Here is a 288,358-nt window from a genome sequence, read left to right as displayed (position 1 = left end):
CTCATTAGCCCGCTTCTCCAGCTTCTCAGAATTGCTTAAAAAGAAAACACACGACTTGAAAGGACCAGATACGAGGGAAACACCCCTCCCCCTTCCAATGTGGAGGCTTTGGGGGAGCGGGAAGGTGGGGGGCACCGGGGAAGGCCGCACGGCCCCAGACTCCGCGTCTTGCCCGGGCGCTGGGGATCCTCTCCTGCATTTTTGCTCCCTGGCCTCATGGCCGGCCTCGCTAATTTCCAGCTCTTTGCTGCTTCAGAAGACCAGATTTTCTTGATTAATAACAAAAGGTTTTGTTGGGCTCCGAGCTGTTTCCCACCATCTCTGTGCAAACCCCGGCAACACAAACTGTGTACATTAGCATTTCAAGGCACTTCCTACTACGGATGGCCAGAAAAGCCCCTCTTGGTGGGTAAAATCCATTTTGTCCTCTCTTGTGACATCTGTTCGAACTTTTAAAGCCAGAAAGGAAACTAGATAATGCCAGAGGCTTTGATTTACAGCCCCGGCCCTTCGCACGCCGCGCGCTCTCAAAGCACCAACCCTCCCGGGCCTCGCGCGTGGTCCCTGCACCCGGGGACTCCGGAAGTCCTTCTGGACTTCTTCAGACTTTTCGTTGTCTTTTTCCCGATTTCTTAATGACCCCGCCAACGACTCCCAAAACTCCCAAAGCCGCCAATCTTAAAACGCCACGTTTTTTCCAAAGAAAAATGTAAATGTTGATGGGCGCCCCTGCCCCTGAGCTGCCTGTCTCTTTCTCCCGACGCCGGGCAGGCTTCAGGGGCACGAGCAAATGGAGCACCCTCGCTCAGGCAGTTGAAATACGTCCACCGAGATGGAGGAAAAGCCCCACAAGCGATGGGATAAAAAGGGAAAGACAGAAGCCCATCAGATGGCCGCCGCCTCCTCCCATCTGTGCCGTGAGCTCTGGGGTCCCTCACACTGGTCAGCCCCGGAACAAAGCTGAAGGCAGATTCCAGCCGGTTTCCCATTCACTATTCATTCAGGGGTCCATCCGCTCCACATGCATTCAACCAACTGCTGTGTTAAATCGGGGCCTTCTCCCAGAATTGGCATGATAATGAAGCCACAGCGCTGCTCTCTGAAAAGACCGCCTTTTCACCCCATTGAGGTCCGAAAATTATCTCATAACATCACAACATCTGTGCACAGGGCTCCTGCCTTTCGGAGCTGGGCATGCTCATCGTGCGTTCCAGCCCCCCCAGGCGGGCTCCCCTTCCCTCTCCTTCCCCCCGGCCTGAACTGGGGCCTGGATGCTGAGTCCCCCCGAAATTGCTGTTTGATCATTTCTGGGGTATTCAAGGTGGGCTGCGGAGGTAAAGTCTGGCCCTGAAAGTTGCCGTCAGAGAGCCTCATAATTAACCGGGTAAGGAAGTCGCACCAATAGCAGGGTGCTTGGTGGGGGGACAGGGAGGAAGGAAAAGTTAGGAATGCATTTTGTTGAGACTCGAGCAAATGACATTTGCTCAACTAATAAGTATATCTGAACTTTATTTAAACTGGCCCAGGTCAATAAAATCTAAGGGGAACCGGTAAGGTTGGGGGGATTATAGACAGACTAGACCATCTGCAACTTATATGTGTTCTGCCTGACACAATGATTTCATTTAATTTGATTTGACATTTAAGAGGCTTTTTTGGAAGAGAAAATGAATATTTCTATATTCTATTTGCAATAACCTCACCTGACTCCGCACACAGCCAAGAAGAATAAATGTCACGCTCGTGGCAAACGGTCGTGGGCCCTCTTGGAGGGGGCCGAGGGCCCTCGGTGAATGTTCCAGGGGCCGAGCTGAGGGCCCACGCGGGCTCTGAGTGCTCGGGTTGATTTTGTTTTGTTTTTTCCCTGTGTCCACATTCAAGTGATATCTTGGGTAGAATGTTCTTGACCACGTAGGAGAGAGACAGAGGGCGGCTTGTGCAAACAGGCACCCAGGAAGCCAGACTCTCGGACACACGAGGCCAACATGACCCCAGCCCCTCACTGAAGCCCCGTTCTCTCTTCAATACTTTTCGAAAGCCCTTCGGTCAAGTTCGAACTGTTCTGACATCACAAGACCTAGAAATGCAACTGTGGCAGATAATTTTCCTTCGGCCATCCTTGAAAGAAAAAAGCTGTCTGCTTGCTGACCTCTGGGGGTCACAGGCTCAGGAGACAAGAAAACAGGAGGCAGAGGCCCCTGGTGGTGACAGCATTCCTCTGGGCCTCTGCGCAGAACACGGGGATGAGACCCACAGGACGCACCTCAGAAACGTCTCCGAACCGGGCCCCCGCTCGTCCCCCAGTCACCAGCTAGGCTCACCTGGGAGACCACACCGGCCCCCTAAAACCAGATTTCCTGAACCATCCGTCCCCCGACTCAGCCTCCACTGGGCAGCCCAGCCAGACCCCCGAAGTCGTGCCCGGCGGACTCGCAGCCTGACAGGCACCTGGATCTCAGACCTCCAGCCCCCAGAACTGTCCAAGCTTCCTCGCTGTTACCCAAGTCGCCCAGACCCAGCAACCCCATACAGGGTCTGCAGGGCCGAGGGGGTCTGCCTACGGGGGCCCGTGCCCGACCTCCAAAACCATGTCCTGAGCACTTGGGACCCCAGAAATCCCACTGCAAGTGGCCCAGCAGGCCTCCCCACTGGGTGTGTCCCAGGCAGGAGGACCCCAAGACCAGAGGATCTGTAGTGGGCTGTGGGTCTGGAGTTTGGTTCAAGGACTGCTTGCCAGGCCCTTCGTGACTACACAGACCCAAGGCCAGCAGATGAAGGGTCGGGGGGGACTGTGGGCCAAGGGCCTCTGCTCCCCCCTGGCCCTGGGCCCCAGGAGCATCAGAAGTGGGTCTGCCCCTGCTAGTGGCTCGCCCTTCTCCTCAGGGCAAGAGTGTCAGGGCCGAGGGAGGGCCCGTGGCGGCCTGTGCTGGGCCTCAGAGGCTCTTCCCAGATCCAGAGGAATATTCTCATTCCCAGCTTCCCTAACTCTCTCCCCCCGTGTATTACTTCACCAGGACTCGCTTTCCCTCACGATGGAGCTGTGCCCTCGGGCAAACAAGCTATTGTGTCATGAGCTGCCGAAGGCCTTCTGGACACCCCCTGACAGACAGCAGCGCGGGCCGAGCTGCCCTCCTTGAGAAAGCCCGGCAAGCGTGAGCCTCGTTGTGGGGGCGGGGGCACCCACCCTCCTTGCCCGAGCCCAGTACCCTCCACGGCCTCCACAGACAGCGGCCACCGGGAGCTGAGATCTGTCTCCTCACCAGACCCCACCCCAGCCAGACCCTGCCCGCCAGGGCCATGCCCACGACAGCCACGTGGCAGGCCACGCAGGACAGGTGGCAGCCTCCTGTGAGGCCATGAATGGTACGGGGTTTCGCCGGAACCCAGAACCCGCCGCCGCCCGGCCCCATCAGGCCAGCAAGCCCCTCTTCCCCTGCATGCCCCCCACGGCCTTCCAGGCCCCAACCCACCTGGCAGGAGCCCCAGAACTGACCACCGCAGGGTCCATCGCCTGGGGCGGGGCCAGGGCTCCACAGGTGGGGCCTCTCCAGGTCATCCCAGTGCAACCAGCTCCGTCCCCCTCTTTCCCGGGCCTGACGGCTCACACCCGCGTCCAGCCCTCCCGCAGAAGCCTCAGCCACGACCACCTTCACTGGTGAGACACACTCAGAGGCCCGAGCCGCCGCAGACAGCCCGCGGGGAAGCGCGGGGGACGCCCGCAGGCGGTGGGGACCGCAGCCCCGGTCTGGCCGTCCCCGGTGCCCGACTCTGAGCCCCCGGCCTCGAGGAGGGTGTTTGCCGTGGTCGGCATCACGTGGGAGCACTTTGCTGCAGAGTCCTCCGTAACCAACGCGCCGTGGCGCCGGCCTGAATCATTCTTGGATGCCGACTTACCAGTGCTTTTGTTTTCGTTTTTTGCTTTCCCATTTTATGACCTTCCGAAATCATTGCACACTAATTCTCCAGAAGTCCAGCTTATAATAGCCAAATGGTCCGTGCCCTGTAGTCTCATTATGAAACCTATTTATCTTCCTTAAATATCCCAGAGCAGTAAAACTAAAAATATGATCCCGTTATTTTGGCTGGAGTTGACAATAGACTTTCCACAGCATTTAACTTCCTCACTCCTCTGACCTGAGTTTAAAGGAAAAAACATATGTACAAATCACCCCGAAGTTGTACTTTCTGGGAAAATGTCAGATAATCATTATTTCCCTGCTTTCTGTCCGTATCTTCCCTGGTCCGGGGCATTCTCATTCCCGAGTCCCCTTCCCGCAGGTCCCCTGCCTTTCCTGACCGCCCCCTCCCAGTGCAACTCTACCTGTGGTTTGCAACCACTTATCTCCCCACCAGCCAAACCCAGTCGTCGGTTGGCAAGTATTTGTTGAACGGGCCGTCCATGGCCTGTGCCCTCCGGAACGCCTCCTCCACCCCCGCCCCCGACCCTTTCCATCCAGCCGCAAGACCTCCTGTTATGACATTCCCAGTTTTCCGAATTCCTGAACTCGCAGGCACTACCACCTCTCCCAACCTGGCCTGCTCCACAAGCCGCCCATCGCTCACCCCCTGAAATGGTCCCCTGGTCGCAGGCACAGGGGAAAGGACTCACACGTGGCCACTTTCTGTCTTCAAACTCACGGTGTATTAATACTTAGCAAAACCATGCTGGCAGCCAACAACTCCATTTTAAGCATTCACTGCGTGCCCACCAACCACGCGCTAGGAAAACCATGCAAGACATAAATGAAAAAAGCCTGGCGCCCGACTTCAACGAGCTCCCCACCTGGTGAGGAGGACAGATGTGGGTGTGGGGAGAATTCACACTCGGGGAGAACAGGGTTGAGCACACGTGTTGTGCGGTATGGCTGGGAAGAAGATTCTCCAAAGGTGGGAAGAACTATAAAGGCTTCATAGTGAAAGACACTTCCTTTTTTTTTTTTTAATTTATTTTTTTATATCTTTTCAGCATAACAGTATTCATTGTTTTTTCACCACACCCAGTGCTCCCTGCAATCCGTGCCCTCCGCAATAACCACCACCTGGTTCCTCCGACCTCCCACCCCCCACCCCTTCAAAACCCTCAGGTTGTTTTTCAGAGTCCATAGTCTCTCGTGGTTCACCTCCCCTTCCAATCTCCCTCAACTCCCTTCTGAGCTGGCCCTTGAGGGATGGGGAAATGGCGCCAGAGGAGGGAGAATGGGACAAGGCAGAGGGGTCAGGGGAGGCCTGAGTGAGGCTATTTCCTTCCCCTCCATCAGGGCATCTTTGCTAAGGTAACAGTAACAGTTAAGGACACAGTGGCTCAGCCTCGGGTCAGGACGAGGGGGAGGATTTGGGAGGCATTGAGTCCAAACTTGAAAGGGATGTCCAAAACTTCAGCAGTCAAGAGAAGCCATACTTAACGCGGTATTTAAGAAATCAAAAGTAATGCAAAATCCAGGGTGAGCAAAACAATTTTTATGTTAAGACGGGATCAGTACTGCCGATGTCTCCCCTGTTTCTGGCTAATTTGCACTATAAAAATGCAACTGTGTTAGTGTCCACAGGTATGGCTCTCCGTGCACCTGCTTCCACCAAGAATTCCCTTCATTGTATTTCTGGGGAAATAAGAGAAAGGGGAAAAAAAAAATACAAGAAGACAGTTGGAACTAAAAACTCATTCGTTTCTGTCTTGGTCTCCAGCAAACTCTTCTGTCCACGGATTCCCTCCACCTTTCGTAAAATCCAAGTACCTTTAACTACATACTTCCGTTCAAGAGCTGGGAGCTTTCCTTCACGTGGAATACTGTTCAACACCCTCTCCCTCTGTTACCCAAGGAACAAGTAAACGCACACGCCAGAGGCTTCAAGCTGGCCCGGGACCCGGCGGATGTGTGTGCATCCTGCCGGAAGCTGGCAAGCTGGGCAGGAAACTGCAATCACCAAGACGACTGGGCTTCTGTAGAAGCTTCTAGAAGCAAACCAGACCTTATCAAAGGAAGGTGCATGGGGGTGAATCTGGCAATTAATTGCATTGTAGATTTCAAAGGAAAAGGAGGAGGCCACCCAGCTCTGTTAGTGCCTCAACCTTTTCCCTAAAGGCACAGACAGAAATAGGAGAAGCAGCCACTGCGCAGGTCCTCCAAAGCCCATTCCTTTGGAAAAGCAGGACACCTCAGAAAGCCTGCTCCGCACTTACTCCTGACAAGTTACGGTCAAAACCCTTCCTCCCTTCCCAGGAGTTCTTCCTCACTTTTCCGGAGAATTATCATCTTGGATGAAGTTTCTCACTCTTGGATCCTAGCCAAAAAGTGTACTTATTTTCAGAGTTTAAGGAAGATTTTTACATTTTTCTCTCATAGGTTCCAGTTTCAACTCACTCTAAACAAAATTTAACAGAAGCAACTAAATATTTAAAATGCGCGTTTCAGTCAAAAGTGAATCAATTCCGTTCTGCAGGCCTGACAGTCCCACACAGGAGAGAATGGGGGGCTGCTGAGAGCCGCACCGCCTCGAGCTCTGCCCTGAGGGAAGACAGGGACGCACCTGTCTGCTATTTACCAGAGAGTTCTCTCGGGACCCTGGCAGCAGCCGCCGTGGCTGGCCGCACACATGAGCTGATTTGCTTTCTGGACCGCTGGTTAACTCATGTGAGCCAGGAGCCTGGGCCCTCTCCATTCAAAGCCCACAAATGCCCACTGAAGCAGAACATAAAGGGAAAAGCTCAGAGGAAAAGGTTTCTCCCTTCCGTGACCCTGAAAGAGACCCCATCGTAGCCCGCGGTGCTGGATGGAAAGATTTAGACAAAAATCACAGAACTGGGGGGGATAGAAGGTCACGCTCGGTTTCCGTGGCGCGATGGAGAGCCCGTTCCTCGCGACGTCAGGAGAGCTGCACTAGAATCCTGCAATGTACCTGCCGTATTTCTGAGGTCCACTGGGACCCTCAGGGTCCTTGTTGAAACAAGCACCGGTGCTGAAGGTGTGCCCGACGTGCCCTCCCTCCCGCCTCCCTCTCCCTGCATCCCCCATTCCCGGGCCAACGCCTCTTCTTCGACTCCCTCCAGGCAACCCCTCCATCCAGGCCCCACAGATCTCTCTGAAGAGCCGGTCTTCCCTTGTTCTTCACCTGCTTCAGAATCACCCCCGGGCACGTCCGTCGGGGCCAACCTGCACAGAGCACCGGAGCCCAAGGGGCCGGCTCCACACTCCCAGCCCTGGAGGACGTCGGTGGGAGCGGCAGGCTCTGCAACGCCCTCCCCGCTTTTCTCTGCTTGAATTCCCCTCCCAAAGCTCAGACCACCCCAGGGAAAATGACAGTGCTCCCCCGAGGAGCACGGAGCACATTAGGTATTTCCGACAGGCCCCGGGCAGGGGCCGTGTTACCCAGGACCTCTCCTCCTGCTCATTGTCACAGCTGCCCACCACGCCCGCCGTCTTGGAAGGCCCACCTTCTGGGGAAGTCTCGTCTCCCACCGCACCCGCCCTCCTCTGGGCTCCCTGGCCCCCAGCAAGCCTCTGTCCCAGAACTTAGCACCCTGCGTCCCAGCTTACGCTTCGCTCACCCGCCTCTGCTACGAGTCTGCGTCTTCCTGTCTTCTCCCATCCCAGCAGTTGCCACAGCGCTGATGCTCACACCGAAGGAGTGAGTGAGTGAGTGAGTGAGTGAGTGAATGAACACATCTGTCCCACGTGGGCGCTCAGTGTTTGGTTTATCGTTGAGTCTCTTCTTAACAATACCTGACAATGATGTCACTTTGGCTGCTCCTGCGGCTCGGGGACTCGGAGTTCCTCCGGGATGACTTGTCCAACCACGTCCTCCCCGCCACGGCTCTGGCTCACGCCCCTCCGACCACAAACACAGCGGAGCGGTGAATCTGGGTGGATCCCGCTTTCGACTCTCTCCATCCGCCCCAGAACCCCAACCTTCTCACCACATCTTACGCATCCCCGTCAGAAAGGAGGCTTGCGCCTGGCTCCCCAGTGGCTCCGCACGGCCCCTCTGCTTCGCGACCAGCTGGCCCGGGCCCGGAGGTCTCCTGAGGCGGCGCACCCCCCCCCCCCCACACTTCCTCCCCTGGATGGAAGCAGAGTAGCTCCGTGCACTCCGTGCAGAACAGGAGACAGGCGGGTGCCCTCCGTGGTCCTCGACGCTTCCCGATCACTCCTGCCCTTTCCCCTATTACACAGCCTCGATTCTTCATCTTCAAAGGGATCATGAGCTGAGCAGGAGGAGCACGGAGAAGGCGAGGCGGGAACCGGCTTGGTCCCGACTCGAGGAAGATCCCGCAGGGTTTGCGAGCAGCGCAGCTTCACAGGGCAGAGGAGAAGCCAAACGTGAAGATTCCGTGCAGACGTCATTTGAGTGCACATGTCAGGGGCACTGTCCTCCCCGGGCGAATTCCCAACTTGCTGATCAGTCATGGACCAGCTCTGAACATGCTGACTTCCGTTAGGAGTTAAATCAGAAATTTCAGGGCATCGATGGAGAGTTCCCTGGGAATAAACTTCTGAAGGAGTGACATTAAAACTAACAAAAAAGGAAATGTGTTTTCTCCCTCCCTTTTGAAATAACAGCAATAACGTTCAAAATTTAACGCGATTTCCAGCAGCATAGCAGGTGTGGGCCGTAGGACAGGAGCAGACACGCGATCACCTAGGCACTCTCGCTGTACCTGCCTCCCTGCCCGGCGATGCTGTCCTCTTGGGACATGAGTAAGTCAAGAGCCCCAGCAACAAGCTCACTTTGACCCCCTGCGACCTTATAAAATCAGCTGGTTAAAGCAACGAAAGGGGCACCTGGTGGCTCAGTCGTTAAGCCTCTGCCTTCGGCTCAGGTCATGATCCCAGGATCCTGGGATCGAGCCCCACATCAGGATCTCTGCTCAGCGGGGACCCTGCTTCTCCCTCTCCCTCTGTCTGCCACTCCCCCTGCTTGTGTGCATGCACTCGCTCCCTCTCTGTCTGATAAATGAATAAATAGAATCTTTAAAATAAATCTTCTTTAAAAAAATTTTTTTTAAAAAGCAACAAAATGCCAGCCAACCTTTGCACTTTTCTCTCCCTGCTTTATGGGTACCACAAATCCAGAAAGGGCATGTGTCTCCCCACTCAGGCCCTCCAATGGTCCAAAGGTGCCACACGGCCAGCAAACCTGGTGGCTCTGGACTTCTCCAGGCCAAGGTAGAATATTCTGGAGGTAAAAGATTTGTGTCAATTAAATAAGTCCATCAACGTTTGACATCATTCTACATTCCAGAGAAGGAAGTAGATACATCTGGGTCATTCTGTTTCTTATGATGGACACCGGCGAGTGGGTGATGTTGTCTTTCATTTGTTATCATTTTCTTTCTACAGAGAATGAAGTAAATTCTTTCGTTTGTTCATTCGATGAATATTCATGGAGGACATTTATGTGTTTGGCTGGGGCTAGGTGCTGGGGGCACAACGTGAACCAGAAGCACCAAGCAGATCTGGAAGGAGCTCACTGTGTCTACTGTGTGCCGAGTGCTCACCCAGAAAGTGCTTCACCCCGTGGGGGCACCCTACATGGGAGGGGGGCGTGATGCGGGAAATGGCCGCTTCTGACTGAAGGCTGAGGACACAAAAGGTTTTGCAGATCTCAGTCTGAAATGGGAGATCTTCCCATGAGGCTGGGGAGTGGCTAAGATCGGGGGACATACAGGAACTCCAGAGTTCTGAGCAGCACACTTGGGCCTGCAGGGGGGCCTGGAGACACTTGTGAGGGACTGAGGACTGAGCTTTGAGAGGCACAGATGGTGCTGGCAAGTCAGGCTGAAGAGGTAACCAGTGGGTCACTGTCCAGCCCCCCCATCCCTCCTGACACTGAGATTTCTTAATGTCCCTCCTCCCTGTCCCTGGAGGCCACTGGGGGAGTGGGAAGGATCTCCCCGCTGGAGATATGTAGGAATAGAAAAGTTAACCAATTCAGTAGCTAATCTGGAAGCATCTAGTCTGTGATGGTCCCTGAGGGGGACAGGAGATGAATAAGAAATGCATCTCTCACCAGGGAGTCACTGTGGTCTAGCCAGGAGGATGAGACCCCCAGAGGTGTAGGCGCAAAAGAGGGTGCGGCCCCTGCCTGAGGACGACCAGAGGGACCTTTCAGAGGAGGGGGTTTGAGAAGCAGCTCAAAGGCCTCCTGTGAACCGTGGGGGAAGAGGCATTCCAGGACCTTTGAGCAGAGGTGCAGGGTCACGGAACCCAGTGACAGAGACCAGAGGTGACAGTAGGTTGGGGGCTTCCAGAGGAAGTCCTACGTCTTGCTGTCAGCTGGGGGGGGAGCTATGGAGAGGCTCAGGGCAGGAGAATGGCCAGATCCCAGTTTTGCTAGAAGAAAATGACACCCTGATAACCCCATCTGACACTAGGCAGATCCCAGCCTCCCAATACCATTGCTCTGGAGCTTAGGGCTCCAACACCCGAATCTGGGAGGACACGAACGTTCCATCTGTAGCAAGAGAGATGCGAGAAAGCTCAGAGCCGACCTTTGTTTACATTTCCAAAGGGCTGCAGGGGGAAAGAAAACACTGATTTAGGAAAAATCATGACTTCATAGAGAAGTCCCATGCTGTCTGTCCCCATCCATCAGTGGTGCTCCTTCTGGTAAAGCCGGACATCACCCCTAAATACGATTTTCTCTCCAGAAGCACACTCAAGGGAGTTGCTGTCAGTTAAAAATTAAACAACAAAACGGAACACAGACCATGTGAGTGTCGTCACCGTTTTTTTGAAAAGCAATCAATTACTGGTTTTCTCTTGATCTCTACGGGATCAAATCACACTTGGTATCATTCCCTGGTGGTCAAAAGCCACTCGTGAACGGTTACACTCACTCGTCTGTGCTTGGCTCTGATGTCCTGCCTTTCTGTACCAGCTTCGGATTCTCCAACCTTCCTTTTCGCTCGGGATTCCTCGCTCTGCCAGACATCTTCCCATACACGCTCGGCCCTTCTCATTGCCCCTTTCCCTGTGATTTGGGGCCAACTGGAGCCACTGATCTTTTATTTTAAAATGAGAGTCATTGGGGCACCTGGGTGGCTCAGCTGGTTAAGCATCTAACTCTTGGTTTTGGCTCAGGTCATGATCTTGGAGTCCTGGGATTGAGCCCCTCGTCAGGCTCTGTGATCTGCGAGGAGTCTGCTGGAGATTGTCTCTCTGCCCCTCCCACTGTCCCTTCCCGCCCCCCTCTTCTCTAAGATAAATAACAAATAAATCTTTAAAAAGGTAAAATGAGAATTACTGAACAGAGAATGGAGAATTTTCATGATGCCAACTTTTGATGTCATCCCTCTGTGTGGACCCTTGAGCTCCGTGCCACACACAGCATACATAGCTGGGTACGGGGTACAGGGGACACACGGGGCCCTGCTCTCCCGGCACTCGTTAGAGGAGAACATTCCGAGGGTGTGAGGACTGTACAGAGAACCAGACAGGTTGGCAGGAGGGAGAATGAGTGTGTGAAGACCTCAGCGCTGACCCTGAACCCGAGGCAGAACCTTCCTTGCCCGCCCCTCATGACAGATCTGATGCCCCCAGGGACCCCTCCACGCACAGACCTGTCTCTCTCATCCCTCACTCCCAGACCCTGCGGACAATCAGCACACAGCCAAGATATTCAAACGAAACAAAACCAAAAAACCCTTCTCCAGTTTTCAAGCTCCACTTTGTGACCTAAAAAGCAAAATCTTTCTGAAGTACCACAAGCCACTTCAGCTGGGAATTTAAAAAAAAAAAAAAAAAAAAAAAAAAAACTTTAAAAGGCGAGGAATCCAGTGTGAGTTCTCCGTCACGTGAAGACCAAACACCGAGAAACCATCCCGGGCCGAGGAGGCCGGCCCAGACAGGCTTCGGAGAGGCGCTCCTTTCCCTGAAGGCTTAACTCGATGACCCCGGGAAGGCTGAGGGGGAGCCGGGCAGCGAGCTCCCCGCACTTCCCGGGACCAATGCCGGCGTGACCCTGGGCCCCTCCTCGCAGGGTCCGCGGCACCAACGTCCCCTTGCAGAGATGGCCCCACGTCAGGGCCTCCGCGTCCTTCTTAAACCGCCATACTGTCGTGCCACCGACAAAGAGAAAGGACAGGAGCTGAAGGTTCGCTGAGCTTAAAAAAAATTGGGATAAACAGTACCTTTCCGCCCAAATAAATGAATATGATATGACCACCGAGGCGGCTGCACCAAGCGTTTTGGGCTGTTTTCCCCCTCCCCAGCGGGCTGGTAGTTTCCGGCCAAGGAGGACATACCTCCCTCAGCCCCTTTCTGGGGACACGGAGGCCGCGTGTCCCACTTCTCCGCTCTCCGGGCCCCAGGCCGCCTCAGAGCCGCAGCTCCCAGCCTCGGCCTCAGGGAAACAAGGGCCGTCTGTGGCCTCCGGTCCAGGAGTGAGGAGATCTGGGCCTTTTTTTCCGGGTGCGCTGGATTTACAATGATTTTGCTCAGCAGAGTGGAGGTTTACTGTACACTGGCTGTGGGCTCCCCTGAAAAGTCAGGCTGCTGAGGCCAACCCGGCGCCCAGAAATCCTGGGGAGGTCAGGGTCACAGCTGGCAGGGCCAGAAAAGGCAGACCAGGACCCCACAAGTAGCTGACGCACCCCAACTCTTACAAAACAGCGAAGACGGTATTTGCTAGCACTTTGCCTGCAGAGAACAGCAGGAGGAACCGAAGTGTGGCTAGAGATGGTGGGAGATGAAAACGAGAAGCCGAACGTGATCACCACCCAAACACAAAGATCACTTCAATTTGTTTTATTTTGTTTTGTTTTTATTAATGATGTATTTAACTTACAGAGAGAGACCCAGCGAGAGAGGGAACACAAGCAGGGGGAGTGGGAGAGGGAGAAGCAGGCTTCTCCCGCCCAGCACGGAGACCAAAGTGGGGCTCAATCCCAGGACCCCGGGACTAGGACCAGAGCCAAAGGCAGACGTTCAACAACTGAGCCACCCGGACGCCCCTCAATTTGGTTTTTTTTAATTTCATTGTTTGATCTGTCTAGTACTGTGTGGTTTGCACTCAAAAGTGAACGAACAAATTGGTTTTGATGCTGAGCAGTGGTGTTTTTCAATGGGACATGCGTGAGCTTGAGTGGTTATTTCCTGCAGTACCTTCGATGTCCCCAAACACCAGAACATTCTTTGCATGACCAGATGGCCACTTCTCGTCACCATATGGTTAGAATGATCACCCAGGGGATCGTATCTAAAATGTGGGTTCTGGAGTCACATTTTCCACCTCTGCTGAGAAGCTGGGGGCCTGCGGAGCTTAAAGCCCAACCCCAGGATTGTCTAGGAATCTTGTAAAAAAAAAAAAAGAAGAAGAAGAAGAAGAGGAAGAAGAAGAAGAAGAAGAAGAAGAAGAAGAAGAAGAAGAAGAAGAAGAAGAAGAAGAAGGAAGAAAGTAAGTAAGTAAGTCCTGGCCTTATTCCTCATCCCAGCCTCAGATTTTTATGGAATAGTTAGGGGTAGAAAAGTCTACAAGCCCATGTTTTCCAGAAGCTTCCAGATCATTCTAGTCAGGTCTTCTCTGGCAGTGCTTTCAAGAACAAAATGGCAAGGTCCCATTACCACCAGCATGACTCTCAACTCCTGAGCAGACATGCACATGTGGCCTGTGGGGTCTGTTAACCTCCTCTACTTGGGAATCATTCTCCTCACTGTTTGGCTGAGAGGAGTAGGACAGCCCATCCATCACCCCTGGCTTTGCTCCCCGATCCCACATTTAGTGGCCCTGTGACCTCACACATGTTACTTAACCTCTCTGAGCCTCGGCTTCTTACTCACGTTAAAATGGAACTGCTAAGGCTGAAGCCGCTCCTCTCAGGTTGTAGTTAGAATTTGGTACATGCCCAGGTTTTGCTCACGGGTGGTCCCTAAGTCCCTAGGAAAGTGCCTGGAGCATACCAGGTGCTCAGAGAACATTTACTGGATGGACAGATGGACGGATGGATGGATGGATGCCCCTGAGCTCCCCTTCCTCTGTGCCTCCACTCACATTGGCTGTAGGTCCTGAGCTCGGAAAACCTGTCTCCTTTCCAGCCTGAGGTCAGATCTGATTGCTCACGTGCCAGAGACTTCCTTCTTTAAAACCAACTTTGTTGTTTTATTACCCACATGTTTTCATCAGATCTGGTTGCATGTTCATTAACTCATGTAAATGTTAATAAAAGAACCAAGAAAACACCTTCCTACATGTTTCCTCTTGCTTTCTTTCAGGTATAAATTATAGGAACGCACAAACGGGATACAGGCCGACGGACGATCCTCACTATGGGGTTTCCAGAGGACACGAGAGGACACGAGAGGACACACAGACGCCAGACGTCCACATCTCCCCTTCTCCCCGCAGGCTGCTCTGCCTTCTGCAGAATTCAAGGGACCTCGGGTAAGACAAAGCTACCAAAGGCCCTTCCTGCGACAGGACTGCGGGCCGTAGAAAGTGCTCGTGAATTGTAAGGGGGATGTTCCAAAGTGGCCATTTCCTCCTTCTCTGCACCTTCTCTCAAACCTCGCCTGATCACCTGCCCTCTCCCCCTGGGGACCATGGTTCTGTGACAGCGCACGTGTCCACGATAAGAAAGGCCTCCCCGCGCTAAAGGTCATCGCGAAAGAGATAGGCCAGCAGACCCCAAACCCGTTTATTTTCTCCCTGATCGTCCAACCAGACTTGGGTTTCCCGGCCTCCCCGTCGTTAGGTGTGGCCGAGCGACTGAGTTCCAACCAGGGCGATTCTGCCAGGGCTTCTCAGCCAGGGCGATTCTGCTCCCCAGGGGACACTTAGCAATGTCTGCAGACATCTTCGGTTGTCACGACCAGAGGAGGGGGCAGAGGCCAGGGAACATCCCGCTCAGGACAGCCCCACAACAAAGAACGGTCAGCCCGAGAGGTCAGGAGGACGGAGCCTGAGAAACCCCGGCGGAGCAACAGTGTTGTGAGCCAGCTCCAGGCCTGACCCATAAAAACCACCCAAGTCGCTCTCCGTGGGCTTCTCCACGCTCTGTCCCGTCTTCAGGCTGGGCGTGGGTGAGCCCAGACACCCGGGAAGCTCACGGCCAGGGGGTGGAGCCACGAGGATGCGGAGGGCCTGCCTGCGTCCCCCGTGGCGGCTTGGAGCCGAGCTGCCTGCCCACCAGGAACGCCCACTCTGGCCCGGGAGTGAGAAACTTCCAGCATGTGGAAGCGATTACGCTTTTCTGGGCGTGTTTGCTGCAGCTGTGGTATTGCCTTAGCTCAGTCACAGACGCATTCGCCGTTTCTTTGAGACATTCTCCAGCGCTGTGGACCAGCGGACATCCCCTGGGGGATTTCTGGAAGCCTGAGTCCCTCCACCCGGGAGAGGAGCGCGGGGTAGGGGGGGTGCACTTCCTTGGAAATCAATTTACAACTGACACTCCGAGCTCCCCTGTAGAGAGAAATAGGGGTGTCTATGGACCTAGGGAAGCCTGTGAGGGACTTTTGAAATTGTGACTTCGAAAAAAGCCTTCGAAGGGTCACGTCTGGCCATTCCGGTCCCAGAAGGACTTCAGATTAGAAGTTTCACACTCCACATTTTCGAGTTTAGTTAAGGATGTTTTCTCTCATTCAGTTATCTTAACTCGCCAAAAACTGAGTAAGAAATAAATGCAAATCCTATCTTTTTTTTCAGATTCGTTAACTCTGTCATGAGGCGTGGTTGCTGCTGTCCCAGTGATCGTTTATAGCGCGCAGGCTGTATACCAAAGCCAGTATTCTTATTTCTCTATTCTTATTTCTCAGTGGAGGCCCCGCGTGTCCTCCGGCCCGCGCTCACCGAGCCTGCAGACTCCTCCAGGAGGCCAGTGGGACACGCATTGAACGTTCAAAACATCAGTTAGGGGGGATGCTGGTCAGTCGCAGCTTCAAACTGGGAAGGGACATCAGAAGGGCCAGGCGCTGTCCCTGGGTCCCAGGCCACCCGCAGCGCCACCACACGCGCTCAGAGGCTGCTGCCCACGGGGTGAGCTCGGGGCCGCTCCAGCTTCGGTGTCCCTCCTTCAGCCCCAACCCAGCAGGACCTTCTCCCCGAGGGCCGTCCACAGGGCACAGAAGCCCATAAGGTCTCCCAGAGGCGGAGTGGACCTGAGCCGCCTGGGGAAAGCTCTAGGAAGTAACGGGGCGCACAGATCCGACGTTGAAGTCAGACAGGCGGGGGGGCCGGACCCTGGCTTTCCCATTCTCCCCCACAGATTACGCAGCAGTTTCCCGGCCTGCGACGGGGAAAGCCGCGCCCCCCCCGGGGGGGTCTCCAAGGGTGCAGCGGGGTCAGGCCAGACCAGGGCTTACTCCCGGCCTGAGGCGGAGTGAGCGTGCGCCCCGGGAGGCCCACCACGGGGTGCAGTCCGGGGCCTGGTGGGGAGCTGCATCCCCGCAGCTCCCAGGCCCTGCGTGCTCAGCCCCGTCACGCCCCCCCCCCGCATCCGTGTCAGGAAATGGGCCCTAACAGCCCCCCAGCAGCTGCAAGGCCACATACAACACCCAGACTCGCTCCCCACATGAGTCCCCTCGCCTGTTCTCCCTCCAGAGGTGTTCCCTGGTCCACGGCGGTTTGACAGCGACCTGAGCCTCACTCTGACTCCCAGGCGACGCCTGGGCCTTGTGGCGGTGGACTCACCTCCGCACTCCGTCACTTCTTCTGCAAAATGGGAATGACGCCCCCTGCCCTGCTGGGCCACGCGAGAGTCACAGGGCAGGGTCCTTATGTCTGCACGTGCTTCAGAGGCAAGCCGTTGCTCAGAAAGATGCCATTTTATTTTATTAAATAATTTTTTAAAGATTTTATTTATTTATTTGAGAGAGAGAGAGAGAGTTCAAGCCGGGGGAGGGGCAGAGGGAGAGGGAGAAGGAGACTCCCCTCTGAGCAGGAAGCTCAACGTGGGGCTTGAACCCAGGACCCTGGGACCATGACCTGAACCGAAGGCAGATGCTCAACCCGCTGAGCCAGCCGGGCTCCCGGAAAAGATGTCATTTTACAGGTGACTGCGGGAGCCTTCACCGTAGCTTGCTCTTTCCGCAGCTACGGGGAGAACTTCAGCTCCCCGAGCCTCGGGCTTTGCGGGGCAGGAACGGCTCTGCTTCAGTAGGTCTGGACTGGAGCCTGAGACTCTGCATTTCTCAGCATGCCCACGCGGCTTCCTCTCAGAGCACATTTTGTGGAGCGCAGCTCGGAGTTTTTAAATGCTCTGTCCCGTCTGCCATTGGATTTAACCGTCAGCGCACAGGTGCAGGAGACAGGAACCCTGGGATCCCGGTGACCCGCCTGAGGACACACTGCAGCCAGTGGGGACAGATACTCGAGGAGCATAAAGAAATAAAGGGCTGGGGCAAAGCCACCGCCTCAAGGCCAAGGGCTCAGACTCAGGGAGGGGCGAGCGGCCGGAGCCCTCAGGGCCCTGAGCCCCGCCTCAACCTCCCTCTGGGTGCTCCCCTAACAGACACACACAAACACACACACACACACACACACACACACACACACACACACAGCAGGGGCAACAACCACAAGAGGCTCATCCCTTTATAGCCAGCGAGCATTCTGCTCTTCCGCATTTCTGCAAGGGCGCCTCCCCGGCAATATGGGCTCCCGGCTTCAAAGCAGGACTTAATGAATTGTAATTGCACCAACCCACTCCTGGCTCCTTTCTCAGGATCCAAAATGGCCACACTGGGATAGTGTCTCGGGGAGAAGACAGAAGCTTTTGGGCCACTGCCAACAGCTGCTGCCTGCAGGGCTCCCCATCCCCCCTCTTGGTACCAGAGTTGGTGTCTTTGTCCCAAAGCGTCTTCTGAAAGGTAAACAGTATCCCAGGCGTCCCTGGAAGCTAAATCAACAAGACGGTGGGACAGACAGACCCGTCCTAGGTAGGGCGCCTGATCGCTCCACACTCCAAGTCTTCATGTTGTATGGAGAAAAAAAATCAAAATCTCCTTAAAATCTTGGTGATGAGCAGTGATACTGGTGAGATGCTTCAGCCGTACAGTTTCTGGAATGTCTGGAGGCACGGATTCTTACTCCATAGTCTGCTCCCAGTCACCGTCTGCCACCACTCGGCTCTCCCAACCTCCCCAGGGCCCTAGAGTCAGTTGGACCACTTATCCTACTCGGTTTGGGTTCAGAACATATAGTCATCACATACGGTTATAGAGTCTATACCTTAGGGAAAAGTTGGTAGGGATTCTGATTACTTAAGAAAAGACCTACAAGGGGGCCCCTGTGTGGCTCAGCTGGCTAAGCAGCTGACTCTTGACTTTGGCTCAGGTCATGATCTCGGGGTCGTGGGATCGAGCTCCGTGTTGGGCTCTGCACTCAGCAGGGAGTCTGCTTGAGAGTTTTCCTCACCCTCTCCCTCTGCCCCTCTCCCAACTCACACATGCATGTGAGTACTCTTGTGCAAATAAATAAATAAATCTTTTTTCTTAATTTAGAAGATAAAAAATTTAAAAAGACCCACACTATATACCCGAGTATATATTGGACACCAAGATGTCAAATAAAACATCACTCAAGTCCTTTAAAAGTAACACTTTTGTTGGATGTGGGATACACAATTTTATTATTTTACACACTGTAAGTAATTTGTTATTGTAAAACTTCTTGGGGGGGGGAGCCTGAATAATTATAAGTGATTACAATTACAATACATATGCAAAATTATACTTAGAAACTTTGATCCCCGCTGCCCCCCCCCCCGAATGGCCCCATTTCTCTTTTGGTGGCCATATAGTTATCAGTGTGACAAACCACTCGAAAAGTTAGTAGCTTCAGACAACACTTTCTTCTCTCCTAATCTTCTTGCTTGGGCCCTGGGGAGCAGTCTCGCTTGGGGTATCTCGGATTGGGGCAGTCAAGTAACAGCGGGGGTGAGTCAGCTCAATGCTTCTCTGAGCATCAGAAAGGTCTTTCAATGATCAATTATGAACATGCTCCCAAAAAGGGGGGGAGAAAGGAGAAAAAGAAAATATCAACAAAGAAATAGAAGATATAAAGAACCAAATCAAAGTTTTAGAGCTGAAAAATACAACAGGCAAAACAAAAAACTCATTGGATGAACTCAAAAGTGAAATGGAGTGGGCAGAAGAATCAATAGACTGAAAATAGAACAACAGCAACCTCCTGATCTGAACAACAGAGAGAAAGTAGACTTAAAAAAATAAAAATTAAAAATAAAAAAAAAAATTTAAAAAGCATAGTCTCATAGACCCCAGAGGGACTATAGCCAAGGATCTAACAATCATGTCAACAGGATCCCAGGAGAGAAGAAGGTGGGGCTGAAAAAAAATATGTCAAGAAATAGTGGCTGACATTTTTCCAAATTTGGCAAAAGATTTAAACCTACAGATTCAAGAAACTGAGAGAACCCCAAACTGGAAAAGCACAAGATACATCAGAAGCACACTTCTAGAAACTAAGGACAAAGGAAACAGGCAGAGACAAACGCCACATTATCTACAGAAGAAAACGCAATTTGAATGACAGCAGATTTCTCATCAGAAACCATAGCAGCCAGAAAAAAGTGGCATGTCAAACGCTGAAAGAAAAAAAAAAAAAAAAAAGAATGTCAACCCATAACTTGAGATACAACAAATATATCCTCCAGAAATCAAAGGGCAAGCAAGAACTTCTAAGAGGCAGGAAATCTAAAAGAACATACCCTAAAAAACAGACTTACCCTAAAAAAAGGTCTAAAGGACACTTTTTAAAAACACACACACACACACACACACACACACACACACACAAAACTGGTAAAAGAAAGACTACTGGAACATCAAGAAGGAAGAAAGAACAAATTAAAAAAGTAAAAATGTGGGTGAATGTACAGACTTTCTTGTCCCCTTGGGTTTTCAAAAAACAAATGTAGCGGTCCTCAGCAGGTCCAAGACGGCTCCTTCCCACCTCGTAGACAAACTGCACCAGCTGCAAGCTTAATCTGAGAGGCCAGTTACCAGAAGCTTCTCAGAATGTGGACACTTCACCACTTGCATCAGCAGCTCCTTAGGACGCTTGCTGAAAAGGCTGTTCCCTAAGCTGCTCAACAAGCCCACTGAGTCAGAATTTCTAGAGTTCTGGGCTCCAGGACTCTGTGTGTAAAGATGATTCTTTCATACACTAAAGTTTGAAAAGTCTTCAGATCATTTGTTAATAAAGGGTCAAGCTCAGTCACTCAGAGTTAAACTCTTGAAGAAGATGAGAACAAAGTTCTTTACAAAGTCCTAGCTGTGGGCAATCCAGCCCTGCAGGACTGGAACAAATTTCAAGGTAAAAAAGTAAAGAAATCAATCAATAACGCTGCCATGGGGTCAAGGTCACACACTTCTGCATAGTCACAGGGTGAAGTCCTAGGGAGTGTGGGCCCACAGTGGGATCTGTCATCCATCTGTACCTCGGTTTCTCCTTCTGTAAAACCTGGACAGCATCTGCCTTTCCTAACTCATGGGATCAAGATGAAGAGCGAAACAGGTGAGCTGTGAATGGCTTGTAAATTATTAGTTATTCTACCCAATGTGAATGTTTAACCTCCCCTTAAAGAGGGCCATTGTGTTGCCCTTTTTTCTTTGGAATGGAATGTTGGTGTTCTTCAGACTCCGGAAAGACGGGCCTGGTTAAATAAAATGTACGACTTAATTCACCCAGTCTTTCCTCCAGCGTCCAGCACAGATGGCCAAGGCCAGCACTGAGACAGAGGAGGGCCCGCCTGCCACAGGGTCAGCAGTGTTGGGAAGATGGCAGGACCCCCCAAGAGCTGAGGACAAGTACCCAGGGGCTGCTCCTACAGGGGTCTGCAGGTCCCCGCAGGCCTTGGGGTCCCCAGCACGCACCTCACAGAAGAAATGGGAGGTGACCCTCCAGCAGCCAGTGGTAGCGGTGACAGGGGACAGGTGTGCATGGGGGAGTGGGGCGGGTTGCAGAGCCCTGCTAGATTTCACCTAGAAACCTGCTAGATTTCTCCTAGAAGGAGAAGGTCTGTAAATTGACCTTTGGAGGGTGGGGGCGGGGGGGGGAGGCAGAACCTGGGAGTGAAAGCCTCAAGGTCATGGGAGGGGGGTGGGGGAGAGAAGGGTGGCCTATTTTATAAACAGAAGTTTCTCCACCAGCCAACCTGAGAGGGCAGTGATTAGAATCACCCGAGCTGGCGCCGCCTGGGTGCTACCAGGCCCTCGGGCGATGGACAGCGCTGGCCTCCCGTCACAAAGGGGCTGCGCTGGGCCCCAGTCCCGGCCCCCGCGACGGGCCAGAACCGCGGGGAGCAGCCGGGAGGCCGCGGGAGCAGAGCGCGCACGTGGTGCGGGGCGGGCGGGTTCCTCCCCACTGAAGTCATGGACTTGGCGCGCTGCGTCCGGGCGGGCGCGCGAAGGTGGCTTCGGCCAAAAAGGGGGTGGGGTGGGGGTGGCGAGCGCACAATGTGTTTCTTGTTAGGGACCCGCAAGCCGGGGCTCGGGTGTTGCTTTCGGTGCCGCATTATAATAGGAAGATGCAGCTTGATTCCGGACCAGCCCGCCCTTGTCGCCGGCTGCAGAGGGCTGCTGCGGGTTCCCACGGACGCCGCTGCGTTCGGGCGCTGAGGGCGCGCGGCGGGCGGCCGCCGGGGATCCCCGCGGTGACCAGAGCTCCCCGCGGGGGCCGGACCCCGCTACGCGCGCCCTCGGCGCAGACTCGGCGACGCCTGCCCCGCGCCCGCCAGATCGCGGGCAGCCCGAGATTGTTTTCTAAGACCTTATCTCTTGCTCACGTTAATTTTCTTTCTTAATTTGGTGACCGGAACAAAAGTCACAGGACGATCTTCTGTGAAAGCCGAACGCGGCCACCAATCGGGGCACTTCACAGCATTGGTAACTAAATATTTGCTGGGCTGGTCGCTAAACAGGCCCCTCCGCCAACTTCCAACTCCCAAACTCTGCCTTTTTTTTTTTTTTTCTTTTTTTGAACGGAGCTGAAAGGTGATCTCCCTTCTCCCTACAAGGAGATCAGACGGTGGAAAGCAATTGGATTTAGCACGCCGTTTTCCCCCGTGCTCTCGGGATCTCTGGGCAAACAGGACCGCGTGCCGGATCGTAGAAGGAATTAGGGCCGGATCCTGGCGGGCTGGGATGTGTGTTAAGCCACGGTGGTCGCTGAAGTGCTTTGTTAATGCAATTCATTAGCTGCGTGCGACAAGAAGTGTAAGAGGCTAAGCAGGTCTTCAAAAATACCCAAAGGGAGAAAAATAAACATCCTCTTGTTTGCTTTTTGTGGCTTTACTCATTTTCTTCCCCTCCCATTGCCCCTCATCTAAGGCTGTTTTAAACCCAAATTCGGTTATCTGGTTTCAGGGTAAGGGCTCCCTCTTGCCAAGGTATTAAATAAACAAGTAAAGCCAAAAACTTGAATCCTTATGTAATCCAGATGCTGTTTCCTCGAAAACCACAACAAACTCCGCGAAACCAGATAACAGGATCAGAACAGTCGTGCCCCCCCCCCACACCCCGTTTTAGGGCCAGCAGCAGACATCCTGGTTCAGGCGCTCCTGTCCAGGACGGCCGATAAATACTGGCCGCCAACACTCTGAACTGCAGATGAGCACCCTTGAGGGATCCGGATGCCGTAAACTGTCCCGGAATGTTGGCATCTGGTTCTTAAAATGGAACTTTCCCTAGAGATAAAGCCGGGACCGAGCCGGCGTCTGCGTCCGCGGGCTGCCTTGGAAGTTTCTGGCCTCTCGATGCTCCCCGTTGAAAACGCAGCACTGGAATGGGGCTGAGGGAGCCGGCTTTGTAGTGGTAATGAGGGCGCAGACGCGGGTCGGCTGGCGCGTAACCGCTCCGAGCCGCGGACCCGGCTGCACATCCTTCCACCTCCCCCTGGGCGGAGGGCCGGGGGGAGCTGTCCTCGAAAAAGCGGGTGGTTTTTTCAGTGCAACCTCCAAGGGTTCCGCGGAGCCAGGCGGGGGGAGCGGGGACAGTGGGGGCGGGGTGGGGGTCCTTCAAATGTATTTTTAGGAGTCCAGCACCGAGGTCATCCCCGCGGAGATCCAAAGAAATAAATACAGCTCGCCATCCGCTAAGACGGTCACCTTCTCCCCATCCGTTCCTCCCTCGCGCCAGCCCCACCCTGAACGCCTCGGTTGCAAAAAAACAAACAAAATCAAGCAAAACCTCTTGCTTTGGCAACCTCTAAGCCACGTTGTGCCTCAGTCGGCGAAGGAAGATTTCTTTCTTCTCCCTGTCTCGGCTTTTTTCCTTCCCCCCGGACTCCCACCCCGCCCCCCCCTTTCCTGTTCTTCTCGGTCCTCTTTCCTTCCCCCAAATCGCTCGAAACTTAAGACGCGCGGCGGCTGCAGGTGCGCGCGGGCCGGACGGCCGGGCCGGGGCGAGCCTGGGACGGCCGGGCCTCGCAGGCATTGATCAGCTGGGCGCGCGCGCTGAGTGACGGCGCGGTTGCCATGGCAGCCGCCTGAGCGGCGCCGCGAGGACAAGGCTGCAGGGCGGCGTGAATGGGCGGCGTCACGCGCCTGGCGCCAGAGAGTCTGCTCCGGGGCTCCGGCTCCGGCCCCGCCGCGGCCTGGCCCGCGCGCCGCCGCCGCCGCCGCCGCCGCCGCCAATTCATCACCTGTCAGGGATCACTCGGGGGGTCACGGGCCGGAATGGACACAGCTGTGAGAACAAAACCAGGGGGAAGAAAGGCGAGCGCTCCCGATTGCGCCAGATGTGCGGGGAGGACCTGGAGCCCCCCCCCCCGCGGCTCCCCCCGCCCCCCCGCCCCCCCGCAGGCTCCTCCCGCCCCCCGTTGCATCACGCGGGGATTGCAAAGGCGGCCCGGAGGCCCGGCGCGCCCGGCCCGGAGCTGCTTCTGATTACGGCGAGGGGCCGGACGCGCCGGGAGCCGCCGGCCGGGCCGGGAAGGAGGCTGAGTGAGCGAGCCCTGGAACCCGGTCAGGGGAACTTCCAGGGTAGGCGTGCGGCCTGAAACGGGGGGCGCCCCGGTGAGTAAGCCGAGGGGACGGTATCTCCACCCCCCACCGGAAGCCCTTCACACCTTCCCGCCACCCACGGATCGAGCAAATCCAGGGCCCTTTCTGCAGCTGGGACCATGTGAACTTTAGAGGCCTCAACTGCGAACCCACAGAGACACCAATGGACAGATTTTTTTCATGCCTTGTACCCCCACCCCGAAAATGCTCCAACACCATTTTCTCCACGGAAGCATCATCTTAAAGGTAATTTCGCCTTGGACTTGCAGACACAGATGCCCTAGGAACTCAGGCCTTTTTTTAATCATTAACTTATACGACCTCCTAATCCCCTTAAAATGATCTTTAAATGAACGTCGGACCCGGCAGCGTGCCGTTCGAATCCAACGCGATCAGGCCGACCGGACTCTGACATGGCCCCTAAAGAAAGAAACCACAAAACTTTCACCATGTTGAGCAGTTTCACGGCATCAGGCTACAGAAAGCTATCATGGGAGAAGACACTGCCTTCATCAACTTCGCGAGTGTGCAAAGTAATACCGTACAACGCTCATTACGAACCAGCCCGGAGCCTGGCTGCTGGGGTAATGAGGCTGGCACGGCTGTTAACATACGGTGTCCTTGGAAAAAGCTAGGAATGCGTCAGTATCGCAGAGCTGCAATGTCCAAGAATCACAAGTAATAATTTGAGAATCCCAAAGATGTTTGTTTACATTGGCTATTATTGTAAAATAGTCAAAGTATAACATCATGAACCAAAATAGTGTCAAAACAAAATCTGTTCCACTGTGGCACGTATGTGACAGAAACACATGCACACAAAGTACATCAAAAGGCTCGAACTGTGGGGGACTCGGGATTAAATCATTTCCAGACTTAATATCAGAAGAGAGGCTGCTCATCGAACACTCGGGAACAGGGTAGCCAGCAGCTTTTGCCGCAGGACAGGCCCTCAGCCGAATCCTATGCTGGTCAGGAAGCCATCCACCTCCATCCTCCAAAATGAGGTGGTTTGGTTTTCTCAAAGTGACACGCACCTCAGCAGGAGCCACTGCCTCCCTAAAGAGAAACCCTGGGGCGGGCTTGTCGTTGCTGGTGGCGTCAGACACTGGCCCACTGGCCGAGAAATTAACCATTAATTGAAGGACAAACTATAGGTTCCTGATGATGGAGCTTTGCTTTTTCTCCTCTTCTGCCCCCTTCGTCTTTCCTGTCTTTCCTAAATGCAAAGAAGGTGACGACTGAGACGACTAGTAAACAAGATGCTGACAACAATGACATTTTTCCTTGGGTTTTCGAGCTTTTTGTATTCTGGGGAAATAGGATTTTCAGAACGCGGCTCATGTACTGTGGTCTTCAGTGAGACTAGAATTGTGTGAATTAACTGAAAAGGCCTTAAGTAAGTGGCTGCAAACTTCAGACAGCAGGAACAGCTTCTTCAGGATTTACAGAGGGAAAACAAGGAAAAAAACCAAACGTGAAACTGCGCCCAGGACGAAGGCTGAGTAGATTTCCATCGTCACCGGTGACAGGATTTTTATTTTTGATGGTGTGAAGATGTCGGTCACTGGCTGGGGCCACCTGCCTTTCACAAAACTTTAAAAATACTGTTTAAATGCTGGAATGCGACACCAGAAATCAGGATTTGTGCATAATTAAGCACCTCACTTTGCCACCCACACTGCAAGTTCACAGACCCGCAGCCTCTCAAGGGCAACGTATGTAAATACAGCTTCAGTAGGCAAATTTCCCTAATGATTTCCGATTAATAGGATCATTACAGTAGCCCTGCCTGTTCTAGAAGAGGAACCCTGGAAAGTGTCCTGCCTCTCCGAGCTCCTCAGCGATGGGCCCAGTTCCAATAAGCACCCATTTTACTGAGTTTACCAGTAACGCCTCCCGTGTCGCTCCGGGTCGCACGATCCCACACTAAACCTGTCGTTGAGGGCGCGCGTGGGCGTCTCGTGTTTTGTTGTGTTTTGACGTGGCTCAGTCTTCTCTTCGGGGACCGAACTCTACACACGTCTCTTGCCGACGGCAAACTTCTCTGCGTTTTTACTTTTTTCAGAAATGCTTCCTATCTGATGACATCCCGTGGGTCGCGGGAACCGTGACTTTCCCTCTGCTGTGCGGAACTCGCCCGCGTCGCTGTGGTTTTAGGGTTCCTGAAACCTCCAGGGCGGGGAAGGCTTCGTCGGGGGACACCCTCGGGCAAGGGTACTGGCTCACCATTGGCATTGAAATAAAGATGCACATTTGGATTCCTGGGGTCTCCCCGCCGTCCCTCCCCCGCCGGCCTCCCGGGCCTCCCCGCTCCCCTCCCGCCCCGCGCTTACTGTACTCTATTTACCACCCCAGCTGGGCTGGCGCCCGCCCCGCCCACCCCACGGGGATTGGCTGCGAACGCGGAAGGACCGAGCGCTCGCCCCGCGCCCGCGTCCGCCAACGGGGGCGCCCGCACGGCCTGATGGACGCGCCGCCTTCCACCAATGGGGACGCAGGGAAGCCGGATCGTGTGCCCCCGGCGAGTGCCGATAAAAGCCGCCCCGCCAGGCGCCCGGCTTCATTCCGAGCCGAGCCCGGTGCCGAGCGCAGGAAGCTCCGCAGGCGGCGGCGGCCTGAGCTCCTAGGCAGCCCGCTCCCTCCCGGTCTCTCCTTCCCCGCGCGCGGTCAGCATGAAAGCCTTCAGTCCGGTGAGGTCCGTTAGGAAAAACAGCCTTTCGGACCACAGCCTGGGCATCTCCCGGAGCAAAACCCCCGTGGACGACCCGATGAGCCTGCTGTACAACATGAACGACTGCTACTCCAAGCTCAAGGAGCTGGTGCCCAGCATCCCCCAGAACAAGAAGGTGAGCAAGATGGAAATCCTGCAGCACGTCATCGACTACATCTTGGACCTGCAGATCGCCCTGGACTCGCACCCCACTATTGTCAGCCTGCACCACCAGCGACCTGGGCAGAGCCAGGCGTCCAGGACGCCGCTGACCACCCTAAACACGGACATCAGCATCCTGTCCTTGCAGGTAAGACCTGCTCCCGGTGCCCCCGCCCGCTGCCACCACCGGCAGACCCATTGTCGAGACGGCGGGAGTCCGGGACTTACAGATGAGCTAATTAACTTTTAAAAAAAAAAACCCGAATCTGCTATAGATTGAGTCGTGCGTGAAATCGCTGATAAGTTCTGACACGTTAATGCAACTGTGATTCTGAATCGTAGCTTAAACGTGTTTAATGAAAGTTGCTGTTCTGTGGGCTCCTTAAAAAAAAAGAAAAAGAAAAAAAAAGGCCCTTTCTCCTTAAGATTGTCTAACACCGCCTTTTATCCCCTTTCTCTCGCAGGCTTCTGAATTCCCTTCTGAGTTAATGTCAAATGACAGCAAAGCGCTCTGTGGCTGAATAAATGGTGAGTGTTTGCTCGTGCCTCCCGTTGGTAAACTGCCTCTTGGAGTGTGTGTGTGCGCCCGCGTGTTTTTTAATTTGTGTGGGGAGGTGCTTTGTGTATCTGCAAAATTGGGGGGTTAGTAAATGAATGTGTACTTAGGGGTATTACACGTAGCCCGCTGTCTTCGTAAACCGCGTCTGAAGGGGCTCCTGGCTCTGGTCACTCAAGATCACAGCACGTTTTCTTTTAAAATAAAAAGGGAAAGAAAAATACCCAGTTAACTTCCTAGGAAGGCGGCTGAGGAAAATGTGTCCTGGCTTCTGCCACACACGTAATGGCCTGGCTCTACTCCGCTGTTGCTCTGGTACTATGAGGTACTAACCTCCATCTAATTAATCTTATCGCCACAAATTCCATAGAGATCCTCCTTCCCTAAAACTGGAGCCCGTCGAGATTGGGCTGGCCAAAGCATTGCTTCCCTGCGCCTGACCCTGTGATGTGGGATTCCGACTTCCCTATCTGTTAACTAAAGGGCTGTTTTCAATCAAATAATTGTTACAAGAAGCAGACTGGCGCCTGTGAGCACGGCTGTTGGAGATCCAAATAGGAGATTGCGTTGGGAAGTTTTTCCCTTGAGTCTCGGCTATTTTCATGTTTAATTTTCGCTGTCGAGGCCGAGAGTGTGTGTTGCATCTGGACGCCAGGGTTTGCCCAATCTTTGAGTGTTTGGTGGTTAAATGTTCAAACTGCGGCTTCCTCCTGGCGCCAGTCTGCCCGCCTCTGCCCTTATAGGTTCCATTCTCCTAAAACATGCCTCTCCCCCAATCTTTTGCAGGTGTTCATGACTTTTCTTTTTCTTTGCACAACAACAACGAATCCACAGGATCTTTTCAGGCGCTGAACTTCTTATTTTTCAACCATTTCACAAGGAGAACAACAAGTTGAATGGACCTTTAAAAAAAAAAAAATGGAAGGAAAACTAAGAATGATCATCTTCCCCAGGGTGTTCTCTGACCTGGACTGTGATATTAGTTATTTATGAAAAAGACTTTTAAATGCCCTTTCTGCAGTTGGAAGGTTTTCTTTATATACTATTCCCACCATGGGGAGCGAAAACGTTAAAATCACAAGGAATTTCCCAATTTAAGCAGACTTTGCCTTTTTTCAAAGGTGGAGCGTGAATACCAGAAGGATCCAGTATTCAGTTACTTAAATGAAGTCTTTTGGTCAGAAATTACCTTTTTGACGCAAGCCTACTGAATGCTGTGTATATATTTATATATAAATATATATATATATATATTGAGTGAAACCTTGTGAACTCTTTAATTAGAGTTTTCTTGTATAGTGGCAGAGATGTGTATTTCTGCATACAAAGTGTAATGATGTACTTATTCATGCTAAACTTTTTATAAAAGTTTAGTTGTAAACTTAACCCTTTTATACAAAATAAATCGTGTGTTTATTGAATGGTGATTGCCTGCTTTATTTCAGAGGACCAGTGCTTTGATTTTTATTATGCTATGTTATAACTGAACAACCCAAATAAATACAAGTTCAAATTTATGTAGACTGTATAAGATTATAATAAACATGTCTGAAGTCAATACCTGAATTCTGAATGGTTTTTAAGATATCTCTCTCTCTCTCTTTCTCTCTCTCTCTAGTTAATTTAACCCCTTCTCCATCCCTCTCGCCGCCCCGGAAGCCTTAGAACTTGGGTGCAGAGAAACTTCTTATCTGATGTGTGGTCTGAGCCAGCACTTAGGGACAAAGGCCTGCTTCGGGCATTTCAGGAGAGCTGACCCAGCTGGGAAGGCTGTTAACACAAGTTTCTCTTAGTCTGCAGGGAAATATTAGTTCTAAGGCTTGGGGCTGAGTTTCAAACCAAGAAATTGCTGTGGCCCTGACTTCTAGGGGTTCGATCACCCAAAATAAATGTGGAGTCTGGAAGGACTACCTGTCTGAGTAGGTGTTCAGACACTTTTGGAGGATATGAAACTGCTTGTGAATTGGAAGGGAAAAAATCCACAGGAGTCCAGGACGTGGTTTAAAAGATTTCCTTTCCGGGAAGGGCAGAAAAGACCCCTGGGTGTTCCCTCACTGCCGGCTGCCAGCGACCCTGCGCCAGTGGGAAGTAAAACTGTAGTAGGGCCCGGCGCTCTCCCAGCCTCCCAAGTTTCCCCTGCACCTCTTCCACCAGTAGCGCACCCAGCCTGCGGCAGACAGGGCTGGGGTGGGGCCCACTTCCCAAGACAGGTGGCTGTTACATCGCCCTTCACCCTCGACTGCACCCCGGGACTGCCGGGGAAGGAAAAGGGGGAGGGAACGGAGAAAGACCTAAGTCCCAGAGAGAACCTGCGGGCTCTTTCCACTGCGGTCCTCGCCTGGCGGCTTTGGGACCCCGCTTTAAAACACGCAGTTAACATGAATACGTGCTTAAAATTCCTGTGTCGACACATGTTCCCAAATGGGAAGACACTTCCTCAGGTGTGAGAGGGTGGGGAGGGAGCTTCTGGAAGGCTGGGCCGAGGTGGGTGGGAACCGGAGAAGGAAGGCGGGAGGCCGGGCGGGTGGGGACGGGCGTCTCACCTGGGGCCGCGCTCGCAGGCCCGGCCCAGCAGGTGTTTGGGTGGCGCCACCGTGTCTGCCCTGGCGGCGGTGGCCTTTCCGGCCCTGACACGGAATCCGTCCAGGGGAGCGCGGGGCCAGGTGTGGCGGGGCGGCCTCGGGCCGGCTGCCCAGCCTCGCCGGCCTCCCGCATCCCCCGCCGCGGTGGCGCCCGAGACCCTCCCTCCTCCCGGGCGGGCGTCGGCGAGCCGGGCGGGGCGGCCTTGCCCGGCGCCCCCCGCGCCCCCCCGCGCCCCCCGCGCCCTGTTCCGCGTCCACGCCGCCGGGGAGCACGTGCTTGGAGCCGGGCCGTCGTGGTGGTTGACAGTCATACCACGGGGGAGCCGCTCTGCCTGCCGCCCGGGGGGGGGGGGGGGCGGGTCACCCGCGGCGGCCGCCTTTCAGACCCGGCACCTGAGGTCGGCCACCTGTCGTCGGGCCGCGCGGCGGCGGGAAGCGCGAGGCCCGGTCGCTGCCCGCCCGCCCCCACCCCGTCCTTTTCTTCGGGCGCAGCCCCCCGACCCCCGGCCACCCCCAGCCTCGGAGGCCGGGGCGAGGAGCTCAGACTCGGACCGAGGGGCTTCTGCAGAGGCTCGTGGGCTTCCCGGAGGAAGCCGTGCGGGCGGGGCCCCTTCCGGCACCTGCGCGGTCCCTGGGCGCCGGGGGCCGCTTGCCACGTTTGGACGACGACCCCGAGCGGCAGCGGCGTCCAGAAAGGGGGCGCCTTTCGGAGGAGATTTTCCGCGGCGAGCGCGGGCCGCCCTTCGGGGTCCGGCCGGTGGAGGCCGGGCGCCACCTGCTGGCCGGCTCGGGGGAGGCGGCTCGCGGGCGGGGGTCCCTGAGCCCGAGCGACGGGGGAGAAATCGTCGGGGAGATCCGGCCTTTGGATAATGAACGTTGGTGAAAGGTTGCCTCTCTGATATGTGTGCAGCCGTTTCCACGTGTGAATCTTACGTCGTCTCTAACGCGTCCTAACTTAGGATCCCCTTTTGCTAACTAGTGTCTACTACCAATTCTACACTCCCTGCTGTCTTGGATTTTAATGCAAGCATCAGACATCACCCCCAGACTCCAAGAGATTATTGACTGGATTGTGGAGAGAAATAAATTGGGAAGTCAAATGAAAGCCAGAGAGTTTTCCCTTCTCTTTTCCTTACATTTATTTTATTTTATTTTATTTTTCCTGAAGTGCTTGATAACATTAACCAGGAGCTCCACAGTTGCATTAAAGGAATATGGGGGGAAGCCCAGCTTCCTTGTCTTAGTCCAGAACTTGATGAAAATAAGTCAGGCTTTCTCCTCATGCATGACCTGACTCTAGGATGTTGTTGTAATAGAGAGTTTTGATCCATTTGGGGCAGAACCCTTTAATTGTTAGATGGTTTTTGGGGGGGGTGGATTTTGAATCACAATTTGGGAGCACATTTGGTAAAACATTTTTATTCTATTTATTGATTCTACTTTTCTCTAGTGATTACACTAATTTTTCTAACATGAGTGAGCCTTACATTTCTGTACTTAATCCTACTTGAACATGAGGTATGATTACTTCGCACATACACTGTCAGATTCTGTTAGCCAACATTTTACTTGGAATTTTTTAGAATAAAATACAGCCTGTGGTTTCTTTTCTTGTGCTGTCCTTATCTGTTTTTGGAATCAAGGTCACACTGACCTCAAACAATAAATGTGCAGGTCAGTTTTCGTTTAATTTTAATTCTCAAAGCCATGGATAAATCCTCGAAGGTAGGCAAACACGTGGTCTCTCCGTTCTATAGAAACTGGACTCACAGATAGGAAGGGTGTGACCAAGGGCATGCAGCAGTCAGTGCACAGACCCTGACCAGGGTTTTACTTGAATGGTGAAGGGGCTTCTGAGGACAAAGATGTGGAAGTTAATAGGGAAGAGCGTTCTTATCAATAAAGCATTTGTTGTTGTTCAAGGATAATTATTTACAGGCCTTCCACATTGTGGTTGTGCAGCTCCAGAACTCTCCAAAGCCCTGTCAGCCTGGCTCACCACACCCCCTTCCAATTTCTGACGCCCTCTGCTCCTGGAAGGGGCCTCCCAGCCCGGAGTGTCTTTCTGGGTGATGGTTCTGCTCAGGTTTTGAACATCTGTTTCCTCGTAAAGATCATCTGAGACAGAGATGAGATTTGTGGAGAAGCCCAACGGGTATTTTGTTTAGTGCTGATACTGAGAGCGAACAGAACATCGGTGTGAGGACCTGCGCGGGGTGGGGGGGGGGGGCCTTCCTGAGGGACGGTGCCAACCCCAGCGTGCGGACATTGACCCAGCAGGAACTGGAGACAAGGTTTCGCTCCCCGTGAAGCAGGACGTTGGAAGTGAGACTGTTCTCGAAGGCCTGTGATCAGAGTTACAGTGTGGACTGAAAAGAAAATTACCCTTCATCCAGGGGGATCATGGTGAGGCCCATCTCTCCCCTGGAGCTCAGGAGGGAACAGAAACATCTCCCTTGGGGCACCTGGGTGGCTCAGTGGGTTAAAGCCTCTGCCTTCGGCCTAGGTCATGATCCCAGGGTCCTGGGATCAAGCCCCATATCGGACTCTCTGCTCAGCGGGGAGCCTGCTTCTCCCTCTCTCTGTCTGCTACTCTGCCTACTTGTGATTTCTCTCTGTCAAATAAATAAATAAAAAAAATCTTTAAAAAAAAAAAAAAAAAAAAAAAAAAAAAAGAAACATCTCCCTTGAGAATCCATAGCCACAGATCTGCCCTCCTGGGGAATGGAGATTTAAATGTATACTGCCCTGTTCATTCGAGAAATTCTAATGCTGATAAATTAACATAAAAATCGATCCTGGTTGGTGAACCCTGGGGTGTTTGGAAGGAGCGAATGCAAAACTTCTCCAAAGAGAGACAGAAGCCCTAGATACCGACCACACAAAATTCTCATATTCGATGACTTGCTGAAAGTAGGTTTACAATTAAAAATTTTATAACCTGCTGAAAACCAATTTACAGTGAAAAAATTGGTAGATACGACAAAGAGAAAGATTAAAAACCAAAGAACTGTAGGCTCTAAGGTAAGGGTAACTAAAACGGTTCAAGAGAAGAAATCACAGAACTAATTAAAAACATAAGAAAATCGCAAGGTACAATCACTGAAATTGAAAACCCAATGGAAGGTTAAAACCCAGATTTAAAACTACTAGAGCATTTCTAGATGGTAACAATGAACGTCTGAAAAGGAAATTAAGAAAACGATTCCAGGGGTGGGGCGCCTGGCTGGCTCAGTCCGGAGAACCCAGGACTCTTGATCTCAGGGTCCTGAGTTCGAGCCCCACGCTGGGCATGGAGCCTATTTTTAAAAAGTAAAAGTAAGGGCGCCTGGGTGTCTCAGTGGGTTAAAACCTCTGCCTTCGGCTCAGGTCGTGATCCCAGGGTCCTGGGATCGAGTCCCACATCGGGCTCTCTGCTCAGCGGGGAGCCTGCTTCCTCCTCTCTCTCTGCCTACTTATGATCTCTGTTTACCAAATAAATAATTAATTAATTAATTAATAAAAAGAAAAAGTAAAAGTAAGAAAACAATTCCATTCACAATACCATCAAAATAAATAAAATACTTAGGAATTAATTTAGCCAAGGAAGTGAAGACTTGCACACTAAAAACTGCGAAATGTTGCAGAAAGAAATTGAAGAAGACATAAATAAATGGAAAAACATCCCATGCTCATGAATTGGAGATTTTAATGCTGTTAAAATGTCAATTCCACCCAAAGCAATCTGCAGACTCAGTGCAATCCCTGTGAAAATCCCAGTGACATTTTTTGCAGAAATAGAAAAATTCATCCTAAAATTCATATGGAATTTTCAGGGACCCTGAAGAGCAGAAGCGATCTTGAAAAAAGAAGAACAAAGTTGGAGAACTCACAGTCCCTGGCTTCAAAACTTATTATAAAGCTACGGCAGTCCAAGCAGTGTGGTACGGTATAAGGACAAACACACTGACCCATGGAATAACTAGAGAACCCAGAAATAAAGCCTCATATATGTGGCCAAATGATTTTCGACAAGGATGCCCAGACCATTTAATAGAGAAGGGCCAGTCTTTTCAACAAACGGGAGATCTACATGCAGAAGAACAAATCAGACCCTTCTCTATCACCATATACAAAAAATTAACTCAAAATGCATCCAAGACCTACACATAATGGCTTAAACTATAAAAGTCTTAGAAGAAAACATATGGCACAAGCTTCGCCACATTGGAATCGACAATGCTTTCTTCGATATGACACCAAAAGCACGGGCAACAAAAATAAAAATTGGACTTCAGGAAAATTTATAACTGTGCCTCACTGGACACCATCAACAGGGCAGAAAGGTAACCCACGGAGTGCGAGAAAATCTTTGCAAATCGTAGATCTGATAAGGGATTAATTGCCGGATATATGGAGGCCTCCTAAAACTCAACAACAAAAAAGCAAACAACCCAATTCAAAAATAGACAAAGGACTCAAATAAATATTTCTCCAAAGGATATATGTGAGTGGCCAATAAAACATGAACAGAAGGTCAGCATCATCAATCACTAGGGAAATGCAAATCCAAACCGTAATGACATTTCACATTCATTAGGATGGCTACTATAAAAACAAACAAACAAAACAAAACAGAAAATAACGAGCATTGGGAGGATGTGTAGGAGTTGGAAGTCTTGTGCACTCCTAGAAAGAATGTAAAATAATAAAGTCTCTGTGGAGAAGAGTATGGCATCACCTCAAGAAAATTAAAAAGTAGAATTACCATATGCTCCAACAATTCCATTTCTGGTATCTATCCAAAAGAACTGAGGCAGGGTCTCAAAGAAACATTTTGCGTCCATGTTCACAGCAGCATTATGCACAATAGCTAAAACACGGAAGCAACCCATGTGTCCATCAACACTTGAGTGGCTAAGCCCCATGTGGTATAGACAGACAATGAAATATTAGCCTTAATCAGGAAGGAAATTCCAACATCTGCTGTAAGACAACCCTTGAGGACAAGATGCGAAGTGAAGTAAGCCAGTCACAGAAAGACAAGTATCATGTGATTCCATTTCTCTGAGTGTCCAAATCACAGAGACAGAAAGTACAGGAGTGGGTGCCAGGGGAGGGGAGAAGGGGGAGCTTAATGGGTGTAGAGTTTCAGCGTGGCAAGATGAAAGAATTCTGGAGATGGATGGCGGTGATGATCGCACCACAATATGAGTGTACTTGATACCATGGAATCGTACACTTAAAAATAATTCAGATGGTTCATTTTATGTTATGTGTATTTTACCAGAGAAAAAAATTTTAAGCTACTAGAGAGAGAATTAAAGAACTGGGAGATGGGTCAGGGGAAATAGCCCAAAATACAGCACAGAGAGATAAAGGTATCACAGAGATGAAATCAAGGTAGGACACCGAGGGTGGGATGGGCAAGTCGGACACGCAAAGCAGACTTTACTGAAGGTCGTGCAACAGACGGGAGTGCGTGACAGCAAACAGGCGGTTTGAACTTGAACATGAGGCATGTCTAAGTGTCAGACAAGCCTTTAGTCAAGCTAATGTGCCACACATACGTATGTCCTGAAAATTGAAGAGAACAAGTCCAACAGCACAAGAGAAAGAATTCACAGGTGAAGTAATACGATGGCCTTTACACACAAAAATAGGTGGTATGTTTTGTTTGTAGTAAGTTCAGTATCCGTTGAAATGACACCAGATACCAGCTCTCACTCAGCAGACGGGTGGCGGCCCAAAAGCATCCATACATTCTGTTGACAAGATTGTGGGGGAACAATCTTATCCATGATAAAATGGCACCACCCCTATGCGGAGGAACTGGACAGCGGCCGGCAGAACTGTGTATGCGTTTACTCCTTCACCCGGCGGGCAAATGATCGGAAACAACGTAATTGTCCACCAGGGCAGCAGGGGCGGGTCGGAAAATCAGTGGAACATCATGACGCTGCCTTGTGAAGAGGAAGGGCTCTGTCTACACCGACGTGGGCTTTCCAGGGTGTAATGTCAAGTGCAGGACAGTGTACGTAGCAGGCTAACTTTTGTGTCAGAGGCAAGTTATAGGGGCACCCGGGTGGCTCCGTCGGCTAAGCATCCAACTCTTGATATCAGCTCAGCTCATGATCTCAGGGTGTGAGATCGAGCCCTGCGTCGGGCTCTGTGCTGAGCGCGGAGCCTGCTTGGTGTTCTCTCTCTCTCTCCCTCTCCCTCTGCGCCTCCTCCCCCCATTTGTGTATTTTCTCTCTCTCTTTAAAAAGAAGAAGAAGAAAACCATAATATACACATAGAGATTCATGTCTGTTTGTATTTGCAGAGAAGTAAAGTGGGAGGATAAACCAACTGAAACAGCTACTGATGGAGGAAGGAAGAGGGATACAACGGAGAAATGTGACGTCTCTAAAGGTATCTTGTCATATAGTTTTGATCATAATGTACATTTTTTTAAAAAATTAAAGAAAAAAGCAATACGTAAAATTTTCAAAATAATAGAGCAAATGGATCTAATTGCATCTCGAGTTGGTGAGACACCCATGACAAGCCATCGGTTATCCCTGCTGGCTGGGGGACACGGCCGTTTTACTCAACGTGCCTGGTGGAGATATTCTACGGACAAGAAGAGCTGCAAAGAAATTGCAAAGTTCATTCAGTTGTCATATCGTCCGTAATAATCCTGCTATTGCTCTTTTTCAACTGGTAAATGTATGTTGTAAGGAAAGCAAAGAAGTAATCACGCTTCATGGTATTAGGGACCAAGATTTTCATGTAAGAGAAAATAGTTACAAGTGACAGTTGAAGAAGAAAAACCCCCAAAACCTTAGATTTGAACTGAAAATATCCATTTAAACTCACTGTTTCTCTTAAAAAGTATTTTTCTAATGTTCCACTGAAAATGCCTAGAAGCAAAGGTGACTTGGCCGCGATAAGCAGCCCCCTATACCAGCTTGCGTTCCCCGGAACCATCTACCCCTAGAAGTCAGCAGCGTTTCTTGGAGAAATGGCTGATGCCCCATCTAGGGCAGGAAGTAAAAATAAAAACAAAAATAAAGAAGAGATGAAAATAGAATAAAACTCTCTGGGTCCCAGGGAAGGCTTCTAGAGCACCGACTCTTTTAAAAAATGGATAATTACAGGGAAATGAAAAGTGTTTGTCCTGGGAGCACCTGAGTGGCTCGGTCCATTAAGAGTTTAACTCTTGATTTCAGCCCAGGTCATGATCTCAGGGTCGTGAGATCGAGCCCCGCACTGGGCTCATGCACTGCACGTGGAGCCTGCTTAAGATCCTCTCTCTCTCTCTCTCTCAAAATAAAAAGATAAATAAAATTACACCTAAAAAGCGTTTGTCCTACCTTCCCAGTATATGCTGTATGTCAGAAAACTGCAAGAGAAAGACAAAATTAGCAAACCACCATGTGCAGCCCCTCACATTACAACGAACGTAAGAACTAAATCCCTAGCAAAACCACTAGGTGACAGATTGATGGGGGGACTCTATGATGACGTGACCTGGCTGTTTATGAGGAAATGCTTACTTGAAGCTCCAAGTCGGCCACTACTAATCCAGACAAAGGCTCATGAGATGTGTCCCATCAGAAGGACACGACATCACTCGTGAAATATTTTTAGGAAAACATGTTTTCTAACAACCCAATTTGAAATAACACAAAGCCTTTTGGTCTAACTTCTCTCTGTGGGATAAAAGGGAGAGCCATTGAAATGGGAAGCGAGCAGAAGTCAAGACTGGGGGCTTCCTCACGACAAGTGGCCCGGCTTGGTCAACACATCGGTGACACTAAGGCAGGGAGCTTGGGGAGGATGGGGGAAGAGCTGTCCTTGACAACGTAAGAAATATAACAGGCAAATGCAAGGAACGGGTCTTGTTCCGCTTCCTAAACTCTCAACAGGCAACCATTCTAGGCAGCTGGAGACGTTGGCACGAACACCGGGCATTACGTGATGTTACAGAATTAGCTCCGCGATGTGAAGTCGGTCTTAAGTCACACAGGAGAGCGGCCCTGCCTTTTTAAGATGCGCACTCAAGTATTTACAGGTAAGCAGCATGAGCCGAAGAATTGCTCTAAAATATTCCAGAAGTGGTCATGATTGGTAGGTCAGACATTCCTTTCTCCACAGGTTCTGGCCTCCTGCCATGTGGCTTGGCATCCTTGTTCCCTCCCTCAAGGTTGACCTTGACCTATAGTGCAGGTGAACTCTCCTTCCTCACCTGGCTCAGCTGCCTTTGCCCCCCCGAGAAGAGACCCCGCTCTGTGAGCCCAGGGACACCAACGTCTCACCAACAGGCAGCAAAGACAATCTCTACGAGGCCCACCCACGTCTTCCTGTCCTCGTCCTCTCTCTCTTCCCCACTGTCATGAGCAGAGAACAGTACGTGTGTTTCCACATATATGCTGGTGCCTTCCTCTCAGAATACCGTCCTCGTTTTAAGTAAGCGTCCGGCTACAGACAATGCTGCGGGACGTGTTTTGCACAGACAGTCTTCTAACCAAGTTCCATCGGATCTGGAAGAAAGTTCTCAAAACCTCACACGTTCCTTCAAACTTCTACGTCTCGGAAAATCCTACAGAAGCACTGCAAACAAGGGAAAAGGAAAGGCCATCCTTAATGTTCTCATTTCACCAGAATTTGCCAAAGCCTACTGAGGGGGAGAAATATTCCAAAAATGCTACTGAAACTTTAATCCCCTAAAGTAAAATATTTAAAGGAGCAAAAAAAAAAAAAAAAACCCTCAAATTTAAATTTAATCCATACAGATTGAGCCAATCCAACTTAAGCTGTTTTGACGAAGACAGAAATCTCGAGACAAGTTTGTCAGGCCCTGGGTTTGCGGCTGACAGTGACTTTGGAGAATCGTCCCGCAACTCGAGTTCAGCCTGGAGTGTGATCGCTGCAAACTCCAGCCGATGAAGAAACAGTCACAGATCACCCAGGGACACCGGAACGTGTCCTGCTGATTCTCCCCCCGCGTGCTGTTGTCCATGAGAACGAGCGCTCCGTCCTGCAGCCGCTCCCGCTGCCCAGGGAGACTCTTCTTTCCAGGGTCAGGTCTGAGGTGTCCGACGGGTCACGTTTACTATTACGTTTCCTAGTGCACTTGCTCCACAAACACTGGCCCGATGCTGTCTCTGCACCACACACTGTTCTAGGTGCCGCAGACACAGCAAAACGAGGGTCCCTGCCCTGCTCGGGGGGAGGACGCGCATTCCAGCAGTGAGACCGAGATCATATACAAGAAAATTCTAGCACATTGGCGGGATAAGTGCTATGAAGGAACTTAAAGTAAGGAAAGCCAACAGGGCCCGCAAGATGAGCCCCCGGGCTGACGGACTCTCGCTGGGCTCCCGCCCACCCCGCCATCGGCAACCGTGTGTGCGCTGGTGGCTCTGCGGAACGAGAGCCTCGGGGCGGGCGAGGGAGGGCAAGGGCGGGCGTCGGGCAGCAGGACTGGAGCTGCTCCTGGCACTCCCGGAAGCCGCACCCAACACGTCTGCCCCCAGCCTTCCTGCAGCAGCGCCCCCGGGGCCTGTCTGCTGCTTCAGCTCCCAGACAGACCACTGACCCACTCCCCTCCCAGGCTCCAGCACCGGCGAGCAGCACCTGCTCCTCGTGCGATGTGGGGCCCAGGCCCGGGGCACCCCTCCGGCTGGGAGACCCCCGCACAGTGAGTGGCACCCCTTCCTCAGAGCTTCTGAGAGTGAATCATTCCAGCCCCCCTCTTCGTGTCCTCAGCCCAAGGGTGGAAATGCTCCCTGCAGCAACCACCTCTGGGATACCCGAGAGCTCTCCTCTCGCCTTTTCTGTTACCTCGTCGGTGCTTGAAACCTAGCTCACGGGTTTTTTTCTCTCTGCCGAAGTTTGCGACCGGGCCCTGACTGGTGCACTGGACTCTTGGACCCCCGGATCCTCTCCTGCGTGACATGAAACCCGCACTGCTCAGAGAACAGATGCACAGGCTCACCAAGTCTTGGATTTAAAATAGAATTCTAGTTATGGGTTAGTTCTACACGGCTGCGTAACAAAGTACCCCAAAACCTAGAATCTTAACACAACAAACATTTATTACCTTGCACAGCTTCTGAGGGTCAGGAATCGGGAGTGACTTACTTGGGTGGCCCTGGCCAAGGCTTAGCCACGCTGGGGCGTCAGCTTCAGACTCACTCACGTGGTTGTGACAAGTCTCTGTTCCTCACGGCTGCTGGCCAATGATCTTAAGTTCCTTGACACCTGGGCTTCTCCACAGGGCTGAGCATGACATGGCAGTTGGCTTTCCCCAAAGTTAGATAGAGAGAGAATGCCAGAAGTGACATACCACCATGATGGGTCACAGACCAACTCTGGTACAGTGGGAGGGACCACAAGGGTGTGGGATGTAGGGTGGGGGCACCAGGAGTGGGCGATTCCTGACGCCATCTTGGAAGTTGGCTACACAGGCTCTTTTCACTAGGAACTTTGGGCCCTGGGGTGGGGTGGGATCAGAGCCAACCTGGGTGTCCCAATTCCTGTGCTGCTGGGTAAAATCAAGAGACTTCTAGACCTGGGCAGGAGCTATAACCCATAGGTCCTACAAGTGGGTAATGGCTAAGTCCTCACTGCAGGCACCATTTTATAAGCTCTTTGGAAACATTTGTTGGAAATGGCAGGGATAATTTTGGCTGTGTGACTCCTCCAGGCATATCTTGCTTTGTCACTAAAACTCTCGATTTAGGAATTATGCTGGCATTTTCTCCAGCTGCTGAGATGTCTAGATGTCAATGGCTTATATGTGTCTTCTGTAGTTATAGCCAATATATTTCAAACTTATTAACCAGACTACAATTAACTTGGCTTTTTAAGCCCAAGAAGTAAATAGCATAGAAGTAACCACACATCACAGAACATCCTAACTCCTTAAATCATTTTCCTTTTCCCAAACATTACTCCCAGTTGATTAAACACCCAGTCGTAAATAGAACCTTAAAGTGAGGCAAATAATATTTCCACTTTTGCAATGGCAGGGGTAATAATGGCAAATCTGAACGATTAGATACATCGATATAAAGATATATTAGATACTCTTAAATATTTTGGACTTGAAATGATTATTCTACTAATACATGGAATGGCAAAAAGGTGTAATAGCCCAGGATAAAATCCAGGCAGTCCTTCCCTCCGCCTGCCCCGCCCGGGGAGAGTATGTATGCAGCCTGTCTCGGGGGAAATACTTTAATTACTGGAAAGATTACACACAATCGATAATGTTCTTCGGATCCACCAAAGAAAGTGACACCCTTCAAGTAGTTAAGGAGATAAAAAGATCGAAGTTCTGGAAATGTTGAAAATGCCTCTTGGGCCATTTCCACACATTTATACATAGGATCGTGGTAGCTCTGGTGTAATGTCTATAGAGATAAAGATAGGCGACTTGAATCCTAAATGTTATGTTGATATGCAATCTGAAAATAGTATATATTGAAGATTTTTTATACACTTCCACATTTTCTGTGTAAGGCCTTTACATTCTTAGTTACAGGCAAAGACCCAAGTTCTCTGAGATTCCATAGCCAAATCATCAGTGAAATAGAAGGAAAGGGGAAAAAAAAAAAAGAAAAAAAAACACACAAACCTCTTGCTGGAAGCCATATGCAAGAGAGAAATGGTGACAGTGTCTGAAAAGAAAGCCATTTCTATTTTTTACATCTTTTTTTTTTTTCACTATAGTAAGGGTGTAAATTTTCACTGACATTTTCCGACTCAGTGGAAATCATTCCAGGGAGATGTGAGTGGACGCGATTGGCCACCAAAAGTACACCGAGGGCTTTGGTGGTGAGGGCTCAGCTCTGCTTGACTTCACAGGTCTTCCGCCAAGACCGTTTCCTGCCCCAGGCCACCCTCACGGGCACCCCGTGGAACCCAGAGCTGGGGTCGAGCCCGCAGAGAGCGGCAGGCGGCAGGCGGTTCTCCCTGGGGCCCCACCGGCAAGTGACTGCACTCACTCGCTGTCAGGCCCGCGGAAGCAAAGCCTCGGGTCCTTTCAGCTCCAGCGCGCTATCTGGAATTCTCCTGTCCCGGAAGAAGATCAGGTCTCAAAAATCAGGCCAGAGTGCGTGCTGCATGGAGCAGAGCTGGTTTTCCATCCGTGTTCTGCCGCGATGGTACCACAGGGGAGAGTTTGCCTTCCTGATCTCCGTACGGATCTGCGGCAGTCTGTGCTTTCCAAAAAGGCTGCAGAAATATTTCTGGTCCCACATCCTCTTCTGGAACCTTGCTTATTCCCACAGCAAGGGGTGGAATCTGTCTCCTGCCCTTGAACCTGGGCTGGACTTTGTGAATGCAAAGGAAGGGATGCTCTGTGAATTCCAAGGCTGGTTCATAAAAGGTCGTGCAACTTGGCATGGTTCTCTCTCTCTCTCTGTCTCTGTCTCTGTCTCTCCCTCCCTCATCACCCTTGGTATATAGCTGCCATTTCTTGAGGAAGCCCAGGCTGCAGAGAGAGACTACATGTAGCTGTTGCCACCAACACCCGCCATCCCAGCTCACACCTCATCTGTCACCTACTGGGCACAGGAGTGGGAAAACCCTCACGAGGCCTCCAGACCCTCCCACCATCTGACCACCATCCTGGGTTCGAGCCCCACAGGGCTCTCTGCTCAGCGGGGAGCCTGCTTCTCTCTCTCCCTCCACCCCTCCCCCTGCTTGCGCGCTCTCTCTCTCTCTCAAATAAATATACAAAATCTAAACAAAATAAAATGATAAATTAAAATACAAGAACCATTTCTTCTTTCAGAGTCAGAAATTTCACACTGCTTCTTCTTCTCTCTGGCCTAGTGCTTCTAGTCCAAGACCCCCACAGAGTTTTATTCTAATATATGTTTGCATTTGAAAATTATTTCTCATCCTATTATGCTTTTCTGCAAAAAAGAATATGTGCACTTACATGTTGAAATTAGAAGTGTTTTTGTTTCCGTTACAACAAAACATTCCTCAACCCTTAAAAATTTTTATAAACATTAAGATAATATTTTACAGAAAATAAGATGTGCAAAACTGGTTTTTTTTTTCAGTTATTTTCAGTATCCACGGATGAATATTACTATCGTATAGAATGAGCCAGGGTTCAACATGAATTTTAATCCGTTTGTAATCGCATAGGTTTCAGCGCCGAGAAGCCCCACTCACACGACGAAGTAGATGGAGTTGGAAGCAGTTTCCGTAGACCAATGTCCACGCAGGGGACTTGTCCAAGTCACGCGTTAGAAATGGCATGGCAGTCCAGTCTCAAGCGTTATTTTTAGTGTTCTATACCATGACAACTTGGCTACATCTAGCTTCCATTTTATTGGCAGCAAACAACTGGAAATCACTTGGCTTGAACATCTCCTGGGCAAACGTTCTGGGGACTGACAGGAGGAGGAGAGGGCTTCAGAGGGGGGTGATGGGAAGGCGGTCAGCCGGCCTTCCGGTTCTCAACCACTTTCACCCCTGCCTTAGGGGGCGACCCTGGGCTTCCCGGGGGGGCCTGGGCTGGAGGCCCTCTGAGGCCCCCTGCACACCAACTCAACTCGTGTCTCTTCAGGGACCCGCTGGTAAACACGGTTTACAGCCTGTGTCTCTGCTTTCCAGACTTGCGTATGTGTCGGCCCAGCCCACTGCTGTCACCCCCCTTCCTGGGATCCTTGTCCTTGCAGGCTGACATGTCAGGATGAGATGGAAGAGCTTCATGTGATCTTCTCCCATTCTTAACTGGTACTGAAGTCACTACGTAGCAGGAAGGGCAAGTTCTTAGACTTACCCAAACGGACGTCTTACACTCTAAAGACGAGCCTTGGCTGGCAACCACGTACACAGGGACAGCAAGATTGTTTGAATAGGCTCAGTGACACATGTTCTTTATTGAAATTTCCAAAAGTCATTTGGAGGAAAGGCCTCAATTAATCAAGGCTCTTTACAGGAAGTTCTATGGAATACTGTCCTGCTCAATGCTCAAGGGAAACGGGGCTCGGGGTCAGCTCTGTTTGGAAGAGATTGCACACCATTCTCTCTCCTTGGAATTTCCAAATATACATTGAAGTTTTAATACATTATGCAACAAAGAAACCCATTTGAATGGACTTCCCAAACTCATCAGATCACGAATCCAGTTTTTTGTGTAATACTTACTAATATCCTCACATAACCGGCCTTCCACAGATGTTCAAGGGAAAAGCTAAAGTCCGCGACAAATCCGGTGACAGATTTTGGTCAGAAACGGCTCAGCTGGGCCCTGGATGTGCTGAAGCCAAAAGACCCCATTCAGCTCTCCGCCTTGTAAGGCAGGCATGCTGTGGACCTTGAGCGTGTGTGCAGGACGGGATGGATGGATTTTTGACTTCCGGTTTGAACCATGCCACAGATGGCAGAGACAAAGCAATGTACTCTTTATCTGGGATTTTGACATGTGTACTTTGGGGGATATTGGGAATGTTGTAATTTTCCAGCGCAAACTTTGACATTTCGTTTCTGGGTCACAGAGAAAACACCACCTCTCATCACCAATTACTGTTTTCCTCAAATCCATGCTATTTTTGTCCAGTTTCCTTTGAAACACCAGAACAAATGCTAAGCCTCTGAATTCTCCTCTTGTCATTCAAATTCATGGTACAGATTTTTTTTTTAACGTCTTACCTTGGGTTCAAGACGTCCTTCAGGACACACGAGTTGTTCTCGAAAATCAGCTCGTCTCCCAGCACTTGTCCCATTGCTAGAATCACAGCTCTTACCTCTTTCCTGCCAATGTCACTGACTGTTTACTTGGATTGTCTTTGATATCATCTGTACTTTGTTTAATCTTCAGGGTCACACTCTCACTTTTGATGTCAGTTATGTCCAATCACATCTCTTTTTATGTATTTACAGTTACGTGAACAATTGACTTCACACGTTCATTGATGTTCTTCACTCTAACTACTGGTCGACAATTTCTAGTCTAGTCCATAGTAACGCAGTCCTCTGTCTCTAAGGCTGTTGGAACAAGATTAGTTTGACAACACTGAGGTTAGTGCTGTCACAAGTCAAAACAAGTTGCGGCATGCTGGAAAACACTCGGACTCTGACTTTTTTAATTTACAAATTGAGGGTGTTAGACTCAAATCTTGTCAGGTCTCTTTGGAGAACTTTATGCTTCTGTATGTTGCTAAACTCAAGACCCTTCTATTTCCATAAAGGATATGATAGCGTTTTTAAAAATATTTTATTTATTTGTCAGAGAGAGAGCACAAGCAGGGGGAGTGGCAGGCACAGGGAGAAGCAGGCTCCCTGCTGAGCAAGGAGCCCAAGGCGGGATTCGATCCCAGGACTCTGGGATCATCACCTAAGCCAAAAGCAGATGCTTAACTGACGGAGCCACCCAGGTGTCCCAGTGTGATAGCATTCTATAACTTTTTTAATTCTATAATTTTTGAGATTCAATTATTTTTCAATTTACTGCAGCTCTTTCTGTAATAAATTCGGTTCACTTGCTGCCCACCAAGTTCCAGTTTGACTCTTGCCCCAATGCCTTGCCTGTGGTGGTGGCCGGCTGTGTGAAGGCACGAATGAACACTCCCTTGGTTTGTGAGAAGTTTCCAGGCTTTAAGGGAAACCCCAGACAACTGCATTTCAACAGGAGATGTTGTGTCAAGAAGGTAGAGCGCTCAGCATGTGAGGAGGAGAAAGCGTGCACCTGAGCATGGATGGAGGACAAACCCACAAAAAATAAGGATCATCTCTGAGTTTAGTTTCCTGAAGATCTTTGCAATACTCAGGAAAATCGACGTGAGTGGACAACTTTAATCTAGAAATCGATGTGTACAGGAGTAAATTGGGGCCATAACGTGAAGGGTCTCGAGCATCCACGGAAGGTCACTAGATTGGATACTTGGGGTGGCAGGAGAGACATCACCATTGTTGGGCAGGAAATGATGAACTCCGTGATTTTGGAGGTTTCGATGGTATTTCTGGGCAGATAAGGAAGAAGGGAAGAGGTGGGAGGCTGGTGGTGGTGGGTGCTAGTGGCAAGGTGAAAGGACCCTACAGGGACAGCCTAGAGAGACACTGCAGGGAATAGCTAAGAGCTTAGTGACAGATGGGCTGAGAGGATGGGAGAGACAAGAGGCAAAGATAACTCAGTTCTGAGCCTGAGTGAGGAAATCATTATGGCACCAATGAGAAGGAGGAAAACATGGCAGGGAGAGTTGATTTGGGGGATTTGGGGGATAGGTCTGTGTTAGACCAGCACGAGAGATGACCACCCACATCTGGGTGGAAAGTTCCGCCAGTGCTGGAGGAAGGGGAGGTCTGGAATTCTAGGGGTTGCTGGGCACACACGCAACCTCCTGGCCACACCTGTCACAAGGCCAATGCCTTGGATCACAGCTCTCTTCTCCTTGCATCATTCCAAAATGAAAGGCCCCAGTTTTGGTCTGTTTCCAGATGGCAATTTCTTGTGCTGTCACTCACTGTTGACACTTGCTCCCAGTTCTTGTTACGTTTAAGATTTCAGGATCGTCACAGCAGTCTAGACATAGATATACCCCGGGGGGGGCTTTAGAGATATAATAAACCTAGGAGAGTCTGTGCTGTTTGCACTAGTCTTCTGAATTACAAAAATACATGTTTTTTTCCTAGAAATAACTCAAACCCAGAAATTTGTACATGAAAAGTCCAAACTCTTGCACTGGTAAACCAGGAGACATGTAAAACGCCTTCATACAAACACTGCAATAAAAATTGGAAACAACCCAACAGCCAATAAATAGGGAAGTTATACATATTTATGTAAGAGAATACTATTCTTCAGTGACAATTAATGAATTATAACTATGTACAGCAGTACTGATAAACAGTGTTCAATGAAAAAAGGAAGTCAGGGGTAAATATTAAATGATTTTATTTATATGAGATCAAACGCAGGTGAAATTTTTCCAGGAGACATACACAGGTGGTAAAGTCATAAAGGTAAGGAAGGAGAGGATGCTTCAAGCAAGGGAATGGTACTTTGGCCATACTTCCAGAAGAGACACGCAGAAGACTTCTAAGATATCGGCAGTTCCTAATTCTTAACCTTACCATAGTTACATTGATATTATCGATATTTGCTTACTGAGAGAGAGAGATTTGATCTTTGATCCAGGTTCCTGACAGAGCTTCTAAATCCCCTGGAATTTCCTGGAGGAGAGGTACATCTTGTTCTAAAGAGATGGCTCTCGGTGGGCTCCTGGATGGCTTCAGGATGGGGCGGGTCACCAGAAAGACCAAGCCATGATTAGAAGCATGGAACCTCCGGCCCCAATCCCCATCCTCCAGGGGGGCACGAGGGGCTGGAGATCTGGAAGATCTCTGGAACTTCTGGAAGAAACAGTGGCTGCTACAGGTCCTAGAGGAAAGATCACCTTGTTTCCGGCGGTGAGGGACCACCTGCAAGAGGGGTCCTGATGGGTGAGCAGGTCCAGGATGAGCCATTTTCTTGTCCTAATGCTGAAGCCGAGCCTGGCAGGAAGCCGCGCCCTGTGACCACCGTCTTCCCTGTGCTCGGCCAGGCCTCCGGGGGTGGCAGATCAACGCACGAGCCTGACAGAGAGGCTGGCCTTGCATCTCCGTGCAGAGCCGCGGTCCTGGAAGCCCCCGAGCAGCAGAGTGACGGCGCAGCACTTCCGGCAGACTGGAAGTCAGTGGGACCCGAAGAGCAGACAGGTAGGAGACAGTTTCTACTCGTGCTGAACGTTAGCGCTTACCAGGTCTAATAACAAAGAGCTGGTTTCCACTAGCCAGAAAATGATCCGGAGGAGGAAGGCTGTTAGGAACCGAATGTTTGTATCACCTCAAAATTCATTCGATGGAGGGGCGCCTGGGTGGCTCAGTGGGCTAAAGCCTCTGCCTTTGGCTCGGGTCATGATCTCAGGGTCCTGAGATCGAGCCCCACATCGGGCTCTCTGCTCAGCGGGGAGCCTGCTTCCTCCTCTCTCTCTGCCTGCCTCTCTGCCTACTTGTGATCTCTGTCAAATTAATAAATAAAAAATCTTAAAAAAAAATTCATTCGATGGGATTAGTGCTCACATGCAAGTCACAGGAGAGCTCGTTTCCACCCACTGTCCCCCGCGCGAGGATGCGAGCGCTCTGGGCATCTGCAGGCCGGAACAGCGCTCTGCCAGAACCTGGCCGGGCTGCCTCCCCGATTCCGGACTTCCAGCCCCAGAACTGACACATAAACTCTGTTGTTTCTAAGCCACCAGTCTGTGGTACGTGCTTACAGCAGCCTGAGCTAAGACAAAGGTAAAGGAAGCTGAAAGTCAGTGGAAGCAAACCATTCCGGGCAGCCCGAAGCACTCGTAATGGTATGACCACTGCATAATGTCCCCGTGGGTAAACCCGAGGGGGATGCATGGGTGACCACAGTGTTTCCATTCTGCGTGCTCGGTGTCTGCAAGCGGAGTTCATGGACATCCTTGCAGAGACACGTGGATAGCTGGGGATACATTCATGGCTTTGGTGTCAGACCTGAGTTCAAATCCCTGCTCTAACACATAACGGCAAAACCCCGGGCAAGGTTTTTAACTTCTCTCAGCTTTAGTTCCCTGTTTGTAAGACAGGAGAAGCGTCTGCCCCTCCATATTATTGCAAAGAGCAGAGAACTAATGCGTGCAAGGGGCCAACACGTAATAAACTCTGGGGAGGTAGCCCAGTTACCACGGGAGGGAATCCTCTTTCCTCCATCGTTCCATGTTTCTCTGAAGAAATCAAGGCGGACAAGTAAGTGGCATCTGATGAACAGGTCGCAGAGCCTGGGCCACCACTCAAGCCTCGCGACTCTGTTCTGTGTTCCTTCATCAGTGGCCGACTGACCTGCTGACCCCCTAATTCAGTGGTGGGCTCAGTCAGAACGGCTATCTGGCAAGGAAAAATTTTAACATATGCACGTGCAAGTGTACACACACACACACACACACACACACACACAGACACACACAACCACTGTAAGTATTTCACCTTGGTCATTTATACCAAACGAACAGAGTTCAGCTCGGGCGATCCTGTCAGCGAGGATGATGCAGCCAGACAGGGGACACATTCTGAGATTCGCAAGGATTCGCAGCGCCGGGGTCACCTTCAGATCTGGCCCACCATACTGCCCAGCATCAGGGTGGCCGTGGTTCGGGGGAATGGCACAGAGGAAGACACAAGAGCTTCTCTGGGAAACCTGACATTCGTTCAGCTGAGTGTGAGGACTCAGGCGTGTTTACTACTCTCCACTAACATTTTCTCTGACAAGGGAATGGAGAGCAGAAGCATCACAGACCCATGCAGCGCCCAGTGAGGGGTGCTGGGGGAAGAGAAGCAGGCAGTGTGGTGGCTGATGGGAAAATTACAAAATTTAGAGGCAGAAAACCAGGGTTGGTGTCTTTGTTCTGTTTACTTGCTGGGTGACCCTGAGGGTAGGGTCGAGGGCGGGATGGGCCTCACACCCCCAAATCTTCAGTTTTCTCAAAAACAAAGAACACTAATGATGCCAATGTTTTAGGAAACAGTTATAAAAATATAATGCATGTAAAATTATGTAAAAGTTATAACTTCCTGCATTGCAGTTTCTGTAAAGCAGGGCTGCTAACAGGATCTGCTTCGTTGGCTGGTTAGAATGTAGCGAGTTAGGCCCATGTAAGCACTTGCAACAGTGTCTGGCTCAAGTGAGCACACACATTATTAGGCAGATGATCATACGAAACTAGACGGTCTCCCAACCAGCGTCTCAATGCACTGTCTATCCACTATTATCGACGCGTGTCTTGGCTTCTTGCCATTAGTGACTAGTTGTCATTATGAGATACGGAGTCCAGTTTTGCCCATTTTCCTTTCTTTCTGAGGAGGCAGTGACCAGAATCATTTAAAAAAAACCAACTCTACTGCAGTAGTGATTTTTAAATAGATACATATTACTTCTCTATGAACAATATTAAGCAATAATTCTGATCAACAATAGGATATGAAGAAAAATGCACAGAGTGGTGTTTAGGATTATAATCTAACACAGCACATTGGTAACAGACACATAGAAGAGCAAGTGTCTGACAGTCATGCGACAATAAGACTACAAATAAAATTATTATTTTCAACCTAACATGCAAGCTTTAATGTAGTGGTCTAATTCATGAATAATAATAATAAGACCTTTTTTAAAAAGTCAATAAATTTTTAACCAAAAATCCAACGTTGTTCCAAAATAGTTAGTAGGAACAAAGATGTTGGATGATAAATAATTTTTTCTCTATAAATGTAAACATGGCTATAGACTTTTTAAGAGATCTCTATCTTTCTAAAACAAACAGAAAGCTACTTGAGAGACCCCAAATCCTATCTTAAAACGAATAGACAATGATGATGATACAGCAAAGAGAGCTAAAATTAAAATATATCTTGGAAAATGTAAGAATGGACAGAACAATAGTGATAAACGTAGCATGAAGAGTGGACATTCTGGAGCTGTATTGCCTGGGCCTGATCGTGGCTTCACCACTCAGTAGCCATGTGACCTTGGGAATCTCTGAAACTCAGTTTCTCATTTGCAAATTGAGAGTAATAGTAATTACTTCATGAAGTTATTGTGAAGATTAAATTAGTTAATACATGTAGAGGTCTTAGAACGTCGTCGGGTGCATGTGTGCTCAATAAATCTAAGCTATTTTTATTATAATAAATGCATGACAATATTTTAAATATCCAAAACACACACAGGAGGGGTAGTCACCGAGAACACAAATATTCAGCATACACTGTTGGCTTTTGGAGGTCGGTGAAACGTCCATCACCTCCAGCTCGCGGCTGTTGCTGACGCTGCCATCCGGCATGACCCCGCCACACTTCCAGTAACATCGCGCCTTATCAATCCCAACAGGACTCCATCCACTGTGAGATGCGGCCTTACTTCCTTACTTTGGAAAAACGCTGCCGGTTGTCAAAACATTTCAGAAAAGTCAAACGGGGGGGGGGGGAGACAAAAAACAAACAAACAAACAAAAACATGCCTCTTGGAACCGAGGAAGTACTGGTAGGAAAAAACTGGAAAGTGGTCCATAGAGCTGGACTACGGACGGACGAGTTCGTTTCTAGACAACATTGCGGACATGGGGTCTGATCTCCGCCGACTTCTCGGGGCGGCGCTCTTTCCCGGAGAGCCGAGGTCCCTAGGGGGGGGGGGGTCCTTGTCTCTGAACCGGCAGCCCCCGGCCCGGGGCCCGGACCCCCCAGGACCCCACGCTGCCCCCTCTCACCGCGAGGAAAAGCCACCGAGAGCCGCCGTTCCTGCTCCAGGAGGAAGAGACCTCGCAGAGCCGGGGGCGGCAGGGGGCAGGCGGGTTCCGGACGGACCGAAGAGCGTCCCGGGGCCGGTGAGACACGTCCCGCGGCCCCCGTGCTTACCTGGCGGATCCCTCCCGCGGCCTGCGCCGCGCCCGAAGCCTCCGTTTCCGCGGCGCGGGACGAGCGGGCTCGCGGGAGACCGGCTGCCCGGGAAGCGCTCCTCTCGCTGGCGTCCGGCCGGGACGGACCCCCCGCGGGAGGAAACCCGCACAGGATAAAACGGGAAACCGACGCCGGCCAGAGCGGGGACCGCTCTGGCGGAAAACAGACCGTCGCGGCGTTGAGTCCGCCGCAGGGAAGCCCGGCAGGTGTCCCCGCCGCGAGGGCTCCCGCGCGCCCCGGACGCTCGCTCTGCCCGCGGGGCGGCCGGGTCCCCGGCGCCGCAGCCTCCCCCCGCCGCTCGGCGCCGCCGCGGGGCCCAGCGGGGCCAGGGCGAGGGGCCTGCGCCACCCCCTGGCGCGCTCCCCCGCCCCGTCCGCTCCCGCGGGCCCGGAACGCGCGCGGCGGCGCCTGCTGAGGCGGCGGAGGGAGGCGCGCGGGCCCGAGTCCTCACGTCGGCGCGGACGGCGGCGACCCGGCCCCCGGCCGGGAGCGAACTCGCCCCGCGTTGAGCGGCGAGACGGGCCCGTCGGCGAGCTCAGGCCGCCTCACGAACGACTCTTCGGAGCAGCCCGCGGCGGCGCAGCCGCACCGCAGACGCACACGCTCGCTCCGGTCGGACCCAGGGGGCACGCTGGGACCGAAGCGACAGAGCCGTGAGGGCGGTCGGCGGGAAGAGCGAGCGCGGCTCCTGGACGGAAGAGGCTGGACACGGAGCCCGGGCGGCGGAGCCTGCACAGCGGCCTGTCGCGCGGCCCCGCAGCGGGCGTCCCCCCGGTCCCGCCGCAGCCCCGGGCGCCGAGGAGACGCGCTCGCGCTCCGTCGGCCCCGCGGGTATTTCCAACGCCCTGAAGTAAACGCGGACGAAGCATCTGGTTTGACTCCGCAGTTCCGCTAACTTGGACGACGGGCGTCCCCACAAGGTTCCGAAGGGCTTCGAGCGCAGGAGGGGGTGACGGACACCCCCGAGCGACCCAGGGCCCGGCACTTGGAAGCGACGGCGCGTCTCGGGACGGGCTGCGGGGACCCTGCCGCGGGGGGTCGCTGTAAGGGTCCGGACAGACTCCCGGCGCCTCAGACCGAAAAGCTTCCGGGGGCCAGACAGGGAGGGGGGCGGGCGTGAAGCGGCAGCCTGAGCGCGGCGGGGCGCGCCGTGCAGAGCCGCGGCGTTGAGGCGACCCGGGCCCGCAACGACGGCCGCGGCGCAGGCTCGGCGCGCGGGCGCTCCCGGTCCGCCGCGGCCTCGGCCGCTCGCCTGCCGAGTCCGGCCCCGACGTGCCCGCGCTAACCCAGTCCGAGGTTCGCTCTACGCTGCTGGAGGCTCCGTCCCGTTCCGCCGTCTGAAGAAGGCTTTGTGGTAAAATCGGATAAATACACAATACAAAAAAAACCGAAGATGAAAAGGAGCCAAAGAAGTCAGGTTAAAGGTAGAGGAAGAAAAACACAAAGCACTCAAAAAGAAAGTAACTTTTTTAAGAGCACAGAGAGTTTAATGGGCATTCGCGAGGACAATGTACAGTGTGCGAGTTCTCAGAAACATGCTGGCTGAAGCACATGCGAGTGGCAGGAGCTGGAATTTTAAAAATAACAATCTAACTTTTTATTAGATATTTGACCAAGAAGATGCTAGAAGATACAAAATGCCGGGTTATGTGGAGTTCATTGACATGCTTTTTGCTCTACATTTGGGCTTTCACCTAGAATTTCATAAACAGAAAACTTCATTAAAACCAATTCAAACTTTACAGCTACTAGGAAAGAAAACAGGCAGAGGTGAGCATTTCTCTTCTCCAGCAACTGGTAGCAGGTTACTGAGTGGTGGGTAGTATCTTCTTGACCCCCTTAGGTTTGGTGAGGAAGCCGAGCGTGAGAAGCTAACCAAATTGTCACGAGAAAGGGTCTAGTGGGCAGGGTACTAAGACCTAGAGCCCTTGTTGCCTTGAAAGAAAACAAGGTAAATAAGTATAAAATATATGTTAAAATTAGAAAATGATAGTGGGTAATCAAGACCATCTTAGTTATTTCAAACAGCTTCTTAATTTGAATAATATGGAGCATGTAACTCTAGATTTAAGAGTAAAATGTCATTTATTCAAATTTTAATAATTCGGTTTGATATATTATTTCACATTTTGTTAAATCCTGGCAAAACTAAGCAAGGGCTCCTGATGTCTATCACTGGTGTAAATAGCACTACAAAAACCATATTCAGCCTCAGAAAGTTCAGGACTTAAGCGTGTTCTCTGTAAACAGATGACTGCTGATGACACTCCCCGGGCACATTCAGAATACCGTATGCTCGCGAACAGTCACACTGCCTTTACCCCACAGTATTGTGTAATTCATGTTTCTGCCAACTTTGGTCCTCACTCCAGTGAGATCAGATCATCGACATTTTCATGGGGTTTTTAAAGAGTTGTACTACTCAGAGTCTAGAAATAATTGTTCTTTCTTCTCCAGGACCCTTTTATATTCTTAAAAATTCTTTATTTTAATGCCTCGCTGTAATGGGAAATTCAGGGTGGAGCTAATCATACAAGCCACCCACGTCCCGTTTAGGAAGTTCTCTGCCCTGAGTTCAAGTAAGGCCAAGTCAATGAAACCTTTCAGCCACCCCAGGGACCAGGGCACAGCAGACTCCGGACGGTGTAAACCAAGACTGTGCTTTACTAGTAATTTTACTTACAAAGCTTTGGCTGTGCAGTGGTTCATTTCCAGCGATGGTTTTAGATGTTCTTACTTAACTCTGTTTCTTAAAGCAGTAAGAATACAAATTCTCTAATTGGTGAAAATCGTGTCCAACAACTGGCTTAAAACTAGTTGACTTTGAAAACTAATTTTTTACATACCTTAGTTTAAATTGGATCCTCTGAAGATGTATCTATTTCAAAGGCCGCATTTTCTTCCTAGACATGAAAGGGTTTAAAATTACGTAAGATTTTAACTTCTCTTTCTAGTTAATCAGTCTCAACCAAGGATTCTCAACCTTTCTGAAGTGCTGAACCATTAAAAGACCATCCAGTGTGGGCTCACTGTTATATATAAATTTCTATTTTTCAATTAATTTTCATAATTATGGCCTATGCTTGAAATTATGGGGTAGGGAAGGGTAGGCGCACCACCACCTGGAAATTAAAAATACAATCATTTCAAATAGCCCACCCCAGGCTAGATAGCCCTCACCTGTAACCCCAAGCAAGAAGTTTCCCCGCCCGCTTCTTCCCTTCTGCCAAGTGTCAGTCTAAGTCTAGAAGGGCAGGTAGGGAATAAGGGAACCAAGATGTTCAGTCTCAAGTGTTTGCCAAAGTTAATTTTATTGCACCTTCCCTTTTACCTGCTTTTCCCTCAATGTCACTCATCCACAAAGTGAAGGGGACAGTGACCTCTTTTCTGGGCAGTTGTGTTGATTTACTCAAGAGTGAGCCAGGAATTCAGAGATTTTTGAACTCGGGGATACTTCTAAATAGGCTGAGAATTCCTGGTGCAACCAAAAATAGAGTAGTCTTAAAATCTTTTAAGTTTAGTATTTTAGCCAGAAGAATAAAGAATTTAATTTCATTCAAACAGTATTTTCTAATGGTTAGTATTTGTAAGGAAAAAAAAAATCATGATTAAAATGTATGTTACTGCAGCACTAAAACATGCAAATGATCTAAGGAGTTCTCAAGTTGAGAATTTTAGCAAATAAATTTCTAAAATTACTTGGTTAGGCAATTAAAATTATTGACTGCTAAAACTTACATAATAAAATATAACACAAAAACAGATTTTCCCATCAATTTTGGAAATGTTGATTCAGTTACAAATCGTTAAATTTCCCAGAATTTGAGCGCTGACCCTACACCCTCAGCACTGTGAAAATTGTATCAATTGAGAGATGTCAATAGCTTCCTTCCATTTCCAGTCTCCCCTGCAGGAGGGCTGTACTCCTACCCACCACTCCACATGTCTAAGGTGAATGACTGGGCTTAACGTTCTGCTACGTGAACAGAACTACCCACGGCTTACAGTGAAGGCAGAATGATTTATAAAATATGGTAAAACTCTAAGTGACACAGAAGCGAAGGGACTGGCAAGATTAAAGCACTGATTTTCTTTTCTATCATGTTCCACCCAGCTTAGAGCAGAGTTTCGTATATGTGAGGACCAGACTGAGCTATACAGTATAAATAGATACACACACACACACACACACACACACACATAGACATACAGATTCAAAGGGATGACGGTATGACTCAATACGCCATCTGGCTTGTCGATTCCTGTAACAGTATGAGAAGGAAAACTTTTCCATACTGCTCATATAATAATAATTAAGCTGATATCCTCCCAGGATCTGGACAAGCTACTTCCTGCAGCTACAGAAATGCCTGGTGGAGTGTCGTGCTGTCGGGCACTAATGCCCCAGCACAGCACCGTTCAGGCTCGGGGACCGAGGAGCCAAGTTCCCTCCAAAGGACTAGTGGGGCAGCTCAGCACACGTCTGCCAGTTGTGCGACTGCTCCATGAACCTGAACATCTTTCACAAACTGTACACACATACAACAAAACAAACACACAAATTACTCTTTTATTTGTAATCAAATGTGAGTCATCACTGTAGTGAATAAAAATTCATGAGTCAGAATAACATGCAATTTTTTTATTGTTCTCTAAATCTATTTGTACACTTAATACTCTAGTATTAACTTCACAAACAGCATAAAGAATGTACGACAATGATATTAAGCTGCATCTACTCACCGGGAAAAGAACAAAATATTGCCTCTGAAGTAATTACTAATTATACAATATTGTGAACTAAACCACTATAAATACTAAAATGTTAACATTTCAATATATAATGTCAATAACATCCTGCCTTAAATTGGTTAAAAACATTTGTTAAAGTCATGCAAAATAAACACTTTAAGGAAATGTTAGATTATACTCAAACATCAAGACAATGAAACCCAAAACAGCAACTATTCAGCGCAATGACTGGTCAACTAAATAATTTATTCGGTGTATTAATAAAAATCTATTAAGTGAAAACTATCACAAATGTAACACTAACTTTGGGTAATTGCACATTCTACGATCTCACCATCTACGATCTTATCTGTGACTGAGGATATACTGCCAAAATTAATTCTACATAAATAGGCTATGTTAAAACAACAACAAAAATCAATGCATGATGACAGGGTCCACTTCTAGTCCATATGATACTTAAATATGGTCATTCTCTTAACCCTGCTAACAATAAATGCAAAGTCTCACCAGTTTTATCTGCTTTTTACCCTTGCTTTGTTACATCTTAAAACTTCTTAAAGTATATCCTTTTTTACGGTCCTCCCCTAGGGTTAGCATGCTAGTTTTGGAATAGATGAAGTAGATAGATATACTCTACCCTGGTATAGAAGGCATAATTTAATTTTACTTGATTAAATATTTCCTTGTCTTTGTCAAGTGACACTGACCTTTCTGATGTAATTATTTCCTCATTCTCTTAACCCATGAGTATCAGAGCCTATTATTACCCATGTCTCCCTGATTCTCCAGAGAAAGAATTCATGTTTTTCCCTCTCACTGCTAGGCTAAGAAAAGTTGGGTACACGATTTAAAAGAGTCACAGAAGAGACCAGCGTGGTTTCTCAAGCTGGTGGATGGGGTGAGAGCCGCGTCTGGGATGTGGAGGCCAGCATCCAGGTCCCAGGCAGGTTCTCAGCCCCTCCCCACGGGCCACTCTCCTAGCAGCTCAAAAAGGTCTCATCACTGGGTCTCTATTTTGAGCACTGTTCATTCACCTTCTTATCAATTTTTAAAGCCCTTGTTAAACAATGTGTCTATTATATACAACACTGGTTCTCTATTTATACAGTAGTCTCTGGGCTACTCCATAACCTATAAATTCTTATCTTTTACCCTCGAAGAGCAAAATTTGCTTCTGGTTCATCTAATACCATGTCTTCCTTTGAATATTTGATGAGTGAATGTTGTACAAAAGGGGTCTCTAGCTTTCCATTTTCTTTGGCAAATCATGCCCTTTCTATCTAATAAGATATTTCTAACCTATTTTTATGCTTAGATCTTGTCTCAAAAAATTGTATGAGGTTGTGCGCCAATGCAAGTTCCAATAACAATAGTGAGTTTTTAAGCTTCTAATTACAAAGACAGTGGAGGCTGACTGATCAATCGGCCCTTCTTACACTTTCCTCTTGTATATATAGTGTATCCTTCTTTTACCAAAGACCTTCCCATTCATTATTTGTGAATGAAGCGTACAAAGATGGCATGCATGGATGGATTCGCTATAAATGTGGGTCAATTTTGTCACAGGGGTGGAGTAATACTATTCTGCTTTTGCTGATTTCTCTTAAAGAATGCTTTCTCTTTCCTCTCCAAAGCCTGTACTATCAGAAGAGGCCACTGCATGGAGCTCTGAAGACTCCTTGGAGAGCCTTGTGTAACTTGAACGTTGGCTTCGCTTATGCGTCATGCTTTTGAGGTTTTCATTCTGAATAGCACTTGGGTTGGAACTGGAACCAGGCCTCATAAGGACTTGGGAAGTCTCCCTCGTTCCTTCCATTTCATCAAAATTCTGATTGGATCTGTTCGCTGGCGCACTGTTGTTGTTCAGAGTCACGGTACTGGGTGTTCGGTTCAGGTTGTAGGCTTTCTGACACGCTGGCCAGTTTTCTTCAGGACTGCTGGCTATCAAGCTACATTCGGAAGGGCTTTTCTTGTCTTCAGAACAAATGGACATCCGAGCTATAATTGGATCTTGCAGGCCGCTCAGGCTATGTGGTATCCCCCGTTTTCCACTGTTGCTATCATCTTCGAGCTCAATGAGATTCGCCTTTTCAAGCTGGGAATCATCAGCCCCTTCATTGTGAAGAGAATGATTGGGAGAACTTTCACTGGATCTCACTCCTGAATCAGATGAGTCCTTTTTGTCAAGGAGGGCATCTGACAAATACTCTTTGGCTTTAATGAAGGTTCTGATCGGCTCAGCACTGTGTTCTGGAGACTTTGATACTCTCTCTACTTTCCCTTCCACTTTTTTATCTTTATCATCTTTGAGCAGTGGAGTATTATCTGACTCTTCTGTCCCAGATTCATCCTCATCACTTGGAAGTTTTTGATAGCGCAGTCCACCTCCCTTAAGCTTCAACTCTGTCTGGAAGAGGCTGGACCTTTCTGAGGACTTCTTGCCGGGGAGCAGCTTACTGCCTGACTGGTCAGACTTCTCATCTTCTTCCGTGATGGGATCCAGGGGTGAGGCATCATTAGTGGAAACCCCTGATGATGAATAATCTATAACATCTCCCCTCTTCATTAAGAACGACTTCCTTCCATCATCTTGCTTTGGTTCACTATCCTTCCCTTTCTCTGGTTCTAGATTAGAGTGAATGGAGCCCCCTGATGAACTCTGACCCATATAGTACGTGCTATGTGGAGAAGATCTGCCGCTAATTGTTGTGGAACCTGCACCCCCTTCTAACTGAGACATCTGAGCAATATATTCTCTATAGGCATCTCTATACTCGGCCTGCACCTTATCAGTAAGCTTTGAAATTTCAATACTGGAATCCTGGGAATTGAGACTCGAAAGACTTGGGGTTCTGCGAGTTTGTGACTGTGAAGACAGAAAAAAATAAATTTAAGATTTCAAATAAGCAAAAAAAAAAGGCATAATAAATATCAACTTAGGAAATATATATGTACACTCGGAATTTTTAAAGTCCTCAAAATACCAAATTCTTTTAAAAGAATTCTACATAACACAGTTTAATAAAAGCTGTGATCTTATGGATAATTTTACTGTTATTAGAAAGCTTTATATAAATTTTAATAATGTTAGTTTATTATTAATATTTAAAGGTATAATTAAAGGTTGTATTAACAAATAATCTTAGCACCTATTTTTATAATTTTAAACTTTTAGCTTTTATTTAAGGCAAAAGTCACCTTCATTGATAAAATACAAAAACTCCTTTTAGAAAAGACAAAGAAAACTAAAGGTATATCTCAAAAACAAAATACCCAAGTCTTCAATGTATGTTAAAAAGAACCTTTCTCTGATGACCACTGGTTATTGTATGGATGTGCTGAATCACTATATTGTGCACCTGAAACTAAATTACACTGTATGTTAACTAACTGGAATTTTAAATAATTTTAAATAAAAAAAAAGAATTATTCACTAAATATCCTTGAAATTAAAAAAAAGGAAACTTTCTCAACTTGTATGACACGTTTCTGTCGAACTTTAGCTGAGTATGAAAATGTACTCTAAATGCCAAAAATAACAATTTAAAAGGAATAAAGTATAGGGAGCAACAGAAAAGACAAATACAGGATCCAAATGAACAGAAATGGAAGCCATGAGGCCAGCAGTTAGGTCCCAGTAAACAGAGAAATGAAGTATTCTTAAAAGTTTGATTTCCAATGTGAAGTTTTAGGGTTTGAATTGCTTTAGATCTCAGAAAAGCTGATAAGGGAGGAGTAAAGAATACAGATTAGGAAAAAGAGAAGGGAAACGGAAGAAAAAGAACAAAGGAATTCTACGAAGGGTAAGAGTGAAGGCTGCAGCAAAGAAGCAGAACTAAGACCCAGAGTCTTCCTCCCACGGGGAGAAAATGGCCCGTCTCCTTGAGAAGGTCCCCTGCGAGTGGCTTCGGACTGTTCGGAGAGCGACCTCTCCGCTCTCAGATGCAGTGTGTCCACACCACGTCGGGGACCCCAGAGGTCTCAACAATTCTCATCAGAGCATCACAGGACGAGGCCAGCGCCTCTCACTCTCGTTCCCGCCAGTGCATCCTGTGGGACTTCCAGAGGCTCCATGATGTGTGAGGTCACAAGAGATTTAATGCAGAAGCAGATATGGGGGGAAGGGGGAGTCTGGCTGCCTCCTATTAAGTCAGGCATCAAAGAGATTTGCAAAGCAATCCCATTTTCACTAAAGTTTGTCTTGTTTTGGAGGATATTCCCATTTCTCATAAAAAGGCTATTTATGTTGACACATAAGTGGTTTATTTTTAAATTAGTAAGTATTTTTAAAGTTTCTCAGTTTTTATTTCTAATGTAATATACAGATAAAATCTACATAAACAAAAGCTCTCTGGGGTCTTCAGTCATTTTTAAAAGTACAAGGGGCCTGAGATGACAAGACCACTGCAGAGCTGCTGCATGAATGGGAAGCCTAGGAGTTCCCCGGTCACGGGAGGAGGTACAAGTGTGGAAAAGCAAAGAGATTTCTTACGGGCTGCTAGAAGGAATCCCAGGGAAAAGAAAGGAAGCACTGCTGCAGAAACACGGGACAAAAGGGTCAAGTGTGAACTTATCTTCTTATAAAAGAAGGGAATTTTTTTCTCAGTCAGTACCCAATTATAAAATAGTTTCCCAACATAAAGAAAAAGGCACCTGGTAATATAAAAACATAATGACAATGACAAAAAAATGTTTTTAGTACCAAGCCAAACCCAACTGCCTTAAAAACGGTAGACCTACCAGGGGCTGCTTTCCCTAAACACCGCTCCCGTCAGCACCGCTCTGTCTGGAGCTACTAACTGCGTTTCCTCCCTGGCTTGTCTCCTTTCTTTCCTGCATCCTACTCCCTTTTTCCCTAGTTTATTTTTCGTATTCCCTCCTTACTCTTTCTCATGTGTCTCTCACTCTCCTCTTTATTCCTGATCCTCCTCTGGCTCTTGTCTGCTAAGAACATCCAAAGAAGAAACTCACCCATATCTGGTATCAGTCAACAGAAAGAAAATGAATATCCACGAACGCTGGGTATTGGTACTGAAAACCAGATTACGCTGTTCAAAGGCATAATGTATGTGGCAATTTTCCAATACAGATGTATCTTAGCCACTGATGAATGAATTTAACAAGAAAACAGCAAGTGAAGCCTGAACTCTCACCAGCCTAACCAAACCAGTCCAGTTCCCATTTCCTCTCTGTGCCATTACCCTAGTTTATTGCTTTGACAGTTCTTGCCAATTTCCAAAATTATATTATGTTTTGTTTTGTTTTACTCACTGTCCTCTTCAGAAAAATACAGTTCCTTAAGAATAGGGAACCCTCTATCTTGTTCCCTGAAGTACTCATTAAGTATTTTCCGAATGACTACATAAACGCACCAACATATTCTCAGTGAATTAAAATCGCCCACTTCTCTTCGGTGATATGAAAAACGACATTTAATAAATACCTGCCAACTTAGATTACTGTGACGTGGGGCACCTTCATCTAGGCCAAGTGTATTCAGTTCTTCAAAGCTGAAGTTCAGCGTGTAGGGAGTTTGACTGGAAAGCTCGGTATGCGGCAACTCGTTGTGTGAAGAGCGACGAGCGGATTCGCCGTGAGGAACTGGGCCACTGTTGTTTTCACTAAGTAAACGTGGGTCTTCAGGGACCACTTGGTTTTCCGCATTTCTCATTTCTAGTACCTTTACAGAAGAAAAAAAAATAACGTTAATATCCACACTGACAAATCACATTTTAGAAGCTTTAGAAATCATTTTTAAAAATAAAACATTACAAAATTATAATGAAAATGAGAAAGCAGAGTTCTTGTGAGTTTCTAATGAATTTGAAATGTATCTGCTTATCTTTCATTTCAATTATACTAAAAGAAGTAATGGCAAAACCATCATATACATAGCACACTCTAATTTGACCATTACGTTATTATTACTTTAGTTTAAAATTTAATTGGAGAACGAAACAGGATGCAACTGTAGTGTGTCAAAGAGAACCAAAGCTGGAGAGTAGCTAATGTGGTAAAAGCAGATTCTGATCAGAGACTACCGCAGTGGGGGGAAAGAGACGTCAGGATAGAAAGGGCCTCAATCCAGAAAGCAGCATGGACGAGAGGGCATTTATAGCAGGCTTTGGGGTGGGGGTCTCCGGGTAGAAAATTGCTAGGAGGAAACATCAAGGTTAAGGGGGAATTCTGGCTGAACCAACTTGACAGGATTCTCACTGAAGGCAGGCCAGGGTGATCAGATATCAACTCCGGGGTGGTGGGGAATGAGGAGTTTGATCAGGGACCAAGGATGATCAGATAGTGGGGGGGGGGGTTGTTTCTAAACTGACTTAACATGATCTTTGTTAAAACTGGGCGGTGCAGGCCTGACAAGGACAGACACCAAAGTCGAGGCCTAGAGCCTTGGGGAGGCTGACTAGAGGCAGTTCAAAGAGAAAGCCTTCGTCAACGAAAGCATGGAGAATTGGCAGGTCACCTCTTTACCAAGGTTCCAGGTGAAATGCCCAAAGAAAAGGTTGCCACGTGCTGCTGTGTACATTGTGCATAACATAATATACAAGGGTTGTACTTAAGTGTAAAATGCACTTGTTACAGGTTTTTTAAAAATACAGAAAAATAGCAGTTTGGACTAGTAATGATAGCATTTGCCTCATACAACATTATAAATAATTCTATAAACATAAAATATCTTACTGTGCTTCTAAAAAGGTGCCAGTCCCCAAAGTTCATACTCATCTCTTTCTTCAGTTCATCAATGTTACACTGAGCTAACACACGGCCATTTATGTTTGCCTGAATAAAAATAAAGGCAAGTATAAAGACAAACATAACAGGAGATATCTCAATTATTAGTGATTAAAAAGTACATTTACATTTAGTACTAAGAAAGTCATTACAGACTAGAAAATACTGACCTAAACAAGGTTACTATCCTGTGTATTAAAATAATAAGCCAACTTACTTTGAACATCAGCTACTCTGTATTTTTCCAAGTGTCTTAGTCACACAAGTAAAACAAGTCACTCTTCAGGAACAACCCCAGAGCTAGCCCTCCCAACTATTTCCAAAACTACCTATACTCTGTCATGAGCAATAAACAAAACCATTAGTTTTTCTCCTCTAATCTCGTAAAATATGAACAGGAACAAAGCTCCTGGGGGTGGACAAAGACATCTGTCCTTACAAGTATGCCAGTCACAGACAAAGTTCTAAATGAAGTAAGCGCCGACAAGCCTCTTTATCAGTTACGTTAGATAATTTCGGCCATAAAACATGTCTACCCACTAAGTCCCCAATTTATTAAATTCACCAAAATTTACTGTGTCACTATTGGGTCTAATTCTAATTTCTGCCAAAGAAGAAGAGATGGAATTTTCTTTATTGAGAACACGTGGCCTTGCTGGTTTTACAAAATACAAAACCTGGCTTTGTTAACTGTGGTAAAATGACAGAACACTTGTGCTTAAAACTGATGCAACGTTCAGTCTCCGGAATAATTCTGAAGACATGAGTGTACACAGCAGGGCTGTGACAGAGGTCCTGCTGCAGAAACGCAAGGCAGTTCGCCGCATTTAAGGGACCAGGTGCTAAGATGGGCCTCCAAAGCCAGGGCTGCAAGCAGAACTAAGTGGGAAGAAGATGCTGTCATAATGGAAACAAAATTGCCCAGGGTTCAAACTGGAGGCCTCACCCTTTCCTGACAACTACCCCAACTGCCTGGAGGAGTCAGGTTTGCACCTTGGAAAGGCGGTGCTTGAGGTGCTTGATGCTTTCGCAAACAGGGATAAGCACTAACCACATCTGTAAGGAAACTGACATAAATGTACTTTTGTCTCCTAAACGTAGGTTGAGATTAGTAAAAGGGTATCTATACATGCTCATAATTCATTTTTTTTTCTTTTCAGTGTAACAGTATTCATTGTTTTTGCACCACACCCAGTGCTCCATGCAATCCGTGCCCTCCCCAATACCCACCACCTGGTTCCCCCAACCTCCCACCCCCCGCCCCTTCAAAACCCTCAGGTTGTTTTTCAGTGTCCATAGTCTCTCATGGTTCACCTCCCCTTCCAATTTCCCTGAACTCCCTTCTCCTCTCCATCTACCCTTGTCCTCCATATTATTTGTTATGCTCCACAAATAAGTGAAACCATATGATAATTGGCTCTCTCTGCTTGACTTATTTCACTCAGCATCATCTCTTCCAGTCCCGTCCATGTTGCTACAAAAGTTGGGTATTCATCCTTTCTGATGGAGGCATCATACTCCATCGTGTATATGGACCACATCTTCCTTATCCATTCGTCCGCTGAAGGGCATCTTGGTTCTTTCCACAGTTTGGTGACCGTGGCCATGGCTGCTATAAACACTGGGGTACAGATGGCCCTTCTTTTCACTACATCTGTATCTTTGGGGTAAATACCCAGTAATGCAATCTGCAGGGTTATAGGGAAGCTCTATTTTTAATTTCTTAAGGAATCTCCACACTGTTCTCCAAAGTGGCTGCACCGACTTGCATTCCCAGCAACAGTGTAAGAGGGTTCCCCTTTCTCCACATCCTCTCCAACACACGTTGTTTCCTGTCTTGCTAATTTTGGCCATTCTAACTGGTGTAAGGTGGTATCTCAATGTGGTTTTAATTTGAATCTCCCTAATGGCTGGTGATGATGAACATTTTTTCATGTCTGATAACATGCTCATAATTCTTTACAAAACTTTTCAGATCCCATTCTTTAAAGTATGCAAACATTAGAGGCTTGTTATTAATGTTTACTGTAGTTCTCTGCTGGGAAAAGCATAAAGAGCATACATAGTAGAAGTATCTACTATAACAGGGACACAGCCTTGTGCAATATGGGAAGCCTTCCCGAATCCCAGGCAATGCTGTCCAACTTCGCAGTAGCTACTAGAAGGGCAAGAACCGGACCTGGGAAGAAAGAAACTTCCTCCAATGTGTCAGTCTTACAAACCAGACCCATGAGTTTCATCAGATGGAACATACTCATAAGTCCTATTAAGACATGAAAGCAACAGTTTGGGGAAAGTGAAGCAAGTGTGGCTTATTCTGATAATTATTAAGTCACAAATAAATAATGCAATGAACAAATACAACATAAAAAGCCTTGAAGGGTTCTGTGCTGCGCTCCGGAGACGCGAGTCGCCGTGTCTCTAACTGTGAAGCTCCGCAGAGCTCTGTTCTTCCCACCACGGCATTTTGACTTACATTAGGTCATTTAAAAAATAACACTGTGATACAGCTACTTTATTTTCTTTTATCCTTTTATAAACTGAGGAACAACAGGGCAATTTTGGGTACAAAATAATAAGAATCATGTTTTCATTTGGAGCGTTCCTATTCCAACAGAGACTCCAACTTTCAGAAGCTAAAACTGCAGCGTTCATCGTCCACGGAGCCCACCCCCCACGCGCTCAAGCCCGCTTCGAGTCGGCAGGTAAATGCGTACATCACCTTTTTGATGGTTGCGCAATACTGAGGCAGCATATTCTGGTCCAGCCCTTCTATTTGTTTCAGTTTCTCGCATACTGCATCCACATTCATTGAATTCAGTGATACCACTGCTCCTGAGGCTGGGCCTGACCCCTAGATGAGCCATGGAAGAGCACGTGTGAACAGCATTTAGTGCCGGTTGCATGAAGCACATGACAGAGAAACACTCGCGGAGTTGCACAGGGAAGTACTCTGCTTAATAACACATTTTCAGACTAAAGCTAAAAACAGCAAATGTGTGTAGTATGGGAAATGCCATTAAGGGATAGATTTAGCTACTGTTTTACTTTAAGGAGTAGCTTGTATTACAGCAAATACAGCCTGATCACAACCACTTTTCTAAGAAGTCAAAACATTCCATGAATCAAGCACAGGTTAACTTCTCAAATGTTTACAGCCTGACCGCAGAAGAATAGGGTACAGTCCTTAAGGAGGGGTTTAAAAAAAAAAGGAACAAAGAGGGAAAATTACTGATGCCTATATTATAAAAATACAAAATGCAAAAATAAAATCTATGAAATAATTTTTAAGTGCCTTATAGTAAACAGCTTTAAATGTCTCTACATACTATCTGAATAATCAATGACAGCTAAAGTTTTCAGATCCTGATCATATTTTATATCCAAGGAATTTAAAATTTCCCTTTAAGAATCTATACAATAAACATATAAATATAAAACAATATTACTTCTTAACACATGTAAACGTAAATATAATCCATTAAAATTTCATCTCATTTAAAAGAAAAATCACAACAATAAATAATCTAGTATTTACTTAGAAGAAAAATGTTTTCTGAATGTGGTGACATACTACAGGAGTATTTGCCCTGTGGTCCATTACATATGGACATTGAGGTCTAAAGAGGTTAAATTTTGGGTTCAAAGTCACAGAATAAATAGCTGGTTAGTAGAAGATTTGGGCCAGAAGCCTAACTTACCAGTTCTTAACAACTTTCTACTTTCCTTGTTCTAACAGTCTATTCTTGAAAAGTTTAAAGAAACTAGAACCACAATGGACAGAAGACAAGCCAACCAGCATAGCAGGTAACGACAACGTTCCAAATGATCTGCCCTGTTTACCGTTCAATCTGATCTTAAAATAAGTAAAACTTATCCTATCCTCAAGGATGTGTAAATTTATATTTTCTATCTTTTACCATTAACAGGACAAAAGTACACCATAACACACCCAAAATGGCCTAGTAGCCAGTTGTTAAACTTTATTTGTAATGTGAAAGCATAAATGATACTGTCTTAAGACCTGATAAATAAATATATACACAAATAGTATATACAGAACGTACATCTGTATTACATATAAATACAGCTAGGGAATGAGACCATACTGAACAGGGAGTTGTAATATCAATTTTATGACAGGGAGTCTCAGCAAGTTAACAAGTATGAGACGGACCCAGAAAAGTATAGAAATTAATGACTTGGAATATCCTGTACCAAACATCTTTAGTCAGTTTTTTAATGAAATATAAATTTTAAATATGCCATATATTATATGGTCCAAGCTACACTGCTTCAAAACTACTAATAGGAAAACATTAGTATTTCCATAATTTAGTTTTCATATCCCTAATCATAGTTCGATTTTCTGCCTGAATGATGTAGCCAATATTCAAGGTATAATTCCTCAGTATCTACAATGGAAATTTAAAATCCTTTGTAAGAATTTTTAATAACCAAACTTTTTTTATCTTCCTTTCCTTTTAAACAGCTTTATTGAGTTATAATTCACATACCCTACAATTCTCTCTTTTAAAGTATATGATTCAATAGTTTTTAGTATACTTGCATAGTTATAAAACCATCACCACAATTCATTTTATGACATTTTCACGTCCCTAAAACTAAATGCCTGTCTCCGTTAGCAGTCATTCTCCATCCCTCCAACATCCACTCCCAGCCCCTCTCAAATAGGGAATCTTTCTGCCTCCAGACTTGCCTGTTCTGGACATTTTCTATAAATGGAGCCATACAACATGTGACATTTTATGTCTGGCTTCCTTCATGTAGGATAATGTCAAGGTTCAGCCATGTGATAGCATGTACCAGCACTTCATTCTTTGTATTGCTGAATAATATGTATCTTTTAAATGATCTTTAATACTGCCTTCCAAATATTCTTATTCCTCAACCTGTCTCTTCTCTCTGGAAACATTTCTACTTTAGATATTCTTCATTCAAAAACAACAAATGAACAGTTTGATCACCAAAATAAATAATTATCATACTGGATTATAACTTATCCTATATAGAATGAGTCCATAATGATGTAAAGAAATAACTGAATAAGTGAAAACAGATAATTGAATAAATGAAGAATGAAAGACAGCTTTTCCTTATAGAGTTGGATTAATAAATGTGGAAGGAAACAGAAAATTGCCATGAAGAAACTACCACAGTCATAGCAGTTGTCTAAGATACCTCAATGTGTACTAAAATTAATGCGTAAAAGTATAAGCAGAAACAGGTTATTAGAAGAGTGTCAAAGTATCGCTCCCAAGATATCTACTCATTACAAAGGAGAAAGTAAAACTTCACAGTGTTGAAATCTGGCAGACGCCACCTTAACCAAGTGATTAAGGTCAGCATTACCAGCGGTAAGACGCGGCCCAGCACTAATAAGGACGTGCGGAGAAAGGCATCACATCATTCCTGTGTGGGTCTTTTATGAAAGGTAATATAACCTCCAAAAGACAAACCCAAGTAGAGGAACACTCTGTAAAACACCTGACCAGTATTCTTCAAGAGTGGTAATTAAGGTCATGAAAGACCAGGAAGGACCAAGGAATTGTTACAGACCAGAGAACTCTAAGTAATTAGCACCAAACACAACTGGATTGGATCTTGGATCAGAAAAATGATATTAGTGGAAAAAATGGGTGAAATTCAAGTAAAATCTATAGTTAGTCAACAGAATCGTACCATTTTAATTTCTGCTCTTGAACAGTATACTAGTTACAAAAGATGTTAACATCGAGAGTACTATTTTCGTACCTTTTCTAAGTCTAAATTATTTTAAAGTAAAAGTTTTTTTTTTTAATCCCCCAAAAACTCTATTTCTGACAGTGCTGAAAAGGAAAAGTATAATAGGCGTAGAATAAATTAACTCTGCCAGCTTAGGAGAAATGTAAACTTTCAGAGTATCTTATTTCCACAGGGAATCTGGGAACTCAGCAAGAGAGACCTGCTGACTGATACTACTCTCGTCCTTTGAAAGAGAAAGCTCCATATAACTTTACTTTTACGAGTCTTTAAAAAACTTGTACTTTATCGATTATTTGAAAACATAACTTCTCAAAAAAAAAAAAAAACCCACAACTTATCGTTGGGGATTATGTAGAAAAGATATATTCTCTGAATGACTTTTAAAGTTTTATAAGACAGACAAACAGGAACATAAGATCCCTGAAATTCCATCAAAGCTATCGTCCGACTCTTGATTAGATTTAAGTAGGGCTATGATCAAGATAAAGAGTAAATTATCAATTAATTAAAATATGTTATAATATGCTTCTTTGAGTAGGAGAACTGGTAATTATCTGCCAGGTCTTTCCTCAAGTAATCACATATAATACAATTATTCTGAAACCAAATCAATCTCAGTACCCAAAATAATGATTTTTGGGTGGAAATCTCATCAAAGGTAAAAAAGTGGTAAGAAAAAAAGCATACTTAATAATTCAACAGGTAAATTACTAGAAAACTAATTATATTACTTTGACAATACAAAGACTGGTAATACATTCAAGTTTATCATGCATTCTTACTTGAAATATACCTGCTGTAGTCTAGAACAAATCATTTCAGCAAATAACATAATTTATTTTTTAAAAATTTCTAATGCAGATATTTGAATACAGAAGATGTTAGTTTGTTTAAACTGTTAAATATAAACTTCAAAATGCATACAAATCAGAATTTCTACAGGAAAAAGCAAAGATAGCAATACAGACTAGAATTACCTTGATGTAAGTGTATTATTTTATATTGTAAGTAGATTATAACTACACTCTGAAACATTACCATTTTGGTAAATTTATGAAATAAGCTTAGAATTGGTTAGCCAGAATGAGTGCCATGCAAAGGCTGAAAGCAGCTATTCAAATAAACCCAAGGCACTGAAATAAGCACAGATTTATCAACAGCCCAGCGTGAAAGTGCCAATGATTGCTTCTAATAGTCTAATAAGAAAAGTGAGTAAGATTTCATTGAAAATTTCTGTACCTGTCTTTGTTTGTTAAACCCAGAGTCACACGGCTTTAAGGAAGGAATAAAACAGAATGAAGGAAACGAGCTTAAGTAAAACATCAAACAGGCACATATAATAAACACAGACAGCACGCTTGTCATTCCTCAGACTTTCCATAGCTTTGAACACACCACTTCTGCAGGAGCACAAGGCAAGGAACACACGCAGGCGTGCACGTGCACACACGCACACATATAGTAGTTTAATATCATTAACACGTGCTGGTAACTTTATCATTGTACTCTCAAAATTCATAGTCTTCCCATTAAACGAATGACTCATGGGCCATACATTCAACAAGGAAACCGAGTAAATAAATCTTGCTCTGAAAAGTCAGTTATTCGACCACATACCAACATAAAATTAATATTTAAATATTCTGATTAAAACACTTCAGCTAAAGTTAACCAATTTAATAAGAATACAAGCACTTGGAATTCACATGATCACTTCATAAAATGAACTGTTATCTCGCCGCCCTACACTTAATGCTCAGAAACATACTTTTCACACTTGGGTTTTGTTTCATTGGGCATTTGGCACATGAGAGATGCATTAAAACACCATCTGAAAAGAAAGGCCTTAACAGCCTTATGGCTTTATGCTATATTGGCGAAAAATATCTGCATACCATGATTAACATAACTAATTTTAGTGATGGAGATTTTTAAAAAGCTCCAATTCAAACCAGATGCCATTTTTCTGTACCCATTAGGCACGGAATTAGGTACCCACTAGGCTGGTGGCAAAAACTGTTAAATAGTTAAATTAATCTACAGAGGACTGACAATACTGATTCAAAATTAGTTTCCAATATTGGGTTTTTTAAATCAATACGACTATTTTTATTTTATTTTCTTATTGTTATGTGAGTCACCACATAGTATATCAGTTTTTGATGCAGTGTTCCATGAGTCATAGTTTCAGTAAAGGACAGGGCTTTGCTGTTTGCTAGCCTAATATCAGATGTTCTCCTTCTGACCCACTCAGTATCTGCTGTACCTAATGGAAACCTTGCTTTCTAATTTACATACCAACCTCATAAATAGGATTTGCAGAAAGTTACCACGTATCTCTCTCTATATTTGTGAAGACTTGAAAAAAAACATCAAAAAGGAGTCCTAATGAAATGCCAGCTTAGTCTAAGATACTAGAAACACAAGAGAAAGCTATTGTCAACCTAGCTGGAAAATATAACTTATTCTTCAAATTACATGAGAAATAATAATGAGGTCAAAGTTGACAGACGAGGCTTAACCTACCTTTTAGGGCAAACTTTAAAAAAAAAAGTACTAAAACTGCAATGAATGTGGTTGTGTTATTTTTTAACTTCTAATTGTACTCTAGGATGTCTGTGATCTCGTTACTGGAATATATTTCTGTGGAAATCTCTCCATCAATTTCGTGCCAGTTTATTAATTGCTTAGGGAGAAAAGTTTTCTTGAGTTTGAGGTTGGCACAAAGACTTTAAAGCCCAAAGTGCACACAATTTTTCACTATATCATGAAAGTAAAAATAAGTTAATACTTTTCCATACTGAAACAGAATAATAAAAACACATTTCTAATATGCTTTAGAAAGTGTGAATGACCCTGAGAAAAGCCACTGAGAGGTGGCCGCGAGTGTGTGTCCGGATCCTACACCCTGAACAAAACCTAGAACGAGCCCATTTCTTACCCAAGACATCTTTAACTTTCTCGTCCAACTCTGCTCCTGAACAATGAGAAACAACTTGATTTGGATATACATTTGTTTGCAAACAGGTTAAAAGTTCTAAGCCAGTGGTGGAAATAAAAATTATCTACAGTTCAGCCCCATCTTTTTTTACTTAACTTTTTCTTCTTCTTTTCGCTTACTTATAGCTACTCTGCCAACTGCATCCAGTTTCATGAAAACCAAGACCTTCATTTTTAATACCTTTATTAATTCAGCAATTTTCATTGATCTCTAAAGGCACACGGGAAATAAGGATACTGTCATTAATCCTGTCTTTGCACTTCTGAAGTTCTTCACAATAATACTGGGTACTAATTCTTATCATGCCTTTTTTAAAAATTAGTTAATTTTTTAAAGATTTTATTTACTTATTTGCCAGAGAGAGAGAGCACAAGCAGGGGGAGCAGCAGGCAGAGGGAGAAGCAGGCTCCCCGCTGAGCAGAGAGCCCAATGCGGTGCTCAATCCCAGGACCCTGAGATCAGGACCTGAGCCGAAGGCAGATGCTTAACCGACTAAGCCACCCAGGTGCCCCAATTTTTCACGACTTTTCAATGTGGTGTGTAAGTGATCTAAATACAGCTGCCTGAAGGTATCAAGTAAACCCGTAGCACAGAAGCCTGAGAATGACTGACTTCGGAGCCCAGAGAATTCCCCTGGCAGCCTTTGAACCCACAGGCTCGATGTGGGCAGGAGTTTCATCAGTTTTGTCCACTGCTGTGTCCCACCAGGATGGGTCCCGGGAGACACTCAACAGATTTGTTGAGCCAGTGAGTGATCACACAGGGACCTGTAGAACTCAGCGCTAAGTAACTCAAGGAAGGATAAGAAGGAAAGAAACGCTGCACCGTTCCTGCTTTTGAAGGACTGCTTTTCCGTGAACTAGTTTCCACCATGAGCAGCACACCTTAGATAAAAACCAACTCCAGTACTGCTAAGAGCAACTCTGAAAGACCCTACCAAAATGCCATGGAGGCGCCCTGGCCTGAGAGAAGCCCTCCCCACTGGGTCCTCCCCTTCACAGTCACAGATGCTCAGGTGCCATTATTTCTAGCGGGACCTGAACTGAAAGAAAGCACAGGCACCAAGTACATTCCCTGGAAAGCAGTCACAACGTTAAAGTATTTGGAGCACTCAAATAACCCAGAAATCCTTCTAAATTCTAAGAAAGCACACCAACAGAAGCATCAACAGACGAAAGGCAGAGTTAACCTACACTGACTGCTGTATTTGTACACTACTCCACTACTAAGACAGGTAATTTAACATGAAACACTTTCAGTTCAAGTCTTTAAAGCTCCATAAAATTTGGCCTTGGTGCAGTAATAATAATAATAATTAAGTCTTGAAAGTGTCCTAAGGTTGAGTAATTCTTACATCAGACCTATGTGGTAGGTCTGCTTTTTCCAGATGAGGAAGTTGGGCATCGAAGAGGTTAAGTAATTTGTCCAAGGCAAAGCGCTCACCACCAGGGTAGGGTCTATTTGACTTCAGATTGAACACCTGGCTAAGGCATGCTTAGTGTTATTAGCAGGGGCGAAGAAAGCAGCGCGGTCTGAGGAGGGGCTCTGGCACGGACATGTGGATCCGGCCCCACATCGGGCACTCATGGGGCCTGTGCACCTCAGACAAGTCTCTCAGACCCAGTCCTGAAAGTTCTGCACTGTGGAGCTGATTGAGGCCCCGGGTCCTAGTGCTCCTGCGGACCCTCAAAAGGGAAGGCCAAGTCAGGGTGGGGGCCACACTTGCACTTCCACTGGTTTTATGAACTAGAGTTCTACTCAGTATTTCATTTCTGAAAAAAACTTCTCCGCTTTAAACGTTTGAAAACCACGGTCCATTCGAGCTCTGATTTCTGGGGAACATATCTTGGGTCCAATGTTAATCTTCTTCCCCAGTTTTATAAGATTTGGCATGTATTTTCTCTACATAAAATTGTTTTTTAAAGTTAGCACAGAGTCCTGCGTTTTACCTCTTCACTGTTGCGAAACACCCGGACACACCTGTAAGTTATCTGGAAGTCCCTGGCTGGCCTTCACAAGCTATACTCATGACAACGTTCCTTAATGTGAGAAAACCCAATTGTTTCATGAGAATCTACTTTTTAAAGGTTTATCAGAATTCCCTGTGGTAAAAAAAGATGGGACCACTTATGTTGAAAATAACAGTTGGTTAACTCGTTACGGTCTTCCTCTTATTGGTGGTGGTGGTTATTTATTTACTTTTACTCATTACTCTGTGTCTGTAGTGACAAGACAATTTATCCAAAAGCGTTGGTGTAGCTCCGAACTGATCTATAAGCAGCTCTTGCATCAGCTGTTGCATATGCGGGGACAGTTGAATGAGCGAATGGACTTGACCCAGAATCCTATTATCTCAGAAATACAAAACTTTCTACCACAGGACTGGAAAGCCATATGAGCCCCGAAGGGTTAAGTAATTTTTATATTAACTACTTCTGTGTTGGTTCAGCTATAAAAATCCTCGACAATGTTTCTAAGTACAGATACTTCACATTTCCACCACTGCTTTTGATTTGGGTTTGAACTAAGTGTCTATTTTTACTAGTCTTCTACCAAACAAATTTTACATGCTATTGTCATTGTTAATTTCTTAAAAGCAAAGAAAGCTTGGTAAGCATTTATTATTCACTAAGCCAATCACAAAACTATCTTTTAATATTAAAAGGAGAGCAAACAGTACAGTTATTTCACTAAACAAAGGCACTAATATATGCAGAGCACCTTTATCCTTTGTTATTGGGTTTCTAAACACATCACAAGAATTGCATTATTTCCCCTTCCCCAAAAACTCATTTCAAATTTGCTTAATGCTCCTTCACTGGTCCCTGAAAGAAACTACAGATATCTTCTAATTACAAGTGTTTGTCCACATACTCAAGCATAGGAATAGCTACTATTTTAGCATGTCTGTGTCATTAAGACCAATCAAATTCTTCACAGTATCTGATTTTCATCAAAAGTTTGCTAAGGAATTTTAGCTTAGAGAATTGCATTACATGCATGAATGTATGTATGAAGGGCTCTCTGACTAAACTAAAAGTCATTCTTGCATATAGTGGCAATGATCCACGCATTAAAGATTCCCCCAACACCCAAACAGAATTATTATGGTTTATTGTGTCTATTATTCCTGGATAATTGGAGTCACTCAAACACTTCAGCTGAAATGTTAATGACTTAACAGGAATCATCAACTCCTCAATGAAAACACCAAAATGGTTCTCTTTCCTCTCTTACTAACATTAACTCAAAGAAAATTAAAGTTAAAAAACTACTGCCTACCCAAATGCACGTTTTAAGTTCAAAGTTACGGATAAGCTCAGGATGTAGTATTTCCCCCATGTTAATTCTAACTGTCAAGCCAAACTTTAGCAGAGCTCTAGATTAAACTGATCATGTCTGCATGGGCATAATATTCTGCAAATAAATCAAAAGAAGGTAAAATACAAACTGGGTTCCTAAATTCCATACTGAGTAAATAAAGATTTTAAGGCTCATCACATTAAACATATTTCTTATTAAATACAAAGTCCTGAATAACAAATATACAGAATGATTTCCCATACAATTTTTTTAAGAAACCCCACTTTAAGGTGTTGGCCCAAAAAGGTTTAAATAATTCCCTTTACATAATAAACTACTTCTGTTTACCTAGCAATTGTATTTTAATAAAAATGCAGGTCAAGAAAAATAGCACTACATTCACACTGGGGTTTCCAAATTGTGGACACCCAGATTAAGACTGCGTCACTACAGAAGCATTCTGGTCTACACCACCGAGCTTCTAATGTCCTTTTGTGGTCTCGAGGGTGATTTTGGATACTTTCAAAAGTATTCCACATGTACAGTACCAACTGTAGGCTTAAGAAAAATAATCAAAGGTGAAAATATTGCTCAACACTAAGGAACATATGCCACCAACTGACTGCTCCTGAAGGCTGCTAGAAAAATCCTGCCCTTGGACAATAAAAAAAGAGCCCATCCCACGTCATTGAAAAAGGGGAAAAACTGGAGGAAATCAAGGGTAAAGTTAAACATTAGCTTTTAAATTAATCCATGAACTATAACGATTAGTATCAGCTACTCTACGCTAGCGGCCACAGCAGCACAGACGCAGAGTTAGGGGACTGCTGTCACCACAACTAGGACAGTTGTTATGGCTGCAGAAGCGATGACAGGCTCGTGTTCCCACCACAAGACTACTCCGTTACCCGCAAGGAGTCTGTGGGTGAAGGAAGCCCCTCAGCAGCATCCTCCTTGATAACCTCCTAACAACACAAAACAAGAGTGTGGGTGAAAGGTGAGGGGGGCAAACTAGGATGACGAATGAACACGATGCTGACATGATCACAGACGACACTGAAACCTGGCTGTGAGTCGATTCCCCTAGTGACATTTAAATTTGAAATAACAGTTCAAGTTCTATAGCTTTTACCTTCTAATGTATAAAAATATATTAACAAGAAATTTCTTTTTGTGAATTGTTAAACTAAGCTGACCATCAGGAACACATAATATTTTACAATGTATTTTGTTTTGGATTAGATTCAATCATACATTTAAGTAATTCCCTAATTCTATTTAATTTCTGCTCTAAATTAAAATGCTCTTCCAATATATCCTCGAATTTTTATACCATAGGGCTAACATACATACATATATATAAATATATATATATATATATACACACACACACACACAGATACCATGTATGTATATTTTTGTAAAAAGATATTAGAAATTAGCAAATGTAAAGGTTTAGTTTTTAGAGTTTTGGTAACAGACACTGCACTCTAAGCCAGAAACTCTGGTTGTAAACAGCTCAACATTTATTCAGAGGCCGCTAGTCACTTTCCTTCCATAGACATTTGCCAGAAATGAAAACAAAATACATTTTATGTTAGTAATAGCTTATCTGTCTTAAGACTATTTATAAAGTAAGTTGCATTCTTTTGTTACAGAAAGGAAATAACCAAACTTCTACTGCTGTCTGTGTGTCTTATTAGATTAATACTTTAGTTACCCTTTTTTATACTTACTAGGCCATTGCTCTGATCTCTGGGCAAATTCGTTTTTACTGATGGACGTGAGATGAGGTGTTGGGAGCTGCCAGGGTAATACCTTGGCGTGTAAAGGTAGGGGGCAAAGAATGGCTATGGAGAAAACACGTAACAAAAGAAGGGGATAAACAATTACAGAAATCAAAGTGTGATGAGATTTATCAAATGAAACTAACCAATAAAACACAACTCCAATTTTTTAATAATGCAAGTGACAAAACAAAAGAAAAAGAGCCTTACTTATAGTCTCTAAGATATCAAACCCAAATTTAAGACCCAGTATTTAAATTTTCATATTGTTGATTTAATATAAGTTTTTTTAAGCATCTAAAGTTTTACACCTTACAATCTGACAAGAGTTTCTCCTTAACATTTTTATGGGCTTACCATGTATCAGTTCCTAAGTGACTTACAAATATTAACTCACAATTTATTTAACAACAACAACAACAAAAAGCAAAATGGACTCTTAATACCATTCTTTTCAAAAAAAGATTATTCTTAAGAAAGACAAAAAAAGTCTTAATATATATGAGAACACCCTAGCATGGATTCCAGGAATATTATTACTCTAAGTTCCCAGAGCTTACTTTATATCCTATGCCCTAGAGTGTATCTCCTAAATAAGGTGTATTTTTTTAACGGGGAATCCATTGTTTAGCGAGATTTATAACTCCGGCATTTATTTGTAGCCAACTTCACATAAACAGGAGATATCAGATTATATGCACTAAACATAAAAATTAAAACTCATTAAGCTTCATTACACTGAAATAACATCTTCCCATACCTTTTTACTGCTGCCATTTAAGAAAATTATTCCCCTTTTAACTTTCAGACTAAGAACCTCAAATAACTAGAACAAAAAAATAACTAGATCTAAAAACATGAGAAAATGTTAAGTGTTTTTAAAATGATAAAATACTATTAAAGCATCACATCAGCCTGATGGTATGGTAAATTAAAAAAATAAATAAATTTCTTGGGTTTCAAAACCTCAACTGTCATCTACCGATCAATGAGCCATTTTATGTAAAATTACAGCAGATTTTAAGACTGCTAAATAAAACCCTACATTTCAACACTGTCTACCACACAGTTAAATTTTACAAGGATGGAATACATTATAAAATGCTATTGTTCCACCTTTTTCTCCTTGTCTGAATAAAAGAATAGAATAACATTCATACGACCTCTATGAAGAGTGCCCCTAATTACAGTTGAGCTTGAACAACACAGGGGTGAGGAGTTCTGATCCCTACCGCCCCCCCACCCCCGAAACTGTGTAGTCGAAAATCTGTCAAAATAACTTTTGACTTTGCAAAAACTTAATTACTAACAGCCTACTGGCGACTGGAAGTCTTACTGACAACAGTAACAGTCAAATGCACGTATTTTATAGGTTTTATGTACTATATGCTGTATTCTTACAATAAAGTAAGCTAGAGAACAGAAAATATTAAGAAAAGCATAAGGAAAACACATTTACAGTACTGCACTGTAATTGCTTTTTAAAAAATGCTGTGTAAAAGTGGACCCACACAGCTCAAACCTGTGTTGTTCAAGGGTCAACTGTACTTATATGGCCAACATTTTTCAAAACCTGAAAATTTAATTTAAATTCTGGAATTTCTTCATTGCCACATTTACTCTAAACTTTGCTTTCTTCCTAGCTCGCATGACACTTACTTAGGCATGCAGTTGGCTTCTGTGAACACTAGCCCCTACGTTTTTCTCAAATTAGACTAAAGAGGGAGACAACAAAAATAAGAAACAGTAATGGACCTTAGTGTACAGTTCCAGAAAGTATAATACTAGGGCTCACGCTCCAATATCCTGTAGGAAATATTAGTGCTTAAGATCAGTAGGATGGGTATAGCTCAGGCCACTAAACTTGATAGGGTCTGTATATTACCGATCACTGTACTTCCATCTTTTGCAGTAGAAAATGACCATATTTATACTAAGTAAATAATTATGCATGACTGCACATGACCTGAAATATAACTCCAGAAATGGCTACAGTGCTATTACTTGGCAATCCTACAACATCTGAATCCTACAAGTGGTATCTTCTATCATAATCTCACATTTAAAAGCTGTAACACATATTAAATATAGATTTACTGAACACTGTGGAAATTTAAGTTTGAAGTTAAATCATTGTTCTAAATGCCAACATAATTATGCAAAATATAACAAATGGAACACTGTTTATGAACAAATAGAGAAACAGCTCCCTTTGTGGCACAGGATAGTCACTGATGACCCATGCAGTTCACTTCCTTAAAAAAGCAAAAAGCGTCTCTAACATTCGAGACTCAGCTGAGATCTAGACCCCATTAAAGTTAAAAGTTCTTTTTATTTTTAAAAAAATCATATATTTTAAATTCAAACTTAACATTTTTTCTATTTTAAAGATAATGTGCAGTTTCAAGACAATAACAAAATCCACAGCAGAAAACTTCTGGTATTTCCCCCAAACAAATTCTTAGAATAAGATTCCTCGTGCTTCCTTACCCTGTTGTAGAACGGATGCTGAGGTCCTGTCATCCCACTGTAATAGCTGCTGTGAGGCTGTGGTGACACGACCCCACCTCCAAACGGTCCATTGAAGGAAGTGGAAGAAGAACAGACAGATGGGGGCTGGCTGTAGCCTGATGGGGGTCTAGGTGGAGCTTCGTGTAGAGGCAGTGGAGGATACGCAAGCCCCCCAATATTAATCTGGTCTCTTGCAGCGCGGACATCTGAAAGATTAAACGGTACCCCAGAAGACAAAAGAACAGAGGACTTCAGTCATCAGTCCAGCTATCACGTCCTCCTTTAGTTATCAAATAGAAACATGCTTTTTTCCCACTCTTGCCAAGGATTCCAACTGACTTAAAGGAGACAGGAAATCCTGACTCATAAAAATCTTGTTCATAGACATTCTAGTGAGAAAAACTCAACTACTTTGCATAAAAGCTTTTCTCACCATTTGAAAAGTCACCAACATCTGGATTCGTCTCTTCAGTTACCAGAACAATAATCTTTTTTCTCTAACTATTTAAGGTATTTGTGCTATTCTAACAGTGGTTATGATCCATAAGGTGTTATTATTCATAACTATTACTAGCTAATAGTTATGAATAATAACTATTAATAACTCACAGTGGTCTAATATTAATAAATACAGTGACTGCTAAGCTGTGGGTGTGCAAACTATTATGATTTATCCTTCTCTGAACAAAACAAACAATTCCATAGCCACAAAATACTCCTTGATATCAGCCTTATAACTGGTACCTAAAAAAGAAAGCAGAAGTAGACTGACGCTCTCTCTTCATAACTCTCAGGAAACTCAACGGCTGGTCAGCAGTGCCACATGGAAGATAATGTGTTTCAGGAACGGTTGTGTGTGTGTGCGTGCGCATACAGCCGTGGTTCAAGAACAAATGAAATGATTCCAAAACTTTAATGTCACCATCCTTAAGTTCCAGTCCACAAGTTTAAGTTAAAATTTATCAGGTAATATAAGGATATCTGTGCCCCTTCAGATAGAGACCCCTATTAAGATCAGTCACAGAAAAATTATAATGGACTGACATCTTACATTGGTGACTATTTCTTAAAAGGAATCTGACTGCAAAGAAATCAGGTATGTGGGTTGAGAAACATTACGATAAGGTGGTTTTACAAGTGACATTTTCTTAGCAGTCTCTAAAGGAGGTCAAGATTCCTAATCCTCAGTTTCACTAACTATCCTGTGTAATGCTTGGTTCGGTATTTCTTGGTTTTTCATGGAGAAAAACAAACTCACATAGCTAAGTTAGACATGAGAAACATCTTGAAGACCAGATAAGACAAATCCCATTTACTACTACTACCCACCTGCAATAATTTCCCGCAGCTTGGGGTCTAGGTTGACAGTGCATGGCAAAAAGGTTTTTACATCTCGAGCCACAAGAACTGGGGTCCTTGAAGACAAAAATACTTCAAAGTTTCTTATATCTCCATCTATTTCTAGCAGTGGCTCAACATCTTTAGTTGTTGGAATATTCTTTGATATTCTTCAAACAAGAAACAAATGAAAAAGGTCATTAATGTCAGTATCAGAAAGGAAAATTCCACATATACCTTAACATTTATATATGAAAATAAATAACACATTATACATCTTGTTTTCATTTAAAATTTTCTTCAGGAAAAAAACTGGTACACTAAAAAATTACTAAGATAACAAGTGTGAGGTCAGCCTTTGGCCAAAGGCAGGACTGGAGCTAGGAAACAGGAAGGAGAGCAGCATATCCTAGGCACTCACATGTTGGTGAGGACTGCTCTGTGCAAATTAAATGAGTTATCGTTTTACACACGAGGAGAGTGCGCCTCGGACAAACGAAGCGGCCGGCCTAGAGCCCCACAAGCACACAAGACAAGCTGACCGGTTCTGACTCCGTGCTCATTATGGGATACCACGGTTCTTCCCTTTGCAAAGAAGAGAAGAAATAAACAAAATTTTTAAATAAATTACATAAAGTAGAAAAAAGTTACGCAGGTTTTTCCTTTTTAAAAAAAGGTCTTATTCTCTATTTCTTCACTGCTCAGACCCAATCCTGGGCTGGCAGCCAAATATTAAAAGCCATCTGAGGGAAAATCCAGAGAACCAAATTAGCAAACAAGAAGAGAAGAGTGTGCTGGTGAGAAGATAAGGACAGCAATTTTGTCTTCATGAATTTCAGGGAGTCCCTCTCACGGACACACTCACACATATACAAAACGGAAAAGCCCTCCGAAATAGGATTACTCTTATAAATTAGAAAGGCATTCAAACTGATTATTAATATGGTTTAAATGATATGAAAACCTTGGAGAATGGCACAAAGAATCATTTGCAGAAGTGGCCAAAATTTCAGAACTTTAACAGTTAAAAAGGTAGTTCATCTGTTTGAGGAGTTTAACATGAAATACTAAGAAGAGAGGCTACAAAGATTTAGATAAAAACACACAGCTGACAAGTCACATGAAACAAATTAACTGAATTTCAATGCCAGCTCTGCTTAAACTTGAATGTGAACAGTGTTCTCAGTATGATGAACAATACTGCTGTTCACAAGCCAACAGTCTACTGCTGGTTTCCAGATTGAAGGCTCGATTTTAACCTTTTGAGCTCAATACATTAAGCTCTCCTACTGAAAGAGATATTTATGTAAATGATAATCTTTTGGCAGCAGGCCACTAAAATCATATGTGTCTTTATTTTTCAGATATTTTTCCAAAGGTTAGTATTTAAAGAATTTAAGTAACTTCACTTTTCAATTAAGAGTGAATTTAAATTTCTAGTATTATGAATCATGTGAATTAAAGTTGCCAGCAGTTAAATGGCCCACAGAAAGCATTATAAAACCTCAGGCATCAATGAGCTCCTAGTAAGTTTAAATGCAATTTCTTTCTATGCTACCAATCTAGCGGTACTTGTTAATGCCAACATCAATGTAAGTTAAAAGCATTTTGATTATAAATGACAGTGGTTTAGAGAAAGTCCATATTAATTCCTTGGCAGAAATTACATAAGCCATTCAAATCACTTCCATTCAAAATGAGGTCTTAAATTACAGGGAAAAAAACTTCCTATTTTAAATCAAAATATAAACAGATTCGTAAAGCATAATTTATGAAGGCATTATTTATCATACTTTATCTAAAAGTAGCCACCTAACAATGTCATTATTTAATCACTGAAGGTTAAAAACAAGACAAATTTTCTTTAAAAACTTAAACAGGGAAAACTCTTAACTGTCTCAGAATTTTTTTACCTTAAAACCAATTTAACCCCTAGTAGACTCAAATACTTCCTACCACAGTGAATGCCCACTTATTAAATAATGTTCTAATGCACTCTGGAAAGAGATGGAACATACAGACAGAAAACAGCTACTCTGCACTGTAGCCAATGGGTGAGGAACAAAAGAGGAAGTGCAGTGCACATCTGTGGAAACACAACCAAACACCCCGAATACCGTCAGGGCTAACTGTGCTCTCCTGTTCTGTCCTGACCCAGTTCATTCCCTCTCGTCCTTCGTCTCAGTCCAACTTCCCCTCCTCTGGGAAGTCTTCTCCAAGTGCAGGCCCTCATAGCACATACTCTTCCTTGCACACCACTTATCACAGCTGGAATTTTATAATCTATTAGTGGAATTATTTTATTAATGTCTACTCCCCCTCTAGACTAGACGTTCCTTTAAAGCCGGGACCAAGTCTGGCGGTGGTCACTATTCTACCTCCAGTGCCTTGAAGCAGAGCATTGTCATGTCACTTTTGCTGAAGTATCTGTAGAGTGAAAAAAATATGTATCTGTAGAGTGAACACACACAAAAAATGCATTATTCCCTAAGAACTCTACTCTTTTATAATAATTTTCACTTTAATTCCCCTTTCTGATATTGGAAACAAATTTACGCTTGGGGAAGTGTAGGTCGATCCACTTTCAGTTAATTTTCATACACGGTGTGAGATAGGGGTCCAACTTCATTCTTTCACATGTGGAAATCTAGTTGGCCCAGCACCATTTGGGGAAGAGATTATTCTTTTCCCCATGAAATGGACTTGGCACCCTTCTCAAAGCTCAATTGGCCAGATGTATGAGTTTCCTAGTGTAGTTACTGAATAGGATGCCTTTAAAATGCAAGATTACTTTTGCAAGTTTTGAAAGTATCTCTGAACTCTCATCTATTCCATTGGTCTATATGCCTTTCTTTAGGCCAGTACCTCATTGTTTTGATTACTGCAATTTTGTAGTTAGTTTTTAAAACTGAGAAATGTGAGCCCTCCGACTTTATTCTTCTTTTTTGAGATTGTTTTGGCTACTCATATTCATATTCAATTTCATATGAATCTGAGGATTAGGTTTCTATTTCTGCAAAAGGCCACTGGAATTCGGACAGGGACTGCACTGAATCTGTAGATCACTTTGGGTGGTACTGACATCTTAATATTTAGTCTTCCTGTTGATGAACATGAGATATATTTCCACATAGATTTTTTTAAAGATCTTTTATTTAGCAATTCGCAGTTTTCAACGTACAATTCTTTAACCTCATTGGTTAAATTGTTAACCAAACAAGTTAAATTGTTTCATTCTTTTAGATGCTATAGTAAGTAGAATTGCTTTCTGAATTTCCTTTCAGATAACAATCTGCAGAGGTATAGAAACACAACTGATTTTTGTGCTGATCAGGAGCCCACAACTCTGCTGAACTTATCAGCTCCAGCAGCTTTCTTGTGGATTCCTTGGGGATTTTCCATACACAGGATCATGTCACTTGCGAAGGGAGATAGTTTTTCTTCTTCCTTTCCAATTTGGATCCTCTTACTTCTGTTTCTTGTCTAACTGCACTCACTAGAACTCCACTATAACAGTGAACAGCAGTGGTGAAAGTGGGTGTCTCAGTCAACTCGGGCTGCTGTAACAAACACCACAGAGGCACAGCTTAAACAACATTTATTTCTCACATTTCATGGAGTCTGGAAGTCTGAGATCAGAGTGCCAGCTCACACAGGTTCTGATGAGAACCCTCTACCTGGTTTGCAGCTAGCTCTCTGGTCCTTCTTATAAGGACACTAATCCCATCATGAGGACTCTATCCTCTTGACTTCTTCTGAACCTACTTACCTCCCAAAGTCCTCATCTCTAATATGATCACATTGGGCTAAAACTGCCCCCATGCAGAAGGCTGTGCTGAGTGTAAGACAATACTCAATGGAGCAGAGAACTTGTTAGAAACCAAAGAGACATTTCCATGCAGTGGTCAGAGCTGATTCTCAAGACAACAGTGCACAGCGTCAAGTGTTCTCAGTGATGCCACTTTTCAAAGCTTACAAAAGTAATCTTGCATTCTAAAGGCATCCTATTCAGTAACTACACTAGGAAACAACAAAGCACTATAAATGTGGCCCAGTGAATACATAATCTAGGCCAAACCTTCAGGTTTGTTTCTGGTTTCAAGTATTTAATGTGTTTGATTTATGGTGCTTAAGGATGGTCCAATTAGGGTTATATAATACAACCACAAAAGTATTTGCCTGTTTCCAAATAAACCGTTGGCAAAGCTAAAAATGTATTCTTTTCCGAGACAGCTTATTCTACACATAAAAAAAGTTATTTCCCTCTGAATGTGTACATACCCAAGATGTATATTTCCTACTTGGTCAAAACAGTAAGGCCAAAGATTACTTTTTTACATTGGAGGAAACACGTAGTCATGTAATAAAAAAATTTTTTTTAAGATTTTACTTATTTGTTTGACAGACAGAAATCACAAGTAGGCAGAGAGGCAGGCAGAGAGAGAGGAAGGGAAGCAGGCTTCCTGCTGAGCAGAGAGCCCGAAAAAAAAATTTTTTTAAATGCTCAATACACAAACTCAGTGGACTATCATTAAGACCACAATTTGTGTGCGCGCAGCTGGGCTTCAGCCAGACCTCACATGGGCAGCACAAGATATGACCCTGGTGGCAGAGATACCACTACATCCAGGACCCCAAGCGACATGGCTGCCCTTTCCTCAGTTACGTGCACCCTTCTGAACTGTAAGTCAGTGCTGCTGGCCATGTCTTGTTCATATGTTTCAGTGTTCTTGCTTCTTGCTTTGGGCATGAATAACAAACAGAATCAGAAACTGAAAAACTAGGACTAGAAATAATAGGAAAATTTTATGACCATAAAAAATCTCCTTCTTGGGATTAAGAGTACACTTACTGCGATGAGCTATGAGTAATGGAGAGAGTCGCATCACTATATTGTACACCTGAAACTAATGTAACATTGTATGCTAGTTATATGGGAATTTTTAAAAAATCTCCTTTATATATATTTTCTAAAGCACTGAATTATTTTGACACAGAAGCATTTATACTCGAAAAGAAATGCACCTTAATAATCTCTAGTGATGATTCAGTTCAATCCAGTGGTGAACAACAGTGTGTTCAACTGCTCAGGAAACTTAGTACACACTGAAGTCGGGGGTAAAAGTCTCCCTTTGAAGCTACTGTATGAACTTATTACAGATTTACATGTTAGACACTTTCCATTAAAGGCAGTCATTTCTAGGAATACAATGCCTACACTGCAACTTGAAATGCAACTTGAATACATTCTGAAAGGACAGAACAGAGGCAATGGCTTTCCTTACAGCCAGATTTATCATCTCACATAAGTCAGAATAAAGCTATAATATTTGAAAATAAAAATTTAAAGCAATGTGGGGCGCCTGGGTGGCCCAGTCAGTTAAGTGCCTGTCTTAGGCTCAGATCATGATCTCAGGGTCCTGGGATCCAGCCTAGCACCAGGCTCCTTGCTCAGCGGGGAGTCTGCTTCTCCTTCTACCCCTCCCCTCTGCTCATAATCTCTCTCTCTCTCTCTCAAATAAATAAAATCTTAAAAAAATAATAAAAATAAAGGTTGGGTCACTTGTTAACTATGTGATTTGAGACAAATCACGTGACCTCTCTTGATGCCAGTCTCCTTATTTCAGAGGGCTGAAGCAGATCTCTCATATCCTCCTATAGTCCTGTGGGTGCTCCCCACACCCTGCCATGTGGGAGATGCTGGTTCTTTCAAAGTGATGAAGGAAAGCACTGGCCTACACAGTCCCCTCCACATCTCGGCTTCCTTGGTTTTGGTGTAAAAATGACACCATCATCTGGTAACTTCATCTGGCTTAAAGGCTGCAATTTTGGTAACTACAGGGATGAGACAGGATCAACAGACAGGAAGGGTAAATCACGAAAGCACAAAGAGGTACGTGCCTAGGCTCGTTACTGATAAGGCACTGCCTTCTATTCATGTGTTGTGGAAAATGCTCTGATGAACATGTCCCTTTTCTTACGTACAATCTGATAGGAAAAACGTATTTGAAGGTTAAAAAGAGTTGAGAGGAAAATTTTAAAAAGAACTAGCATTTGTAGAATACCTACTATGGCCTGCCATTCTCTGGGCCAGGTGTTTGAGCTAGTTTATCTCATTTCTATCTCCCAACATTCCATGACGTATCATTTCAATTTTTAAAACGAGAACGCTGAGGCTCAGAGATGTTAAGCTCCCCCCCTGACGTTACCGCAGATACAAGTGGCCCAACTGAAACCTATCTGGCCTGATGCAAAAACCTGAGCCTTGTTCCCTGCACTGGTTCAAACTGGGTGCCACAGACATGGTTCAAAGTTCTTAATTAATGATTTACGTATTTTTAACTCCTTAAAATATAAAAAAATAGAACACTGTTACGTATCAAGTCTTAACACACTTAAGACCAACATATAAGCTTAATATACCAGGTCATCCTGGTTTTTGTTTTAATTTTTTGCAGACTTTGAAAAACAGTTTTTTCTCAATCTTCAGGTGTACATTTAAATTCTTTCATTTTCTTAACCCAGTTTTTCTGTTCATAAAATTAGGCAAGCAAGCGCACTACTCCACCCTATATGCCTGAGTGCAGAGTGTAACAAACAACTAGAAAATCACAATGTTAATTCACGACGTGACCCACGTGCCAGGACCTTGTCAGTCAGAGAAGCAGCACCCAACAAACACTTCAACCAATTATAAGAAATGCGAGCAACTGTAAGATAATACCGATGATTGACCTATGAACCCAAATTAATTAAAAACATCCTGCCACTGCAAAGCAGGTTTAAAAACTGGTAGCATTTGTATCTACTTAGGATTTAGAATTTTCTTTTTTTCTTTTCTAATTTTATTTGAGAGAGAGAGAGAGTGTGTGTGCGCACAAGCAGGAAGAACAGCAAAGGGAGAGGGAGGAAAAGCAGGCTCTACGCTGAGCAGGGAGCCCAACATGGGGCTCGGATCCCAGGACCCTGAGATAACGACCTGAGCCAAAGGCAGATGCTTAGCCACTGAGCCACCCAGACTTCCAGGATTTACAATATTCTTTTTTTTTTTTTAAGATGTTACTTACTTAGGGGCGCCTGGGTGGCTCAGTGGGTTAAAGCCTCTGCCTTCGGCTCAGGTCATGATCCCAGGGTCCTGGGATCGAGCCCTGCATCGGGCTCTCTGCTCCGCGGGGAGCCTGCCTCCCCCTCTCTCTCTGCCTGCCTCTCTGCCTACTTGTGATCTCTGTCTGTCAAATAAATAAATAAAATCTTTAAAAAAAAAAAAAGATGTTACTTACTTATTTGACAGAGATCACAAGTAGGCAGAGAGGCAGGCAGAGAGAGAGAGGGGGAAGCAGGCTCCCCACTGCGTAGAGAGCCCAATGTGGGGCTCAGTCCCAGGACCCTGGGATCATGACCTGAGCCGAAGGCAGAGGCTTTAACCCACTGAGCCACCCAGGCGCCCCACAATATTCTTGATATTATATTACCAAAACTAAGTAGAGAAAGAGATGTTTAAACCAATGGGAGATTGCAAGGATCATCCACATGTTTCAAATTTAATATTCTTCAGCACAACTCATTTTTCCTACTAAGTGAATTTATTAGGAAATGTTATAATTTGAATCAATTTATATTCATTCTGCTTTATTTACTAGGATTGTGCATAAGATTTGATTTGCAAAAAGGTTTCCACTAGGGGGAAAAGCCTGAAAAACAATACTAAATACTAAATACTAAATACTAAAGCATGCCTACCCAGTTGCTACCATGCAAGTGATCAGACAACACCTCAGATGGTAAAATAATAATTTCAAGGTAGAGTAATGAGAGAAGACTGCAGTAAAAAGGTTAAGAGAGGCAAAATAATTCACGACTGACTCAATATGAAAATAGTATCTATCATTAAAAAGTAAAGACCATTGTTTTATATCGAGTTTGTACTATGATATATTAACAAATATTCTGATGAAAGTAAGAGATCCAAGTTTCATAGCTACTGGAGGTACTCACAGTATTGTGAGGTCCTACCAAGCAGGAAGAGATACTCATGTTATCGTTTCCTTTTAGAAATTTTAAAAATTGTTCCATTAACTATATAGAAGCAGCAAATGTTTTGCAATAAAACTCTGAAAGGCAGGCACAGAGAATGGAGGCTCTGAAATCAAAGCCTGCCTATGAATACGCCTCAGATTAAAGCAAAACTTTTATTAGATAAGCTGTCTTGAGGATTTAATTTCTAATAAGTATAGAACCCAAGATCTACAGTAATTAGAATTTAGTATTTTTTCATCCAAATACAAACTTTTAAGCAGATCAATTTTAAACACTCCTTTTTCATGTCTACCCTCTTCCCAAAAGCTAATTTAAAAGCATTTTAGCAGGAAAAGGTACTATTTAACTTAATAAAGGCTAGGCCATATGGTCAGATAACCATTCATTTGCCTATGATCATGATTCTCGGTGCTTATGAATGTCCTGTGACGCCATTAAAAAACAGGAATGGAAATTAAACTTTAAAGTTTAAAATATTCATATTTAAACTCTGTTTTCCTTGTTTTTCTGCTATGGAAAGGGAAAAGCAGAAATGCATTAGATCTTACTTCTTGGCTGAAAATGTTAATCATGTCTCTAGTGAAATACCCCCATCTTGTGGACTTCTTGGGTATTGCCAACAGAAGCCACTCGTAGCGTGGGTTTACGGCAGCATCTCCCCTTACTTTACTGTTTCAATTACATAGCATTTTTTGTTGTTTATTCTCATATTTTGAGAAGTCTTAAAAATATTTTGATTTGAAATTCTGAAATCAGAAATCTTTGCTGTAAAAAATAATTTCAGGTAAAAAAAAAACACCTGATCTCTGAAAGTCTCTATATACAGAATAAATATAAATATTTATAGTTTGGTGGCAAATTTGAATTCTTCAGTAATCGGCGTGGGGTTCTTAAAATATAAATGTGCATAACAGTCTCACTGTATCATAAAATAAACTGTAAACTTTCATAGGTAAGACTTTGTTTCACATATTAAAACATATACTTTAGAGAAATCAACTTTTCTATTTCTGTGTTTCTAAATAACCTTAGTAATACACTTCAATTTTGCATGTTGGAGTTAGAAACACACAACTTTGGAATATTTGAAATTCTTTCTTTATTCTACATTACCATAAAATTACTGAATATGGCATCATGAGTTTAAATGAGAAAATATTTTAAAAATCAGTTTTACCCTATTTAAAGCAAAAGAAAAGTTACTGAAAAGCTACCTTAAAAAAATTACAGCCTCTTAGGGCATATAAAAATAGTATAAAGTTAAACAAATGTACCAGCTGTTTAAGTGCCAAATATCAAAACTGATTTTTTTAAGCATTCCCTACAAAACCTACTGCAGTTACTAGATACACTAGATACAATTAGAACTGAATAAAAGCATTTATTTGCGGTTTTACATAAGTTGGTAAGAAGTCTGCATCTTTTTAATAGAGAAGATATTCAATCCTCTGGAAAAATTTCTATCTGCCACTGACATATAACATACCCATTGACTATAATAAAAAATTCTAAGTATTTATTTGAAAAATGAATAAAATATACCTGGAAATAATAAAATTACTATCATTCTGTTTTTCTAGTGTCAGACCTACTGCACAACTGTGTAATCACAGACCATCTCCTGGCTTCCAGAAATAGGGAAGGTATCTTAGGATCTTAGGTAACTGCCACTCTTTTCCTCCCAGAGTTAGTATTAAATAAAACCATCTATGTAAAGTGCTTAATCCAATGTGTGATATATATCAAGGGCTCAACTAATACTAACTAGTACTTTCATTAGCATGCACCCAGCACATAAAAGACTCCATAAATATTTGCTTAATGAATGAACCCAATGGCAGTTTAGCATGACAAAAATGGAGTGCACCTAATTCATAAGGCCTTTTTTTTTTTTTTTTTAAAGATTTTATTTTTTTGTTTGACAGACAGAGATCACAATTAGGCAGAAAGGTAGGCAGAGAGAGAGGAAGGGAAGCAGGCTCCCTGCTGAGCAGAGAGCCTGATGCGGGGCTCGATCCCAGGACCCTGGGACCATGACCTGAGCTGAAGGCAGAGGCTTTAACCCACTGAGCCACCCAGGCGGCCCTCATAAGGCCTTTTTAAACAGTACTTACAACAGCCTGCAAGCAGGACCTGAAGTGGGAGGGGCCTGTCTAAAAGTGTGTCAGTACGAAGTAATTCCAAACCATGGCATTCATAAAAGGATTATAAATGCAAGAAGCCTTGGAACTTTGTAGCTGAACTCAGAGTTTAGGGAAACATCTAACAAAAACACTGCTTTCATTTTAGTATCACCCAAAAAAGGTAGAAACTAGTAGGTGTTAACTGAAATATGTAATCACCATTCAATTGTGTACCCTGAGAACTTACTTAGTGCCTGACCCAGGGATATATCGGTGTAGTAACAAGGAAACATTTTACCCACATTTAGAACCAAGAACAAGGGTCTACATGAACAGTATTCTCAAGATAAAATGTGGCTTCTCATTCACCACCTGCCCCAGTCCATGCTTTCCTCAACCTAAATGCCATCATCATATTTCTTCACTGTTTCAGAAGTAATCACCACCGCGTACTCCATACCAAAAATGTCTAGAAGCGAGGAACGCAGCAAGGTTTAAGGAAGGTCCAGTCCATGGATTGAAGAGTCTAGTTCAGGAAACAAATATTAAAGAAAGAGCAATGCAAATATTTAAAGAAGGGTAACTATGACAAGAACTATGACGGGAAATACCAGCATACAGTGAACACATCTAGTAAGATCTCAGAGAATGGGGTATGCCTGGTCACAAAAGGCTCCTTGAGGTTGTGCTATTTAAGATGTGAATGAGGTGGGGGAGGGGAGGATGGGCCAGAGAGAAGTGCAGGTAGAAAGGTGAAAAGCAAGCGTGAGGGGAAAAAAAAAAAAAAAGCAAAAGGGAGAAGGCATGAGAATGGGCTGGAGAGCCAGGCTAGGACTGCTCAGAACTCCAGATAAAACTGATCCTTATATATCAAATTTTGACCAATTATTTCTCTTTATCCTCAGAGCCCAAGTTGACACACAATGACCATCATTTCCATCTTATAGTACTCATAAATCAAATTCAGTATGACTCTACAAGCAACCCACTAATTGTTCTCTACACCTATCAGTCAATGCTACTTAAACCAGCTTTCGTTCACTCTCAACTGGGGGGTTGAAACGTGGGGATTAGAGGACAAGCCATGCAGCTGCCAAGTCTAAGGAAAAGGCGGCAATTTAAAAAACAATCCAAAAAGCAGTCTTCTAAATCCAACATTTTACTAGAAAATAAAGAATACAATGATCTTAAGAAACAAGAAACTATTACAACAGGAAAGACATACAGGGCACTTAGTCATGTAAATTACTGGAGTTGTTCAGATTAACTAGCTTTCTTCAGTACACTGCAACAAGACTGTAGTTTCTTAGCTTTTCCACATTCATCTCTATGGCCATTCTCTATCACTCATTTTATCTTTATCTTCCCTTTATACTTTATCTTTATACTTTATCTTTATACTTCCCTTTATACTTTATCTTCCCTAGCCCAGGCCAAGTTACACTGATGCAACCAAATACCTAGGTACCATAGAGCATATAGGGTATGGATCCATTTTTTTCAAGACTCTACACAGATCTCCTTTTTACTCAGGATAAAAAGCCAAAACCCTTACGATGATCCTCCATGTCCCATACTCCCCTGACCTCCCTGACCTCATCTCTTACCACCTCCCCTTTACTGAGTCCTCTTTAGCCACATCACATCCCTTGTTGTTGCTATTACTGGTACATTCCAGCTACTGTCAGGAGTAGCTGAGGACCTTTATCCATACTGTTCCCTCTGCCCAGAAATGCCTCCCCTAGATATCTGCTTGGGTAATTCTCTCCCTTCCTTTAATTCGTCACTCAATTTTTACCTTCCCAACAAGAACCACCCTGAATACAGTACTGACATTCTATATAGTAAGGGCCAGTGTGTTCTGGGAAGAAAGATGGAAACAATAATTATATACAAGACAATAATTTAATAAATGTTGAATGGTGACAACCCAATACATACAGAGGTCACATCATACCAAAATGATAGAATTTCATTAAGGTTCTAAACGACATATAAAAAGTACCAAAACAACATGTAAGAAACAGTGTTTGGAATGAGTATTTCTAGTATCTCAAATCTAAATTAGAAGAAATATCCATAGTACAAAGGATGTATTTTGTACTACAAAGGAGATGAGACAACTTCTTCCCAAATCTAAACTAACTGGTATCCAGCTTTTCATGCTACTGAAATCTACGACTTACATCCACATGCAACAGAAACAAACCTGTGCCTAATGCAGGTCATGTGACGGGGGAGGGGCAAAAAATCATAGCCCAGAACATGAAGGAGAGAAGGAAGAGGCCAGTGAGAGCCGGGGGAGACAGGAGATAACCAGAAATGAGCAAATTAAACTTAGGAAAATTGTGGCTGAGTATCAAGGAAGAACATCATAAGATAGGAGGTTTTCTTATGAAAAATGTCAAGTACAGAAATACCACTACTTAAAAAATTTAAGGATACTGAATTGAGCATAAACGTTGTAAGCTAGATGCCTACAGTGCCTACTCAGCAAACAATTATTTCAGCGAAGTGGAACATGGTTACCATTCTAAGGCTCTCTCAAAACTTACTCAACTGTTTTAAACAATCAAAATAAGTATTGCATTATCCTTATCACAAAACTATTCTGACCATATCATCCTGAGTAAATGACTGCTTGAGTCGTGTCAAAACAGAAATTTAAAACATTATCTTCATGAAAACTACTTAAATTGATCCTTTAAAAACCTCTATCATTGCTTAAAATGCATACTGAAAAATACCAGAAATAAAGTTTTATACTAAAATATTTCAATGGTTGTCTAAAATGTCGTAATAAAAAGTAGACAGAAAATCTTTATCTATAGTTTTTATTTTACTCTCTTTCTTCTTACTAAATGTATGTTAACAAAAAAAAAAACCCCTCAAATGATCTAGACAAAAGCTTTTAGCTCAACACATAATTGCAAGAAAATTACAATAATTGTACCAATTAAAATAATCTTGAATGAACAGTATGTCATCTTAATGTTCCAATGGTTTATAGAGGGATCTACTTAATTAGCTGAAATTGCTTTCCAGTGTTAGTATCAAATGTCATTTGTTAAAAGTTGAACAATTTAGAAAATAATTTAACAAAGCAATTTTACCAAACACCAAGAACCAACATTTTCTTTTTCAGCTGAATAAAGCAAGCAGATGTGTCATCAAGTTGCTATAAAAATAAATGAGGCTTTTTATGGATTAAAAAATAAATTTTACGACTAGCGTTAAAAATACTATTTTCTGATTGTTTTTATCAAATCAGATTTCTTTAATAAAATAAATGAATATCAATTATATACTGCTGTTTTTGTCTGCTGTAAATAAAACTTTTTATTATTCAAATGACAAGCAATGTTATCAAAGAACTCAACTATGGTTAGCTAGAAATAGTCATCTAAATTATTCTAAAATATTCCAATATATGTTCTTTCAATATGCTGATCAAATTGTCTTCCCATAGTTTTTCACTCCAAATCATCTTAAATTCAATTACTAAGTCAATTCCTTAATGAATTCTTGAAGATTCTTACTCCATTGTCTTTTTCTCTCTTCCTTAGAGTATCTACAAAATAGACTTTATAAGTATCTGTAGGCATATAAATCACACTTTTTTCTTTAAAAAAAAAAAAAAAAGCTACAGGCACTTGGGTGGCTCAGTCAGTTAAGTGTCTGCTTTCAGCTCAGGTCATGATCCTGGAGTCCTGGGATGGAGGCCTGCATCAACTCCCTGCTCAGCAGGGAATCTGCTTCTCCCTCTGCCCTTACCCTGCTCATGCTTTCTCTCTCATTCTCTCTCTTCCTCTCTCTCTCTCTCAAACAAAGAAATAAAATCTTTTTTAAAAGTCTAAAAATCCCCCAAATCCAATGCATAAATGGATGGCAGGCCCAGCAAGTGCCAAAGTCTAAAATAATGATTAATTTAATGGCAAAACAAAGTTCTGATTATCTCATTTTATCTCCAATATAGAATATTCTCTACTTCCTACTCATCTTGGTTTCTTCAAGAAAAGAAAAGAAAGAAAAGAAGAGGCAAGACTTTAGGAAATCATGTTATGTTCAAATGATAGTATCTAAAATGAGATCAAATTACTTCTCTCCCTTTTGTATCTTTCGTCTTCCTGCCACTATCCCAGCAAAGATTAAACAGGAAACTCCAAAACTAGTACTTTCTAATTTAAAGTACTACCCAACAATAAATTAAGAGCTCTGTCTCACACAAACATGCGGGAATAAGAAATTCTCTGCAAAGAAATGGGACACTGCAGACTTTTTAGGATCTATGTGATTTCACCTGAAAAATTTACTAACCCCAGAGTTGCAGATTCTGATCATACTTGACCTTCTTGATGGACTGTCCATCTTATTTCCTTCCTGTAGGGTCTGAAATAACTAACTTGGCCTCCTGGCAATTTCTAGATCTCAGTTCTTAACCCACCAGTGAGCGCTGCCCCTCCTGCATCCATTTGCTTCCTCCTTTTTAGAGCTTCTGGTACTGACATTAGAATCAATCAACGAACCAAGTGTGGTTTGTGATTCACTCTGCCACCATGAAACACTGTTTTTTTTTAAGCCTTCAATAAAGCTATGCTTATATACATAATGATTCTCAACTACATGTAGCATGTGTGTAAAGGTTATTGAAATTAGATGAGTTTACTAAGAAGTACAGTTCTTGGATGCATTTAATTTAAACTATATCCTTAAGTTAAAATGTTAATAAAGCAACAAATAATTATTATTCAATATTTGCATCTCCATTCTCCCAAGGGAAAAATACTAGTTCCCCAAAACACCTATTTATTTATTCACTTACTCTTATAATATGCTCAAAAGGATTTCAAAGGTATAATCGCAATACTATTACCAACAACAAGCCTAAGATTTCTTTGCAGTTAATTCTGTCCTAAGGATATATTCTACTAAGAATAAAGAGTCAGAATACTAAGTTCAAAGGTGATTGAATTAATTATTTTCTCTGTGTGGTTGTTATCAATTTCATATACAGTTAGGATCATTTCTTTCTGTTTTCATTTGATACTAGGATTTGCTTTTATCCATCCTCTTTATTTTGGAATATGACTGAGAGTCCAACCACATGAAAATGTACAGAGAGGCCTCATCTCCTATCTGTGCATCCACGACAGACAAGGATTCTCACCAGGATCTGGTTTACCCTTCCTCAGAGTTTGTTTTCTATTTTTACAATAAAAGAATTCCTACCTATTTATATACAAATGTTCTTACTCCTCCTTCTTTCTTGTATAAACACTATCATGTTGTACATTCTTTCACACTTTGCTATTTTCACTTAACATATCCTGAAAATTCCTCCATATCAATCACAGAGTTTCTCCTCATTCTTTTCATTCAGTTATAAGGTATTAGGGTACATGTGCTAAAATCCATTCAACCAACGTTCCTATACATGTATGCTTAAGCCGCAGGGTTTTGTTATTTGTGGCGTACACTCAGAGTAAATTTCTGCAAGTGGGATCGCTGGACTGAAAGCAAATATACATGTACTTACTCAGCACTGTATCTCCAGCATCCAGCAGCAGACCCACAAACAATAAACACTTAATAGATTTTTGTTGGATTGAACTAAAATACGAATTTCTTTGAGGACTTTAAAAACCTTTTATTCACTGTCACAACTCTCCTGCTTCTGTCTCCTGGGGACCCAGACTTTCACCACTTCCCACCTTCTTCATAGAACATGTAGAGGGCCCAGCACCTGAGACTTCAAGCACACGGCCCTTGACATGTAAAAAGTTGATTAGTGTTTCTGTAATCCCGAGACACAGTGTACTTCTAAGCAATATACTCGACTAAAGGAAGGTAAAAAGCCAGACCTGAGTCCCTTCTTTACCCAAACCGCAGACTGACATGGACTCTATTTATTTGGTTAAAGGGGGGGGGGGGATTGGGGGGGGTGGAAGAACAACTGAAAAACGTAATACCTAACAGGTTATCTTAGAGAAAGCTGATGTTTTTATGAAGGCAAAGAAAAACTGTAGAAAAAAAATAATATAGCAACGCCTGCTTAATAGGTGAGTTGTCACTGGAGTAAATAAGACCATTTATATTAAACATCTTATATCTCACACGGACTATTACTATCTTCTAATATTCCAGAAGGAAATGGAGAACACAGAAATGTAAAAACTTCAGACACTTCATTTTCATCATAAACTTTCAGGGTCTCAAGCATCCCAGACAGGGCTCCGGCAGAAGGAAAGGCGGACGCGTCCCAGGGCTGTGAGCGGCAGCGCCCTCTGCAGGCGGCCTCTGCGGCCAGCTACTCGGCTCTCCCGCTCCGCGGCTGGGAGACACTCAGGAAGGGACTCACCTCGTCGGGGCTTCGACTGGCTCAGGTGTAAAATAAGAATCACAACACTGCTTCACAGATGGTGAGAATAAAAGGCGTTAAAGCGTAGAGAACAGCGACAGGCGCGTAAGCAGTTTACGGTCTCTGAGGCCTGGGTGGAAAGAGCTCTGCTCCTCACGAGCTAAGCGACTTCGGGAGGCGACCGCACCTTTCTGCAGCACAGTCGTCCCCCTTGGGAACACGGACCTGCTCGAACCACGGAGCCTCCTAACGCGGCGAGAGAACTAAGGCCCCTGAGTGCCTGGAACCTGGTGCCTGAGGAAGAGGCAGGAGATACACAGGCCAGAGGGAGACAGCGCTAATGAGGAGCGACCCCTCCTCCTTAAAGGAGGACCCCTGAGAGGCGAGCAGCTCTCCTGCTGCCCGGATTGCAAATTTCCCGAACCCGACGGACGACTCTAGGAACACTTCGGATTCACGCAGACTCTAAGAATCCCGTTTACAGTTCCTAAATGAACGCTTAGTCTTTTCTCAGACATATTTTTATTTACACACCAATAATTTCTCAAGGATAAGCTGAAGTGCCAAAGGACCACCTGTCCATGCTACTTAGCACTTTGTGTAAAAAATACACCATGTGAAGAATAAATCCCATTATATTGGTATGAGTTATGATTAAGAAGTTAAAACATTAAAAAAGTTAAATTTTAAGTGCTGAATAATAACTGTACTCATCTAGCAAACAATCATAACTACACAACACGTTATGACGTAAAACTTATTCATGAAATAAAACATTTTTTTACACAACCAAGAGAAAAACCAATCGTGTATCTTATAAGAAAAAGATAATTTCTAAAATATCAAAGAGCAGAAGCGACTCAGCGCCCCTTGTCTACAGCACGTGGCCATTATGTATCACTGCCATCTGCTGGAACACCTACTGGATAGAGCGCACGGTTTAAACAACTTTAGTATAAATTAAACAGCAAAACCAAGAAGAGTTCCTATCTGTAGACTATTACTACACCATTCTCTGTAATCCTAAAGCTAGTTATTTACCTAGGATTAAAAAAAAATACATATATGAAAAATGGGGAGGGGCCCCTGCGTGGTCCAGTTGGTTAAGCAACCAACTCTTGATTTCAGCTGGAGTCATGATCTCAGGGTCCTGAAGTGCAGCCCCGCACTGGGCCCTGCACTCAGCATGGAGTCTGTTTGAGTGTCCTCTCCCTCCCCCTCTGCCTTTCCCTCATTCTCTTGCCCTCCCCCTCTCTTTCTCTAAAGTAAATAAAAGCTTAAAAAATATGGAGATTGAAAAACCATATGCTGACAGTACTTTAAGAAAAAACTTTTGTAATCTCAGAAGTTTTAATACAGGAACTATACACTAAATGCTTTGTTAGAGTTAGCATTTCATTTATATGTTAAAATAATTGTTTCAGTTACACCAAGTTTTATAAAATTGTCTAATTTCTTGGTACTATTTGTCTTCTAAGGGATAATTTATTTTGAGCAGCAACTGAATACTGAAGGTATTAAGTATTCTGACAAAAAGGATTATAATTTCATTTCTGAATTGATAAATTGTCAACTCTTAAAACTTTACATCCCTGACATTTCACTGAATCTTAACTGCATGTTTTTAAGAAAAAATTTAATTTATCAGAAGAAAAAATTTTAAAAGTACTTCAAATCACTGAGCTCAAAGTAACAATAAGTTCCTTTATTGTTTAATGTAAAGAATGTTTTCCAGCTTATATTGTTTCAAAAATCCTCCAGATACAAAACTGAAAATATCTGCACTAATGATTTAAAAAATTTAGCCTCCTTAATATTCAATGAAGACACTTAGAATAAAAAATAAAATGGAAAAAATAATAACATTTCAAGATTTGCATTTTGTATGTATAAATATACAAAACTAAAAGAACTATTAACTTTTTTTTACCATGTAAGTTACACTGAAAAGGGAAGACTATGTCCAACTAAAGATGTAAATTTTACATTAGACATTTACCTGTGCTAATACGACTCCAAAATTATAATGGAATTAATGAGAATGGATAGTTGAATCCATCCAGAAGTATACATTTCATGCATATTATTTTGTATTCACTTTGCTTTATATGCATTAACTTGTAACTTTAAGTTACAAATTATAACTTACAACTAACTCAATCTAAAATAAAGTGAAATATCAAGAGGCCAGACAAAGTACCTTTCATAGATGGTTTTTAATGTCATTTGATCTGGAATACCTTCAGTCTCTTCCAAATATAATATGAGCCATGAAGTTCGGTAAGGCCACTGCTCAGTAAGGTTGATCCAGCTAGCAAGCCTGTCCCAGTTGAAACTAATCTGATTGGCTCTCAGTAATCGTCCTTTAAAAAATATAAAAACATTCTAAAATTAATAGATGTGTACTATTATACTAAGTGAAACATTTAGTATGTTGACAATTAATTTAAATATTTAAAAGCTGCAACTTAATTTACATTGCAAATTCAAATCTACTATTTCCATGGCTTCTATAATCCAAAGAGCTGTACTGGAAAAATTCTAGGGATTAAACACAATTCTGTTTAATTCTAAAGTAATTCTTTGGTGTCATTTGCCACTAGTGTTATATACTGCTTTGACCATGGACATGCAGGCAAAAATCTTTCAGAACTATGTGTAAAACAGTCTCAACACTGCCCACAATCAGACAGCAGAACATCAATGCACCCATGACGGACCCCATCCTCTAAAGTGCCATCTCAGCTGCTAGGCAAATGGTACAGTGCATTAGAAGGTGATCAGTTCTATGGAATAAATGAATAAAACAAGGTGTATAGAAGGAGGAAGTATAATTTATATAAGATAACAAAGGAAGTTCCCGATGAAAAGCTGACTTTTAAGCAAAGACTTCAAAGGAGATGAGAAGGCCAGTATACATCTCTCCAAAGAAAGATCATTACAGGCAGAAGCAGAAGCCCTTGGGCAGAAACATGCCTGTCATTTTCAGGACACAGCAAAGAGGTCAGTAAGGGATCGAAGAGCAGGGTAGGAGAAGATGAGGTCAGAGACAGGGAAAGAGGTAGAGGGAAAGACATCAAAAAGGGCCCTGTAAGAAACTGTAAGGACTTAATATTTTTATCCTTAGCAAAACGGGAAAATAAGAGAGTTCTGAGCAGAGAAATAACATGACTGGCTTCTATTTCGAAAGATCACTGTAGCTGCCGCATGGAGAACAGACCACAGAGGAAAAAGTAGGAGCAGGCTACTGCTATAATGAATACAGATGACACATAATGATGCCGAGGATAAGGGTAGTATGTTACAAACCATGAAAAGTGGTTAGATTCTGGATATAGTCTGAAAACAGAACTCAAGGATGTACTACAGATTGGAGGTGGTATATGTAAACAAGATATCAAGGTTTTTTTCCCCCAGGGAACTGGAAAAAGAGTTGCATTAACTGAGATGGGAGACTATGGATGGATTAAGTTTGGGGCAGGGGATCAGAAGTTCACTTTTGGACATGGTATGGTCTCAGACATATATTAGACCCCACTAGGTATCAAGCAGGCAGCTGGAGAACAACAAGGCTGAAGATATACATTTGAGAATCTTTTGCATGTAAATGGTATGTAACCCTTTGGGACTAAATGAGATCACCAAAGGAGCTGGTTCAGATAGAAAAGAAACAATGACTGCACCAGGGGCATCCTGACACTAAATGGTAAGGGTAGATGAGGTTTTTATGGTACTTACTGTTACATGACTTTATATTTTCTGTCTTTACCAACAGGGCAAGAACTTTATCTTGTTCACTGCCTATCTCCACAATACCCAGACTGATATCTGGCATATCAAGATATTCACCATATATTTATTAAATATGTACAAAGATATTGGTAACATACTAGAACATTTCCATTGTAGAACATCATCAATTTAATAAAGTTTGAGACCTCACTTAAAGGGATTTAATTACCAAAAATATTGCACATATATTAGACACAACCTCACTTACAGTTTAGTTTATAGCATGCACCCCAACCTTATTCTAAAAGCAAATTCCAGTATAACTATTGTAATAGTGTCAACACAAGTCAATATTACTAAGTACCATTCAATATCATGCAAAGGAACATATACTTACATATTAAATTTATATTTAGGTTTATATGTATTTACATTTATATGTAAGCATTAACATGGTGAAGAGCAGAATTCTATGCATGGAATCCAGTCACAGGGCACTAATCTTCAATTTTATTTTAGTATTTTTATTTAAAATGTCATTTGAAAACTGAAACAACTGCAGCATATAAAATCTGAATTTCAACTTCAAAATTTTATTTACCTATTTATTTAATTTGAGAGAGAGAGAGAGCGCGCGAGCGAGCACGGGCACGTGAGTAAGAGTGCAATGGCAGAGGGAGGGAGATACAGACTCCCTGTCGAGCAGGGAGCCTGAGGATCCTAGGACGATCCTAGGACACTAGGATCACGACCTGAGCCGAAAACAGATGCCTAACCAACTGAGCCACCCAGGCTTCCCTGAATTTCAACATTTTAAATTATAAGTTAATTAAGACATCCACGTTCATGGATTGGAAGACTCAATATTGACATTTTAACCCAAGTCATCTAAGATTCAATGAAATCTGTCAAAATTCCCACAACCTTTTTCGCAGAAATAGAAAAACCCATCCTAAAATTCATATGGAATCTGTGACACTGAACAGCCAAAACAATCCGGAAAAAGAAGAACAAAACCGGAGGACTCATACTTCCTTATCTCAAAACTGACTACAAAGCCACAGCAATCAAAACAGTACAGACTGGCATAAACACAGGCATACAGATCAACAGAACATAACAGAACAGGAGAGCCCAGAAATAAATCCCCATGTATATGGTCAAATGATTTTGACAAGGGTCCCAAGACCATTAGATGGGGAAAGGACAGTCTTTTTAATAAATGGTGCTGGGGAAACTGGAGATCCACATGCTTAAGAATGAAGTTGAATCCCTACTTAACACCATATATAAAAATTAACTCAAAATCGATCAGGTTACCTAAATGTAACTTAAAATAATAAAATGCTTAGAATAAAACATAGGACAAAAACTTCTCAACACCGGATTTGGCAGTGCTTTCTCGAATAGAATACCAAAGGCAACAACAACAACAACAAAAACAGACAAACGGAACTTCATGAAAATTTTAAAATTCTGTACACCAAAAGGCACTATCCACAAAGTAAAAATGCAACCCACAGAATGGGAGAAAACATCTGCAAATCATGTATATGGTAAGGAATTAATATCCACAATAGAGGGAACTTCTAAAACTCAACAAGAAAAACCCAAACAACTCTATCCAAAAATGGACAAAGGACTTAGATAAACATTTCTCCAGAGAAGATACAGGAATGGCCAATAAGCATAGGAAAAGATGCTCAACGGCACCAAGCACTAGGAAAACGCAAATCCGATCGACAATGAGATACTACCTCTCACCTAATAGGATGGCTACTATCAAAAAAATAGAAAGAACAAGTGTTGGCGAGGATGTAGAGAAATGGGAACCTTTGTGCATGGTTGGTAGGAATGTAAAATGGTGCAGCCATGGAAAACGGAATTAAGGTTCCTCAAAAAATTCAAAAATAGAAATACCATGTGACCCAGCAACTCCATTTCTGAATATATATCCAAAAGAACTGAAACCATGGTCTTGGAAAATATTAAGATGCACTCATGTTCATAGCAGCATTATTCATAAGAGCTAAAATATGGAAGCAACCCATATGTCCATCAACAAATGAATGGTTAAGCCAAAATGTGATAGATACATACAACGGAATACTACTCATTCTTTAAAAGGAAAGAAATTCTGCATGCTACAACATGAACCTTGAACACATTATGTTAAGTGAAATAAGCCAGTCACAAAAAGATAAATACTATATGATTCCACGTATATGAGGTACTTAGCATAGTAATATTCTGTAGAGACAGAAAATAGAACAGTGGTTGCAAGGCACTGAGGGAGGGGAGAAAGGGGAGTTATGATATAATGGGTACAGAGCTTCAGTTTTACAAGACGGAAAGAATTATGGGGATAGAGGGTAGTGATGGCCACACAACAGTGTGAATCCATTTAATCCCACCAAACTGTGCCCTTGAATATGGTTAAGACAGTAAATTTTGTTGTGTGTTTTATTTAAGCCAATAAAAAAGAAAAAAATCTATCATTTGGAAACTAAAACAATAGCGGTATATAAAATCTGAATGTCAACATTTTAAATTATAAGTTAATTATACTCAGTCATACAAATTAGCATAAAATTATCTTTATACAAAGAGAAAAACCTGAGGTGAAATAAAAGATTTTTTAAGTCATCGAGTTTTAAAAATAACAGTGTACAACCGATGGTTGATTTTCATTGTCAAACTAATATAGGTTTTATTAGATATACTTAATGCAAATAAAAGCGGTACATAGCAGTATAAACGTTATGAACACAGTACATCCTTTTGTTTCTGAAACTGAATTGCTTTCCTAATGTGATCAAGTTTATTATCTACTGTAAGAAGTTACCTGTCACAGAAACAATATTAAGTAACCTTCTCATGGTCTGAGGACTTATGTCACTGAACCAGTCCTCGGTAACCAGCAGTTTTGTAAGATCAAAGGACATCTGCCGAGTAATGGTCCGCTGCATCTGCCTTCTTCGGTAAGTATCCTGAAAGAGTTTAAGAACAATGAGAATGAACCAATTCTCCAAGTCTGAGAAGTTAGGGCTTTTTGAGAAGTTATTGCATGTTTATAATGACAACAAAAACAATCCAAAATGTTAGTCAAAGAAGAAGATTATATAACAATAATAGGCATTATTATTGTTATTCCCTGAGACAAATCTTTACAGAGCAGTTATAAAGTAAGCAGCAACTGCATCCAATGGTGTGGTTTAACTTCAGATGTATTTTGATTTATTGCCGTATAGTCAGAGAAAGCTAAATGCCTTGAAGATTATAAATAAGCAAAATTTGGTAGAGAATTCAAGTCAAACTCTTACAGGAGTTCCAATATCAGAGGGACCCTGAAATAATAGAGTAAATAAACTCTTTACTTCAAGGATTCAGCATTTTGATGTTTAGGTTATTTTTATAAATGTGCGACAACTGGGGCACCTAGGTGGCTCAGTTGGTTAAGCAACTGCCTTTAGTTCAGGTCGTGATCCTTCAGTCCCAGGATCGAGTCCCACATCAGGCTCCCTGCTCGGCAGGGAGTGTGATTCTCCCTCTGATCTCTCTCCTCTCATGCTTTCTCTCTCTCCCCCAAATAAATAAATAAAACCTTTAAAAAAAAAAATGTGTGACAACTACGCTTACATATGTATAAGAATTAGAGGCACTCCAGTGGGCAGAGTGGGGCAGAGAATCCCTTCTAGTCGGAGGAAGAACAGGCACAACAAAGGCGCGTTCTCCTCCGAAGTCATGGTGGATCAAGCACAGGGAGCCCAAGAGGCCAGACTACTAAGAGACAAATTCGAAATGGGAAATGATACCCTCCTAATTTAGTATTATCAATTGTCTTTCATATTAATTTTGCATTCATACTTGTACAGGTTAGAGACATAAAATCAAAACATCAAAATGTCACTGAAAACTCATTATATAAAATGTCTCAAATGTAATGGGAGCAAACTAGAAAAAGAGTGCCAGTGCCAGCCCAGCGTTAAGTGGCACCCTCACCGTCCCATACCTCAAGCGGACATCTTCCTGTCTTGTAACATGCCCTCGATCTATGTACAAAACCGGGTTCTAAGAGTGGGGTAGGGCAGGGAAAACCTGAGTGTTCGAGGAGAAACCCAGATGGCCGGGCAGGACACAAAATCACTGTGTGGGTGTAAAGGAAAGGGACAGAGCTCGCAGACAGCACGGAGGGAGGAAGGCCAGCAGGAAGCGCACAGAGCTCTTCTCACACCATGAGCCTCTTTCCCCGCTACAGTCTGGTGGCAACGGGCACCTGGAATGGGTACAACCTGACCTGGAATGGACATGGGGCTTCTCCACCCTGGATGACATCCTCTGGAGAACTTTAAAATCTCACTCGCAGAGAGCCTAATTTGGCTGCTCTGAGGCAGGGGGCCTGGGAACAGGCCAGGAGAGGAGGGGGACTACCGTACAATTCACAGTTGCTATGGGCTCCAGGCTCACGTAGTTCCTAAAAAGCCATCTGAAGCCAAAAGGAAATTCAGTAATAAAATATAGTGGATGAGCTTAATGCAGCATCTACAGCAGCTTATATTTAAGTGGCATCACCTTTGCTCTACTCGAACAGCAGCAACAGAACACGTGGCTCAGAACAAGGGGCAGCTTACCCGTCTGTTCAGGGCTGTTCTGCTGCCGAGCTTAGTCATCTCTCCAAGGCTGTTCTGGGACACTCTTCTGTCAGCATCTTCCTGGGTCCCTTAAAGAATTTGTCGAGAGAGCACCACCGTATTAAAATTCTGTCGTACATGACATATACAGAGAAGTGAAATACCAACAGTAGTTTTCAAGGTAAAAGGGGAGTCACCATAAAACACCACGTAACTACTTCAAACCGAAGTGCCCGAGGAATTGACTCTTTACCTGCAGTATCTGGGCACGGAATGTCCCCATTTGTGGTTGAAGTCACAAGAAATTTTCTTGCATTGCTGAGTCCACGACTATTAAGAAAAACAGGTAAGTGAACTATATTGCGCATATAGTCGTGTCCGTTTATATTTGAGTCACGAAGCACGCTGTTGAGGTTCTGGTTAATTGCCTTGATAATAATATGCGGATCACTTGCAAAAATGGCAATGAAGGGGCCTTTTGAAAACAGAACTCGGACCTGTGGTAGAAAAAATGTGTACTTATGATATAAAGTTCAAATTATCCAAAGCAACAAAAAGCCTCTCAAAATCCATGTCATCCTTTGGTGACTATATTTTTTAAACACTACTTTTTTCAAAATATTATTTCATATGAAAATAAATTTCATTAAGGTCTCAATCTGGTTTTTCACCACCTGACAATTTTTCATCACCTGTGATAAAACCTAACTGTGATAAAACCCTGTCCTATTCTGAGATATTTGTGGTCTACATAAAAGGAAAGATCAACACACACAGACATATTTGTGAGCAGACATGAAGCGCTGGGCACACACTGGTGTCTCTCCACAGCTACATACTGCTGCTTTACCATGCCTCACAGAGAGCCACTGATGTACCCCTACTTCAACAGAAACTACAGATTCTGGGGGTTCCCTACCGTCGCTTCTGATTCTAACCATAATCATCCGCAGAAGAAAGCTGGAGTCACACCATGGACTTTAGAGCTACTCTGTTCATTTGCTCACACAGCCATTGGGCTAAAATTGTTTAAATCTGTTTGTGATGAGACATTTACTCCTGCTATGCTTTTGCACTTAAAAAAAAAATGGTTGGTTTTACAAAAGAAAAAGTACTATTCAAATTCCACTTGAGAAATTCACAAAGTCATTCCTCTCGGCTGCCATATGTGACAAATGTAAGTTTCAGGATGGCTAAGACATACAGTGTCCAGCATCTGGAGTACTTTGTCCTGCTCGCAGGCATCCAGTCCATCAATGATCACCACCAGCCTTGTCTGATTCTGAGTGAAACTGTCAATGGTTTTTGCCATCCTGGCCATCAACTCCACTTCACACTTAAGAACCTGCATAACAGAAAGGACAGAAGCACTGAAGATGTAAGAAACTGAAGCACATTTCTTAAAAAGCCTGACAGAATCTCATCTATCAGGAAGAAAAGAAATCCCAAGTCCTCACAGCCAGTTCTGGTCCCACGTAAAACTGCAGTGAGTGCTTCACAATTTATAAAGTGACTTTACATAAATTAGAGCCCTTTACCCTTATAATGAGGTAGCCACAGTCATAACCACTTCAAAAGGACACACTAGGCTCAGTGACTTATTTGCCGAGATCACATGCTCTGAAAGTCATTGAATGCAAATTCAAATGCTCTAAACCCCACACTACAGTTGGCTCCTGATGTCCTGTGACCTTGATCAAAGGAAAGGGGCTATAGATATTATATGAAGTCCCTTTTGAATCTAAAAGTACGGTCCTATTTTATGTGTTTTAGTGGTTTAATTTGCCTCCTCTACTGAGGAGCCTATCTTATCAGGCAGGGAAACCCAGTATTATTAGGTAGGTGGTGGTGACCTGTGGAGTGATCTCCTAATTCCTAGGAATACCTTATAAAAGTCTATTTTATAAAAACCTGTATTGTTTTAATTTTTCCCATTTCAAACATACATTTCCACAGGGCAAACGTGGAATAAAACTAAAAACAAATGCAACACTGTAACATTGACAGAGTCCATGCCCTAAAGCCCCACCATCAAGGTCATGGTGGCATACTCACATTCAGTTACTTCCTAATGATCCGTGAGTGCTTACCTTCATGAATCCTTCACTTTTTAGTTTGTGCAGTTTGGAGGCAGCATTATGGAGGCGTTTCCTCTGAGAATTCAGGAGAGAGTCCAGCACCTGCCACCACGTACGGCAGTTCAGCACGAAGGCCAATCCCACTATTGATGCAATTGATATGAGGACAGCATTCACCGTCAGATGTTTTGGGTCGACTCTGAAGATAGCCAGGAGAGTAATTCCAGCAATAATGCAGCCGAAGATAAAAAGGAAGATGACAAAGGATGGCAGGCAACAGGTCTTTTTCCATTTCTTTTTGCCTGTAAGACAGCAAATGGTTTTACCAATTATTTACATACCAAGTATCTAGAAGACCATAAACATGACAGTCATGGCATATGAATTTCTAACACTCAATTCATGTTTTCACAAAAGTGCACTGAATATTCATCCCATCCTCATCCCCTACACACACACAGAGGAGGAGGAGTAAGGAAGTCCTACCCTGCGAATCTTCAGTCTTGAATACTCGAAAGAGCCTGGTGGCCAAAAAGCCAAACTCCCTCTCACAGGCATCCGAGAGAGTCGCGATCATTTCAGCCATCGATGTTTCTCCGCCTACACTGGACAGCCTGTTGTAATCTGTGAACAAAAACCTTGGGGGGAAAAGGGGAATAAAGTGTTACTCGGGTATCTAGAGAAATAAATAATTTCCACATACGTCATCTCTGTATCATGTGACTACATTTTCTTAAAGTCTCTTTTAAAATATTGTCATTGAAGTTCTGAAGAGGGAAAAGGACTTGTAATTAGGTTCCTCCCACTTCTAGTATCAGACATACTTGTCTTAGGAAAAGCGATAACCCAAGTGAAATGCAGCAGAGTTGTATGAAGTTAACTGATGAAAAGCAGAGGGGTAAAACATGGCGGCAGAGCTCAGGCAAGGTATCGGCCACCTGCAGTGGCCGATGGCAAAGTGACTGAAAGAGCCACGCAGGGAAGTGTGTGAGGCACCAACCAAGAGATCAGAATGCTGACAGGACACTACAGTCATTAAGAATTTAAGGCCATTTGAAAACTCAAGTTTTAGAGTGTTTTATTTATAGCTTAAACATTTAGTAAGGATTTAGAAATGAGGTGTAAAAGATTCTTTTCAGGTTATCTTTGAGATAATTGATTCATTTGTATCCTGATTCTCTGAACGGACAGGACTTTTGCATTTGCTCTTTTCTCCCCTTCCATCCCTAAACTAAATGCTCATCTCAATGGTATGTAAAAGCACTGTTTTCAAAATACAGTCCAGGATCACACTGTACTCTGTTGTGTGACCTTGACTTATGCTATTTTTTTTTTAGATTTTATTTATTTATTTGACAGACAGAGATCACAAGTAGGCAGAGAGGCAGGCAGAGAGAGAGAGAGAGAGGGAGGGAAGCAGGCTCCCTGCTGAGCAGAGAGCCCGATGTGGGGCTCAATCCCAGGACCCTGGGATCACGACCTGAGCCAAAGGCAGAGGCTTTAACCCACTGAGCCACCCAGGCACAATTTATGCTATTTTAATCGTTCTTTTTTTGAAATACCGTGTCATTAATTTAAAATAAATTTTCTGTGATATTTCCCTCAATTATTTTATTCTACTCTGCATGTTCTCTTAACTTTTTCATTTTACCTTTTCATTTGTAAATCCTTCTAATACTTAATCATGTATGCTAATTATGTAAGTTTTATTTTTATCTCTTATATTCATAGTTTTGATGTTTCATCTGGTTTGGCTTACTTATTTTCAACTTAAGTTACACATTTTATCTTTAATAATTTTAAAATTCTTAATCATTAGTATGCATTTAACTATTTTGCTAATTTCTACTGAATTCCTCTTGCTTTCAATTCTGTTTTTCACTTGATGTTCCTCTGGAGCCCTCTACCTTTCCTTTATTCTTGACATATACGTTTTTCACCTTTTCTGAACTATTTTCTCATACATTTCCTATTTGACATTAATGATAATTTTAGATAGGCAAGTCAATTTATTTCCGCAGGCGAGGAAAGAGCATCTCAGAGGGCACGCTCAGTAGCCAAGATTACAGGCTAATGCAAGGGGATGCCAGGACCCCATCCTACATCCTGTGCTCTCTTCAAAGTGTTCCCAAAGGATGGAAAAGGTGTCATGTCATGGCAGAGTGGGATATGCTCAGATCAAATTTGGTAAGTCAAAGTTAACCAGAATTTTTTAGGGAGAGGTGTCTCTGTTCCTTTTACGTACAAGAGGAAGATATAATATAAAGTGATTTCTCAAACCTATTTAACCAGGACATGTTGTTTTATTTCTCATTTAAGAAGTTTAAGAAAAATGCCTTGGGATGCCTGGGTGGCTCAGTCGGTTAAGCGCCTGCCTTTGGCTTGGGTCATGATCCCAGGGTCTTGGGATCAAGTCCCATGAGAGGCTCATGGGACTCTTGCTTGGCTGGGAGTGTGCTTCTCCCTCTCCCTCTGCCTGCTGCTCCCCCTGCTTGTGCGCGCGTGTGCGCTCTCTCTCTCTCTCTCTCTCTCAATCTCTCTGACAAATAAATAAATAAAATTTCAAAAAAGAAAAAAAAAAAGAAACCAATGTTTTTTTGAAATGTACACTGAGAAAGCATTATAAACTTTATTTTTGCTTCATCTTACAAAAAGCTACTTCTGTCAAAGGGACCAACTTACCTCACAGGTAAAGCTTTAGTGGTCTGCTCTGGCAATTCAGGTGGGTTTACGAACATCAATTTGAGGAGGAGTTCCAAATATCCAATATGTCTTGCCAATCTAGTGCTGAGGACCCAGGCCCAATTCCAACTCTCTCCTTCCCTTCGTCCACCAAAGTAAATGACAACTGAAATGCACAGTTTAAAAAATTATTCAAAACAATCATGACCCAAGCAGCCTCTTTTCTCACACTGGCAAATATTAAGTACTGAGAGGCAGGCTTACATGACTTTCCCTGGTTCCATGCTATTTCCTAGCTATTCCTCAAAGAATTCCTCAGCTAATTCACCAACACAGAGAATGTGTGTAGAAAGTAAACTAACAGGCACCTGGGTGGCTCAGTGGGTTAAGGCCTCTGCCTTCGGCTCAGGTCATGATCTCGGGGACCTGGGATCGGGCCCCACATCGGGCTCTCTCTGCTCAGCGGGGAGCCTGCTTCCCCCGCCCCCCCGCCTGCCTCTCTGCCTACTTGTGATATCTCTCTGTCAAATAAATAAGTAAAATCTTTAAAAAAAAAAAAAAGTAAACTAACTAAAATATGATGTAAGAAACACAATGAGAAAGATAATGCCTTAAACAGAAACATATCACTTAGTTCAGACTCAAATATAAATGATTTTGGGTTTGTCACTTTTTGCACCTGTTGAAGTCACCAGTTCCTCCAATAGTGAATCTATTTCCTCTGCTATGACTGCTATAGTCCTCTAACAACGGGACTATAATTGACGTTTTTTACTTTGCTTTTAAGTAAAATGAAGATCATAGGGATGAGCAAAATGCCCAACAGCATCTCATTGATGGCTATGAAGACTTACTTTCAAAAAAGACCTAAATACAGTAAATCATTAACATATAAAAAAGTGAGTATAATAAATTAGAGTTCTATTTCAATATTAACAAGCAGTACGCCAGTGTTTAAAGCTATTCTAGCCAGACTGTGAACAATGTTCCTCTAGGCCAACTTACAAAATAGCAAAAAGATTATGAAACCCTTGTAATTAAATATGAAAATCACTTACAGGAGAGATATAGATAATATTTTATATTTTATAAATACAGATATATAAATATAAAATATTAAGATAATGTTTTAAATAAAACAAGAAGTACTTAATGTCTTTATTTTTTGAAAAAAATAAAAAGCAAAAACTTACTAAAAAATATGTATAAGAGAGCCAAGAAGCTCAATGATACTGCTATTCCAAGATTCAGGTCAACGGTGAAAGCAAACAGTAAACCAAGCCCCCCACAAAGCAGCAAGGTCAGAAACACTATGAGCCAGGAGAACTGAAAAAGAGGCTCAATCTGTTGTCCTGCAAAAGTCTTCATTTCATCTGAAAGAGAAACGGGAAAACCTTAATCCTTTTTTTTTTTTTTTTAGGAATACAACTTCTTTTTTTTCCCCCTCCAAGTTTTTATTTAAATTCCAGTTAGTTAACATACAATGTAATATTAGTTTCAGGTGTAGTTTTGGTTTTCTTCTCCCAAATCTTTGAGAATACAACTTCTAACTCAATCTGAAACTTTCAACATAAAACACTTACTGGGCACTTACTAAGGTCCTGGATGGAATGTTGCTGCTTCATCATTTTAGCCAATGTTCTCTTTAGACAAACATCCCAACTTCATTCCCTAGGGGTTCACCCACCCGTTTTACTCACCCTCTTGCTTCATACTAAGGACACACAAATCCTTTTCCATATATTCCCATCTGTCAAGATTCTGTTATTTTTTGTGGTTTGTATTATATAAATAACAAGGTATTGTTTCCACATACAAACTGGAACACATGACTTTGCTATGTGCCTTCAACCTACACATGACCACCCTGCCTCTGTGGCACTCGTCCTCACCCCTTCTCCCTGCAATCACATTTGAGAGTCATTGCCCTTAAACATGTGGGCTGAGCCCAGATGAGCCCTGAACAAGTCATTCTTTCAACAAAACTTGGTAAAAATTTTACAGGCAATATCGAAACCTGTCCCTTTAGAACGAGTAAGATTTTGCCAATCAAAGGGGCAGCGGGAGGTGCTGTCTAGGAAGTTCCTAACAAAGGGAGCAACTCAGGAAAAGGACCTAGTCTGTTCTCGCAGGAGCCAAGAGCCCTCTAGGACTGCAGCACAGGGCACACCTGGGAGGCAGTGCTGCTGGGCATGCCGTGCAAAGTGACAGGTTTTGGAAGGGCTCTGGACAGGATGACTATAAATAGCAAATGCGGGGAGCCTGGTGGCTCAGTCAGTGGAGCATGCAACTCTTGATCTTGGGGTCCTGAGTTCAAGTCCCATGTTGGGTGTGAAGTCTACTTAAAATTAAAAAAAACAACAAACGGCACATGCAGAAAATCTGCTACCAAGGGGTCTTAAGAGTGTTCTAACACAACTGGATCTCTGTTGTAGGAGGAGAACTCAAAATGACTGTGAGGACGATCAACTGGAAGGAGTAACACATCCCATTTAGTCAACTGTGCAACACATACCCGTACACGAAAATCTATCTTGCTTCACCTCAGAAAGAAACACCTGAGGAAGCCTTGTTATATATACAGACTTTGCACAAACATGCCCTTCACCTTCTAGTTTCTTGAGTAAGAAGGATTTCCCACTTCCCCACTGTGCGTACAGCCCCACACAAATGGGCGGCTGCATGGTCGGCTCGCTGAGGATATCTGCCAGCGCGCTGCTATACAAATCATAACCGAGCATGTCCCCGTCTGTTTCCGTAGGAGACAAGTGTCCTGTAATTATAAACACGCCATATCCTCACATTAAAAACAGACATTACCACTAAAAAGGAACATCAATTCTCAGTTATCAATTGGTCATTAAATTAGGAAAAAAACCTTACATTAAATGGTTACACGTGTGAAAAAATAGGTTAAGATTCTCAAACACCGTATTTCACTGAACTTAAGATGCCTACTTATTGCAAGATGCATCGTTATTATGTATAACCAAGAGAGAAAAAACATGTTGCCAAACTGTGACCCGATGCTCTCCTATCCATCAGCTATAAGACATATTCCAATTTCAGAAAGTTTAAAATGTGGAACAATGTACATTTTAGAATCAATAAAATATGATTAAAACACAAACCAGTACATAGGAATAATATTAATACATGTAATACTTTCTTACTATGTAAAATACTATGTAATATACTTACTATGTATACTACTATATGTGTATTACTGTAATATACTTACTATGTAAAATACTTTCTTACTATGTAAAACTTTCTTACTATGTAAAACTTTATTCATTACATAAAGAAAGCTATTAAATGCTACTGAAGAATAAAATATAGTAACTGGAGAAAAAGAGACTCCAGGCAGAAAGGTTCAATGGCTTTGAGACAGGAATTCTCACCAAATTAATTTATCACTTTAAGACAACTCCAGTCAAAATCTATGGGAATTTTTGAAACACTGAAAAGAAGAAGAACACACAAGAATATCTAAGAGAAAATTTTAAAAGACTACAGAGAAAGAGTCGTTGTCTTTGGACAAAAATCAAAACATACTATAAAGCTACAATAATAAAAGCACTATAGAACCAGCACAAGATATTAGCCTAAGTCGCATTCCAAACCAGTGGGCAAGGGAGGAGTTAGTTAAGTGGTGCTGGGAGGGGCAAACCACTCATTTTTTAAAAAAATAACATGAAAACTCTATACATCTTTTACGTTAAAAAAATGTTTCTGAAACATTAAAAAATTAAATGTAAAAAAGCCCTATAAAAATACTAGATGAAAATACTAGGGAGGGGCGCCTGGGTGGCTCAGTGGGTTGAAGCCTTTGCCTTCGGCTCAGGTCATGATCCCAGAGTCCTGGGATCGAGCCCCACATCGGGCTCTCTGCTCAGCAGGGAGCCTGCTTCCCTTCCTCTCTCTCTGCCTGTCTCTCTGCCTACTTGTGATCCCTCTCTCTCTGTCAAATGAGTAAATAAAATCTTAAAAAAAAAAGAAAAGAAAATACTAGGAAAAAAACTTCTTAATCTTTGTGTGGAGAAGGCCCTTCTTTCTCAATATAATACTAAGGCCAGAACTGCAGGAAACGGCCAACAAATAAACTACAAAGTGGCATAACTTTTAGATAGGGAATAAAAAAACCCAGCACCATAAACAAAGAAGCTGGGGGGGAGGGGTGCAACATATAGGATGGACCCAGGATCCATATTCCTAACATATAAAGACACTTAAATTAATTTTTAAAAAAATATCAAAAACTCAAGAGAAAAATGGGCAAAGGATACAAAGAGAAAAATGGCAAAAATATAAATATCCTGTGAACATATATGAAAAGATCTCAACCTAACAATTTTATAATGCAAATTACATGAGATTTTTTTCTCGTATTGATCTGATTAGCAAAGATTATGGAGGCTGGAGCGCCCAGTATTCACATCACAGGGAGCTGCACTACAGCACGTGGTCTGAGGCAGAAGAAACTGGCAGAGCCGTTGGGAAAGCCTCCCAAAACTATGAGCATCCACTGACTTGCCTATTCTACTTCTGGGAATTCCAAGAAATAATCCTAAAAACAAGAGTTAATGAATACATTTACAAAGACGCTTAACTGTACCACTAGCTTTTAAATATAGTTCATTATCAAAAACTTTTACAATATGGTATGACCTGATTATTAATTTTTAAAGCTATATATGCAGTATAAAACATTGTAAGAAATGTATAGAAAATCCTGTAGGGTCATTCAAACAGTTACGAAGTAAGAGATAGGGGACAATGGAAAATTTACACTTTCTACTACAGTCATGTCTTCATTTTTTAAATTAATGAGTGTGCACTAATATTATAATTAGAAAAAATATTTTAAAATACAAAAACTCATAATACAATAGAAGCATACTTAACTTAATCTCACGAAACAAAGGGTTTGTGAGCGTTGCTGGGGGGTGGCGGGGTAGGGATACGGTGGTTGGGTTGTAGACATGGGGGAGGGTATGTGCTATGGTGAGTGGTGTGAAATGTGTTAAGCCTGAAGAGTCACAGACCTGTACCCCTGGGGCAAATAATACATTATATGTTAATAAAAATTAAAAAAATTAAAATTAAAAATTAAAAAAAAGAAACATACTTAAAAACCACCTGTAAGTAAGAAGCTCAACTGGAAGGTGGTGGGATTCTACCTCCTGTTGGTTTCTGAGACTGACAAAACTCTGTTTCAATCCAGCAGAAAATTGTTCCATATTTCAAAACACCCCATATAATTATATACTCATGCACATTCTTCTCAATCAAAAACTCTTTGAGTACAATATTCAAAGCATTATGCTAGATGTCAGAGAGCACATAAAGAAGAGTCCCTGTCCTGAAGAACTTGGAATTGGAAGGGAGAAAAATTCTACAAGAAATAAAATGAAAAGCCAAGTAAAAGAAGTATTTAAAAAAAGAAATGTAAACACAAGTGCTTAAGTATTCAAATGAGGCAAAAATTTTATCTGGTTTAAGCAGATCAGTTAAAACATCACTGACAAGGGGACAACTGACAGGAGCCTTGGAGGAGAAGATTTGGACAAGGAACCTTGGTGGAGATGGAGGGGGCAGGCCTGTGGCAGGCATGACGAGACACGGAGAACTCTAAGCCCTCAGGCCACGGAGAAAACAGACCATGTTTAGATAAAAGCACAATGTATACCTGGGAGAATACGAGGGCAAGGATTTTTATAAAGCTGGCTAGATTTTTAGAGGTCTTAAAAGTTGATGGAGGGGCACCTGGGAGGCTCAGTCGGCTAGGGCGGCTGCCTTCGGCTCAGGTCATGATCCCAAGGGCCTGGGATCAAGCCACACATCGGGCTCCCTGCTCAGTGGACAGCTTGCTTCTCCCTCTCCCTCTGCCTGCCGCTCTGCCTACTTGTGCTCTCTCTCTCTCTGTCAAATTAAAAAAAAAAAAAAAAAAGTTGATGGATAACTCTGGACGTACTTCATTTAGATGCTACAGGACAATGCAGAAGGGCTCGAGACAGGAAGGAATATTTTTCCACAGCAAAACAATAACTTTCTCAACATCCATAATCCCCAGTTAAGTGATAAATGCAAAAACTGGCTTCTTAATTTTCCATATAACATTCATTTTTTAAAAGCTCAGTCAGGAACAAAACCCAATACTTACTGGCTCCAAATATTTGAGTTAAAATACTTTTTTGATGGCTACAGTCAATGTTGTAGGGAGTCTCGCCTGCTTTATTGGGCCTATAAAGTAACCTTCCATCTTTGGGATTTCTTAAAAGAAGTTCTGCCAGTTTCCGACTCCTGCCACGAATAGCAATATGCAAAGGAGTGTCTCCTTTCTGTAAAACAGACAGGAAATTGGAACTTTCATATACTCTACATATAGTATATACAGAATAACAATTTTCATGTTTCTGTAAAATAATGAAAAAATCTGAACTTTTCATATAGAGTGAATAAATAATCTGAATTTTTATTTCTACTTCTCTGTAATCTTTTTCTCAAGTTCCTCGCCTAGCCTTTCTTGGGTATTACTTCTCCCACAGCCCTCTAGAATGAAAGTCATTCTTCTTCCCTCCACTCAACTCACTGAAAGGAGAAGGCACAGGCTTTCTCCTTGCAGCACCTCCCAGGCCACGGATCTACCTCTACTCGTCACCCAAGTATTTATTGTCCACGATGTCCCTCCACTTTCCTCAACTAATTTAAATTCTACTGTACAACTTTCTTCTGCATTTGTCTAGAAAGCGTCACAATCCACACTGCTGTCCCATCTAGCATGAATGATCTCCTCTGCTCCCATACCCTCTGCCAATCAGCCACCATCATATGAAGCCCTTAAACTTCATTCTACGCTTTTCTCCTTGGAGTCCTTCATAACATATCACTCCATCTCTCGCCAATACCACCTCTTCTGCCCTCCTCAACTTCCACGTCTCCCTTCACCAACCTACCTTCTTCCCTTATTAGAATCCCCAATCACATTAGTATTCACATCCAATACGAATGAAAACATGTAAAAACAAACCAAAAAAAAAAAAAAAAAAAAAAAAAAAAAGACCTCGGGTCTGCAATGTGTCCTTCACTTTTTACTTCAAATATCTCTCTCCTGAAGACAATAACCTAAAAAGTTAACAAATTAAGTTCTCAGATGAGAACTACCCTGATCTCTCTCAAACACTGAATGAAAATGACCTGCAGTATTCTTCCTATAGCTTTGATGGCACAACCTTATCTTGATTTTGACTCTCCTCTTCTGCTTTGGGTCTACTTCTTCCTTTTCTAGATTCTCTTTCCCCATCCTGAACACATGGCACAATAACTACGTATTGAGCTCATTCTATGTAATGTACCGTGCTGGGTGCATAAAGATGGAAGACAAAACAGTCCCTGACCTTACACAGCTTACAGTATAAGAGGAAGAAATTAAAGAAACATGCAAATTAAAAATGGAGAATGTGATATGTGCCATAAGAAAAGTAAAGTTCTGATCTCAGCTTTCTTCCCACTGATGACCTTAGTTGTACCATGCCATCCTTATCTCTTGGTAACTTAAGTGCCAAATTCTCATCACTAGGCTTGATTTCTTGCCCAAATTCTAGTCCCACACTTCCCGATGCCTCCTGAATGTCTCATCAGCCTTCAAACAAAACACATCTTAACCAGATTTCATCATTTCCCCACCTGAACCCCATCTCTTATCCCCAAACCTGCGAGAAGGTAGAAATATCACCTGTGACATTTCTGCCAGACACAAAGTTTCTGAAATTGCAGGGGAGACATTAATACACTCAGTCAGTGTGCAGAACTGAGATCAGGGAGAGGCCAAGTGAAAATAGCATTAATGCTCATTCTGAAATGTATCAGCATGAAATCCTCCATGAAGAGCCAGGATCAAGACTTTTACAGGTTTGTATTACAAATTCTATCACGCATTACAAATTCTATTACGCCAGCACCGCACCCGTCCTCACGAAGCATGTGTTGAATGAATGAACAAATATCCAAGTATCATGTGTGCTTGTCAGCAAGTATGTGCCGACAAGGCAAAGCAATACACAAAAGGATATGGAGACAGAGAACTCCAGGAAATTTATTAATGAGTATGAAACGAATATTTGTTAATGGCATGTTACCGAATTAATGAGGCCATGCGGAATCTTCAAGGGCACTTAGTCCAGTGGTTTCTTATTTGCAAATTAGGAGACCAGAGCCAGAAATGAGTCAACGGCAGAATGAAAAAAAAAAGGCAATGCAGGAAGTTTTCTATAAAGTCAAATATATTCAACTGCAAAATCTCCTGACTTTATGTCATTCCTCGTTTCCTTCCTTTTATATGAAATTATAACATGGTAATAATAGGTGGGAAGATTTTGCTGTTTTTTTTTTCTTAAATAACATTGTTTCTTGATAAATGCAAATACATATTGATTCTGTGGTTTGTTTAATTGCCTCATAAATAACAGAAGGACAAACTTCAATCTATTATGGATTAGGAGAGCCCAAGTCTTACATGTTCAGATGGAAAAAGTTTTATTTCTTACTTCATATGTAAATCAATTCACTCCTTTTATGGGAGGAAATCAATTGGAAGTAGAGAAAGAATTCTGTTTAACATCAAAAATCAAGCCAGGAATCAATTCTATATGACGTATTAAGCAATTGAGAGTTAAATTTACCATGGAAAATATGAACATTTCTCTAAGAGGATTATGGCAAGGACATGGCAGAACATTTTATCTCCTGTTAGTGGATATTAACGCTGGTCTGCTCTGAGTCTATCTTTTCCAGCCCCTTGGAGTCTTTCCTCCTATTTGTCTGCAAGAAGCTGGACATCTGACGGCGTCCTCCTTGGATGGTGGTCAACGGCGGCGTGCCATACTGGTACGAGCAACAGAAGGAAAATCTGATGCAGCCCCTTTAATAGCATCCTAAGCCTGCCCGCTCCTCAGCACGCTGTCAGAAGAGCCAAGAAGATATCACAGGACCAAAATCCCACACAGATAGCCCCAGCAAGTCATCTCTCCCTCCACAAAATAAAACCAGACTCCCTTAAGTCCAGTGAATATACAGGTCAGTCTACCAACACCTGTTCTCTCTGCACAGATGTTTTACCTTATCTACAGCAGACACTTTAGCTCCTTTATCCAGCAGCAGTTCTACTACTTCAATATTTCTCATCTTGGTAGCTTTTATAAGTGGTGTTTCGCCATCCTGCGGGCAGAGACAAGAAGGTTTGCCAGATTAATAGCTTTACGCATAAATGCTGGAAGTCACATCAGTGCACATGTAAGAATTCAAATATCTGACTCTGGCACAAGTCTATATTGAAAATGTTCTCAGGAAAACATAGCTGTAAAAACTAACAAGAAAATGCTTTCCCTTTCCCAACCAATCATTTGTACCGAAGTAATTTTCTATCACTCAGCCAAAAATGGATATGCCCAGCTACCTATCAGCCATTCCTAGCAACAGTCCCCTGCCCCTCACTGATCTGACCATCCCCCAGGTTCCACTGGCACGTGGGACAGCCACTCCAGAAGCTACTTCCCATTCACACCACCTCCCACCCACCAACCCACAGCTCGGCCAGTAAATGTCCAGGCAAGCCAATGCCTAGATTTGTCAGAGATCTTTACCAACATCACTTCAGTGCTCTGTGCAGCTGAGCACCTGTGTGTAACACAGAAAACAATCTGATACAAAAAGCGTGCCTCTGGAAAACCTCAAAGTTCATGACTGCTTTTCAAAATCAAATTAAGGGATATAGGAAGAGACCATAGTTCGGCACTGAATTAGAAGACAGAAACCTGCTCAGAACCCCCAAATGGTCACAGTGGCTGACACATTGGTTTAAAAAAAAAAAATTATTATCAAGGAGTCACCCTCACACCAGAAAACTTTCTGCCCTAGGGCACTAAAGCTACCATAGTATAGAAAGATGCTGGTAACAATCTCCAGCAGATAAAACAGGAGTATCTCAGGGGTGACTCCACAAGTCTGTTTATTCATTGAGAATTCCTGCCAATTCTGGGCGCCTGGGTGGCTCAGAGGATTACACCTCTGCCTGCACTCAGGTCATGGTCTCAGGGTCCTGGGATCGAGCCCCACATCAGGCTCTCTTTTCAGCAGGGAGCCTGCTTCCCCATCTCTCTCTGCCTGCCTCTCTGCCTAATTGTGATCATCTCTTTCTCTGTCAAATAAATAAAATATTAAAAAAAAAAAAAGAATTCCTGCCAACTCAATCCAAATACACTCATTCCAAGTACATTTTCTCCACAGAAAACTATTACACATAAGGCCAAAATACAATTACTAAAGTCTTATATAAGTTTTCTATTTTTCACATGATTTGAGCAAAATAGACTAAGGTGATGGGTTTTGGGAACCAAGAACCACTCACATTGGTCTTTTAAAAGGAAATGTGTTCTGCATTCCAAATAAAAGTATCAAAGATCTGAAGAAATGACCTGTCCACAATGTACGAATAGCTGATACTATTTTCAGAAAGTATTTAATCACCATAACAAATTACACACTATATTTTCCTGTGAATAACTAACTTTTCAAAGGATACAAAATTACTCCTCAATTTAATACAGATCATCACCAGTAAAATCAGTACAATTCTAATATCAAACAAAAAACAACTGAAAAAAATAAGCAGTACTAATATTCAGCACTGGATATTGCTAGGAGAACAGAAATGTTCTTGATACCTTTGTGCATATCTCGGTGTCAGGATTGCACTGTAAGATATCTCTCACCATTGTTGCATTTCCTTTCTCTACAGCCCAATACAAAGCAGTTTTGTTGTCCTATATAACAGAAAAAAATCAACAATCACTTCATTTCAAATACAATATTGGAAACTGCTATTTATAAACATAAAACATCATTTTTAACATTTCTGCCAGAAAGTATTAATAGATCTTACCAAAAAACAGGAAATACTATTAACCCTTATTCTATCTTGGATTTACTCTTGAGAAATTCTTTATGAAAGAAGCCTAAAAAAACATATTACTTGATGTATAAAGCAGTAACCTTACATACTTGATAAGGTAAAGTGTGCTTTTGTTAATGTGGTCGGATTTCTGGGCCCTGCACTGGAAGTTGTCAATACCTGAGCTCATCCTTGAACAAGTCAAATATTCTGACCCTTGGCTTTTCATCCGCCCAATCGTTCCAAAAGATAATGCATGAGAATGTACTACACAAACAGACGGTGAACTGGTGAACTGTTTTTACCACATTTTGCTTTCTTAATCCCCCCCCACCCTGCATCCATACACCAGTCCTGATCTGATCCTTTAAAATCCCATCTAGTTCAAAAACCAAAAATAGATCCAACAGACCCTGAAAGGAGAGCTAGAAAACAAAATAAAGTGACTCAAACATAGGAAAACAGGACTGACAGATAAAAAGGAAGTAGGTAAACTCTAAATAGGGGATCCAGTAACCATCTTTCAGTGAAACTACGATTTTAATGCCAAAGACAGTCACTGACTTTCTGGGGCTGCCCCACCAAGTCTCCCACACCAGATTTTCCCTGCTGGAGTTCCCCACCTCAACAACGTGCAGTCGCTTCCAGCGTCCCGAGCCTGGCCCTCAGCCCTCCCCAGCCCTGCCCCCTTCTACTCCGTCTCTGTCTCCCACGCCATGCTCCCTGCCCCCCCCCACCACCCCACCAGCCTGACCTTTTCGCCAGCTGAGGAGTACAGTCTTTCACGTGTCCGTTTTCTTGAATTTCCTCATCTTATTATCCCACTACCCTTGCCTGAAATACGAGCCTTCCTTTTTCTCTGTCTAAATCCAACTAGCTTTCAAACTTTGCTCAAATTCGACCTTCTCTCAAAAGCCTTCCTAAATGCCTTCTTTTCCCACCTCAAGACTCCTACACTGGGAAGTTCACTAGGCAATCAATCATATACCATCTCATACCTAAAGGCATCACTCTATGTTTACGTAAAAACACAAAATTAAACGTAAAACAAAGTAAAAACTCCCTAACTAAAATACATATTTCTTACAGGCAAGGGTTTCATGTTAAGTCCCTCATAGCATCTGGCATAATATTTATTAGTTTGATTCAAAATAGATTTGGATACAAGCTAAATCTATTTTGAATCAAACTAATAAATATTATGCCAGATGCTATGAGGGACTTAACATGAAACCCTTATATTTCCCTAAATTCAAGGGAAAACTAAGTTAGAAATGCAGGCTGTCCAACAACAAAATGGACTATTAAGTACAGATTTTTTTTTTAAACTAAAGCTGCTGAAATATTGGATATATTACAAGTTTAGGGGAGGTCTACCTAATCTTAGTAAGCTTTATAGCTCTGTGAGCTATGACTGCCTTAAGCAAAGTCCATAGTCACTATCAAGGTGTCCTTGGAAAGGCAAGCAGAACAGGGAAGAAGAAGAAAGATAAAACGGCAAGGATGGAAAAACAACATCTGGATGAAGATGACAAAACAGAGGAAAAATGTTAAAGAAAATAAATAAATTGGATACATTCAAAGTATCAGCAACTGTCTCAGTAGCATGAACTACTCATTTCAGGACTGAATGTATTTATACACTAGTAAGAGAGGCGTACTCGAAAACTACGAGCTTTGAACACGCTCTACTGTCACCGTGACATTAATAGAGAAATTCTGTAATAATGGTGTGAAAATTCATATAGGCAGGATCTACTAAGTCATCTCCAGAGAACAATCAGAAGAATGGCACTGTCATCAGTCAACGTGTAAATGACTGTGCGCAAAGAGGACCGCAGCAAGGGAGGCACACACCTGTCCTCTAATGTCTATATCAGCGTACTTCTGGAGAAGTGCTCGGACAATTTCCACGTGACCACCTCTGACAGCACCGATCAACACAGTATCCCCACTCTAAAAAGACAAAAGAGAAAAAAAAAAGGATAAACTGATAATAAGAACAAATAAACGCTGTTTTAAAGTTAATCATATATTAATAGATACTTCTCTGCAAATTTTTTGGGAAAAAGAGTATCTCAAAATAAGAGAAAAGTTTTAGTTAACTAACATTAATACCAGACATTATTAGCCTTAGAGTAAGAGACAGTTTATACCTCAAAATGAGGAATTTCTGAAATTCCAAGACAAAAGTTTAAAAAGAGGAGTTACCCAGGACAATAAGCCATACTATTTGAAGGTGACCGACCTCCCATTATAAATGTAAATTAAATTAAATGACACCAGAGCTGTCAATGAACCAAATGAACATTCAGAAATCACATAATACAAAACCACTAGAATAATCCTATCTGACGAAAGCCATGGATTGTAAAAAAGGTAGTTACACGGGTAGGACTGTCAGTGAGTTTATAACCACATTTTACTAAGGGAGAGGGTAGTTCTCAGACCAGTATCCATAGTCTAGGCAATCTGGCATTATAAGCTAGCAGTGCATAAGACTGGCTCACTCCCCCAGATAAGGATTAGATGAAGTTTATTACCTCATAAAGACATCTCTTTGCCCTAAAACTGTATTTACCAAATAACAATCATTATTAAATGTATCTTCCTACTATTTCAAATGTAAAATGCCTATTTTGGCAATGGGCATAACTTATTTTTACTTTAAATTACAAATCAGTTGTAGGAATTTGAGTGGGTAAGTCCAGGAAATATGGCTCATCTCAATTCTTAGTGGGCCTCAATGGGTTATAAATCAAGAGGCAAGTCCTTGAGGATTAATGAATGCAGCACCCTGTGTAGTATCTTAACTACTACATTAAAAGCAGAAACAAAACCAAAGCAAACCAATTTTATTTGAGAATGTTAGCATTAATGCAGTGCCAGAGTAGTAAGTTAATAAAAGGTTATAAATCTCATTGCTTACTACGTGCCATGTACCGTTCTAGGTACTGGGAAACAAGACAGACACGTTCTCAGCTCTAGAAGAACTGACAGCCTAGAGGAGACAGATAGACAACATACAATAAACACAAACAAAAAACTAGACAAACGGCATGCAAATAAATTAAGATATAGTGATGTCATAGAGAGTGACTGGACAGTGACTTTTGGTTGGGTCACTGGAGATCTTTCTGAAGAGCTCATACTTAAGCTGAGGTCAGAATGGCAAGGAGGAGACAGCCACATAGTGATCATGAAGATCAGCATTCCCAACAGAGCATAGCTGGTGCTGAGGTCCCACAGCAGCAACAAGATCAGTATGTTCTAGAAAGGAAAAAAGTTAATATGGCAACAACCTATTAAAAGAGGGGAAGGGAAGTAGACAGATACAAGATGTGTTCTGGAGGTAGAGCCAATGGGACCTGCTGAAGAATTAGATGTGGCAGGTAGGGAAAATAAATCAAGGCCAATGTGCAGAACTTAGGGCTTTAACGTTTGGGGGAATGGTGATACCAGCCACTCAAATGGAGAAGACTGAAGGAAAAGCAGGGTTGGGATGAGCCAAACAAGTTATCAGCTTTGCTGTATCTCTTAAAGCCCATCAGACATCCAAGCAGACAGTTCACGTAAAGTTGGAAATACAAGTGTAGAGCTCTAAGAAAAGATTAGAGCAAGAGGTACAATTTTGGTGAAAATTTTAAGTGCAGCTGAAGCCTTAGGAAAGTGAGTAATACCAGCCATGAACAACAAACACTACAGTCACAGATATCAAGGACAGTTACAGACTAATAGTACATGTGACATTTTCAGTAATGATATTATTTGAAAAAGATTAAAAAGAGCACCCTTCACAAAGGTTGAATACATTGTAACTTCTTAGTTTTAGAGATAGAAATAAAATTCATCTTTTATTAAAACAATTGTAGGGCATACACAAAGAATCCTGAAAGGTGTGAGAAGTTAATGTAATCTTCCATCCTGTTACCCCTAGAAGATGAACCTCAAATAAGTAACCTACCCTATCAGGTATGTTCACGTATGTTCCAGCATCAAGGAGATCCTGTACAATCTCTGTATGTCCCTCTTTTGATGCAATCATCAAAGCTGTATTTCCATCCTTATCTGTTAAATTTACATTTGGATTCCTCTTCAAAATTTCTTTTACTGACTGTGTGTAGCCTCCTTTCACTGCCACAATCAGTGCAGTCATTGAATTCTAAAAAACAAAAACAAGCCCAAGACATCAGTATAATCTAGAAAACATATGATTTATGCCACAGTCATAAAACTGATGTTTTCAAAAAGATGACCTATTATTAATAGTGATTTTTTAATCATGAAATGCCAATATAAATAACCAGTCACATACCAAAACCAGCTAGGAAACCTATTTTCTGTTTCTGAAGATATATTAATATTCTTGAGTCAAGAGGACAGTTAAGACTCTTCAACTCTTCAAACGATAATCTGAAATTGAATTCGCTGACAGTGAGCAGACCCTCTCACTAATATGATGAGATGAGATGGGATGATTCAAAATGAAACCCATTCTAAGTTAAACAATCCAAAATAAGATCAATCAAACAAAGAATTGTTTATAATAAAAATCTGTAGGAAAAACTGAAGTAAAACAATGAATTAACAGCTATAGGATATTTCAATAAAGTACAATATAGTCTTCTTTCACAGTGATCTAGAAACTACATTTTCAAAAATGATCTCCTTTTTAGTGGTTCTTTTAAGAGATATACATCTGGGGCACTTGGGCGGCTCAGTTGGCTAAGTGGCCAACTCTTGACTTCAGTTCAGGTCATGATCTCAGGATCCCAGGAGTCTGGCTGAGGATTTTTTTTTCTCTCTCTCCCCCTCTGTCCCTCTTCTGCTTGCATGCTCTCTCTAAAATAAATAAAATATTAAAAAAAAAAAAAGCTACACATCTAACTTATAACAATAAATCACCCAATAGAAGAACCTGACTCATTACCAAAAGAAGTATTAAAGTCGCTTCCTAAGAAACTGATCTACGTTGAGATGTCATATAATTTCCTTATTGAAATATCCCAGTCATTAGATCAGCCCCCCAAACTGAGTCGTAATTCTCTGACATATTAAAATAATATAGCCTTTTAAAATCCTGAAAGAGTCAAAAATCATAGAAATAAGCCACTTATCCTCTTGATAAACTGTCCAGAAAAAAGGGAAGTGAAAGGTATGAATTTCATGGCTATCTAAAAATCATACTCCTCCTCCGCACAGCACTAAAAATATTATATACTCCATAAAGGTCAGCAATTAGGAGCTTCTGCCAATATGGAAAATAGAAGGAATGGCTGATATTAAGCCAAGTGTGATTCAGAGTTCACTTTTGTTACAAAGCAGCCAGAGGTCTGGTAGTACCCTTCTCAATATTTCATGATCCATCTCACATAATATTTAATTTTATAAAGAATACTCTGTATTAATAATTTCTTATGCATAAGTATCATTTCCTTTAACTATACTTTCACAAGTTCAAGGGAAAAGCCATCCGCTAGGCTTCTCCAGTACCTGCACATTTGGCACAGGGCTGCGTGCACAGTGCGTGCTCAATAAGGAATTAATAACTGCTACTTGGTAGGATGTACTGAACCATTTTTTAAGCTTTCTAGGTTTTGACTGCTGATTTTTGAAATTTTTAAATCTATCGGAGAGGAAAATAAGTCACAGCTAAAAATATTCAAAAAATTACAATATTATTTTAAAATCTCAGGGAAACGGTATTTTCACTTGATCTTAGCCAAAAGGCGAAGAAGCAATTTAAGGAAAAGGTATTTTAACAGAGCATAACTTTTTCCCATAATTAATAGTATTTCAAACTATTTGATTTAAAGAGTATTTCAATACTGATTCAATCAATAGTTAGATTACTGTAAGATATTCTTTATAGTTTTAGCCTCCCGAAATTTACATGCACTAGCAATAGATCATTAAATGTACTATATATTTATAGTACATACTATCTAGAACATAATACATTTGTCAGGATAATAGAAAGAAAATGTTTGTTTTTCTAAGTATCACTTAAGAACTTTAGGGAAAATGTTCTTGACATATACTAAGAAAGAATATTCTCTCCCTTAAAACTAAAAACATATCTCTATTACCAGGGTTTATTAAATAGAAAAGATACTTACAGCTCCTTCTTGATCAACATCAGCTCCCATGGCCAATAAATGTTTAACACACTCCAAATGACCCTTCCGTGCAGCCCAAACAAGAGGGGTAGTTCCATACTACAAAAATACAATTAAAAATGTAAAATTATTATCAGAACTATGGTAAAAGAAACTTCCTCAACATAAATTCAATAAAAATCATATTGAGTATTCTTAAATTACTGTTTATACAAATTATAACTTTAGTCCTAGGTAAGCCATATTTTCCCCAGTTTTTTTCTCCTGAAGCAATGATTAACCAGTATATGAAACTTCTTTTAACCAACTTTAGCTTTTATAATTAGTGACAATTTTTCCATCATAAAGTCATACAGCCTCTAATCTTCAACAAGCTTTCATTGCTTCCTGCACCTTGTGAAATAAATTTAAAGTCCAACAGTCTGACTACAGGCAAAAACATTAAGAACCAAATGACAAATATAATTCTCACTACTTTACATGGGTTAACTCATGTAATCCTTATCATAAGAATAAGGAGAATTTGAAATATCACATTTTGACAGAGAGCAAACGATGCCCTGAGAAATTAACTACAGGCTTAAAGTCAAAAGCTCCCAAGAGGTAGAGTAAGACCCACAACCCCAACAGGCCTGCTTCAGTCTGTGCTCTTAACGACCACCTCCAAATCAGCCTCTAAACTTGACAAAATAAACTTCCCTAGAAACTGCACTTAAAAGCACCTTCGCCTGGAATGTGATTCAAAAAACATCAGAGAATGCACATTATGCATAAAAGCAATGCTGTGTCTTTGCGGAGTCTGGCAATCAAGAGATATATGAATACCCATGGTGATCTTTAACTACATGAGACTACAGACTGAAATAAACATGTAACAAACGCCTCCTTTCTATAACAGCTCTAACAAAACTTTCTATGCTGATGGAAATGCTCTCTATTTGTGCACTGGCCAATACAGTAGCCACTAGTCTCATATGGCTGTTGAGCACTTGAAATGTGGTTATGACCGAGGAACTTTGTTTTTCTATCTTTTGTGTTTAGTACAGATACAGGGTACTGCACACAGTAGGTACTAACTTTTCTCAAAAAGTCAGAGTGACAGACTAGGTAGCATAATACCTGATTCTGGAGGGGCCATGAATGCCAGGTCACATAAAGCATTTTTCAGTAGGCCAGAAGGAGAAATCAAAGATTTCACCATCATACTAAAGTGTCAAATCAGAAACATCAACAGAGAGAACCATATCCACTTTGGACATAAAATAAAACCTCACTAATCTGAAAGAAAAGACAGCCAATATTGATGAGCACAGGTATTGTATGTTAAGTGATGAATCACTGAATTCTACTCCTGAAACCAACATTGCATTGTATGTTAACTAACTAGAATTTAAACAAGAATGTGAAAAGAAAAAAAAAAAAAAAAAAGACAGCCATTCTGGATTAACGAACAGTCCCAAATACAGTATTTTTAAATGCCATATTATAAATATTTCTAATAGTCTCTTTAAAGTCCTTTTAACCCATTATTTTAGGTAATACTTTTTTAAAAATGAGCATAAACTACATAAAGTATATAAAATACATCAATCTAGGAGCACCTGGGTGTCTCAGTTGGTTAACCACCTAACTTTGTCTCAGGTCATGATCTCAGTGTCCCGGGACTGAGCCCTGTGAGTGAGGCTCCATGCTCCGCAGGGAGTCTGCTTCTTCCTCTTCCTCTGCCCCTCCCCCCCACCACTTTCAAATAAATAAAATCTAAAATATAAATAAATAAAATAAAAAAACATCTATCTTAAATGTACTACTTGGGTTTTTTACATATGTATATATCCATACAAGCATCATCCAGATTAACGTAAGGATGATTCCCAACATTCCCATCAGATTAAGCAATATTATTTTACTTAAATTTATGCCGAGAATATATTCCAATTATCAAAAATGTCTAATTATTGGCTATTTTCCTATATTTCACTGAACTGTTATTAATTTGAAAAGATTACAGTTATCCACAGTGTGTCAAGTTCTAATTATATACTCATTAAGTGTTTAGGATGAATATTAAGGATTTAAAAAGTGAATAGAACAAAATTCTGGGCCATTTTCTGAAGCAAATGGAAATGAGCTGAGTGTGAAGGACGAACAGAGAGTAAAGCAGATGAGGAGGACAGGCTCCCCGCGCTGGAAGAGCACACGCGAAGGCATGAAGGGCTAAAACCAGCTGAATCCAGGCACCCGCCTCCTTTGGCAGTCTAGCAGCAAAGCAGTTTTAGGGTTCAGAAGGCAGGAGAAAGGGCAGAAAGGGAGCCAAGGGCTGTCTTCACACATCATACCAGGGATTGATGTTCCCAGCCTTTTGAGCATGAGAGAGAGAACTAAACCTGAATTTCAGAAAGATCAATCTGGCAAGCATCCGGAGAAAGCAGCCACCTTCCTCCTGAAGGTAGGAACAAGAGTTACAAGAGAAAAGTTCAAATAATGAAAATAGATGGAATCTTCCCTATTCTCCAGAGAATGATGAATGTGATGTTTAAAAAAAAAAAGAGGGACACCCAGTAGGTAATACGTGTAAGGGATCCACCCATCTGTCTATATAAAATACATTAACATGTATCAATAGAAGATTAGCCAGCACAGTCTCATGAGATCATACGAAAAACCTTGCATTTAGACACACTGAGTGTACATAATACGGACTGGAACCTGGAAAGATCCTGCTGACCTACCTTATCAGAGCAGTTGACTTTAGCCCCATTTTGCAGCAAAAGATGCACTATATCTGCATGGCCTCTCCCTGCTGCCCAAATGATTGGGTAAACACTGTACTGCTGGGAGACAGGTTGGGGGGAAGTAGGCACACAGAACAGGAGATGAGGAGGGAGGATGCAAGGGAGGGAGGGAAAGAAAAATCTTTTAGGTGGATATTTACAACATTTGCTAAGAAAAGTAAATAATAAAGGGAGTAACACAAAGTAATATTTTAAAAAATTAAGTTACAGATCATTCTCCACTTTAAAAAAACATGTAACACTCATAAGACATAATCAGCTAATAAGATGCAGTCAACCTTAAATATATATATATAATGAACACATTTATTTTTACAGATTACTATATTTAATATGATTATCTAGCCAACAGGAAAGACTAGTAAGAGAAAGGTACAAAATAATCCTTCCATTAACTTACATAATCCTTCTATTAACCTGAATTAAGTTTCTCCTTTTTTCAGCTTTATTGAGTATAACTGACAAATAAAATCACAAGATATTTAAAGTTTACAACATGATTATCTGACATATGTATACAGTATAAAAGGATATCCCCTATCAGAAGGATAATCTCTCAACCTGCAGTCTGAGATCAAGTCTCAAGCAGAGTAGTAACGCATGTATTATCACATAAAGAAATACAGAGAAATGGCATGGATATTTGGTAAACACCCCTTTTCCTTAAATAAGTTTAGAGTAAGAATGCACACCACAGAAAACAGGCAAGATGACATAGAGATTTCAAAATCTCCTTTTGACAGGTTATACAGTTATAATTAACATTTAAGCTCTAAGAGTTACGTTTTGTTGATAAAAACTGAGAAATAAGCTTATCTTGAGAAAAAAAATTCTCATCGTGATTTGAAATCATATCCTGCATTATTATTTTTAGTAAGATCTAGCTAATTTCTATCTAATGAAGTTTAAAATATAACCAGCCTTAAGTATTACCTAAGAGAACTTACCACTTATATTAGAGTGAAATTTTTGTAAACGCTTACCAAACCAGTGACACTCGGATTGGCACCATGAGAAAGAAGCAACTCCACCACGTCAGTACGGCCTTTGTAACATGCCCACATAAGAGCTGTCCATCCTCCCTAAGGAAAAAAGAGTTGGGGGGAGAGAAAACTTTTTGTCATTTTGTGCCGAGCACAAAAACGCCATTAATGAAGTTCCTTCTTTGAATATTTCTATATAAAACCATTGTGTATTAAGATACTACTATGTAGTTTTAAATCCCAAACTCCCCAAATACACAATAGTATCTGAAATAAGTCAAATCTCTTAATTACACAAGTGATTACTCCAAATTTTGACTATATCATGGAAACTAAAATAGAGAACATTCATGTTAGATTTTTCAAATTTCCAAGATTTATTTTGGCTGTTTAAAGATTTTTTCTTTGAAACACTTTCTATGTCCCTAGATATTCTTGCATGAGTCTAGATTTTTTTTCTAGAGAGGATTTCTAGCAATCATATTCAACTCCTGCATTTAAACACATCCTATAAATCCCAGATCATTATAGCACCTCTGCTAAAAAAGAGAGGATGCTGAGGCAGACATCTGCAGATCACGATTTCCAGGGTGAATTCACCAAGTGTGAATGATCACCATGATATTTTATTTTCTAAACTACAGGAGCAATTTTCTTTTCTTTTTTATTTTAAGCAATTTTCTCTTCAGCTATAATGCAATTCAGTAAAAAAGACCAATGTCACCAAATTATATGAAGAAATAAATGTTTTGGTTTTTTTTTAAACCAGCATTTAAATCCACATTCCGTTTCAACAATATAAATCACTTAATCCTTCTCAGTCTCTTGCATCATCTCTAAAAAGGAGATTAAAAAAATACTTGCCCTGATCTGAAAAAGGCACAACTGTAGAAAGAGAAAACAGATCAGTGGTCCCCAACGGCTGAGAAGTGGGTAGAGGCAACAATTATAAAGGAGCAGGTGGGAGTGCCGCTGAGGGGTGCAACCGCTCCGTACAGAACGTGGCGGGAGACATAAGACATTATGCGCTTGTCAAAAGCCGCAGAGCTATACACCACAGGAGTGAACTTAACTGTATGCAAATGTAAAAATCAACCAGAATACGGAAAGAAAAAATTGAATACAGACTGGGCCAAATGCATCTAACTATATTACAAATGAATCACATAATCACAGAACTACTTCGACGCTAACCCTAGGTAACTTTGGAAAGCAGTATTTTGACTGGATACTGTCATGTTAAAGAAAGAACTGAACACAAACAGTGTACTTAGTAGGTAAATCTGTTTCTCTCAGAGTATTGATTAGCAATTCTGGAACTGCTTTATTTGTATACTAGAGTTAAACAAATAAGTAAGTATGTTGTGTAGATAATAGAGCCTGATTTCTCACCATCAGAAAAGAGTTACAAATTAAGGAAAGGGAAAAGATAACAAATTGGTTTGGCAGTATCAACCTGGTCTCTTTAAAAAAAAAATACACACACAAATATAGAAATAGATGCATGTATATGCAAGAGTTAGTATACAGACATGTATTTTCTATGTTTACCCATTGAGAAGGACTACAGGTAGTGACACTCCCGTAACAATAAGCTCACCTAACACCTAAACCAAGATACTGGTTTCTCAATACCATTTTCCAATAAAAGAAACCATGGTTCCTTGGAAAACTGATCGATTCCAGAGCTGATAATTAGGAAAATAAGACAGAAAAAATACAAGATAAACCTGGGCCTGAAGTATGGGATGCCAGAAAATAAGGAAGGGCTTAAAAAAAGGATAGGGCAGGGCATCTCGAAAGGGCACAGAAGCTCCCAATGGCCAAAGCTGGAACAACCCGAGCAGGAAAGTAAGCACAGAACTAAATTATAACCCAAATAATAAAATAAATATTCATCGGAGTACGTGTATCTATAGATATCTAACATACAAATCCATAGAGACATGGAAAGAGAAAGAACTCTTCCTCACAGAAGAATTCGAATTAATCAATATATACGGAATGAGGGAAGTAGAAAAATCACCATTATAACACCACAGTAATAACTCTGCATGCAAGATATATTGGTAGATGTTAAAACAAATGAAAGTTCAATCAAAAGCAGGACATCTGTATAGTTTCAAAGTATCTTCTCCAAAATGCTTAGTAATTACAAAGGGGTAAATAATAAGCTTACAGTGAAGAAATCTGGCAGATACTACCTTAACCAAGAGATCAAGGTTAACATCACCAGTGACAGGCCTGCTATTATGTACCTACATGTGGTATGCTGAGAAGAGAACACCATCTCTGTGCTACCCTATCCAGCAGAGCACAATCTCAACCTAATCATGAGAAACATCAAACAATCTAAATTGAGAGACACCCTAAAAATGCCAGAGGAGGGGTGCCTGGGTGGCTCAGGTCATGATCTTAGGGTCCTGGGATCAAGACCCACATCAGGCTCCCTGCTCAGTGGACAGTCTGCTTCTCCCTCCTTGTGCCCCTCCCCCCGCTCTCATGCATGCACTCCTCTCTCTCTAATAAATAAAATCTAAAATAAAATAAAATAAAATAAAAAAGTAAAAAATAAAAAATAAAAATGCCAGAGGAGTAATCTTCGAAAGGGTCAAGGTCATCAAAGACAAGGAAAGGTCGACGATTTATTTAGGTCAAATTATAGAGCTTGGCATTTGTTCAAGTCTTACATACACCAACATTTTAATCTTTAAAATGCCTGCCCAGAATTGTTTTAATATCATGCTCTCCTTTTAATTTGTATAATGTCACCCTATGCAAGAATCTGGAAGAAAACTATGCCCGAATTTGCAAAATGAAAAGATTGGAATTGAATACCTTTAGTTTAGCACCCACAAACGTCCTCTTAAGAAAAAACCCTTACATGACAAAAAAAAATTATCACTAGACTTCGAGATGTTATATCCTGGTTCTTCCTGGACCCAAAGACAACCCCTGGTGGTCACTCTCTGCAGGTCCCAGGGACTCTGCCTTCCCTCACAGCTCAGCCGTTACTACCACCCACCAATCCTATGAGGTTAGGGTCCCTCAACACTAACTATTCAGAGAAACACAGCCCTCAGTTTCCCCAATTTTGGTGTTTTAAAGCCAAACATAAAGACTCCATAAATATGATAAAAGATACTGTGGTAATTACTTAGGGGAAATAAACATATTAAAAACTAAAAAAGCTTAAGATCATTTTGTACAAATCTTACTAAGTTTGACACATTCATTATGTGTACTATATGGTTCCTAACTCCCTATTAATACATGTGGAAAAGCAATAGAGAAAAACCTTTGGAGTAAGGCAGACCTGGGTTCAACACTCAGCCTGACTGCTTTGGGCAAAGGGTACTTCTTTCAGTTTCAATTTCCTGAACTATATGCACTGAGAACAAAATGAATTCCTATCCCAGAGGATTGTTCTGAGAAGTCAGCTAACCACAGAGAAGATAAAAACCACATAAAGAGACCAGGCATAGAATAGGCACTTAATATTAATTCATCTGATTAACTGGTTTGGTGTCTTTAATAAAATATTGAGAACTAGGTAACCCCCCCTCCATTTCCCTTTTACTTTATATACCAGTAAGATGAGAACATCACATTTTACTCACACCTGCCATACCGACCCGGCCCCTGCCTAGGTTACTGACATCATGATCTTCTCTCCCTCAACTTTTATAGCAATATACTTTAACTTCTTTTCAGAAGTAGGATATAAATGGTTCTGTATTTTCCTATAAAATAAGTATACCACCTACTTCATTCAGTTTGAGAATACATACAAGATTATAGAGGGAAGCACACTGTGTAAATTATAATAGTAAGTACAAGATGGCAGAAAGCTGCAGTTTCTTACAAACTCAGACCGCCTGCACTTCATAAAGCATTATCAGCGGAGTAGTACACATTTTATACATCAAGGCAGATCAATTCCTCCCTCTCTTCCACTGTTAAAATTAACTTTGGAAAAGGCTGAACATTTTGCAGAAAAAATGAGCTGGAAATGATCTCTTTCTTCATCTTTACGTTTAAGGAGATGCCAGGAACACATAAGAACTAAGATAATTAAGAATCATTTTTTGTTAAACCTGTAATGTATACAGATGGCATGTCTGAACACAATCACATTTTTAAAATAAATTTATAAATATTACTCTGAAAGTTATAACTTTAAACAACTGAAAATATTTTTTAAACTATACTGTCCCTCTTTAAGTTCCTCTTAAACGAAACCGTTCTCTCATAAAGTTTTAAAACATTGGTACACTGAAAGTTAATGAGTTGTTTTTAATAATATTTCTGAATTTTAAACTCTGAAATAAACTGAAAATGATGACTTAGAGTATTCTAAAAGATGGTCATTATATCACCTGGGTTTTCACACATTCTTGTGAGTCGTCAATGCCCAGCCCCAAATCCTAAGAGCATTATTATAATATAACCTCACACACAAAAATACAATGTTCCAGACGTATCTATTACATAAGAGTCCAGCTAATTAAACAACATATCATAACCGACCTACATACCATATCACGGTGCTCCAGGTTGACCCCACATTTAAGCAGTTCTTCCACGATATGCACGTGCCCTTCCTTTGATGCCGATATAAGCGCTGTCCAGTTATCCTTGAACACACAGTCACCAATGTCACCATTTCAATACCAAAAATAACAATTCAAAGTGAGGAACATTAAATTCAGGCTTACGTACCAAATGATCATACCAAACTGACATGATCTGGCCCACTCTGAACCACTCTAAAATAACACTGCAGCACGGGCTCTGTTAGGAACGTCTCTGTGCATCAGGCCGCGGGGCCCAAGCGCTCGGGCAGTCTTTTCACGGCCTGTCTAATCACATACTGCGTTTTTTTAAAAAAAGAAAAGATGACTATCGAAACCTTAAAGCTAATCCTTGTGGCTGGCGACAATTACTATAAATTGAAATAAAGAGGCTGTCATCAGATTTAAGAGCACGTTCACTGGCTATTAAACTAAGGCGATAAATTTAGAAACTACGGGGTAAAGAAAAAACTACTGCCCTTGATTTTTAAAGAAAGGCCACAAGTACCCAAGCATATGTGTTCCTATTTAGCCAGAGCCATCTATACTTACAAAACATGAAGAGCTGAGACTTTTCATTTAAAGTAAAAATGTCTTATTTCTTTTCATTTTTTATGATGTTCAATTAGCCAGCATATAGTAAAAAAATAATAATAATAATAAAAATAAAAATTTCTCTCCTGCATCACCCCTTTAAAAACTGACTTAGCATATTATCAGGCAAAGTTAAGCTAGATCTGAAAGAGTAACTGTAATCTACTAATTCTGAGTCACTTCTTAAAAACAAAGAACAAAGTTAAGGAAAAGAAAAAGACAACAAATAAGTAGATTATTTTAATATATACCAAATCTTCCAGATTACAATTAGCTCCATTCTTAATTAACTCTTTCACTATTTCCAGATTGCCTTGCTCAGCGGCTATCATCAACGGGGTCTGGCCACACTAGAGAATAAAAAAGACACACAGGGCTTTATGGAACACCGCAGTTAGATAGACCGCACTTACGTTTTCACAACGGAATGTTAAACATTGTTTACAGAATTTCTTAAATTTAGAAACACCTTTGAAATCTTTTCAGTCTGCTAATAATATAGAAGTCAAAGAGAAAACAAATTTTTTTTAAAGATTTTATGTATTTGTCAGAGAGAGAGCATAGGCAGGGGGAGGAGCAGGCAGAGGGAGAAGCAGGCTCCCCGCTGAGCAGGGAGCCCAATGTGGGACTCCGTCCCAGGTCCCTGGGATCATGACCTGAGCAGAAGGCAGACGCTTAACCGACTGAACCACCCAGGCGTCCCTGAAACATGTTTTCACTACAGCAGTAGTAGTCTGGTTTTGGCACTACAATTTCATTCAAAATAAGTAAAACATGAACACCAGGCTCTGAAAAGTACTTACTACAATGTATATAAAAATCTTAGCAAATCTATGGTAACCAAATTTTCTAACAATACCAGATAGAATATGATATAGAATGTGATTTTAACTGTATATATAAGATGTTCATCAGGGCAAGAGGCAGGAAAATAAAACAATAAACAGAAACAATACAGGTGTTATATATAATATGTATATCATTTTTTAAGGTCTCCCTTAAAACCTTAACTCAAACTAAAGCTTCTTCTCATTACACCACGATTGCCCAGCCTGGGTGCCTAGAATGAGCCACAGAAGTAAGAGACAGTAACTCCTGAGCTCTGAGACAGTGCGGGAGGGCCTGGGCAGCCAAGTCCTGGGATGGGTTCCCTCCAGCAGCAAGACTCACCTACCCCAAGTACGATACACACACAGTCATCTTCCATAAGTGCTGTAGTATGAAACAGAGGAGGAGCACTAGGCTCACAGTGATAGTACTGAAGGTGTTAAAACATACTAAGGTATATAAGACAAAATGTACACCAAAAATTAAGTTCAATTAGACAAATTATTCTCTTAAGCATCTACTTACTATGTGTATATCAGTGTAGGGGAAAATATCTGTGATTTTTTAAAATGCTAATATGGCATCGTTTCTCTGCGTAAAATCCTCGTGGTTTTCTAGTGCTCTTTTGGATCAGAACCAAAATACTTACAGTGGCCATGGCAGGACTACCTTAGAACTTACTCTGTGCCATTCCCTCCTCACCAACATACCCTTAAACTCTTTCCCACCTCTGGACCCTCACACAAAGTTTTCCCTCTGTTTCACCCAATTAACTACCACCTATCTTTCAGCTCTTGGGTCAAACATCAACCCCTCAAGGAACCCTAATGCACTCTAATTTTCTTTACTATACTAATCCTTGTTTGTAATTACTTTTATTTGTGTGACTAGTAACTGATCATTGTCCATTTCTCCTAAAGGCTCTGAGGGTGAGAAGCATGTCTGTTTTCTTTTATTTAATTCTGTATTCCTCAAAAAAGAGAGGCAAACCGAGAAAAAGACTCCAAAATATAGAGAACAGGGGCGCCTGAGTGGCTCAGTCGTTAAGTGACTGCCTTCGGCTCAAGTCATGATCCCAGTATCCTGGGATCAAGCCCTGCTCAGCTAGAAGCCTGCTTCTCCCTCTCCTACTCCCCCTGCTTGTGTTTCCTCTCTCACTGTTGTCTCTCTAATAAATAAATAAATAAAATCTTTAAAAAAGTAAAATAAAATAAAGAGAACAAATTGATGGTTAACAGAGGGTAGGTGAGTGGGGGATGGGCTAAACAGGTGATGGAGATTAAGAAGCGCACTTGCGATGAGCCCCAGGTATTGTATGGATGTGCTGAATCACTAAATTGTACACCTGAAAATAATATTACACTGTATGGAAGAAACCAACATAAATGTAGATGCAAAAATAATACAATAATAATAATAATAATAATATTGTATCACCAGTGCGAAGGACAGTGACTGTCACACAGGTACTCAAATACTTGTTAAGTAAATGAGTAAGTAAAGTCTCAAAGAATTAAAAAATCTGTCAGTGGCAACATACAAAAAAAGCAAATTATAAAAACTGACAAAATAAAACAGAGGCTATTATAAGAGTAATACAGGTAAAGAGTTAAACACAAATACTCCTTTAAACAAAGTACAAAAATAAACAGATTAAATACAGACATTCTTATATAACAATGGATACTAAATTATATGTCATTCAACCAAGGTCATTATGGAATGAGGTATTATGCACAAATAGATTTTCCAGGTGAAAAAGTTTATCCCTTAAACATTAAATTTGATTATATATTGTATGATAACCATTATTTTCAAAAGCAATGCACATATTACTTACTACTTGTTGAACAGATTACCTTAAACATCATGTTCACAACTGAGTCATAACTACAGACATCAATTATTACACCAAGCTTGCCTCTGCCAGCTCTTACACCTCTCTGACAAACTTTCTATAGCATCCTTCTCCCTTCTAATCACCTGAGATAAAAAGTGACATAACTAAGTCATCGGTATAACACATAAATTAAAGCCAATTATTCCTGAATCCATGGCCTTAAGGATGTATGAATTTTACATTAGAGTTTTCAGATTAGTAATTGCAGAGACTCAGAAGCTTTCTGTTTATTTTCTGGGGTCACAGTCACATTTCAGATTGTTCACAGAGACAGGTGCTTCTAGACTATAAGGGGAAAAAATAACATAAATGTACATAAATACCTATAACACAAATAAGAAAGATGGTATAAATCTGGTAACTAGAAACAAGCCAGACAAAAGACCTGACTAGTTATCAGTTTCTCTTGCAAAAACTAAATATTAGTTGTCTCTCTAGTATCCAGAGTGATGGGATTTTGTTTAGGGGTAGCAATGTGCTCAGCTAAAAAAAACAAAAAACAAAAAACCCCACATTGTTCAGCTTCCCTTGCAGCTGGAAATAATCCCATGATACTGCTCTAGCCAAGTCGCCAGGGCAGCTCGGTAGTTAGACTAGCTCAGCCAGCACGTCTTTTTCCTTCTTCTTGCCCCGTATGTGGACACAACACCAGAGTTACAGCAAGACGGCGGATATGCAGTGACCAGCACGCAGTGAGGAGTGGAGCGATGGGCAGAAAGAGCCCACGAAGATGTCCTGAAACTATCCTACCAGCCTTGGAATGCTTCCTCCAGTTTGTCATCATATGAGAAAAATCAGACCTTACTTTGATTAAGACACTGTTTTAGGAGCTATTACATGCAGTCCAAGGAATTCTCAACTGATACACCTTTTACAGCTACACTAATCAAACAGATAAATAATTTTCAAAAAAAGTTACCATGAAGTTCTACTAGATTCTCAAAGATAGAAGAAAAGTTACCTTATAAGCTAGGTCTTATAATAAAACATTTATTTACTCTATTAATTCTTGCTTAACCAATCTGATAACTATACTTGCGGAGACAGAGTACTTAAAAACAGCCATGACAACTTTATTCTCCTACTTCAAAATGAATCACTAAAGACCCCTTCCATACCTAATCCCACACATCCCAGTAAATCCCAAGTCCACTGCTTCCCAAAACACACAGAACCACGTAACTCATTTAACCCCTACTCCACTTACAAAAATCTCAAGCCAAAACACATTAAATAAACACTGCACCAACCGAAGATCCCCCAACAGGTCTCATACTTATCTCAGCTTCCCAGAAGACTACCATGCAAAAAATATTTCCTATTCAGCATCTCTTTGCTCTTCCTAAGCCCTAGGCAGTCCTACTTCTCTTTATTCAGATGTCCTAGACCTCATTAACCATGGCCCTTTAAAACAAACCTTTGCAGCATATATACTTCTTCTAATAATTGTACTGAAACTAAAACATTTTTAAATTCTCCTTTGAGGGCGCCTGGGTGGCTCGGTCGTTAAGCATCTGCCTTAGGCTCAGGTCATGATCTCGGGGTCCTGGGATGGACCCCACGTCGGGCTCCCTGCTCTGCTGGGAAGCCTGTTTCCCCCTCACCCACTCCCCCTGCTTGTGTTCCCTCTGTCGCTGTCTCTCTCTCTCTCTCTCTCTCTGTCAAATAAATAAATAAATAAAATCTTTAAAAAAAAAATTCTCCTTTGAAATTTCCCTCAGAGCCTATTTCTAAGCACATAACAAGATGCACCCCTTGAATTTTAAGTCCCACTTCATCTTCCTAGGAGAATACTGTCCAACCTCAGCACTATAATCTTGTACCAAGAAGAGCTGAGAGTAACTTTCTTCTTTTTGAAAAGAAAAGAGAAAAGGAGAGGAGAGGAGAGGAAAAGAGAGGGGAGGAGAGGGGAGGGGAGGGGAGGGAAAAAAGGAAAGGAAAGTCTTCCCGACTCTACAAAGGGCAAAGATCTATCACCATTGAGAATATTCACAGGCCAAGAGCTACCTAGTTTACAAATAAAGCAGAGAGAAAAGGCAAGAAATTAGCATTTACTGATGGCAGCCAATTGTATGCTAAAACACAGTATGGCAATTTTCCCCACATTATTTTATTTTATTGATGTAATCTTTAAGATACTTTTTCAAAATTGATAAAACACATTAATATAAAGTAATTAAATACTTTAAAGGGCAAGAAAGAAAAAAATCCATACACCTTTACAGAATTCTAAAAAATTTAAATTTTATCCGAAGCTATAGAAGCAAAATGCCAAAAAAAGGCCTTGAGAAAGCTACTTTCTCTCCAGCCCTCACACTGAGCCATAACTGAACAATCCAGGTTGTTTCCAATCACTATTTTAAAACTCCAATTTCAACCAATGCAATACTAAACTAACTATAAATACCATTAATAGCAGGGGTGCCTGGGTGGCTCATTGAGTTGAGCAGGTGACTCTTGATTTCACCTCAGATCATGATCTCAGGGTTGTGAGACCGAGCCCCCTATCAGGCTCCACACTCAGTGTGGAGTCTGCTTGAGATTATGCCTCTCCCTCTGCACCTCCCTCCTCTTGTGTGCTCTCTAAATAAATATTAAAAATTTTAAAAATAAATACTATTAGTATCAGTTAAATGCTAATAAAACAACTATTCTTGTAAGCAGCTCTTTATAACAAACAATCTCCAGTTACAAATTTTCTCTCTTATTTATGTAGAACAATTATTGACAACGCATAATCACAGAAGAGTTACCTAACCAAAACATACTGTGCTCTAACCAAAACATACTGTGCTCAATATAGAAACACTGAAAATATCGGCACATCATTAGACAAATTTATTCTGAAAATGCACAGAATGGCAATAGAGCATAAACAGATTATAGTCTGAAATAAAACAGAACAGAGTTCAAACCTGGGTTCTACCAGACAGTATCTGGAATAGGAAGCTAAGGAATTAAGCCATTTACCTGTAAATCAAAATAAATAACAGCATTATTCTTTATAGAGTTGCTATGCAAATTAAAGGAGCTGATTCAATAAAATCATTAACTATCATAAGGTTATCGCAGTAACAAATTTTGCTAGGCATTAACAAAATTCTATGTTAAGATTTCCTTATGACAGTTAATGTTTAATGAAATCAGGTACCCTATGTCAAAAATAATAATCATAATCATAACTAATAACTGCTGATTCCACAACTTTAAAAACATTTGCAATATTTGCATATTCGTGTTCATAGCAGCACTATTCACAATAGACAAGAGGAAGAAAAAACTCAAATGTCCATCCATAGATAAATGCATAAGCAAAATTCAATGGAATAAGTATTCAGCTTTAAAAAGGAAAGAAATCAGGATGTGTGGGTGGCTCAGTCGGTTAAGTGTCTACCTTTGGCTCAGGTCATGATCCCAGGATCAGGCTGGGATCCCACATCAGGCTCCCTGCTACTCCCTCTGCTTCTGCCCTCCTCACTGCTCCTTTGTTGTTTTTTCCCTCTCTCTCTCACATAAATAAAATAAAATCTTTTAAAAAATAAAATAAAAAAATAAGAAGGAAAGAAATCTTGTCATATGCCACAACATGGTTGAACTTTAAGGATATTATGCTAAGTGAAATCAGCCGTCACAAAGACAAATATTGTATGATTCCACTTTTATGAAGTACTGAGAGGAGTCAAACTCCTAGGAACAGAAAGTGAAAGAGCAGGTACCCGGGGCTGGCAAGAGAAAGAACTAGGCAGGTGCTGTTTTATAGGTGTGGAGTTTTAGATTTGAAGAAGTTCTGGAGATATTTCACAACATTATGCACCAGTTGCAAGAATGAACACAAATGAAATGGTTCAAGTGATAAATGTTATGTTTTTTCCCCACAGCAAAAATAATGAAACTCTTTACATGTCTGCATATACAGACACATATATGTATACACATACAGACATACATATATACGTATCACTCCTCATTCACTTTATCCACTGGCAAAAAAAATTACGTTACATTGAAAATACAGTTTTAAGAAAGTTTTGGGTTTTTTTCTTAAGTTTATTCATTCACTCATTCATGCATTCATTTATTTTTAAGTAAGCTCTACACCCAATGTGAGGCTCAAACTCACAATCACAAGATAAACAGTCACACGCTCCTCAAGCTGAGCCAGTCAGGTGCCCCTAAAGTTTCATTTTTCTTAAATTTTTAAAATACAAACTTTGACACTTAAAAATTTCATACAAAAAGTTTCTTAGTCCCTAAAATGCTGTACTATGGTGCTTCATGATAAAATACAGTCAACAGCTTACTTAATTGTATTGTTGAATAGAAATATCTAATAGCAGTTAATGAAAATGGTAAATATATACTTTCCTATCTTGTTAAACAAAACACATGACCTATTTAACTGTCTTAAAGATGTAGGCTCTTTAAAATCCCTAAGTGTGTAGAATGAATAACTCAGAAAAAGAACTAAGATTCCATTAAAGAGAATATTTCAAATATTTTGTCTAGTTAATCTATTTCTAAAAAGACTGGGTCTAGAAGTTCTCTAAAACCTCCTAGAAACACTTCAGACTTTAGTAATCAAACTTCCCAAGTACTGATTATTTCATCTAAAAGAAAAGAGTCAATCATAAATCTAAATTCCAGGGCGCCTGGGTGGCTCAGTGGGTTAAAGCCTCTGCCTTCGGCTCAGGTCATGATCCCAGGGTCCTGGGATCGAGGCCCGCATCGGGCTCTCTGCTCGGCGGGGAGCCTGCTTCCCTTCCTCCCTCTCTCCCTGCCTCTGCCTACTTATGATCTCTGTCAAATAAATAAATAAAATCTAAAAAAAAAAAAAAAATCTAAATTCCATATTTAATCATGTAAGTTCAAATGTATTCCAAAAGTATGGAATTTGAAGTACTTTTTTTTCAAGATTTTACTTATTTATTTGACAGAGAGAGAGATCACAAGTAGGCAGAGCAGCAGGCAGAAAGAGAGGGAGAAGCAGGCTCCAGGCTGAGCAGACAGCCCGATGCAAGGCTCGATCCCAGGACCCTGAGATCATGACCTGAGCTGAAGGTAGAGGCTTAACCCTCTGAGCCACCCAGGCGCCCCTTTGAAGTACTTTTAACAATCTTACCAAGCTTAACTTTATATTTCATACTCACCTGTATTCTTAGCACAGTGCCTTGCACACAGGAGTCGGCAGTCAACAAATATTTGTGAAAAGAATTTAATTTTAGAAACTTGGTCTTGGGGGTGCCTGGCTGGCTTAGTCAGTAGAGCATCTAACTCCTTATTCCAGGGTTATGAGTTCAAGCCCCACACTAGGCGTGAAAAAAAAAAGAGGGACGTGGTCTTACCTCATTTCTCTCATCTACATCTTTGCATTTTTCAAGAAGCGCTTTCAGGGCAGGAATGTTTTCTTCTTCTACATAATTTATTACACTCTGTGATATCAGAACTGACATTTTCACAGAAAGCTGTAGTTAACTTTATTCCAATACCTGTTAAAGGCAGAGTAGATAAAATACACATAACTTGCGATTAGGAAAAAACTAATTTACTATTAACTATATTATCATTTTTAACCTTACACTTGTATGAACACACCGCCACTGTCAGGAATAAAAGCAAGGCCTCACAGCTCAGCCGTCAAAATGCCCACCCTCCCTTCCCAAAACTCTCACACATCTCAGTCTTAACTCATCCAATCCCAGATGCGTCTCCCACGCCATCCTCATCACCGCCCCTGAACAGAAAAAGACCCCACTGCGCCTTCGTCTCCATAAATGGCAGCTCCAGCTCCATTCTTCCATGGAATCATCCATGACTTACCTCGTCGCCTACACTCTGCATTCAAGCTATTAGCAAATCCTTTCCGCTTCACCTATAAAACATATTTCACACCCAACTGCTGCTCACCACCTCCATCACAACCGCCCTGGTCCAAACCACTGTGACTTCTCATCTAGATCCCAACTGCTCTTCCTGCTTGCATTTGCCTTCCCCACAGTCTATCCTCCACAAGGCAACCACAGGGATCTTCTAAAAACACAGGTCTGACCAGAGCTTCTAAAACCATAATATGCATCAGAATCACCTACAGAGCTTGTAAAACCCAGATGCCTGGCCCTTACTGTCAGAGATTCTGATCTGACGGGTGTGGGTGCAGCCCGAGTCCACATCTTGAATAAGCTCCCAGGAGATGCTACTGCCTCGGCTGCTCACTGAAGAACCTTCCCCACAGGAGCACCGAGTCAGATTCCATCCTGCCTTGCTCAAAGCCCTCCAATGGCTTCTCAAAGAACTCAAATCCCACGTGTTACCTTGGTCTCGACTCTAAGTGACCTCATCTCCAACCACTCCTCCTAACCCATTCCACAGTTTCAACACGCCAAGCACTCTGCCACCTCAGGGATTCTGTCTGCCTAAATCTCTTCCACCAGAAATGCACATGGCTTTCTCCCTCTCTTCCTTCAATCCCTGATTCGGAAATTCTAACCTGACCCCGTGATGTAGCACAGTAACAACCTCACGCATCCTCCATAGCGGTCCCCACTCCCACCCCCTTGCCCTGCTTTATATTCTCCGTGGCACTTACCACCATTGCAAATTGTGTGTTTATTGTCCATCTACCGCTACTGAATGTAAATGCAAAAAAAAGTAGGCACGTTGTTTTACCCAACTGGAACATCCAAATGCAAATAAACAGATTTCAATGCATACCTTGAACAAAATACATATACTAAAATTGACCTAAATATCTAAAAGCACAAAACTTCTGGAAGATAACATAAGACTATTTTGGATTAAGCAACGATTTCTTTGATATAATACTAAAAGCATGGTCCTCAAAGAAAAGTGATAAATCAGAGTTCACCAAAATTAAAAATGTTGTCCTTCCATTCTTCCTTTTCTTGAGCAATGTCAATTACTGGTATCCCATGTTTGTCCCCGCATTGTATTTGATAGCATGTGACTTATTTCTCGAGTTTCAGAGGTTCTCAGACAGACAGGAATCATGCCTCAAGACGGACTCTACCCAGAGCCTCACTCATACCTGATTAAGATAATCAGATTTAGAACTTGAGAGCTGACAAGATTCAAACGAGATTTTTGGACTCTGAGTTAATACTCTAATGAGCTGAGACTTTGGGGGCCTTGGGATAGGGTGATGTGTTTTGCACGTGGATTAGAAGTCTATCTCTGGGGACTAGAAGACAAACTATTCCACTATATGATTCCATTTATATGATATTCTGGAAAAGGAAAACTATACGGACAGAAAATAGATCAGAGGTTGTCAGTCTAGAGGAGGAGAAAGAGGGGACTACACAGGGGTTTAAGAGAGTTTGGGGAGTTCTTGGACTATTCTATTTTCTGCTTGTGGTGGTAGTTACAAGCTTACATGCATTTGTCAAAACTCAAAACTGGACAGTAAAAAGGATAAATAATTTGATGTAAATTTTATCTCACTAATACTTTACTTTTTAAAAATCACCAAAAAAGTTATGTTACCTGATCCAGTAACTTCACCCCTAAGTATCAATTCTAAAAACACAGGAAACATGGACAAAGATTTTTATGTACAACACAATTTTATTCATAACAAGAAACTTAGGATGGGAGATTACATAAATTATAATGTGTTCACACAGTGGAATAATATACAGTCACCAAATGTTGCTAAAAAATATATTGACAAGAAAAAAAAATTAAAAAAAATATATTGACAAGAAAATGCCTGTGATATATTCACTGGCAGAAAAAATTAACTAAAAAAAACTATATTATACAGCATCTCAACTATTGTAAATATATACATTTTTAAATACTGAAATGAAACAGATCAAATGTTGATGGCATTAGTGTAATTTTTATTTTTTTAAAACTTTATTTCCTAATTTTCCAGAATATGATACTTTTTTTCCTGAACTATAATGGACATACAATATCCTATTAATTTCAGGGACCATCCATCACCACGCAAAGTTATTACAATACTACTAACTATACTCCCTATGCTGTACATCACATATCTAAGAATACGATATTTCTATCATTGCAAACCAGTAAGAGATTTTTATTAACAATTGTCACCAATATCCATGTCTTCATTTGTTCTCACATCTTGTAAGATGAAGTCTAACACCTCAGTAAGGCATCCAGGATCCGGCTCTAATTACCACTCTTACCTCTTGATACCGGCGCCACACCCTCCCACAGCCCAGCCAAGCTCGAAGTTGTCCCTACCTGCAGGCTGCTCCACACACCTGCCTTTGCTCAATTTACTCCTTCCATTTTGAACACCATCCTCACGTCCACTGTTTCAGAGCATCAACTACTCTCTCCAGAGTACAACCATTACCATTTTCTGTCTACCGCATTTCCTAACATCTGACATCAGCCAACCAGAACTCTCAGTGCCCTAGTTTAGGGCATTCACCATCTATGCGAATCAAGACTCCTTCGGGTACAAGAGACAAATTTAAACTAGCTTAAGCAAGACAGGAAATTAAGGATACCGATTTATTTCCCATAACCACACTGTGGGAAAGGTGGGTGCCACTGGACTGCAAATGCCAGTAGAATTCTCATTCTCTGCTGGCTTAATCTACTTTTGTTATAGATCAACTTCTTCTACACAAATGGGAATGTGGCTGCCAATAGCTCTCTAGTCCAAGTCAGACAGTTTCTCAGAGAAAGCAGATTATTCTTTGTCCCCAGATACAAAAGTCCCACACTGGGCCAAGTGCCACTGGAACCAAAGAAGTATAGTCATAGGACTGGCAAGGGGTTAAAGGTCACACAGTATTGGCAATGTTTCCAGAAAAGAGGAAACTGTTGTAATCTAGGAACCTGTCCTAAGAATTTCTACTGTACCATCTCTCACCTGGATCAGTGTGATAGCCCCCAACTTACATCTCCTCTCTCCAGTCTTACTCCACCCCAATCAAGCTGCCACGCTGAACCAAGCGGGACCTAAAATACACTTCTTTGAAATTCTTCTGTTAGTTCCCCATAAATTCATGCTGGGAGAACAAATGATGATGGCTTTATTACCCAAAAGTTTATTCAAGGGACTGAAACCCTCAAATCCGCTGAAAGCTGCTGTAAAGATTCAATTCTATAATTCCTATGAAAAGCTATGCTCTGTGCAGAGCAGTGAGGATTCATAAACACAGTTCTGGATTATGATTATGAAGACCTGTAGACCCTTCACAATCTGGCCCCATCTCACCATTCCAGCCTCATCTCTGTCTCCCCGCCCAGCCCCATCCCTGCCACCCTTGACCCAAAGCTGCTTCCCTACTCACTTCCACTCTTCCAGGTCCAGGCTGACTAATCTGCGTGCAACCCTTGGCTGTCCCACACTTTTTTTTCCAGGCCTCTGCATTTACTTCGCCCTCAGCTTAGAAAGCCCATCCTCCACAGATATGCCTGGACAGTTTCTACTCATCCTTATGGACTGGCTCTAACATTATCTTCTTCTGGAAGCCTCCACCGACCGGCTGTTTGCTCTAAGCTGGGCCAGTGGCCTGAACTCAGTCTCTATAACCTGGGGATATGCCTCAGCTTTGAAAGCTCATATACCATTTTACTCTTTCTTGTCCACAACTCTAAACTCCAAGTTCTTGAGGAAAGACCCACCTTACATCTGGCGTAATGCCTACAAAATTGGAGCTGAGGAAGAGAAAAGCAGCCCCTGACTGTCAGGAACTGGCCTGGCATGCACAGTTAGACCTTGGTATTGTCATGAGAAGATAAACAAGGACAGCCGAGTGCCTGTGTAGTGTACACCCAAGAAACAATGAATAGCACGAATGGAATGTTTAAGTAAAAAGTAAGTGCTAGGACCGGAAGTGAAGGTGATTGGTTAGATCTGTAACTTCTTCAAGGGTAAGGGCTGTCTCTCCTTTGTCCTTTTATCCCTAGAACCTATCACAGGAATATACCAAATAGAATCACAGGTAAATGTCAAATTGAGTAACTGCATACGTGTACTAAACGTGCCTCTTCCGTAGGTCTTTGCCTGCCCACAGGGTCTGCTACCCTTGACAGCCCTGTTCTCTACCATCAGCCATTATCAGGGATGGGCACATGATCTGGGACACGTGAGTGCTCAAAAACATAAGCCGGGCCAATGAGATTCCTCTCTTCAGAACTGGGAATCAAAAACCAAAGACTCAGTCATTATGGGCCATGTGCCAAATGATACAGTTTTAAGATAACCGGTCAGCAGAGAGAATCTAACAGATATGAATAGAGACGTAAGAAAACAAATGCAGCCCCTGAGAGAGAAGCAGAAGGTGAAGCTGCCTTGGATCCTGATTTCTCGCTGACTCTCATTAAGTCCCATAAGTCTCCTTCTCCCTGAGGTAAAAGAGCAAGTCTCTGTTCTGTGCCTTCCAAACAGCCCTGACTAATATATGGCAGATAAAGCTGAGAAACTGACAGTTTTTGAGCAAAAGCAGGAAGAGGGAGAAGGCACACTGGCATGATTCTAGGAAAGTTAATCTCTCAGCAGTGTATGCAGCCCAGGAAAGAAAAATTAGAACTCTGGACACCAGTCAGGGAACCACCAAAATAACCCACAGGAAATGAAGAAGAAATGAGAGATATGAGCTTGAACAATATAAAATACCCCATATTTGACCTTTTAACCTATCAAAATACCCAGAAGAGAGATTCTGGATGTGAAAATCAAAGAAACTATGTGACTGGAGATTTAAAAAAAAAAAAAAAGTCAAGGATGACTAGATGCCAAGCATCAGTGACTGGAGGAGGGTGTACCCATTAACCAAAAGGCAAGTCAGGAGGAAGCGAGGACTTTTTTCTGCAGGGTCATGGCCCCCAACCACCTCCCTACTCTGGCCATGGGGTGCTCTAGCCAGGCTGAATTTGACGTGCTCCAAAAAGGATGGGTTGGTTAATCCACCACTATTTGTAAAAACCATCTGGAAATCATTCACACAAAGAACGCAGAACGAGGATTCTCAAACTTGTGTGCACCAGAGCTACTCGGCAAGTCTGTCAAATACAAACATTACTTGGCTTCTACCCGAAAGAATCCCACCCGGTAGATCTGGGATGGGCCCAGAATTCCCATTTTAGCAAGCAGCCCAAAACGATTCTGATAACCAGTCTCCAACACGACTAAAGCTAGAGAACAAAGAACACTCCGCGACCGCAGCCACTTCTCCCCCTTGGCTCTCCATCAGCTCTCGAAGGTGCTTCACACATTTTTAGATGTTCAGTCCTCAGTGTTGTCAAAGTGTGGGCAATGACAAAACATCAGAATCGCCCGGTGGAATCGGAAGGCGTGACTCCAGAGCCACACCCCGGCCAGCTGAACGGCAATTTCTGAAGGTAAGGCTCGGAAAACTGCATTTTTAGCCGGCGCCCCTAGCGGCTGGCAGAAATGGATCCATCAACAGTTATTAACAAGAAGACATTCTTCATTGGTTTAAAGCTTTCTCTATGTCAAAACAACTTGAAAGAAAAACCATCCAATATTGCTGGCGGACAAAGAAATCGTTTCCCTATAAATAAATCATGGAAGCATCGCAATCAACGTCTTGCTGCTGTTTTTCCAGGCACTGAAAGGCCTGCACCGGACAACGGAGCAAGGAAGCCCGATAAGAAAGCAAAGGAAGAAAACGAACCACCTGGCCCTCGGAAGCCCAGAGAAAGAAACCTGGAACACCTGCCTTAACGGTACCACCTAAGGCGGGTCCCGGGATGGAGGGTGTGCCAGCGGCTGCCGCACAAAAGAAAACAGTTTCACTAAGGCCCCTCCCCCATGCTCCCTCCCCCCCCTGCCCCAGACAAGCGCCTCTCCGCCGGCTGCCAGACCGAGACACCAAGTCCGAGACCTTCGCGGCGCTCCCGCTAGCGCGGCCTCCCGGGGAGAGCCAGACCTCGAGCTCCCCGGGCGCCCAGCCGCGGGCCCCAACACCCGGCCTCGCCCCCTCCCTCGCCGGCCGCGGCCCTGCCACACCGGGCTTCACCCCCTCCCCCTCCCCCTCCGGACGCGGCCTCGCTCCCTCCCCCCCCACCCTTCCCCCCCACCAGGCCGCGGACCCCCACACCAGGCCTCGCCGCGGTCTCACCAGGCCGCGGGCCCGCCGCACCGGGCCTCGCCCCCTCCCCGCGGGGCCTCGCCCCCACCTCCTCTGCCCGTCATCCCGCGGAGCCGACCGTCGCACTGACCGTCTCCCAGTCCGGCCTGCGGACCGCACCCACAGCTCGAACGGAAAGGGCCTGCTCTGCCGCAGGCGCCGTCAGAAGACGGGAATGGGAGAGGCGGTGGCTGCCAGCGCTTCGCCCTCACCAAACCCGGCGGCCATTTTCGTCCCTCTCCGCAAACTGACAGATCACGTGGCCGCGGTGGAGGGGCGGGGCTGCAGGTGGCCACGCCCCCGGAGGGCGGAGGAGCCCGAAAGCCCCAGGGAGCCGGCGGGCGAAACGGGTGTGGGGCAGGATCAGCGGATCCCGGGACTCGGTGGCCCTCCGCCCCCTCCTTCTGACCTCCAAATGGGTGTATTTTTGACCAGTGCCCCGGGCAATATTTTCTTCCTTGTCAGTGTCACTCTTTTTATGATAATTTATAGTTCCTATTCACCACTGTAATCAAAATTTAGGCAGAGAAATAAACCCAATTATAACCTCAGAAAACATTGCTAATACATTGCACACTAAGGCCCGCTAAAGTCTCTCCTCCGGAGCCCGGAAGCCAGGTGTCCACCCTGTCCGAGCGCCTGTGGGATTATATCTATCCCGGTCTTTCCTTGAGCCCACCTCCTCCCTGCCGGCTTGCCAGGCCCCTTGGCAGCCCGGGGTCTCTGCGGAAGGTACCTCGGGCTTGCCCGAGGCCGAAAGCAATTGAGAGCTTCCAGCTCGGGCCCTCTGTGGACTCCTTTCAAGACTCCCTCCTGGAAATGTTCAGCTTCCTGGGTGGCTGTGACTCTCGTTCTCCTATTTCCGCTCCCATTTCCCTGGTCGCTGCTCTCAGATTCCACTTCCCTTCAACTGCTTGTTTTTAGAGTCTTCACCGTCCGCACCCAGTGTGATACTCCCGTACTGCTCCCGTCTGGGAACGGGCTGCTGCCCCCGCCCACCGAGAGCGGAACTGGGAAGTCATTTTATATGGCTCAGCCCCCATCCCCGACCTCCCCAAGGTCATCCCATCAGCCACTTCATCAACTCAGATACAATGGCTGCAGAAACTCCCACCAGGATTATCCTAAGAGCCCCCAACCCCTCTCCCTGTCTGGGCTGGTGCCCCACTCACTGGTGCAACAGGAGATTGCTCCCTCAGGTCACTTCTTTGATTAAATTTCTCAGCAGCCTTCCATTTCCATAGAATAAATTCCCAAAAAGTACTTAGCATGCAGGCCTCCTAAGGAGCTGACCCCTTGCCAGACTTCCTGCCATGGCTCTGGCCATTAAGCTCCTCCTATCCTGCCCCCTCCCCAAATGCTTGTAAATGGCAAGCATTTACAGTTCATGGAACATTGGGTCTCATCTCCGTTCTTTCCCAATGTTGTTTCCACCCCTAGACATTCTGACCTGTCTCTTGTCCAGCTGATTCCAAGGGATGCAATTGCAGTGGTCCCCAATTTTGTGTAACTTCCTGGATGACCTCAAGCAGATCTGGCCAGTCCATCTACTGTATCCACCTTCTTACTCCATAGCGCCTCGAGGTACCCAGAGAACTTGTGTTAAAACATATTTACCCTGTTTACCTGTCTTCCCCACACTATGAGGTTCACTCCCTCCTTGTTCTACACCCACTCCCTTACCCTGTTTGGAACAATGTCTGGCCTCAGTAAGCCAATAAGGAAGAAACCACACTATCTACCATCCTGTCATATGATCTGGGGTACCGCCTCCTTGTCTCGTGCATGTCTCGCCAACATCTGTTGGAGCCATGACTCCTCACTGGCTTCTTCCAGGAGTTGCCGGATTGATCCATTGGGAAATACTTTTCAATGGTCCCCAACCTTGGCACATCAGAACCATTCATGGGCCTTCGTATAAACTAAGACCTCGAGTGGGGATTTAAAAATAGCTCCCCAGCTGATTCCGATGACATACCATTCTCGGACTTGGGTTTGAGTCCCACTGGGCCTAATCAGTGATTTCAAGATGAACATACTATTTTTATGTCAAATAACTTTTGACGGCCCACACAGGACAGCAGGTGATGTTTTAGTGACCACTGATTGTGAAATTGGCACGGGAATTGGAATTGTGGATTCATAGAGATCCGTAGCCCCAGAACGGCAGCCTGCACTCTCAACATAAAGAGCCGTCTGAGTAGTGAGCAAAGCAGTTGACAGGTTTTCTTGATGAGCGTGTGGACACGAAGAGAAAACGTGGATTGGGTCAAAAAGCACTGACGGTCTCGCGGAAGTGTGTTGGCTAATGAACCGATGGCTTGGGGAGATGGGGTTCTTCAATCGTTGCGTGCCTTCATCTGAGGGACACCACTATGACAGGAGCTGCCCCCAGGATAATCCCTACCTCACACCATTCCCCCCAGCCCCTGCACCCCATGATTTTTGCAACTGCAGCAGCATTGCCTGGTTAATGCAACTGCCCCTCCCCAGCAAGGTCAGGGGCTCCGGCATCAGCTGAGCTCTGGCCCACTATGTGTGAGCCATGCAGAGTGACAGTGAGTCAGCACACCGGAAAGCTTCTCCTGGGGGAAACTGGAGTATACTGCAGAAAGCAAGATAGGGGAGGTGGGGCAGGAAGCTGTCCTTTACCAGCATCGGTGGTCCCAAGCCCCTCTGGGGAGTTCTCATTTAAAAGCCTTGCAAATCCCCTTCTAGAAGTGGGACATTCAGTCCCAGATGTTGGAAAGACAATTGCCTCTGCTCCGTGAACGTCCCCCCCTCCTCGTTTTCCCAAATGAAAATCCCCGAAGATACTCCGTGTATAAGCTGTTCTTTTAGGAGTAATTTAAAAAAAAAAAAAAAAACAGGCCAGATAACTGCCTGGAAAGAAGCCACTGGAAACAGGCTTTGCTCCAGCCCACATTCTGATGGAGGATGAGAGGAAGGTGAGGAGGGTCAGATTCCAAGGAGGGCAGAGTGGGAGGAAAGAGAAGCAACGAAGGAGAGAAAAGACTCACCAGGTAGGGTTCCCCCTCCCTGGCAGGTCTGACCTGGGGAGGGAGGAGACTTGAGGAAGGGTTTTAGTGCTGTACCAGGCCAAACAGTTAATAGCCAAAATGAGAACTTTTACTGACTAAAAGTGACTAGATACGACTGACGAGTGAGGAGAAAAGTTATGAAATGATGAGCTCTACTGGAAATTTCATCCAGGGGTGGGAAGCAAGAAGTAGGCGGCGAGCATTTACAGGTGCAGCCCCGAGGAACAAGAAAGTGACTTTATAATCCCACTGCGGCTCGTTCTCTTCTACCAACATAACGGGGACCTTTAGGAAATTCTGTCTATTTTGATAATGAATATTCCCTAACGTGTGCCAAATGCTGTTTATCCCTTTCATACTCAAGGACTCTAACACTCCTGTCTTGCCCCAATGTAACTATTGCAAAATAGAAGTGAGATGCCTTCTCTTCAGCTTTCTTCCAAACATCTCTCTCTTTCCACTTTCCCTGGTCTTTTTGCGGTTTGTACAGCTTGACCAAATCTTTCTGGCAAACCCATACTAAGGGCTTTCTTGCTTCAGCAGAAACACTTAAATCACTCCAGGAGTCTGGCTTTTCTACTTGTCATGTGCTATTATGTGGCGGGAAAACTAGGAGTTATCTTTCCATCCCTCACCGCTCTCCCCATCGACACTGTAATTTTAATCACCCTTTCATCTTTTTAACGATATCAGCATATTGGGATGAGGGTTTCAGCAGTCCTAGCTCCTCACATGGCTTCAATTTCCTTGTATATCAGATTTTCCATAGAAATCTTTAGAAGTTACGGAGCTCCTGGGTGGCTCAGTCAGCTAAATGTCTGACTCTTGGTTTCCACTCAGGTCATGATCTTAGGGTCCTGGGATCAAGCCCCCCTCGGGCTCTGAGCTCAGCGGGGAGTCTGCTTATCCCTCTCCCTCCCCCGCCCCCTTCTGCTCCTCCCCCTACTCAGTCTCATGGTCTCTCTCTCTCGCTCTCTTTAAAAGAAATAAACGAATAAAAATCTTTTTTAAAAGGAAATCTTGAGGCACCTGGGTGGCTCAGATGGTTAAGCATCTGCCTTCGGCTCAGGTCATGATCCCAGGGTTCTGGGCTCGAGCGCCGCATCGGGCTCCCAGCTCAGCGGGGAGCCTGCTTCCCTCTCCCACTCCCCCTGCTTGTGTTCCTGCTCTTGCTGTCTCTCTCTCTGTCAAATAAATAAATAAAATCTTTCAAAAAAAAAAAAGAAATCTTAAAAAGTTATACACTATCTTGCTTTTGAAACAGCTTTCCTCCGATTATAAAAAGGAACATATATGTTCATTATGAAGTATTGGTAAACACAAGAAATTCGAAGAGGGAACTCCCCTAATCTCACCACATAGAATTCTCTAACTTTTTGAACAGATTAGAAGCAAAAACTTTATTGACCCAAGTTATTCCTTTAAACATCTATCACTGGAAAGCAGCAGGGGAACAGGGATGTTCATGAGATGTCATTTCATCCTTTTTTTTTTTTTTAAGATTTTGTTTATTTATTTGACAGACAGAGATCACAAGTAGGCAGAGAGGCAGGCAGAGAGAGAGAAATGAGGAAGCAGGCTCCCTGCTGAGCAGAGAGCCCGATGCGGGGCTCGATCCCAGGACCCTGAGATCATGACCCGAGCTGAAGGCAGAGGCTTTAACCCGCTGAGTCACCCAGGCACCCGTCATTTCATCCTTAATTGATGATGGCATTGCTATCACTTCTCAAGGTATCTTTGCCAGTGTCCTCCCTGACCAGTTTAATTAGTATGTTCCTTCTGCATTAAAACATACACACACACACACACACACACACACACACACACACACAGAAGGAAGTTTCTTCACCCTGGGATGGCACCAGAAAGAGAAGGAATCTAAAACCCTGTGCTCAGCTGGGGTGGGAAGAGAGAGGGAGAGACAGGGAGAGTGGGAGAGCTGGAGGAAAGAAAGTTATAACAGAGTTAATTATCAGTCCACAAGAAAAAGACTGATTTTTAGATGTTTGCACCTCTACTTAAGTCAAACAAGGCTACCAGCAGGCCAGACACATTTTCATGCGGCCAACTAGGAGGCTGACTTAAAGGGACAACAGGAAGAAAGAAAGAGAGACATTTTTTTAGTTTTTTTTTTTTTTTTTAAGATTTTATTTGATAGAGAGCTCGCACAAGCAGGGGGAGTGAGAGGCAGAAGGAAGAGGAGAAGCAGACTCCCCCGCTGAGCAGGAAGCCTGACTCGGGGCTCCATCCCAGGACACGGAGATCATGACCCGAGCCCAAGGCAGACGCCTAACTGACTAGGCCGTGCAGGTGTCCCAGAAAGAGAAATTAAGGATGCAGTTAATATGCAGATCAAATAAGCTGTGTGTTCACTGAACCCCACTCCGACCCACAAAAACAGAAAAATAAGGTACATTTGTATGTGTATTTGAGGCGGTAAAGAGTAGGTCACAAGGACTTCTCTTCCTTTATACTGGGGCACAGGCTTTTCCTGAAAGTAATTTTCCTTCAGGGGCACAGGTAGGCCATAAACAGATAAAATTAATAAAAACTTTGATTAACTTTTATCAAGAATAACAGAAAAGTAGACAACAGGATGATTCAAAATACATCCAATGTAAGGAAACAGCCCGAATGACTCTCATCTGACTTTCTGAATCAGTTCGCTCAGGGAGAAACTGACTAACGATGGAGAACTGCGGAATTTTATTCTGATAATCATGTGCTCCTGACGTTTTGTTCCATTAGGAATTTGGACCCATAAACCAGTGTGAATAAGTATTTTTAGTCTATGATGGCGGTGCCTTTTGGTGGAAATTCCCGTAGGAATGGCTAAGCCATCCAGACTTCACACTGCCACATTGACTGCGTGGAAGTTTCTTTTGTCTAGAGCATAGCATTTCAATATATTGATGTTTTCCGGATCATCTCTGTTTTCATCAGTATTGAAAGTGGAAACCTTGCAACCCCGCGCAGCTCAGTACTGCTTCTCTTCCACACCCTCCCCCGCTCCCCCAAACCTGCCACTGTCCCCTTCCCTTCTGTGTTCGCTCTGGTGAAAACCCAGATCTCTCGTGGGGTCACGCCTTTCCTTGCAGACCCCTTAACTGTGAGCTGGTTTCCCTCTCTCATCACTGGGCCTGGAGGTGAGGAAGATGCCCTGCTTCCTTCTCATTGTCGCACGCAAAAAAATTTCCCTGCTTCCTTCCTAAAACAGTAGACTTACTGTCCCCCCTTGCTGCCGACAACTGGGTCACTCCCCGCTAGAAAATACTGGAACCTGGTCAGCATCATTCTTTCCAGGGCACAATCCCCGATGATTTCAACATCCTTACAGAAGAACCTGCCAGCACCCCGGCCTCCCCGGTCCCTGACCTGCCTTCCAGGGAAGATCTTGTCGCCGTTCTAAGTCAGGCCACCAGCTGGCGCGCTTCAGACCTAGTCATCCACCAGAAGTTTCCATTTCAAACACTGTGCTCTCAGCCACCCCTCCAGCTTCTATCCCCCCCCACTCCCCCCCCTACACCCCCCCCACCCCCGCCTGGTACACACGCTCCATCTGTCCTGGCGGCACTGGGTGCCGATCCCAGGGCCTCAGTCCATGGTCTTACTCATTTCCCTTACCTTGCTTAGCCCCTGGTCTGGAATCAGGACTGGACGATCGCTACAGTTAGAGCGCTGTTCTTTAAAAGCACAGGGATTCTGGTGAATTCCGTATTGTGTGCGGCAGCAACAGCAACAAAGTATGGCGTGTTGGTAATTGTATGTGTTAAGTCCCTGAAATCAATCTATCTATCTATCAATGGATAGAGATACATATGCCTTTTCTTTTAGAATAGTTTTAGATTTACAGAAACTGTGGTAAAGATAGTAGTGTTCCCACATACCCCATGCTCCCCAGTTGTTTTTTTTTTTGAAGATTTATTTATTTATTGAGAGACACATCGAGAGTGTGTACGGAGTGGAGGGGCAGAGGGAGGAGGAGAGAGAAACTCTAAGCAGACCCCATGCTCAGCTCCAACACAGGCTTGATCCCACGACCCAGAGATCAGAACCGGAGACCAAGACCTGAGCAGAAGCTAAGAGTTGGTTGCTTGAGCGGTTATACCACTGAGGCTCTCCTGCTTCCCAAACTGCCAACATCTTACCTTAGATGGTACATTTGTTACAACTCTAACCAGCGCTGATACATGACTGACTACAGCCCACACTTTATTCAGATTTCCTTAGCCTTTTAGCCTAATGGCCTTTGCAGAACCCCAAGTAGGATCTAGTACCTTTAGTCGTTATGTCTCCTTGGGCTCCCTTAACAGTGACAATTTCTTAGACCTTATTTTTGATGACCTTGACGGTTTTGAGGAGTACCGGTCAGGTTATTTCCCAGAACGTCTCTCCGTTGCGATGTGCCTGCTGTTTTTCTCTTGAATAAACTTTGGCAGGAGAGAATTTCCTTTTTGACAACTTTACACGTCTAATGACTGAAAGAACGTTTCAACTGCTAGCACAATGAGCCCAGGAGGCTGGCTTAAGGCAGGGCCAGGCTCATGCCTCGGCCCCAGAGAGAAGTAGGTCATGTTTGAATGCTCAGCATTCATCATTATTCCTGGCACATAGTATAAGCTCATTGAACGCTCCCTGACTAGCGACAGTGAGGAGGCGGTATCCTGATGATGAACCCAGCATTAGCTAGGCAGGAAAGGTCGGGGGTGGGGGGATGTGGTATGGAGGGGGATTCTGCATAAAGGGAACAGCAGGTACAAAGCCTGGGAGGCAGGAGAGAGAGATTGGAGGAAGTATAATTACCCAACGTGACTGGAGCATAATAAAAGGGGTGCCTTAGTCCATTCAGGCTTTTTAACAAAGAAGCATAGACTGGGTGGCTTATAACAAACGGAAACTTATTTCTCACAGTTCTGTAGGTTGGAAGTCTAAGATCAGGGTGCCAGCTTGGTCAAGTTCGGGTGAGAGGCCCTCTTGGAGGTTGCAGTCTGCCCACGTTTACACTGTGCCCTCCATGGCGGAAGCAGCAAGGTCGCCCTCTGGGTTCTCTTTTACAAGGGCACGAAGGCCATTTTGAGGGCCCCACACTCATGACCTTAGCACCTCCCAAAGGCCCCACCTCCTCACACCCTTACCCTGGGGTTAGGATTCTGACATAAATTTCAGGCTAAGTGTAGTGCACGGGTTTCTTTTTTTCTTTCATTCATTCTTTCTTTCTTTTTTAAAGATTTTATTTGACAGAGAGAGATCACAAGTAGGCAGAGAGGCAGGCAGAGAGAGAGGGAGACAGGCTCCCCACTGAGCAGAGAGCCCGATGCGGGGCTCAATCCCAGGACCCTGAGATCGTGACCTGAGCCGAAGGCAGAGGCTTAACCCGCTGAGCCACCCAGGCTCCCCAGTGCATGGGTTTCTGACCTGGGTAACCAGAGAACTATTCACGAGAGCTAATGAGACAGTCACTACGAGAGCAATCACAAGTTCTGGGGTGATGAAACTAGATGATGAGTTTGATGTCCTAAATTTGGCATGCCTGTGATTTTTAGGTGCGGAGGGTAGGATGGACACTGAGGAAGTAGAACAAATAGGCGTGCGGATGGGGAATCCGGCGTGACAGTTCTGCAGTCGGTGATCCCCCAGAGGCAGCAGGAGAAGCAAAGGACAGGTTAACAGAAGCAGAGAAAAGATCTCAAGAAGGCAGTGGTCGACAGAGCCAAACGCTGCAAAGAGCACATGACACGAACAAGGAAAACCAAGCACCACGATTCAGCAACAGAGGTCAAAAATGACCCGATGCGGTGTTCGGTAGAGGGCTGGGGTCGAGTAGGGAAGCAGAGGGCCTGTGCTGACTTTTCTCTTTTAAGCAGCTTTATTGTACAGGCTGCGGATTGTAGGATGGTTTTCCGGTACTTGTCTGTTTCGGGGTTTTTTTGCCGGGGGGGGGGGGGCGTTGTTTTGTCTTTTTGGATGGGAGAAGCTCAAACCTAAGGCAGTGTTTATAACATTCTTCCTCAGATGGATGATTCACAAATTTAAAAGTTGTGACCAACAGGAACTCAGCTCTCTTGAGGGATTGGTGGCCCCTTGGGCAGCGGAGGGGACCTCATCTTAGCAGCTCTCGGTCTCTGGGCAGCTGCCTTTCCCATTGATGGTATGAATATCCGGCCCTTCAGCTCAGATCTTAGGATCTCACACTCACGCTGCCAGAAGCGATGCCACCAGTGACGGCATCCCCCTGCTGGACGCAGGGCACCCCGTTCTGCCCTGGCCGGCAGAGGAGGGCCTGCCTTCCTCCGGACCGTGGGTCTCAGCCTGTGCTAAAGGACGCCATCGGTATCGCTCTGGAGGGCGGGACACGCAGGGCTCACACAAGCACAAAACAAAAGCATATTTGAAAAATAAAAGACACGTCATAGGAAAGTAGAACTACCAGGAGGGAGAACTGCAGTATTTTAATGACATTACCAGTCTGAGCTGGCATCTGGCCCTAGGAGCAGCCCGAGCCAACACAGGCCATCTTGCTAGAGACACCTAGAGCAGCTACACGAAACAGAACACAAGATTATTTTTAAAGTCGCACAGCTCAGTTTAAAAGAAAGGCAACCAAATGAAAAACTGACCAAAAGGGGTTCATATGGTCACAGTTGTTACTTCCGAGACAGGGAGGAGGGAAAGGGATGCTGGCCTTACAGGCAATGTGCTTTTAATTAAAAAAAAAAAAAAAAAAAGGCAAATTTGAATCTGATGTGGTGGAAACACCTGTTCCATCTGAGCAGGGGGCACACGAGCATGTATTACCACGTTCTGTAGTGGACGATACACTTGAAATATTTCGCAGTTTTATTTTTTTTTTTAAATTGTCTAAATTCCATTTTTTCCCATTATGCCTTTTTCTGATTGGAGGGAAGATACGTTATTGTTGGACAGTTGGCACACAGTGGGTCTAAACTTCTCTTTCTCCTGTTTGTGTGCAATACTGTGACATTCCTGACCTGCGCTTTTCTTCTTCCTCTCATCAGTGCCCCTCCCAGAGCGCTCCGGGCCAGCGGAAGGCTTCCTCACAAACCGAGAGACCGGCTCCTCTGCGCCGGGATCCCGGCTCCCCCCGCCCCCGCCCCGCTCCCCACCCCCACCCGCCCCGCTCCCCACCCCCACCCGCCCCGCTCCCCACCCCCTCCCGATTCCAAAGGCCCTTTGTGCACGCCTGGAATAAAGCACTTACTGTCCTCTGTAGGGATCATTGATGAGCTTCCCGAAGCCAAGGCCAGTGGTTTATTTTGTAGCTACCAGCACGTGGGTGGGAAGTCATTAAATAATTGTGGAATGAATAGCTCAAAGAAAAAGATAAAATCCATTACGATGTCCACCTATATAAGATAGGGGGTCTCCCATACCGTGAAGTCAATTCAGGGACCCACGCTGTCGCGCTCGTCAGGATAAACACGAAGCTCTGGCTGCGGCGTCCCTACCGCTCTCGGTCACGGCCCCGTTGCAGCACAACCCTGCGTCTCCAAACGGGGTCATTAAAACCGCCGTCACAGTCTAGGGACTTCCAGCGAGAAAGCACCAAGACGGGGCTGTCTGGGACGTGTTCGGCCCAGCATCTTCGCACAACGGTCCGCACGAACAGAGCTTCCTCCACATCAGTCACGGCAGAGTCCGGAAGAGCCTCTGGAAACACATTCCAGGCTGGAATCATGGCCCAGGAGCCTCGTGGGGCTGACTCCTTGGGCTCTGCTATAGGTACCGCATATGGATGGAAGGGTTTGGTTTGGTTTTTTATTTTTATTTAAGATTTTATTTATTTGGAAGAGAGAGAGAGAGAGCATGGGAGGGGGAAGGTCAGAGGGAGAAGCAGACCCGCTGAGCAGGGAGCCCGACGCGAGACTCGATCCCAAGACTCCGGGATCACGACCTGAGCCAAAAGCAGCCGCTTAACCAACTGAGCCCCCCAGGCGCCCTGGTTTTGTTTTCTGTTTTAAAAATTTTATTTATTTGACAGACAGAGATCACAAGTAGGCAGAGAGGCAGGCAGAGAGAGAGGAAGGGAAGCCGGCTCCCTGCTGAGCAGAAAGAGAGCAGGATGCGGGGCTCGATCCCAGGACCCTGGGGTCATGACCTGAGCCGAAGGCAGAGGCTTTAACCCACTGAGCCACCCAGGTGTCGCTGGTTTTGTTTTTTAAAGTAAGTTCTACGCCCAATGTGGGGCTTGAACTCATGACCCTCAGATTGAGAGTCACACCTTCTATCGACTGAGCCAGCCAGGCGCCCCTAATTTGAGGTTGTTTGAATTGCCTCCCAAAGTACTTACAATGTGACTACAGTTTGTTTTAAATAATTTTTAAGCAGTTAAAGAGTCAACAACGCCTTAGAAAATTATCATATTGAAGAACCCTTTAGTAAAAACAGAGCATCTCACCTCTCATGATGAGACAGGCCCAGTATTCAGTCCTACAGGTGGAATTTAAAGCCTCTGGAATTAGGAAATACACACGCACGCACATGTATTTTTAAACTACAGTTTTAATCATCTTTAAAGACACACAGATTAGAAAAGAACATTTATACGTATGTTAAAAACATCTTTAAAACCCAGCAATAAGCCCACAGCGCGGCGCTGAGGACACGGCTTGGAAATGAGCCGTCATGGAATCATCAGGTCACAGGCTAACGGACACGGGGTTGGTTTAAACTGAGAACCATACAACAAGTGCTAATTTATGGGTCTGTTGAAAAATAACACTTCTTTAAAAAAATATTTTGGAATAATGACAACAAAGAAGCACAGAACACCACGTGCTGGTCTCACCCAGGGAGGGCCGACGGGCGCGGTCAAGGCCAGCTGCGGGAACCGGGGCCCTCCTCGAGCTGGGGAGACTGTCCCAGCCCTCCTGGGCAGAGACCACGACAGGGCTCTCAGAGGGCAGGCAGGAATGAGCTCACGCAGTCTCACTCTGCATGTGGAAGGGTTTCTCTTGGGTCACCTGAACAATTTTTTACTTTTATCCCTATTGTTTTATAGGGTACCCTCCTGGTTCGGAGAGGCGGTCGCGCCCAGGGGACAGAGATGGAGACCGGCTTGGGACATGTTTGGGTGGGATGTTGGATTCCTTTCTCCTTGTGACCAAAAGTCAGGGGAAGGTGTACTTTGTGGACAAAATCTGCAGCTACAGAACCAAAACTACTTCAAATTGGGAAGAGGCCTATTTTATAAAACCTGTCAAACTCTTCTTAAGTGTTTGTCCTTTAGCAGGCAAGGACAAAAAGGGATATTACCAAATTAATTTCTCAAAGAAGTTACCCCAAAATAGAGACAGGGCAGGATACAGTCATTTATGACTCCCGTCCAAGGTAGCCTGTCACTTTTTCCATCTCAAACGTGTTATTAGGAAAATGGTTAGTCATTCCACTGCAGTTGCTCTGTATCTTTCAGTTTTTCATTATATTTCCACTTCTTTTTACAGTAGCAAAATCTGATAAACCATGAGTGGAGGGGTGGCTCTGCACCACTGAGTAAGCTCTACATGGTGATTTTGCATGGACCTTTATACCATTCTTTATAGAACTATACAGTCTTGAGGTTGTTCTGTTTTTGCTTTATAAAAGCTTTACTAGAACAAGATGAGTATAGTTAGTTTAAAAGGCAAGACAAACTAGTCAGCATGTAAGTGTGTCTTCAGGCTCCATTCCAGAAAGTCTTCCCAATCAATGACCTATAGAGCTTGTCAGTTGTTTACTGGGGTTTCCATATTAAAAATCTATTAAAATAAATCTTATTTGAAAACATATAAAAAATTAATAAGCAGCCCACCGATTAAATTGTCATTGGCTGCACCCTCTGTACAACGAGAGCCTCAAAAAGCAGCTTAGTCGTTGATTTTAAGAGCATTCCTACAAAATACCAACATGGAAAATTTCATTTTACATTTTCTTCTATAAGGAGAGTTGCTACAAATTGATTTGACCACGCAGGGCTGCAGAGACGCACTGTGCAGGCCCTCAACAGGCTGATCTTTTAAATCCAAGGTTCTGGTGCAACTTAGCAAACCTTTTCCTTGCGCACCAGGAGCGTGCACTGATACAGACCCACTTTTACAAGGACGGCTGCAGAAAGCAGAACTTTCTGCATCTCAGATTCTTGTAGAAATCATCAGCCATTCATTAAATGTACACCGGGTTCAGAGTAAGAGTTTAATAAGGTACTTGAGGGCAATTAAGATTACATTTCACAGTGTTATGTAGAACTCCGCACCTATGTTAAATCTGATGTACTCAATTTCAGCCAGGACGGACGACTGCTGGTTGAATAAAACTCCATAATACTGATTTATATTAAAAATTCCAGACAAATCCTTCCTTGACACAATAACAGGCGCCATTCCAAAACAATTATTCTCTCCAGTCATTTTTTTCTTTCAGTTATAATGTAGAACTCTTACAATTATCTAACAATTTTGAAGTTTATAGCAAGGAAACACAAAAGTATAAATGTCCAGAGCTGTCTGTGAATACACAAATTAAAATTTATAAGGGATGAATCTTAAATAGGATGATCTTTTTTGTCCTATGTGTAATCTAGTCCTTGAATAAAAAAAGGTATAAGTTTTATAATTATTTTAATGGCAAAATTTTAATGTAATTTCTTTTGTAGTTTAAAATGGGTAACTAAATTGAATGTGCCTTAATGATCTTTGAATGAAATAATATTTGAGAAGTTATAGAAATTAAACCCTGCCCAGTAAACTTGGTGGTTTGTACTAATATTTTCTAACACCTTCAATTTCACCTACAGCACAAGGAACCAACCAAGCAGAGAAAGCACAAGGAAAACATGTTTCCTTCAACAGAGACTGTTTCACCACCAAAGATTCACTTTAAGGGCTATACTCAGTGGAAATGGGTGCTGCCATGCCTTCTGATTTAAAGGATTGGAAGGTTTTCCTCTGTTGCCAAGAAAACCTTTGGAAAAGCCAGGGCTTTGAGCTTAAGTAATAAAAGTAAATGACCACAACCGTTCTGATGACGAATCTGCCTTTGCCCACGACTCTTACAGATCTTGCTAACGGTTCCCACTCATTACAAACACAACTGGTCATACACTTTTGGAACTGATCCTTTAACTTATTAAGGAACTTCCATCTAGAGGACAGGTGACTTGCCCAAATCTGAACTCATTAATAACAGAGCCGGATGAACAACCTGGTCTCTTCGCAGGACAATCAGAGCTTCAATGAGGTTATTACCTTCACTGTCCAGAACCATCCTTTGTTCATTTTTCTGAAAACTGGGAACTGTGGAAATGTCACACATGGTAGGGGTCAATGACAAAAATACTCTTTAACCAAAAATATGGTGGTGGCTGGACACTGTGGAAGCCAAATAAACCTTCCTGATTAGGCTGGACATTTGAGAAGCCAAGTAAATTTCCCCAATTACCCTGAGTTCCAAGAAAAATGCTTATTTTCAAGACTGAGAACAAGTGACTTATAAAATGGTGATCGCTGAGATACATCAAATTAACTGCAACTGTTTCAAGAAAATGAGTCTGAGGGAAGAATAATTATATTTGTTCAAATATTTTCCCCTGAGTAGTATAATAATGAACCGAGAATATAAGTATGATGGTCACCGATCATCTCTGGAGTGGTTTCAAGACAACTGAAGAGTGGAGAAATGAGAGAAACATGTACTGAATCTTGTTCTGTTGATTAAAAAAGAAGAAACACACAGTACAACGACTCCCTTTATCCTTAACAGTATGTGGAGACAGGCCAGTTTTCAAATCTCCTGCTGTAAGCAGAAGTGAAACGGTAACCCTTACCACACTCCGAGCAGATTCGTTTCATAGAGCACAAAGAGTTTCTTCTCAAGAAGAAAAGTCAAGCTGAGAATTAGAATTATTTCTTTAGTTTTTCTTCTGGATGACACACTCATGATTAGAATTTCTCCAAAATTAGAGAAAAGCTATCCAAAACCCCTTTCATACCAAAAAAACAAAACAACAACAACAACAAAACACTTAGTTGATCCAAGGGGATGAAAGTCAGTCAAACTGTACAGATAACGTATCATCTTCAAAGCAACTGGAGAATTCTTAGCCATCCTGCTGTCTGCACGACGGCTCTAGGAGTACATTCACCGAGCAAGAAACAGGTAACCATGATTTTAGGTTTACAGGCTGAGAAATGACATAGGTAGTAGAAATAAACAGGGATTATTTATAATGGCCAGATGGGCTGAGAAAAGTTTTATGAAGCTTTTCTTGTTTTCACTTACGACATGCCTAGACTTGTCCTTGAAACTCTAAATTTGTTTACCTTTTTTTTTTTTAATAGTGATCAGATTCTCTGCAGCATTAATTAAACTGAGGAGACCTTTTGAGGGCAGATACTTTCCACGATTATTCTTTTCTGACCTCTCACAGTACACAGCCAGCCTGACTTCAATGCATGGGAAAAAACAGAGAAAATCTATGTCGCTCTCCATCCTTTTCTGGGAAGTAATGGGGCATAGCTAACCTCAGCAGGCGGAAAAAGTTTTCCTTTAGAAAAATAAAAACGCTTTATGTAATCAAAGACTAGGATATTTCTAACGTTCTACAAAGATACACCAATATTTTTGCTGATTAAGATCTCGAAAGTCCCAAGTACATTTGCTGTTCCTTTCTCCTTTGAAAGAGACACTACACAGCTTAAGCCAGAGAGTTGTTCTGTCATAACTTCATTTGCAAACTTATTTATGACAAAGTTAAAAAAAAAAAAAAAGACTCACCAGACTCACCGGAAACAGACAATTTACATTTCATTAAAAACTTAAGGCAAAAAGAAAATAAACTGGCCAAATAAAGGCGAAGTCCAATAAAAGATTGGTCAAATGAAGGCGGGGTAAGAAGGCCCCGCCTGCCCTCCTCTCTCCCAGCCCGTGACCCCGGGGTTTACCACGTTCGGCTGAAGCCCTCACGCCAGGCGGCCTCCCATCCCAAGGCTGCGGGATTAAAGGAGACATCTAGTAACCGGAGGGGAGATTAATTGTGGAGAAAATGGCCTAGAGGATAAAAGCCCATTTTTCTACCTTCAGAATCTAAAACTCATTAAAGAGAGTTAACAGCAACATTTTAATGTGAGAATTTAAGAGTTTGGAAACTAAGTTCTTTTAGTCTCTAAAAATGAGGGTCAGACCCAATGACTGTAAGCTTTCATTTCCCTAAGACTTTCCCGATTCCGAGTTATGCTGTCAAGGACAAGGAAGTGATTAGACAGATAGTCACCTTACTCCGTGATTTTTCCTCCACGACCCTCATGCAATCTACCAAGGCTATTTTCATAATCCCTCCATAAGTCTATATAATTTACGCGTGCTAAGTTTCACTTAAAGTCCAACATATTAAAAAGTCATTTACAGGTTTATGTCTTCACAGAATCACAAAGAACTCAGAGAAAGAAAGGGGGAGAGAACTTCTGCGGAGCACCTGTGCCCTGTCCCAGCCCTGTCGCCAGCTCCCGCCCCGGTCGACGTGGGGCTTCCTTCATTCATGCCTTCCTCCCTTCCCGTCATCTTCTCTTGCTGTTTTCTTTTCTTTCTTTCTTTTCTTTAAAGAAAATAAGCTTAAAATATCACATTACCAACCTTTAATTATGTTGAAGAAATTCTCCCTTGATGGGCTCGGACTGACACAAAGTAATTAAACACTCTAGGACAGTTAGCTGCCCATAATTTGGCTCCGTCACTGTTGACGGTTTCGCTATGTACTGTAGTCATTTGAGATACTTTAAGAAAACCCTTCAAATACTGAGATGTTTATTGCATTTTTAAAGTGTCCACAATCTTAAATATCCTGTTCCAAATTCCTCCAGAATTCCTTTACAGCACATGACATCAAATATTGAAATAGTGTTCTCACAATATTACACTTGAAAATACCATTTAGGAACAATATTTTAAGAAATAGAGGGTTTAAGGCAAGACATTCATTTGGAAAAGGTAACTTCTCTCAATCACCCAGATCGACACGTTCGTTTTCCACGTCTTCAGTGCCTTGGGATACGCAACGTACATTCAGCAACAGGGCACACGTATGACCCTACGGACACCTGCTGAGGTCCTGAGTGCCCATTGGAATAATGGAAATATTTTTAGATAAGGCGTGGCCCACAGGGACATGGCATGGGAGGGGTTGTTCACTCCACTCCCACTCCAGCCAACGGGACATTCCCCATCTAGCTCCGTCCCATTCGCCCCCCACGTCATCCCTTTGCAAACGAACACAAACCCCTCGAGAAGGTGCTAAGGTTGGTTTCTGTTAACAGAGACAAAATAGCCATCAGAGTGTTTCCCCTTCATTGCTTTAATGATGAATGTCTAGAGGCTATTTCTTGATTCTGATTGCAAAGATTGTTTGTCGTGGAAAAACTATTCTGTCCCAAAGAATTTCCTCTTTCATCACACTTTTCGGATCGCGACAGCAGCACATTTTCATGTGTGGTCTTTCCTCTTTGAGTTTTTTTCACCGGCAACAACAATAATACTAAGATACCAGCAATGTGCAGGCAGTAATACCAGGAGCTAAAAGAAAAAGGACAGAGTTTACTTTATTAAATTCTCAGAATGAATCCTTAGCAACGGCATCCTGGTGCAAATGTCACGGTCCCGCGTCCCACGCGCACGTCCACTTGGTTCCCGTGCACTCCGGCCCCTCGCGCACCCCGCCCCTAGGGGAAGCGCTCCAGCTGGGCCAGTGCGCGTTTATAAAGCCCCTATAAACCCAGGTCACTTAAAAGCACGATGCGAGGGATCGTATTATGTTCCTCTGCAAGGGTTATAAGTCCATGGCTACACAGAACAAAACCAAAAAGATACTTATTAGCATCTGCAGCGACTTGATATTACAGATATTACCAGAAGCATTATTCCTGAAGTCAGACAGCAATCAGGTGCAACAGGGGCTGTTTTGAGAGTTGGAAACACAAGTGATTGTGACCAAAGTTCCTGGGACAGAAAAGCGAACCAACTGCTCAAACACATGTAAATATATGGGACAAGTTTGTGAAAAGGGGAATTTCAGCTGGAGTTACATGAGGTCTTTCTGTACGCGTATTGCCATAATTACGGCAATAATTTTTGACCACATGCTCTGTGCCGTCGTTCTGAACGCTAGGGTAATGGAGACTCTATGAGAGGCGGAATTTTTGATCTCAAAGATATCACTAACACAGCCAGAGCGGGATCTGGTGGGCGACGAGAGAAGAGAAGGTAAGACAAGGAATTCAAAACAAGAATTTCTCGAATACAGAGAAGACATAAAACATATATGAAACATATAAGGATAAGAAACAAAAGGGTAAGAAGGGAAAAATTCATGAAATAGAAGTGATTCTTCTTTTTTCTTCCTTCCCTTTTTTTTTTTTTTGACTATAGCAATTAAGAGAACAATTCCTCGTAAGGAACAAGCTACATTTTTTTCTCTTTTTTTAAACTGCTCTGTCATACTCTCTATCGTTCAACTTATATTAAGTTCTCCTATCCTTTCCTTTTCGTAGTTAACGGTCTGGCAGCCTGACCTCCCGGTGCACAGACTCTACAGGATTCACTCGTGACCGTCATAAGATCCATCTTGCTTCTGCTCCCAGAATATCCCCAGTGCCACGTGAGCCTCTGCTTGGACACATGAACTCCTACACCCGGACCCCGGCTGTAGAGAGCAGGGCTGAGCACACTCCGGCCCGCAGGCCGCATCCCAACCCGATGTTGCTGTCCTTACTGGGGGTACAGCTGACCTATGACGTTGTATTAGTCCTGGGGGTACAACACAATGACTCAACGTACGTGCATATTGCAAAATGATCACCGTGGTAAGTCTAGTTAACGTCCAAGTGTAAAAAGAGCAGCCACACCTTCCTGTTGAACCTCTGAGAGATCCGAGGTGGGCTCGCCCCGCTGAGACTCCTCTAAATCACCCTCCTCTGAGGGCTGAGGGCTGGGAGTCATCCCATCGGAAGCTTGGGACTTGCCAGTTTATGATGAAAAGGCCACGGAAAGTAAGGCTCCATGCCGCCCCCGGAGCAGAGAGCTCGCTCTTTGCAACAAAGCAATTCCCCCCGCGTCTCGGCAAGAGTGACACTTACCTGTAGAACATGAACGAAGGTTTTACAGAAAGAAGGACGAATGGCACGACTGTGTAGCTTATTGCCACCTGAGTCACTACCCACGTGAGAACGTCATACAGTAATTTCAGCTGCGGAGGCTCGAGGAAATAATGTCTGAAGTTGTTTCTCATCTGAAATAAAGGAACACAAACACGTGCTCTATCTTTCACGATGTTTATAAAATCACACTGACGGCGTCTGCTGTTCCAGGGATGAGGAGTGGCTGCAAATCCCACGCATGGCTGGCGGAGGGACGTCAACCACGGGGCCACCCCGGGAGAGGTCGGTTCAGGAAAAACGAATCTGCGCATGTATAAAAGACGGGGAGAGAGCAAAACGCGGGAGTGCGCTGCAACTTTTCTGCAGATTTGAAGCTGCATTAAAAGTTTCTAAAAAAGTTAAAAATAATACCCTTAGAGCTCCTGCAATCATATTTGGTGAAGTATAGAAAGTAAATAAAGTTCTGTTTTCACTTTCCTGCTATGACAGAGTGAGACGCCCTCCCTTTCCTCTAGGCTCTGCATTTGTGCAAGACAGATGGGCGCCATGCCCTGAGCTGAGATCGAAACACACTTATCAGAATAAAGGGCCACAATGCACATTAGTCTCAAGATACATGTTTCCTAATCGCTACTATTTAAACATTTTTTTCCACTTCTGAAACAGAACGTTTCAGTTTTGAAACACACAAACTTAACCAAACATCATGTCTTCTCTCGTGCTGTGCTCCCTGCTCTGTTTGCCCAACGCGCTCAGAGGTGAAGCACGGCCCCGCTGCGAGGATGCCACCAGGTTTTTCAGAAGTGACCCTCTGCACGGTTCGTGGAGCTCCCGCAGAGAGACCACGATTCCCAGCGGCCGGATGGGATCCCGGCGCCCACCAAGTCCTGCCTGGTTCACGGCCGCAGCAGCTGCCCGCCCTCTCCCCTTCCATCCACCGAAGGCAAATCAGTCCTCCCGAAGCATGGCTTTTGGCGCTCCCTCCCCTGCTTAAAAACCTCCTGTGGCTCCCAGGTATGCAGACAGAATGCGGATCAGGCCCTTTCCTGGTCTGGTGTCCAAGTTCTTCTAAGACAAGCCTCCCCACCCCCTCCCCTGCATTCCTTTGCCCTTCCAGAATTATTCACCCCGTAGGTATTCATGATGTCTCTGCTTCAGCCAGATTTACTTGTCATTTCCAAACACACCGGGCACTTTCAAACTTGGTTCTGCTAATGTCATTTCCACGCCTAGAATGCCGTGTTCCACGCCCATCACAACTTCCCTCACTTTTGAAATAATGTTCTTTCAAAGCCCAAATCCAACCAAACTTTCCTAATGAGGCCACCTTGGGTCAACCCAACCAGAAGGATTTCTTTCACCTCGAAACAACTATGGTACTTATTATAAAACCCACGGATGTCTCACACATGCCCCGTGGTGGGCGCGTGCACACACGGGTACACACATGGGTACGTACACTTTGTACGCTAATTAGACCACCAACAACCAGAAGGTATGGCCCTTAGTTAATAGTTAATATTTCTCTGAGCTTCCCCTCCTCTACCCCTCAATAGTACCCGAAAATTGCATAAATACTGCTGGTTTGTTAAACGAAGGCTTCTCACCTGTACGCGCTGTAGGAAGCCTATTCAAACACCGCTTCTGTCATGTTATTTTCCTCTGACTTTCGAGGACTTACGCTAAATTGTCCTCCTTCCTGGTCCGCCCGTGTCACCAACCCAATTTCTCAACTATTTCCCAAAATATGACTCCAGGTTCCACGCAGGCCGACACGCTAAAGAACTGCATCTGCCGCCCCGGGAACGGCCCACCTGCTCCGTCCACACCGTTCGTTCTCCACTCTCCATCTAAAAGAGGACTCAGAGGTGAAGCTTTTAGGAAACCCTTCTAAAATGAACCTACCCTCCTGACCCCCTTTACTGAACTCTGTTTTTAGCTCTCGTACTGAAGATTCTGTCGAGACGATGAACGCCTTGTGGGTACCTCTCACGCACCAACTCAGATGAACCAAGTGTGGAGGCCCGGGAGCCCTCGACAAACACGCCAGGCACACAGCTCACTGCGGGCCGGGGCCCCAGGCACAAGGCCCGTCTGCAGAAGGGGCCGCAGCCTCCTCCAGCAGGGCAAGGGGACCGTAACCGCAGCACGAAGTGGAATTCTGGATACTCACAGCTCGCGCTGCCAACGTCATCACCACTCCTGTGAGAAACGTCAGGTAATATCCTGGATACACCCCATGCCAAATGGCAGACAGAATGAACGTCTGGATAGTTGGACTCAAGGAGGCTCGTTCATAACAAACCCTAGAAGCCAGAAAACCACAGAGAGAGTTTAGATAGTCCACGGAGATCATTCTTTTCTTACCTGACAGGACAGAGGGGAACCAGGAAAGCAGCCACCACTTAACATCAGCAATAACTTGACCTGTGACCTCAGGGAAGTGACAGCTACGAAAAACTCTTATGTACCTAGGGAAATAAATTTGATTTTCATCTTTTTATGGTATACGTAATAGCTCAAATCAGCACTGCCAGTGTCTAGACATCTACATGAGTTACCAAAAAATCTTTAATGTTAAAGATATTTTACTTTACATTATTTTTAAAATTTTCTTAAATGACTGTCGTTTAATTAAGAACTTTCAACTGACCTAACAATATTTTTTTGTGGAAAGTCTGGCTGTGCTTAGTCTAAAATTTCTCTGTAAGGGTAGAGCTCTCAGAAGAAAATAAGATTTTCCAACAGTATCAATTTTATTTTTTTAAGGCATCGCTACACATGGGGCTCAAACTCATGACTCCAAGATCAAGAGTCACGTGCTCCACTGACCGAGCCAGACAGGTGTCCCCACAGGTGTCGAATTTAAAATACAACAGTAGGGGCACCTGGGTGGCTCAGTAGGTTAAGCCTCTGTCTCCAGCTCAGGTCATGATCTCAGGGTCCTGGGATCAAGCCCTGCATCGGGCTCTCTGCTCAGCGGGGAGCCTGCTTCCCCCCTTCTCTCTCTGCCTGCCTCTCTGCCTACTTGTGATCTCTGTCAAATAAACAAAAAAAAATTTAAAAATGCAACAATAACAAAAACCACACAACAGAGGAGTTAGGGTGGTCTGCAGCCCATGGGGAGACTACACAGTACCAGCAAGTAACACTATCCTACAGTGGGTATTTCCAGGGATAAAGATGCTGAACTATCACAAAATAAAGGACACTCCCAAAAAACACAGCTTGATGCAGTTCAGTGCTTAGAGCTATACCATCAAGGTGCAAGATTTCATACAAACAACTTGAGGCAGAGTAACAGGTCTCACTGGGAATAAGGAGGTAGTCACTGGGAGTTTCTGTATAATTTCCTAACTTTGACCTTGACAGATGCTGCTCTGCTTGGGATGCCTGTATCTCCCCCCATGGCCATGTGACAAACACCTATCATGGATCCCAGCACCCATAATCCCTCCCCTACCCCCGCCCGTGCCGCCCCTACTCAAGCTCCCTGCTCTTCCTCCCTACAGGGAAGGGCACACGTAGGTGATGCTGCCATTTTCAACAAGATCGTGGACTCTCTGGCTACAGGAGCTGGGTCCTTCTGTCGGACTCATCCTTGCATCCTGTGCCTAACATGCAGAAGCATCTGTCAAACTGAAATATCTTAACACTGGAACTGTTCCAGAAAAATCTAGGGCATCTGTAGCCCAGTTGTGTAGATACTTTGTTTTTCCTTAACCACATCTCCGGGGAATGAGAGTAGGAGGACACTGGTGATCCCAGACCCCAGAGAGATGGCGGGGAGGATGGACCGAGAGGCCAGCGAGAGCTACGTTCACTGCTCAGGCGGAAAAGTTCTCATATTTGATAGACTCGCACTTCGGAACACTGTTAGCACTGTTAGCAGCGCTTCCTGGTTAACACCAGGGTCACAGTATCACTCAACACACCATAAATTTAATCAAGAATTGGAGCTCAGTGAAGCCTGACCTCAAGTATCGGACACCATAGCACAGCTAACTCCTGTTCCTGAAGGAACATACCTTTTGAGCCAAAGAGCTGTCTGAATATTCCAATTATCAAGAAACATCTTGAAACTTGTTGACATCTGAAAAACAAAAGAACGTTTTTCTTTGGCCCACGAAATGATGAAGCTTGAAATATAAGTAATAACATTTTATTGTGCTAAAATTAAGTTACTTGACATTGATGGTAGGGTACTGATTTCCTTCCTTAATACTGCTTTTCTAACACAGTAACATCATGTGAGTGGAATTTGCTTATTGTAAAAGCCATCTATGAGATAAATTATTCCTGTATGTTCACATTTCCTCCTATACGTTAACAGTTATCGGGGTTGTCATCGAATTATCCCAGACATTCCTGATATGTAAATGACCTTTCAGTGACCCTTCAGTGACTCTTTCACTGGGGACTGGGCGTCCCATCAAGCCACAGTCTCTCAATTCCCTCACCTCCATGTCTCTTTGGCCACCACCTGTGGCCACCTGGAACCTCAGCCCCACCTTAACTACCATCTTCCCAGCTTTCTAGCCTCTCCATGCAAGCCTCTCCCATAAAAGCCTCCCCTCGACCTCAGAGGGAACCTCCGGTCCCCTACCTCTCCTCTTCCCTCTGTAACCATCTCCTCCTTGCATCTGAAGTTCTTTCCCACCATTTAAAGCCCATGGTCCATTTCCTACTCTCACCAAAATCCTTGATTCCTTACCCTTTACCATATTTTCATACTGTCTTCAAATACTCTAACTGGTAAACCTAGGTCAATCTCTACATTTTAAAACAAAATTAAACAAAACAAAACTAAAACTCCTCCTTCAATCACCTGTTCCCCACAGCTATGTCCTTATTATCTCCTTCCCCGTACAGGTAACAGATGCTTAAGAGTTGTATAATCTGGCTTTTATGCCTATCCCTCCCTGGAAACTGTTACCAGAATTACCAGTAAACTCCCATGTTGTCACAGCTGAGGGCACTCGTGAGCCCTCCTCTCTCCGCACATCTCAGCAGCATTGAACACGGATCACCATTCCCTCCTTCAGAAAAGCAAACTCCTTTACTCTTCACTTTCTCTCACGCCGTGCATTCTCAACAAGGGCAATATGGCTCCCAAGACGATAAAATCTGGTTCTTCGGGGCAAAAAGTCTTCCTCTTTTCATGTATAAACACATGTATACACACAAGCACATACACCGATATATGGTATGTGCGGTACTGAGTTTCATGGAGGCTTGATTAGGAAGAACTTGTTTCAAAGTGTCCACTGGGCAGCCACGATGACCAGGAAATTAGAAACCCTGCTGTGTATCTGTCACTCAGTTTCCACAATTACCTGTTTTTCCTTCCCCTTCCCCATTTTATTACTGACATTGTTCAGAGAATTTCAAAGCACATACCAGACACCTGGTATGTGCTTTGAAATAGTTCAGAATTTATTGGACTTTTAAAAAACCAAGATTAGACCTAACAGAACTAATTCTTACTCCTTAATATAATCACCTAATACCCCTTTTGTGTTCAAAGAGCGCTGAGTGTTTGAAAACACGTTTTCCCGGTTGGGCTGTTCACTGGGATCCCAAGAAGGTGCACACAGTGCGTCTGGCTAAAGCTTCCTTGAAGCCGTAACAGCCCCTCTCTGCCCCCCACTTTCCCATGTCATTTATTCGTTGGGGAAAAATGGGTCATTTCTCTTACAGAACGCCCCGCTTCCGGACCTGGTGTTTAACTCACTTCTGCATGCTCTACACTCGAAACTGCGCAAGATCGAGGACCCAGTCAGGTCTAACCGTCTCGGCAAGCACCGAGGGACGGTGCTGTATTTCCTGGGGCATCACATCCACAGGCACTGACTGACTGTCCCGCTTCGAGTGACGAGCCTTCAAGGATGCGAAGGTGCCTGACTCATCTGTCTCTCGACCTTCCGCCTCAAGTTCTGGTCGTTTCTCTTGCTGGAATAAGCCTCTCAGGCTGGCAGACCTTGTTCTGGTTTCGCTGCTCTCTCTCTGGGTCCTCCTCCTGACCTGCCTGCCTCTGCCCGGCCCGCAAGCCCAGGTGCTCCGGGGAGCGCGGTGGGCGTGGGACGCGGCTCCCAGCCCTTCTCGCTCTGCTCTCTCCTCTCTCCTCTCTCGGTGCTCTCTCATGGCTACTCCCATGGTCTCGAATTTCAAAGCCTCAAAGGCTACATGCTCACAGTTCTCCAATTAGGATCTCCGGCTCAGCTGCTGCGTGTCTGGTCATTTACTTGCTTGCTGGACAACTCAGTGAAGTCTGAAATCTGAACACACAGCAACTTGCCCTTCAAACCCGTGTCTGTTCTTTGTTCCTTCTCCCAGTGAAAGGCGTCACCCATAAAACTGGCTCAGGCCCGGTCTCTGGTCCTGATTCCTAACTCTCTCTCTCTTGCTGAGGCCAGTGTAACAGCGAGTTGTGCTGAGTCTCTGGAACGGCGCTCCCAGGTGTTTATGACTCCCCAGCCTCGCTGGCACTACCCTGGTTCAGGTCACCATCATCTTGGATTAACACAACACCCTCCCAACAGACCACTCTGTTCCGCGAGGGCAACTCATTCTATCTGATGCAGGCAGACCCTTCCAGACCACAGCCGTGATCATCTCACTCGTCTGCATAAAACCCACCCGCAAGACTCCATCGCTCTTATAAGACCTCCAAACTCTTAGTATGGCCTCTGAAAGTGTCTGGGACTGCCTTGGACTTCTGCAGGCTCATCTGTCACCACTCCCCACGTGAGCCACACACCATTTCTCCCCCACTCGGGACGTTCCCCTCTCCCTGGAGTGCCTGGCAATCTGGTTCTTATCTTTGGAGACTCAGCTTAAGACCTTACTTGCTTCAGGAGCCCTCCCGGAGCGATCTCATCTGTGTTGGAGCCTATCTTGTAGCGCACACACACACCCTACCCCTCTCTGATTACAACTCATCCTTCTGTGCCCCGTTGGCCCCCTTTAGATTACAGCCATGAGGGCCCAGATCACCCGGATCTTACTCAATGGACCCCAGTGCCTGGTGCACGGGCCGATTGATGATCGATAGATATCGGCTGAATGGAAGAATGACTATTAGTAATAAAAAGCCTTAAGTATCTCTTGGGACATCACATCATAACCCATAAAAGCAAAGTATGTTATGTAAAGTATCACAAGGCAACTGTGATGACGGACTAACCTCTATTTGTTGAATTCTCAAATTGGAGATCAAGTCCCAGCGAGCTGTTCCGTTTTCATCATATCCTCTGAAACCAAAGCCCGCAGCATTATTAATAGCATCAGCTGCAGTAAACAAAGTGAAAAGAGAGTTTTAAGAATCCACACAACAATACACCATGTTCTCCCAGAAGGTACAGGTTATTATACACTAGGATCTTTTTAAACTGTAGATTTATTCATTTTCATTGTTATCTGATATAATAGTTTGTAGCATACCCTAACAGTTTCTAGGCTATTCTCTTGTATTTAGGATATGAGCTGTAAAGTTTGTTTCTTCTGAAGACTCTGGTTTTTCCAATCAGTCTTTAAGTACAAATCCTCAAGAGGGCGCTCTCCCCGATAGCTAAAGGGTAAGATTGTGATCACGGTCCAGGGTCCAGCCCATTCCCAGGCGGCGACTCACCTAACGTCCATGCAAAATAGTATTTGGGTCTGGCAGCCAGAAGAGAGATATAGAGATAGACGACTTTTGTCGGCCATGAAGCTGTAGCTTGAAAATGCTCGTCGATGTTATACTCCACAGGTAACGTTTTAGAGATGGTCAAGTGAAAGAACAAGGAGAGTCCACAGACTAAGAGCTTCTGAATGACCGCGACCTCAAAGAAAAAGACAAGGTTTCGTAAGCCTTATCTGAAATCCATCTGACACACCACGGCCAGATTAACCTGCATGAACTCGGTAACTCTCCTCAACCAGGCTGCTCTCAGTGTCCCACACCCTCAGGCTCTCCCGTCAGGAACATGCCCAGCCTTCTAACTGCTCCCTCTGGACAAGGGCTCAAGTCACACTAGAAACCTCAATCCGTGTTTTCAAAGCTTTCAGTTAAAAAATACCTGAAAGCAAACACAGGCATACACAAAAATGATCACGTGAATAACTTACGGCAGCGGATTTCATATCGTACACACACACACACACACACACACACAGAGCATACTTTTCCATTGTGCTTTTCCCTATATTTCCCAAATGCCATGTATATTTCATGGACATTATTTTTACAATAAGCAATTTAATGTATCTCTTGAAATCTGACAGTTCTCTAATACAATTTTGTTCACAAATGATAAAACCAAAAGAACTACACACCTAAGAAAACAAAAAGATTTACATAAAAGACTCTGGTGGGGGGGGAAAGGGCCGTTCTTTCCAATATCCTGGTAAGGTTAAATCACCTGAAAAGAATCCAGTTCATGGTGTTCTTGTATTTTTAGTAGCCCAGAATATTTCAGTCTCAGTATAGGGGAGATTACAGCCCTGGCCAAGGGAAAGAAACAGGTGGAAGGAAGGAAAGGCTGCAGCCAGGTAATGGAACATAACAGAACACCAGGATGTTGAGTGTCCTGCCTGGTAGTCGAATCATATTCAAATGAACTAAGCTGCAAATGAATATTCATATTTCCACACTTCCTGTAACAGTGCCAAAAGAAAGGGCTCAAAGGCAAGAGTCAAAGCACATGCCAGATTCACCGCATTTCTGAGAAAGCTGTCTGCTTTCAGGCTGCTCTTAGGAAGTACTGAGCACCTGAGGCCTCTTTGCGGCGGCCCTCATTCTTGCTTTTCTCAATGTTTTTTCTAAGCTTTCTCCAGTATAGTAAGGCTACCTCTTCTTCACCCCTCCCCCCAAATACCTAAGCTTTACATGTGAGGTTTAAAACAGGTACTTAGAGAAAAACTGTATTGTCAAGGCAGTGAGATGGGAAAAAATGGCCTCACGGGGTAATCGAAAAATTGCGTGTATCGTCTTAAATGACACAATGGGCAATACAGTGGCCATCAGACTAGACACACAAGTTTCTAGGGTATCCATTTAAAAACAAAAATTAAAGTAGCGCGGACCTGATCTCAGTTACCAGGTGGCGCCCAAAGGCTAAGGCAATGCAGGAGCAGGTAGCTCGGGAGGCAGAAGTGGGGGCCTAAACCTGGGAGGCCAAGTGGGCCCCCTGGTTCCCACAGGCTCCCTGTGTAGTAAGGGGGCACCCCTCCACCCTTCCAGCAGGAGGCTGGACGTTAACACTCAGGGAAGCTGAACCAGAGAAGATCCAGGCTTAGGGACATAGTAGGGGGCTGGCTAAGAGCGGGAATGAAAATGGGGAGACTCTGGAGGAAGTCTGCAGCCTGAGAGGTGGGATCCTCAGCCCCCAGGCGCGGGCCAGCTCCAGAAACCTGCAGTCAAGTCTGTGCCCCCTTGTAAGATGGCAGAAGACTGCAGGATCCTCTACTAAGAAGCTCAGCAGCCCCAGAGAAAAAAGTCCTACAGATGTCATGGCAGAGACTGACAGGGGCTCCCCAGGAGCCCCCCCACCCCTTCTTGCAAATGATGGAATTTTTATCTGGGCATGTCTAGCTAAAGACCACACGTGACTGCCCCCTTCACAGCTAAGTGTGGCCACGTGGTCCATGCGACGTGGACAGCTCCTGTGGTGAACCAGCTTCCGCCGTGGGAATGGGGGCTCACCCAAAGGAGGGCAAAAAAAGGGGAGAGCCTGGATCCCCGACGCATGCAGCCGCCATGTTACCCATGGGCCACTGACACTGCGGATGCCCTTGCAGAGACCTTGTGTAAGCCCTTGTGATTTGGGTCCTTGTTTCGGCACCCAAACCTGTATCTGATTTAAAGACAATCGGGAGGTCCCCAACAAAAGGGCCACTGGCAACCTGACTGTCCTACTTTGGATCTGAAGAGACCACACACTCCAGTGATGCACAAAGAGCTCCAAATGCCTCTGAGTGGTTTGTAAGTCACCACCACTTCTGACTGCGTGAACCTTACACGCAGGGAATTTAAACCAAATATATGGTGAGACAGGGAAATAACAGATGAAGAGTATTTGCCATTGCCAACAACCTCTGATTTATGAGGCCTACAACCCAAAAGAGGAAAAGTCACGTTTCGTAAGAGTGGATCCCATACAAATGCAGAGTGAGGCGACAGAATATATAAATTTGTATTATGCTTTCTTGGATTTGATTTACTGCCACTCGGAAGTTTATACCACCTGAAATTCTCCAATTATTTTACAACACTGATATCTAGCTTTTGCTCCTCTTTCCAGTATGCCAGAATAGGATTCTAGAATATTGAAGCTATCTATATTAATCCTTTCTTTCTCCTGTGGTAGCGAGATCTCTAAAGGGTTAAGTGGTCACCCTGGAGACATAAAACCGTCAATGGAAGAGATCTGAATGTACTCGATTTCAAGTCTGAAATTCAAGCCCACATGACATGGCACTTACCAACGAACATTTAACCAGTAATAAACTATGAAGACAAAAGCACCTTTTTGGTACAAAACACAATGAGTCACATGGCAGCAAAGAGACAAAATAAGAGCTTTTGTGAATGAGTGCGCATTTCCTCATTCACGCTTCATTTTGTAATAACTTAGAAAGGAAGGTGATCCTTTGCTCTAAGCCCAACATTCAGAAAGAACATACCAGACCCCGTTTTTGACTCAGAGACTTTCTGATCAGCCCGGTTGTCGAGGGACTTTCGGAGTCTACCAGATCACGTCCGCCAGAAACTCAGCCTCCACAGAGCCTCAGAGCCTTTCTTGATAAAGGAGCATCTACCCAGCAGCTCAGAGGAAGTAAAGCTGACTTTCTGCTGTGAGGCCACCCGGCGCGGGCCCCGGACTCGGACCACCTGGGTCTGAATGTCAGCCCGGGACATCTCGGCCAAATCCTGCAGGCCCGGTTTCCTACCTTTTAAGCGGGGCAGGTAACAGCCCTCCCCCGTGTTGTAAGGCCGAGAGAGTGACTGTGGGGTGTCCCCAGCAGGGCCCAGCCCGTGGGAAGTGCCATCAAAGGGTCAGCTACTGTGAACTGTGTCACGGGGGGAATCAGGAAAACTTTTACAGACAAGGTGCTATTTGATGTATGGCCTTTAAAGAGGAGTGAGATGTCAACTGGCGGTGCGGGGAGGCAGAGGAAGGTCAGGACAGGAGGAGAGAACACTCAGAAGCGCTGGGACACGAAAGGCGGGGAAGGAAGAGGCCTAGGAGAGGAGGCGGGGTCAGTTGTGGGCAAACAGCTCTCTTGTAAAACACTCCGGAACCGTAAAACACATCGTTCTCACTCAAGAACTCAGCACTGCTTCTCCTAATTTTTTTTTTCCCTAAGATTTTTATTTATTTGAGGGAGAGAGAGAGAGGGAGAGAGGAGGCACGAGCAGGGGGAAGGGCAGAAGGAGAAGCAGGCCCCCTGCTGAGCAGAGAGCAGATGCTGCGGATGCGATGCGGACTCGATCCCAGGACCCAGGGATCCTGACCTGAGCCAAAGGCAGACGCTTAAAGCAACTGCTGCCCTCAGCACCGCTCGAGAAACCCCAGTTTTGTTCTGGCGAGGAGCGCGCCGCTGCGGGCGCCGGGGGCTGCGGTGTGAAGTCACTCGCCTTACAACCCGTTTCAGAGACACGGCGCGTCCACACCGCGAAGACGTCCGCGTCTTGACACAAACACCCCTTGGCGCCCGCGGCTGTGGGGGAGCTTACGTTGGGAGACGGCTCCGCCCTGTCGCCCGGCAGGTCCTCCTTCCCGGCGGCGCCCGGCGGGGCGCGGGGGTGCGCCCGGCCCTCGATGAAGGTGATGTAGTCCCTGTAGGAGCACAGCGGGCCGGCCAGGATGCCCATGAAGTTGCAGTTGTAGCTCAGGTACTCCAGGAGGCTGGGCATGCGCCTGCGGGGAGAGCACAGCAGCTCAGCTGGGCGAGCGCGCCGGAGTCCGCGGGGACCCCGTGTCCCCGCCCCCCCCCCCCCGACTCCCCCACCGCTCCTCCCCGACTCCTCCCTCGCGTCCGCAGGGCAGGAACTTGCAAGAGGAGGATGCGATGATGCTCAACAGTAGTCCGGCCGAGGGCCTCCGTCCGGTCTCTGTGAGCCTCTGCAAAGGGGCCCCACCGAAGCTCTCATCCCAAACCGACCCGAGGCAGACAAGCCCCGGCCTGGAGAACTCGGGGGCCGGCCTGTCACTCACCAGGCAATGACCCCCGCCTGCGCAGACTGAGCGCCCACGCGCCCCGCGGCCTAGTGACACCACAGAGAACGAGGCAGAGCAACGATCTGCGTTCACAGAGCTCACACAGCAGGTGCAGAGCAAGTAATTAAAATGTGTGTGTACAGTATTTCAGAGGCGCAGAGTACTACAAAGACAAGGGGTGGTGGTTATTATTATTATTATTACAGTCAAAAGCCAAAGAAGTCCTCTTATAAGGCAACATCCGAGCAGAGACGCGAAGGTAGGGAGCTGCATGAGTGACTGGGACAAGAATTCCGGGCAGAGGGAACGGTGAGTGCGAAATCCCTGAGCTGGGGCGTGTCCAGCCCCAGGGAGGAGGGTATTGCTGAACCAGGGAAAGAGACGAGAAAAATCAGAGAGAACGGACGTGAGATCATCTAGGGCTCTCTCAGAAGCTATGGAAGGAACTTTGGCCTTTATTCTGAATGCAGTGAAAAACTCCAGCAGGGTTTTTTTTAAAGACCTATGTTTCCAAAGAATCCCTCTACCCGAGTGTGGACAGGACAAGGGTGGACGTCGGAAGGCCAGCCAGGAGGCCACTGGGACCTCCCGGGAGGAGGCGACAGCCCACGGGAGCAGCGGGGGGAGGTAGCCCCTGTGTACGCCCGCCCTGGCAGGGCAGCCTGGGGGCTTTGCCCAGAGACTGGATGTGGGGGCAAGACAAACGAATGAAGGATGCCCTGCAGCGTTTGTCATTCAACTGCTCTGAGGTCTGTCCAGATGGCACATGGCATCTCATGGTTATGGAGCTTTCTAGTTCTTAATGCAGGGAACCGGATAAAAAATATTTAGTAACACAGGAACTTCCGTAGACCGTATACATCATCATATAGATGAATTAGCAGTCTACATCTTTATTTTCTTTTTCTCTTCTTTTTTTTCCGAGCATGTGAATTAGACAGCAGGGGAGGGGCAGGAGGAGAGAATTTTTTTTTTTAAGATTTTATTTATTTTTTTGACATAGGGAGATACCACAAGAGAGGGAACACAAGCAGGGGGAGCGGGAGAGGGAGAACAGGCTTCCCGCTGAGCAGGGAGCCCTACGTGGGGCTCAATCCCAGGACCCTGGGATCATGACCTGAGCTGAAGGCAGATGCTTAATGCACTGAGCCACTCAGGCGCCCGGAGAGAGAATCTTAAGCGGGCTCCATGCTGAGCACAGAGCCCGCCAAGGGTCTCAAACTCACACCCTGAGATCATGACCTGAGCCAAAATCGAGTCGGACATTTAACCGACAGAGGCACCCAGGCGCCCCTTATTTATTTTCTACCAGCTGCTCCGTTTACTAGTAAGTCTGCTTTCCACTGACAATTATAAACTATCATAACTAGAAGAACAACTCCACCTGAGGACAGGAAGCAGGCTTCTAGAAGATGTTACAGTTCTTCCTTCCTCTCTGAGAAGTGGTTTCCTTAAAAAGCACAAACCCTCTCTGGGGCCAAGAGAAGCTGACAGACCCCCTCACATGTAGCTTTATAAAAAACAACAAAAAAGAAAACACTGCTTCCTGCCCATCTGATACTAGCGACATCACCACTTAGCCAACACTCCTTTTTTAGATTTTTCCAGAATTACCCTTCTACATTTAAAAGCGTTTTGAGCCTTGCATATTTTCTCTTCATGGCTCAAAACTGAGGAGAGAAAATATTGCTGGCAGAGCTTCCTCTCGCATGTGTTTCTGGAATGCTGCAACAGAATGCCTTCTCACTGCCTCAAAGGCTGGGGAAGTGCCTTCACGCAAAAGCCACAGAGGAACTTCCTGTGCTCCCGGGACAGAGCTCCCACTCGGCACCAATTATTTCAAGCCCCCAGACAGTGTCAGGCGATCACGGCACAGCCCAGTGCTACCGAGTCACACTCTGTATCAGAGTTTGCAAGGACAGGAGATAAGTCTGAACCATGAGAGTTGGCTGAAGTAATTTCTGGCTCAACTGTCGTATCAGATGACAAGTCACTGTACGTACTAAGTAGATAATTACAATGTTTGCAGTTAAAATGAGAACCAAGTATAACCGTTAATATTTCATTTATGACATTAAATGAAAGAATCATCCTTTCATTCCATAAGTATTTATTTGGAATCAACTCCACATTGTCCCAGGTTTGAGCTTCTCGGCACTATGGACTTTTTGGGACAATACTTCCTTGTTGTAGGGGGCTGTCCTGAGCACCGCGACATGTTTAGGACATCCTGGCCTCCACCCACCAGATGTCCGCAGCCCCTCCCCCTCCACCGTGACAACCAAAAATGGCTCCTGCGGGGGCACAGCCACCCTCGTTGGTGAACCGCTGTTGAGGTGATGAGGATAGAATGATACACGGGCCAAAGTTCTCTCCTCACAGAGTTTGTACTAGAAAGACAGAGAGAAGGACAATCCAATACCAGACAATACCAGACAGTAATATATATTGTGAAGAAAAATCAAGCATGGCCAAGGACAGAGAGTGACGGCGGGAAAGGGGGTTTCTGACGAGGATCTCTGTGTAGTTACGAGCGGTAGAGCTACTAGTTCTCGTCAGGCCTTGTACCTGGTGGTCCTAAGTGCTGCTCCCAGTCAGCTACACGAGGAGCCGTTGTGGGGTTATTCTCAGAGGAGAATAACCTAACCCAACACATATTACAAAGACCTCTGGCCACTGAGTGGAAGGTAGACGGTGGGGGGCAAGGAGACAGAACTCTGGGGTGCCTGGGTGGCTCAGTGGGTTAAAGCCTCTGCCTTCGGTCATGATCTCAGGGTCTTGGGATCGAGCCCCGCATCAGGCTCTCTGCTCAGCAAGGAGCCTGCTTCCCTGCCTACTTATGATCTCTGTCTGTCAAATAAATAAATAAAATCTTAAAAAAAAAAAAAAAAAGAAGACAAAGACAGAACTCTGAGTCCTGCCGGGGAGGCTGTTCCAGGAGACCAAGTAGAGAGTGAGGGCCCCACTAGGCTGGTCTCAGTGGGAGTGGTGAAAAGCCGGTCAGATCAGGGACAGTCCGAGGTCATGGTCACATGAGAGACAGATCTCCAAGGAAGAGAGAACTTGTCAGTGGAGAGGATTTGCAGTAAGAACATGTGAGTTTGCCCAAGTGTTCACCCTAAGGCCCTAGTGACAAATGGTGCCACAGTGAACTTGGCGGGTGGCGGGCTGGGGAGAGGGAAGGGGGAGGCAGAACTCGGGAGTTCTGTCTGGAAGGTGTTCTATCTGAGACGCCGGCTCGGGTCCCCGCGGGGATACTGAAACAGCAGCTGCCCACGAGCTGGAGCTCGGGGGACAGGTGGGAGGACAGTTACGAGACCGCAAATACGTGGACAGCAGTTAAGGCCAGTGGACGGCGCGTGGTCCCCAGAGAAGACGGAGCCGTCCAAGGCTGTGCCTCGCAACCCACGAATACTTAGTGGTGAGCCTCAGAGGGGCAGGATTCCGCGAAGACAGCAGGAAACAGCCAGGGAGGCAGGAGGAAAACCAAGGGGGGGGGGCGGTTTCCAGAAGACGAGAGAGGAAGATACTGCACGGACTGAGTGGTCTGCTGGGTCGGACGGTGCGGAGAGGCTGAGCCGCCGCACACCGAGGCCGCCCGTTACACCCACCGAGACTGCGGGTCCCCCCTGAAGCACGCTGTCGGACCAGCGGTGGGGACGGACCCGACTGCGGGGGGCTGAGGAGGGAAGGGGGCGAGGACGGGGAGAGGGACATACATCTCACAGTCTCGCGCTACAGGCTGCAGAGCAATGCGGAGGGAGCTCGAAGGGAAAGCGAGGTAAAGGCGTGTCTCCTCTCAGCACGAAATGATGGAGAAACGAGGAGCGACCATGCAAGGGATGGGACAATGGAAGAAGCAAAATCCTCGAGTTAAAGAGAAGCGGCTGGATTCAGCACGAAGTGAGAAGCTGGCCTCGGGCGGGCCAGCGAGTCCTTGGTGTGGGGCAGAAAGCGGAGTCTGTCACAGACGCGGGCAGTCTAGCAGGTTCAGTGGCAGCAAAATGAAGCAGAGCTGCCTTTCTTTTCTCCAAGAAGCAAACTTCGCTCCAGCCCGAGTGAGTGCGGGGGAGGAGGTGCTGGGAGCCTGAGGAAAGAGCACACAGAAGCTGGGGGGGGTGAGGGCAGGGGTGGGAGTGGACAGGACAGACGCAGCCGAACTCCTGGCAACACTAAGGCCGTGACTCTAAACTTGCGGTAACACACTCAAAGCAGGTCCAATCGGCAATGAATGTTTTTCCACTCCACTCTGCTTTCCTCCACGGTGTCGGCAGGCAGAGCTGAATTTAATAGGGCTTGGGGTTTTGCCAGCTGGGTGTGTGGGAGGGCAAAGCAGAAACGGGGGCTGAGTGTCTCCTAATGAGAGGTTACAGGGATGGACGAAGGACGCCTGAAGATCACAGAACCCAGATCAAGGTCATCTCTCACTGACTACGTATAGTCAAGCGCACATTTACTGGTACGTCAGTACTGACTGCAGAGAATATCAAAGTAAAATAATCTTAAAGATGGGGAAAGTATAAGAAGATTCCCAAGACATGCCACCAAAAGTGAACACTCAGGGCAGGGTCTGTCTGCGATCACACACTTAACCTCATTCTTCTGACCGCCACGATCTGTTAGTTCTAGATTCACAGAGAACAAGGCGCTTCCTAGGAATTTTTCTTTAGGTAAAACGAGTATTCGATCTCTAATTAGACTGAGATAGAGCCTTCCAAGAAATTAAGCTCTTCCTTCAGTTCGTCAACAAAGGACTGTCATAAATGAAGCAGAAACCTACCCAGAATGAATTCCTCAAACAATACTGAGAAGATCTTACTGGTTCTTCATTATTTCAAAGCATGGCATCTATGTGCTGTATTATCATGTCTTAGCCCAGTTCCTGCCATCAAGTTGCCGGTCTATAAACAGAAGCAGCGATTATCACTCATTACCTCGTGGCAGACATGAGGACTGTCTTCAGGGAACTCAGAAAATCACAGGAGAGACAGAAAATTTAGTGATATCCATGGTACATAAGAGGCACATGCTGCAGGCTGATATGTCCAACGTGCCATGGGAGCCTGAGAAGGCACAGGCAGCCCAACCTAGCAAGATCTGGTGGCAGGGCGGTGTGCAGAGGGAGGAAGGTTTGGTTTTCAAAGTCAGTACCTCTAGCAGGATGAGTCAGTCAGCCTTAGCCAGGAGAGTAAAGCGCATCCCAGGCAGAGACCACGTGAACCAAGGCAGGACACAGTAAGAGGGCACATACCTTACAGCTAGACCCCTCTGTGAGGATGTCAGCTCTTCATCCTTCCGAAACATCCCTGAAAAATAAAAACAGGTACTTTTATCAATTATGGTTTCCAAGAAAAGAATGGCATTTTTCCCCATTCACACTTCCACCACTTTTATCAATGGAAATTCAAGCTATAATCGCAATTTTTGAATAACTGGTTCCTTTCTTTCTCATTGCAACACAGGTTCAGTCATATCAAAGGAGCACCATGTAACCCAACACATCTAGGTCCGTAGGAGATAAATAACACACATCAGGGCACAAACCTGACCCTTCTCTAGAGGAAATTATTATTAACTTAAAAATCCCAAAATGCTAGCATATTTAATAGCAAACACTATGACTTTCAAAAGGGGGCATTAAGATCTTTCTATTATTAGATGGCTTCAATGACTAATCGGTATTAAGGGCTAGAAGCTCAACATGAAGCAAGGAATGATTTCCTTACCTCTGCATGACTCTAAGGAATGAAAACTGTACTCATATACCTTCTCCATCCCCTTCTTAACCTTCTCTCCCCAAAGAGGGGATATGATTTGCAATTACACAACCACTTACTCGATTCTAAGCCCAATTTAAAGACCAAAGGAGGACTAAATTAAGAGGCAAACAACATCCTTAAAAATATTTGTAGGTCTTCCGTACCAGAGGGTACAGGACAGGCGATGTATACAGCGGGGCTAAACGCCCCGTGCCAGAAGCTCCCTGGGCCACTACAAGTGACGGGTCTCACGGGGACGCTCCTCCAGTCTGTGAAGAAACCAGAGTCAAACTCGTGACTCATGGCCCAGACTGTCAGCATTTCCTATGGCAACATGTCCATCCACGGAAGACATAAAATCCGAACTTACAAATATTTATGCTAAAAACAGATGTCACTGTGTGTATACGTATTATACATTAAGGGATAAGGGGCACGGGGAAAAACATTCAAATATTAATAAAAATGTGACACAAATGAAGCAGGGACTAATAACACTTGACTTAGATCAAACGTCTATTTCCTTTATATTTGCCACTAATGTGGGTCCTATGACGGGATCCCATTCCTTTACACTGTTTTTGTCACTGGATCAAGTGTGAAACTGAGATGAAACACTGCAGAAAAATAAATACACTTTAGTGAACCTATGCAGAGTTCAAGACCCCCCTCTCTGACTTCCTCGGATACAGAGTGGAAAGTGAGGGTCGTTTCTCAGATGAAAGTACATTTGAATAGGATTTCTTTCAGTGACAAAAAGTTAATTGCTAAATTCTTACCATCATGAATTTCATAAGCCAAACTAGTGATCTTCTGGGTAATTATCATCATTGGGCTGTGACAAAATAAAAAACACGTATTTAAAAGCAGAAACTTAAAATAATACTTATGATGTATGAAAAAGAGTTTCTTCTGCTTATACAACTACAAAATGCTGACTTTTACAACATACAAAAAGACCTTGAAGGGATTTCAGAGAGATAATCCAGGGGCTGCTGTGTTTGGGGAGGGCATAGGAGCTGGCGGAAAGGGAGGAAGGAAGGAAAGGAGGGAAGAAAAGAAAGGACAAGAGAAGGGAAGGGCATGGAAGGAGGCAGCAGAAAGAGAGCGAGCGAGAGGGAGGAACGCCTGCTCAGGCTCCACCGGAGACCCCGGGGAAGCAGTGCCGCCCGCCCCCTCCCTCGGGGCTAGAACAGAGGCTGGGGGGGACAGAGACCCGGGCATCAGGCATGGCCCTGGCTTCTGGCTTTTGACTTTTCAACATGCCATGCTGCCTTCTGCCTCAGCTGACCTGCAGGTGGAAAGTGAGTTGGGAAAAGGGGGAAAGGTAGAAAGTTAAGAGGGCGGTGGAGAAACGGAGAATAGAACGGGAGGGACGGGGGAGAAGAAACAGGACAGCGTCCACCCCGCTGGTCTAGGACCCCCGGGACTAAAGGCCTGCTGAGAGCCGCCCTAGGGACAGTGCCTAAAGCACCCTTTAAAGACGGCTCTGAGTGATGTCAAATTAAGGAAATGGCAATCTTTTCTCCATATTTTAGGATCTGTAATTGAATGGACAGCTTGGACAGGAAGAATACATAAATCCACGTAAGAAAGCCACCGGCATACACATTTATCCTTTACTAGGTTAGCTTACAGACACTCATATTGCAGAACGATTAATCACAAGGGATTCATTTATATTTTTGGAATTTCACTAAAACCAGGAAATGCCGTGTTGCCTACAAGTAGAGCTTGTGAGCTCTGCGCGCTCGGAGTCCGCACGGCCTCCACGGCACCGGGAAGGCAAGGCTGCAGGACGGGCCAACCACGGCGCCAGGGAGCAGCGGGAGGAAGCCCAGACCCCACCACGGAGACCCAGTGCTCCCCCCGCTGCCCCACGCTCAGAGCACGAGGCTGGCCAGGGTCCGCTCCGCCTGTGGACAAGCACGAGCATCCTTCAATGCGTGGGGCAAGGAGGACACCCTGGGAGCCCTGAGATGCTCAGAGCCCGGCGCCTGAGAACTTACAGCTCCTCCTCTTTACCCAGCAGACAAAATCACACACACGCACACACACTCACACGTATCAGAGGACAACTGCTCTAACTCAGGGCACAAAGGAGGAGAGTCCCCTTGGGTTCCCTGAAAAGTCAGTTCGCTCTCGGGAGACGAGCCCTCAGCCCACCGCCCCCCCAGGCTGCTAGGAGCACCCCGCTGCCGTGTCAGCTTGCAGGAGGTCTCACGGGCCTCTGAGGTTTGCAAAAACGATGATTCCCACTTCCCTGGGGGCAGAGAATCACTTGTGTCATCCTGCCTCATTCTCTTCATAGTTTAGCTCACCAAAGAATTATAAAATACTCTTCAGTTCCAAATTCTAATTCCCTCTTTTCCTCAAAACATAATAACAAAATGGCTGATCAAATAAGGAAGCTTATCCGCCCAGTGACATACTAAACTGTTAAGTACGGATAGGTAAGATGCTCCCAAAATGCAAATATGTGCTTTTTGCGCGCAGGCCCTCCTTGCGCCCCGGGTGTCCCGGCCGCAGGCTCCCTCCCGGAACTGAGCTGGGCTGGGAGAACGGCTCGTGGCAGGCTGTGCTGCTCCATCCGGGAACCACGTCCCTAACAGGGATGGGAAGAAGACAGGGAGCAGAGCTGAATGCTCCCAAGTCTTTCCAAATGTTACCCCATCCTCTAGGACTGCTCTTTCTGGAAATGTTCTGCAAGGACAGCTCCTTCTTCAAGTCCCAGCTGAGAAATCACTTCGTACTAGAAGCCCACTGGACAGCTCGACCACACGTAGCCCCTCAGCCACAATGCCCACACCTGCCCTTCATTTAACCTTGGCTTGTTTGCTTCCTTCCAAATATTTTCAGGTTCATGGGTGTTTCATTTATCCAATTACAGTGGCTGTTTTAAAATCTCTCTTTCCTGGGGTGCCTGGGTGGCTCAGTGGGTTAAGCCTCTGCCTTTGGCTCAGGTCATGATCTCAGGGTCCTGGGACTGAGTACCGCATCGGGCTCTCTGCTCAGCAGGGAGCCTGCTTCCCCCTTCCCTTCTGCCTGCCTCTCTGCCTACTTGTGATCTCTGTCTGTCAAATAAATAAATAAAATCTTTAAAAAATAAAAATAAAAATAAAAATAAAATCTCTCTTTCCTTTCTAGAAAGTCCATGAGGTAAGGAACCAACAGTCTTTTTCACTACTGAATCTCCGGTGCCTAGCTCAAGATATGTGCTAAATAAATATTTTAAAAATGCTGAATACACAGACTCTTCTAAGTGTCCAGTCACGATCTCTCACTCCTTCTACAGGTTGATCATACTCCCTCCTGCCTGTCCATTCTCATCTGTGCTTGAAAGCATTCATCATACTGTTTTATAATTCTTTTGTTTACTTTCCTGTCACCACAAAAGTCATAGGCTACTGAACACCAGGAACAATGCCTTATTTATCTCTGCACCTTTGACAACTGGCATACACAAGGGCTCAGAGAACTAACTTGTTTGCAAAAATGTCCCAACATCATTTTGTTTCCTTTATTGGTGATCATTAGCCCTGAATATTCCCTTTGATTTTAAACAGCTAGCAGTCCTGCTGCCTCTAGTCCAACCTGTCATGGGATGGGAATGGGGGGTGGCAAATGTGAGAGTAAAATGCTGGAAGGCAGAATTACTACGGAGAGGCACTGCAGAAGTAAGTTCTAAATGAAAGTCAGACAGTACTACAGTAAAAGGTTCAGTAAGGCACGAACAGATTAACGAGAGCTCAGAGAAGTAAACCAGGGGAAAATGAACAGATGAGGCCAACACAGGCATGGGCAAGACCAGGAAACAACAGAGTGATAGGAAGGAGAACCAACCTCACCTCACTATGCCAAACCCAGGGTGCGAAGCCAACACTTCTAAATGGGAACAACTCCCCTGTTCTCAAAGAGATCACCTGCCACGGGTCTTCTCCACAGTGCACTTTGTTCATAAAATCTTGTCTTGGTGACAGACATTATTTCACTTATACCTTAACTGACATTTTAACTACCTGTTGATTTTGCATCTGGCGGAGCCTGCAATAGCTCATCACTCCCCAGGTTCTAGAACGTCTGGGACCACTTGATGTGAGTCAGAAAGGCCCTCTGGCTCCCCGCAGGGTGGAGTCTGAGGGATGGAGGAGGGTGAGAAGGTGGACGGCTTCAGAACCTCCACCGAGTGAGTTCTGGGTCGTGGATGGAGCCACCTGCACCATCTACGTGACGACATCATTGTATCTGGGTGGGCGTGTATTTACCCCTGCTGACCCTCTTCTAAGAAAGTGGGAAAATACGGATTCGAAAGTAAATACTCAAAAAATAAAATAAAAATAAATAAAATATATACTCGAAAATATGGACTTCAAAATAAATACTTCAACTGATGAAACAGCTTTAGGTAATATTTTTTTAAAAAGCCCTATCTGATATAAAGAACTAATAGCGCTATACTTCTTAAAACTTAAAAAAAAAAAGGATGCAGAAGTTAAAAATCGTCTATACGCATCTCTTTTTTCTCTACAGATAATGAGAATAATAGGAGTTAGTTGTATCACACAGAATTCAACCACAGTTAACAGCCGAATTATTAGAAAATGAATACAGGGGACAGGCGTTAAGGAGGGCACGTGACATGATGAGCACTGGGTATGACACACAACTAATGACTCATTGAACACTACATCGAAAACTAATGATGTTCTATATGTTGGCTAATTGAACGTAATAAAAAAAAAAGGAAAAATGAATGCTACAAAGAATAGTCACTTTCTTAACTGTCCACCATCCCTAGAGGACGCCCGCCCTAAAGACCTGTGCCTACTAATGCGGCAAGCACCTGCCAGGTCAAAGGTCAGTTTGCCACCACAGGGTGCGAGTCCCCTGACAACAGAGATGAACTGTCAAGTCTCCCCCTTAGTCATCTCTTTCCTCCACAAACAGCAAACCCCTGCAGCCAAACATGCCCCACACACCGGATCCCGGAACCCACCAGGAGACGAGCTGGAAAGGGCGAGCCGCGCTCATTCGTTCCCCTTCCTCCCTCAGGCAGAAACAGGTGTTCAACGAGCACCTACAATAAACCAGACGCTGGAGACACAAGATGCAGGTCTCGCTGCCACCGACCTCACAACCGACCGACCGGACAGAGATAAGAAACAAACAAACAGATCAATGCATCGAAGGCCAGATGCCACCGAGTGCGGGGCACGGGAGCGGAGCAGGGCAGGGGAAGAGGGAGTGCCGGCACAGCCGTAATAACCAGCCTCACCCCGAAGGTGACATTTCAAGCGGGAACGAGCGGACAGCTTGTGGAGGTAAGAACGTCCAGGAAGGGAGAAAAGCAGCTCAACGGTCCTCAGGCAGAAATGTGACTGGCCCAGGGGGAGACGGGACTGGAGCAGGTGCGGAGCGGGGATGGGAACAGAAGCTGGAGAGAGGCCAGGGCAGAGGTGGGACCCAGAGGGCTTCAGTAGGGGTGAGTGAATATGGGCTCCGTCCGAACCGAGCGATGCACGAACTGGAGGGGTTTTGGCACAGAATCACCTGGTTTTAAATAGATGTGTTCCTGCTCTGGGCTGACACAGACTGGGGAACCATGGCGGGATCAAAAGGCCTGGAGGGGATGGTGGCTAAGGAGGCAGGAGAGGGTGATAGCACGTGCAGTCTGACGTGGACCCCAGCTGTGGTCAGAGGGTAAAGAGGCAGCGTCAGAAGACGATCTGACCATGGACTTGATGCAGCGCTGAGACCCGAGGCCGCCAAGGTTTCTGGCCAGAGCAGCTCCCCAGAAGGACAGAGGCGGCTGAGGAGCACAGGAGGGCAGGGAGGGGAGTGGGCCATCCGTTTTGGGCACGTCCAGTGTGAGGGGCCTCCCGGACCCCTGGGGGAGGAGCGGACAGGGCCCGGGCAGCCACACGAGTCAGAACAGTCACCCGAACCCCGCCGCCTGCGGCGATCCCTGCAGGAGACCGGAAGCCGTTTCCCTGCCCCCCCAACAAGTTATTACATAAACCATCGAGGTAATGATGCCACCACGTAGACGAAATAAAGCAGCAGTGTGACAAATACCGCAACGGTATCGCCACACAGCAAGTGTCTGCTGAGACTTGCCTTTAGCAAACACGGTGATCCGCCGGGAGCGCGGCCTCCGGGGGGGCTTTAGCACTGCAACGGGAGGTGACCAGGTACGCGAATAACCGCGGAAAGAAAGTGTCACGAGCCAAAGGAAACACTGAAGGAACGCGTGCAGAGATGAGACAGGACTTCAAATGAGGGGGAACCCGGCGTCAGAGTCACGTGCCCTGAGCCTGCACGGGGCGCCCCGGACACAGGGAACAGGCTGCGCGGCTGCAGCCTCAGAAGGCGAGAAAGGCGGCCGGATGGGGCTGAGGGGCAACCCCGTGGGGGGCTCGGAGCCTCTAGAAACCCGCAGAACCCCGAGAAGGGTCATTAGAGCAGGCTGCTTTGCAAGCGCCCAGAAGAGCAGAGAAGGCTCAGGCAGGGTGGAGGCCAGACCAGTCAAGCCACCTAGAAACCTGCCGCTCTCGGTAACTTGACCGACGGCAGCCGGATGGAAGGTTTCCTCTCACCAAGTGTAGGTCAAGGTGTGGGAGACGCTCCCTCGGGATGAAACAGGACCCACGGAACATTAAGTTTCAGCGGCTGAATGATTCACATCCGTCCCACTTACGACACACTCAGTGGGCACCGTGTGACAGGAGGGTGAGGGGGTGAGGGGGACGAGAGCGGGGGGGCTTCTAGATTCAGCACGGGGCACGGAAAGATACCTACAATTAAGACTCTCAGCTTGAGCAAGGCTTTCCAGAAGGCATGCACCCAGGGTGTCTGTCTGGCTGCTCAGTCGGTTGAGTGTCCGACTCTTGATTTCAGCTCAGGTCACGATCTTGAGATTGTGAGATCGAGCCCTGCGTCAGGCTTCGTGCTGGCCATGGAACCTGCTGAACAGTCTCTCTCTCTCCCTCGGCCTCTGCCCCATCCCCGGCCCCAAATAAAAACAAAGCAAAACAAAAGGAGTGCATGTGACAATCCCACCTGTAACTTAGACCAAGGAGTCTGTCCCTTATGCTGGACAGGACTGTCACCTATGAAAAGTACTTCGCACCTAGCGAAATGTATAGCACATACGCAATAAATCCTAGCTGAGTAAGTGGTAATACAATGTTTGTTAAGCATCTGATACTACGTGGTTCGCTCTAAAACATATCCTTAATTTGAAGGGGAAATTATGTCATATACCTCTCTTTTGGAGGATGCATGAAGGTACCCCTTCAGCACGACAAAAATCGACACACTGCAATCATAGCTCATTACCTTCCTGCCAGAAAAATCTGCTCTCGCTTCCGTCTACAAGCTGTCTACAACGAATGCCCGCATCTGCCTTTCTTTCTTCTGTCTCAGTACCATTTACTAAATAATCAAGAAGGGCTTTCCCCTTCCCCACTGAATCTATAATCCCAACATTTCTATTCTGTATCTTTATTTCTCGGATCCCGTGGGTCTGTTTCTCTCCCCTGGCTTCATGGCTTTGTCTAATCCTGTGTCAGTCCTGTAATATTTAAGTGACTGCTCCTTAACAGTAGTGTGTTTTATACTGAAATTGTTACTCTCAAGCACTTACACTTCTAGAGAAATTTTTCAGTTCATCTCATTTCCCTCAAAACCCCACCTTGAGCTGCCTTACACCTACAGATTAATCTGAGAGGAATTACCATCTTTGTAATACTAAATTTTACCATCTGAATCACAAGATGTTTCTCCAGTTAGCTTTCTTTTATAGCCTACCATAAAGTTTTATAGTTTTCTAGACAGAGGTCCTGTGCATTTCCTTTTACATGTACTCCTAGACATATCATAGTTTTTAATAATTGCTTGTGAAACTAGGAACCCTTGTCTATTGTATCTGCTAACTCGTTATTGCAGATGTAAAGGGAAGCTATTTAATTATTTTATACTTCTTCCGTATCTATTTTCTGAGGCTAGCATGAAAGTCAGCCTTCCTGTGAAAAGAAACTTCTACGAAGAGGTGAGTCCCTTAGGAGTGCCTGGGTGGCTCAGTGGGTTCAGTCTCTGCCTTCAGCTCAGGTCTTGATCTCAGGGTCCTGGGATCCAGGCCCACCCTAGGCTCCCTGCTCAGCAAAGAGTCAGCTTCTCCCTCTGCCCCTCCCCCAGCCCCATCCCCAATTGTGCTCTCTCTCCAATAAATATATTCTTAAAAAAAAAAAATGAGTCCCTTTTATCTGATCAATGTTTTAAACATATCTTGATCTCATGGCTAACTACACATACATGCGCACACACACACACACACACACACAGAGTCACATGCACACACAGTCACGCACACACACACGCACGGTCACACACACACGCACAGAGTCACACGTGCACACACACAGTCACACACACACACAATATCAGTTTCCTGTGCCTCATGCAAGTAAGACTGCCCCACACAAAAGAGCTCCCATGTGATTCCCCAGCAAGAGCCCCGCCCCACTTCCTCTGCTGCCAAATTCGGGGCGCAGGAGAGCGCAGGACAAAGGACAGTTCACTGTATTCAACTCTACCTTCTGCAAACACCCAACATTTGGGATATTTACCCGAATCAGGATCAAGTTATGATCTTTTCTACTCACGTGTTAAACATACCCAAGACTTCTAAATGCCTAAATATTTCATTAGGGGAAGAGTTTGCCTCTAGATGGCTTCTTTTCTGTCCTGTATCCAATAAAAACAAACAAACAAACAAACAAACAAAAAAGTCCTCCCAACTTCGTTCTGCCAGATGGCCTCCTTCAGCTAATTTGTCTCTGCCTAATCTTTATCAGTCTACTGCTGATGGTCAAATGCTTCCTCCTCCGGGATACACATTACACATTAAACTGGGAGTCTGATATCACGCTATCCATCTTTAATGTGCTCTGTTGTTTTTCTCCCACATACTTAAACATTTTAAATGACATTTAAATACTGAAATGAAATTTTAAATTTCAGCAAAATATTTCAAGCCATGTCATAGAAAAAGCTATTTTTAAACATGCCTTTGGCTCTTACTGCAAACTACCCTCTAATTTGTGGGTCATGAAAGCAGTCCCTTCCGGTAGGATGCGAGCAGCAGTGGTAAGGAGGCCTGCCCTCGCTCTGCTCATGAACAGCGCCTCCGTCAGCGTCATCGAGAGGATTTCAGGGATGCGAGGGGAGGTGAAGCCCTGCGAAAGAACCTTCCCTAAATCAATGTGGGAAGCAAAGGGTCCCTCTTTAGAGGACTGCCACGTGACTGAGAAATAAACGTTTATCATTATCATGCCGAGTCACTGAAATTGGGCTGTTGCTTTAACGGCAGGGAGCCTATCCCCAGCTAGAGAGGCGTAGTGAACCAGAGTTTAGAAGGTCAGGTGAGAGAAAGAAGAAAGGTAACAGCCAGGATCAAACCAGAGGAGGGGTGGTGAGGGCCCAGCGAACACGGCGTCATGCCAATCCGTACTCATGCCAACCACATTTGTGACCTCGATTTAGCGACATTAGATTACTTTGTCAATCTGGCCATTTAAAAATACAAGCAGCATGGTATTTTTTAAATGAAGTAGAATGTGGGATCCCAAAATACAATCTAGAGACACAGAGCAGTGGTGGCAGAGCCTGGCCTGCTTCGCGCCCCCGGCACGCGTCTGCAGCGTCCGAGCACTCGAGAAGGCAAATGGGAAATTCATAACTTTACAGTATTAACTTTCAGTTGCTAATGCTAACATTTCTGTTATCTACACGCACAAACTGAATTTGTCAGGAGGATGCTTTTTGCTTCTATTTCATACTAAATGCTTCATTCATTTCTAAATTCATTATAAGGCAAACACTGAAGCTATAAATTTCTCTCTTAAATCACAGAGCTTCGCCCACATTGTGTTTGTTATTCCCCGCCCCCCCATCCCTCTCGCTGTATTTTCTACTTTCTTCTTTACTAAGGTATTACTATTACTGATTCAGTAAGTGTCTATTTAATGCCACTATGTGCTAAGCACTAAGGAGACCCCGATGAACGAGACCACCAAGGTAACGGCTCCCAGGAGGCTTAAACTAAGTGATCTTGACTCTTTTAAGTATTCACAACTAGCTCCTACTTGCGTTATACCCTAACGACAACATGCAACCCGGCTTACGTCTTCAAATTCCAAAGACCTTCAGTGGCCCAACATATTCACTGATATAGACTGTTAGCTCTTTTTCTGTAATATCTATTACTTATATGCTAAATCACCAGCATCTCTTCTCCTTTTCTGAATTCTAGGTATATTTCGTTATTCTACTCAACATATCACTAATTTAACTAGTTTTTTTAGTGTATTTAATTGGTTCATTTTGGCTTGCTTTTATTTGTTCTTTTGTATGCAAGAAATTGCTTTAAAAAAGTAAAATCTACTTGAATCCCATGAAGGAGAAAAGAAATTTCAACTTCTAAAATTCTCTTGTTTCATAGCAGTAATTTTTCTCTAAGGTCATACAACTTTGGTCCATTTCTAATGTTGAATTAACTTTTTTTCATAGATCCCATGAAATACTTTATTTTTTCACTTTGCTTATCCTTAGCAGAGGTCCCTTTTATAAAGATGGTGAGCATGTTAGTCTTTAGGGACTACATTTATCTTGGAGCAGACATTTAATCAGTTTTGTTACAGGACAACAAGTACCACAGAGGAACCACCTCTCTTTTGAAGGAACAAAAGACAGAAGTTATTTCCATGACTCAGTGGAATACTAGACATAAGAATATAGAACATTCCATAAAAGTGAAATGCGTACAAGTAAAATACACACTCAAGGGTCTTCTCTAGGAAATTCAGAAGACAAGGCTAGGCCAAGGACCTTTGGTCCAAAGAAAAGTCTCAGGGGGTATTAAGAACCAAGAAGAAGTGACCAGATCTTATACAAAAGCTGGTGAATGACCATAAAAAAGAGGCTTGGGAGAACAAAGAAAGAAACAGAGAGTCAAGGATAGATTCCAAGGCACTGGTTTTCAACAATTACACCTGATGGCAAAAATTTCCATAAAATTAGAAAATGCTTCCAATATCAGAATGCCATATAACAAATTTAATTGCTACATATTTAGAAATTATATAAAAGTCAACTTAAAAGGACAGGTTATTTTTGTGATTATACAGCACCATAAAAGACGACTTCACAAGAAAACATCTAAATTTGGGGCACCTGGGTTGGCTCTCGAGGTTAAGCATCCAACTCTTGATTTCAGCTCAGGTCATGATCTCTGGGTTGTAAGATCGAGCCCCGTGTCAGGCTCCTCACTCAGTGGGGAGTCTGCTGGGTATTCTCCCTCCCTCCCCCCACCCTCTCTCTCTCCCTCTGCCCCACCCCTGCTCAGGCTCCCTTGCTTGCCTGCACTCCTGTGCTCTCTCTCTCTCAAATAAATAATCTTCAAAAAAAAAAAAGTCTAAATTCATAAAACAATCTTCAACTAAAACGTCTGTCAATCACTTTTCATTGGAACTACTAAATGCAACTGCATGTTGTCTTTTCACCAAGTTAGAAGAGATAAAAACAGGCAACTGAGTTAAAGTGTTACTCTTACCCTGAAAAATCAGCAGAGTATTGTCCATAATCAAAGATATAGACTCTAGTAATTTGGCACACTGTGAGGTATCCCAAAGCAAACACAAAACAATATCTGGAAAACAAAAATAAACTAGATTAGTGAAAGTAAAAAAAGATTCATTTTGTTAAAAATACATTTTAAGGTAATTTATTAACCATATGATTCAAAATTTAAATGGTTCAAAAATTAAATATTTCTAGATCTACTCCACAAATAGCTTTCTTCAGCAAACCATAAAAATGCTTTACCAGTATCTACTTCAGTTTACTTTTGTGAATTTTGTACCATCTTCAATGGTGGATGCATCTAATTATGGTTTTTATTATTTTTTTCCTTCTGAAAGACCTCCCTAGACCAAATTATAGATTTGCAAGTCATATTCACAAGTATAAAACTGTGAGTATTGGTCTTTCTTCTATTTACTACTCCTTCTTTTTAGAAAACACAATCTGGCCCAAAAATTTTTGGCTAAATTACACATTAAACAAATTCTTAATAGGATTTTAAAAACTTGTTCTCAAGTCTAAAATCACACATCCTGAGTGTGGATCAGGTGGCTTTTATTCACGTTTTATAGGCGTGAACATTTGGTGATTTTTCGGATTCTCGAGGTGCTTGGGACAGAGTTACAATAATTAAACACAGAGTATGGGAGACTTTGCGTATCAGTATGAAGAGAACAGAAACAGACCCTAGAACACAAAAGACCACACGGCATGAACGCTGCAGTGCAAGTGAGCAGGGAGGATGATCATCTCAACAGTTCACGGCATCATCCTAGACGACTGAGGAACTATTGTACCACGGAAGAAGCAGACACACAGGAAACGTGAATAAACATCCAACGTTTTCAGATTGGGGGAGGACTTTCTAAACACTGATCGTAGAGAAGGAATCAGCAGGAAAAACCCAACACATCTGCGGAAGTTAAAAATCTTAAGTTTCCTGTGTAGGCAAGTCAGGTGGTTTCACGAAAGATATCTTTTAAACTTGGGGCACGGGGTGGCTCAGTCGGTTGAGTGTCTGACTCCTGATTTTGGCTCAGGTCATGATCTCAGGGTCCTGGGATCCAGTCTCACATCCCCGCTGAGCAGGGCGCCTGCCTGAGGATTCGCTCTCGCTTTCCCTTTCCCTCTGCCCCTCCCCTGACTCACCCGCACATGCACTTTCTCTCTCTCAAATAAATAGTTTTAAAAAAGAAATCTTTTTAACTTTAGACAAATAGGTCATTTCGATCTAGTTTAATTATTCCTGAGGGAGGGAAAAAAGGGAGGACAGCTCTTTCAAATGCTGTACAAAGCTGACAGACTCCCGATAAATCTAACTGGCCAAGTAGCACACGTGCCTACTCACACACACAGTGTTGACAAATCAATCTTAACGTAATTTCGAAAAACCGTGTGGCTGATTGTGTTTCCCAAGGATGACCACAACAATGTCTCCCTTTCAGAGGCTCTTCTACAACCCGATCTTCTGCTTCCCCCATTTGAACAAGAGTCTGTTTCTCTATCCACTTTGAATCCAGTTGGCCTTCCAGCTCCTCTGACAGCAGATGACCGCACAAGTAACGCTTCGCTAGTTCCAGGCATAGCCGGTAACTGGCCTGGCACTTTCTACTTCTTGCCTTTTGGAAGCTGGCTGTCATGAAAGAAGTGTGACTGTCCTGAGACCACCCCACCGAGAGGCTCTGGAGGATGAGACACCACGTAGGAGAGAGAGTGAGACAGACACCAGATCGTCAGATGTGAGTGAAGAAGCCGATGTCTATCCCTAGGAGACCATCTATCCAGTGGAGCCTTTCCTGAATTCCCAACCCACAAAATCACCAGCGGGAGAACATACCTGTGTGTTTCAGGCCACCACGGTTGAGCAGGGTGGGAGAATCAGAGCACAAGTTGGTAAGTGAAAATGGGGTACGATCACAATAAAAATCTGGAACACAGAGCATGGGCTTGAGGACTGGGTGCGGGTGGGAAGTGGAAAGGCCTGAAGGAGACGGCGAGTGAAGGTCGGAGAGCAGTCAGGAAACGGTCCCTGGAAGCTACGGAAACTGGCTGACACTGCTGGTCACTCCAGCAAGGAACACAGGACACATACGACTAACAGTGCCAACGGGTTCCTTCTAGATGCGTACAACGAGGTATGGAGATAGAGCAATGAGCTAAAACTGAGCAGTATTCAGGTTTTTAGCAGAATTTAGACAAAAATAGAAAGGGCTCAGGACAATCTTTCCAGTCACAAAGTGGTCTCAAAGTAATCACAGTAAAGACGGAGTCAAGAGTCATCTTTAATGACACCTCAGGAAGACATACGGGCACATCTTTAGAAAACTTCTGGGGAAAAACAACAGTTTCCAAGAACCTTCAGGATATGCCTCTTAGACTCTCTGCCAGGCAAGAACATTTTCTAGAACCTGGAAGGTGGTGTCACACAGCACTTTCAGACCACACGGAAAGGAGACGGAGCTTCTGTCTAACGCAGGAGATTTACAGACACGGGAAGCTCCCATGAGTCTTTCGGAAAGACTGGACAGAAAGGGAGAAGCCGTTCAAAGGGAAGACATCTTTCTGTCCCCGGTCATCTACGGGCAGGCGGCAGGCGAAGAAAGCTGCCCAACCGCACAATCTGGCCAATTCTCGGACGGAAGGAATGACAGCCCGGGGTGTGGAGAAAGAGCCACAGAGACCAGCTGACAGGGACGAGACGGGCACCACCCAAGCAACAGGGAGCGGGTGTCCAACCGGCCGACCCCATTGCTCTGCGCCAGAGATCGCTGAGAGACGCGCACTCCTCTCCTCTTTCCACGGGAGGGCCCCGCAAGCATCCTCTCACCGCTCACCGCTGTGTACCGGGGACGGGGCGGAGGGGGCGAAGCCCGCGCCGTGAGCGCGCGGGTCCCCACGTGCGGAGCCGCACCGGAGGAAGCGCACGCAGGACGCCTCATCCGCAGAGCCGCGGGCCTGGCTGGGCAGACGGACGGGTCGAGCTGGACGCCGTCGGGAGGCGACACCCTGGGGGTCTCGGGAGGCAGCGAGACTACCTCTCCCGCGGGCCCTGTGCAGACCGTGGGGGCCGAAGGCCGGTCTTCACGCTGCGGCCACCGGTGAGAGCCCTACTGCCCTCGCAGCCCGCACGGCAAGAGCGGGAGGACCGTCCCCGGCCCCTGGGAAGGCGCAGACTTAGCCTGGGGCGCCGACAGCGCGTCACAGAAGCGACTTCCGGGGACCGCAAGGCCCGCTCAGACGACGTCCCGCAGCTTCCTCCGTTTCATTCTGGAACCGCTCGTCCTCGGCGATCTCTCAGCCCGGCCGCGCCGTGAGCGCCCCAGGCCGGCCGGAGGCGGCGCGGTCCCAGCCGACGCCCCCCCCCCCCCCCCCCCCGGGGCCTCCGGGCGCGCAGCCGACCGCCACGGCCGGAAGGGAAGCACCTCGCGGGTGCAACGGCGAAGCTTCCACACGACTCGGCTTCCCCTGACCCGGAACGGCACCTACCGAAGCCCTCGAGCAAGGACGGTCCGGCCGAGTCTAGCCAACACCCGAGCCACGAGGAACGGTAACGCGCCGTCGTGAAGCCGCTGAGTCTGCTTCGGCGGTTCGTGGCGCCGGAGAGAGAACTGAACGGTTCCGCCGTCAGCGCTCGGTGCTGCACAACGACCGCGCTTTAAGATGAAGTATCTTGAGCAGGTGCACTTTCTGACAAATGCAGTTATGATTCAGTATGAAAGGACTAGTTATGTCTTTATCACCACGATGATGAGCCAGAGGGAAAAGCAGGTATAGTCACTACGGAGAACGCCATTTACTAAAATTTAACAATGTTTCCAGGCAAGAATTAGAATTCTCAGCAAACTAAGAAAAGGACGCTTTCTGCCTGCATAAAGGAAACTGTCAAAACACTCGGTACTTGGTCAGCCCTGAGACACTACTAATTCCTGGGGAAAGCATATGGAAGTGCCTGACGTGGGGAAAAAGTAGAATATGTGTTAGTATCAATGAATTTAATTTTAGACTTACTCTGAAAATTCCAGTAACATAACGTCCACTCTTATCAAATTAATCTCTAAATTTAACATCATAACCCTAATCAAAATGTTAACAATACTTTCAGCGGGATCTGACCAGCTGACTTTCAAGGTCTTCTGGAAAACTAAACAAACATAGGACGAGGAAGACTTGCCCGATCGCAGCAGATAAAAGAACATGTCACAGTGATTTATAATGTAGTATTGTTTCATAAACAGATCAAAAGATTAACCAGAGAAGAAAGTTCAAAAAAGGCCTCATTCAACCTCAAGTTTTTATTATAGAGCTAGCATATGAAATTAGTGGGAGAAGGATGAATGAGGTAAACGAGGTTAAAAAGTTAGCTCTCCTTTCAGAAATAAAAATAGTTTCCTGGTTCACACTACACACACACACAAACACACACAAATCCAGATTATGTAAAAAAAAAAAAAATAGGACAATAAGAAGTACCAAAACAATACACAGAGAAATACCCTCAAAATCTTGGCATGGGAAAATCTTCACAAGCATGACAAAAATCATAAATGGCATGAAGATAAAGTCTGACGAATATTTACTCTATAAACATTGGAAATTTCTATAGGACAGATGACAGAAAATTAAATAAGCAACAGAAATTGTTCACTAGATATAGTAGATTAATATATTTAATTTAAAAAATCCCACAGATCAACAAGAAAAGATTTAACAAATCAAGTGAAAATGGATGAGAATGTGAACAAGTAAGTAACAGAGTTAAAAAAAATTATAAAGTCAGTCCATTTAGAAAAATAAATGAGAAGCGCCTGGCTGGCTTGGCTGGAGGAGAGGATGACTCTCGATCTCTGGGTCCTCAGTTTGAGCCCCATGTTGGGCATAGCGATTACAAAAAAATAAATAAATTTTAAAAAAAGAGAGAAATGAGATTCAAGATAAGGAATGATCAGGAAATCATAATAATCACTCTGAAATGCATATCAGAATTAGGGGCACCCAGGGCACCTGGATGGCTCTGTCAGTTAAGTGACTGCCTTTGGCTCAGGTCATGATCCTAGAGTTCTAGGATGGAGTCCTGCATCGGGTCCCTGCTCAGTGGGGAGTCTGCTTCTCCCTCTGACCCCTCCTCTCTCATGCTTTCTCTCTCTCAATTAAATAAAATCTTAAAAAAAAAAAAAAAAAAGAATTAGGGGCACCTGGGGGGCTCCGTCAGTTAAGCATCCAACTCTTGGTTTCAGCTCAGGTCATTATCTCAGGGTCATGAGACTGAGCCTTGGGTCAGGCTCCACGCTGGGTGTGGAGCCTGCTTGGGAGTCTCTCTCTCCCTCTGCCCCTTCCCCACCCACATCCTCTCACCCGGTCAAGTGCTCTAAACAGAATAGAATAGAACAGAACAGAATGATACTTGCCCAGTATCACTGGCAAAAGTTTAAAAACAGGCACTACCCAGTTTGGGTAGGGACAATAGGCATTCTCAAATGCAGTTGGTGGGATAAAATTTTAAACAGCCCCTTTTTTGTTTTTGGTGAGTGATTTTGCAGTATACATCACAATTTGTACAGATTCTTTGAGCTGCCAATTTCACTTTGTGGAGTCTATCTTAAAAAACAAAATTACTGGGGCACCTGGGTGGCTCAGTGGGTTAAACCTCTGCCTTTGGCTCAGATCATGATCTCAGGGTCCTGGGATTGAGTCCCCCATCAGGCTCTCTGCTCAGCAGGGAGCATGCTCCCCCCCCCACCCCGCCTGCCTCTCTGTCTACTTGCGATCTCTGTCAAATAAATAAATAAAATCTTTAAAAAAATTATGTATATATATTTACAAGGAGGATCTACACATAGATACTCACTAAAGCACTAATGATAAACAGAGAACCAAATACATGTCTCCAATACGATATTGTTAAAATAAATGGAAATAATAAAATAAACAGAAAGCCCCGCTAAGGAAATCAGTAATAGTGAGTAAGGAGACATCCATATATGCACACACACAATAAAGGTCAGTGAAGCAGAAAAAGTGAACTAAAGAATAATCCCATTTTGGGTACTAAGAACCCCTATACACATTTGTGTGTACATAAACACATACTGATATATCATAGAAGAAGTTCTAGAACACAACTGTAGTAGACACAACTGTGTGGCAGAACACAACTGTAGAGTGTAGGTGACTCACTCCATGTGCATTTCTGTCTCCATCGTCCCCTGCTTTCCTCTACTCTAGAGGGCACAAGGCTAAATGTTCAATGCCCAGCCTCTTGCCGCTAGAGCGGCATGATACACAGATCTTTCTTTTTTTTTTTTTTTTTTTTTAGATTTAATTTATTTATTTGACAGAGAGAGAGAGAGTGAGCACACAAGCAGGGACAGCAGCAGGCAGAGGGAGGGAGAGAAGCAGACTCCCTGCTGAGCAAGGAGCCTGATGTGGGACTCTATCCCAGGACCCTGGGATCATGATCTGAGCCAAAGGTAGAGGCTTAACCCACTGAGCCACCCAGGCACACCCCATGATACACAGATCTTGCCTGTGGCGTGTATGTAGGAGTCTGCTGACTTCCTGGAAAAGACTGAGATCTGTGCTGTCCAATATGGTCTCCACTGGAAAGAGTGTTCTAGATCTGGTTCACATGAGCTCATGAAAGCTGTTAGTTTAAGACTTTTTGCCAACTGGTGTTTAAACACAGCCATTATTATAAACTAAATAAACAGTATTACAAAGGCATTAAATATTCAAAACTCATCACTTCTCAATTCCTTCTTATCATCCTCAATTCTATTCGCATGTCCTGCATCTGCGTGATGGAAATATCTAGAACGGTGAGCTACTGAGCATTTCTTCCCAACCCCCATTGGGGCACTTCAAGTGAGTCACTTCAAGGCTACCCGGGCAGAAGCATTCACATTATAAAAATAGGCAAACACTATAAACCTTCTCAATCGTTTAAACAAAGGATCAACAAACTAAAGGCTGTAGAAAAATCTTCATTCACTGCCTGGTTTCGTAAATGACATTTTACTTGGCTACACTCACGTCCGTTTGTGTACGTGTGTCCACGGCAGCTTCTGCCTCACGGCAGCATTGCTGAACGGTGGCAACAACTGTAATGACCCTCGAGGCCTAAAATATTCATGGGAAATTTGACAGATCTGAATTACAGTTAAAATGTTAAGCAGGGAACCTGGGTGGCTCAGTGGGTTAAAGCCTCTGCTTTCGGCTCGGGTCATGATCCCAGGGTCCTGGGATCGAGTCCCACATCGGGCTCTCTGCTCAGCAGGGAGCCTGCTTCCTCCTCTCTCTCTGCCTGCCTCTCTGCCTGCTTGTGATCTCCGTCAAATAAATAAATAAAATCTTTAAAAAAAAAAAAATGTTAAGCAAAAGGATGGGGGGAAAACAGTGAAGAAAATGCTAGTAAAGCACGTTCAACTTGTAAAAGGGCGTCATGACTATAGCCATTGTACTGTGAACAAGAAAGAGGAAACAGTCTCCCATTACGCAAAAGCTGTTATGAGGCAGCAAAGAAGTCGCTCACATGTGGACAGACGAGTGGACAGACGAGTGGACAGACGAGTGGAGCTCCGACATACATCCTCCTTGTCCAATTTTCACCGTATTCACTCACATACACAGAAATGACAACCAACATCCGTATTAACTGCCTTTGTTTGCCCACGACATAAGTAGCCTCCTCACTGAACCGGATGGCAACCAAGTATTTCTGTATAGTCCGATCTTGCCGCATCAGGGTTGAGCAGCTGAGAGTTTGGCAGAAGTCGGCGAAAGCATCCTGGAAGAATCAAGCGGCTCCATGGAATTTACAATGAAGAGTGTTGTGTATTTTATTATGACTTGTAAATCATGAACGATCTATTCACTGTGTTAGTAAAATGTGTAGTGAGTTTGTGTATGTGAACTTAAGCATCTCGTTTCCCCAGAAAGCTGGTTAGTCGCTAACACTCCGCAGTGTACCTCGGACGGGCCGCAGGTGGTCACGGAGCACCTGGACTGGGGCTAGTCTACACGGAGATGGCTACAGCTGCACGATCCACTCTGCTTTTTGAAGGCTTCACAAAGAATTTAAGATCTCTCATTAAGAATTTTTATACTGACTATACTTTGAAATGATACTATTTTGGCTATATTGGATAAAATAAAATGTATTCTTTTTTCCTTTTGAAACTGTAAGTGTTGGAAAATCGTGAATTACATCTGTGGCTCACAATGTATCTCTAATGTATGGTGCTGGATAGTTTTCCTGAAAACAAAAAAGGGAAGAGACAGCTGGTGTGGCTTTTCACACTTTTGAATTCTTTCTGCCCAGAAAGCAGATCTAGTGCTTATTGGAGCAACTATCTTGCCTCCGCGGGTAGCAAAAAGGCTCGGAGAGCACCACGGAGCAAGAGAAGAATCCTGCTTCTTTAGTGATCCAATGAGCTGTTGCTTCAGCTCTGAACAAGCTAATCCAGCAAGAATCCCAGGTAGTGAACCAGCCCCCCCCATTATCTGCAACTGAAACGCATTCCGATCTGATGGCAAAGCACATTAAACTTTCGTTGTTTTCTTCTGAGTGAGATCGCAGGGCAAGGTGACGGGGCAAGCCTTTGACTTTTCCCTCTGCTGATGAGCAGAGGAAAGCAGACAGACGAGCCAGCACGCATGTGCCTGGTATGATCATAAGGGCCATGCTCAACGTCTGAGCTTCACAGAGTGCCTTCAAACAGAAAAATACATGTGCAAATAAACTCCAGACAGAACAGACCAAGATGCAAAGAATGGCCCTGTCACTTTTTACTCTTCCTACCTGTGACAGTACAAGAGTTACTTAAAAAAGGCAGACACCCAGGGATCCTGACGACTCTAACTCAATCATCCGTGATCTTGTCCCTCTTGCAACTGCCTAGGTTATGGGTAGGCATAAAACTTGGGTCTGGTCCATGAAACCTGACACAGAGCTTCCGGAAAGGCTTTGCTCCTTCTTGGAGTACGACCTTGCCTACTGGCATGTCTGAAGGCGCGGCAGCCACTTTTAGCTTATGAAAGGAGTTTAGCCTATGGACAAAGCCAACACGCTAGGATGGCAAAATAGAAAAGTTAAGTAAGCTTTCTGATGCCCTCATTAAGACTGAGTTGCTGACTTAGCCAACACGAGCTGCCTTGCCTCATGACTTCTTGCTTTGAGAGGTGAATCTTTCTATACTGTTCACACCGCTGTGACACCGCGGGCTGGGATTTCTGCTCTCTGCAGCCAAAAGCATCCTGATATAATTATTACTCATAACAAAATTAAAGCAACAGCATCGGAAGGGTTCTTGAACAGAACATTTTCTTGTTTGTTAAAATACAAATGTTGAATTACTGCCTCATTTCCAAAAGAGAAATCACATCTAAAATATTTATTCATTTACATATCAGCTACAGAGTGGAAACTGTTCGGGAAAAAACAGAGAGCTCAGGGACCATGGGATTAATGAACCAGAAATGCTGAGGGAAAATGAAAAAGAATTCTTCCAGAATGAGGAAAACAGGTAACATCACCAAAAGGTTCAAAATCCTAGTGGGAACGAAGACAAAATCGAACAAATGAGTAATTGTTTTAACATTCACATCAATTAAACTTTACCATCAAATTAAACTGTTAACGAAATGAAATAGGACTGTTGGTTTTCCAAGGCGCAAGGCCTTGCATGACCTCAGCAGAAACACAGCTCCAGAAAAGGCTTACACCTCCGTACTCTAACTCCCCATCTTCTCCTCAGTTTGCCTTTCCCTCTGTCTAGCTCTTCCCAGACTCTGCTTGCTTCTACTTAGGTCCTGAAATTAGGTACTGACACTTAGTTGTGAAACTAAGTTTGAAACCTCTTCTCTTTCAAACACACTGTTGGCTAATCTGGCTTTGCATTTCTAAGTAATATTTGGAACAACTCTAAAAATACATGGAACACTATAAAATAAAAAGCATATAAGCAAACAGGGTCTGGGGAAGTATATACAGAGGCAGAAAGGCAAAATAAGGAGAAAGTCAAGTCAGTATTCTGATGTGAAAGTCTTGTGCAAAGTTAGTCATGTGGATCAAAGAGCAGAGTCCAGAAATAAAGCCACACAGAGAGAAGAGTTGCAATCTAATACAGAAAAGATGGTATTTGCAATTAACACTCCTGGGACAAATGGATATACGTATGGAAAAAATTTGATTTCAACCTTTAACTCATAACATTCACAAAAATTAGCTCAGAATGGATCAGTGATCTAAGCCTAAACAATAAAACTATAAAACTTCTAGAAGAAAATGTTCATGACCTTAGGGCAGATGAAGATTTCTAGAAAAGACACAAAAAACTACAAAATAAAAAATTGATAAGCTGACTTCATCAAAATTTCAAAGTTCTGTTCCTCAAAAATCACCCCTAAGGGACACTTATCATGATGAGCACTGAGTCACTATACTGTCCGCCCCCAGATTCATGTAACTCTGCATGTGAACTATACTGGAATGAAAATTAAAAACTTAATTTTAAAAATCACCACTAAGAAAATGAAAAGGCAAGTCACAGACGAGGAGAAAATACTCATAATTCATAAAACTGACAAAAGACATACTCAAATATAAAAATTTGAATGAACTGTAAAATAAGAACGTTCAAGTCAGAAGACTTGTACAGACATGTACCAAAAGAAGGTGTCCGATTGGTCAATTAGCTCAAGAAAAAAGTGCTTGCCATCATTTATCATGAGAAATCTAAATTCAAATCATAGTGGGACACCACTAAACACCCATTAGAATGACAACAATTGAAAGCAACAGGTGTGCTCACACTTCACCAGTGGGAATGAAAGTTCACGTAACCACTTTGGAAAAGTTTGGCAGTTTCTTATACAATCAAATATACTTTCACCCGATGTTCCCAAAATTCTTTTGCTGTACACATGCAGGAGAAATGAAAACATTTATCCATCGGAGACTTGTACAAAAGACATGTACAAAAATATTTTAGAAGTTTTACTCATAATAGCCCCAATTCTGAAACAACCCAAAAGTCCATTAATAAACAGGTGAAAGGATACATAAATTATGGTACAAACATTCCATACAGTGGAAAACCACTCAGCAACAAAGGAACAGTCTGTTGATAAACATGACACGGACGAATTTTAAAACATTAAGCTGAGTTTTTTAAAAATGGGGGCGGGGGCAAACACAAAAGTTGACATACTGTAGAGTTCCATTTATACAAAATTCTAAAACAGGCAAAACTAATCTCTAGTGACAGAAAGCAGATCACTGGCTGCTGGAGACAGAGCTGGACTGATTACACAGGGAAAGGAAGACTCTTCAGGGCATGAGTAAAAATGTTCTCTATCTTGATCTGCATGGTGGTTACATGGTTTATGCATTTGTCCCATGTTAATTACACTGGAATTGAACTGAACTGGTGGTTTATTTTGTTTTAGGTAAATTATACCTCAAGTTGATTAGAACTTATTTTGGAAACAAACACATTGTATACGGTCTCCTTTGTGTATTTCTCCTCATCCTGGGGCCCCGGGTTTGGTTTTCTTCTCCAGTGACACTGATTTCCACGAGGATGTCTCCCCACCCCGTGATTTCACAAATGTCTGTATACTGACAGTTTCCAGGGTCTCAAGCTCCAGCCTCATTACGCCTACTAACCAACCAAACTCGAACAACCAGCAAGCTCCTCAACATCACTAGATGTTGCCTAGCTAGTAAGCATCTGGAACTTGACATGTTCCAAGCAGAAGTCCCGATCCCACCAAAACCGCCTCCCCCGTGGTCTTCTCCGTCCTGGTAAACAGCTCCATCTCTCATGCCCTTGCTTTGCCCCCAAAAAACTTACGTCACTTTGGATGTATCTTTGTGATTCCCATCCCCATAGCCCAGCTCTCCCATTCCATCTTCACTCGAAGCACCCATCACACGTGCGCACAGGCAGATCACAGAAATTCCAGTGATCCGGGGGAAGGACAGATTTGTCACCGTCAGTGTTGTCTGAAGTTGGTCATGATTTTCCACTGGTGCTATTTTGGCATTAATTAATCTGGTGAGCTAGGGCGCCACGCCACTTTATAGATCAGTTGTTCTTGCATAAACTGCTTGCTGCTAAACCATCCCCGGTCGAGTCGGTTCCTCTCCCTCCATCTCCTTGGCACTGCCGGCTAGAAACGCGATGCTGACAGAAGCAAGCTCAGGTTAAAACCGCCAGTGGGTCACAAAAGCCTTTAAGTCAAGGATCAAGTTTTATTCAAACTGTTATCTCCAAACCTCACCTCTGCTGGTGTCATATGATCCTGAAGCCCACGGGTTACTGGGCAATGTTGAAGAGAGATCCACTCAGTTTAAACAGACACCTGTAACTAAGTAATTCTCCAAGCCCACGGATCAAATCCATTTCTCTCAACATCGACCCCCAAATTTCTAGCCACAATTAACACATTTCCACTTACAGAAAATACCCTTTCAAATTAAATAACTACAATTCACCCAATCTAGCTAGCCTTTTTATTTTTTATATCGGCAATAAACATAAGCTGAGAACTAAAAATTAAATATTGGTGGGATGCACTAGATTTAACTCTAAAGATGGCACTAATGGGAAATGCAGACTGAAAAGTACTCGATAAATAATTTATAGGAGCAGAGACTTGGAAAGATCACTGCTTAAAAATTATTCACATTTTCTATTTAAAAACATTATGATTAATCAAGTCTGTTTTCATGTGGTGGTTTTTCTGTGGAAGGAGACCTGCAGGATTGTTTTTCTATGCAACAGCTTCTGAAAGTCAAGTCAGCGTCCCAAAGGGGGCTCACCTCTGCCTTCTTCCCTATTTATAAGAAAGTCGAATGTGCACAGTTTCAGAGTCTAAGGGAACGACATGCTCGTCGCAACAGAGCTGTGTGCAGGCCCACAGAGCCGCTCTCCCGGAATGATCCGTGGATGGGCAGGACAGGCAGGCCCCTTGACAGCACCGTCCTCTGTGTACACCTCGGGCTTCAGCTGTCCCGACTCCTCTGTCTTGGACCTGACACCTCAGACAGTTTCCTACCACTTCAGTGGAGCTTCAGGGAAACGCGTGTGTTTAATTTGTACAAACTACTGGCAGTCGCAAAATTTTGTCTTAAGACCATTATCAGAATGTCGGGTTTCTAAAATCTTTTTGATAATTTCCCATATTATCTATTCTAATAATCCAGCTATACATTTAAAGGACTTCTAATAAATGTGAAACTGGTTTCTTTTTTTTTTTTTAACTCTGCACTCAATAACACATTTTGAGATGTTTCTGCTGAAGTATTACAATTAACAGTTTAGGGACACCTGGGTGGCTCAGCTCATGATCCCAGAGTCACGGGATCAAGAGCTGCACGGTGGCGGGGTGGGGGGGGGGTGGCGGGGGGTCCCTTGCTCCGCAGGAGTCTGCTTCTCCCTCTGCCTCTGCCACTCCCCCTGCTTGTGTTCTCTCTCTTTCTGACAAATAAATAAATAAAATCCTAAATAAACAAATAAATAAGTTTTTTTTAAAGATTTTATTTATTTATTTGACAGACAGAGATCACAAGTAGGCAGAGAGGCAGGCAGAAAGAGAGGGAGGAAGCAGGCTCCCTGCTGAGCAGAGAGCCCGATGTGCGGCTCAATCCCAGGACCCTGAGATCGTGACCTAAGCCAAAGGCAGAGGCTTAGCCCACTGAGCCACCCAGGCGCCCCTAAATAACAGTTTAATTTATCCTCAAATAACTTACAGGTGATCAACTACCTAGCCATGTGGTCTAAGAACCAAGTTCGAAAGCTCCTTCCACTATTACCATGTTTATAAACATAGCCTCTTAAAGATACACAACAGCCATTCTTCACATTTAAGGATGACATGTCTTATCTTTTCCTAGAGTTGGTTCCTGAAGACGTCATTTTGACTCAATACAACTTGCCTCTCACAGAGGAACAGAAAGATACAAGTCCTCCAGTGCAAGAACCTGCCATGAAGTCAGGGATGTTGTCACAATGTCTGAGAGCCCATCGTGAGAAACAGTGCTGGGTTTTGTGGGATTAGCTGTGAACACCGGTCACTTCTGTCTCAATATACCCACGGAGCTCCATTTAGAAAAGCTTTACCACACTTCGTAAGAACTGGTTTCTCAGCTGTCCACGCCCTTCACGACACTGAGCTCCTCAAGGAGCTTGACGAAGAGAAGACATTCTCTTCAGTTCTGTTGGGTGGGACATGAGCGTGTGACTGAATAGTACTGAGAAGATGAATACGGAGCACAACAGAATTAGTGTGAAAGATCCCCACAGGACAGAAAAGGACTGGAGGGCTCCTCCCGGGATGACAATGTCTACGTGGGCCCCAAACACAGAACCAGAGTGACAGAGAAGATGGTGCTTCCCAGTTGAGTGTGTTGAGCCAAGAGTCAGTACACCACGCCGTAGCCAGAGTGACACCTATCTAGCAAAAACTGGGAGAAACAACAGAATATAAGCTTAGTTGGTAAAGTAAGGTTCAAAGTAATCTGAAGGGCATGGATTTCTTGAATGTGAGTATTTTGGGTATTCTCCTGTAGGCGTTCCAAGGTTTTTGAGCAAAGAAGTAGTAGGATGAAATAGTTATTTGGAGAATAATAAAGACTAATCGATGTATATGATGGGTTGTAGGAAAAAGGAAGTCTGGAAGTCACAGGACAGTTACGCAGCCCAAGAAAAGACGTCCCTGACTACGGGAGAGAATGTGAAAGAGAGTGCGAAGGATTTCCAAGGAAAAGTAAAAAGAACTCCAACGGTTTTAAATGAGGATGTCTCAAGAAAACACAGAAGTTGATTCCGGAGTTCAGAATGACCCAGGTTGGAATGCTGGCTTGACCTCCTCTGGCTGGGACTTGAGAAAAGTCACCCGAACAAGGCCTCCAACCTTCTCTTATTTATTGACAGTTTCCTCCTTGGAAGATTTCATCTAATTCCAAGCCTTGAAAAGCTTTCACCGCGATCACTGACCACCAGTGCTCACTGCCATGAGCTTCTAATCAAGTCCCCCCGCTGAGCTGGGCCGGCAGCCAGCCCGGTGCTTCTCCGCCTCACACCCAGCACCCGCCCAGCCTGTCGCCCAAGCCTCCAGAAGCCGATTCCTCCCTTTTCGTCATGCCCCACAGCCAATCCTCTATCCAGTCCTTCCTCCTGTCCCTACAGTCCACCCCGGCGTGTCCGCCTCTCTCTCCACAGTAACTTCTAGGTCTGAAGCCACCAACATGTCTGGTCTGGTTTCCCCGCCCCTCTGGAAGCTTCTGCTACGCATTCCCTGGAACAACGCCAGCCACCAGCAGCCGGAGCCACAGTCTGACAAGGCACGTCCTTCTGCTCAAAATTCGAAGGTGGGTTCCCACCGTGCTCACGACTAGTGTGGTCCAGCCTGCCTCTCTGAATTCACCTCACAGCACCGGTGACCTTGCGCACCAGGCACCTGCAAGCCTGGGCCGCTCTCGGTCTCTGACTCCACCACACACTCCCAAGAGGCGGGCACAGGCCGCTCCCCACTGGCTCCCGGGCTCTCCCTCTGGTTCTGTGAACAGCTGGCTCACATGTGTCAACTCTCCCCAACAGCACCCATGTTACTTCATGCATCTCTCTCTGAAATAACTTCACTTCTGCATCTGTTGACCCGCCCCTCCACCTCCCCCCACATACCAGTAACTCCAGGGCAGCAGGCTCGGCATCGGTCTTTGTCCGGAACAGACTGGGGCACAAAGCAGGTACTCCGATATTCGAGTACTTGTTGACTACAGCCCATATTCCTGACTTTTAAATTGGGTTGTCTTAGTATTGAGTTGTAAAGGCTCTTGATATATTATGGATCAAGTCCTGAATCACATATATGTGTTGCAAATACTATCTCCCAGTGGCTTGACTTTTTATTGTTTTAAAAGTGTCTTTTGAAGAGAAAAAGGTTTTCATTCTGATGAAGTACAATTAGTTTTTTGTGGGGGCCATTCTTTGAGGGTCATATCTAAGAAGTCTTTGCCTAACTCAAAGTCATAAAGGGCTCCTATATTTTCTTCTCAAGTTTTACGGTTTTAGGTGCTGCGTTTGGGTCTATGATACATTTTGAGTGGCTTTTTGTGTATGGTGTGAGGTAAAGGTCTCCTTTTACTTCTTCACATACTCAATTGTTCCGGCACCATCTGCGGAAAAGATCGCTCTTCCCAGCTGAATGGCCATGGCACTTTTGTTGAAAACCAACTGACCATAAAAAAATACAGGTTTGTTTCTAGACTCTCGGTTTTGTTTCAGTGAGATACGTGCCTGTCCTTACACTATTATCACAACTTCTTCATAACGTTGTATATTATACAACTTCTTTATATACATATACACTGTGTACCACAGTGTACAACCGAATTTGTTGTTCTTTTACAAAAATTTTTTTTGTTATTCAAGGTCCTTCATATGATCAGCCCGCCAATTTCTTTTTAAAACAAGATTACATTAAATCCATAGATCAGTTTGGAGAGAACTGTCATCTTAACAATATAAGCCTTCCAACCCCATGAATATGAAATATCTCTCCATTTAATCTTTTTGTTTTTTTTTAAGTAAGCTCTGCACCCAACGTGGGGTTTGAACTCACGACTCCACGATCAAGAGTCGCATGCTCTTCTGACGGCACCCACCAGGCGGCCCCATTTATTCTTTAATTTCTCACAGAAATATCTTACAGTTTTCAAGTGCAGTTGCAGATCTCTTCTTAAATGTATTCCGAAGTATTTTATTCCTTTTGATGCTACTATGAACGGAATTGCTTTTGTACTCTCATTTTTGGACGATTTGGAATGTAAGTAATATAATTGTGTCTCCCAATCTTGTATCCCTGCAACTTTGCCAAACTCATTTATTAGCTGTGCAGTGTTCTTCGACAACTATTCCAGCACTTGCAAGATTATTCAAACTGTTGGTGTCTTTTCTTCTAAAGAATGTGTCTTGCAGATAGCATATGATTAGGTCTTTTTTTTTTTAAGATCCAATCTGCCTTTTGATTCACTTTTAGTGTAATTACTGATGTGGTTAGATTCACAGCCTCCATTTTGCTGTTTGATTCAGGTATGTCTCGGGTTTCTTTTGTTCCTCCTTTGCTGCCCCATTTTGTATTAAACAATGTCTGGTAGCATATATATGCTATGTTGATTTTTTTCACTATACATTTTTTAGTTATTTTCATGATTATTCTAGGAATTACAGTATGTATCTTATCTTGACTCTGATAAAATATAGCAAGTCTGCTCTGGTACAGCTCCATTTCCTCCCTTGTCCTTTATACTACTATTGTCACATATATGGAATCTATATATAACCCTAATAACACAGTGTTCTAATTATTGCTTCATACATCCCTTTAGATAAATTAAGAAAATGTACATGTATACCATCTTTTATATTCACTGCCCATAGGTACCATTTCTGGAGCTCTTCGTTTCTTCCTGTGGATTCCAGTTACCGTCTGTTAACGCTACCTTTCAACCCAGACAACTTCATTTAGAATTTCTTGTAAGGCAGGTCTTTGTGTATCCGGGAAGGTCTTTATTTCACTGCCATTTTTGAAGGATAACTTTGCTGGCTATAGGACTTGTGGTTGAACATTTTTTCTTTCGGCATTCAGAATCATTTAGAATACGTCATTCCACGTCCTCTGGCCTCCACTGTTTCCGGTAAGAACTGTACTGTTACCTCGTAGACAACGAGCTGCTTTCCTTCTGCTGCTTTCCAGATGTCCTCGTTCTCACTGTCTTTCAACAATGCGACTACAACGTATCTTAGTGAAGATCTGCTTGTTTCTCCTACTTGGGGCTCGCTGAGCTTCTCGGGTCCGCAGATTCATGTTTCTCATCAAATCTGGAATATTGACGGATGTTATTTCTTCAAATGATCTTCCTGTTTCTACTCTCCCTTGGAAGCACTGACCACGCACATGCTGGTCTGGGTGACGTTGCCCTGTAAGACTTGGAAGCTGTTTGGTTTTCTTCCATGCGTTTTACATCTCTGCTACACACCAGCTGATATCTACTGATCTATCTCTGAGTTTACAGATTCGTTCTTTGCATCACCAATCACTAGGTAGCACATCTAGTGTGTTTTTCTTTTTATTTATTTTTTTTAATTTATTTATTTATTTGACAGAGAGAGATCACAGTAGACAGAGGCAGGCAGAGAGAGAGAGAGGGAAGCAGGCTCCCCGCTGAGCAGAGAGCCCGACGCGGGACTCGATCCCAGGACCCCGAGATCATGACCTGAGCCAAAGGCAGCGGCTTAACCCACTGAGCCACCCAGGCGCCCCTCCAGTGTGTTTTTCATTTCGGTTATTAGCTATTCAACTCTTGGACTTCCATTTGGTTCTGATGAACAGTTCCTGTTTCTTTAGTGCTATTTCCTATTTGTTGACTCATGGTCATCATATCTTCTTTTATTTCTTTGAATGTATTTATAACAGCCGCCCTGAAGTCTCTGGTAAATTCAACATCTGGATCTATGTAGAGGCAGTTTCGGTGGACTGCCTTTTCCCCGTTTGTCCAAGTTTTTTGTTTAAATCTGGACATACTGAATAATAAAGTAACTCAATTTTGATTGTTTTTTTTTCCCCTTGAACATTGTTGTGCTGTTTTTGTTTTTTAGCTCGGACTTAATCTGCTCACTCTTTCTCACCTGTGGTATGTAGCAGCTGATGTCTCTGCTCAGTTTTTTAAACACTTGGGTTTTATTTTTCAGTCTCACTCTAGGGGTCACCCGCATCTGCAGAGCTCAGTGGTCCGAGCTTGTGTTCAAATACTGTCGCCCAGTAAGGCCTGCCTATGTTATCTCCATGTGGGTTAGAGAACTCATTCACAGTCCAGTACCTGTTAGGTCTGTCCCAGCCTGTACTCTCCCCGCAGGCCCTCTCAGGCCTCCCCTGTGCCTGGATGCAGTCTCCAGGCAGCCAGGGTTGCACAGAGATATTCTCAAGTCCATTTATGGCTCTCTTTCTCCCAGTATCTCCTGATTCGGTGTATGGCCCACATCTGCAGGACAGCAGGGCTGAATGCCTTCTCTGTTCGCCCCTGCGTGAGTCTTCTGTCCTCCAAACCAAGTCAGCTGTTTCTGGTGTCAAAGCTGCTGTGTCCATGGCCAGCCCTGCACTCACAGGACTCCTCTGCCAACGAATGAGGAGTGCAGGTATCCTCAGGTAAGAACACCACAGGTTCCCACTCTTCTTCTTCCTCTTCTCTGTCCTCTGTAAGGTCGAGTGACCACCTCAGCAGGATCCCCACTTTAAGGCTTCTCCCTGCATACAGAATCTGGGGTTTGGTGACCAGAACACACTCTTGATTCCTTCAAGAGACTGGCAGGTAATCTTATGTGCCTTCAGAAATCGCCACTGTCCCTGGGAAGTCCGGGTTTGCTCAGCGATCTACCCTGCCTTTCTGACCAGGTGTCCTCACAGCCGGACAAAGAGACCGCAGCGAGTTACAAATATAATAAAAGCCATGAGAGAGTTCATGTGTTCTTTTATGAAACCTTGTTCACAGAAAAAATGGAAAAGAGCTTAGCTGTATTCACCAGGCCAGACACAAACAGTGACACTGACAGATGAAGTCACTCCATTCTTTCCTGTTCTCACTTTGTTTACAGATGCCTGAAAGGAACCAAACCGCCCAGTATTGTTCAGCTTTAAAAAAAAAAAATCCAACTTTTGCTTCCACACCTGGTTCAGTAACATAATGAAGTCACATAATTGTTCTCAAAGTTGACTCAAATGTACAAATAAAATTCGGTTTTGGCTGTTGGCGTTAAGCAAGATTATTTAATCTTTAAAAATACAGACTTTTATAGTTTACATCGACATTTAAAACCTTCGAATTCTAGTTTAAAATATCATCTGATTAGTAGTCCCCCACCTCAGCCTCTCCCAGTAAGTCAATCAATTTGCATAAACTTAAAGCTTTTAATAACATCAAGAACTACATCTGGCAATGTAATGACAGAATCTTGGGAGCAACTGAGAAAGACAATTATCCACAAAAAAACACATCCAGATTTCAGCCTGTTCTCGTTGCTACTAAAACCAGGACTCTGAAAAAAAGAATGTTTGGAAAAGGCTTCACAACACCCCTACCAGTCCCCAATTCAAAGGTCTTGGGCCCCTACCAAGCATCAGATTAGGAACCTGTCCCTCCCCATCCCTCAGGGGCTGCATTTTAATACAGGGCCCTGACCTCCCTCCCCACCCACACAGAAGACCACTCCTTTCTTTCTTTCTCTTTTTTTAAAGATTTTATTTATTCAGCAGAGAGGGAGAGAGACAGCCAGAGAGGGAACACAAGCAGGGGGAGTGGGAGAGGGAGAAGCAGGCTTCCCGCAAGCAGGGAGCCCAATGCGGGGCTCGATCCCAGGACCCTGGGATCACGACCTGAGACAAAGGCAGACGCTTAACGAATGAGCCACGCAGGCACCCCTCATCTTTCTTCTCTTAAACTTCAGAGTGAAAAAATTTATAGGAGGAAAACTGGTGGGGGGAGGGAAGTGTTCAATTAATTCTTTGAAGTTCTTAAAAGCAAAAGAAAGACCGTCAATTACAATTTTCCATGATCCATATTTTGTCCCATAATACCAAAGATCTAAGAAGTGGGAATAGGAAGAAGACGCCCCCAGAGCTGAGCAAAAGCTGAGCCGGTCAGGGGTTCTCAGAAATTGGGACCTGGAAGAAAAGGAACATACTTCAGTCTGCCATCAGCTGTAGTTCTGGGAAAACGGTCGGCTCCTGACCTTCGGCAGTGTTCAGATACACACTGCAATCACTAATGCTATCCGGCCAGATTCTGAGGACACAAAATCGAATCCAGCCTAGTCCCTGTTCTCTTGGGTTCCAAGTCCAGCAAGGGAGGCGAGCACGTACCGGGTGATGCATGTGGGGCCCCCAGCCCGCACCATCCAGCGGTTCTGCGGACCGTATCTCGCTGAATCTCAAACTCATGTACTTTTGCACTTCAGCTCATCTGAAATCAAGAATGTTCCCCCAACTGATGGCAGGTAAACCCTGGCGTCTTATGTCTAATGAAACACAGGACACCTCATCTTCGCTACAGTCCTACGAAGTAGGAATTATTACTAATCCTAACATACAAATGAGGAAACTGAGGCTAGAGAGGCTCAGTGACTCAGGGGCACCTGGGTGGTGCAGCTGGTTCGGCGTCAGACTCTCGATTTCAGCTCAGGTCGTGACGTCAGGATGCTGGGATCGAGGCCCATGCTGGGCTCCCTGCTCAGTGGGGAGTCTGCTCGACAGAATCCCCCTCTCCTGCTTCCCCCTCTTGGGCTCACGCTCTCTGAAATAAGTAAGTCTTTAAAAAAAAAAGAGAGAGAGAAAGAGAGAGAGAAGCTAAGTAGGTCACTGTGACCAAGCTACCAAGCAGGTGCTCGGGACAGGGCGGTGTGGCTCTCTAGCCGGGGTCTCGGCCACAGCGTGGCCCCCCCGCCTGCAACCAAATGTGTCCAGCACACCACAACACATGCCACATACAGGGGCCGTGCAAGGTGAGGGTGACTGCTGCTAGCAGCAAGGCTGGAAGGGGAAGGGCTCCAGTGCAGAGGTCATGCCCTGCAGGGATCCGCAGGAATGCATGTCGGGGTAGGGGGCTCCCGGCAAACACAAAGGCACCAAGCGTGAAACAGCAGAGTGTGTGTTCAGGACGACAAACGGCCCATTATGACTGGGCCCGTCAGAGCCAAGGAGCGAGAGCCGTAACCAAGAGAGGAAAGGAAGGCAGGGCAAAGGCACAAAGGCGCTGCCAAGCTGCCGAGCCAAGGGAGCCGGGCACGGTCCAAGCAGAAGAGCCACAGTCAGGCAGACATTTTAAAAGATCGCTGGGCACCAGAGCGGAGGCCAGACAAGGGGGCAGGGAGGCTGGGCGGCCCGCAGACTCCCGTGCGCGTCCAGGTGTCCCACTACCGAGCAGCAGCGGACGGGAGACATCGGGGTGGGGGGGTGGACAGCAGCAGCTAACAAGGGCTCACGACATAGCAGGTGCTGTTAAAGGCCTTACAGATGTCTGAACTTCAAAACAACCCAAGAGGAAACCGAAGCACCAGGAGTCCCTAGTGACGGCTAGACATGGAGGGGACCTAGGAGCAGCGAGGATTCCTTCCTGCGCCCACCTTGGCTGCTCAGCTGGAGGACGATGCAGAGAGAGCATCAGCGAGGACAGAGAGCGGAGGACCCAGATGTGTTTGGTTCTACCACGTGGGCCGGGTGTGGAAAGGAACAGGACAGGGCGGGTGTCACTCTTCCCTGTCTGGGAAGGACCACCTGCAGACAGCCGGCTCACATCCCCTCCTTGCCGGAGTCGGTCCCCTCCGCTTCCTCCCTTCTGCTACTCCTTCCACCACCTTACCCTGCATCTCCAAGGATGATCTCCGAGGAGTATCTTCTTCTCTGCCCCATAACTTTAAATTATGAGCTTACACTGTCTGCCAAGTATGAGAACATAGAGATAAGGTAAATGGACTTAAAGGTCACTGAAATTTAGAGTCATCTTTGAGAAGAATGGGAAACAAAAATGAAAAACCTCCATTAGAGTAACTTGCAAGGACACAAAGACTTAGGTGAAATAAAAAATCAGGTGTCCGTAGCCGCCCCGTGTGGCTGTCTCAAACACATGGCTGCCCAGGGACACGGAAGATCTGTGTCCAGCCCAGACTGTTTGCCTGGTGGTGTGTGGCATGATGAAGAGGCTGTGAGAAAGGTGGAAATACACAGAAAGCGAGGTCAGGAAGACATGATGCGGATCCACGACCATCCACGACCCGTCGTGGATGGAGCCCCGGGGAGCAAGGGAGCAGACAAGCACAGGGGCAGAAGGCTGGGCTCCCCGGGGGCCCCAGAACTTAAGAGATTTCAGAGGCAGAGTGGCACCAGGCACGTGGACAGCGAGAGCACAACACAAAGGACGCTGGTGAGGTGCTCAGATGGCTTCGAGGACAGAGACTGGGTGAGCGCCCCCGAGAAGCCCTGCGGGGGGCATGGGAGCTAAAGTAGCTGCTCCCAGATTTTTCGGTCTCAGGATCCTATACCCACTTAAAAATTCTTCTTCTTCTTCTTCTTTTTTTTAAGATTTTATTTATTTGACAGACAGAGATCACAAGTAGGCAGAGAGTGAGGCAGAGAGAAAGGGGGAAGCAGACTCCCCACTGAGCAGAGAGCCCGATGCGGGGCTTGATCCCAGGACCCTGGGATCATGAACTGAGCCGAAGGCAGAGGCTTAACCCACTGAGCCACCCAGGCGCCCCCCCCCCCCACTTAAAAATTATTGAGGAAACCAGAGAAGCGTCACCCGCATAAATGAGAGCCACAGGTCTGTACCACACTAGAATAAAACTGAGGATTTAAAAAATATATAATTCCAACATAATGATAAACCGAGTATATACCAATATTAACAACACTTTGAGGAAAAATATATTTTCTAAGTATATATTTTTTAAAAAGACTAATGAGAAGGGTGGCAATGTTTCACACCTAGGTAAGTCTCCGTAACATGTGACTCGACAGAAGACAGCCGAACTCGCAAACGCTCCACACCGGTTCACCAGCGCACAGCCTCTGGACAAAGGCCCGTTGTCTACCCGTGAGAGAATGAAAGTGAAAAAGGCAAATAATGTCTAAACGTCATTATGGAAAGAGTTTCGACCTTTCCACCTCCTAGAAGGATCTCGGGGACCCCCAGAAGTCTCTGGAGCGCACTCTGCAAACTATGATCTAGAGGAGGGCAGACCAGGGTGACTGGGAGAGACAAAGGACAGAGCAGCCAGGCAAGCGCCAAGGCGGGAAGAGCCGTGAGGGCTGCGGGGAGAAGGCCCGCCTCGCGGCAGCCGACATAAACATTACACCAGGCGTCCGATTCCGCCGGGGCTCTGCTTGTTTCTTTGCTTGGTGGAGGTAGAGGTGGAGGGGTCCGACGTATCCGAATCATGATCTCATTCCCCTAAATTCTGATGTCACCTCCCTTTACTCCCAAGAGGTGAGAATTACTGGTACAGAAAAAAATGCTGATGATAAAAGTATGTTCTGTTAGCTACTGGGGGTAAGAAGAATGATTTATGACAGAAGCCATCAAGTGAAGCGCAGGTAAGTTAAGAAACCGACCCCAGAGGGGCGCCTGGGTGGCACAGTCGGTTCAGCATCCAACTCTTGGTTTTGGCTCAGGTCATGGTCTCAGGGTCACGAGATCAAGCCCCACGTCCGACTCTACACTCAGCAGGGAGTCTGCTTGACATTCTCTCCCTCGCTCTCTGAGCCCCTCCCCGCTTCTCTGTCACATAAATAAATCTTTAAAAAAAAAACAAAACCCCAAGAATTAGATTTACAAGGGCTAGCTTCCCAATACAGTGGTCAAACTGAGAGTCATTTCTGTTATCTGCACACCCGGTAACGATGAAGGAAAATAACCCCGAAATGAAAGGGGCAGGACACCTACTGTTTCCCACAGAGGATCCTCATGCTGGCACAGCTGGGGAGCAGCTGAGGTTAGTGGCTGGGTGCACGGGCTCAGGCACTGGACAGATTTGGTTTCAGACTCTGAGCCTGCTGAGCACCGGCTGTGTGGGCCTGGGCTGGGTGCGTGACTCTCAACCATGAAGCTGAGAACAGGCTTCCAGCACAGGGCGGTCGTGACGACTACATGCTAATTCACTTGAGCATTTAATGTGTACTGGACATAGAATTTGGACTTAATAAATGTTAACTCTTAATGGTAATTTAGCTATTACCAGTAATTTATGAATGATTACTGTTCTGTTGTCCTCCTGGGAATTTACCCCGTTCACTTCTTAACTTTTATCCTTCTCTTTCATTGGATTTTATTTTCAATCCTTGAAGTCTGTTTTCTAGACATTTTAGTGCTCTCATGTTTAAGAAAAAAGCTTTGTAAAGTAATCTAAGCGACAGCTTCCTAATCACTGGAATTTTAAAATTAAACTGTTTCAACCGAAGGCGTTCCATACAAGATCTTCCAAAACCCTGAAAGGCAAATAGTGTCTGGTCCATCCTGATTCCATCTTCTTCGCACAACAAGTCATGCTAAGGGCACATCCTCTGTAAAACCCACAAGATTAATTTCTAGGTCAGGAAAAGATGTGGAATCCCATCTCTGGTCCTCATTAAGTTTAAGCGAAAACTTGGTTTTTGCTGTGAAACACAGATGCCCGGGCTCGCCCCGTCATCCCCTCTCACCACAATGCCGGGCCGCATTCTGGATCTTCGGGTAGGTCCTCCATTACCTTCTGTCTGTCTTTCCAGAACTGCTCTCAATATGAATTACTCAGTAAGCTAGCAACAAGGAGGAGGAGGGCAGTACTTTTTTCTCTGACAAATTAATTTATCTAAAGGTATTTTAATATTCTATTTTTCATCAATTGACATTAAAATAGCATATTAGAATCTATGTTTTTTATGTGTTTTAGTAAATATCGACCTGAAGTACAGCACTTACAAAAGTCTGAACAAGTTTAAAGAATGGGAGAGGCTTTAAAGATTAAAATCACTCTTCTTCAGATATGTATTTAAAGGTTAAAGCATTTTTAAAAGACCCCAAGCCTTTGTATGCTGTCCGGTAAACAGTTGAAAATCTTTTGTTTCTCCAACTAAAAAAAAAAAAAAAAGACAACAACAAAAAATCTGTAAAGGACTGTTGGTAAATAATCTAACAACATACATGGATTTCACAGACTCACAGCCCTGATGATTACTGGTTCTGCGTCTGTGTTCAAGTGAACTAACCTCGGGGACGTTAGGAACACCTCCCAAACAGGCCTTTTGGGACAGTTAATTGGGATATTTGTAAAAAGCACTCCACAAAGGGACTGGCACCTAGATGTCCCTCCACCATTCAAATGCCGAGTCCAACAGCTCTCTCTGAAATCATAGTGCTTCTAACATTGTGAAGACACAACTCACACATGTGAACAGAGTTACTGTAAGGTCACACCAGTTACCTCCATCCGTTAGTAAGCCCTGATTTTCCAAAACCATTTCCTCACTTCTTACTCAAAAGTTAAGAAGACGAGGAAAACAGTTACGAAGCTTTTATTCTCACAAAACTTCGACCAGGACCACATACTTTCTGTAAGTGGCATGTGTTATGACATATTACTGAGTGATTCTGCTCATCATCCTAACAGATGGTTATGTGAGTTTTTAATTTTCCTTTCAACATTCTGGCAAGGATGACGGGCTTAATGTAAAAGTAAAATTAGTTTCCAGAAGTACCTAAAACCAGAAAATGAATCCTACTTTTCCAGTGAAAGGTACTCTTATTTTAAATTATCATAACTATCTAGTTATTTTTGATAATATATGAATTGTTATCTTCAAAACAAGGATTTATCATTTAATTGGATAATAGCTCCAAAACTCTCTTTTGTTTTTTTAAGTGATTAATTTGGAGTATTAGCTATTAATCGGACATTTTTAGGCAGACCCGACAAGGCAAAACCTCGTTACACAAGTCACCTGTGCAAATTTCTCTTTACTCTAATACATTCAGATGAACAGTGTCACCCAAAGTAACGCCTTTATTTACCAAGAGGAAGTATGTCAGTCTTATTAACATCCCTACATTGATATAACCCCCCCACATATATAAAAACCCTGGCTTCATCCTACGAAGGGGGAACAAAAAAGCTTCCCTCACTTGCTCAAGGATGACTGAACCCTCCTCCTTAGAGAGATCCAGCACACAATTAGAAATAAACTGTAGAATTCGAATACCTCCAAAAGAGACGCTGTAATTGACTGAATGGCATAAAGGGAACTGAATCGCCCCCTCTCCTGAGTGCAGGATTTGATGGAATGATGCTACGTCCTCAAGACTTTTCAGAAATCCAGCGGAACCTAGACATCCTATTACCTATCACCAAGTAACAGGCTTTCCTCCCTGTGAGAACTGAGAATCTTCAAAAACCTTTGACCCCAACCCAAGCACAGTGTGCCAACAGGCTACTGCGTCTTTTCAGATAAAGATAACCACATCTCTGTTCGAAGGAAGAACGACGAACACATAAACACCCCTGCCTTTGTTGGGGACCCTGTTGGCTCACATCACATTTTCTCAATCAATTTAGGGTGTTTCTTTTTCAGTGACTCATTCTCATAATCATCATGCTTAATGCTCAGAAGTAACCGACTGCAGGGGCGCCTGGGTGGCTCAGTGGGTTAAGCCTCTGCCTTCGGCTCAGGTCATGATCCCAGAGTCCTGGGATCGAGCCCCGCATCGGGCTCTCTGCTCAGCAGGGAGCCTGCTTCCTCCTCTCTCTCTCTGCCTGCCTCTCTGCCTACTCGTGATCTCTCTCTGTCAAATAAATAAATAAAAATCTAAAATTAAAAAAAAAAAAAAAAAAAGAAGTAACCGACTGCAGAGGTAAAAAGCTAAAGCTTGGGCCCTGGGCAGAGACAGACACACGGAGGTCCAGTCTACACTGTCTCCAAAGGCTATTATATGGGCTTTGCACAGTGACTGATACACAATAATTACGGAAGCATTAACTATTATAAAAACAAGATCACATAAAAAATCAATTTTAGAATTATGGTTTTCCCGCTGAATTTCAACTTCTGGCAGCACCATACCAAAGGGCCCGCATCTTTATCCCCAAGCACCACAAGGCTATCAAACGTGGTCCACAGAGAGCATAAGAGAAAAAAATCTAAGAGTCCAGTTTCCTTCCTGCCACATTTTACTCCCTCTCCCAGGAGCATGGTATTGTTCTCAGTGAAGTTAAGATTTTCCCCATAGAGTTCCCGCTGAGCCACTACCCGCTGCTAATTAACTTCATGCGGACAAATTTTCAAGTGACTTGAGGCTTCTGCCTGCCAGATGGCATTTCCGAGCTCATCGTTCCTTCCTAGTAGAGTTCGGGCAGTTTCTAATGTCATCCTTGTCTAGGAATCCATACTGGAGGAGTCTTGTTAGAGCTGGCGGGTACCAGGTGGACATGACCCTGTGCTGCCTGCTCCTCGGGGTCCTCCTGGATGGAGATCAAGGCCAGGTCAGCCACATCTGCCTCCTCTTGCCCCAGCCCCACTCCAACCCGCAGGGCTGCGGCTCAGTGGGGAAGAACAAGGAGGTAGTGAGCCAGAAACACCCACAGAGCTGCGGGTCAGCCCATCAAGCACGCCACTCAAGGCCTATTGCAGGGATGAACGTGATGTTTGGAAACACCAAACTAAAAACATTAAAAAAAAAAAAAAACCCTCAAAGACAAAAGGCACAAAATACTCATTCAGAACAGAAAAGGTAACCTCACCTACTGAGAGCTTCTATCATCTATATGCTCAACCATGGGATTAAAAAGTAAGTAAAAGATCCCTGCCAAGGGGTTCATGTCCTGGGAAGAAGAAACGATGAATTACAGTGCACGGCGGCCAGGGAGGTGGCCCAGCTCTGACATGGCATCGGCAGGAAAAACAGCAAAACACGTGTAACTAAGAATGACGTCTGTACGCATCTCCCGCAGCATCCGAACACCTCTTCTTCTAGCCGAACCCTGTGCACAAACAAAAGCTTACCCAGGCGACCCCAGCACCAAGCGGGAGGGCACAGGCTCCTTGGCGGAGTCACTGGTTTAATCCAGTTTAGGCCCAAAAGGCCAAGTGCTGTGGCCGAGGTCCCAAAGCTAAGGAAAATTCAGTTCCTTTGTGCTGTGTTCTAGAAGTCTGAGAATTTTTAGAACTCACAACGAGTTTTCCCATAGAGAAGTCAGAAAACAAAAAGCTGACATGAAGGGCGCTTAGGTTCCCACGCCCGTCCGCGCTCTGTGCCGTACATCACAGAACAGCCACGCTGTGCTGCCTTCTCCAGGGAAAATGCCTTTCCAATTCCGGGAGGGGGCCCAAAACACCTGCTACTCCCCTTCTTCTCCTACGTCTACACCCGTCCTCCCATTCCCATCCTCTCTGCTTCCCTCGCCCCTCCTCCCATTCATTCCACTGTCCCTGGGGACCGAGATCCAGGTAAAGCCCAGCACAGATGCTCAGGTTCAAGAACTCGGTCTGGGATTCTGCCACAGGTGAAGAGGACACAGGGCTACTGTTACGGCAGCCCTGAGACGGAGTGAAGGGCTATAAAGGAGACGATGAAGACCAGGGCCCCGAAGCAAGAGCTTCAGGAGATGACCGGGAAAGGGACTGCTGTCAGGCACGAGTCATAGTATCATTCGTCCATTTGCTCATTCATTCATTCAACAGATGCTTCATGAGAACTCGTAAGAACCGCACTATATTCAGAAAACACAAGAGACACAACGTGGCTGCTGTTTTGCCTCCCAAGGGACCTTTGAAAATATCTGGAAACGTTCATGGTTATCACAACTCGGAGGGAGTGAGGGTGGAGGCACTACTGGCACCTAGCGGGCAGGGGCCGGGAATGCCACTCACCATCCTCCGGTGCCCAGGACAGCCCCCACATCAAAGAATGATCCAGCCCAAGATGTCAACAGTGCCGAGGCTGAGAAAGCCGGCTTTCAGTAACGTATGACAGCTCTTCTTGAGAAAATTATCACAATTTGGAGTAATGTTTAATGCGACAGAATTATATTTTGATCTAATTCTATTACAGGGAAATACATATTGATATGGGAATAAAGAGGAACACTTACTTGTGCATGTTCTCCACTCCTATTATGATCATGATACAGTAGGAAATTCCACTCTGTACAAGAAAATGTAAGGCATACCTATAAAAAGCAAGAGCGCTGTTAGAAGAGAGGCACCCATTCAGAGACATCACGATGAGACCACTGAGATTACAAAGTGCTTACGTATCACACAGAACATGTCCAGATAAAAAGTAAGGAATCTAACCTCCACAGCCTAGAATTCTGTGAGCGCCTCAGAGGGAGTCCCATATCACAAGCCCCAGGATAGCCGGAAAAAAGAAAGGAAGCCCCATAAAGGCACACTCAGTACCCTGGCATGCCCCGTCTCCTGGCTACACAAAAGCGCTGTGGGGTTATGCGGCTCAGAAATTACAGCTTTTTTCATAACTTGGGGCACTATGAGGAAAAGGAGTAATAAATCTGGATTTCAGAAAACTTCTCAGAGAACACTAGTTACTTGTTTTCCCAAATACCTAAAACTGTTTCTCACAAAGCAACAAAAAGTACCAAACAATAGCACTGACTGAAAGCCAGGTACACCCCCATCTATTTATTCAGAAAGCACGATGGCTCAAGTCAAATGATCTAATTCTTCGCTTGCAGTCACCCGTCTATAAAACAATCTGGCTGCGGTGACACTGAATTTTCTAACGTCCCAATGTGGAAATCCACCCTTAAACGAGAGAACTAATTTATCCCTTCATTTCATAAAATTCAGGCAAACGTGATTAGGGTTTCTGGTTTTAAGCTCAATCCAACCTATCCCCGAGACCCCGCATGCATGGCCACACAGGCGGGTACTCACAATTCCCTTTCCCCTCTGATGGTGTGAATAACTTATGAAAAAAATGTCAAACCACTGTACACGATTTAAAATATAAACAAAGATCTTAACCTGTGATTAAAATTACTTTTTAAGCTAATCATTGTAGAATAACAGGCATCTCTAACATGGGAAAGTTACTTAAACTTTTGAATAAATTTTTCCATAGAAATATTATCAGTAAGGAGGCTCCAAGGCAGGCCCACAGAAGAAACTTACTGAACCCACCGAACAGAGAACGTCAGTCAGTCTGTCTCCCCCTCCATCTAACACACACATATCACACATGAAAACAATGTTGGCTGGAATACTACTGTCACTAGGAAGTCACAGGCAAGCAAAAAAACACACACGCGTATCAACGGAAACAGAAGGAAGCTGAAGAACCAGGGTTAAAACACACACACGTCTGATTAGCTCTCCCCGGCCTACCTGTTGCCAGCACGGACGGCCCACTAACAGGTCCAATGGGGAAAGGAAAAAGAGGATCACCACATACTTTTAAGGGTTTTTTTTTTTTTTAAAGATTTTATTTTTATTTATTTGACAGAGAGAGATCACAAGTAGGCAGAGAGGCAGGCAGAAAGAGAGGAGGAAGCAGGCTCCTCGCTGAGCAGAGAGCCCGATGCGGGGCTCGATCCCAGCACCCTGGGATCATGACCTGAGCCTAAGGCAGAGGCTTTCACCCACTGAGTCACCCAGGCGCCTTAAGGGCTTTTTTAATTGAGAGTAGAACTCATTAAAGATATTGGTCTTAAAAATAGTTTTTTTTGAGGATTTTTTTCCCTTTGTATGATTAGATTTCCTTGGAAATACAACTCTAGAAGCTACAAGTTCTGTTTCTTAGACTGGGCCATGGTTCCTTCCAGACTCCCCTGGCTTCCCCATTCAGACGATACGCTTGGCAATCGGACGGGGGTGGGGGTGGGGGTGACATCACACCGTGCCGGCCTCCTGTCGTGCCAGCCTCCTTCGCTGTGACCGTACAGGTTTGTCGTCTGAAGCAGACCTCCGCTCGCCTCTGCATCATCGACCTCCACGACAAGCCTCGAGCGGCTTTTCCGCTCATTCGTGGCCCTGGGGCCTTTCTTCGTCATCCCCCCATGTGCAGCCCCCCGCGTGCTCTTATTAGGAAAAGGAGCATCATAAATGCGGGGGAGCCACACATTTTTCAGGCTGAAGAGAGAATCCGTGCAGGGGGAGGCCTGGGGTGTCCGGTGCATGGTAAGCACCCAACTATTATTAGTAAAGTAGACATTCAAGACAGGAGGTAGCCTAAAGGTCTTTCACCTAACCTTCACCGTTTTAGAGTTGCGGAAACTCAGTCCTGAAGTCACATGCCCCGTGAGCACCCTAACTGACGTTGAACTCAAGTGGCTTCTTTCTGGGCAAGTCACCCGCCGGCTGACTCTTGAAGGGGCGGAGAGGGCTGGGGCCACCGCCGGGGCTTCACGCCTCTCCAGCCGCCACAGGACAGAGAGAACAAAGTGAGCCTTTCTCTCAAAACTTCGGGGTTTCTTTAGATGACACATCTTATTTCGAATTTCAAATCACACCAAACACAGGTGTAAATTTTATGTTTAGCAAAAAAGAATGCAAGTTTCAAAAACGTTGAGAAATCCCTCCCGGCGCGCTCAGCGGATCCGGGCGGGACGTGTATGCTCACTGGAGGTCGCTGTCCAGGGCACTCGGGATGAAGAGCCAAAAGGATGCGGTCTCTATCTGGGGAGAGCTTGCGGTTGGGAGGCGAAGACACACAATGACAACATTAATCCTGCACAACAAACACTAGAAGAGAGACTGGACAAACAGAAAGTCTCCAATCCAGAGTGCCCGCTGGACTCTGGGAATGACAGCAGAGAATCACAACCGCGGTCTTAGCCCGGGGTGACTGTCCAGGCTCACAGTGAGCTGGCTACGGCACTAAGCTCCTCTCTGCAGGATGACACCTTTCAGCTCTTGCCATGATCACTGAGCCCCTTTTGCAGACGAGGAAGGTGAAGCCAAAAGGCTTGAAGCGCCGTGTCGCCAAGAGAGCTGGCTGCCCACGGCACCCAGAGCAGAGTGCAGTTCTGACTCTGGAGTCCAAGCTTCACTCCACTAGCCTTCTTGGTGAACGGGATAGTTAAATCAACAACTTAAAGTATAAACAAATTCTCCGTTAAAACAAACTTGCAAATGATGGTTTTAAAAAAAAAAAAGCCGAGACCAAAGAGAAGTAGGTAAAATGATCAATTCTACTTAGAAAGTACTAACATATGTCTCCCAAAATGGAAATTGTCAAAATCAATAGCAGAAATGACTGCCTTCGAGCCTGAAAAACCAAAGCCCTAAACTGCAAATTGAAAGGATCCTCTACTTCCCCTACTCATTCCAATTAGCAAAGAGTTATTTAGACCTGGTACAGAGAAGTAAAAAAAAAAAGAAAATTTCTCTTCCCAAAGAAAGGAATATAAAACATTTCTTCTTCAAGGAAAAAAAAAAAAAAAAGACCAGAGAACTCTATTTTTAAAAATCCTTGTTCTCACGTATGATTTGAAATACTAAGGATTACATAAGGTCAGCTTCCTCACTGCACTGTGTGTCAGGCATCCGAGAAGGTTTCTTGGCAAGAAAACACCTCCTCAGTACAGAGCCCCAAGGAAAGAGAGAATGCTCACCTTCACAGTGCTCCTTGTTGCCCAACCCCAAAAGGCACTACTTACATTTCCGTTTTCTACTCTGTTTACACTGACCACAACATGAATGGTGTCCCTGGACTTGGCCACTCTGAACCACAAGCCTTCCCCAACCCCTCTTTAAAATGTGCCCCCTAGGGGCACCTGGGTGGTCCAGTTCGGTAAACATCCAACTCTTTGATGTTGGCTCAGGCCTGGAGCTTAGGGTCCTGGGGTCAAGCCCCATCTCAGGCTCCCCGCTCAGCAGGCTGTCTCCCTGAGGATTCTCTCTCTCTCTTTCCCCCTCTCCCTCTGCTCCTTCCCCTGGTCATATGCATGCATATGCTCTCTCCCAAATAAATAAATCTTTAAAAAAGATATTAAAAAATAAAAAATAGGGCACCTGGGTGGCTCAGTCGGTTAAGCGTCGGCCTTCAGCTCAGGTCATGATCCTGGGGTCTTGGGATCAAGTCCTGCGTCGCTGGGCGCCCTGCTCAGCAGAGAACCTGCTTCTCCCCCTCCTTCTGCTCCTCCCCCCTGCTTGCGTGCTCTCACGCTCTCTCAAATGAATTTTAAGAAAAACAAAACTTTTAAATAAATAAATAAATAAATAAACAGGTGAAAAATAAAACGTATGTCCCAAATACTGGAGCATTTAAGGGTGAAATACGTAGACTGGGATACGATTCTAATTAATTCAGAAAAATAAGTTGGGGAATAAATGAGAAAGGTGGAATTTTCAAAACTGCTGAAGCTGGGTAATGGGTATATTTGAAAAGTTTGAATTTTGAGGTTTCATAATAAAAAAAGTATATATATGTACACACACACACCCTGGCATGATTTATGAAAAATGTAAGTAGAATCATCTGAGAAAACTAGAAAACTTTGATGCCACAAATCCGCTGTCATCATAGGGAAGCGGAAAAGCCGATATGTGGGAACTGAGAGATCGGCTCCAAGCCTCAGGACAGACACCGCCCGCTGGCCGCGCCTATCAGAGGTCTGGCCGCCTGCCAGTAGGGCAGAGGCTGAATACATGATCCTTGATTGATTTTTTTCATTAGTTTCTAGGAAACATTTGCAATTGCCAGAGCCAAAAATTAGATTAAGAAATACCAGCCATAGTCCGGCCCTCAGAAGACTCAAAAAAATGTCCCTACCCCGCAGACCCTACCCCGCAGACCCTACCCCCCATGACAGGGACAGGAACGACGGAAGCACAGGTCCGGCCAGTGTGTTCTCCCCGCTCGGGGAGTTTTCATCTCAAACAAGAGTCTTGGGAAGAGCAAACCCGCAAGGCCTTATCTGTGAGCGGGCTCCCGGGACAGCCGGTGAGCAAGCCGCAGAAGCTCCCACTCGAAAAGGACAATTGGGAAGCAATCACAAAGAGGCCCTTCTCTGAGAGTCTCTGTGGCTTCGCCAAGGTTGTGTGTTCTTCTCCTGATTTGCTTCCGTCACCCAACCAGCCACCCGTAACACATAGGAAGGAGGGCGTTTCTGCACCTAGGGTTCGTCGGGAAGCCCTGCGGTTAGGAAGGGAGCCGACCGAAGGTGACACACACATCTAGAGGGTCATAAAGAAAAGCTTTCCGTCATAAGGAATTTTTCCCCACCAAACACAAACAAAAAACCTCTTTTTACTAATGGCAGAATCTAAAAAATGGTAATAGTCCTATCACTGGGCTGTACCAGACTCTTAAAAGCCACCTGTCTTGGCATAAAAGATGTCGAAGTCGGTGAAGAGAACCGGTCAGGACAGAAGGAAACGTCTGTATGCCTTTTCCCTTCATCTGTGCTATTTCATACATTACAAAGAGCAAAGTGCCCTCTGAGCCCAAACTGAAGAGACAGAGCCCAAACTCCACACTTTTTTTCTATTAAAAATAAAAATATAAAACTTTACATATAAAGATAAGAACAAAACCCACATCATGTATCTTTATACACACTCAACCACAAAGATGTCCAAAGGCTTCATTTAAATATAATCAAAACAGGGCGCCTGGGTGGCTCAGTGGGTTAAGCCGCTGCCTTCAGCTCAGGTCATGATCTCAGGGTCCTGGGATCAAGTCCCGCATCAGGCTATCTGCTCAGCAGGGAGCCTGCTTCTCCCCTGCCCCCCGCCCCCACCGCCTTCTTTCTGCCTGCCTCTCTGCCTACTTGTGATCTCTCTCTGTCAAATAAATAAATAAAATCTTTAAAAAATAAATAAATAAATAAATAAATATAATCAAAACAATCACTTACCATCCAAAGCAAAAAAGTGCAAGATAAAGGCCCAAAAGGGTAGCAACGACATGTCTTATAAAAGAGCTAGTTTTGCTGGAACGTAGATAAGTTCGAAACCAAACAGCTGCTAGCAAGGCAAAGAGTTGGCACACTACAAAGTTGACCTGTAAAGAAAAATTAAAATTTCATATTAGCAACACAGACTTGACTCTTTCATTTGATACAACATTTGAATTCTCTGGAGAAAAACCCCGAAGCTATATAAAATTAAGATCTTCCAAGTTTACCAGAGAAACAGAAACAAAAGCAAAAATTGGGACCTGGGCAGGGATGGCAGCTCCCCGTTCTGAGAGATGGGCGGGCGCACGCCGCCTGTGCTGCAGGGTCAGGTGGCACCCAGCGTGCGGGCCTGGAGGGGCCTGGAGGAACCTTAAGGTCATGGGGATGCAGACCTAGAAACCGCACAGGGCACCCTGTGGTTTAAGCGAAAGAAAAGACCATGTCTTAATGACACAGGCCTTCCTCTATTAGAAAAGAACGGTTCTGAGTTTCTCCACATATCCCCTGGGTGGGATCTGATCAGGACCCCCGAGGCTCTGGGGGAGGGCGTCCTCCTGCATGCGGAGTTCACAGCCACTCCGCGGAGGGCGTCAAAAAGCACAGCGGGTCTCGAACCACTGCTTAGGTACGGCAGGGACCAGCTGTCTCAGCTCCGGGGGCGCTCGGGGACTGGTTCAGGAGGACGAGTGACAACAGCGGAAGGCGCCTTCAGCAAGCAGTGAGGGAACACATTTGCCCTCAAGTCCAACCATGCCAGCTCCCCACTCCCTCTGCAACTCGCAGAGACACTGCGCTGACCTGGGGACCGGGGGCAGGCTGACGTCAGCGCTGCCGCTCTTCTCGCCCCGAACACTTCTGCCCTCGCAAGGCGGCACATAAAAGGCTAAGTCGAAGCTCTCTTTGGTATTTAAAGATGCAAGGAAAATCTCCATTTCTTTCTTATGAAATAGATTCTCACAGACTATTAAGGAAAATAGGTCTTAAAATCTAAAGACATGGAAAAAAATCCACTGGACACGAGGAACTTGCCAAAACCATGAAACAACTAAACTCCTGTTTCAGGCACCTCAGTGTGAACCAATCAGACCATCTTCATGTAGACGCTGCCACAGATCTCCAGAGACATCTCTGCCTAGAGACAGCACAACTGTGTGCTTCTCTCTGCATTACCAGGAGAAAAACAGTTGAACATTGTTGTACTTGGTCTAAGAGACCATTGTTCTTCGAAACAGTCAGACTCAATACAAGCAAACTGTCATTCTAACAGGTTCTAAGCACTTCTTCCCTCCTAAAGGGTTCTAACAATATTTTCTTAAGCAAAAAGTAAATACATTGGAAAAATGGATATTTTCGATATAAATACTACTCACATCTGCAAAGCTTCTTACAGTTTGAAACCTTCCTTTCGAATATCCTTGAGTTCACCAAAAATGTATAGAGAGCATCTACTATGGGCAAAGCATTAGGAACCCCAAAAATGCACAAGCCCCAGACCTGGCCTTGGGTAACTTCAGAATCTAATGAAAAAAGCAAATAGGTACACAAGGAACTTCAACTCAGGTATTAAACATCTTTTGAAAGGTTATTTGAGAAAGTGTTTTTAAGAACACCTCACCAAAGGAGAGAACATAGAGGGATGAATGTCACAAGGCGGGTGACAGGATTTCCCAATCACAGCTGACATCCACAACCCCCTGAGGAGTTTCTCCCTGCCTCCCTCCTTCTCTCTCTCCTCCCCTTCTCTTTTCATTAGTGTCTAATACATTAAACAAAGTGTGGCAATTATCACAGAAGCGTTCTTGGGCCACTGACATACAAAATGTTGTATCTCTGTAAATAATCCATTTCAACACCATCATCTTACAGATAAAGAAAATGAGATCAGGTCTTAACTCCAGACACTGAACCAAAAATCTTCAGGGTAAACCTAAAAGTTGATATAAAAAACAAAAAGAGAAAAACAACCCACAGGTCCTGATGATCCTCGAGGTGTAAAAACCAATAGTGTTGCAAAGTTAGGTAAAGGGGCATTTTAAATAAACAAATGACAAAAACAAATAAAAACACACAAAAGTAACATGAAGGAACAGGCATTTCTGCAAAGATGACATCCAGATGGCCAACAGACGCATGAAAAAATGCTCAACACCACCAGCATCAGGGAAATACAAATCAAATCCACAATGAGATACCACCTCACACCAGTCAGAATGGCTAAAATTAACAAGTCAGGAAATGACAGATGTTGGTGAGGATGCGGAGAAAGGGGAACCCTCCTACACTGCTGGTGGGAATGCAAGCTGGCGCAGCCACTCTGGAAAACAGCATGGAGGTTCCTCAAAAAGTTGAAAATAAGCTACCCTACAACCCAGCAATCGCACTACTGGGTATTTACCCTAAAGATACAAATGTAGTGATCCGAAGGGGCACGGACACTTGAATGTTTATAGCAGCAATGTCCACAATAGCCAAACTATGGAAAGAACCCAGATGTCCATCAACAGATGAATGGATAAAGAAGATGTGGTATATATATACAATGGAATACTATGCAGCCATCAAAAGAAATGAAATCTTGCTATTTGTGACAATGTGGCTGGAACTAGAGGGTATTATACTAAGTGAAATAAGTCAATCAGAAAAAGATAATTATCATATGATCTCACTGATATGAGGAATTTGAGAGGCAGGGGTGGGGGGTCATGGGGATTAGGGAAGGAAAAAAATGAGACAAGGTGGGATCAGGAGGGAGACAAACCCTAAGAGACTCTTAATCTCACAAAACAAACTGAGGGTTGCTGGGGGGTGGGTGCCCCTGGGGCAAATAATACATTATGTGTTAGTTAAAAAAATAACATGAAGGAACCACTGAGAAATGAAAATGCAAATGAGCACAACATGGAATCCCGGGAGGGGCGTCAGGATGGAGGGCTGAAAAGTGAGGGCTCTGCGTGTCACGCTGGGGGGTTTACAGCTGAGCCCGTAAGAACTGAAAAACCACTGGAGATTTTTAAAATGAAAAAGTGATGTGGTCCATCCTCTCCTTCTGCAAAGGCAGGAGCAGAACAAGGACAGGTATACCAGCCTCCCTGAGAAAGGAGCCCGCAGTTGCAGGGACACAGAGAGGAGAGAACCAATTCAAAAGATGCTCAGGCTGGAGGACCGTCAGGTCTGGTCACTAGACAAGGGGACGAGCGAACGTGAAAGCCAACTGGTTGTTAATAAATGATAACGTGGTAAAAAAGGGGAATATCCAGAGCAGAAAGCCACATTTTATAGATAAAGAAACTATGTCTTAATGCTTAGGTGACCTGTCTAAAATAAAGAGCTTAAGAATAATTAATAAATTATCCACTGTTTGGCCAGGACAACTGCACAGGAGATACAAAGATGTACAAAATGTGTTCCTGCTCCAAAAGAACCAAAAGAGTGAGTCATGGACACAGAACCAGAGGACAATTTAAGCACCAAGGCTCAGACCTAGGGGAAGCCAACAGAGGTGCCCTCCATGCCCTGGACCTGGGGAAGCAGCCCCAAGGCGTAGCCCGCATTTGAGCCTTGTGACTGGGCTGGGGAGGATAAGGAATTGGACAGTCAGACAATGGCAGGAACTCTAGGAGGAGGGCGTAGCGCAATTCATATCCAGAAAAGAAGCTATAGGACACCCAGATGCGTAAGTCCACACAACTACCTTCCGTAGAAAAAACTAGAATACATACACACCCAGATGTTCAAGCAACTGTTCTGAAAGGCCTTCAAGGTAAAACTTTGCCAAGCTGAAACCATACCTCAGTCAGTCTTTCATGGGGGATAGGGTTGGGGAGGGCAGTGATTACGAGAGGGAGAGAGAGCAAGAAAGAAGGCGCACACCTATGATGTCTAGAGATACCTCACGTCCTGGGTACTTGACACTGGTTATCTCATTTAATCCCCAAAACAATTTCCCCATTTGTCCATTTTACTCAACCACCTCCAGGTCAGTTATAATAACAGGTGGCTCCCCACTCTCAAATCCAAGTCCGACTGTTAGGCTGTTCCATGGCCTCTCTACTTCCAGAGAATGTCCGAAGGTCAAACTTGACTGCTGCAGACAAGTCTTTTAGAAACAATGCTATCTGCAAAACACTGCCATCCTGTTTAACAAAAACATGGACAACTGGCCATGTCCACCCCATTGCTAAGACAATAAAAAAGATTTGTGGAGTTCACGTCCATTTGTTTTGACATGTGACAGGACACCCCTTTCTACAAGGTTTCTTTCAGGTGGAAAGAAATTTAGACTAAGAAGAGTTACTGTTCTCTTTTGAAAGCTGTTTTGTTGAAAATATACATGCATGACCTGATGTGCCTTCAAAGAAACCGCTCCCAGAAATTTGGGAGGGGGTGAGGTGGGAGGGCAGGCAGGGCACAGGAAAGGAGAGAGAAGGAAGACTGGGAAACCTTCGCTACGACTTACTGGTAACACACCTCATTTTATACAAAAGAAGGTTTTTTATGAAAAGCTGCACAAAACAGTCCTTATAAAGGCAACAGCTGCAGACGTATCAGAGGACGCTCTTTAAGGAGCGTGTTTCGTGTGAGCCGGTGAGGGAAGTGTTCTCTCCGACACCAGATGACGCCGCTCGATCTCACACTAAGTTCCTGTCTACACACTCAGGTTAAAAGCCTACTACTCAGTAATTCATGACACTGCAGTGTAACAGCAACAAGATTAATTTTTTTTTAAGATTTTATTTATTTGACAGAGATCACAAGTAGGCAGAGCAGCAGGCAGAGAGAGAGAGGAGGAAGCAGGCTCCCTGCTCAGCAGAGAGCCCGATGCGAGGCTCGATCCCAGGACCCTGGGATCATGACCTAAGCTGAAGGCAGAGGCTTAACCCACCGAGCCACCAAGGCGCTCCACAAAATTAATTCTTTTTAAAGGACATTCAGAGAAATACTTAAGATCCCCAAACAAATTTGTGAGCGCACGTAGGGAGACAGGGTCCCAGACAGCGACTAGGACGCTCCTGAATCCACCTCTTTCCAAGCACACACGGCAGCCCCGAATCCACAGCGCGCTCGGAACCTGCGGGAGAGGCTGGAAGGTCACTGTCACTGCGGAGACCGTCTCACAACACGCCCAAACACCAAATCATGATGCTGCAGCCCTTAGACTCACCATCACACACGTCACTAAGATCTCAATAAAACCAGGGAGAAAAGTATTTAAGTAGCTGAAAAGCTAGTTCAAAGATACAGACCTTTTGAAAGAAAAGACTGGTAGATCTTACCATATAAAGATTTTTAAATCATGTATGGCAAAACGCAAAAAAAAAAAAAAAAAAAAAAGTCAAAAGACAAACGAAAAGAGGGAAAATACAGAAGAGATGATCGGAAAAAAGAGTAATTTACTTAATATACAAAGAACTTTTACATATCCACAGGAAAACTGAGCTACTCAACAGAAAATTAAGCAAAAAGCGCGAACATTTACAAATGCCAGTGTCCAGTAAAGATCTGGCAACTTCTCTCTCCATCCCCAGCAAAGCCGTGCTGGTGAGGTCGTCAGGGCGACGAAGAGTGGCCGCGGGACCGGGGAGCGGGCGCCCCTCACCGCCGGCACCCTGTCACTCGGTGTGGCTCTCTCAAGGAAGTTTAACAACGGTCCTCAAAACTTACAACATACTTCTCCTTACTCAGAAGTTCAACGTCTAGGGCGTGATCCCAGATAAAGAGGCACAAACCCCCACAGGTGGAACCCGCACGAGGGCTCCGGTAGCGCCACTTGAAAGCCACACCAACAGGGCCACCGACGGACACCGTTGAACGGAGCATGCACTTCCCACATCTAGGGAAGACGCCTGTCCCAGCAGCAGAAAGCAAGCCGATCAATCAATGTGACTGGGGGAAAGGACTCTTCTTCCGCAAAGACGAAGTCACACCCCATTTTGCCAGCTCTGCCACTGGCACCTGTCTGCACTTTTCCTGTGGGCCGGGGTGGCTGTGCCCCTTGCGGGTGTGCAGCGGACTGACAGGCATGTGCCAGGCCCTGGAAGTCCGTCGCCAGGTGTCGCCCGGCCCCACTTCCCCGGGCTGCTCCCCGCGAGTGGCTGTGGCGGGGAAAGGAGGCGCGCCCGTGTCAAGGACCTGGAGCCTGGCTTCGTAGACCTCGTCCACGGGACACGGACCGCAGGCGGCTGGCTCTCCCACCTCCTTCCAGGCCCTTCCAGCTTTCTTTCTTTTTTTTTTTTTTTTGTAAGATTTTATTAATTTGATAGAGATCACAAGTAGGCAGAGAGGCAGGTGGGGAGAGGGGGAGCAGGCCCGCACCAAGCAGAGAGCCCTATACGGGACTCGATCCCAGGACCCTGAGATCATGACCTGAGCTGAAGGCAGAGGCTTAACCCACTGAGCCACCCAGGAACCCCAGATACTTCCCCCAGGTCGAGCTCCACGAACAGCTCCTTGGGGACCCAAACTAACACGACAATTCTGAGCCCTTTACAGTTACCCATTAAGCCCCACACAAACTCTCTCGATGTGCTCTGCTGTTTCAGAGACAAAAAAACCAAGAAAGCAACGTACTGCCTCCTATGCTTCAAAACAAATTCCAGAAGAATTAACGGCCCACCCCAACCGTGGTGGTCACTCTCGCTGTTCGCCTGCCACGGCTGGTCCTCTCCTGGGCAGAGGCAGACACGAACATCCCGGCTCCCTGTCACGATGAGCCGCGGGCAGCGAGCTGTGAGCAGAGTGATGCGTGTCACGCCTTAATTACCACAATCAGAACCTTCAGAGCTGTCTTCCCAACCACAGTGCTCCAGAAACGAGGAGCAAAGCCCCCCGCCAGCTCGTAATTAGACAAGTAGCAAGACAGACCTTTGTTGTTCTATGCCTGTGACATTTACAGATACTCTGTCCCCACCCAGGATCTAGTTTATCCTGATTTGCTAGGATAACTAGAACTAGGTACGCTCTAGACAAGGGTGTAAGAGATTACATAAGCTTACTGAGTAATACCAATAACATAATAAATAATATCAATTTTTTTTTGGCTTGGGATATCTTTTTATTTATTTATTTGACAGACAGAGATCACAAGTAGGCAGAGAGGCAGACAGAGAGAGAGGAGGAAGCAGGCTCCCCGCCAAGCAGGGAGCCTGATGTGGGGCTCGATCTCAGGACCCTGGGATCATGACCTGAGCCGAAGGCAGAGGCTTTAACCCACGGAGCCACCCAGGCGCCCCAAATAATATCAATTTTACATAATAAACGGATTTGCTACACAAAAGTTAAAGACTTCCACACAACAAAATAATGGTAAATTAATGTTATAAGTAACCGTCTGGAAGAAAAAGATGCATACATGACAAAGGGTTATAATATTCAAAATGTAGAAACAACTAAAAGTCAATAGGAAAAGACATAATTAAAAAAAAGAAAGGGGGGCCTGGGTGGCTCAGTGGGTTAAGCATCGGCCTTTGGCTCAGGTCATGATCCCAGGGTCCTGGGATCGAGCCCCACGCTTCTCTCTCTGCCCCTCCTCCCACTCATTCTCTCAATCTCTCTCTCTAATAAATAAATAAAATCTTTTTAAGAATTAAAAAAACAAAATGTGGTTAAAAGAATGCATACGTCTGTATGTTCTGATGCGGAAGATCACCAAGACAGTGTAGGAAGTGAAAAGCACAAGCTGCAGAACAGAAGAAAAAGCCAAACTACGTATACCTTCCTTCATTATATACGTACTTGCTGTCCTAATTACGGACCTGCTGTGCACCCACAATGTGCTAGACGTTAGCATGGTCTCCACATGACCTACTCATGGATGCCGCACGTCCCTAGTTGTCGGGGCTCAACAAACAGCCGGTGAGCTTGACACGCCCGCTTCCTACAACCCTCAGGACCGTCCTGGGGACGCAGGTCGTGCCGCTCATCACCCGCCGCTCGCTCTGCTTCCCTGAGCACATGCACAGAACCAGGCATCAAAGTGTCAGACTGGTCACCCCTTAGGAGGTCATGGAGAAGTGGTGGACTTGAAGTACCCCAGTATTTCCAATGCTGGATGTACAGTGAAGCCCCCTGTGCAAACCCCTCCTTCTGGTTCTCTTCCTTCCAGTTCCCCCACAAGGAATAACTATCAGCCTTAAGATTTAGTACTCTCATGAGTATTTTCATATTTTTACCACCTCTGTAATTTGCAAAGTACTGTGTTGCTTTGATTGCTTAAACCTTTTTAAGATTCTATTTATTTATTGGAGAGAGAGAGAGAGAGCACAAGCAGAGGGAGAGGGAGAAGGAGAGAAAGAGACTCCCTGCTTAGCGTGGAGCCCCATGCGGGACCTGATCCCAGGACCCTGAGATCATGACCTGAACCAAAGACAGACACTGAAGCAACTGAGCCACCCAGGTGCCCCCTGAATGTTTTGAATGTTATAAAATGGTAAAAGACTCAAAGGATCTGCATCTCTCTCCCACTTCAGATTACACTATTGACATTCTAGTTCCACTGCCCCACGTTCTTGATGGTAGTTGCTACTGTCAGACTTGTAATTTCTGCCAAGCTAACGGATATAAAACATCTATCTCTTTTTTCCTGGTGGCTTTCCACTGATTACTAGTAATGAGTAAAAATGAAATAGCATTTTTCATGTTTACTGGCTAGTCAGTATCCTTTGTTCATGTCTCTGTTGGACTGTCTTCTCAGTGACTTTTTTTTTTTTTAAAGATTTTATTTATTTATTTGACAGACAGAGATCACAAGTAGGCAGAGAGGCAGGCAGAGAGAGAGAGAGGAGGAAGCAGGCTCCCCGTGGAGCAGAGAGCCCGATGCGGGGCTCAAGGCGGGGCTCGATCCCAGGACCAGGATCCAGGATCATGACCTGAGCCAAAGGCAGAAGCTTTAACCCACTGAGCCACCCAGGCGCCCCTCAGTGACCTTTTTTTAAAGAACTGTTTATATATTTGAAACTGATCTTTGCAAATAACTTCTCTCGGCCTAGGGCTTGCCTTTTATCTTTGTTTATGGTGTTTTATTCAATAGAAATTTTCTTTATGACTTGAGTGCCCCTCGCTTTTGTTTTTTGTTTTGGATACGGCTGACACACAACGTTACACTAGTTTCAGGGGTACGACACTGATTCCACGAGCTTGAAGATGATGCTATGCTCACCACAAGTGTCGCTGCCATCTGTCCCCATCGGTGCTGTTACAATTTCACTATTGTATTCCTGACGCTGTGCCGTTTATTCCTGTGACTTACTCACTCCACGGCTGGAAGCCTGGAGCTCCCACTCCCCTCTGCCTGCCATGCCTACCCTCTCCCCCCATCTCTAGCCTCTGTTTTCTGCACGACACATACAACTGTAGTTACTTCATGAATACACGGACACGTAGCCATCCATTTGGGGAGTTAGTTTTAAAAAAACAACAACCGAAAAAAAGCTCACGTGTGATATCACTGAATGAGATCAAACCCAGATTTCCAAATTTTTACTTAAGGCATTAAAACATTTATCTGTGTCTGCTTTGTACTTAAACCAAGTATCTCAGTGCTCCGAGCACTAACATTTTCTGATTTTGTATAATAAATGTGACCATGCTTAACACAGCCTAAGTTATCCTCACAATACTCATGTGACGTAAGTGTTATCTCTACTTTAAAGGGCACGGCAAGCATGGAAGATCTGGGATCCAGACCTTGTGACTCTGTCTTGGGCTTTTTCTTTTAGTTCCAAAGTTGAACCTGATCCTACCATTTTCTCATTTTTACCAAGGGTGTCTACACTTTAACCAATGTGTAGTAGCTAAGAAAATGTTAGGCTTCATAAACAGTGAATCTTAGAACACTGAAAAATTTTTTAAAAATTAAAAAAAAAAAGAAAATGTTATGCTTCAAATTTCCTCCCTCTCCTAGAACACGAGGAAGGGATCTGGGAGGTATTCAAAATGCATATCAATTTATACACTTGTCACTGTGCAATCATCTCAACAGATCTGTGCTGACGGATGGGAGATCACCAGCTACATGTGACTATGAGCACTTTCGTGTGGCTACTCAAAATGGAGGTATCAAATTCACACCAGACTTCAAAGACATAGCATGAAAAAGAATGTAAAATTACCTCAGTAATAATTTTTATACTGATTACATATTGAAATATTTTGAACATACTAAGTTACACAAAATATTTTATGAGTATTAATTTCACCTGTTCCTGTTTGCTTCTTTAATATGTTACTGGAAAACTTGAAGTTATATATATGGTTAACACTTGTGGATCCCACTGCATTTTTACTGGATAGCCACTGGTGAATGTGACAGACTGCTTTAACCTAAACTCCAGCACGGTTACCATAGGGTGTCACATCAGTTTCCGGTGCACTATACAGTGAGACAACAAGTCTACTCACTGCTCGGCACTCATCACGACAAGTGCACTGCGAATCCCAGCACCTGTCTCACCCACGCCCTTCTGTAGTCAAGGGGCCGTTTTTTGGTGTGTCGTCTTCTTTGTTCACTTGTTTTGTTTATTCAATTCCACACAGGAGTGAAACCATATGGTATTTCTCTTTCTCTGACTGACTTATTTCACTCAGGATTACACCCTCTAGCTCCATCCATGTTCTTGCAAATGGCAAGATTTCATTCCTCCTTATGGTTGCGTAACATCCCACTGTATATCTACACCACATCTTCTTTATCCTTTCGTCAGTCGATGGACACTTGGGCTGCCTCCATCGGTTTGACTTTTGTAAATAATGCTGCAATAAACATAGGAGTGCATGATCTTTTCGAATTAGTATTCTTGTATTCTTTGGGTAAATATCCTGCAGTGTGATTATGGTATCATGGTATCGTTCTATTTTTAACTATTGAGGAACCTCCATACTGTTTTCCAGAGTGGCTGCGCCAGCCTGCATTCCCACCAACAGTGGAGGAGGTTCCCCTTTCTCCGCATCCTTGCCAACATTTGTGGTTTCTGATATGCTTTATTTTAAAAGCTTAAAAATGTTCCCCCTCCAATGAAAAAATGTGTACTTAAATCGCCACACATGCCCAACAACATTCTGTCAATTAACACTACATCGGAACTAAGCAATGATTGACTTTAGAGTTAATATAGAATAAAAAAAAAAAACTTTTGAGTAAAAAGCTCTAAATCTTGAGGCAGCTCAAGAGGATTACGATCCTCAACATATTAATAAAAGTGGCCCAAAATATCAATTGCTGCCTCCATATCTCAGATCAAGGGAATACAGAATCTGTTTTAATATTACTTTCCTCTAGTATTAATGACTTTTGATGGCACATTTACATTTTCAGCCAGTGTCTCACAAGGTAAACAGCCAGGCTTTGGGAGACCCCACACTTCCGGGGTAGGGAGTGAGGCCCGCAGGCTGTAGCCAAGGAAAAAAGGGTGGTCGAGGCCCCGCAGACAGAACCATCAGCATCACGGGTGCAGTGCTCCAGTCTACCCGTGCAAGTCCAGCTCTGTAAGCGTCACCCAGACAGCTAGTTAGAAATGATTCTTAGGGAAAAAAAAAAAAAAGAAAGAAAGAAAGAAATGATTCTTGGATACTTGGAAGTTTTATTCCCCAAGCCTAAACCAGGACCTGATTTTTTTTTTTTTTTTTTAAATTCCACAGGCAAAACTTGTGTGCAGCTATGTTTGGGAAACATGTCCTCATCAACCAACCTCAAATCCAAGTAGATATGATGGGCCCCAAAGGCAAGGCATAGAAACACTTTCTAAATCTTTAGGAAATACTATAAATTAAACCCATAAAAAATACCATTAAATACCCACCAGATTTGTCAAGATGTCCAGTCTGACAACTGCAAGCACGGACTACAGTGTGGACAATGGCCCTCACACAACGCTGACACAACTGCTCTGGAAAACAAGTACATTCTCTTACAGGACTCCAAACATTCATACCCTATGACTCAGCCACTCCACTACCGAGAGGTGTATTACAGGGACCAGAAGACTGTACAAGAATATTCAAAATAGTGTGATTCACAATAGCCAAATGCTAGAAAAAACCCAACACCCATTAACAGTAAAATGGCTGGGGCTTCTGGGTGGCTCAGTCAGCTGAGTGTCTGATTCTTGATTTCGGCTCAGGTCATGATCTCGGGGTCCTGGGATCAAGCCCCACATCGGGCTCTCTGCTCAGCAGGGAGCCTGCTTGTGATCTCTCTCTCCCTCTGTTAAATAAGTAAAATCTTAATTTAAAAAAAAAAAAGAACAGTAAAATGGCTAAATTGTGGTATATTTATACAATAGGAAACTACACAGAACAATGAGAAGGAAAGAATTATAGTTTTTTTCACAACATATGGATTAAATTCAACAGAGGACGCTGTACAGAAGAAACTACACATTTCCTGAATTCACTCAGAGGACTACAAACAACATAAAAACATACACGCATAAAAAGTTCCAAAAAACAAACGACAACCCACACTGGTTGGGGGTGTCTCCATGAGTCCCAAAGCTATAAAGAGGAGCAGGGAATGATTATCCGGGACGCCACCGAAGTGATGACTGCGGAGGAAGGGATGGGTTACAATGAGGAACATCCGGCCGGTAATAGTCTATTTCTTCCCTCCCCTCCCCCGCCTCCCTCCCCTTCCCCCCACCCCCGTGGTTACAGAGACACTGACTGTTTAATTGTTAAACTTTATGTATTAGCTACGGTCACATTAGATGCTGTAATAAACAGACACACAAAAACATGTAACGGCGCCGACAAAACAGGTTCATGTAACAGCCCGAAGCGGACATTCCTGGTCACTGGGCAGCCTCCCTCGGCGGCTGATTCAGGGGTCCCCGCCCCCTCTGTTCTGGGGTGCCATCACCCAGAACCTCGTCATTGCTTCATCCAGCCACAGGAAGGGAGACATAAGAGCAGGGGCAAGGCCCACTTGTTCCTAAAGAGCCCCAGCCTGAAAACGGGTCACAGGTCGCTGTGGGCAGAGCTGCCACCAGGGCCCCAGCACCCCGCAAGCCCGTGGGGGTCCCTGTGCCGGGGAGAACATGGACTCCAGCCCAAGAGCTCAGTGGCCGGGGCCACACTTCCACCCTGCTGCACATGCTGTCCTACACGGGTGTCGCAGTTCACGATTAGAAAGGGAAATGAGAGGGCGCCTGGGTGGCTCAGTGGGTTAAAGCCTCTGCCTTCGGCTCAGGTCATGATTCCAGGGTTCTGGGATCGAGCCCCACATCGGGCTCTCTGCTCAGCATGGAGCCTGCTTCCTCCTCTCTCTGCCTGCCTCTCTGCCTACTTGTGATCTCTGTCTGTCAAATAAATAAAATCTTTAAAAAAAAAAAAAAAAAAAAAAAGAAAGGGAAATGAGAAACCATGGCTCTGTCTGTCCCAGTCATCACGAGTCTGCCCCAAGGAAGAAATCCAAAATGTTCTACACACACAATTACATTAGGAAGGCAAGGCATGAAATCGATAGTATTAAACTGTTATGTGTCTATCTATACCTTATGTTTACTATGCATGTTGAAACCTACAAAAGTCTTACAATTACAAGTGTCCTAAAAGACCGGCCAGCCCAGCCCCTCAGTCCACAGCGTGTTTCCCTCAGAAACTGCCTGGATATGGTCGGTCATCCATCTCCTGACTTCCAGAGACAGCACGCTCACTACTTCGCAGGCCAATTTGTTCCATTGTTGGAAACCACTAAATTTCCAAAAGTTCTTCCCCACAGAGACCTAAACCCTTCCTCTGAGAGTCCTCCTTGCATTTGCTGGTCTGTCCCCATCCAGGTCAAGTCAAGGGACCTTCTGTGGTCCCACAGCACCTACACACACTCCGTGGTTTGCCCCTGTGTGCACTCCTCCATGTGCATCTCCACACTCCTCAGGTGGGGCACAGATTCTGGTACACAGTAAACAAACTTTTGTTTTTTAAGGAACTGGCCTATTTTTGTGTCTTTTAAAAAGAGCCTAATTAGCTTTCCACAAGGATAACCCCTTTGAAGATGCACAAACTCCTTTCCACAGTAAGTCACAGAAACGTAACAAATGCTCTTTGGAGAACAGCATTCAGACTTTCTACCAACTTTGTCCAATTCATTTATACACTACTTAAATAAAGAAAACCAGGTATTTCTCTGCTTTTGATGTAACAAGTTTTAAATCCTACAATACCAATATATAGCTTCCTTAAAGTCACAGTCTGATGCTTTGTTTAACTATATTTTAGAAGACAAAATACTGCTTAGGATTTTAACACTTGCTCTGACACCCACCAGAAATGTTAAAAGTCATTAAAAAGAATTCCAAATAAAAAGTTCTAAGAAAATATAAGTGGGAAAAAAAGACCAAAGATACATAAAATTCAGCTTAGTTCAATATTTTCTTTGGAGAACAGGTTAAGAACAGAGTTCAACCCTCATTTCAAATGCATCCATTCGGAGGGAGTGGGGAAATAGAAACTTCTATGCACTCTCAACACTAATGGTTTTTAAATGTTCAAATTAAAGTCAAGAATTATATAGTACCCCAGCAGTACTAACATACACATCTCAAAACAAACTTTAATAGACTCCTGTTTTCTTTATAAAACTTAGCTAATAATCCTATTAGTCCTAAGTATTAATACCATTCCTGCTCACAAATTATTGTTCTCAGATTGAAACACTGTCACATAAACCCAGTTTTCCAAATTGTTAACTGAAACAGTCTATCAGAAAATGTAAAAACAAAACTTGATGGCTTTTGGTGCAGCAAGAGAACACAAGGTCCACTGTCACTGAACAGAATGTATCATGATGACACAAATAAATTAAGAGGAGGGAACAGTTCAATATAAACTGAAAAGCAACGCATTACACTAACTTAAAATACCTAAATTTTTTTAATGATTGGGGGATCATGAACAATAAAAATAACTGGTCAACAAAAGCCTTCTGCTTGAGGTTTAAATGTCCCTCTGAATACATCACTATAATTTCCATTCATAGTATGGTTGGTTTTAATTCTTTGGGTGTTCTGAAAAGCTAAGCAGAGCATCAGAACCAAAACAGAACAAGGGTAGGAAGATGATAAGGCAAAACAGAACGAAGCAGTGTAACAGGTTTTGGAGTCCAACTGCTGCTAACTTGTTCAGTATCTCTTAACTTCAGCTTAGAAACCAACGTCTTCAAACAGACAAAAAATCAGCTAGAAGAGCTAATGGAAGGAAAAACCCAGATACAACAGCAACCAGAAATATTAAGTAACTAAAAATAATCTTAAGAAGAAATGGACAATATCTACATGAAACAAATTTTAAAATGCTCATGTATAGGAAGACATCCAAAAAACTACTTGCCTAGGAAGGGTGGCCATTCTTGGGTAGGAAGACTCCAGTGTCATCAAAATGTTCACTGCCCCCATCAATCACTACATTTAAGTCCAGCACCATAAATCATCAAGAGACTTTTTAGAAAAGAAAAAGTTGATCTTAAAATATAGAAATATGAACAAGTGAAATGGCCAGGAAATTTGCAATGAGAGGAGACTTCCCCTATCAGAGAGTGAAGCAAATTTAAAAACTACGATGAGGACTGGATGAAGAGAAAGATGAATAAAACAGACCCGGAAGTCCAGAGAGAGATTCAAACACATCACGGGCATGTAGAATATAATAAAGGCAACATTTCATAATGTTCTGGGCCAAAACCAATAAAAAAATTAGAAGCAATTCCATTACATAAATATAAAAAAATTCCCTAGTTGCCAAACACTATAAGCAAAGTAAAAAGATAAACCTGAAAGAAATACTTAGAAATCACACCATAAAAACCTACTTTCCTCAATATATATAAAGCTTCTACAAATCAATAATAAAAAAAGTAACAGGGGTGCCTGGCTGCCTCAGTCAGTGGAGCCTGCAACTCTTGATCTTGGAGTTGTAAGTTCAAGTCCCACATTAGGTGTAGAGATTACTTAGAAATAAAATCTCTAAAAAAAAAAAAAAAGAAAGAAAAGAAAAGGTAATAAAATAATAGAAAAATGGGCAGATATGTACATGGTCAGTTCTCATTCACATGAAAAAAATGCCCAAACTTTATAATAAGAGAAATGGAAATTAAAAATCAGAATAAAGTAACATTTCACTTATTCAACTGAGTAAAATAAACTTCAAAAGCACTCTGTATTGTCAAGTGCATAAGGAAACAGGGACTTGAAAACACAGCTGGTGGTAGTGTATACTAACAAAATGCTGATGGAGAACAATTTGGCACGGTGGGGGAGGATGCATTTAATATTACGTATGTGCACTGCAGATTCTCTAACAGGAAAATTGGAAAAGACAGAGACTGAAGTATGGTACATTAAGTCAATGAAATGCTAAACAGCCATCAAAAAGAATGAGGCAACCCCATAAGTACCAAGATGAAATGATCTAGATTTCCTAGAACAGAAGACCTTTCTCCTTGTCAAGAAAACACTGATTTGGTTCAGTTACCAGGCAGCCGCTTGCCTCAAGAAAAGCTAGACCCTTCCCTAGTGCCAGAGGATGAACAGTGACCAGTCTCAGAAGTCACTGCCAGCAGCTAATTCAGGACACGGACATGTGCTGCAGCTCTGGTCCACAAGAAATGAAGCTGGGGACTGTTGGCAGTCTTCGTCACACATAAAAATGGACACAACAAAGATATGCGGGTTTTGCATATCTTTGGACTTAGCAAGTTACGTGAGACCCATGGACTGGGAAAGGTGCCTGGGATTTCGTTGAGGCACTGCCTAAGAGAAATAAATAGGGAAGCAGAAGAAAAATAACAAAGAAGCAGACCTTGAAGACCTCAGTAAGCTCCTGGATGCATGCTATCTCTAGGTCTCCACAAGGTCACCGACATGCCCATGGGGATATCGCTGGAAGGATAGCCCAGGAACTGGTAACAGTGGTTGCCTTTCAGGGCAGAGGATGGGGTAAAGAGAGACTTTCCATCATATATCCCATCTACTTTTTTATTTTGCACCACTACCTACCCGCAAATAATTATTTTTTCTTAAATGACACATGCTTGTGGGGTGCCTGGGTGGCATGGTCGGCTGAGCATCTGACGCTTGGTTTCAGCTCAGTTCACGGTCTCAGGGTTGTGAGATCGAGCCCCACATCCGGCTCTGTGCTCATCACAGAGTCCGCTGGAGATTCTCTCTCTCTCTCTCTCTCTCTCTCTCTCTCAAATAAATAAATCTTTTTTAAAAAAGTGATTCATGCTTGTTTTCAAATTTCCAAACAAAAATTGAGCACCAAGATTTAGGATCACAATTATCTCATCTCCCTACACTGCCTCTGCATTGCTAGTTTCATCCCACTAAATGTCAAGCCGTGGCAGCCAGATCCTAAAGGATGTAAGCATCTCGAACCTGATTAGGTCACTGGCATAGATGAGCTCTTTCAACGAGCATCGAGTAAACTGAACTCCACTATTGTCAGAACCAACTTTGGTAACATGAAACTCTTAACTCGAGAATGACCACCTGCCATAATTAGTAAAAATAAATTCAAACCAAAACACTGGGAAACTGGTTTTTATAAACCATCATAAAAATCTACAGATTACCCAGCAAGAATAACATTCTTCGCAAAACTCAAATCGGACACATAAACTGAATTCTTCCCTGTATCCTCTTCTAACTCCTCATTCCCCTAAACCTGCCCCTTCCCTCTCAGGGCCTCAAATTAGTTAATGGGGTCGCCTCCACCCAGCCCCTCAACTAGAAACTACAGAACATGTACTCATATTTGGGGGGCTTCCAAAACACTTTTTAAATCACTCCACTGGTCACTTACTGGCCTATTAGTCTGACTTTCCTTTAAGACCGTGAGCTTCTCAAGGCTTGAGGACAAATTCTGTCCGTCCATGCATTCCCACTCATCCCCGAATGGAGTGTCTAGCCCAACGTGTGCTTCTAATTTACTGAAAGAAAAAGTAGGGGGAAGAAGTCATGCCTCCGACTTTGCTTAAAACGAAGGAAGGAGAGCAGACTATTAAGAACAGAAGAGCTCACGTTAACTTCCATCTTTGTGAGAGGCTTAATGCTCTTTGCTCTTCATGTTAATTGCTACAATTAGAAACTTCACAACCAGAAATTTAAAAATAAATATGGAAGCATAAAGATGAATTCTAGTCGCCATTCAACAAACACCTACTGTTTGGTTACAACGAACACAGATGTGATCCTGCGCTCACACAATCCACCAGCAGCAAAAGACACGCAAACGGACGAGAGGATGGCAGCCGAGCGGGACGGCAGGTGGAGGGCTGGCCCGTAAGAGCGCAATGGGGAGGGACTCACGCGGGATGTGCCTCAGGACCGTATCCTCGCTCCTGGGTTGTATGGCAAGTGCCTCCATGATACGACAACTCCCACGTCAACGACACATGCTGGGAGGGGCCAGCAAAGAACCCTCCTCTCCCAGGACAGGCGCACCCCTGGACACGAAACTCTCTCCTCTTCCCTCCCAGACGCTGGCGCGGGGAACTGCGAGGCAGGAGCCAGACCTCCCGTAACCTCCCACTCCGCGGTGAATGCCACATCATTAAGAACAGCCAGATTCCCAGGGGTTTATCAAGTGACAGATCCTGAAGCATATTCTCGGATCATCCACAGAAACCAAAAAGCAGGAAGCTCTTCCAAACGCACAGGAGCAGAAAGCTAGTGATTTCATCAAGACCGCAACAGAGGTTAGAAGCACCTACCTTCGACCTTCCAGAGTCACGGGAGCTTATCTCCCTTCATTTCACTCTCAACCGTCTATGTAAAACTCCAAGGAACTAATTAAGAGGAATTTATTTATACTTGCCTACGAAGTTAAAAGGGGCTAGATTAACTGTATCCACAGCTGCCGAAGTATGAAGCTCAAGTAAAGGCAATCTGTCGAAGCAAATTTAATCCAGATAAAAATAAATAAACTCAACACACGCGCGCGCGCGCGCACACACACACACACACACACACACCTCCCAAAATAACACAGGAGCACAGACACAAAGAAAGGGCTAGTCTGCCTAATGTCCCCAACACTTGTCAAACTTCCTCTGACATTTGACTAGCGAGCTGCTCATCCGTGAGCAGGATAAAGGGGGATAAACAGAAGAACGAGGAACTACCGCCCTTTTTATTAAGAGGGTTTGGTGCACGTGTGTGTGCGCATGTGTGAACACCTCAGTATCCGTCTCATCCGTGGTCACAAATAACACCAGGAAATCCCGAGACCTGCAGAAGGAAAACATGAGTCTGAACGGACAGTGACGGCATAAACGATCCCAGCGTATCCCTACCGCAGGTATCACGGAACGAACCATCAAGACACACCCAACAACACGGATAAATCTCAAAATAATTATATTGAGTGAGAAAAGTAAAAAGAAGAATAAGGACTGCAGTACAATTCTATTTATACACATTTCTGAAAATGCAAACTACTCTCTAATGACTGAGAGCAGAGCAGTGGTTGCTTGGGGATGCGGGACGGGGAGAAGCAAGAGGCAGGTGTTCCTCGGGGGCACAAGGAAGCCTCAGGGGTGATGGAAATGTTCATTATCCTGATTGTGGTTGACATGTGACGGATGGATACATACGTCAAAACATCCAACCTTACATTTTAAATATGTGTAGTTTATTACGTACCCATTACACCTCAAAACAACCATTTAAGGGGCGCCCGAGGCACAGTTGGTTGAGGGTCCGGCTCTTGATTTCGGCTCAGGTCATGATCTCAAGGTCCTGGGATTGAGCCCCGTGTCGGGCTCTGCACTCAGCACCGAGTCTGCTTGACATTCTCTCTCCCTCTCCCCGCCCCTCCCCCCAGTGCACACGCCTTCTCTCTCTCTCTCTCTCTCTCTCTCTCAAATAAATAAAATCTTTAAAAAAAGAAAAGCTGTTTAAAGTGTTTTAAATAAAAATCAATTCACATCAGCCATTGTGGGGGTTTCCGTGAGAACGTCAGAGCAGGAGTGAGATCACCCTGACTTTTAGAAGGATATGTCATTTCAGTCACATACTGCACTCATGGACAAGCGACAGACAGCAGTTTCGGAATAAATATAGATGGGAAACACCTACAGGCTTATCTTTCCTCCCTGCTCATTGCTCTCATGGTTTAAAAAGATAGACCCGTTTTCATCAAACTTCTTCGGGTTTCTCAGAGAGTCTCTGGGACTCAGGAGATGTCTGGTGTCCAGACAGAAGGGAGGCCGCCCAGTCCCACTTCCTCACTTTCAAGTAGACTGAAGAGTCTGCCCTGTCTTGGGGAGTTCACGTGTGTTTGCGGACACGCGACTTTGTCATCTTAGTCTCGAACTCTCCGCCAGGCTTCAGGCGCATTTACTCAACTGCCGGCTAAACCAACACACCTCAATGTCTCATAATATCTAAAAACTTACGGGAGCCCAGAAGGGAACTCTTGATCCCTACCACCGACCTCTCCCCAAAATTCACACATCTCAGGAGATGCAGCGTCACAAATCCAGCGGCTCGGCCAAGTCAGCTGAAGGGCAACCGACCCCTGACTACCGCCACCCTCTTCCCTGCCACGGCGACTCCGTTCCTAGATCCTCTCCGTTCTCTCTGCCAGTTGTACCGCGCCCCGCATCCGGCCTCCACCTCCACTGCTGCCCACGCCTCCTCTGGTACCTACACGGTCCCTCTGTTCCCTCTCTTGCCTCCACACATCAGTCGCCACACAGCAGCCAGTACCGAGATCACATCAGTCCCCAGCTTCGAAACGAGCGAGGAGACCACCCATTACCACTAGAATAAACTCATCTCTACTCTGCCCTCAAAGAACCTGGCCCTCTCCCCAGCCTCACTGACCACTATTTCTCACTGATGGCCTTTAAACCCTGCAGACCTCCCGACACACCAAACTCATTTCCGCCTCAAGGCCAAGGTCCCCCACCCCGACACCCGGAACAGAGAAAACACCAATACTTCCCCACTCACATCTCAACTCAAGGGGTGCCTGGGTGGCTCAGGAGGCTGAGCGTCTAACTTGGGCTCAGGACATGATCTCAGGGTGCTGGGGCTGAGCCCGGCCTGGAGCACCTCATCAGCAGGGCTCCTGCTCAGCAGGGAGTCTGCTTCTCCCTCTCCCTCTGGCCTTCCCCCGGCTCGTGCTTCCTCTCTCCTTCTTAAATAAATTTGTTTGCTTATTTATTATATTTGCTAATAAAAATTCACCAATTTAAATTACTCCTTCATTCCTGCTATCAGAAACATTAGCCCAAATAAGAATAGTAATCCTTTCCTAATTTACCTTGAAAACTTTCATATCCAGGGAGCTACGTATTACTGGGTAAAAGCACCCAACCTTAAAAAAAACAAAGTCAACTTCAATGCTCCTATCAAATTTACAAGGCTTTGAATTATGCAAAAAACTCATTGTTCTCCTGGGCTGCCTCATAGCATCAGTTTCACTTCAGTACAATGTCAACTTACACATATGTTGATTTGATTATGAAATTCTATCACCTCCCACCAAAAATAGTCTATTTTCAATAAGAATCTCATCAATATAAAAAGTATTAACTTTTCATGATTAGCTTGAGCTCTGAGACACTGCCCTTGGAATGCTTAGCCAATAAGCACTTATACATTATCCAAGTGAGCCAAAGTAAGCATTTTTGATTTTTCACTTATTTTTTTTTTAGAACTTTTAAAGGTTTCAGACATCGCCATCAAAAAAAAACTCACAAATGATCATTATGTCCCTTGATGTCATACACTGTAAATTATTCTATAGTAAATCTTTAGAAATAATCCCTAAAATGTACACTTCACGGGAACACGGATCTTCTCTGTTTTGCTTACTGTAACCCCTAGCACCTATTCATGGCATATGACCAGCACGTTAACAAACGCGTGTTGTTGTTAGATACTTGCAAACTCACATTTGGTCTCACCATTTTCAGATCACCTATTATTCCAAATTTATGTAGAATCGCTTCTTCTTACTGCTTGATGTCATTTTAACATTAAGCATGAGCTAAAAAGTAATTCCTTGATATAATCATGATAAATATTGGACTTCCAAATTACATAGTGACATACAGTGAGCTGATCACAAGAGATCGACAGCTATCCTCTCATGCAGGGCACGCAGAGGCGGCAGGACTCCACGCGGTCGTGGGACACGGACTCCACTACCAGACTCCTAACGAGAGCTTCCGCTCTCAGGCTAGGGAGGAAACCACAGCTGGAAGACCATCTGTACGTCCCAATTTATCAAATATTTACACCAACTCCGAGGTGAATGTTAAGTAGCTGCATACAGCTGATAAAGAAAGTCAACATAATTAAGAAGTCAAAGGCAGCAATTATGAATCATAGAAAAGCCACTGGGTTTCGAGGTGTGCCACTAGTAATTTATTACTAGTGAGAGTTAAAATAGTCAAGTTTGCGAACAATTTACTTTAATAAAGTTTATCCCCAAAACATGACTCGGGCCCTCGCATTTCCAAGAAAACAGCAGCAGAGACGCAACTGGTTTGCTGGGAAGTACATGTGACACACTGCGCAGAAATGGGACTGTGTCTCAGACGAATGTCACCCAGCCTCTCACAGCGGGCTGACAACTGTGCGTCTAAAGGAAGCAGCACACGACTACCTAAGAAACTATAAATACAAGTCTTTGCTCCAGCCGTAACCGAGTAACCCTGGCATTTACAACCTCTTTATGTCACAGCGTCTTAATAGCAAAATAAGAATAACCCCAACTACATTCGCGGGTTATGAAATTGACAAAGAAAAACGTTATGCAGACTTCGCTTCCTCACCCACACGGTCTGCCTGCCTGGCCAGCTGATGGAGGCACAGCAGGCTCAGCTCCCACGAGGGTTGTTCCCCTTAGATGAGGTCTATCTGGAAGAGTCAAATTCGTAGAAACAGAAAGTAGAATAGGGAGGGAGGGAGGGAGAGTTGTTGTTAAATGGGTATACAGTTCCCAATTTGCAAGATGGGAACATTCTGGGGCTCTGCTGTACAACTATGTGAACAGACTTCATGCTATTAAACCATACAGTTAAAAACAGTTAAAATGGCACATTTTATACATTTACATATGCTAGATGTTACCACAATTTTTTAAAAAGGGCACCTGTGTGGCCCTGTCGGTTAAGCATCCAACTCTTGGTTTGGGCTCAGGTCAGGACCTCAGGGTCACGAGATTGAACCCCACGTCAGGCTCTGTGCTGGGCTTGGGGGTGCTGCTTGATTCTTTCTCTCTCCCCCTCTGCCCCTCCCTACCTCTCTAAAAAAATAAATAATAAATTTTGTAAAAAGAATCAAAAAGTTCATCAAAAGACATCATAAAGAAAATCACACTATAAACTTGAAGACTATATTTTACAACATACTATAATAAAGAATTCAAAACCAAAATAGAGAATCTCTAAAACCATTAGGAAAAGACAAACTACCCAATTTTTTAAAAGACAAAAGAATGAGCATTTCACAGAAGAGAAATGGCCAGGAGCTATACGAAAAAATAGTAACGTTATTGTGTTCAGGAAAACTAAAAATTAGAATCACAAAATATCTTTTCATACCCAAAAGAACAGCTAAAGGGTTTCAACCTGATAACGAGGTACTGATGAGGATGTGGGACAAGAGAATTTCAATACGCTGTTGGTGGGAGGTGTATATTGGTATCACCACTTTGGAAAACAGTTTGGCATTATTTAATAAAGTTGAAGACACATTCTCCATGACCATTAATTTCACCCGAGGTAGATAAACCTTAGAGAAATTCTTGCATATGTGACCAGGAGACATGAACAGGAACTTCACTACAGCCTTATTTATAAATAGTAAAAACCTGGAAACCACCCAAATGGCCTTGGCTGGGAGAACACCAGTAAGTTATAGCATATTCACACTCCACAGAAGTGGGAATAAAAGAACGGCAGCTAAGCTGACCAGAATAAATGTATATGGCAAACATAATACTGATGTAAAAAGTAAGACTCAGAAGTGCCCAGGTGACTCAGTCCGTTAAGCGTCCCACCCCTGATTTCAGCTCAGATGGTGATCTCCAGGTCGTGAGATCCAACCCCGCCTTGGGCTCACGGAGTCTGCTTGTCCCTCTCCCTCTGCTCCTTCCTTGCTCGCTCGCTCTCTCTCTAAAATAAATAAATAAAATCTTAAAAATAAATAAAATTTAAAAAGCAAGACTCAGAAGAAAACATATGGTATAAATCATTTGAATAAAGGTCAAAAGTCAAAACTGAGCAAAACTAAACACCACACTGTTTAAAGGTACACACATTCACGGTGAATACCACTAAAGGAAATGAGAAATCCCAAGTTCTGGAAGTTACTCCTCTCTTGAATGAGTTCGGAGAGGGGCGCCCAGGGAGCCTGGAAAGGTCTTCCTGAACTTGTAAGTAGGGGTGAGGATTTCATCATCCTCTAGTAACATGGTGATTGTTCCTGATCCCCTGCAAATCTAATTTTTAAAAATCAACTCCCCAGAAAAGGGAAGATGTACCAGGACAAAAAGTTCTAAAAATAAGAAAAGAACTTTGGGGGATGGAAGGGAAAAGGAGAGAACTGTAAGTCCCCCAATATTATTAACTTTGTTTTCTAAGTAATAACATACCAACTTCCATAGAGCAACTTAAACCTGATACCCTTTGTGGCACTGGTCACGTGTCACGTGATTGCCAACTGCCTTTAAAAATTTCTATTATGGGGGCACCTGGGTGGCTCAGTGGGTTGAAGCCTCTGCCTTCAGCTTGGGTCATGATCTCAGGGTCCTGGGATCGAGCCCCGCATCGGGCTCTATGCTCGGCGGGAGGCCTGCTTCCCTTCCTCTCTGCCTGCCTCTCTGCCTACTTGTGATCTCTGTCGTCAAATAAATAAATAAAAAATCTTAAAAAAAAAAAAAAATTCTATTATGGGGCACCTGGGTGGCTCAGTTGGTTGGGCAACTGCCTTCGGCTTGGGTCATGATCCTGGAGTTCCAGGATCGAGTCCCACATCAGGCTCCCTACTCGGCAGGGAGTTTGCTTCTCCCGCTGACCTCTCTCCTCTCATGCTCGCTTGCTTGCTCTCTCTCTCTTTCGGATGAATAAATAAAATCTTAAAAAAAAAAATTCCTATTATGAGAAGTGACTTGGGGGAAATCGGAGCAGGAGACAAACCATGAGAGACTGTGGACTCTGAGAAACAAACGGGGCAGCTTAGGAGGGGTCAGGGGTGTGAGGTTGGGTGAGCCTGGTGGTGGGTATTATGGAGGGCACGTAGTGCATGGAGTACTGGGTGTGGTGCATAAACAGTGAATTCTGGAACACTGAAAAGAATTAAAATAAAATAAAATGGAAAAAAAATTCCTATTATGACACCAAACTTTAGCCTCCCTATATTCACCATCACAAGGAGAGGAATCGAGACAGGAAAGCCAGTCGCCCTCCCGGGCCACAGAAGAGAACGGAGAAGGGCAGGGAGAGCAGGGAGAGGCTGTCCGGGCAGCGCGCTGCCCCCAGGAGGTGAGGGCGGGCAGCGGCGGGCGACGCAGCCGGCTCAGAGCTCTCCCGCCCCGACTGGCAGCCCTCTAAGAAAGAAATACTGAGTACCACACCGGGACACCAGCCGTCTGAGGCCCCACAATACACGTACACTGCTCCGCAGGGCAAACCCCTGAAACTTCCAGTGCCTTCTGCCAGCTTACGACGCCCGGATGGAGCTGGGAGGCTCGGCGGCCGGCGGGCTGCGGCGGCAGGGGGCTGCGGGCAGGAGGACCGCCGGTCTCTGCGTTTTATCCCCAGCGCTCTCGGGAAGGATGTTTGTTTGATTTTAATTTTTGTCACCATTCTAATCAAATTACCACAGGCTCTTTACTCTGTCAAACCAAAGTCTTAGCCTGAAAGCACAACGGCATTCTGCAAGGGAATCCCGAGCCCTCGCCTGCCCTGAGCTCCACGCTCGGTCTGCGGTCGGCTCGACGTTTCTGCTGCAGAGTCCGGCAGGCAACTCCAAACTAACACAGCCAAAGGGAGAGCCTTCGCGTCTATCCCTTCCCGTGCTCCGGAGCCACTCTCCTTCCTCCTCCATCATTTGTGCAGGAGCTCAGGCCAAAAACCTGGGAGCTGGTGTCGTCCCACTCTTCTCTCTCCCGTGCACCGGGCTCCATCAGCAAGCACAGCCCACTCCAGCCCCCAGCACACCGCACCCCCCAGCACACCCCCATGTGTGGGCTGCTCAGAATGACTTCTTCCAGGGAGTGTGATGTGTAAAGTGGGGGTTAAAAAACAGCATTCAGTGGAGAGCCCGGGGGAACAGTGCCTCAGCCCGGTGACCAAAGTTATACCAACAGTGTAAGTCAAGTTGAAAGTACACACACTGGATGTGGAAGGATGAAAACGACACTGCACCGCTGTGGTCTTCCAAACACCCACAAGCCCGGACTAATCATGAGAAAAACACGAGATGAATCCTACCTGAGGGACATGCTACAAAATGACCAACACGCCTCAAAGCTGTCAGGACATCCAAACCACAGGAAGTCTGGGAAACTGTCCCAGTCTAGTGGGTCGTAAGGAAACACGACAATTAAATGTAACGCGGAAAATTCTACACGGGATCCCGGATCACAAAAGGAACTTGTTATGAACTGAGTATCTGTATCACCCCCCCCCCAAATTAATACACTGAAGCGCTAATCCCTAATGTGATAGAATTTGGAGATGGAGCCTTTGGAGTTAGTGAGGTTTAGAAGAGGTCATGAGGGTGAGGCCCTCATTGTGGGATTAGTGCCCTGATCACAAGAGATACCAGAGAGCGCTCTCTCTCTCTCTCTCTCTCTCTTTTACTTCCCACCTTGCATCCCTCCCCTCCTCAAACATGCATGCACCGAGGAAAGGCCATGTGAACACACAGCAGAAAGGCAGCCACCTGTGAGCCAGGACAGAGGCCTCACCAGAGCCCCACCACGATGCTCGCACTCTGAACTCAGACGTAACCTCCAGAGCCCTGAGAAACAGATGTCTGTTGCTTAAGCCACTCCGTCTACGGTATTCTGTTATGGCAGCCCAAGGTAGCACCTTAAGTACAAACTCAGGAAATCCAAAAAAAGCATGGAGTTTAGTTAATAACGATGGACCAATATTGGTTCGCTAGTTGTGACGAAGGGCCATAGAAATATATTAACAACAGGAAGAAGTAGATGTGGGTTATTTGGGAACTTTGTGTACTATCTTCACAACTCTGCATAATTTATAAATGTCCAAAAATATGTTTAAGGAAAAAAGAAACTCAAATGTCTTCCTATCTTATTTAGTCCATTGCCAAATTCCTGCCAATCTCCCTCTCTCTCTCTCTCTCTAACTGCATGGTATCATTTTTATGTTCAATAGAAAAAAAAAAAAAAAAAGTCAAGCTCATCGGAAGAGTAAAATAATGGTTGCCAGGGCCTGGCAGGGGGTTGGGGTCTCCCACTCTCTTTCAGCTCATCACCGAGCAGCACTCTGGTTTACCAAGTTCACTTATCATGAGGATATGGGTTACACAGGTGTATACGCATTTGTCAAAGCGGATCAAACTATACACTTCCGATCTGTGCATTTCACTGTATGTAAGTTAGACTTCAATGAACATTTTTAAAAAACACGACTGATAAAATGAGAAATCTAAGAACATAAAAATTACCCCTGAACTCAGTAGCTTAAAATAAATAACAACATTCTTTTGCTCTCGAAGCTGCAATATGAGCATAGCTGAACAGGGAGAGCGCATCCCTGCTCTACCTGGCATCAGCCGAGTACTGAAATTATGTAAAGGCTCACTCACGCGCACGTCAGATCCCTGGTGCTTGCCATCTGACACCTTTGCTGGGGCTGTAGCTGAAACACCTCCACAGGACCCTCTCTGAGCCCTGGGCTTCCTCACAACATGGTGACTGGGTTCCAAGGACAAGCACTCTGAGAAAGAGAGAAACAGAGACAAAAACAGAGCCACACATACTGGTGGAAGCTGTAATCTTCTAATGACCTAACCCTGGAAATCACCTAGCATCACTTCCACCATATTCCGTTAGTTGGAGCAGTCAGAAACCTGTCCGGGTTTGAGGGGGACGGAAATAAATTCCATCCTTGATAAGAAGTGATGAGAACTGGAAAGAGTGCTGTGACCATTTTTGGAAGGTAAAATATACCACACGCTGAAAGACAAAGTTAAAGGAAGCTCCAAAAGACATAGCAAGAGAGAATATATAGACTTAATTTATCCAAGACGTCACCACCTAGCAAATAAGAATCCCTGAAAGAGAACAACAAAAAGAGAAGGAAGAAGTTATCTAAGAAACAATTCCAGAGGATTTCCCAGAGTTAAAGAACATGAGTCATCACACTGAAAAGAACTTACCGAGAATCCACACTGAGATAATGTGAAATTTGAGAACATCAAGAGAAACAGAAAATCCTATGAATCTTCAAGGGAAAAAAAAATCAGGTCAACTACACAGTTAAGAGAACCAGACTGGCATCAGACTTCTCATCACCAAGTAGGTGGCAAAGTAACAACACAATGCCTTAAGAGTTATAAGGGAAAGTTATTTTCAACCTAAAGTTCTATGAAGATACTTTCAAATACATAAAGACTCCGAAAGCTGACTTCCCACGTGCTCTTTCTTAGGAAGTCAGCTGGAGATGTGCTTCAGCAAAATAAAAGTCTAAACTAAGGAAGATGGCCCAGGATTAAAGAAGTAATGACTCTGGCTCAGACATGCAGTCAAAAGCAGCTGCAGAATGCCAAGGCCGCAGTAGGCTGATACGGCGACCAATCCAGACCGGAGAGGGAAAGTAGGAGGCTCCGGAAGACCGTTACGCAAGGAGAGAAAAATAAATTCTCAAAGCATAGATGTTATTCCGAAGGATTTGGAATTCAAAACTCAAGTTAGCAATATACTTTCCAAATTTCTACAATGGGCAATATTATTAATTTTAATAATAAAAAAATTTTATATAAAGAAAATTTCAAATTAGCAAATTTAAAGGACAGAATGCTATTAAGAAAAGAGGTTTTTAATTTTAAAAGAGGTTTTAATTTTAAATTGACTGTTTCTCTACCTAAAACTAAGTCTTTGGAAGTTTTTTTTCTCCCAAAAGAGAAATAATGTAAAATAATGTAAAATCTTACACTCCCCAGCCCACAAAGCAAAGGCATTTTCTGTTCAGCTGCCAATGAAAATTACCAGTTTATAAGGGTTCCATTCTGTGTCCTAGAAGAAGTGATTTTCAAAACATCCATAATTCTAAAAAAGTGAGATTTTATTGCTTTCTAGCTGGTAAATCTACACAAAAACCATTTCCACCATATACTTTCATTCATTTTAGAAGTAGCCACCCTGGGGTGCCTGGGTTGGTCGGTTAAGCATCCGACTCTTGATTTTGGTTCAGATCATGATCTCAGGGATCAGGGATCAAGCCCTGCATCAGGCTCCGCGTTAAGCAGAGTGTCTTAGCAGGGTGTCTGCTTCTCTCCTTCTCCATCCCCCTCTGCCCCTCCCCCTGCTCACACACACTCTGTCTCTCCCTCTCCATCTCTGGAATAAATAAATCAAAAGAAGAAGAAGGAGGAGGAGGAGGAGGAGGAGAAGTAGTAGTAGTAGTAGTAGTAGCAGCAGTAGTAACCACCTGCAGAAAGCACTTACGTGTCCATGTGCGCCCTGTAGTGAGAACCACCCAGTTCGAACGTCACCGGACCCACCCTCTACATACAGCCCCGCCTCGCAGCAGCTGGAAAGGCCCTGTGGCACAGGGACAGCTGCACCAGCACCACCTGTCCCAACAAGACCGGGCTTTGTGCTGCTGTTGGGAGGAGCAAGGCAGTGGATGTAAGATCTGGGCCCTCAGTCCGTGCCAGCTCCTTCACACAGTTTGCCCACGCTCTGAAAGGATGACCGGGAACCCCTGCCACTTGTTGAGCAGCTACAACGTACGAAGGGGTCCGGCAGCCTCTACTACCTGAACAACGCTCTCCGGAACCTGGAAAAGAGTTACTAATACCCCCTTTTTTAAAATGAGGAAATGGAAGCTCAGAAGGCCCAAATAACGTGCTGAAGTCAGAGAGCAGGGGAGCCAGATTCAAGCTGAGGCCGAAACCAAAGATCACACTCGGTCCACTTGGCCCTCAAGTGTGTATGACTAATTTACAACAGTTTGGGGAAAGACTGATGAAAAAAAAATAATCAACATTTCAAAAATACAAAGGCTGATTCTGGACCAGGAAACTTAAACTGCCAGGAAGGTTCCAGGTCTTGTGATCCAGGGGGTCTGCGAAAACCTCCCTCACCTGGTAAAGCAGGATGATCCCTGGGCTGGTATCCCTCCTCATGGCCATCCGGATCTCGACCCTACACACCTGATCTTGAGACCCTGCCTTAAGTGTCCGCCAGATGACATTTTAGTACACGAGTGTGATCGTGCCTGGAGGAGACCAGGGGAGCTCCAGGGTGAGGACAGAGGTAGACTGCTTCGGCCAGAGTCAGCACAAGTAATGCTCTCCAGCCAGAAGGGAGCACCAGCGTCACTGCGATGAGTGCCTTGTCACCAGGCACAGTTGGAACGATGCGTGACAACGCTGACGGGACGCAGAGACTGTGAAAACAGAAGCAACAATCGGGACAACAAGGAGCTCCGCGTCACGGATGCCTAACAGAGAAGGCAGATGGGAGCGCTGACGGCTGTCTGGTAATGGTATCCGCCACCGACCAGAACTTACTGTCTTCTTAGATGTTATCAACATGCAAACGCGTTCCCCAGCAGCATTTACAGACTGCTCACGGTGAGATGTGTCCAAAACAGAGTTCACTGTATTTTTTCAGTGTGAATTTCTCCTACTTTGTCTTTGCTTTTTAATTAGAAAACACAGTCTAATATTAACACGTGCAAACTAGCCATCTCTCTGTAGGAGCCTAACTTCTTTACCACGGCCTATTCATGAGAAGAAAAGAAACACAGTAAAACCCAGACAAAATGAAATATTCAGATTCTGCGCTGTTTTGCTTCCCTGCGTTCTTTGATGATACAAGAACTGTTTTAAGTACTACTGTTAAAAACCTTACATGTGTATGTATCAGTCCACTTTCCTTTTTTGGTGTTTACTTTTTCCTATCTCCTCCTTGGCTTAAAAAGAATTTAAAGCAGATTCCTTTTTTTCTGACTCCAATACCCATATGCTTTCACTAAACCATTCTCAAATATCTAGTCACTGATGGCTAAAAACCAACACGAAATCATCTAGCACCGGAGATTCAAGAGATAACGAAGAGTTTCTTGTCCCAAGAGCTTACAATCTAGTCTAATAAGTACATAGAAAAAAAAGAGATAGAGAGATTAGAGTCCAGTATGTTCACTGCTATAAGTCATGATAAACACAAGTATTACAACACTAATAGTGGCTAACAGTGACTCAGCACTTCCTATGTTCCAAACTCTATACAGAGAAAAGACCTTATAAAGTCCTCAGCACACAGTGTATACTTGTTGGGGGGACCCTCTGTTCCCCAGGTGTCATGTTTCTCTTAGTAATGTGTCTGCCCCACCTACTTCTTCCCATCAGAGGAGAAGCGATTCACTCAACCTTCTGGGCTTTCTTTCTTTTTTTTTTTTAACATTTTATTTATTCATTTGACAGAGCCCACGCACACAAGCAGTGGGGAACCACAAGGAGAGGGAGAAGCAGGCTCCCTGCTGAGAAGGGATCCTGATGCAGGACTCGATCCCAGGACCCTGAGATCATGACCTGAGCCAAAGGCAGGTGCTTCACCAACTGAGCCACCCAGAGGCCCCCCTTCTGGGCTTTCTTCAAACCCGCCAGCCTACACCCCGCTTCCCTGTGTGGGAAGTTTACTGGGGAAGCTGTGTTTCTTCTGGGGAGAACAGACACCCAGCCCTGCCTGCAATGGGGGAGTTCAACTTACTCGGAGTCAAACACTGGGAGCTCCGGGGGCAGCTCCCCTAAGCCACCACCTCCAATGCACCTTCTCTCGGTAAAGCTGACAATCTGGCCCATGTCTCTGTGACTCTTGGAAATCTCTCCCTCTCTGGTCTCAGTTTGGCAAGAGGGGGTTATTAATGGCTCAATCCTAACACGCCAACATACCAATATCTCCATTTTACGTACAAGGGAACTGAGGCATCTCTAGTTTAGAGGTTAAATAACTAGTCCCAGGTTTCCTACCTAAAAAGCAGCACTACTGCCATTTCACACCACTGCCTCTTAGCAAGAAAAAAATACGTTTCCAAATTCGTAATGCATTAATCTTAAAGGGAAATGACAAAAAGGAAATAGAAGTTAATGCTAAGACAGGTCATCTGTTCCATCACTGGCTGTTGATAAATTATATTTGGTGAGCTTTAGGAAATGAAAGCTACAAAATACATATGATCATCAGGTTCACGGTTCATTAACACAACAGACAATATTTTGATCACCTGCTATGTGCCAGGCCCCGTCCCAGACACCAGTGGGGAAAAAACAGCCCCTGTTCTCATGGACATTACATTTTAGTTAGAGAAACAGACAATAAACAAATGAATATATAATATCAAAATGCATGAAATAATGTAAGATCAAAATTTTTAAAAATAGGACAGAGGAAAATGACAGGAGGCTCCTCATTTTTAAAGATTTTATTTACATGTTTTTACAGAGAGATAGGGAGCATGAGTGCGGGGAGGAGCAGAGGAAGAGGGAGAGAAAGAAGAATCTCAAGCAGACTCCCCACTGAGCACAGAGCCCAATGCAGGGCTTGATCTCACGATCCTGAGATCATGACCCTAGCAGAAATCAACAGTCATGCTGAACCGACTGAGCCACCCAGGTACCCCAAAATGACAGGAGTTTCTATTTTCAAATGGGGAGATCGAGAAGGCCTCCTTTAGAAGGCTTTGAGCAGACAGCTACTCAAGGAGTAAGTGAGGGTGTAAGCCATACAGATATCTTCAGCAGGAATATCAAGTGCAAAGGCCCTGAGGCAGGAATATGCTTCAAATACTCAAACAACTGTAAGAAGGCCAGTGCAGATGAAATAGAAAGGAGAAAAACCTGTAGGAAATTAGGTGTGACAAGTTGGTGGGGCCCAATTACAGCAGGACTTCGGATTCTAGTCTCAGTAAGAAGAGAATTCCCCAGGGGGCCCTGAGCAGGGATAGGACCTATAACTTAATACTAAATGTCTCTCTTCACTTTCTTTACAATACATTTCCTACAGTAATGTGACAATTTTTTGTTTCTTCTTCATGTGTAGGCAGAGAATCAAGGAAGAGTGGGGTCTCCCTATTATCCTCAGAAACACGAGGCTGAACTCACTAAAAGGAGAACGAAGAAAAAACGGACTTATGTGCTCAGTTAACTGTGACACCTCATCAGAGGTGGCTCAGAGTGACCTCTGCACATAAGGCAGGAGAATACCCAGCCTCCAGCGTCCCTTGGCCATACCATCCAGTCTGTAACTGGCGCGGTTCCTTTTCGCATTAAAGTCTAACTCAACACCACACAGACTGGAGTAAGAAAGGAGCCGGGAATGTAAACATGTAAGCAAATACCATGAATGCGTTAAGCAGGATACTGAAATTCTAGAAATGCTTTTGAGTAACTGATTTGTTTTAAAAACAAACAAGTAAAAAAGAACTGCTGGTAGACTTCCAAATGGTTTGGAGGCTTAAAAACTAATTCGGTATCAGTTTTCTAAAAATTGGAAGTATCATCCTAAACTTGTAGGCAATGCAAACACCTGACAAACACCAGCAGGGGTAGCAGGGGTAGGCACGCCCATTGGAGGGGTGCCGGGGATCTAGCCCTTACACCAAAGATCTTGCTCAGTCTAGTTGAGGAAACAACCTAGTAAACCGACACTTCTAAAAACTGTACAGAACACCTCATTCGGTGCCAGCCAGAGGCAAGGGATACGAGGTGGCCACAGGCCCTTGGTAGGGCCTCTTCCCAATCTGTTCAACCAACTGCTAAAGGCAGGCGGAGTGCAGGAAGCATGTCTGCAGTGGTGAGCAGACACTCACCCAAGCTGGGCAGCACGGGCAACTCGTCCACACATAAAACATTCCCATACAGAAGAACAAGACAAGGCAACTTCTTCTTTTATTTTTAAATAGGCTTGAACTCATGACGGTGAGATCAAGACCTGAGAAGAGATAAAGAGTCGGATGCTTAACAAGCTGAGCCGCCCAGGCACCTCTAGACAAGGTGACTTCTAAAGGGTGTAAGTCTGAAGAAATTTTCAAAAGTGAAAACATGATTAGAAATATTAAAAGAGAAAATAAGCTGTGACAATTAAGAGAAAAAGGAAAAGTTCTCATAATTGTTTCAAAAAAAAAATAGTAATTTTGCTATTGCCTCAGATCTAAGAAACCTCTTATCCTAAGGAAATAAATAGGCATATGTACCAAATGTATATATTGAGAAATGTATTGCAAAATGATAACAACAAATTATATACCACCCAAGGAATAATTAAACTATATACATCCCACTGTTGGAATACTATATAGGTTCTGAAAAGCAATTTAAGGGCGCCTTAAGGGTGGTTCAGTGGGTTGGGCCTCTGCCTTCAGCTCAGGTCATGATCTCAGAGTCCTGGGATCAAGCCCCACATCAGGCTCTCTGCTCATCGGGGAATCTGCTTCCCTCTCTCTCTCTGCTTGCCTCTCTGCCTACTTGTGATTTCTCTCTCTGTCAAATAAATAAATAGAATCTTTTTTTTTAAAGCAATTTAATAAAACTGGAAACGACTCTCAAAATGTTTAATAAAAATAAAAGGTTAACAAAAATTTAATATTCGGTATGTACCCAATTTTGTCTAAACACACACACATAGACGAGTCAGCAAAAGTAGTCTGAGTTGAAGAATAATGTGTGATATTCCAATTTTCATCTCTGTACTCTATCTTATAAATTTTATACAATGAATTATGTATTAGTTTTTAAATCAGATAGAAAATACACAAACTGGGGCACCTTGGTGGCTCAGTCATCAAGTGTCTGCCTTTGGCTCAGGTCATAATCCCAGGGTCCTGGGATCAAGTCCCACACTGGGCTCCCTACTCGACAGGAAGCCTGCTTCTCCCTCCCCATGCCTCCTGCTTGTGTTCCCTCTCTCCGTGTGCCTCTCTCCATCAAAAAAATAAATAAAAATAAAAATCTTTAAAAAAAAATACAAACTAAGTTCATTTGCCTATTAGGGTACATAATACATCATTGGTAAAAACACAAATTTAAAAAATGCATAAATACCAAATGAATTTAGATGTAATTTAAGAAGAATCAGCTCCCAAAGAAAGAAAGAAAGACCTAATTTCATCCACTTTGCAAGTTACAGATAAACTGAAGTTTGGTTTTGCTCTGTTACTCAGCCCAAAACCACTGTTCTGCTTTGGTTAGGGTCTTGGCCTGTAAAAGGCCAAATGGCCTGATGCCTATTTCCTGGTATCCTTGAATTTCTCACTTATCTCAACTTTATATCCTGAGATAACTTAACCTATCATTATTCTGAGCAGCAAAGGAACACCAATATTACAAACAATGCGCGTCATTCACATTTATTCTTTACAATGAATATTAACTTTTCAAATATATGAACTTAAGCATTATACATTTAACTTGGAGTAAATTCACCTTATAGGATTTCTATATTACTATTCTATCAAGTAAAATATAACTACATGTTTCTTACCACAAGAGTAAAATGCTGTTATAATTACGTACAAAAGCTATTCGTTATTTGGTTCCATTTAAGTGATGAAAAATGACCTTTTTTAATGAAAATTCTCTATTTGGGATTCTGCACATCTTGTACGATTGAATTAAAAACAAAATAATCAGTTCTGCTACCTCAATTTCACGTACAGAAAAAGTCTGAAGTCACAATAATAACCATAGTGAATCATACACACATAATAAAAATACATCAGAACTATGGAGAAAAAGAAGGCATAAAAGAGAACCGGGGTATCCAAAACATGTTTTGTTTCTTGCTAATTAAACCTCAAGTCAACAGTCTTCATAAGAACGTTTAAGAAGAGAATTCCTATTGTTTTGAATCTATGGAGGGAAACATGTTTGCAGAGTTAATTAGAAGACATCGTCCATCATTTTCAGGAGTTGAAGACAAAGACATTCTCAAGACTCAACCGGATTACAGTCAGGTTTAACTCGATGTTGGTATTAACCATTCAGCCATTAGGCATTTGACCAAAACGGTGATTTGAAAGACCCCTACTTTAAACACCATCGTGGATGGCGTTTTTCCAGCATGTCATCCCTGCTCTTCTCGTGTGCCCTTTTTTTCACAGCTGAACACACCATCGGCTGTGTACAGTGAGGCCACGGGGTCTAAAGTGGCATTTGGGACGTGCCCAGTGGCTTCCATCATTGTCTCGAATGTATCATGGATAAAAACATGCTCCATTACTCGACCAGTAATTTTACTTTTTAGCAGACAGTAATAAATAATAGAGGCAAAAACCAATAAATCTGCCAACAAGCATGCCAACAAGCATGCCAACGATGCAATAATCCGAAGAGGGCAACGGCTGAAACGGAACCTCCAGACGTGGGACGCGCGGCCCCAGGAGAGCCGCGGGTGCTCGCGCAGAAGGCCCTGCTCTCCGGATGAGAAGACCTGGGGTGCTGATGCCTAAGTTACAAAGCGCCGTTGCTCATAAGCCCACCCTGTAAAGAAAGAATGGAACGTCCCCGATGACCCAACAGGTCACCATGAAGAAATGGGCTTAAAGAGAGCATTTCTGGATTATTTCAGGAAGTTTATGGGCCCCAGGATGGCAAGCTCCGTCGCAGCTGCCGCCATCCCGGAATGGAACGGACTGCCCGAGCAGAGGCAGCAAGCTCTCCATCAGAGAAGGGCCCAAGGAGAAGCCAGACGGCCACCCGCCGGACACGTCCCAGCGAGCCATCCTCACCAAAGGCACCACGGTGGCCATCGCTCCCGGAGGGCTTGCTCTGAGGGACAGATAAAGCGAGGCTCAAGTGACTCACGTGGCTTGTGACACTCCGTGGCAGAACCACAGCCTGAACCCAAGCTGGCTCCGGCACCTATGATCTTAACCGCTGGAATCTTAAACGAAGCATGCTGGCTTGTGAGCCAGCGACACCCTGGGACCCTGCCCACGCCCTCTCACTCTGCAGGACGAGGCCCCACGCGCAGCCTGGCCAGCAGTCAGTGTTTGCTGGAGGGAGCCTGCCCTGCTTTCCTTCGAGAACAGTTTCCTCCACTGCATGCCGCACAGTCTCTCCAGGATGCCAGGAAAATTCATCCTTCAAGATTCTGTCTCGAGTGTTACCCTGCCTGACCAATGTGAACCCGAGTGACAGCTGCTTTTCCCTAGCTGATTCCAGAAGCTGATGGACCCTGCTCGGCTCTTCCGCAGTCACAGAACTGTCGCTGGATGTGGCTGCCCAGGGAGACGGCACTGACCAGCCCCCAGCCCCACACCCCAGCCGTCTCCTTGCTGTGACCTGTAGCCATGTGACAAAGCTCTACAAGAGGAATGTGAGTCACGGTGGTATGTATGTGCCACTTCTGGCCCACAGCTGTGACCACATGGGTTCTCTCCCCCGGAGCCCTCCAAGTTCTCCAAGTACAGTCGCCAGGGCAGTGGCAGTGACATCACCTGTGAACTCACTACTCTTGCAAATAAAATCATCAGGCCCCAGCCCCGGCCTAGCGAATGAGAAACCCTATTCCCAGGGCCCAGCAGTCTGTGTTCCAGCCAGGGCAGCGGGGCCTCCTGAGGCCACCCCAAGCTTAAGGACCACCGTCGTAACCGCGCCAGCCCCAGCCAGGCTGGCGGGAAGCCCCGGGGGGAAGAACACCGTGTTGAGAGGAGGGCGGGTGTCCGCAGGACCAGGTGCGTCACCATCCTCCAGCCTCGACTGTCTGCGCGGACACTGTGACGTCAGGAAAAAGAAACTCCGATCTTTGAGTTGCTGGCTTACTGCTGGGACTCTCGGTTGCAGCGGCCTTACCCAGACTAATTCCAACATCTCTCCTCTGACCCTCGTGTGCTGTAAACACGTGTCCCTCTCCTCCTGCTGCACGAGGAGCTCCAGAGCCAGAACCGCTGCTTACCCGTCTTCATACCCAGGACCTGATAAACCCCTGGCCTATATTACATACTCAGTCAACCACGATATCTACTTACCCCTACCTCTCTTTACTACCAAAACGGTGACTCCTGACACCAGGAGTGATACCATAACCAGTGACTTCCCTTTTGTTTCTTTTAAATATTTTATTTATTTATTTAAGAGAAAGAGCGCATGCACAGAGGGAGAAATAGAGGGGGGGAAGCAGGCTCCCTGCTGAGCAGAGAGCCCGATGCGGGGCTCAATCCCAGGACCCTGAGATCATGACCTGAGCCAAAGGCAAACACTTAACCAACTAAGCCACCCAGGCACCCCAGCAACTTTCCTTTTTTAAAAAATGTTCTAAAAGTTGGGGCACCTGGGTGGCTCAGTCAATTAAGCATCTGCCTTCGGCTCAGGTCATGATCCCGGAGTCCTGGGATGGAGCCCCACATCGAGATCCACATCGGGTTCTCTGCTTGGTGGGGAGTCAGCTTCTCCCTCTCCTCACCCCCTGCTCATGCTCTCTCTTGCTATCTTTCTTTTCTCTCAAAAAAAAAAAAAAAAAAAAAAAGTCCCAGGACACCTGGGGCTCAATTGTTAAGTGTCTGCCTTTGGCTCAGGTCATGATCCCAGGGTCCTGGGATTGAGCCCCACATGGGGCTCCCTGCTTAATGGGGAGCATGCTTCTCCCTCTCCCACTCCCCCTGCTTGTGTTCCCTCTCTCACTGTCTCTCTCTGTCAAATAAATAAATAAATCTAAAAAAAAAAAAAATCCCAAAAGTACCAACATTCACTGCAGACTACAACCCTACAATTTATACATTTCCATATCATTCTCAAAGGATACCAGTTTGTCAAGGTTTGTCTTCTACATGACTCCTACCTAGTTTACTTGATTCCCAGTTTCAGAGAAGGCTCTGGATTTCGGTCGCGGTCCACCTCCCCGGGATAGGACTTACGGTAGTACACAACACATTCGGCTTTCCCTTGCTGTGCCTCTCCCTGTCGCACGCGCGGCTGGTTGTCCAACACAGGGATAGCGGATCCTGCTAATCCGTGTCACCAACTGAGCCAAGGCGCACTGACCTACAGGGCGATCTTCATTTCACAAGAACCGAAACTTCAGTATCCTACATTTACCTGATCTAGAATTATGGACAAAATAAGGAAATGCAGTTTAACATTTTCATTATTTTCCAGAGGCCCTTGCTTTCAATAAAATCAATACAAAAAGCAAAACAACCCAGAACCAGTCTTGGGCTCTGTTCCAATTTATTTTGTCTTTGCTGAAATGGTCCCAACATCCTCTTGTCTTTAATATTCTGAGGATTTTTTTTTTAAATCTACTCAAGTGTTGGCTACTGAAGTTACTTTATAAATTACTTTATAGTCCTATGTGGTAAACTCTGAGTGCCAAAAACCTTCTTAGAACAGCGTATTTCTCCATTAATTTATATTTCCTGTACTTTAAAAAAAGAAACCACTTTAGAATGGAATCCTTCCAATCCATATTGAAAATTTTAACAAATATACAGTTTGACAATGCCCCAAATTCCCTTTCGGTTGTGACGAGTGTATCAGAATTTCTATTCAAACCCAATGGAAGGCTGAAGCTCAATTTTGTGATGCCAAATACACCAACGTTCCTTTGCTATGGGATTTAACGATATTTTACAAGAACGAAAGGAAAAGACACACTAGTCTGATACTCTAGGAGAAGTACAGAAACCAGCTCATAGCAGGATTACGGTCTTAGACTAAGGACCCCTTAACTATCTCCAAACACAGGCAGGACCAGCAAGGGAAGCTCCACCGTGCCCTCCACCTTCATCTTCTCGGCTCTACTAAGACACCCAGTCTTCATCATTTCTATTCTTGGTAAGCAGCTAACATGAACAGCTGTACCAGTCTTGTATTAGAAAAGGCACGCTAAGACTCACAGTGAGGCAACTGTAGATTAAACTTAAACTCCAAAGCCTGAACAGTTATCACAAGACAAAATACTCTGGCCAAAATTCAACGCACACTCCAAAGAAACTGAAAAACTGGTAGGGGCTTGTAAAGCAATCAAGACCTTTTCAAATATTATTCTTTATTAGCTAGACATTCTTTTTAATGTCACACCCCATTAAAAAGCCTGGACAACTTAGATCAATTAATCACTGTAAAACTGGATCTGCAAAAAGAATGAAATGATAGTTGTGTTGAGATTCCAACCGTCCATCTCTAAAGGGATATTAACTTTCTGGGGCGCCTGGGTAGCGGAGTCAGTTAGGCGTCAGACCCTTGGTTTCCCCTCAGGTCGCGGCCTCATGGCGGTGGGATGGAGCCCCACGCTGGGCTCCACACTCAGTGCGGAGTCGGCTTCGGTTCTTTCTCCCTCTCTCTGCCCCTCCCTGCTCTCTCTCTCTATCTCAAATAAACAGATAAAATCTTCAAAAAAAATTAAAAATAAAGGGATATTGATGTTCAAGATTATTTCCATGATGTGACCTACTCCCAAGGGAGAGAACTAGTTTGGGGAAAACTTAATTTGAAATTCTGTTGGCCAATTTAAGGATGAAATTGCCAAGTGATGAAATCTAAGAAGTACTTCTTTCAACTACTGTGTGACAGAGTTCTCCAGCCCCCTCCGGTCCTGAGGGCCAGCGACAGTTGTCATCCAGGCTACTCTTGTGCCAGGGCAATAAACTTCAGAGGGGACTGACCACCGTCCACTCTCAGAGAAACCGCTACCTACTTCTTAATGGCCAATAAGCCAAATCTGGCCTACATGTGTTGTTGGAGCTCAAGAAAAAGAAAGGCTATTTCAGCCAAAAAATTTTTTTAAAAAATCACAGAAATCTAGCATTCCAGTTTCCCTTGAAAAATCAACTTTGGTAACCATCAGCAAAAGGGAGTGAGGGCTTTCCTTTCAGAGTGGGCATAGGCTTTCCAGATGGCCCGTTGTCCACACCTCGTAAAAGGGCCGCATCACATCGACACAGACGTTCATTCACATTCCTTGCCTGGTGCCCTCTAGACATCTGAATTTGGATTTTATGTTGGCACTAATTCCCCTGACCTATGACCTGGTCAACTAGAGGGCACCTTCCAATAAACAAAAACTCCCAAGGTTTACTCAAAGTTTAATGCTGGTCTCTCGGGCAATTCTGCTTTTATACGATGAATTTCTAGAACTTCATTGCAGGTCTTTACATCTGTCTTTGAAATGTAATATTGTTAAATCAGAGGCATTCAGTTCAATCACTACTGGGCACCCACTAGACAATGGTTTCGCAAAAAGGCAGTCTTTCCATTCAGTTTTAACAAGGATCTGTCTGAAACTAATGACATACTATACCCTAACTAACTGAATTTAAGTAAAATAAGTTTAAAAAAAGAAAAAAAAACAACAAGGTATCACCTAATTATCTTTCATGTGTGTAAATCTACATATAATTTAGTTTCAAAAAGAAAAGGGTTGGGGGGGAGTGGCCTAGGTGTCTCAGTCGGTTAAGGGTCTGCCTTCAGCTGAGGTCATGATCCCAGGGTCCTGGGATCAAGGCCTACCTCCAGCGGTCTGCTCAGTGGGAGGGTCTGCTTCTCCCTTGGCCTCTGCCCCTCCTCCCACTTGTGCTCTCACTACCTCTCTCCCAAATAAATAAATAAGATCTTCTTTAAAAAACTGTTAACAAGAAAAGGACTTAGAATTTGTTTATATAAGCAGAGAGCTATTTATTTTATTTTAATATACATGTATGTAACTGAGTAACTTTAATATATCTAAAATTATATATTATCTGTAAGTCTGACCTTCCACAAACACCTCCTTTGGCCCAGAAATCCTCTAAAAACTAAGAAAGTTTCTGTGGGATTATGGATTAAAACAGAAAGTATGTTACATTTTTGTCCAGTGCCTAGATAGGAGCAAAGCAAGCTGCTCAGAGGCCCAGGCTTTCACAGAACAGTGAGGTCCATCTGGCTGGCAGCTGGGGAGTCCCCTAAGTTCTGCACCCCACAAGGCCACTGGCTGACCCAGAGGATCCGTCTGCAGCAGTGTGGACACCTGCTGCAGGCCAGGCTTCCCTGGATCGCCTGGCTCCGGGCCCTGGGGAAGACAGCATCGCAAAGGAGCCCTCCTGGAAGGAGAGCGGGCAGGGCGGGGCACCAAGAGCCGCAGGCCTTTGTTCTTCCTGAATAAAGACAATTATGCACTCTGAAGGCTTCCTTATTCTGAATCTCTTGATAACAATGCTGATAAAGCTTCTCTTTTCAATCACCCCTAATCACCCCTTACCACTAGACCCTGTAATCTTTTAGCTGAGAATACTGGTACCTCTCATGGTTATCTTCTTTCCTTTTGAATAATCATCACAGTCCTCCAAAATTCTCCAATGCTTTACCAGCCGCCTTGTAAGTAACCCTGATGAAGAAGAGAGTCAGCCAAAAGGGCGGTGCAGCTCGCTTCGAACAGCGGATCTGCGGTGCGGGCTTCAGTGAGCCTTGCAACGCACGCCCGGGACGCTCAGGCCTGTGCGGCCACTAAGGGGCATAATGGGGACCCACTGGCGGAGACCAAGTCGGGGGGGGGGTACCTGAACGCAACCTGGGGCGCTCCTAGCCAGCTGGGCTGCAAAGACAAGGAAGGGCCCCATCCAGCGAAGGGCCACCGCTGATTTCCCAACACCCCCCCCACCCCTCCCACCCCCGCACTGAGCATCCCCTGTGTGCACAGTGAGCCTCCGGGATGCCAAACACACCCCACAGGGCACTGCCCGCCTGTGGCAGCATCTTACAGAGCAGGCGGCTGCCGCTTGCAAGAGATCGGGGGATGGTGGGGCCGCACCGCCCAGAAGGGAGGACCACGATGCCTGTCCGGGCTCTTCCCCGCGGAGTCCCGCCGACTCCAAGGTCAGTCTACGCCAGCACTGACTGGTCCTGAGCGTGGGGGACACAAGCTGGTGTCAGAGGAGGCCGCTGTGCTCAGGCATCTGAGAGCCCAGCGGCGAGAGGTGAGATAAGCAGACACAGTAACTCGAGGGAAGGGGCTGGGGTCAGGGCGGCCGAAGCAGGAGGGGGCGTGAGGCAGGTCCCCGGAGGCCTCGTCCAGGGGCGGCCACATCTCCCGGAACCCGAAGGGGGATCCTCCTGCCGCTGCCGCCTAGAGCTGGAAGGTGCTCACGTGCGAGAAGTGGCCGGAGGAAAGGGGAAAGGCCCCAGCATGTGCCCAGGAACTCCTGCCGAGGAGAGGCTCCGCCGAGTGACACACGGTCCTGCCGGGCGGCAGAGCAGGATCCGACCCCAGCTCCACCACCACTTGTCGCCGGACCTTTGGCCTCCCGCGGCCCCGATCGGGGGGGGGGGGGGGGTGGAGGGTCCCCGAATAGTGAGAAAGAGCTAGCAGCCGCGCGGGAGACGTACCAGGCCTGTGCTTCGGGGGCCACGTGCTCAAAGGAGCAGCGCCCTCACGGGGCACGTCTCCCCTTCAGGAAAGACCCCACGTTCTGACTCCTGACGGGGTCTACAGGAGAGTCACCAGCGATAAAGGACAGGGTCGAAGGGAGACGCGGACACGACTCAACAAGACTTGTCTGCTTCCGAGCCCGACCGCCTGGAGGACACCATGAATTTAATTTTTCCAAATCTTGTGATCGTATGGTCAACGGCACCATGACGCTGCACTACATTTCAGAGTTTATCGTCGAACGATTACATACAATGTTTAAATAACATCACACTTTTATAGCCTTTCAGTCACGTGGAGACCCTTGAAAAGCCCTCGGACGCTGACGGCGGTCGGAAGTAGGGAGTGAGGAGGAGCTCGCTCAGAAACTCGGGTTCCCTGGCCCTCGTCCAGGAGGCTCTGCGTAGACCCCGAGAATCTGTATTTTTTAACAACAATCCCGAGTGACTTTTGATACAAGCGATCTCAGGGCCACGCTTGAAAAGGCACAGCACGGCGCAGGCCAGGAGCTGTGAGGAGTGTCACCCGGGGAAGTACCTGACGAGGGCATTTCTTCAAGTTCACCATCGGATTCGCCTGTTAGCGTTGGAGGCAGAAGCCGGATTACAATGGTTGTACGAGTGAAGATGGAAACAGCAAGAATCAACTCTTCTTTCAAAATGTGTGACTGAGAAGAGACAGAAGGAGGCTGTGCGCTGAGGAGACTGACGAGCGTTTTTATTTGTATACGGCAGGTAGAGAAATGAGTGATGCCGCAAAATACTTATTAGTAATCACACTGGTGTGGGTATTTGAAAGCCCTCCGGACCCATCCCCCCCCTTAGCTCCACGCCCCCAAAGCATCAAGCGCCCTCTGAAGGAGACACCAGCAGGCCAGGGAGGCTGGGAGGGGCGCAGCGGATTCATCTCCCAGGCTCCTTCCTCAAGTTCAGCGGGGGAGGCCACAGCGCCTCTGGGAGCAGCCCCTAGGACCCCCCCTTGGGGTTCTGCTCCTTCCCTCTCCTTGTCTCGCTAGGCCCAGTGACACTGGTACAGGGGACTGTACTATTCGGTGCTCATTTCCCTACGCCTGCCCTTATCTTAGTAAATAGTTCTGAAGGTCTCCTTGGTTACCCAGTTCAATCCGGCCGCCACCAGAGCCCGGACTGACACACAGAACGCGAAGCAGAATAAAGGCCAGAAGACTATCAGATCCAAAATGCTTTTGTTGTTCAAGTAAGAAATCAGTCACTTCAGATGGGATTCAGAAAAAGATTTATACGCGAGGCGTACTGGACCCGGAGCTGGAAGAATGCTTTAGGATTTGGATAAGCCCAGGAAGAAGAAGGGACGCGTCATTAGGGCCGAACTGCTCAGATCTCCTGAATCCTGATTCTATCTCTTCACGCATCAGCTAACCCCCCACCTTTCCACACCCCGCGGATGGACCAAAGCATGACTTCAGGCTTCAACCAAGTCACTCTTAAAATCATTCAATGATCACTCTGCTGAGCACTGTGTTTATGGCTTGTTTTATTTATTTATTTTTTGGCTTGTTTTATTTTTAAAAAAATCCTGTCAAATTCCATCATGATGGAATCCCACCTGTTAGCAGACTGCGGGCAAAAGCTGTGTGTATGTGAGTTGTTTTGATTATTTCCCTGGAAAGTCAGCCCTGACGGACCACACTCAGCAGAGACGAGGGTTATCTGTACCTGTCAGGGCAGCGCCCACACAGGGAGCTCAAAAGAGGGGGACAAAGAACTCCCGAAGCTGTGAAGAAGCAGAAAAGCCACTTCTGACTCCAAATTCAAAACTAGATTTTAATCCTAATTTAATCACTGTGTGGGCATAGGACTGAACCTCCACCTCATACTTCCCTTCCTAAAAAGGAAGTCCCAAAGCTTAAAACCGGAATACACGGGCACAGATGTTGACTTACATACACTTCACAATCTGTGGGGAGGAAAGGTGTGTCAAACGGGTATCAGGAGCCCAGCGCCTCACACAGATCATGTGTTTTAATCTTCACGATAATCTACGAGTAGGTGTTACTTATTTATTTTACAGATGAGGAGACTGGGGCTTAAAGAAAAACACAGTAATTTGCCAAAGAGCCCAGGGCCAGCCGAGTCTGGCTGCAGATCCGGACCACCACCGCACCACACTACTACTTCCTACAGATAAAGGGACAGAATTTGGGGAAACCAACGTTAACTGCATTGTTTGGGGCATGTGGTTATTTTGCTTCGCTGCCTCAGATGAAACACAGAGGCCGTTTCAATTCTTCCTGTTGAAAACGTCTTCAAAATTTATTAGTCCATTTTCCTCCCTTAAGTTTTTATTTATAAACTCGGTCCAGAAAGAATTTGGGGCAGCTTCGTCAGTTAACGAAACAAACACAGAATCATGGAATTTTAAAACGGAGCACAACACACATTTTACACAGAAGGAAACTCATTTATGTAAAGTGACATATCTAAAATTAGTTAACTGACAGGGCCTAAAATACAGACTCAAGATTCCGCGTTCCATATGCCTTCCTTATTAAAAGGAATCGTCCACAGCAGATTGTCTCAGTATTTTCTGGGTTCTCATGATGAAGACTGATGCTCATTACGGGTGTAAAAGTAGACAGGACAGACAAATGAGTTAAATATTTATGTCCTAAACCTAAAGCATTCAAATGGCGGCTTTAAAATAAAATTAAGCCTTGATCTACTTGTTCTGTTGCTACTCACCTTCTTCCCCCTAAAAGTCATATTCCAAAAAAGGCCCAATATTGAAAACTCCACTTACTTCTTCATCTGTATAATGGGGTTCGTTACTGCACAGACCTGTAGGAGGATTAAATAAGCTAATGTCTTGAAATACGCCTTTCCCCAACGTATTACTTCACTGGATGCCTACATCATGGGGGGTGGGGGACTGGATATACTTAAAAGGTCAATCGACAAACTGACCAAAAATGGAACCAGGATTTAATAAGCCTCCATCCACACTTCTTTCTCTCTTACAGACACGCACGGTTTTCCCTATTCCAACCATCACCAACAGCACTTCAGTGTCTGCGAGGTTCTTTATCTCCGTTCTCTCCCCGCAAAATACACGGGCAACCCAGATCTACAAGAGCGATGTACAAAAATGATTTGCCACGTGTTAAGACTATAAACTAAAATTGACCTTTCATTCTAATGGTTAATACCATAACACGGATACCATAGACATAATATATGTGCATATGGCTGAACTGTATCAGACCTTGAATCTCATCTGACTACACACAAGGCATTGCGAAGCTCAGGGAACTCCTACAGGGTGGTGAAAGAGGTTTGTATGCTGTAAGGTGTTACCCACGGTAATCATTACCTGACTTTGCAGGATTAGCTACAGTAGGTCAGCCTCCTTCCCCCACCCACCTTTTTCTCCCTCGTCCAAACCTTTCAAAATTCCTTCAAGTCTCCCTCTTGCCCTCTCTCCCCGCCCAAACAGCTCTGTCCATCATCTCTAACACAATGACCCTGTCCCCAAACAGGACTGGCTGCCAAGAACGCCAACGCGGATACCCTGTCGCTGGGGAAATGTACTCCAGTTTCACAGTATCACTACGCTATCACACAGCATCATGGGCAGTAAGGACAGAAAATGGAAAAAGGGAAAGAGTAAAGTGAAGGAGGACAAGAGGACGGCAGAGTAGCCTCAAGCTGGTAACTCAGAGAGCTCGGTCAGTCAGATGTATTAGAACGTATGATATGATGAGATTAAAAAAAAAAACCACTCTAAAAACTAGGTTGTTCTGGGACACATAATTATTCTCACTTTGGGGTCTTTAAAGAATTCACCACACCAGCAGCTAAGAAAGAGCATGATTACATTCAGTGACATCTGATGGCTTCTCCATAGCGCGTTTGGCCCTTGTCTTGGGACCACTCTCCCTCCGTCCAGATCCTCCTCAAAACCTCTCTCTATCTGCCCTCTCCATGACACAACCTAGAAATAAAGTCACCTGGAATGCACGGCCTAGAAAGGGGAAACATCAGATGCTTAAGGCATCATTTACCCTCACTCCATATTGGAGTTAATATTTTTATTTAAATTTAAGGCATACTGAGCAAGTACTATGGTTACCTCAAGGTCACTCTGCAATGCTCAGGATTAACCAACCCAGGAGTCTAAGGCAGAATCTTCCGCTCCTCTCCCTCGCCTGGTCTTACTGCAAAACATGTCTCCATTCTCTCTTAACTGACACCCCGCAATGTACATTTGTAAATTCCATACAGACCAGGATCTCTATTGTTTCATGAATTCTACACTCACTCCTATACAATAGGGAAACGATTTCTCTGGCCCTAAGGTCCTTTTCTTCCTCTGACATTCAACAACTGCCCTTATAATTTCCTACATTTTCAAAACACTGTTAATTAGCACATACCAAATTAACATACTAACAAGTTATATTTTTACACTTTTCATTTCCTGATTTGTCTTTTTCCTGTTGAATCACACTATTTGATTACAAGTAATTCTTGGGCTTCCTCCCAACTTGGACTCAATTATTTACATGTTACAAAAATTTATTTCTATTGTGCTCGATTTTAAAATAATGATTGAATGACTCTTTATGCATCCAATTTACAACATGACTTTTTAGTTGTTGCAAGTTTTCTCTGCAAAAAAGTCAATTCTTCAGTGCTTCAAAGAAATATTTATTATCACTATAAAAAGTTAAGGCATGTGTGATTATTAAACCAAATTCTTAAGATTTGCTTAGAGAAGAGGAAACAACTCAAAATACAAATGGCTGCAAAAATTCAGAGCGAACCCAAAGGAATGAAGGTTATCCACGATAACAAATGGAGACCCACAGATAAGAAAGAAGTCAAAATTTCAAGTCCTGTCACCTTCCCATAAGACTCCTGTTTATTTCAGTACTGAAAAGAACTTGCTCTGGATTGCTGAGATGTTTACATGAGTTCACTAATATTAAATCGCTTAAAAAGTTATAAGCATTATATAAATTAAAAGGTATTAGCATAGTGAAAAAAATCATCGTGGTGGGCAGAGAGAGAAAGAATACACCTGCTCCCTAAAATTAATGAAAAGTCATATGGCGACAGATGGTAACTACACTTATCTGGGGAGCACTGTGTAATGCACAGAATTGTCCAATCACTATGCTGTACACCTGAAAAAAGTCTGAGGACTATCTCCCTTGCTCCTCATCATCAAAAAAATTTTTAAACAAATACGTATCTTGAATTTGCGGATTCCCTGGCAACAACCTACTTTAAGTCGGGGGTGTAATACACTAAAAGGTCATACAGCAGTTCAGTTTCGAAAAGTGAGAATCCTCCACAGGGCTGAGAAGATTAAACAACAACAACAACAAAAATCCTACGTTCTGATCAGTTAGTTTATTAATAAACAGAGAAGAGGACCTTCTTCCAATATATGATTAATTTCACTCCTGGTACTTTATTAGTCCAGTATGTGTTCTAACGGTTGCTCAAGATCTGTAAGGGATAGCTATTTTACCATGAATCAAAAATTATGACTGAAATAGAAGTAAGGGATTCCAATCCAAACAGAAAGGAGAATTTCTTATATATTCAGGCACACTTCAGTCTTTAAAAAAACAAAAAACAAAAAACCAGTAGAGCACAAAGCAAGTTACTGTCCTAATACCAGGCACAAGAGTGGTTTCCCATCCTGCTGCCCTGACACAGAGGAATCCTGCCTCGTAAATGATATCCCGATGACAACAAATGACAGCCACACTCTCAAGGAAAGGACAGTGAACCCGGATCCCTTGTAAAGTGCAAACACGCCTAGATCCAGCACACCTGAGATAATTCTAAGCCAAAAATTCAGTTAATTACCTCTAGCCTGGGGCTAGAGCAATTACCTATCCCCACCGCCTCCTTTCCCAACAACTACCCTCAATGTCACTCGGAGAAAATACTTCTAAACTTTTTCTGAATAAAAATGGCGCTGCTTACCCCATCACAATACTGTTTATTTCTCAACAATCCTAAGGCCTTTCACACAAACTCAACCGGCCTCATCTAAATACCGCCCCCCTTCCCTACACAGTGTCTTATGGTTTTTTGAGGGGTGGGACAGAGGGGTAAGGTGTCTCCTTCCAACTACAAGGTTGCAACTTTCTCAGCTAGGAACCCTGGGATTATTATCGCACTTTGACTTTTCTTCCTAACCTCTGCCTTCCCCGCAAACTGTTGCCTCTCCGTGCAACAAGCCACACTTCAACGCCAACTGTCCCGAGGTGCAGGTCGCAGCGCCCTAAGGCGGCCTCCCCCACGCCACGCTCGCGGGTCCAGCGCACTCTCCACGAGGTACGTCCATCCTGCTTCCCCGTGGGGCATTCGGTGCCACGCGCGCAAGACACAGGCACCCCGGCTTCGCCGAAGCACTGCCGTTCTACCCCATCTGCACCGGTGCCCACACGCAGTGCAAGTGGCTTCGGGACTCGGGATCGCCCAGTGCCCGGCGCACGCACGACCGGGGTCGGTGAGCCGCCGTGGCGGGCAGCAGGGGCAGGCATGCACGCGCGCACGTCGGTGCCCGGAGCCCCCCCCCCCCACCCCCGAAGCGGCACGGGCACGGCCGGGATGGGGGCTGGGTGGGCACGCCGGGGAGGGGCGGCCGGCGCGAGATGGCGCGCGGACAATAACAGGCGGGTCGCCCCCTCCCCTCAAGGGGCGGCCCCCGCCGCAGCCCGTGTCCCGCGTCCCGGCTCCCGCGCGGATGGCACACGGCCGGGGAGGGGGCGGCGAGGGCGCGACGCCAGCAGGGCCGCCTCGGGTACCTGGTCGATGGGCAGCTGCACGGCGTTGCTGAGGGGCTGCAGCAGGGTGGAGCCCGTGGTGCTGGTGGTGGCCATGGCCGGCCTGGCGCTCCGCCTGCCGCGCTCCGGTCGCCCGCGCCGCTCGCCCGCGCGCCGTGCCGGGCGACGCCGAAGACGGGGATGCAGCCGGCGCGCCTGCCCCCTGGCCGCCCGCGGTGTGAGCGGCGCGGGGCGGGGCCAGGGAGGGGCCGGGGGCGGTGACCGGCTCGGCCCTCCCCCAGCGCCCCCGCCCGCGCCCGCGCGCCCGCGCCCCCGCCCGCGCCCGCGCCCGCGCCCCCGGCCGCCCGCGCCCGCGCCCGCCCCGCCCCCTGACTTCCAGCAGCTTCCAGCGCCCCCTCCCCACCTCGCGCGCCCTCGCGCCAGACAGCCCCGCCGCCCAATCGCGGCGCGGCGCCTCGACGCCCGCAGCCAATCAGAGGGCGCCGGCCGCGCCGCGCCCCACCCCTATCTCAGGCCTCGGCGAGGGGCTGAGGGGCGGCCTTGCTGCGGCGAAGGGCTGTTCGCGGGCGGCTCTGCTCGGTGCGGGTGTGGGGACTTCGCCCTGTGACCCCTATCTTCGTCCTTCCCGACAGTCGGCGGACAGCCACCGTTCTCTAGGGGGAACCCTGGAGAACAAAGGGGAACGGGGTGGCGGCCAGACAAAGGGGCGACGTGAGGGTCGCCGTCGAGCCAGCGCTGGGGGAAGTTGGGGACAAAGCCTGGTGGCTGGGGAGGAGGAGCGCCACAAACCAAAAAAACTGACCTGGATAAGATGTCCCTTTTTCTGTGGGAAGCCCAAACTTGAAGCCATTCCCTGTCGTGTGTGCCTCTCGGTCGCCCCCAAGTCCCCAGGGCCCTCCAGGGCTGAGAGACCCAGCGGTGCAGCTGGACCCAGGGCGGTGACTGTTGTCACCTGAACAGCTCTTGGTGGCCAGCCGCGGGTCACTGAGGACCCACCTGACTCGGAAGGAACGGCTGGTTTGCTGTTTGCGCACACCCGCAGTACACCTGCGGGTCCGTGTGTGATGGGACGGCTGGTGTCATCAAAGTGAACCATTTGAGTTCCTTGAAAATGCAAGTGTCAACCTTTGTTTAGAAGGCTTCCGAAGGCTTCCTGGAGGAGAGTATCAGGAAAGTGCAAAATGCAACGATTTAACAATCTGAAATTTGGGGGAGAAACAGCTAATCGTCAGAGTTCAACTACAGTTTAAACATCACTTTGAGGGGCGCCTGGGTGGTTCATTGGGGTAAGCCTCTGCCTTCCGCCCAGGTCATGACCTCAGGGTCCTGGGATCGAGCCTGCATCAGGCTCTCTGCTTAGCAGGGAGCCTGCTTCTCTGGCTACTTGTGATCTCTCTCTCTGTCAAATAAATAAATAAAAATCTTAAAACCAAAACACCACTATGAATGCTTTAGAGGTATTGATGTTCGCAACAAACCATGGGACATAAGAACTATTACCACCCTCAAATCGGATTAAGTCACAGAGAAGTTCAGCGTAAGTTCCCAAAAGAGCACAGCTAATAAATAAATAGAGAAAGGACTGAGATCCAAGTAACATACTTCCAAGTTTATCTTTTAAACACGAGGCCCTCTTCTTCACTCTTCAACCCAGTCCAGACATTGTCATCAGCTATCAGGAGCTCCATTTGCTAGATTACTACCTAGAGTCTTGGACGAAGAGGCAGCACAGATGGGAACACGTGCGCCTCTGAAAAAGCCCTGCACCTCAGTTGTCGCTCTGAAAAGGAAGCAGTTGCACTAATAGGTTCAATCCCTTCCTGCCTGACATTCTTTGGTTGTTAGGTTAGCTTAATCCTAACAACCAAACTGATTAAAGGACAGAAGGAAAAAGCAAAATGCCAGGACCTTCATTCTCCCTCGGGTAGTGTTCCAATGGGAACTGTAATCAATTAGAGAACAGACCTATACAATGGGCTGCTCATTAAAATATATTGTGCCAATAATCTGGGGCTCTCTGTTAATGGAATGTTAGAAAATACTCTCTTCCTTTTCTCCACTGTGGGAAATCGTAGCAAAAGCATACAGGTGTCTGAGCATACAAACTGATGGAAAAATTAAAATACCATTTAAAAAACTCCAAAGGTGGGTGTTGGGAACGTATTGCAACCTAAATAAAGTAGCACGGAGATACAGTCTCAGGTATAGAACAAATCATGTCTACAAAGAGGAGTTTTCTTAGACTGAATTTTTATCCTAATAGGATACAATACACCTCTATTTGGGGTGACCACGTATCTACAATAGGGAGGACTTTAGCCATCTGGAAAACTTGGCTGTGTCAGAGTTGTAAAGCTATAGGTAAAATAGAGTGTAATATTAATACTTAGATTTTGGAGTCAGACCTAGGTTTTTGGCTGTGTCTGCCTTTGATTAGCTGCAAAATTTTGGGCTACTTAACCTTTTAAAGCCTCAGATTCCTCGTATACAAAAAATGAGGATAATAATGGCACCAAAACCATGGGTTATGAGGTTACTAAAGCTTACCTACATGATGAAGAGCTCAGAGCTATGTGTGGTATATGGTAAAACCTAAGAAATATTAATTACCATCCAAGAAATGTAATTCTGAAAATGGAAACTATTTTTCTCATACTAAAAATACCCCACCTTCATGTTTTTAATGAAGAAAC

At 44.5% G+C, this 288,358-nt stretch overlaps 3 protein-coding genes across 4 annotated transcripts; 1 reads left to right on the top strand and 2 right to left on the bottom strand.

Moving 5' to 3' along the window:
• The first annotated feature begins 25,934 nt into the window (after positions 1 to 25,934).
• Positions 25,935 to 28,263, top strand: ID2 (inhibitor of DNA binding 2). Its single transcript, XM_080814881.1, has 3 exons — positions 25,935 to 26,976; positions 27,293 to 27,356; positions 28,171 to 28,263. Exons 1-2 carry the CDS (start codon positions 26,629 to 26,631, stop codon positions 27,347 to 27,349), a joined length of 405 nt encoding a protein of 134 aa, XP_080671007.1. The 5' UTR covers positions 25,935 to 26,628; the 3' UTR covers positions 27,350 to 27,356; positions 28,171 to 28,263.
• A 27,780-nt stretch (positions 28,264 to 56,043) lies between these two features.
• On the bottom strand, positions 56,044 to 151,361 carry KIDINS220 (kinase D interacting substrate 220). The gene is made up of 31 exons (XM_080813575.1): positions 151,199 to 151,361; positions 144,346 to 144,489; positions 136,527 to 136,625; positions 135,646 to 135,744; positions 131,108 to 131,206; positions 130,062 to 130,163; positions 127,333 to 127,431; positions 125,178 to 125,375; positions 123,071 to 123,169; positions 120,987 to 121,085; positions 119,383 to 119,481; positions 116,429 to 116,606; positions 112,871 to 113,035; positions 111,456 to 111,635; positions 110,263 to 110,428; positions 108,067 to 108,218; positions 107,593 to 107,882; positions 106,707 to 106,847; positions 105,756 to 105,999; positions 105,503 to 105,591; positions 103,717 to 103,861; positions 99,340 to 99,502; positions 80,613 to 80,791; positions 79,263 to 79,489; positions 76,722 to 76,835; positions 75,894 to 75,950; positions 69,921 to 69,953; positions 65,638 to 65,769; positions 62,865 to 62,963; positions 61,615 to 61,851; positions 56,044 to 59,037 (listed from the first exon to the last, which is right to left on the bottom strand). The coding sequence occupies exons 2-31, from the start codon at positions 144,451 to 144,453 to the stop codon at positions 57,775 to 57,777; spliced, it is 5,355 nt and encodes a 1,784-aa protein (XP_080669701.1). The 5' UTR covers positions 144,454 to 144,489; positions 151,199 to 151,361; the 3' UTR covers positions 56,044 to 57,774.
• Positions 151,362 to 164,320: 12,959 nt separating this feature from the next.
• On the bottom strand, positions 164,321 to 285,878 carry MBOAT2 (membrane bound glycerophospholipid O-acyltransferase 2). 2 transcript variants are annotated; one of them, XM_080814700.1, is made up of 13 exons: positions 285,687 to 285,878; positions 235,292 to 235,437; positions 229,562 to 229,639; positions 199,861 to 199,956; positions 189,029 to 189,084; positions 187,742 to 187,796; positions 182,007 to 182,190; positions 177,918 to 178,110; positions 177,474 to 177,577; positions 174,316 to 174,380; positions 172,461 to 172,593; positions 170,267 to 170,418; positions 164,321 to 168,707 (listed from the first exon to the last, which is right to left on the bottom strand). In XM_080814700.1, the coding sequence occupies exons 1-13, from the start codon at positions 285,759 to 285,761 to the stop codon at positions 168,482 to 168,484; spliced, it is 1,563 nt and encodes a 520-aa protein (XP_080670826.1). In that variant the 5' UTR covers positions 285,762 to 285,878; the 3' UTR covers positions 164,321 to 168,481. The 2 variants fall into 2 exon arrangements, with proteins under 2 accessions (XP_080670826.1, XP_080670827.1); XM_080814701.1 differs by lacking the exon at positions 199,861 to 199,956.
• Positions 285,879 to 288,358: the final 2,480 nt, after the last annotated feature.

This window comes from Martes martes (assembly GCF_963455335.1).
Source record: "Martes martes genome assembly, chromosome: 9".
NCBI classification, from domain to species: domain Eukaryota; kingdom Metazoa; phylum Chordata; class Mammalia; order Carnivora; family Mustelidae; genus Martes; species Martes martes.
The sequence above is the reverse complement of the archived record's forward strand: the minus strand, read 5'-3'. Positions and strand labels throughout refer to the sequence as shown.

What these genes read in the sequence shown, in the direction of transcription:
- MBOAT2 (XM_080814700.1), bottom strand. Translation starts at nt 285,761, where the DNA reads ATGGCCACCACCAGCACCACGGGCTCCACCCTGCTGCAGCCCCTCAGC. An exon ending in GCACTTTTTTGCTTTGGATG is followed by an intron (nt 229,640 to 235,291) that starts GTAAGTGATTGT and finishes TGCTTTTTATAG; the next exon opens with GTATGCCTTACATTTTCTTG. An exon ending in TGAGAATTCAACAAATAGAG is followed by an intron (nt 174,381 to 177,473) that starts GTTAGTCCGTCA and finishes TTTGTTTTTCAG; the next exon opens with ATGTCAACAAGTTTCAAGAT.
- ID2 (XM_080814881.1), top strand. Translation starts at nt 26,629, where the DNA reads ATGAAAGCCTTCAGTCCGGTGAGGTCCGTTAGGAAAAACAGCCTTTCG. An exon ending in TCAGCATCCTGTCCTTGCAG is followed by an intron (nt 26,977 to 27,292) that starts GTAAGACCTGCT and finishes TTTCTCTCGCAG; the next exon opens with GCTTCTGAATTCCCTTCTGA.
- KIDINS220 (XM_080813575.1), bottom strand. Translation starts at nt 144,453, where the DNA reads ATGTCAGTTCTGATATCACAGAGTGTAATAAATTATGTAGAAGAAGAA. An exon ending in ACCTGGAGCACCGTGATATG is followed by an intron (nt 131,207 to 135,645) that starts GTATGTAGGTCG and finishes TTTTTTCCTTAG; the next exon opens with GGAGGATGGACAGCTCTTAT. An exon ending in AACTCAAATATTTGGAGCCA is followed by an intron (nt 113,036 to 116,428) that starts GTAAGTATTGGG and finishes TTATAATTACAG; the next exon opens with GACACTTGTCTCCTACGGAA.